At 33.2% G+C, this 288,358-nt stretch overlaps 2 protein-coding genes and 2 pseudogenes across 6 annotated transcripts; 3 read left to right on the top strand and 1 right to left on the bottom strand.

The window, feature by feature from the left end:
* Positions 1 to 24,941: 24,941 nt before the first annotated feature.
* Positions 24,942 to 26,229, top strand: LOC143639015 (CCR4-NOT transcription complex subunit 8 pseudogene; annotated as a pseudogene).
* Positions 26,230 to 34,198: 7,969 nt separating this feature from the next.
* Positions 34,199 to 124,961, top strand: LOC143638570 (sodium/hydrogen exchanger 2-like). Its single transcript, XM_077106454.1, has 13 exons — positions 34,199 to 34,236; positions 38,746 to 38,819; positions 41,849 to 42,312; positions 42,835 to 43,085; positions 59,686 to 59,903; positions 63,653 to 63,849; positions 86,963 to 87,052; positions 90,295 to 90,365; positions 94,731 to 94,895; positions 109,758 to 109,824; positions 115,728 to 115,862; positions 124,422 to 124,529; positions 124,641 to 124,961. The coding sequence occupies exons 1-13, from the start codon at positions 34,199 to 34,201 to the stop codon at positions 124,959 to 124,961; spliced, it is 2,199 nt and encodes a 732-aa protein (XP_076962569.1).
* Positions 124,962 to 135,098: 10,137 nt separating this feature from the next.
* Positions 135,099 to 140,071, bottom strand: LOC143638571 (translationally-controlled tumor protein-like; annotated as a pseudogene).
* Positions 140,072 to 192,414: 52,343 nt separating this feature from the next.
* LOC143639040 (transmembrane protein 182-like) lies at positions 192,415 to 275,928 on the top strand. Of its 5 annotated transcripts, XR_013154656.1 has the most exons (7): positions 192,415 to 192,640; positions 197,338 to 197,458; positions 222,960 to 223,058; positions 228,129 to 228,266; positions 242,073 to 242,155; positions 246,188 to 246,225; positions 273,993 to 275,928. XR_013154656.1 is itself a non-coding variant. In XM_077107160.1 (6 exons), the coding sequence occupies exons 1-5, from the start codon at positions 192,485 to 192,487 to the stop codon at positions 242,129 to 242,131; spliced, it is 573 nt and encodes a 190-aa protein (XP_076963275.1). In that variant the 5' UTR covers positions 192,415 to 192,484; the 3' UTR covers positions 242,132 to 242,155; positions 273,993 to 275,928. The 5 variants fall into 5 exon arrangements, 4 of the variants coding, with proteins under 4 accessions (XP_076963275.1, XP_076963274.1, XP_076963276.1 ...); XM_077107160.1 differs by lacking the exon at positions 246,188 to 246,225; XM_077107159.1 differs by lacking the exons at positions 242,073 to 242,155; positions 246,188 to 246,225 and adding an exon at positions 261,578 to 261,639.
* Positions 275,929 to 288,358: the final 12,430 nt, after the last annotated feature.

Raw genomic sequence — 288,358 nt, forward strand, 5'->3', positions numbered from 1 at the left:
TCAGTAATATAGACTAAACCCAGTGTGCAACTGAACTACTTCCCTATCCCTTTTCATTTATTTATTTTTTGTTTTGTGACGGTTCTCACTAAATTGCTGAGACTAGCCTCAAATTTGCAATCCTCTTTCCTGAGCCTCTGGAGTCCCTGGGATTATAGGTGTGGGCCACTGCACCCTTTTGGTCTTTTTAATGATTCAACGTTTGGGTTTGTTGCTTTTCTCTATTATTTTTCTATTCTTTATTTATTGATACTCAAATGTTCTGCCTTGAATTTTCATGAGGTCCCTCTTTTATTCATTTTTTTTCCTCTCTGACTTCCACGTATGAGAGAAAACATTCAACCCTTGTCTTTCTAAATCTGGCTTAATTCACTTAGCATGATGTTCTCCAGTTCCATCCATTTGTCAGCAAATGCTGAAATATCATTCTTCTTTACTCCATTGAGTATATATGCCATGTTTTCTTTATCCATTCATCTGTTGACAAACAAGTGAACTGGTTCCATAACTTGGCTATTGTGAATTCCATTGGTATAAAAACTTGAAATGCATGTATAACTATTGTATGCTAATATTATTTCTTGTGTATAAATATCAAGGAGTGAGATAGCTAGGTCATACAGTGATTGCATTCCTAGCCTTTAAAGGGATATCCACACTGATTTTCTTGGCACTTGTACTAATTTGCAATCCCAATAATAGTGTGTAAATGTTCTTTTCCTCCCAAATCATCTACAGCATTTATTATTATTTGTGTTCTTGATGATTTGTATTCTAACTGCAGTGAGGTGAAATCTCTGTGTAGTTTTTTTTTTCATATTGACATAAGGAACAGTCTTTATGAAAAACAGTAATATATATATATATATATAAACAAAAAAGTACTTGTTTTTGCAAATCTCTAATTTCTGACTTACAAAAGACAGTTGGGTATGTTGCAATGTATCATTTTAGTTGAAGTGTATGAATAGAATCTGGTTTCACATAGATATGTAGTTATAAAAGTCCTCATTGATCCCTGGAAAAATCTCAAGGGCCTTGAAAACTATAATATCCTGTTACTCTTAGTCCCACGGCCAGTAGCATCAGAATTCATGCAGGATCTTTTAGAGAAGTAGACTCAGAATGACAGTTTCATAAGATTCCTCAGTGATTTATTTGTTCATGAACGTTTGAGAGATACTTCTCCAGTAAGTTCTAGGGAAGGCTGCTGGAATGGTTCATCCTGGAGTGCTTACACGTCTGAAAATATCTTTAAGTCTAGCTTCATGCTGACTTTATAATTTGATTGGTGAGATGCGAGATGTTATGTTTAAAGTCATTTTAGTTTTTAATTTCTATTTCTTCAGAGAATAAATCAGTGGTGGGGGAGTAGAGATAGTTTCTTTCTTTCCCCCTCTCCCTCTCCCTCTCTCTTTTAGAGGGTTTCTAATTGCCCTGTAATAGAAGCTCATCTACTCTCACTTGCTTTATCCTCACCCTCCCTAGGACATTGTTGCTTGGTGTCCCAAGGTTTCCCTGGGTCTGTAGAGGCAAAAGCCTCTCTTTACCATTGTAGTGTTCTCTCTCTCCCCATCCAAGGCATCTGTTTATCTTTCCTCTGCCCCTCCCATTGTCTTTGGTTTTTTTTTTTTTAATTATTTTTTTAATTTTTTTCATCTTTCATACATTTGATTCAAGTGAGTCATGCATTTCCATTTTTACCCCAAATACAAATTGCAGAATCACATCAGTTACACATTCACAATGTTTACATAATGCCATATTAGTGACTGTTGTATTCTGCTGCCTTTCCTATCCCCTACTATCCCCCCTCCCCTCCCCTCCCATCTTCCCTCTCTACCTCATCTGTTGTTGTTCAGTTCTCTCCCTTCCCCCCCTTTCCCCTCACAACCTCTTATATGTGATTTCGTACAACGCTGAGGGTTTCCTTCCGTTTCCATGCAATTTCCCTTCTCTCTCCCTTTCTCTCCCATCACTCGTCTCTGTGTAGTTTTGACTTGAATTTCCTTGATTACTTATAAACATTTTCAAAAATGTATTTACTGGCCATTTGTATTTCTTTTGAGAAGTATCTGCTTATATATACACACACACACTGGAGATATATATATATATATATATTCTGGATATTCATCCTATCAGAAGAGTATATTGCAAATGAGTTTTTCTATTTTGTTGTCTCTGTCTTCACACTCAATTTTTTTCCTTTCCTTTGGAGAACCTTTTAAATCTTATGCCATCCAGTTTTAGTGTCTCATTTTCATTTTGAATTTTATTTATCTGGGTCTTAATTCTCCATGTGATTTTGACATTAGTCTAGCTACAGGTTTTTCCATTTGCCTGTCTTTTAAATAACTAATTAAAAAAATATTATCAATCCTCTCCTTTGTTCCTTGAGTCCCTATTTCATTTTTGTTTAACCCTTATTATTATGTTACTTTTACTAATTTAGAGATTAGTTTGTTTATGCTTTGGAGGATGCACAAGTAGTTTATTTGAAATCTTATATCTTTTTTGATGTATGCAATCATTCCTATAAACTTCTATCTTACTACTTCTTTCATTTTATCACACAAGTTTTGGTATGTTGTATTTCCAATATTATTTGTTTCAAATAATTTTTTAGTTTCCCTTATGACTTTGTCAATGATCTACTGTTTGTTCAAAAGTGTGTTTTTCAGTCTTCACGTGTTTTTGTAATTTCTAAAGATTCTCTTACTGTTCATATCTTGTTTCATTCCACCATTATCAGGAAATATTCAGGGTAGAATTTGAGCTTTTAAAATGTGTTGAAATTTGTTTTGTGGCCCATAATATGATCTATTCCAGGTAACATTCTATTCATTGATCAAAAGAATGTTTATGAAACAGCTGTTGGATGGTATGTTCTATAAATGTCCATTAATACCATTTGATCTGTAGTGTAATTTAATTGATGTTTATTTGTTGATGTTTTGTCAGGATGTTCTATGCTTTTGTGAGAGTGGAGTATTGAAATCACCCATTATTATTGTATTGGAGCTTATTTCTCCTTTTGATTGATATAATGTTTTTTTAAATAAAATTTGGTTTTCTGACATCAGTCATATATAGATTTATAATTATGACATTTTGATACATTGATTCCTTGATAATTATATAGTGACATTCTTTTTTTTTTGTTGGTACCAGGGACTGGACTCAGAGGCACTTAACCACTGAGCCACATCTACTGACTTTTTTAAAAAAAATTTCATTTAGAGATAGGGTCTTATTGAGTTGCTCATCACCTTGCTAAGTTGTTGAGGCTGGATTTGAACTCGTGATCCTCTAGCCTCAGCCTCCTGAGACACTAAGATTACAGGAGTGTGCTACCACATAGGGATATAATTATATAGTTCTTTGACTCTTATTACTATTTTCATGGTTTATGCAACTTTATTGATAAAAAATAAATCTATTACTAGCAGAACTATTAATCACTTATCCATTGACAACTTGCATCATTTATTAAAGTTTACTTTAAACAGTGTATTAAAAGATAGATTAACCAATAACTCCAAACCTAAACAATTCAAATGAAAATTGCAAAATATTTTCAGACCCTATTTTGGAATACAAAGGTTGTTTTATTTCCAATTCCCATTCTCTGTAGAACAAGAACAGATCATTTCTTTATGGGCATGCATAAAATACATCACATTTTATTTTATGCTGTTGCTATAAATTCAACATCAATTTTCCATCAACATTAGTAATGAGCATAAATATATCATATAACCTCAAATCTCAAACAGTGGGAAGCTTAAACAAAAATGGATGCTGCTAGAATAATACTGCTTCTTTTGATAGAGTAGTGAAGAATGATTTGGTCTCATAATCAAGCCAGAGTGAATGCATTGACAACATAATATGGAGGCTCCATTTTTCTTAAGATTCAAAATCTTGGGCAACTGTTCTCTTTTAACTACCTTACAATTTTTAAAAGCTAGAAGAACTTAAGTCTTCTCAGATGAGCATTTAATAAACAGAGGAAAGTAAACAAAATATAAAGTTTAAAAAGGGTCTAATAGGGGAGCAGCTGGATAGAAAAATAAAAAAGAAAAATAATTTAAAGTTTATTCCAGCTATAATGCAAGATATTTTGACTTTAAGGTAGTATCACATGGAATGCTTCAATATCGTCTCCTGAGATATTCTGTTGTACTTATCGCTCTCTATTTTATAGATCCATGCAATCTCTGGATAAAAGGGTCATCTGCAGTGAACATAGCACATAGCAGTGAACAAATGGATAAAAGAACTTTAGGAATAGTTAAAGCAGGGGGCCTTCAAGATCTTAGAATACCAAGATAAACGCTCTAATTTCTGTGAATATTTGGATGATAATTTCTTATCATAAATGCAACCTTACGTCATTGAAGGGGTAGTGTATAGTGAAATAGAAAAAATGTAAATTCTTCTGAGAAACATGCTGTTAATTTAATGGTGTTTACCTTTTATGTGACTTAGAACTTCTCTAATTGAAGAATTTACATTTTTTCTATTTTCTATAATTTTTAATCTGTCTTCATGATAATAATCTTCCATTTAAGCTATTATTTATAGGTGCCTACTATTTCCTTCCTGTACTGGTCTACTTGAATTTCTTTCTCAATGATCATACTAACTGGGTCCATATTAATATTACCTTTATATTATAGATGAAATGACTGAGGTTTCTGGAGGCTACTTAATTTTTCCAAAACCACACAGCTGCTTGATGGAAATTCATAACCACTACATCACACAAAATGCTTATTTTCTGCTATGAACGTCTTTAGAGAAAAGTTATAGTGATAGCTACTAACCATTTTCTCCACAGTTTTTTTCTACAAGGAGTAAAATTCCTATCCAAATATTTTATTGCTCTATGCACAGGTGATTCTTAGCCTTGCTTAGTGACAAATGCAGAGTTTCTCCTGTCCAGAATAGGGATCCCATGCATGAATGTGAAAATTATATGAACAGTATCAAGAATATCAAATAAATTAGAAACACTTAGTCTATGTCAGAAATTATAATCATTATTTATTTCCTTAATTCCTAACTCAAAAATCACAAACAAAATAAACTGGTGGATTTAAGCCAAAGGTCAACACACTGTTTCTCAAAGGCCCAATTGGCTTGTTTATGTAAAGTCTTGTTGGAACATACCCACTTTTTTTGTGTGTGTGATTGATTTACAAGACAATGATAGAGTTGAGTAGTTGTGACAAAGATCATCTGCATGCAACGCCTAAACTACGTACTATCTGGCTTCATGAAACAATCCTGCCAAATGTTGATTTTTAAGTTACTGAGTTTTGGAAATAGATAACTAAAACAACATTTATGAATAATTTAGCATGAATTTATTGTATATCTTTGTATTTTAAAAAGTAAACACTGGAAATTCAGAGATAAATGAGAGAAAATGTAATATCAAGAAGTGTACAGTCTAGTTGGAGAAAAACGTATATAATGTTAGGCAAAAACAGCTATTAAATAATTTTCTTGGAAATATGTTAAATATATGTAACGTGCCAGGTACTATTTCTATATTAAGGACTAAAGACAATAACTATAGTTAGAAAATCTCTTACCTTTGGTAATCTTATAATTTATATTTGGGTTGTCTGTGGTATATCAAAATAGATTTCTCTTAGAGGGAGCTATTATAAAAAGGTCTGGATCTTTGAGTTTAGGACTTGAAAGTAGAAAAATAGTAGATGTGATTAAAGCCATTAGAGAGATGATAATGCATGAGAAATCCTTTTGTGTGAAACAATATACATAAGAACAGAATCCCAGGGAATGGTGTCAGATAATGATTGGATGGGGGAAATAACTGAAAAGAAAAAAAAAATCTAAGTAAACATGACTACAGAGTTTGAAGGAGTATCACAGCAACCAAGAAGATTGAAAATGTTTCCTTAATGAAAAAAGAAATTATCTACAATGTGAAATGCTGCTGAATGGGAAAGAAAGAACAATACTGAACAGTGTTTATTGAATTAGGCAATGAAGGAGTTATGAGCAATGTCAATGAAAAGGAGATGGTAGGAACCAGAAAGATTCAGGATGTAAATTAAAACACTATAGTGGGCTGTTAAGGAAAGAAGAGGGGGAAGGATACCTGCATAAAGGGGTGTAATAGGATTTAGTTAAGAGTGGAGGGCTTTTTATGGAATGGTAAAGATATATGTATGTTTGTAAGCTATAGAAAATGCATATAGGAAGAGACTGAAACATAGTAGGAGAATGATCAAGTATAATAAGTGGTAAAAACCTGCCTATAATGTAAGATGTGATTGAATCAATCGGTGGGTAAAGAAATTACTCTGAAATAGCAAAAAAGAAGACTTCTAACACTACACATAAGGAGGAAAATATGGTTCTAAATATGAATATGTTTATAGACAGAAAAATAAGGAACTGATTTTGTGTCCCATGACTAATTTACTTAAAATTATCAGTTAAGTGGAAAGCAAGATCGTTCAAAAATTGTTCCTGAAAGATTTGGGAGATAGAACAAACTAACGGCAAAAGAATTAATGAATATATGAATGACTCAACTTTTTCTGTAAACTAAAATTGTATCACTGATCTTCTTGTTGATTTTTTTGAACTGGGAATTGAACTCACGGGTGCTTTACCGTAGACCTACATCCATAGACTCATTTTAGTTTTTATTTTGAATCAGGGTCTTGCTAAATTATTGAGATTTGCACCACCATACCTGGCAGATTTGTGGAATTTTCTGAGCAGTATTCGACATTCATGTATCAGGCTTGAACACAGATTTTTAACAGTGATCCAAAGTTGATTTCTAATCAATCAGAGTTAAAGGACAAGAGGAGTTGGGAGTTGAGGACATTGGTAAAAAATGTTGCCTAAGTGAGAGGGTGACAAAGTTAATTGTCAGGAATTGAAAGTAACAGAGACCTAATGAAGTTAGAGAAAATTGAAGTTCAAGTAATTAGTAGTCTCAAATAAAGTCAATATCAAGTGTATGAGCAGTAACTCCAAGAGAGTGTTGTATTACTTGTTGGTATAATATTAGTGTGTAATATATCAGAGATGAAATTGAAGTATATGAAAACATGTCCCACAGTGTGACCTCAGAAATGGATGATTTTAAAGATACAGATTATGAAAGTCATAAAAGATAAATAGCTCTGAGGATTGAGTGTTGGATGGAAATATAAATATACGTTTAAAACCATCTCGATAGATGCAGAAAAAGCATTCGACAAAGTACAGCATCCCTTTATGTTCAAAACACTAGAAAAACTAGGGATAACAGGAACTTACCTCAACATTGTAAAAGCTATATATGCTAAGCCTCAGGCTAGCATCATTCTAAATGGAGAAAAACTGAAGGCATTCCCTCTAAAATCTGGAACTAGACAGGGATGCCCTCTCTCACCACTTCTATTCAATTTAGTTCTTGAAATACTAGCCAGAGCAATTAGACAGACAAAAGAAATTAAAGGCATAAAAATAGGAAAAGAAGAACTTAAATTATCGCTATTTGCGGATGACATGATAATATATTTAACAGACCCAAAAGGGTCTACAAAGAAACTGCTAGAGTTAATAAATGAATTCAGCAAAGTGGCAGGATATAAAATCAACACACATAAATCAAAGGCATTCCTGTATATCAGCAACAAAACTTCTGAAATGGAAATGAGGAAAACCACTTCACTCACAATATCCTCAAAAAAAAAAAAAATACTTGGGAATCAACCTAACAAAAGAGATGAAAGATTTATACCATGAAAACTACAGAACCCTAAAGAGAGAGATAGAAGAAGATCTTAGAAGATGGAAAAATGTACCCTGTTCATGGATAGGTAGAACTAACATCATCAAAATGGCGATATTACCCAAAGTTCTCTACAGGTTTAATGCGATGCCAATCAAAATCCCAACGGCATTTCTTGTAGAAATAGATAAAGCAATCATGGAATTCATATGGAATAACAAAAGACCCAGAATAGCAAAAGCAATTCTAAGCAGGAAGTGTGAATCTGGAGGTATAGCGATACCAGAGTTCAAACTGTACTACAAAGCAATAGTAACAAAAACAGCGTGGTACTGGTACCAAAACAGGCAGGTGGACCAAAGGTACAGAATAGAGGACACAGAAACCAATCCACAAAATTACAACTTTCTTATATTTGATAAAGGGGCTAAAAACATGCAATGGAGGAAGGAGAGCATCTTCAACAAATGGTGTTGGGAAAACTGGAAATCCATATGCAACAAAATGAAACTGAATCCCTTTCTCTCTCCATGCACAAAAGTTAACTCAAAATGGATCAAAGAGCTTGATATCAAATCAGAGACCCTGTACCTGATAGAAGAAAAAGTTGGCTCCAATCTACATATTGTGGGGTCGGGCTCCAAATTCCTTAATAGGACACCCATAGCCCAAGAGTTAATAACAAGAATAAACAAATGGGACTTACTTAAACTAAAAAGTTTTTTCTCAGCAATAGAAACAATAAGAGAAGTAAATAGGGAGCCTACATCCTGGGAACAAATCTTTACTCCTCACACTTCAGATAGAGCCCTAATTTCCAGAATATACAAAGAACTCAAAAAATTAAACAGTAAGATAACAAATAACCTAATCAACAAATGGGCCAAGGACCTGAACAGACACTTCTCAGAAGAGGACATACAATCAATCAATAAGTACATGAAAAAATGCTCACCATCTCTAGCAGTCAGAGAAATGCAAATCAAAACCACCCTAAGATACCATCTCACTCCAGTAAGATTGGCAGCCATTATAAAGTCAAACAACAATAAGTGCTGGCGAGGATGTGGGGAAAAGGGTACACTTGTACATTGCTGGTGGGACTGCAAATTGGTGCGGCCAATATGGAAAGCAGTATGGAGATTCCTGGGAAAGCTGGGAATGGAACCACCATTTGACCCAGCTATCGCCCTCCACGGACTATTCCCTGAGGACCTTAAAAGAGTATACTATAGGGATACTGCCACATCAATGATCATAGCAGCACAATTCACAATAGCTAGACTGTGGAACCAACCTAGATGCCCTTCAATAGATGAATGGATAAAAAAAAATGTGGCATCTATACACAATGGAGTATTATGCAGCACTAAAAAATGACAAAATCATGGAATTTGCAGGGAAATGGATGGCATTAGAGCAGATTATGCTAAGTAAAGCTAGCCAATTCTTAAAAAACAAATGCCAAATGTCTTCTTTGATTTAAGGAGAGCAACTAAGAACTGAGCAGGGGGGAAGAGCATGAGGAAAAGATTAATATTAAACTGAGATGAGTGGTGGGAGGGAAAGAGAGAGAGAAGGGAAATTGCATGGAAACGGAAGGAAACCCTCATCGTTATACGAAATCACATATATGAGGTTGTGAGGGGAAAGGGGGGGGGAGGGAGAGAACTGAACAACAACAGATGAGGTAGAGAGGGAAGATGGGAGGGGAGGGGAGGGGGGATAGTAGGGGATAGGAAAGGCAGCAGAATACAACAGTCACTAATATGGCATTATGTAAACATTGTGAATGTGTAACTGATGTGATTCTGCAATTTGTATTTGGGGTAAAAATGGAAGTTCATAACTCACTTGAATCAAATGTATGAAAGATGAAAAAAATAAAATAAAATAAAATAAAAAATAAATAAATAAATTTTAAAAAATAAAACCATTGGAAAGATGGCAGTAAGTAAAATGAAATGTAACCTAAAACACCAGTCTCTCAACTTCTGATTCAATATGGTAGTGTTTACAAGAAACTATTAGAAGACTATCATATAATGATGAGAATTTACTATATGCCAAATGTTATACATTCCTAAGGTTGAGAGATTTAGTATGAAAGAGTAAAAATAATGGTTTGTGTGCCACTGGAGACTAAGGAAATGTTTACAACAAGCTCTGAGTTGTGGGGGAGTAAGAATCCTATTCTTGAAGGACAAACAAAAAAGCATGTCTTATAGACAGAAATAAATTAACATTCACCTGAGTGCAATGGCACATGCCTGTAATCTCAGTGGCTCCAGAGGTTAAGGCAGGAGGATCACGAATTCAAATCCAGCATCAGTAAAAGAGAGGTTCTAAGCAACTCAGTGAACTCTAACTTTGTCTCTAAACAAAATTTAGAAGATAGGGCTGGGGATGTGGCTCAGTGGTTGCGTGCTCCTGAATTAATTCCCTGGTACCCCCCATAAAATCAATTAACATTTAGAGACAAACTAATAGTCATTAAGAGAGAAATACAGGGAGAATATGTTAACCATCGAGTGAAAAATTTAAAAACTGCACTGAAAATGGAATAGGTAAGTGTTCCTCAGGTTCAGTGGTGAAATGATTAGTTTAGGAGAGATGGGCTAAATCTGCTATGGAGGGCTGTCCTGAGAATTTCATGATGTTTAGCAGCACTATGGCATCTCCATTCTAGAAGCCAGTAGCGCCACTTTCCACAATTCTAGCAGTCAATATGTCTTTAGATATTGTGAAATGTCACTCTTGAAGCAAGATCTCCCCCAGTTATAAACCACTGGCTTAGTTCTATACAGAAGTCAGAGATGTTAGGGTTGGGAAGGAAACATAGAAACAATATGAAGGTTAAATTGAAGAAGGCCATAGAAATCAATAAAACCCAGCATTTAGGGTATTTTCCAAAGATACATGATGATGTTAGCTCAACCAAAGAAATTTATAAACTTTGGTTTAGATTTAAAGAATAACAATTTCAATAATGACACACAAAATGAACATTTACTATTTAATATATACTGCTTTCAAGTGTTTTATAACATTATCTCTTTGAATAATGTAGCAACCATGTGAGACAGATACCATTATGGTTAACATTTTGTTGATCAGAAAACAACCACTGTGCAGTTATATATCTTACCTAAAGTCACATGGTTTTAAAGTGTTGGAGGTGGGATTCAAATGCCAAGGCATCTGACTCCATAACCCACACACTTAATCACTTACATTCTCTCACAATGATTAGGATGAGTAAAAATTCACCAGAGTGATGGCTGGGTAAAGCTTTTCAAATCTAGTCCATTTGGTTAAACATATACATTGCAAGTGAAAAGGCAAAGAGACAGAAAATCTAGAAAACAGGAAGTAGTTTACCAAAATGGAGTACAGTGTGTATTGAAGGAAAGGGTAAAAGATGAAGTTTTCAGAGATAAATAATTTAGCAATTTGGTTAAATAAATATATAAAATTGCCATATACCAGACACTATGCTAAGAAGTGGAGATGTGTAAATGAATATTAGTTACTACTCTAAAAATGTTCACAGTGTAGGATGACAAACAATCAAGAAAACAAATATTATGAATATGGAGAATGAATTTCAGTGATAGAGGCATATATAGTGTGATATGGGACACAAAGAAGGGAAACTTAATCCAGTTTAAATACTGGAGAAAATGACAACAATTTCTCTTTCCTTCTTTTTCCTCTATTAAATTTATAATGAGGTAACTATCTAAAATCACTACAAAAGACAGTGTGTGAGGTTAATGGACATTCTACTGTCCTTGCTGTTATAACACTATAAAAGGCCTAACTGCAAAGTTCCTTTCCCTATTCTGCCTGTAGGGATAGGGTCTCTGTTTTAGTCAGGTTTGTGTCACTGTGACCAAAAGGCATGACAGGAATGATTTAGAGGAAAAGTATGTTTTGGCTCATGGTTTCAGAGGTTTAATCAATGGTCAGCCTACTCAATAGCTCTGAGCCCAAGTTGAGGAAGATCATGATGGAAGGGCATGGCAGAGGGAAGCAGATCAGGACATGACAACCAGAATGCAAAGAGTGATTTCCCCTTATCAGAACAAAAATATAAATCTCAAAGTCATTCCCCAGTGTCATACTTGCTCTAGACACACCCTACATGCCTACAATGATCACCTAGTTAAATCATATTAGTGAACTCATCTACCTCTCCTAAACTAATCATTTCACCACTGAAAATTCTTGCATTTTCTCACACATGAGCTTTTTGGGGATACTTCATATCTAAATGATAACATTCTACACCTGGCCCCCCAAATGCCCATGTCACAATACAAAATACACTCAGTGTATTTCCAAGAGTCCCCATAGTCTTAACAGATACAATATTGCCCCAAAGTCCAAGTTTAAGTCTGAGACTCAAGGAAAACTCAGATGTAAAGGTAAAAAAACAAAAGTCACAATTTATAATGGCAGAAAATAAACATTTCCATTCCAAAATGGAGAATGTGTGCTTTAATTAGTTCTTGCATCACTGTGACCAAAAGTCCTGACAAGAACAACTTAGAAATATTTGAGGTTCAGTCCATTTCAGCCAACTCCATAGCTCCAGGCCTAAGATGAGGCAGAACAGCATGATGGAAGAAAGCAGCTTAGGGCATGACAATCAGGAAGGGGGGGGGAGAGACAGAGAGAGAGAGAGAGAGAGAGAGAGAGAGAGAGAGAGAGAGAGAGAGAGAGAGAGAAAACACTGCTTACCAGAGAGAAACTAGAAAACCCAAAGTCATGCCCCAATGACCCACCTCCTCCAATATCATTCCACCTTGCCCAGTTAACACTCAGTTAATTTATATCAGTGGATTAATCTACTGATTAGTTGACAATTCTCAGAATCTAAATATTTCATCCCTGCATTGTTGCACACATGATCTTTTGGGGGACATTTCAGATTCAAACTATAGTATTCTGCTCTTGGCCCCAAATCCCATGCCTATCTCACGCTACAAAGTGTATCTGGTCCATTTTCAAGAATTCCTTCAGTCTTAACAGCCCCAGAATTATCCAAAAGTCAAAGTTAAAGTTCAAAATCTCATCTGACCCAAGATCAAGTCATGAATGTTTTCCCCTGTAAAGGTCAAAAGCAAGTTGCATATATCCAATGTATAATGGTACAGAATAAACATTTCCACTCCCAATGAAAGAAAAAGGGGCATAAAAAGAAGAGATGGGACCAAAGGAAGCCAAAATCCATCTGGGCAAACAAGTTCTGTAGTTCATTTCATCTCTGAAAATTCTTTCATTGTCTTGCACATGAGTTTTTTTTTTTAAATCTTGTCTAAACCCTAACAGTATCCTAACCATGCCACTCTTCTTCTCAAGCGGATCAGGCAGAGTTCTTGCTTACTGCTGAGTGTTAGGTTTCAGTTCTCTTCCAACCTGTAGAATTGTTCAAGCTATCTAATCTCATCTTCTTATGGAACTTATGGTCACCTTGTTTTCTTGAAACTATAAAGTTTGCTTCCCACAGTTCTATTGTTAATCCCCTCTTCCAAGTGCTACACTGCTGTGACCATCTGGGACATGTGGTATCTTTCCCTCCTGGGCTATAAATATATATAACTAATAAACTTCACTTTATGTCATTTGTCTTGCATCAAGTTTGTTGTCCCATAACCCTAGAGCATTTCTCACAAAATAAGTGAATAGGACGCAAATAAAACATCCTCTGATCAGCATAGTAGTTTTGATTTTCTCTGTTACTAACCTGGGCCATTTCACTCCTAGTTAGGCAGCCTGGTAGACCCCTGCTCCTGGGAGGTCAGCATATTGAAGCCAAACTTAGTACTAACACCAGTAGATGTAGTGCCCTATATCCCAGAACTGCTTGACTCAAGTAATCCTCCCAACCTCAGCCTCACTCAGTAGCCACCATGACCAGAATAAAATACCCTCCCTTACTGCACCAAGTTATCAAAACTGTGCCTTTTTGATCTCTTGATAAATGGGTAAAAACAGGATTTCTAACTGTGGTATATTACATCCTCCAGCACTCAAATACAACCATCCGTTTTTGTATTGCTTTCTTAATGGAAAGAAACCAATGCAAGCTTCTACCAACTGTTGAGTATTTCAACTTATTACATGGGGACTATGGAAATAATCATAAAATTCATCTATAGAACTTGTGGATCCACAGCCAGATGAAATTGGACCAGAATTCCAGTTATCAGTTCCCATAAACATGCATCCTATCCAGAAAACAATGAGAACATTTGAGGTCTTCTGACATCAGTGTCAGTTCAAAACACTATATACAATATTTTTTTTAAGATTTTAAAGATCTGATACACTGTTATATTTCTTTATATTTTCAAAGCAATTTGCCTTGCACAGTTTTTTCAATATTTTTCAACTTTTAATTTTTTTTTTAAAAAATTAACTGATAAATAAAAACAAATTGTACATGTTGATGGGATATCATGTGATGTTTGACACATGCATATACTACATAATGTTGAAGTCAGGTGAAACATTTCGTCTCCTCATTTATGGTTCTTTGTGTAAATAACTTTCAAAATACTTTTTCTAACTTTCTGAAATATATAGTACATAGTCATCATCTGTAGTCACTACAATATAGGTAGTACACCAAAGTGTCTTGGTCCTGTCTAACTATAATGTTCTACCCATTTGTCAAACTTTTCCCATTCCTCCTCATCCTCTTCTTTCCCCAGCATCTGGTAACCACTAGTGTATTCTCAACTTCTATGAGGTAAAAATTTTTAGATTCCACATGTGAGTGAGATAATGTGGTAAATATCTTTCTGTGCCTGAATGATTTCACTTAGCATAGTGATCTCCGGTTCCATTTAGGCTGTTGTGAATGAAAGGATTTAATTCATTATTCATGTCTGAGGATTATTCCATTGTGTACATAAACCACATTTTATTTATCCATCATCAGTTGATGGACACGTTGTTTCAATTTTTTTGGCTATTGACTATAGTGTTGCAATAAACAAGGTAAAGAAGATGTCTCTTCTATATTGGATATTAATGCCCTATTCAGATGAGCACATTTCAAATACTTTCTATCATTCTGTAGGTTGTCTTTGCTATGTTGACAGTTTACTTTGATATACAGAATCATTTTAGTTCTATATAATACCATTTGTTCACTTTTGCTTTGGGGAGTTCTGTTTATAAATTCCTATTCAAATGTCTTGAAGAATATCCCCTATAATTTCTTCTAGTACCTTCATCAATTCAAGTCTTCATGAAATTAAGTCTTTAACCACTTTTTAAAAAGTTTTTTTTAAAGGGGGGGGGAGAGAGAGAGAGAGAGAAATCTTTTTTTTTTTTTTTTTTTTTTTTTTGTAGATGGATACAACACAATGCCTTTATTTTTATGTGGTGCTGAGAATCGAACCTGGTGATAAGCGAGCACTCTACGGCTGAACCACAATCCCAGCCCTTTAACCACATTTCAATTGACCACATTTCAATTTATAAGTGGCGAGAGATAGTGATCTAGCTTCATTCTGCAGGTTGATGTCTAATTTTCCCAGCATCATTTAGACTATTCATCTTTCAATGCATGCTCTTAGCACCTTTGTAAAAAATCAGTTGGCTGTAGATGCATGGGCTCTTTATTAGTCTAAGAATTGCATTTTTCTGTGTGGGTGTTTTTATGCCAATAATATTCTATTTTGCTTATTATAAACTTGCAGTAGGCTTTGAAATTAGGTAACATAATATGTCTTGCTTTGTTATTTTCCCTCAAAATTGCTTTGGCTATTTAGGATTTTTGGAAGTCTTTAATTTTTTTTTAATTATGGTAAGAATGTCATTGGCTTTTGTTAGGATTGCATTGAATCTGTAAATAAATTTAAGTAGTATGAACATTTTAACAATATGATTGATTTTAATCCATGATTGTGAAATGTCTTTCTACTTTTTTTATATTCTGTTCAACTTCTTTCATCAGTGTTTCATAATATTCATTGTAGATACAGTTCACATTTTGTTTAAATTTGTTCCTAGGTATTTTGTAGGTAATATAAATTGTGTTACTTTCTTAATTTCTATTTCAGATCATTTGTTATTGTCATATAGCAGCACTATTGTTTTTTGCATGTTGATTTCCTATCCTGAAACTTTATTGAATCATTTATTAACAGTATCCTGATGAGTTTTTAATTTTTGTACTATTTGACAATTCAAATACATCTTTTCAAATTTGGATGTGTTTACTTCTTTCTTTTACCTGATCACTCTAGCTAGGACTTCCAGAATTATGTTTAATAAATATGGTGATAGTGGACACCCTTGTCTTGTTCCAGATCTTAGAAAGAAAATTTCAGCTTTTCCCTAATCAATATAAAATTAGCTGTTAGCTTGTTATAAATGGTCTTTATTATTTTGCAGCATATTAGCTCTATATCTAATTCGTTATGTTGAATTTTATCAAATGGTGTTTCTGCATGTATTGAGATGATCATATGGTTTTGTACTTCATTCTGTTGATTTGATGTATCGTGTTTACTGCTTTATATATGATGAACCATCCTTGAATCTCTAGGATGCATTCCAATTGATCATGGTGAATAATATTTTTAATATGCTTGTGTATTCAGTTTTCTAGTATTTTGTTGAGGATATTTGCATTCTTGTTAATCAAAGACATTAGCCTATAAATTTCTTTTGAGTTTTGTGCTTTTCTTGTTCTGGTATCAAGGCAGTATTGTCCAATAGAACGTGCTTTTAAGTGTTGCTTCTTCTTTTATTTTTTTGCAGTAACTTACAGAGAATTTTTATTTTTTCTTCTTTAATTTTTTTTAATTGAGTAGTTAAGCCATCTAGTCATGGTTTTAATTTTTTTTGAAAGGAGACATTTTATTTCTGAGCCAAAATAAAACATTTAATTTTTTATTTTAAAAATTTATTTATTTATTCTAATTTGTTATATATGACAGCATGCATTTCAATACATAATACACATATGCAGCACAATTTTTCATGTCTCTGTTTACAAAATAGAGTCACACTATTTGTGTCTCCATACATGTACATAGGATGAAGATGTCTATCTTATTTTACCATCTTTCCTACCCCCTACCCCCGTCTCTTCCCCTCCCTCCCCTTTGCCCTATCTAAAGTTCTTCTGTTCCTCCCATGCTTCCTTCCCCATCCCCATTATGGATCAGCAACCTTATATCAGAGAAAACATTTAGCATTTGGGTTTTTTTGGGGATTAGTTTACTTCACTTAGCATACTATTCTCCAACTCCATCCATTTACCTGCAAATGCCATGATTTTATTCTCTTTTTATGCCGAGTAACATTTCATTTTGTATATATAACAGTTTCTTTATCCATTCATCTACTGACAGAAATCTAGGTTGGTTGCACAATTTAGCTATTGAGATGCTATAAACATTGATTTGGCTTTGCCACTGTAGTATACTGATTTTTAGTGCTTTGGGTATAAATCAAGGAGTGGGATAGCTGGGTCAAATGGTGGTTCAAAGTTTTCCAAGGAATCTCCATACTGCTTTCCATATTGGTTGCACAAATTTGCAGTCCCACAAGCAATGTATGAGTGTGCCTTTCGCCCGAAACCTGGCCAACACTTATTGTTGTTTGTATTCTTAATAGCTGCCATTCCAAATGGAGTGAGTGGAAATCTTGAGAGTAGTTTTGAATGCATTTCTCTAATTACTAGAGATGTTGAACATTTTGTCATATATTTTTGATTGATTGTGTGTCATTTTCTGAGAAGTGTGTTTTCAGTTTCTTGGCCCATTTATTGATTGGGTTATTATTATTTTTGGGGTGTTAAGAGTTTTGATTCTTTATATAGCCTAGAGATTCATGCTCTATGTGATTTGCATGTGGCAAAAATTTGCTCCCATTCTGTAGGCTCTCTGTTTACCTCACTCATTGTTTCTTTTGCTGAGAAGACTCTTTGTAGTTTGAATCCATCTCATTTATTGATCTTTGATTTTATTTCTTGTGTTATAGGAGTTTTATTAAGGAAGTCAGGGCCTAATCCGACATGATGAAGATTTGGGCCTACTTTTTCTCCTATTAGGCACAGGGTTTCTGGATTAGTTCCTAGGTCCTTGATCCACTTTGAGTTGAGTTTTGTGCATCGTGCTGGATAGTGTTTTACTTTCACTTTGTTGCATATGGATTTCCAGTTTTCCCAGCACCATTTGTTGAAGAGGCTTTCCTTTCTCCAATGTATGTTTTTGGAATGTTTGTCAAATATAAGATAACTGCATTTGTATAGGTTAGTCTCTGTGTCCTCTGTTCTGTACCATTGGTCAACAAGTCTATTTTGGTGCCAATACCATGCTGTTTTGTTACTATTGCTCTGTAGTATAGTTTCAGTTCTGGTATAATTATGCCACTAGGTTCACTTTTCTTGCTGAGCATTGCTTTAGCTATTCTGGGCCCCTTATTTTCCAGATGAATTCATGACTGCTTTTTCTATTTCTATAAGGAATTTCATTGGGATTTTGAGTGGGATTGCTTTAAGTTGGTACACTGCTTTTGGTAGTATGGTCATTTTGACACTATTAATTCTGCCTATTCAAGAACAAGGGAGATCTTTCCATCTTCTAACATCTTTTTAAATTTCTTTTTTAGCATTCTGTAATTTTCATTGTGAAGGTTTTCCCCCTGTTTTGTTAAGTTGCTTCCCAAGTACTTTATTTATTTATTTTTTAGGCTATTGTAAATGGGGTAGTTTTCCTAGATTCTCTTTCAGAGGATTTGTCAGTGATGTACAGAAATGTCTTTGACTTATAGGTGTTGATTTTATATCCTGATACTTTGCTGAATTCATTTATTAGTTCTAGAAGTTTTCTGGTGGAATTTTTTGGATCTTCTAGGTATAGAATCATATTGTCAACAGATAGTGATAACTTGAGTTCTTCTTTTCCTGTATGTACCCCTTTAATTTCTTTCATCTGTCTAATTTCTCTGGCTAGAGTTTCAAGAACTATGTCAAATAAAAGTGGTGAAAGAGGGCATCCCTGTCTTATTCCAGGTTTTAGAGGGAATGCTTCCAATTTTTCTCCATTTAGAATGATGTTGGCCTTGGGTTTAGCATATATAGCTTTTACAATGCTGAGGTATGTTCCTACTGTCCTTATTTTTTCTAGTGTTTTGAACATGAAAAGGTGTTGTATTTTGTCAAATGCTTTCTCTGCATCTATTGAAACAATTATGATTCTTATCTTTAAATCTATTGATGTGATAACTTATATCCATTGATTTCTGTACTTGAACCAACCCTGCATCCCTGGGATGAATCCTACTTGATTTTGGTGCACTATTTTTTTTTGATATATTTTGTATTTGATTTTCCAGAATTTTTTTGATAATTTTTTGCATTTATGTTCATTAGAGATATTAGTCTGAAGTTTTCTTTCTTTGATGTGTCTTTGTCTGGTTTTGGAATCAGTGTGATATTGACCTCATAGAATGAGTTTGGAAGTGTTCCCTCTTTTTCTATTTCATGAAATATTTTGAGGAGTATTGGTGTTATTCTTTGAAGGTCTTGTAGCACTCAGCTGTTTATCCATCTAGTCCTGGGTTTTTCTTGGTTGGTAGACATCTAATGGTGGCTTCTATTTCATTGCTTGAAATTGATCAGTTTGACTTGGTAATATCATCCTGATTCAGTTTGGGCAAATCATATGACTCAAGGAATTAGTTGATGCCTTTGATATTTTCTATTTTATTGGAGCACAAATTTTCTAATTTCTCATTATGTTCTGTGTTTCTGTAGTATCTGTTGTGATATTTCCTTTTTCATTATGGATGTTAGCAATTTGAGTTTTCTCTCTCCTTCACTTCATTAGCATGACTAATGGTTTGTCAATTTTATTTTTGTTTTTAAAGAACCAGCTCTTTGTTTTGTCAATTATTTCAATTGTTTCTTTTGTTTCAGTTTCATTGACTTCAGCTCTGATTTCAAGTTTTTCCTATTTTCTACTGTTTTTGGTGTTGATTTGTTCTTCTTTTTCTAGGACTTTGAGATGTAATGTTAGATAAATTATTTGTTGACTTTTTCTGTTTTTAAGTAATGAACTCCATGCAATGATCTTTTCTTTTAGTGGTGTCTTCATAGTGTCCCAGAGATTTCGATATATTGTATCAGTGTTCTCATTTACCTGTAGGATTTTTTTTAATCAGAAAGGAGACATTTTATTAGTGATTCAATCTCACTTCTTGTTATTGTTCTGTTAGAATTTTCTGTTTCTTCATAATTAAATCTTGATGAGATGTATATGTCCTGGAATTTGTCAAGTACATTTAAGTTATCAAATTTTTGGCTTACACTTTTTAAAAATAATATCAATTATCATTTATATTTCTGTAATATCAGTTGCAATGTCTCGTAGTCTTTTTTTAAGGTTTTAATTTTTCTTTGTTGCTATAGCTAAGGGTTTGTCTATTTTGTTTATCTTTTCCAAGTACTAGTTCTTTCTTTTATTCATTTTCTTTATTGCCTTTTTAGGCTTTGTTTCATTTAATTCTCCTGTGATCTTTATTGTTTCTTTCCTTATAATAATTATGCTTTTTGTAAGTAGACATTGATTGCCATAATATCCCCTTTTTGGCATGTGGTGTTTCCGTTTTTATTGGTGTTAAAAACTTAAAATTTCTTCCTTGATCCATAGAGTGTTCAGGAGGATACCATGGAATTTTCATGTACTTGTATATTTCAATTTTTGTTTTTATTGAATTCCAGTTTTATTTCATTGTGATTGGAAAAGATGTTCAATATGATTTCAGTTTTTAAAATTTTTTTGAGTCTTGCTTGGTAGCCAATCACAAGATCTTTCTTAGGGGATGTTCCATGTGCTTATGAGAAAATGTGAATTCTGCAGCAGTTGGATGAAATATTTTGTATATATGTGTTAAGTTCAATTGTTTTAGGGTACAATTTAACTCTTTTGTTTCTTTGTTGATCTTCTGTCTGAATTGGACACCCCACTTGTCTTTTTTCTTTTGCAGCTTTCTGAAACTTCTCTTTGCCTTTTACCTTTGAGAGTTTCATTGTACTACACATTGTGGTAGGCTTGGTTCAACTAAATCTGACTGGTGTACTTTGGTCTTTTTGTACCCTCTAATTTATATCCTTCTCTAGATTTTAGAAGCTTTCTGCTACTCTTTTGCACAACTTTTCTACTCCATTAGAATTCTCAAGTCACTTTTAAAACTCCAAAAAATTTCCTATTGCCCCAAGGTTTCTCTGAGCTTTCTTTGTTCCTTTTTATTCTTTGTTTTCTCTTTTTCCCCCTTGGATAGTGTGTTTTCAAATATCTTGTCTTTGAGTTCAGAAATATTTATTCTGTTTGATCTATCCTGCTACTGATACATTCAATCATGTTTTTAATTTTATTGAGCATATTTTTCAGCTCAAGAACTTTTGTTTAAATGTTTTAGATGTTTCCCTCTTTTTGTTGTTTCTCAAATAGCACAATGAATATTTTCTCTGGTTTCTTCAAGCTCATTCAGTTTCCTTAACAAGGTTGTTTTAAATTCTATATCAGAAGTTTTTATGTTGATTACTTTCTGTCTCATTTCTTGCACATTATTCTGAGTGTTAAGTGAGGTCATGATTTTCTGAAAGCTCTTGATGCTTGTTGGAATGCAACACCATTGATAGATCAGGTGTGACTTCTAGTTGTTTTAGTCTGGTTTTGTTTGTGTCTGTCTTTCCAAAAATTTAAGCTAACTGCTTATTTTGAATCTGTAGTCATTTCTACTATTTCAGCACTGGATGATGCCCAGGTCCAAGTTTACCCAGAGTCCGTTGTTGGTGTTTTTCCACTCTTTTATCACTAGAGGGCAATCCATACATAGGTTTATTCTAAATCTATACTTGGTGTGTTTAATAGAAAGAAACAGGAAAATATACAAAAGAATGTAGTCTGCCTCTTCACAGGTCTCACTCTGGGACCAGGGCAGATCCAGACAAGTAAAAAATGTCAAGCACTATAGGATTTTGCTTACCTCTGGGGAAAATTACCATAGATGGACAAGTCTCAGGCTTGTATGTCATATCTGTGGCCAATGAGTCAGTCAAACTGTCATATTCTGTTAGGGTACAATTAGGGCTCTGTTAGAGCCAACAGCCTGATGAAATAAGTGGAGCACTGGTATAGATCCAGAGTTCACACTTCTATGGTCTGCCTACTTCTAAGATGGACTAGTGGCCCAAGACCACTGCACTCAGCCATAGGTGATACTGAAAGGAATAAATGTCCAACAGATTAAAGTTACCTGTCTTCTGCCGGCATGAGGTCCATTTCAGAGGCTCCATCTGCACACAGGCCTTAGGATGGGGACCATTAGGATCTTCTCAGTATTAAGTTTCAGCAGCCCATCACTAATTTCCACAGCACAATCCTACACTTATTGTTCTATCCCTAGTTAACAGGGTCTTGTTCCACTCTGTGCTGCCTGGCATTGGTGTAATGTCTGTGAAGGCAGTCTCTTGGCCTACTAGGCTGTCATTAAACTTGGTCACACCTGAGTCTCACAGCCCCCGGAAACTGTATAATCTTGAGGGCATATATAGGCCTACACTATAGCTGGTGATTAAAAGATAAAACTGTTTCACTGTAATAATTGTTTCTCTCTGGTGCCAGGAAAGCTCTAGAGCTCCATTCTTGAGAAATGACTTGGTTATAGCTATGCTGCATAAAGATGGGGGATGAATTGCAAAGACAGATCCTTGGCAGACAAGGCTTATACTAAGCTGCATTGTACCTGAGGTCATATCTGTAGGGACTTGCATAGTTTCAGGGTTGTGGGATTTATGCCTAAGTATCACTCCAAAGCTGGCCATGATGGAGTCCCAAACTTTAGTCTATCCCACTGTGATCTCTGGCCTGTGTTGAAAAAATATATGAAAATGTTCAACATCTCTAGCAATTAGAGAAGTGTAAACTAAAACTACACTGAGATTTTATCTCACTCCAGTCAGAATGGAAATTTTAGAGAATACAAGGAACAATAAATGTTGGTGAAGATGTGGGGAGAAAGGCACACTCATGCATTGCTGGTGGGATGGCAAATTGGTGTAACCTTTATGGAAAGCAGTATGGAGATTCCTTAGAAAACATGGAATGGAACCACCATTTGATCCAGTTATTTCACTCCTCTGTCTATATCCAAAGGTCTAAAAATCAGCATATTACAGTGACGCAGCCACATTGATGTTTATAGCAGATTAATTCATAATAATCTAGCTATGGAATCAACCTGGGTGTCCTTCAATGGATGAATGGATAAAGAAAATGGTTAACTTTTAAGTTACCATTGTTAATGGTAATTACTCTCACCTCTCAATTGGTAATGGTGGTTGAACATAGTACATTGATTGTGGAAATTTGATGCTTTGAGACCAAGATGTAGTACCAACTTAGGGTAAATTGTAAAGAGAAAACTGATCACTGAAAGACATTTACATAATGAAAGAAGACTCCATCACAACAGAGGGTAAACAAAAAACTTTCAAAAAGATAATGAAATAAGCCAATATAACACCTTCAAATATTTGTTATTCCCCATAGTACTTGAATCTACAGATAAAAAATGTATAAAATCCTTGACAAGTAATTAAAAAGTTGATCATTAAAATGACTAACAAATGAAAAGATCAGGGAATGAACTATTGGAGAAAACACAGGATAAGGAGAAGTATTTTAATAAAGAAATGGGGATATTGAAAAAGTACCAAATAGAAAACTTGGAAATGAAAGATTTAATACATCAAATGAAAAATTCAGTTGAAAATCCATATAATAGATTAGACAAAGTGAAAGATAGAACTTGAGAGCTTGAAGACAAGGTGGCTGGCCTTGAACATTCAGACATTATTGAAGATAAAAACTGACTGTTGTTGGAGTATTGAATAACAATTTTCAGGCTTATAGGCTTAGAAGAAGGTGTGAGATATATGCTGATAGCATTGATAACCTACTCAATGAAAAAAATAGCAGAAAATATTGCAAACCTTGGGAATGAGAAGGACATACACAAAATGGAGGCTTCTATAACTCCAAATAGTAAAGACCTGAAAAGAACTTCTCTATGAAACATTGTTATTATTTAGTTATAATGTATCCCCCCAAAGCTTACATGTGACACAATGCAAGAATTTTAAGAGAAGAAATCGTTAGATTAGGAGAGGTGATAATGAATCAGTGGATCAATTCCGCTGATATGAATTAACTGGGCAGTAACTGTAGGCAGGTAGAATGTGGCTAGAATAAGTATTTACTTGGGGTGTGGCTTTGGGGTTTATATTTTGTCCTTGGGGAGCACAGTTCCTTTTCTGCTTCCTGGTTGGCATGCCCTGAGCTGCTTTTTTTCTGTCATGTCTTTCTGCCATGTAATTCTGCCTCACCTCTGGTTGAGAGTTAGGGAATCAGCTGATTATGGACTAAAGCTCTGAAACCATGAGCCAAAATAAACTTTTCCTCTTTTAAGTTGTTCATGTTGTATCTTATGGTTACATTGTTGAAAAGTGATAAAAACACACATTATAATCAAAATACCAAAATTACAGATTGAAAGAATTTTAAAGAAAGAGAGAAATGATGGGCTACATTTGGAGGAAAATATCAAATGAAAAATAACATCAGATTTTTCAGGAGAAACACTAAAATCCAGGAGTACTTGGTATAAATTGTTTCAAACCCTGGAAGAAAATGACTGCCCAAATTGCTATATCCAGCAAAGCGATTCTTCCAAATGAAAGAAGAAATAATAATAAAAATTCCAAAATAAGCATTAGTTGAGGAATCAGAAATATATGATTCCTAAGCCAAAATTGCAGAAGATAATTAAAGAAATCCTATAAGCAGAACAGGAAGATAATAACAACCAAGAAAACTCAGTAAACTATAAACATTTTAGAATACTATATAATTAAATGAGAATTTGTATAAAATAGAACACCGGAAATCAATCAAAATGGCAGAAAATAATAAAAACCTTTCTATAATAACAATGAATGCTAATAGTCTCAAAACTCCAATTGAAAGTCAATTGGGAGAGGGAGGAGAGCGCAGGGTTAGGGCTTGCTGCCGCTGCCGCTACTTCTGCTGGGGTTTGCCGCCCGCCGCCAGCCCGCGCTTAGCAGGCACTGACAGGATCAGATCAAACATTGGATTACTTTCTCACATAGTTAGCTAAAAGTGACTTCTCAGGTTTCTTCAGGATGCCTGCAGCACTTGTGGAGAATAGCCAGGTTATCTGTGAAGTCTGGGCCAACAATCTAGAAGAAGAGATGAGGAAGATCCGAGAAATTATGCTCAGTTACAGTTACATTGCAATGGACACAGAATTTCCCGGTGTTGTGGTCCGACCAATTGGTGAATTTCGTAGTTCCATAGATTACCAGTATCAGCTTCTGCGGTGCAATGTTGACCTTTTAAAAATTATCCAGCTGGGCCTTACATTCACAAATGAGAAGGGAGAATATCCTTCTGGAATTAATACTTGGCAGTTCAATTTCAAATTCAATCTTACAGAGGACATGTACTCTCAGGATTCCATAGACCTCCTTGCTAATTCAGGACTAAAGTTTCAGAAGCATAAAGAGGAAGGGATTGACACGCTGCACTTTGCGGAGCTGCTTATGACATCAGGAGTGGTTCTCTGTGACAATGTCAAATGGCTTTCATTTCACAGTGGCTATGATTTTGGCTACATGGTAAAGTTGCTTACAGATTCTCGTTTGCCAGAAGAAGAACATGAATTCTTTCATATTTTGAATCTTTTCTTTCCATCTATTTATGATGTGAAATACCTGATGAAGAGTTGCAAAAATCTTAAGGGAGGTCTTCAGGATGTTGCTGATCAGTTGGATTTGCAGAGAATTGGAAGGCAGCACCAGGCAGGCTCAGACTCACTACTGACGGGAATGGCATTCTTCAGGATGAAACAGTTGTTTTTTGAGGACAGTATTGATGATGCCAAGTACTGTGGCCGGCTCTGTGGCCTAGGCACGGGAGTGGCCCAGAAACAGAATGAGGATGTGGACTCTGCCCAGGAGAAGATGAGCATCCTGGCGATTATCAACAACATGCAGCAGTGATGGTGGCAGGTTCTGCTGGGTGGGCCCGATCCCAGAGTGGTGCTTCCTGTGCTGACTGTGTACTCATCTTCCTCAAGAGAGAACACTTTTGAGCAAACTGTACCTGCCATCTGCATCGAGCAGAAAGACTTGTTTTACTGAAGACAGAAGATGTCTTTATTTTAGACCCAGAAGAGGGGAATTTGCTCTGAATTTGTAAACAAGTCTTCCCTGCTCCTCATCCCCACGCCTCTCCTCTCCAGTTGCCTCTTACCACCAGCATCCAGGGCTCATTTGACACCTTTTAAAATATCCAGGACAGGTCTGAAACAAACTAGTAAAATGTATATAACTCTTACCTGTTGTCATTCTTTTTATTTTAAATTTGTTGCTGATCTCTAATGAAAGATTCTTGCTATGGTTCTCAGCTGAGCTGAGCGCTTCCAGGGAAAATGGTACAATATGGTGTTCTTGGGAAATGGGTTATACATTTTGAGGTTTTTCCCTTTCCTTATTTGACCCTTCTTGAGGACATTTACTTTCCTCATACTTTGGTAGTCCTTTATGTACTGTGAAAATGAATTGTCCACTGCTGAAATTTGAAGACAATTTTACATCATCTGTCTACCCTTCATTCATGATCAACTCCAGGATGGATATTAAGTTGACCACTAAAGTACCTTGAAGTCTGTTCCACTGTGTCACTGAGATTTGGTATCACTCAGGCATCATCTGAGGTCATATAATGAATTTGATCCTGAAGGAAATGAGTAAGTTCAGATTTTAGGGTCTTATGCATATTGTATTTTTAATAATGTGCTTTCAGATGGTTGTTTGTATTCTCCCACCTCTTCTCCATTTTCCCTGTTTAACTTTCAGCAAACTTCAGCAATTAGATGGATTAATAAATACCAGGAATGAGACTCAAGTTACAGTAACTTATAAACAGGACAGTAAAGGAACTTGGTTTAGAGAGATCTCTTGGAGTAATATCCCACAAATGGGGATAGAAAGCTCAGGACTTTTTTTGTTTTGTTTTTAAAACTAATCATTTAAAAAGTACACTGTGATTTTTTGAATGACTACAGAATGGAGTTTTGAAAAACCAAAAACCTCTTTGGAATGGTGGAAATAAAAACCAGTAATTTGCTGAAGTGGATGAATAGTTTTGCATTTTAAAAGCTTATGGAAAACTCAATTTGAAATGATTAAAAAATGTCAAGTATTATAAGCTGGTATTTAAGATGCTTGTAAATATTATTTATGTTTTTAATTTTGTAAAATAAAGATTTTTTTAACCACTGGGAAAAAAAAAAGAAAGTCAATTGGCAGGGCTGGAGTTATGGCTCAGTGGTAGAGCACTTGCTTTGCATGTGTAAGGCACTGGGTTGATTCTCAGCACTGCATATAAATAAATTAATAAAATAAAGGTCCATCACCAACTTAAAAAAATAAAAAAATAGATTGGCAGATTGGATTAAAAATCAACCCCAAATATATTTTGCCTGTATGATAAACTTCTTAGGAAAAGAGAGTCACAGCAGGAAGTGAAAGAATGGAAACTGTTATCCCATGCAAATTGAATCTAAAAGCAAACAGGTATAGTTACTCTTCCATTTTAAAAAGCAGAATTCAAGCCAAATTAATGAGAAGAGAAAATTATCATCAATTCATAATTATAAATGGAAAAATTCAGCAAGAAAATAGAGTGATATTAAATATATATATGTCCAAAAATGCTCATTTAATTATACAAGACAAAGCTGCTCAACATAAATGATCAGAGAGATCTCAATTAGTTCATGATTTAAGTATACTTAATAATAAATAGATCATATATACATAAACTCAACAAAGTTACTTCTGACCAAAAACACAATATAAATTAAATTACCTCAACAGACATATATAGAACATTGTTTCTAACAACAGATGAATTTACTTTTCTCAGCTGTTCACGGAATTTTCTCCAAAACACATCATATTTTAGGCCATAGAGCAAGTCTTAGCACATACAATAATACTGATATAATTCTTCACATTTTATCAGATCATAATGGAATTGAATTAGAAAGCAACAGCAAGAAAACCTACAGGAACTGAATAACACATGGAGATTGAACAATACACTTTTGAATGAAGAATGGGTCATTGAATAAATCATGGGAGAAATTCTAAAATTCATAGAATAAATCTGAAATAGAGATAACACATACAAGAATCTCTGGGACTATATGAAGGTGGTTGTAAGGTAAAATTTATAGTGTCTACATAAAAAAGTCACAGAGATTATAAATAAATAAACTAATCATGTGTCACTAGGTTTTAAGAAAACAAAACAAACTAATTCCAAAACCTGTAGAGGAAAGGTAATAACAAACATCAATGTTGTAAAGTCAATAGAGAACAGAAAAATCAATACAAATATCAGTGAAAAATTTTGTTTATTTGAAAAGATAAAAAAGATTGATAAATCTTTAGTCAAACTAACAAAAAAAGAGAAAGTGCAAATTAATAAAACCCAAGACAAAAATGGGGATACTACATAGACATTAATGAAATCTAGAAAATCATTGGGTAAATATGGAAAATTTGTAATCCAATGAATTTTAAAATTTAAAATAAACTTATAATAAATTATGTGATCAAAGTAGTAACAGAAAGCCTCTTGGCTGGCACTGTGGTGCACAACTGCAATCCTAGCATCTCAAGAGGTTTAGACAGGAGGTTGGCAAGTTTAAAGCCAAACTCAGAAACTTAGCGAGGTTCTGGGGAACTTAGTGAGACCCTGGGAAAACTTAGTGAGACCCTGTCTCAAAATAAAAAGTAAAACAGGCTGGGGATGTGGCTCAGTTGTTAAGTGCCCCTGCGTTCAATCTTTGATATCAAAACAAACAAACATACAAACAAAAATTCTTCCCAGCAATGAAAAGCCCATGTCTGTATTGATTACAAGCTGAATTTTGCCAGATCTTTAAAGAAGATGTAGAACCAGTGCTATTCAAATTATTCCATGAAATTAAAAGGGAGAAATGATTCCAATCTCAGTCTATGAATCCAGTATCACCCTGATACCAAACACAGTAAATCAAAGAAAGAATATTAGGGATCAATGTTATTGAACATAGATGCAAAAATTATTAATAAAATACTTGAACTGAATTTTACATCACACCAAAAAGATCATTCCAGTGATGCAAGACTAGTTTAATATATGAAAATGAGTAAACATAAAATATCTGATAAATAGAACTAAGGACAGAATCACATGATCATTTAAATAAAAGAAGAAAAGACTTCAACTAATTCAGTATCCACTTATGTTAAAAACATTGATGAGTAGATAAAGAATACTTGCTATATATACACAATCTTAAAGAGGAATGGAATTATGGCATTTGCTGGTAAATGAATAAAACTGGAAAATATCATGTTAAGTGAAATAAGCAAGAACCTGAATGTAAAGGGTTGGATGTTTTCTCTCATATGTGGAAGCTATAACAAACCAAGGATTATAGGAAAAAAAGTGAGGAGTGGGTGTGGAAGCATCTGATGAAATAAGAAGAGCGATCAAATAGTAGAGGAATGGAATTGAGGTGCAGGGGAGAGGTATGGGAAAAAGGACGAATGGTGAAATGAATCTGATGAAACTTTCTTAGATAGATATGAGTATACAACAGTGAATTTTACCTTTAAGTATATCCATAATGCATTAACTAAAAAACATAAATAAATAGAAAAAAATTCAGCAGAATAGAAGAAAGAAAATATGGGAGGAAGGATGGGTGGCAAAGAGGAAGTACTGGGGATTAAATCAGAGCAAATAGTATTCTATACTTCTATATTTATGTCAAAATGAATGCCAGTATTATGTATGGCTATAATGTGTTAATAAAAATAGATCACTGATGAAACTAGATGTAGAAGGATACTACCTCAACATCATAAAGAGGATAAACTGAAAACATTTCCTCTAAAATCAGAAACAAGACTTGGATTTCATTCTCACCCCCCCTATTTAATACTTTACTTGGAATTTCAGTCAGCACTATTAGATAAGAGAAAGAAAAATGCTGAGTAGAATGTGAACTACAAGGAACTCTTATACACTATTGCTGGGAATGTAAATCTATACCACTAGGACAGAAATAAATATGAGGATTCCTTGAAATCTAGGAATGGAACAAACAAGTGATACAGCTATACCACTCATTGGTAATTGCCCCAAAGAAATGGAAGCACCATTCTATAGAAATGTATGTATATCCACGTTTATGGCAGCATGAATTAGAATAACCAAGTTATAGAACACGATGAATGGATAAAAATATGGTGTATATATACAGTGGAATTTTATTCAGCCATAAAGATGAATGAAATCATGTCATTTGCAGTAACCTGAACGGTAAAATATTAAGTGAAATAAGCCAAACCCAGAAAGTCAAATGTTTCATGTTTTCTCTCATATGTGAAAGCTAGAAAGAAAGAAGGAAAAAAATGTTCTCTTGAAAATAGTAGGGACACCAGTAGAGCACTGGAAGAAGATTTAGGTGTAGGTACTTGAGAATTAAATTGATCAAATATTGTTTTGTTCAAATTTGTAAATGCAAAAACCAATATTATGTATATATAATTACTAGCAAAAGCTTTAAGAAAAATTATTGTCAAATTGGATAATAGCACCCTAGAAAGTTTCTGCACAACAAAGGAAAATATCAACTGAATGAAGAGATGATGTGCAGAGTGGGAGAAAATCTCTTTGTGTTCCCTGGTGAAGGGATTAAAATCCAGAATATATGAAGAATATATGAATATATAAATATATGAAGGACTCACCAATCAAAAGACATAAGCTAGCAGACTGGATTAAAAGAAAAAGACCCAACAATATGCTGCTTCTAGGAGACTCATCTGATAGGAAAAGACAGATTGAAGGTGAAAGGTTGGGAAAAATCATACCACTCACATGGACTGAGGAAGCAAGCAGGGGTTTTCATCTTCATATCTAATAAAGTAGACTTCAAGCCAAAGTTAATCAAAAGGGATAAAGATGGACATTACGTACTACTCAAGGGAACCATACACCAACAAGACATAATAATTATAAATATATATGCCGCAAACAATGGTGCAGCCATGTTTGTCAAACAAATTCTTCTCATGTTCAAGAGTCATATTGACCACAACACAATAATCTTGGGTGATTTTAATAGACCTCTTTCACCACTGGGTAGATCTTCCAAACAAAAGTTGAATAAGGAAATTATAGAGCTCAATAATACAATCAATAACTTAGACTTAACTGACATATATAGAATATTTCAACCTGCATCAAGCGGATACACTTTCTTCTCAGTAGCACATGGGTCCTTCTCTAAAACATACCATGTACTATGCCACAAAGCAATTCTTAGCAAATACAAAAAGAGATACTACCATTCATTTTATCAGATCATAATGGAATGAAATTGGAAATCAATGACAGAATAAAAAAGTAAAATTTCTCCAACACTTGGAGACTAAACAATATGTTACTGAATGAACAATGGGTTGCAGAAGACATCAAAGAAGAGATTAAAAAAATCTTAGAGGTAAATTAGAACATAGATACAACATATCAAAATTTCTGGGACACTATGAAGGCAGTACTAAGAGGAAAGTTCATTGCATGGAGTTCTTTTCTTAAAAGAAGAAAAATTCAACAAATAAATGACCTCACATTACATCTCAAAGCCCTAGAAGAAGAAGTACAAATCAGCAGCAAAAGCAGTAGAAGGCAAGAAATAATTAAAATTAGAGCTGAAATCAATGAAATCGAAACAAAAGAAACAATTGAAAAAATTGACAAAACAAAAAGTTGGTTCTTTGAAAAAAAAAATAAAATTGCAAACCCTTAGCTACGCTAAAGAAGAGAAGGAGAGAGAGGAGAAAGAGAACTCAAATTACCAGTATATGTGATGAAAAAGGTAATATTACAACAGACACTACAAAAATACAAAAGATAATTAGAAATTATTTTGAAAACTTATACCCCAATAAAATAGAAGACATTGAAGGCATCAACAAATTTCTTAAGTCATACTATTTGCCCAGATTGAATCAGGAAGATATACACAATTTAAACAGACCAATATCAAGTGATGAAATAGAAGATGTCATCAGAAGCTTACCAAAAAAGAAAAGCACAGGACCGGATAGCTACATAGCTGAGTTCTATAAGACCTTTAAAGAAGAACTAAAACAAATACTCTTCAATTTATTTCAGGAAATAGAAAAAGATGCAGCACTTCCAAACTCATTATATGAGCCAATATCACACTGATCCCCAAATCAGGCAAAGACACATCAAAGATAGACAACTTTAGACCAATATCTCTAATGAACATAGATGCAAAAATTCTCAATAAAATTCTGGCAAATCAAATAAAAAAACATATCAAAATGAATGTGCAGCATGATCAAGTAGGATTCATCCCAGGAACGCAAGGTTGATTCAACATATGGAAATCAATAAATGTAATTCATCCCATCAATAGACTCAAAGATAAAAATCATATGATTATCTCAATAGATGCAGAAAAAGCATTTGACAAAATACAGCATCCCTTCATGTTCAAAACACTAGAAAAACTAGGGATAACAGGAACATATCTCAACATTGTAAAGGCTATCTATCCTAAGCCTCAGGCCAACATCATTCTAAGTGGAGAAAAATTAAAGGTATTCCCTCTAAAAACTGGAACAAGACAGGGATGCCCTCTTTTACCACTTCTATTCAACATAGTTCTTGAAATACTGTCCAGAGCAATTAGACAGACAAAAGAAATTAAAGGAATATGTATAGGAAAAGAAGAAGTTAAATTAGCACTATTTGCTGAAGGTATGATTCTATATCTAGAAGACCCTAAAAGGTCCACCAGAAAAAAGTGACAAATCCTCTGAGAAAGAAGTGAGGAAAACTACCCCATTTACAATAAGCTAAAATAATAACATTTGGGAATCAACTTAGTGAAAGAGGTGAAAGATCTATACAATGAAAACTACAGAAACCTAAAGATAGAAATCAAAGAAGACCTTAGAAGATGGAAAGATCTACCTTGCTCTTGGATAGGCAGAATTAATATTATCAAAATGACCACACAACCAAAAGCACTATACAGATTTAATGCAATTCCAATTAAAATCCCAATGACATTCCTCATAGACATAGAAAAAGCAATCATGAAATTCATCTGGAAAAATAAAGGGACCCAGAATAGCTAAAGCAATCCAGAGCAAGAGTGAAGCAGGTGGTATCACTATACCAGATCTTAAACTATACTACAGAGCAATAGTAACAAAACCAGCATGGTATTAGCACCAAAATAGACTGGTAGACCAATGGTACAGAATAGAGGACACAGAGACTAACCCACAAAATTACAATTATCTCATACTAGACAAAGGTGCCAAAAACATGCATTGGAGAAAAGATAGCATCTCCATCAAATGCTGCTAGAAAAAGTGGAAACCCATATGCAACAAAATGAAATTAAATCCCTATCTCTCACCATGCACAAAACTCAAATCAAAGTGGATCAAGGACCTGGAAATTAAACCAGAGACTCTGCATCTAATAGAAGAAAAAGTAGGCCCTAATCTTCATCATATGGGATTAGTCCCCAACTTCCTTAATAAGGCTCCTATAGTGCAAGAATTAAAACCAAGAATCAACAAATGAGATGGATTCAAACTAAAAAGTTTCATCTCAGCAAAAGAAACAATCTGTGAGGTGAACAGAGAGCCTATATCTTAGGAGCAAATTTTTACCCCTCACACATCAGATAGAGCACTATCTCTAGGGTATATAAAGAACTCAAAAAGCTAAGCACCAAGGGCTAGGGTGGTGGCTCAGTGGTACAGCACTTTCCTGGCATGAGTGAGGCACTGGGTTTGATTTTCAGCACCACATATAAATAAATAAAATAGAAGTCAATTGACAACTAAAATAACTTAAAAAAAACTAAGCACCAAAAAACCCAAATAATCCAATCAATAAATGGGCTACGGACCTGAACAGACACTTCTCAGAAGAGGATATACAATCAGTCAGCAAATAAATGAAAAAAATGTTCATCATCTCTAGCAATTAGAGAAATGTAAATCAAAACTTCTGTAAGATATCATCTCACTCCAGTCAAAATGGCAGTCATTATGAAGACAAACAACAATAAGTGTTGGTGAGGATGTGGGGGAAAAAGGTACACTCACTCATACATTGCTGGTGGGACTGCAAATTGGTGCAGCCAATATGGAAAGCAATAAGGAGTTTCCTTGGAAATCTCGGAATGGTACCACCATTTGACCCAGCTTTTCCTCTCCTCGGTCTATACCCAAAGGACTTAAAATCAGCATACTACAGGGACACAGCCACATCAATGTTTATAGCAGCACAATTCACAATAGCTAAACTGTGGAACCAACCTAGATGCCCTTCAGTAGATGAATGGATAAAAAAATGTGGCATATATACCCAATGAAATTTTACTCAGCAATAAGAGAGAATAAAATCATGGCATTTGCAGGTAAATGGATAAAGCTGGAGAATATAATGTTAAGTGAAATTAGCCATTCCCAAAAAATAAATGCTGAATGTTTTCTCTGATATAAGGAGGCTGATTCATAATGGGGTAGGGAGGGAGAGCATGGGAGAAATACATAAACTCTAGATAGGGCAGAGGGGTGGGAGGGAGAGGGTCAGGGCAGGGTGTTATTAAGGATGGTGGAATGTGATAGACATCATTATTGAAGGTACATGTATGAAGACATGAATTTGTGTCAACATACTTTATATATAACCAGAGATATGAAAAATGTGCTGTATATGTGTAATAAGAATTGTAATGCATTCCACTGTCATTTATTTTTTTAACTCAATAAAAAATTAAAAGATAATTGCAAAAAAATAGAAAATAGTATGGAAGTTCTTAAAAATTAAAAGTAGAACAAATCTGTGATCTGACTATATGACACCGTGGTATATATCTAAAGGAAATGAAGTAGGCATACAAAAGAGATACTTGCATGCCTGTATTTATCGCCACAGTACTCACAATAGTCAAGGTATGAAATCAGCAATCAGTGCACACAGACAGTGGATAAAGAAAATATGGTATATATACACAATAGTGCTTCGCTCATCAGAAAAATGAAACTCTGTTATTTGTTGGAAACTGGATCTAAGTGGAAGTCTCATGTTTAGCAAAGTAAGCCAGACACAGAAATCACATGGTTTCTTTCACATGTAGAAAATAAAATCAAAACAAAACAAAAAGATGAACTGAAAGTAGATGAAGGATTATTAAAGGTTGGAAGGGTGCTTGAAGGTGAGGACAAAAGGAGGAGAGGAAGACAGTATAGAAGAAAAGATGGTGGAAATGATCAAAACTCAATACGCGCACATATGGAAATGGCACAGTAAAACCCATTATTTGGTACAAATAATGTGTTAATTATAATTATATCAAAAGAAAATGTGATATGTATGTACAATGGAATATTATTTTTCATCAAATTATATCATTTGTCATTACATGGGTGCCTCCAGAAGACACTATGCTAAATAAAATAATTTTGTAACAAAGCCCAAATATTTCATTATATTACTTCTAAGTGGTATTTAAAGTAGATGTAAAAGCAAAAAATTGAATGATGATTCTAGGCATTTGGGCAAGAAGATTATGTTGAGTTGTTGCTCAACAGGTATGTGTCAGTTATGTAAGATTATAGAGATCTGCTCTACAATGTATGACATAAAATTAACAATATGATATTGTTCTCTAATAAGTATCTTAATACAGTGCTTTCCATGTTAATTGTTGTCACCATGCTCGAGCACACACACACACAAATGCAAACACATACACAAATATAAACACCCACATCCAAAGAATATAACAAAAATTTTCAAAGTGATGGGTAATCTCAGTACCTTGATTGTGGTGATGTTATCATGGTTATACACATATATGCATACTCATCAAAATACATACATTAAGTGTGTGCAATTTTGTCATATAAATTTTATTTCAATAAAGCATAAAAATTGTAAAAATGAAATAATGCAAGCATACACATTATATTCAACAATGTTCATAGCATCCTTTTAAAGAATCACCCCAAACTAGGAACAACTGAAATATCCATCATTTTGAGAATGTAAGAACAAATTGTTGCATATGTCCATAATGGAATCCATCTCAGCCATAAAGGATCAAACTAGTGGTACACGTAAAAATATGGATAATTTCTATAGGTAGTGTGCTGAATAAAAGAAGCTAGACACAAAGGAGTGCATACTGTATGATTCAATTTATATGAAGTTCATGAATTGGAAAAAACAATCTATGTTGCACACAATCAAAACAGTAGTTGCCTGGGGGTTAGTGAGGAATAGTTTAAAAGAAGTATGAGAGAAAGGTTCTATATTTACTTTTAGGTGGTAGCTAATAAAGGTTCATATTAATTGTCAAAAACTCATCAAACTGAGCAATGTAAGACAATATATTCATTAAATGTAAGTTATACAGCTATAAAAACAAGGAATGGAAAGATATTTTTTCTAATCATGCATGGATGACTTTCCACAGATCCTAAAAGGATAACATTATATGATTCTGGCATAAAAGGCTAGACCTAGATAAAAAGGTACATAAATATTGAATATTCCATGCCTGATGTGATTACTCCAGAATTTGGTCTAATGGAAACTTAGAATATAATTACTTAGAATAGTGGTCAGTTTCAAATTAGCGGTCTGTTCTAAAACTAAAGTGAATAGCTCAATGTTCGGTATGGGTTGATGGTAAGTGAAATTGCAAATTGAAAAGTTTATAGAGAATATAATACTAAGTTCTTAGGTTTGGAAAAAATGTCTCACTTTTAAAAACTAAACTACTTTTCAATAAAGACTTCCTGTGGACAAATCAAAACCATATGCATGGGTGAGTCTTTGTCTCCAAATTTTCCCCTCTTTGATGAAAAATGGGTCATTGATTTATCATTAGCTGTTAGGCTGGATGGTATTTAGGCAGCTAAGAAAAAATTGGGTCATTGATTTATGTAATAGCCTAAGGCTCCCATATTTTAATTACCCATGTTCTCTGTGAATAGTCAAACATGTTGTTAACACTAAGGCATTTATTTTATGAAATATTTATTTACTTACTTTGGATATTTCTCCCTTCCTCCTTTTTTCCTTCCATCCTTTTTTCTTTCCTCTTTTCTACCCTCCTCTTCCTTATCTCTCTGTATCTTTAGATTTCTTGATGAAGGTAAATTTTATGTTTATTAAAAATAAAAAAATTGGAAAATACTTCCCCATATTTACCATGTAATTTAGCAGTGTTCTGATCATGCAGAAAATAAGAAAGCATAAATTTCCTGGTATCACATATATTTATATTGTCATAATGCTCAAAGCACACACATAACTTTCAGGAATTACAGTAAAATAAAATATCCATCACAAATTCCTGCGTTTTTTTTTCATTGAGTACCTCCAGAAAGCATTGCTTTATTTCAAATATCCTTACATTAAGCAAAACATTCGGTTTAAATTTAGAAGCTAAAGATACAGTTATAGTAATGTAAAATAAATACAAATATTTAGTACAAGGTGGAATAGTAGTAAGCAAAATCCGTTATCTCTGTTATCATGCCATAGTACATAAGCGTATGCATGTATGTGTCTGGATATGTTAATTAGCTTGATTATGGAAATCATTTCACAATGTATAAATATCAAAACATCATGTAGTATATACCTTGAATATATATGATTTTTATTTTTCAGCTAAACCTCAATAAATCTGGGAAAAATGGAAAGGTCATGATAATACAGATTTTCAACTATTCAAGAGGTCAGCCTCACTGATTAAATATCACTAAGTTTTATATTCATGAAACCAGCTCATGTTGGTCATAATGAAAACTGAATAATTTGACAAGGAAATTAAAGGAGCATAATTCCCATGAGTTGAAAGTGGGAGCACAAATTTCTTGGCTTTGAAATCTCTGTCAAAAGACATCACATGGATTACAGGAATTATAGTAAAATAATATTGTTTGCCCTGTTCTTAATTACATTGCCATATACTCAGAATAAAGAAAATTATTTTTCCTAGAATTTTTAGGAGCAGCTGATTAATGTTTTTCAATCCTTCCACTCTCTCTGTTAAAGCAAACTAAGCCTCTTTTAGGGTTTTCCTGCCCAAAGCATGCTAGTTAGGTTTCTTGTGTGCAGACACCTTGATAGACCTCAAGAGGTATAGGAGTTCCACTTGAATACTTTTTACAGATCTACAGGGAATAAAGAAATCTCATGGTAAGAAAATAAATTTTTAAGTGGCCAGAATCTAGTTTTCAGGGGTTTTCCTTAGTTGAGAGTTAGGACTGAGGTTAAAATTTTTTTCCATGTCAATCAATCATTTCCCCCAGCACCCTCCCTTTGCAGGCTCCTGGCTCTAATCTCATTCCAGGGTATTGCAACCTATCATTTATCTGCAGGGACTCCAGGGAGCTGCTGGAGTTTTCACTTATCTACTAAGTGCTAGGCAGTGGGTCTAAGGGTTAGAGACAGCAAACCACATTTGAGAGGAGGAGAGGCTGGAGATAATATTAAACTGCTTTAGCAAGCATAGCTCGCAGAGCTGTTGATGGCCTGTGGGCTAGGGCTCTTGCATCTGCTGCTGGGGCAGCTCTGCTCCCAGCTTCTAGGAACCTTTGGGAATAGTATGCAGCACCACCTGGACCCACAGACAGACAATGGCAGCTGGGAGCCAGAAGAAACACAGGATAATGACTCAGTGGTGTCGGCTCACACACTCCTGTTCTCCCTGGATTACCAGCATGTGCAGGTCCCTTTTGAGATCACACTTTGGATTATGTTAGCCTCTCTGGCAAAGATAGGTAAGTGAAGGACTGCCTAAGGCTCTCCCATAAAGTTTTCTGATAGGAACTCTTTGGGCTTTTCTGGATGGTAAGAAAGGTGCTCTTTGCTTGAAGTACTGGAGAAAGCAAGCTGGAACATTTGCCTCCTGCTGTCTTCCAGAATGATCTTTTATTTATAGATAAATCACCACTTGAAAGTGATTATATCCAGATTATGGTGGTGGTCTCCAAGCTGAAGGGGGGAATAAGCCCAGCCTGGTATAGAATGAAAAGGGTTGCAGTTGTTCAAGGGATATGTGGAGAAGGTATAACACTAAAAGAAGAACAGGTGAATGTTATTAGTTTGATTCTAGACACTAACTGGCCTCAGTCTTTATGTATCCCCCCCCCCATAGGAAGCTTGTTATATTTTCCAGGTAGATTATCTCCTCCTTTAAAAAAGAATTTCCTTTTTACTCCCATTTAGCATTTTAGGGGGTGATCACAAAAGAGAAGCCTAGCAAATAGAACAGAAGATTTTTTAACATATTTAAACTATAGGAACACCCTGAATTACTAGTATTATAAACTTCCTAAGTGGAGTTCAGTTATTTCTTTTATGTTCGTTTATAATATATCTGGCTTTTACCTTGGTGATGTTAAAATTATGAGCCCTTTAAAAGTTCAAAGTGTTTATTATTAACTATTACTTTTTTATAGGCTCAGAACCAAAAACAATGCCAGGCAAATATGGCGTCCTACAGAATTTTGTTATTTTAAAATGAGTTTATTAGTTCCCAAATAAATCATGTTTAGCATTACAATGTTTAAATTACTTTATAAACACAGTTTCGGTATTAACAAAATATATTGACTGATTATGATACATACAAGATCCAAAGACTCATAGCATGATAGATTGCCCAAGCTAGGAAAAACCTTAGAAGTCATTCTTATCCCAGCCCCATTTTTTCATCCATTCTCTTTTATAGATAGTATATCTGAAGGCTAGAGAGAAAAGATAATTTACCATGTTTGTGGAGCAGAAATAGAATGCTCATCTGCTGCCTTCTTGATCAGAAATACTCATTATCTTGGGTGACAATAATTTTCATATGTGTATAGTTAAGGTCTTTTATATTTTATATTTTGCAGTACTAGATATACTGATAGCAAAAACATATAAGTAAATATTAATGTGAGGACAAGAGGGCAAATGTTACTACCTAAAACTGAATGTCTGACTCTGGGGGGTCCAATGAATCAGGTCTCATCCTTTGCCCCCCCCAAATCAAATGGATAAACTAATAGTGAAAAGTAGGAAAGGAACTTCAATCAGTATAGCTATATCAGGATGGTAAAGTGAGATTAAGGATTTTATGTAAGTTTTCATGTAAGTAAACATATGGCAAAATTATTTTTCTGCAATGGTGCAATACAATCCTATTCAAACAACTGTAGATGGGTTACATAACAGAGAACTAGGAGCTGATTTTTCTAAAAGCACTGACTTGTCATTTGGGACTGCAAATGCCCAGTGGGCAGCTAAAAGCAGAATAATGCTTGACCTTTCTGCCTTCATTTTGTACCTGTCTTCAGATTCCTGATGGGCTCTGCACATAGGCATGATAATCATTTAAACAGGACTCATCTAAACATTGGTAATACATGGTTTATCAGCCCTAAGTTTACCTATCCTACTTCATCCCTTTTAAAGATTGAGGAATACTTACATGAACTTTAGCTTTAAATAGAAGTAGAATTGAATCAGGTGGAGATGAAAGATATGTATAATTAAGCAGTCTTGGATAAACTGTGGTCTGATTATTATAGTTCTGTGAGGTTGCTCTGATGAAGTACTTATTATCTGAGGTGGCAATCTCCATTTGATTCTCATAATGTTTACCTATGAGACATGTGATCCTGGATGAGGGAAATTTGGCTCCCATGAGACGATTGCTCTTGCTTAGGGGTGCAGTCTCATCATGTGGTGAGCTATTTGCAAGGTTGTGATCTTCTTAGAAGATGTAGGGCAATGACTGAAGACTTCTAGGTGCCAATACAGGAGATCTGCAAAGCTGACAGTGGAATGTGCCTGCAAATCTTGAAAATACCTTTTACCTTGGTATCCTCAATCTTAAAAGGGGTTGAAGTAGGATAGGTAAACTTAGGGCTGATAAACCATGTATTACCAATGTTTAGATGAGCCCTCTTTAAATGATTAACATGACTATGTGCAGAGCCCATCAGGAATCTGAAGACAGGTACAAAATGAAGGCAGAATTGTCAAGCATTATTCTGCTTTTAGCTGCCCACTGGGCATTTGCAGTCCCAAATGACAAGTCAGTGCTTTTAGAAAAATCAGCTCCTAGTTCTCTGTTATGTAACCCATCTACAGTTGTTTGAATAGGATTGTATTGCACCATTGCAGAAAAATAATTTTGGCATAAGTTTAGTAAGAAAATATAAACAAAAACCTCCATTGTTAGCATTAATTAATTAATTCAGCAAATATTTTCTGAGCATATTTTATGTGTGGGTCCATGGGCTGTAGAACTAAGACTTCATTTTTACTCTTAGGAACTTTCAAATTATTTCAATATAAAGAAGAAACAAAATCATTCTGTAGAGGAAAACAGCATGGCATAATGGAAATAACAAATTACTTTTAATCAATTAATAAATTCTTAAAATTATGGTTCTCAACTATATATAATTTGATGTATATCACTGTGATTGTAAGAATAGAAGAACATATCTAGCTGGTAACACGTTTTGTGTGTATTTTAAAATATGCATCTACATTTGAAAATGATCTGGTAGACATATGAATTATTGTCCTCTTTTTAACTGTGAATGCCATTATTCTACTAGCAAATATTTTTCTTTATAGAGACAAATGTCGTTGTCCATGCATCTGCACCTTTTAGACATTATTAAAATGAAAAATGTGAAATGACTAAGAAGCTATTTTCCTGAAATCATGAGGCTTGACTAGAAGGATGTTGGACATATGGGGGTGATTGATAATGATGTTGTAATACTCGTATCTTTTCTCTCTTTTCCAGGATTTCACGTCTATAATAAAATGCCCACTGTTGTACCGGAAAGCTGCCTCTTGATATTCGTAGGTCTCATCATGGGAGGACTAATTTATAGTTTAAATGATCAATCCCCACCAATAATGGACAGTGACATATTTTTTCTGTACTTACTCCCACCAATAGTCCTTGAGGCAGGGTATTTTATGCCCAGTCGGCCCTTTTTTGAGAACATAGGAACCATTCTCTTGTATGCTGTAGTTGGAACCATGTGGAATGCATTTGGAATTGGTCTTTCTCTCTATGGCCTATGTCAGGTGAAGTACTTCAACCTTCAAGATGTGTCATTGCTTCATAATCTTTGGTTTGGTAGTTTGATTGCTGCTGTAGATCCTGTAGCTGTTCTCTCTGTATTTGAAGAAATACACGTGAATGAGAAACTTCATATTTTGGTATTTGGAGAATCCCTCCTAAATGATGCTGTTACTGTTGTAAGTATTTTAGGCATGGAATTTCTGGGCAATGAATTAAGTTCCCTTAAGATCACCCCTGATATTTAGAATTAAGTCCTAATTTAGGCCATAATTGAGAAAGTTAATTCTAGAAGTAAGTCTATAAATTTAAAGAATATGCTTTAAAAGTCACAAATATGCTTTAGAAAGTGACAAGACTTCCTTGACCCTGTATTTATCTTCTATTAGTTTACTAGTTGAAAAGTGAGGTAAATCTTCTGGAGGCCATGATCTTTTTAGTCATGCCAACTAAGAAAATCTTAGCCATGAAAGCTGTCTTCACAGCACATCAGAAAAATTTCAAACATAATCATGTATAGTTGGATGGTGATCTGTGATCTGTAGAAATATTGATATGGGTAAGCCTGCTAATGACTTATGTTCAGTGGCATTAGGAGTTATAGAACTTCAAAGTTGAGTAACTTACAAGTTAGAAGGGCAGATAGGGTAGAATTTGGGATTTTTTAAATTGATACATTTGCTGTAATCTTTCTTATGCAGGTACTATATAAGCTGTTCAAGTCTTTCAATGAAATGCCATCTATCAAACTCGTGGATATTTTGGCTGCAATGGGAAAATTCTTTTTGGTTGGAATAGGAGGAGTTTTCATTGGGTTCCTGTTTGGAATGTTTGCTGCCTTTACCACACGTTTTACGAAGACCATCCGGGTCATTGAACCCCTTTTTGTCTTTTTATATAGTTATCTCTCCTACCTGACAGCAGAAATGTTCCATCTCTCAGGGATTGTGGCGTAAGTATCTGGATAAGACTTGATCCGTCTGTCTGTCTGCCTATGTATCTATCTACCTATATTTTTAGGGATTGAGTCTCATTTTATACCAGAAATCGAGAAAATTCCATTTCCTAGATATGGGAACAGGATGCTCCCTTTATTCTCTTCCTGATACCTCTAATAGAGTCACTTAGTCACAGTACTCTAAGTTTATTTTGGGACCAAGTTTATGGGCTCCTTCTAGAGGTTAAATTGCTACACCTCAACTACTTTACCTATATTGAAGTAGTTGGCTGGAAAACCAAAATGAATCCCTTGTTTTATGGATATGGAGTTCCCTGAGCCAATTCTCTATCTTTGAAGGGGTGAATCATTTCCCTAATATATTTGATGTGCCTGAGCATAATAGCAGTCCTGGTTGTAGTTAGACAGCATATCGCTTAAGTTTGACATTTACTGTTCTGGCATAGGTGAACTTTCTGCAATAACAAAGAATATTTTTATTACTTCTTTTGTAAACTATACAGTGCATGCTGTTTTTCCATTATCTATCATTGGCACTAACCAGTGATGATAATCCTACATGTTTAATAGTTAACTTGCAAAGGCTGAATGCTCACATCCTAAATTGAACAGTATTAGCATATAAATGCTTTTGCATTAGGGTTTAGATAGACCAACCCATTTAAAATATTAGGAAAAAAAGTAATGAAATACTTAAATAAAATGTTACAGGTTTTCCAGAAGCTTAGATAGAAAAAATTGAAAAGACTGATTTAAATTAATTTCCAAAGAACTAATGCCTCTAGGTTACTCCAGGGTTTAAAAGGATTTGCTGTGAATAATAAGTGTCATGGTAATGTGACTAGAATTAGTTTGTTTTAAATGAAAATATTCTAAATTGAAAGTAAGAATTCTATCATGGACCTGGGCGATTTTACCTTAAATTGTTAAGAGATGTAGTTTGGGCTTTCAATTGTCTTTTGTTTTATTGTCTGCCATTACCCTTTATGAAAGACAGGTAAAAAGAGCTAAGAAATGTGTGGAATTGAATGAAACAATTTAAATTTAATTCTAATTCAGTGCATTGTTCAGAGCTTCTACAATGGTATTTTTAAAGTGGCTTCCTTCTTTTGAGCCACTAGGCTTTCACAAAACTTTGCAATATGAAGATTGTTGGCAGGTTTTAAACAATGTTGCCAAATCTACTTGCTTCCTTTGAAATATCCTGAAGCTTAACTTCCTTAAATGTAGAACCTTTATTTTCAGTTATGATTACAAGTATCCTTTGGGGCTATGATCTTATAATCTTTTTTTATTTTGACTGAAAAAGATAATGGAAAAAAGATCTATCCTTAATTTCTTTGGAGATAGGTTTATAAAATCCATTTAAATGATTTAAATTTTTATTTAGATATTTTAACATAGGACTTTAGGTGAATTTTTATTTAAAAGTTGTATTAATACCCTTTTTAAAAATAAGCTAATTGTGTTTATATATTAATCTCTGTATTTACTGTAATTACTTTGAATGTAGTCGAACAAGAACAGCACAAACATGATTTAAAATATTTAAGAAAATGCTTTTCTTAGACATTATTTTTTATTATTAATTTCAAATTATTAATTTGAAAATTAGTTAGGCTGAACATACTGTATTAAGAAATTGAGCACTGATGCATTGGTCACCTACAGACCATAGCATATAGATGATGATGAACAAACAATTAAATACAATAATAATAATGCATAATTTAGATTGAATAATTTAAGTAACAGTCAATTCATAGATTTAAAAATAAAATATATTTCAAAAATTAAAATTTCATCTTTTTATGTGTTGGAAACAGAAAAGCTTCTCCTAAACTTCCTGAGCTTTAGTTCCTTCATCTGTTAAATGTGGATGATAATATCTATTTTACAGTATGATTGCAATAAATATAGTATATTAACTGAGTGCTATTTAAATATAAAAAAAAATCTTTGTCATTGTTATTTGTTGATTGGATTACTGTGTTAAGCATGCAGCAATCATAGATATAATGTTGCTTTGGGGAAGATTTCTCTTCCTTCTATTTTATTCCACTGTCCAATAATTTGGAAAAGAGGCATGAAAACACCTGCACTCGTTCAAGAATTGATTGCTTTTTCAGAAATGAGTTGCATAAGAATCAGTTCCTACTTAAAAGATTATTAGTTCTCAGAATGTTCAATAACATCATTGATTTTTGTGTGAATATGTTGAGGGTGGAAGAAAGGAAGAAAGCATAATGCATGAAAAGTAATTAAAAGTCAAGTAGGAGATTTGTGAGGTTGAGCACTGTTTTTAGCCCAAGACTATAAAGTATCCATTCTTAATGAAGGCTGCTTTTAACAGTAGTATATTGCATCCATTTGGAACTAATTTTGTTCCTTTTCAATAATGCATTACTTCTGGAGTCAATAAGTCCACAGTTACTGATATTTCAAACATAAATTTTATTATAACAAGTTACCTTCTACTTAGGACTTTCTCTGATAAAAACTCTACCCATCAGTGCTATTAATTGCTATATTTAAATTTTATGCTAAAATTTTGTGGTTTTATTACAATAAAAATTATATTGTTGAATATATACATCTGTTTATATTAGTACTTTTTTGAGATTAACATCAAGCTTGGATTTTCATTTAGAAACTTTAAAATATGCTTTTTATCACCATTATATTTTTGTTACCTTTTTGAAAGCTTGGCAAAAAATATGAATTTGCTTTCCCAGGTTTCAAATAGGTCTGTATTTTGTTTAGAAAACTGCTACTTTGCTATTGTTGCCTAATAGTGAAGGTAGGAGAACAATGTTTGTTAATTAAGTGTGGTTGGGTCAAACAACCACTTCTGTCTAACATTGTTTTTGAGACTCTCAGAAGATAGTTGGCATTGTTATTTAAATGTTGGGTTGACACTTCTTCTTGTCTGGTATCATTTCTATTCATAGTGCTTAAATGCATTCTACTCTCATGTATAACTAATTAAAATAAATAAAAAATTAATAAAAAACCTTAAAAACTATAATTAATGCAGTATACTATTCATTGGCTCTGCAAATAATATTATATAAAAATTATAGTACAGAAAGCAGCAGGCAAATTTCTCATATTGTTTTCTCATAAGCATCTATAGATAAATGATTATTGTGTCTAAATAAAATTACTTTTTGTAATAATCTTATAATTTCTATTCATGAATCTTAAAAAATTATATTAAAATTAAAATTGAATTTGTAATTGTAGCTAAAATACTCAAAATTAATTCCTTTTTAAAAATTTTGTGGCTCTGAGGATGGATTCCAAGGACTTTATACATGTTAAGTAAGTACTCTACCACTGAGCTACACCAGTAACCCAAAAGGGTGCTCTTTTTATATTCTTATTTTCTTCTTCTGACCAAAAGAAAAAAATGCATAAGTTATGGAAGAAAGAGGATCCAATAGAACGTTAGAATTCAGAACGATGTTTTGTATAGTGACAAGCAGTATTATTGTAAGATCACAAATACACTTTGAAGTTAGTATTGTTCATTTAAAGTGAACTACAAAATCAAAGCACTGAATTTAAGAATATTCAATCTTAGGTCTCCACATTTATGATGAGTTTTAACTAAATTGGTTGGTAAATTGCATAATTCATCTGTATTACTATATGATAATATTTTATCCAAGAAAGTTATACAAAGCAGTATAAAACAGCCTATATAATGTCATTTCAATAATTTATCATGACATTGCTTAGCTTTCTACCTGTGTGAATCTACTAGATGTTCTACTTTCTTAGCTGAAATGGTGGAATGCTATGTGTCTGTGGAGCTAAGAGCTCTTTCACTTTTGGAAGGAATTTGTCTTCTATCCCACCAACATATAGATGTCTTTACCTGGCAACTGTTACCACCATTACCTGAAGCTTCCAGATAAGTACTTTCTATACTAGTTTCAAAACTTAAATACTAAGCTTAAATTTAAGTTAAGTCGTTGTTCAAAATAAATGAAATCAGAAATTTTAGCTATAGCATATATTTCATTTTAATGATAGGCATAGGAAGTTTGAGTGTATTTCTTAAAGATATCAAGAGAATTATAGAATATGAAATATTTTTGTTTCCTTTGAAATTGATGAAACCTATCCATCTTACAGTCCTTTGTCCTAGCTGAAAGGATACTTGTATACTTAATCAATGAACAAACAGGTAGTCTGTCCCTGCTCCCTGGATACAACTGTTCTTCCTCCCCAATTCCCCTTTTTAATTCAAATTTTCCAAGATTAGAATAGACTCTGCTGGATGAGTCTTCAGGAAAGTTTCTGTGGTTCATCTAACTTGCTCAATTCTGGAATTGCAATGCCAACACAGTTTTCAGGAAGGAATCACTACATTTTACTGAGAATAATACAGGAAATAAGAGCTGTAGCAACTTACATCTTGTGGACCCTCAGTTGTCACTTTTTGAAAGATTATAAAAAAGAGTACATAAATGACTAGGGGAATTTTAGATAAGACATCATGAGACTACTTCTATAAAATGAGTTACTGTGTTAATCATGCCTCAATGAATCATTCACAGCTTGCTCTATAGAAATATATCTAGGAAGTGAGTAGTGACATTCTTAAGAAACCTCTACTTAAGGAAGAAGTTAATGTGAATTTCTTAGAGAACTGTAATGAGTCAATGACAGACATGACCTTTCATTTTGGAATTTAATTACTGAGAAACTCTTTTACTCCTATGGCAAATCAATACTTGAAACTTTAATTAAAATTCAGTGTCTAGGCTTAAAGACTCTTGAAAAATTTCCATCAAGAAAATAATAAAAATTAAGCTTGCACATAAAAAACCAAAACTAATTCTATTATGAGAAGATGTTTATGATTTTTATTTTTTAAAATCTTATTTGTATTCTAGGTCTTCCCCTGTGAATGATCTAGAGTTTGTGCCATGCTGTGACTTTTGCAAAAAGGGATTTTAATAAGCTAATAAAATGTGTTTTAACAGTGTGAAATGCTTAATTTTTATCTAGGTTAGTGATATTTAAATTGTGGCCCATGAACATCTGCTGGTCTATAAACTGTTGGTTACTATAGAAATTGATAATTTTTACAATGTTCAATATTCTGCTAAACACAATAATCAATAGGGATTTGTATTTTGTATGTCTCATTTTTATTCCACTTTTTTCTAGTAATTCTTATTTTTATTAACAGAAACTGACCTTTCATTTCAGATAATTTGAGTCCCTTATCTAGACAAAAATGAGCTTTGTAAATAGTTATTTATCACCTTAATATGGGCAGTTTATTTAGAATATATGAGGCACCATATCAGAAGCTGGTCATACAGAAATGAATAAGGTGGAGACCTGTATGAATGCAGTGGAGAAGAATGGGTGGTAGGTGGTAAATTATAGTGCGGTTGTTAAATCATTAAGTTATGTAGTCAGGCTGATGTAAGTGAAAATCCCTGCTCTTATTCTTATTCAAACTTTAGGTAAGTTACCTAATCTCTCTGATTTGTAAAATGGGCTTAAATAAATGCCTAACTGATGCAGTTGCTCTAAAGATTGAAAGTTAATGTCTATAAAGTGATATGAATCCTGCCTACTATACAGGATGAATATTAGTGAATATTTTTTTGGGAATGAGAATGAGAAGCATCCATATGAGCAACTATGAAACAGGACAGATATTATAAAAGTCATATTATAATTGCAAATGAATTCTGAGTGATGCAGACTTCACAAACATTTAAGGTGCTTGAAGAATGAGTTGAGCAACTAGAATGGTAGAAAGAGACTACTTAAAGTAGAAATGCTTGATTTTATGAAACTATTTTCAAGGTTATAATTTCCTAAAGGAACTCAGTAAATTATGAGTAGTTATTATTTACAAAAATACTTTTCATAAAAACTGCCACTCAAAAAGAATTTGTAATTGTTATAATTCTTGTTGGTCTTAGGTGGTTAGCTCTTCAGTTTTCTTGAAATATATTGCTAAAATGCCATAGGGAAGAAAAGTTCAATAAAAAATTAATGAAAACCTTGTGTGGTGACATATACCTATAATCCCAGGGGCTCAGGTGGCTGATAGGCAAAGGATTCCAAGTTTGAGGCCAGCTTCATCAACTTAGTGAGATCCTTAGATACTTAATGAGCCACAGTCTCAAAATAAAAGAAAAGTAAAAAGGGCCAGGGATGTCGCTCAATGGTTAAGCATTACTTGGTTCAATCCCCCCAACTAAAATGAATGAATGAATGAATAAATAAATAAATAAATAAATAAAATATTTAAGTAAGTCTTCAACTTTCTCAGACTGAGATAAAAAGAATTGTAGAAGTCTTTTAAAAGTGAATTTGTTAGATTAAACACATATATCTTTAAGGTTAGAGCCAATTATTCAAGTGTAATCAAAGGGAAAATATTTAATAGTCATCTTTACTTCCAAATTGATCTTCAATTTGTGTGATACCAAAAGACAAAATAATGTGTCTAGAGGAGATGAAGTTGGTTGATGATGCAAAACCATTTGATGTTTTGCTCCAGTCTAGTTTTTCATTTAATAAAACCAAAGGCAAAACTTCCACATCCAACACTAAAAAAACCTCTAGTTGAAAGGATGTATAGCTTAGTCTGGCACGACTTATTAGCTATGTTTTGGGTTCAAAAGATTTTCTGTTTGGAAGTACAATCACCATTCATAATATTGACATTTTCTCGTTCTAAATAATAGACTTTGGAATGTATCTCATTAATAAATGTAAAATTTTAAGACTTCTCATATCTAATTCATTAGAAAACTGAAGTGTGGCTGAGGACCATGGATTGTTTTGTGTTATAAATAAATTATAATTAGTAGCTGTCTTTGTAGTCAACTGATTTGACTATAATTTATGTACCATTATGCATGTAAGTATGTATTCTTGAGATCAAGTCCCATAAACAATAACTGGATAAGTCTGGAGATACTAGAGTTAAGAGAGTTGAAGAATATTTTCCTATAAATGAAACAACAATTGCACAAAAATTTGTGTTTATGTTTTATGTTTGAAAAAATAGAACATTACACATTATATTTATTATAAATGTGATGAACTTTTTTTTTTTAACTAAGAGCAAAATGTAGGAATTGTAGTATTAGGGTAGTGGTTAAGACCATAGGACTTGAAACTAAACAGATTTTTAAGTCCCATATTTACTATTTATTAGCTATGTGCCCTTGTCGTATCAAATGAGATATAAAGAACTCTTCACAATATCTAACCCTTTATGATAGTTCAATGTGTGCATTATTATTTTCACTTTCATTTTCACCTATAATAATATGTGATACTTGTATTTTCTTCAATGTAATGAACAGATATCTTACTCTTTTCTGTCTCCCAGATTTTCTCTTTATTCTAGACTTTCAATATGCTAAGTCTATCTATAGTGCTGAGAAATACTAAGTAACTAAAAAGAATTTTCATTTTTTAAATATGTTACTTACACATGCTCATTTCAAAATATTCAGAAAATTCAGATTTTAAAACAAATTATTTATATACAAACACAGACAGATAAAATCATAAGTAATATTTTGTTGAAGATCTTTTCATGAATTTTTCCATATATTTATGTAGCATAAAAGAAGCTTGGTGAAAAATCCATTACAAAACAGAAGAGAAGGCTTATCAATTTCAGAGCAGCACATGGCACTGTTCACTTTTTTGGTGCTTTTTTTTTTTTTAGAATTGGTGCATTATAATTATGAACAATAGTGAGATTCGTTGTTATGTATTCATACATACACACAATAGTATGGAAAGGCTTCTAGTACCTTGCCAGGGTGTCCTTTTTCCTGCCCAGGAGGTTATAAGCCACTGGAGAAAATAAGTCAGAAATAATTAGTGAAGAACAAAAGACAAAGAATCAAAATTATAGTTTTAAAGTAGATCACCTGATAGATCCAGCCCACACAGGAGCTGGAGCTGAAAAATTAAAATATGACTCCTGTGGTTTATTTAAGGGGGTACATCAAAAGCAAGAATATGGTTTCAGGGATGGAATTTTGCTTTGTGATGTCTCATAGTCAGCAGGTTGATATGCATCTTGGCAGGTCACACCCATCTTTGAGAGGCTGTGTGGTTGCAGCAGATCACCCTATCTCCAGTGCTCTGTGGGAGGAGGCAGAGCTTGAATAGGGCTCACAATGTGTCTGGGAAATTTCAACTGGAAATTCCCAGACACCAGATTCTCCTATTCACTAGGCTGCCATGCCAATGTAGACCACAAATAGCCCAGGGATGGCTCTTGACACAATAGGGTAATATAATTTGGTCACTTGCATCCCCCAGTACCTCTCCTTTCCTTTCCCTCCTCTTTTCCCTTTCTTAAGGCAGTGGGACCATGAATATATTTGCATAAATTACTGCATCACAGTGACCTTTCCCCAGTTGAGTGGCTTGTCTATGCAAAGACGGATAAGAGTCTCCTGAGCTCCTGAGACTGGTGGCTTTATTTTTTCTCTTCACACTGAAAAACACTTGGTTCATTATAAGTATTTTTATTAGGCGAATTTTATTTGTGGTTGGTACTTTTATTTTTTAACTGGTGAATTGAAGTGCTTATGAATTATCTGGTTTATAAGCAATAATATATATATTATAATTTATAAGCAATAATATATATATATATATATCCAAAAGACTTTTTATCCATAGATTAAAATTTTATTAATATAGAAGCACAGGAATTCCCAGTTCCTTCTTTTTCTTAAACTTGTGCAATGATTTATATGTAAATAATCAATTACTGCATTTATCTTTAATGTGTTGGCATACTGAATATACATTCAGACCATTGTCTGATTTTAGTTGTGTACTGATAATAACCTGGTGCTTTTCCAGGCTATTCCCTTTACATTTCTTATTACTCTTCTTCAAAAACTAATAGCAGAAGTGCAAAATTAGTACAACCTAATAGTTGAAAGGAAACTTATGGAATCATTCAACATAACCCCCTCATTTTTTCATATGAGGAAATGGATGCCCAGAAAGATGTGTAAATGATCACAAATTTATTTTTTTCCATGCAGGAGCATAACAAAGTCATTTCACACATAAGAAAGTCTTTCACTTTTAAAGAGTCTGAGAGTAGAGCAATCCATTATAAAGCCATCTTTTTAAAATTTAGTTGTTGCAAAAATCATGTAATAAAATGTGCCATGTAAGCCATTTTAAACATACAGTTCAGTAGTGTTAAGTATATTCACATTCAGCCATCCTTTCCTTTTTAAATCATCTTTTTGAGTCTAAAAGCCTATGCCATTTTAATTAAAGTCTCAGTTTTTTTGTACTCATGGAATGACAGCTCTAAGATGTAAAGCAGTAAAGAATGGATGAGAGTTGTTAAATTAGTGCCTTATGAAAATATGGAATCCTAGCAAATGCTATGTAAAATTATACTTAAAAGGTAAAAGATAAACTGTTGTAGGAATTATAGAAGATTTGTTAAATAAGGTCATTATTTCTTTTATTTTTCATATACTAAAGAGATAAAATCTTTGCACAGTCCATGTGAATTAATATTTTGTTTAATAAATTTTGCACATTTCCCATGCAAGAGTTAATTTCTGTTTTTTAAAATAAATTTTAACATCATTATGAAACTATCATAAATAAATTTTCCTTAACTTTCCATTATAGAAACCTAAGAAAAACAAGTATTGGCTGGTTATTAATATACAAAGAGGAACATTTTAGGTATAGTTGTTTTAATTAATACTTCAAAGAAGCTTTCCAAAGACATACTCTGATTTTCTCACTTAGCTTCATTTTTTCACTTCTATCATTAGGAATTTATTTGGGCCATAGTATATACAGCCAAATTGATTGGGGTTAACTGAGATTAGAATGGATTTCAGTCAACCATTTTTTAATATTTATTTTTTAGTTGGACACAATACCTTTATTTTATTTATTTATTTTTTATGTGGTGCTGAGGATCAAACCCAGGGCCTCACATGTGCTAGGCAAGTTCTCTACCCCTGAGCCACAACTCCAGACCCAATCATTTTTAAATCTTTCCAAAATACGCTTTATTTCAAACAATAAACACATTTTTGAACTTCTACTATATATTCTCACTTTTGTAGGAGATAAAAAAAAATTAAACAAGTTCTCCTTTCAAAGGTTTTAAAATTTACCTAATGAGGTAAAAACATGATTACCTGGAATTATAGGTTGACAACAAAGAAGGATAGGAAATAATGTCTATAACAACTAAGAACATTTAACTACCTTAATGTCTGAACTTGGGAGAGAGTGCATGTGGAGAAGCAGTGGTGGTGGTGGGGGGGCATGGGGAGTACAGTAGTATTAGAAGCCAAATTTGACTTACTCAGGAAAAGGAAAAAGTGGGTAAGTAGAAAAGGTAAAGGGGATGGTTCCCTCAACATTGAAAATCTAGAGGCTGTAGACTTTTCTTCCTGTTCCTCTTGCTTTTCATAACAACTTATTTTAATCTTCAATGTTATTAGATTCTACAGACTTCTAATTCATGTTAGTTATTTTAGACATTTATGGAAATTTGTGACTAGCTATTTATTTAATCCTCCAGTAAGTGTCTAAGAAACACTTTTATTCTTTAATCCTTTGCACTGGTAAGCACTTTCTTATGAATCTCCAATCCCCAGAGTTGTGAACTCCTGTAGGACAGTAATAATACCTTTCCCATTTTCTTTTTTATTCATTAACTCACTTATTATAGATAGTCAAAATATTTATTGAACATATGTTTTATTTATTTATAATTTCATTTATTATTGGTATTATTTGTCTTATTGTGCACTACAGGGAAAAATAGACTGGAAGAATATTTTGGGGACTGGTAGAAAAATTATCTTGTTTCTTGATTAAATGGCTACTATCCCAAGTTATAGTTTTTGGTGTTACATAAAAATGTGCAGAAATACAGCCCCCCCCTTTTAACTATGAAAGCTTGTTGATACATTAGCACTATGTAGTAATGATGAAGTAAATAAAAGGTCTAAACTCATGGTCTAATAAATGGTCTAAAAAGAAAACAAATTCTCAGTTTCTTTAAAATTCTAACTATAACATTTTAAAAAATCAAATTTGTTAGAATTTGATTTTTTTTAATTTTGTGTGGTGCTGGGGATTGAACCCAGGGCCTTGTGCATTTGAGGCAAGAATTTGATTTTTAAGTGGCTTTAATTTAAAAATAATACTAATCTACTTTTAAAAAAATTTACTGAAATAAAATTTTCAAATACCATAGTGGATAAAAAAGGAATAAAAAGAAAAAGGAGCAAACAAATGTCTGAATTTGATGAATAGAATTTCCATGTTATAAATGGCAAATATTGGGTGATAGCAGAGGGGAAAGTAAAGAAATAGGTAGTACAAGAAACCTTGTAAAGTAGATGAGAATTATTGCCAAATTGGAGCATGGGGAGTACAGTAGTATTAGAAGCCGAATTTGACTTACTCAGGCAGACATCATTTGCTTTGAAGGATAACTTTATGACCATACCTGATAATTACTGGTGATTGACAAGGAGACCTTTTTTGATAGGTGTTTCAAATTATGGGTTCTATTTGTAGCTATTATCCAGAAAGGTGAATAGTTACAACTGGATTTTATATCAACTTACCATTGTAATGCATAAAGTTTATTGTGTCAAGGTGAATCATAAGATGTGCAGAATATACAAACTAAAACATACCAGGAAAATTTTGTTTCTAATATTTACCATATATTTTGTTGTGTTAAGCATTTTGATCTTTCTTCTGGGGTGCTTACAGTAACATATTTTTGTTGGAATGCTATTAAGAACTAAAAAAAAAATTGTGGTACCAGGTATTGCACCCAGAGTCACTTAACCATGGAGCCACATCCCCAGCCAGGTTTTTTATTTATTGTTTGTTTGAGACAGGGTCTTGCTAAATTGCTGATTGTTGAACTTGGCGATCCTCCTGCCTCAGCCTCCCAAGATGCTGAGATTACAGGTTTGTGACACCATGCCAGGCAAGAACTTTTTAAAATTTGAAAAATATGAATATCTATTTAGGGAAAATTTTGTCTATTTCAATGAAATGAAATCATACAACACAAAGATGACAAACTCTGGATTCAATCAAAGCTAGGCTCAAATAACTGCTGTGTAAAATGCTAGTTGTTCTATACTGGGCCAGTTAATGTTTTTGCGGTTCATGCATTCTTGTGAGGTTATTGTGAAGATTTAATGTAATAATGTATGAAAAGTAATTGGAATATAATCGGCATTCAAATATTAGCAGTTTCAAGTGTTGGTGATGTGATTTTTTTTCATCAGCTGTTGTTTCCCTGGCTAAAGGAAACAATCAAATAATATTTCTGATCTTTGCTTAATAGATTTTTCTTCTTCACCTCTCTTAATCCTTTTTTTGCGGTAACATTTCTATAAATGAATTAGAAATGACCTAAGATGGGGAACAAAACAGTGGATACTTTATTCATATTTAATCTGGCAACTGAAGGTGTGTGCATGTGTGGTATATCTATACTTAGAAAACAGAGTAGAAAGTGAAATATAACTAATCTTTGAAACAATCTGCAAACATGCAAATTATATTTTGGCTTGATATATGTACTGTTAGGGTGATGTCAGGTCACCTTAAATCATAAAGTGATTGAAAACAGGAATCACACCATGGTGGGAAGGGAACCACACAATACACCACATTTCTCAAGAAGTATTAAACTGATGCAATTGGAAATTGCCTAAGAACATGTGTGAGTATGCAGTCATAGTTCATTTATCATGGCAGTAATATAGTCTTGGTAATATTTTAAATAGTTAACATCTTTAAGACACTCAAAGCTGAAAACAAAGAAATATATTTTACTCAGACATCAGGAAGCATATAGTATTTCAGGAATTTTAGCAGATGATCAATGTTAATCATGCTCCCTGATGATTTTATTATACCATTTACTCAAACAATCAAAAATTGACCTGAGGGGGAATACATTTTTAGATGCTGAACTGTTTTAATTTTTTTCCAGAATAGAAAATGAAAATAAGACCTACATGGTAATAGATAGGAAAACAAGAAATTGAATATAAATATCAAGTCACCAAAAGCTATTTATTAGAAGGTATTGTTTAATAAGAAAAAAAGTGGAAAAAAAGGAAGGGGAGATTTCATCAAAATAGAAGAAAGATCAGTGAGATAGTGGACGAGGATTGAGGGGGAAGGAGAATTGATGGGAAAAGGAAAGTGCAGTGGGATGAATCTGACCTAACTTTCCTATGTACATATATGAATACACTATAGTGAATCTCACCGTCATGCAAATTCACAAGAAATTAATTAAAAAACAAGTATGGGTAAACGGCAGAAAGTTCAATAGAGTAGAGAAAAGGGAACAGTGAGAGGGAGGAGGGGAGGAAAATGGGAAGTACAAGGGACTGAATTAGAGAAATTAAATTTTATGTTTTTATAATAGTCAAATTGAATTCTAATGTTATGTATAGCTAAAAATAATCAATAAAAGATTATTTAACAGTGAAAATAATAAGGACATGTATTCTCTTGGCATTGATTAGCATTTGACAATTCATTTAAAGCTTTTGGTACCTACCTAATTTTAAGTATTTTTATGATATAGGAATTTTAAAATATAAAAATAGATAAAGTTTCACTGGACAAATAAAAATTGTTGTTCATGAGACAAATCTGTGACAGGAACTCAGTTCTCACCTTCAAAATTTGCACATAGAACTACAACTTAAAATAATTCTGTAACAAATTGAAAGCAGATACTTAGCTATCACATTTTAAAAATACTGTTTAATAATTGATTTAGATTATCTACTTTGTAGCTCTGTGGCAGAGTGCTTGCCTAGCATGTGTGAGGCATTGGTTTTGATCCTTAGCAGAGCATAAAAAAATAATCATTTTGGGGGCTGGGGATGTGGCTCAAGCGGTAGCGCGCTCGCCTGGCACGCGGGCGGCCCGGGGTTCGATCCTCAGTACCACAGACAAAGATGTTATGTCCGCCGAAAAAACTAAAAAATAAATATTAAAAAATTATCTCTCTCTCTCTTTAAAAAAATCATTTAAAAATGATTTTAAAAAGATTATCTATTAGCTGAGATTAAAATGAAAATAGTCAAATTAAAAATATGTGAAAATTATATTTTGAAACATTGTACATCAAAATGAAATCTTTCAGTTTCTGGAAGGAGCCCCAAAATGATAGAGAATAAAGAAGCAACAGTATGTAACAATGGCTAATTAAGCTAACTAGAGAGAAGATACAATTTGACAGATAAAATTATATATATATATATTTCCCTATGTACAAATATATTATATATATACACACACACACACACACACACACACACACACACACACACATATGTAACAATTTGATTTTAAGTATAGGAAATACTTTGAAATAAAGCCTTCAAACATAGATATAATCACCAGAAAGTGTTTCTTTTTGATTTGGTGTGAGGAAAAAGGAAACATCAGAGAAATTTGTTATATTCTTCTCTTCCTTCTGTTGTTTCCAGAGTAGATAGCCACCATTTTTTTTATAGTACTGGGTTGAACCCATAATGCTTTACCATTGAACTACGTCCCCAGTCTTTTCTTATTTTTATTTTAGCTGAGTTGCTGAGGGTCTGCTTAAGTCCCAGTACTAGCTTTGAATTTGTGCTCATCTTGCCTCAGCCTCCAGGTTCACTGGGATTACAGGCCATCATTCACCACCAATGTTTCTTTAAAAGTACTAGTGGGAGAATTTATATTGAATTGATGCTGAATTCAGCATTCAACTAATGAAAGGAAATAGAGAAAAAGCAAATCAAGTAGGAAATGTAACTTTCAAGAAATTGAAAAGCAAAATATCATGTTGGTTGAATGTGCCATTCTTGAAAAGTATTAAACAGAATTTGTAAAATAAATACTTTGTGTGTATTTTCAAATATATATATCCAGGGGATTAAGTGAATGGGATCTAGAGGCAGATCTGGAGACAGCTCTGCAGCTTACTGTCTTGAGCAGCTTATTTAATCTCCATAACTCCCTTATTGCTAGCATGGAGATAATAAGTGTTTCATAACCGTGGAAATGAGAGTTTGAGAAAAATACATAGAACAATTAGGATACATACTTATAAAGATTAAGCACTGAAGAAATATTAGTTATAATTGTATATAAATAGATATATGTGGGTAAAAATTATAAACTAAGCTTGTTGAATGACATTTTTTAATCATTAATGACCTTAAGCCCATTAGACTCTAAGTGTATTTAATGGATTTAATTTGAGTGGAGCAATATCAGAGAACTTGCAGTAACTTTAAGGAAAATTGTCAGTAAATTCCTACTGTTATTAAATAAGTGGGGGGGAAGTGTCTTGATTTGTTTCTAGGGATTGAACCAGAGCCTCTCCCCTTTGTGATTGTGGGTTTTAGTAGGGCTGAAACTTGAACCCAGTTCTTTGCAGATCTCTGCCTCACCTACTATTTTTGTTTTTATATAGGGTAATCTTCTTTTCATTTCCAGGGTACATTTCAAGGGAAAATTAGTTTAAGGTTTAAGAACCTATGGTTCTATGCCCCAGAGTGTCAGATTACAAGATTTAGTTGTTTGTTGACAGGCTCTGTGCAAATCTATAGTTGACCTACAGGTTAGTTAGTGTGATTCCCACATTTCTCCTTTGGCATTATGACCCTTCTGGTTTTTAATGTGAGTCATTTTCTAGGATTTCTGCATTTAGAAAAAAAAACATTTTACTACAGGTGGCAGAATTTCTGTTTTTATTGTAGATTCTGACTTCTGTGCAGATTATGTGAATGACTACCACTTTTCGTCACACCTACAGTAAAGAATTATTTTAAAATAATTTAGTATGGGGAACTAATCGGTTGTTGTTCATTTTGTGTACAATGTTCTCTCTATCCCTGTCCCTTACTCCTCCTCTCCAAGTTGTTGTCTGAATATCTTTCCCCACAATGATAAAAAATAGAAATAAAAGCTTATAGGAATGAAACCATTTTGGTGAATGGAAAGGTGTGTTAAAATACTCTTGAGGATGACTGGAAAGGCTTATTAGACAGGAGGATAAAAGCATAATTTTGAAAATGTGGTGGATAGAATACAATAGTCAAAACATCCCTGAGTATAAAATATTATTTTTATTAATAACACTATAGCACTTTAGAATGTATAAGGATCAAGTTTTTATTCTTAGCATTTAGCTCTTAGTGATTTACTGCCAACTAATGATTAGAACCTATCAATGTAATCTTATTTGAGTAGGAGAGATTAGACAATGTCAAAAATGATAAAGCTGGCAACTTGCTCTCAGCACACAAAAGGACATAGAAATTGTCACCTGTTTTGAAACCTAAATATTTGATAGTCTTAGAAATGTTATTGTATAAAACTTGGAAACTGGCATGCTTTTCATATTCTGTAACACAGTAAAGTACCTTGAATAACAGAAATTCTGATTCTTCAATAATGTTTGTATGATTACCTTGCATTAATAGTTAAATGCAAGTGCTATTCTCACACATTATTTTTCATTCTTTAGAATTATCACTTGTGCTATGAGCATGAAACGTTATGTGGAAGCTAACATTTCTCAGAAGTCCCATACTACTATCAAGTATTTTATGAAGATGTGGAGCAGTGTTAGTGACACTCTTATCTTCATCTTCCTTGGTGTTTCTACCATTGGAAATAACCATGAATGGAATTGGCCTTACATTTGTTTCACTGTCTTTTTTTGTCTTATATGGAGAGCATCAGGTACGGTAAACATTATTTACATAAAACTATGCTGACTAAACTTTGGATTGTGCTAGAAGCATGGAATTAAAAATTTAAATATGCTTATTTTCTATAATTCTATAGGCAGACTATTATATATTTTCATTTATGTAGGAAGAATTTAATAGCAGTATTAGGAAACAGGCTATGGAAATAGACTACCTCAATTAAAATCCTAGTTTTACCCTCGAGCATTGTGGCTTTGACAAATTTATAAAATCATTCTAGGCCTTAGGTTCTTCAACTTTAAATTGCAAGTGGTGTTGATACTAACAACTTCTACCAGCCATTATAAGAATTACATGAGCTAATCCAGTCAAAGAGGTTAGCAAAGAGCCAGGTATATTAAAAGCTCTCAGTTTTTTACTACTATTAGTTTTTTACTACTATTAACAATTAAAACTATTAGTAATAATGATGTTATAATATGGAATAATATAACAAAATACAAATGCTCCAAGAAATACTAGTAAGAATTTGTACCCAGTACTACTGCTATTGCTAGGATAAAAGCTGAGCAGTTTTTATGATTCTTTTCTGAGTGTTTACATCTGCCAGCCTCATCCCAAAATACAAAGAAAGGATAAAGTCACCTACAACTTTCAGCACTGTTGTTTTAACTTTTCATTCTTTCATGTACATATGTAGCATGCTGGTATCGTTTCATCAGTACTATTGAAGTACTGGCTATGATTTGGGGAATGCTGAGTCTATCAGTTAAATATATACATTCTTCATCTTTTACTCAAACTCTAGTGGAAGCTGAGTGACATCTAGTGTCCTCCTAAGTCCTACCTGATATATGACTTTACTGTTGGGTGAAACTAAATATTTCTCAGTTCAATTCTTATAGTAAAAAAAAAAAATACCATTTGTACCAAGGTGAAATATGCACGTATAGTATATTTTTCATTCTAAAAAAATCACACCTTCATTGCTAATTAAACTGAGATTTCTCTTTAATCTCATGGTTTACAGTCTTCATGGGAATTCAGTTTATACTTTATCATCTTTTCTTGACATTTATGTCTCCTCCTCCACAAATGAACAAAATCATTGTAGACTTTTTGTTGGAGGCTATGAAACTTACTTTAACAATACTGAGAGGCACATTAGGAAAATTGCTTAGGGTTTCAAGGATGAATAATAAGAGAGGTCAGGGTATGCTTTATTATCCATTAAAATGTGTGTAGGTTAGACATTAACAGTGAAATTATCAGGTGAATGTCATACAGGTTCACAGAAGGCTATTTATGGCTTAGTCTAGCCCACTGGAAAATCTCACTAGAGTTTTAAAATGTTCTTTAAAAAAAACCTACACAACTTTTAAGATAAAATCAGATTTAAAAAATCTACTTTGTGTCCATATGCTATGATAAAAACTCACAGGAAAGAGGATACCAAGGTTAATACCAAGGATAAATAAGAATGTTTTGTTTATAAAAAAAATGTTAACACCTAGCAAAAAAGCTACAGCTAGAGAAGAAGGTCAATATTTCTATAGGTTTGTATAAATTGATTTCTGTGAAAATTCAGAAGGAAAAAACAGATCCTGTTTCCAATATTTTCTTATTTCTGAACTATAATATATAGATGATCACTGCATCTAGTATGAGGAAATACATAAATGCCTCTTCCAACATAGTCAGTGAGGAATCTGTAATTACATAAGCCTGGCATCACAATTTTATTTAAGGCAGTGCCTATAAATGAATGGAAGAGGTAAGCTGTAGGCCATATTCTCTTTTCCCTGTGGAAATTAGCTATGTTAAATGTTATTTTTTCAAGTCTGTGAAATTACACATTAGTAGTTGGTACATCAGAATATTCTTATTCCTTTTGATTTGGGTGCCTATATGAGATCAGTAAAAATCAAAACTAAAACACCAGATTTCTGTCAATTTTGATTAGTTGAAGATTATCAACTAAGTTGACTTAATGTAATTTGACTCAAAGTGTGCTAGATTACATGTCAACTTGGATAAAATTGTAATTTGGTTCAAAATGATTATAGTGTCACTATATTTGAGTACTGTCAATTTCAATACAGAAATTATATAGATTATATAGATTTAGACATTTATTGGAATATCTAAATGTTCAAAAATAAGGGAGTGGTTAAAAAACTACTAGAAAAATAATAATATAAACATAATCATGTGGATTTGGAAAGTTTTATTCCAAAGTATTAGCAATTATTTTCTTAGTGAGATTATGAGTATTACGTTCTTTCTTTGCATATTTTAATTTTTCTCTAAGAGTTCCTTCATTTTTTTGTAATAACAAAATAGTGAATTAAAAGAGCTAAAAAGAATTCAACAATTTAAAAAAATTACATTTTTCAAATCTCTGAACTTTTGAGAGAATTTAGTTATTATTTTCATTATATCTATTCTAATGGCTTGACTATATTTTCATTTCACCATGTAAAAAATACTTAAATTTAATTACAATGTTTTTAAATAATAGAAATAGATAAATTTTTTGATCATCCACAAATGGTTGCAAATCAACCCTATGGCACCTTAAATTGCTATACTCAAAGGCAGAGAATCTGAGATTTTTTTTTAACGTAAATCAATTTAGTCAGAACTGTCTGTCCAACAACTTATTTCAACTCAAATTTTCTGTAAGAATCTGTGCTTTCCACTAACAGGGAGTGGGAAGACGGGAGAGATAGAGGAATTATTGGGTACTGAATTGGATCAAATTGTATCCCATTCTTGTATAATTATGTCTGAATGAACTCCAATACTATGCATTAATGTAACGAATTATTAAAAATCTGCATAAAATAATCCCGATTTTCAGTACTCCTGTCAAGGGATCTTGTATTTTCTTTCTGGTCTTGAAATAAATTATTTGATAAACCTACTTACAGAAAAATGTTCAAGATGTACTGCATATTGAAAGGAGAGGGAAAAGGAGTGAAGTATAACTCAAGTATAGTAGTATAATATGATCTGTGGGACAAATGATTCACTTGTGTCTCAAATTGTATTAGTACATGATCTAATACTTCTATCTTCACCAAGGTTAGATTTTGAGATGATAATGAAATGTGAGTAATTAAAAATTTTAGCTGAGGTTCTCAGAACCCTGGATCCTAGGTAGATGTTAAAAAAAAAAACACCCTTATTGAAAGCCTTGAACTATATGGAATTATTGCACAGGTCACATTCTTTAGCTTTTAGTTCATTAGCTTGTATCCGATCAGTAACATTTATAAGACTGAATAGAAATGTTACATTTTGTTTGTGGAGATTGCTTTTTTAAAAACATATTTTCTAGTTGTTGATACACCTTTTATTTTATTTATTTATATGTGGTGCTGAGAATTGAACCCAGTGCCTCACACATGCCAGGCAAGTGCTCTACCACTGAGCCACACAGCCCCAGCCCCTGGAGATTGCTTTTAAAGAGTATCCTAGAGAATCCTTGTGGGCCCAAGGAAAACAAGTATGGCTTAAATTCTAAAACCCAAGAATGATAAGAATAAAAAAAACAACAAAATAAATAAAACAAAAATGCAACTATTTAAAGTAAACTCTCTGAATGTAATTTTATAAACTAAACATTTAAGTTGCTTAATTAGTTTATGTTTTTAAATTATTGATCACAAGCCCTTAGAATTCTAAACTAGTTCAAAACCAATTTATTACAACATAATTTTAACATGATTTCTGTTGATTAATTAACTCCTCTCCTCTTTTTATTGAAACATTTAGGAGTTCTTGTGTTGACTTTCTTCGTGAGCAAATGTCATATGAATACAGTGACCAGAAAGGACCAGTTTATTATAGCCTATGGGGGACTTAGGGGAGCAATCTGCTTCTCTCTTGTTTTCCTGCTCCCAGAATTTTCCAGAAAGAAGCTCTTCATTGCAGCAACTACAGTTGTTATCCTTTTTACTGTTTTTGTGCAGGTAAACAAACTACTAAAGTAGTGCAATTTGAAGTCTTCCACTCAGATAAACAAAACAAAACAAAACAAAAACAAACAAACAAAAAATTCAAAACCAACGTTCTCTATTAGGACCTTGAAATTAGGTATTTTAGATTTAAGAGACAATTAAAATATGTGAAATAGCTTCTATCATAACTAAAGCTGGACTTTTACAGAATCTGAAGTGAAATTGATTTTAAGTCAATAGGGGAAGAGGAGGATGCAGCATTTTTTTCAAGTGGTTATTATAAAGATTCTTAGAAAAAATGTCTAAAAATATATTCATTTGCTAAATGGTATTGTATATGATTATTTGGCAAATTGTATTTTTACTAGAATAATGACAGTGGATATTTCTTCATGTGTACATGTATGTGTGCTAGGGGTAAGACAAGTCAGGAAATTTGAGTTTAGTAGACTTCCCTTTAATTTTTCTTCAAGTTTTTTTTAGTTGATACATAAAACTATATATATATATATATATATATATACACACACACACACACACACACACACACATACGTACATACATACAAGTTAGGTTTCAATACATACATTGTGAAATGCTTAAATCAAGTTAAACATATAAGTTTTCTCAAATATTTCTCAAATATTTAGTATTTGTTTATGGTAAAGATCTTCAAAGTCTTTTCTTACAGCTTTGTGAAATAAAAAGTACATTATTTTTTATCTATGGTCACCCAGCTGATGCAATAGCACAGCAGAACTTCTTACTCTTAGTGAACTAAAATAGTACTCATTGGTCAAATTTTCTCAATTACTTGAACACTCCTATTTTCCCTAGCCTCTGATAATTACCATTCTATTCTCAGTTGCTATGAAAAACTAGTTATTTTTTAGATTTATGTTAAGGGGCTGATGATTGAACCCATAGTCTCATGGATGGTAGAAAACTGCTCTACCACTGGACTAAACTTGCATCCCTGATATAAATATTTCTAGTTCCACATATGAGTGAGATCATATAGCACCTGTATTTCTGTACCTGGATTATTTCAGTTAACACAATAACTCTGGTTCCATCCATGTTGTTGCAAATTTCATCCTGTTTATGGCCAAATAGTATTCCATCATAAATATGTACCACATTTTCTTTATCTGTTCATTTATGGACAAATAATTGGAGTGTTTCCATTTCTTGGCTATTGTAAATCATGCAGCAATTTCCACAGGATGGAGATATCTCTTCAACGACATTTCATTCCCTTTGTAAGTGTATTCAGTAGTGGAATTGTGGGATTTCATGTTAATTAATTTTTTAATTAATTAAGGAATCTCCATAATATTTTCCATAATAGCTTTACCAATTTCTATTTCCACCAACCCTTTTCTCCATATCCTCACCAGCATTTGTTACCTTTAGACGTTATGAGAATAGCTAATCAGAGTGATATTTCACTTTTTTTTAATTTAAATGTCTCTGATGATTAGTGATGTTGAGTATATACCTATTGCCAAATTATATGTCCCACTTTAGGAAATATCTATTTGCATTTATTTCCCATTTTTAAATGGTTATTTGGTTTTTCAATATTGAATTTTTGGGCTTCTTTTTATAATCTAGGTGTCAATTTCTTCTTGGCTGAAAGTATTTTCTCCATTCTATTGTTTGTCTCTTCACTCTGTTAAGTGTTACCTTTGATGTGCTAAAATTTTTAGTTTGAATTAATCCAATTTGTATAATCTTGGTAGTTTTTCTTGTGTTTTGGGGTCTTATCCTAAAAATCTTGGCGAACTTCAATATCCTGAAGGGTTTCTCTTCTGTTTTCTTCTAGTGGTTTCTAGTTTCAGATCTTGCACTTAAATATTTAATTTATTTTGAGTTCATTTAGGTAAATAGTGAAATATAAAAGTCTAGTTTTATTCTTTTCACTGTGGATGTCCAATTTTTTTGCCAGCATCATTTGTTGAAAAGATTATCTTTCTCCTATGCTTGTTTTTAGAAACTTTGGGGAAAATCATTTCACTGTGGATTACATCTGGATTCTTACTCTGTTCTCTTTGTTTATGTATCTATATGTATTTCAATATCATGCAATTTCAGTGACTACAACTTTGTAGTATATTTTGAACTCAAGTAGTATAATGCCTCCTGCTTAACCTTTTCCTCAGGATGGCTTTGGGTATTTGAAGTGTATTGAAATACTATATAAATGTTTGAGATTGTTATTTCTAGTTTTGTGAAGAATGCAAATAGTATTTCCATGGGATTGTATTAAATCTGCAGATCATTTTGGGTTTTATGTGTTTAATATCAATATTGATTCCTCCAATCTATGAACAAAGGATATATCAATATTGATTCCTCCAATCTATGAACAAAGGATATCCTTTTTGTGTTCTTTCCAATTTTTTTCATTAATGTCTTATGATACTTATTATGGAGAACTTCCACTTCTGCTTAAATTTATTTCTAAATATTATATTTTGTAGCTATTTTACATGAGATTGGTTTATTAGTTCCTATTTCAAATAATTTATGATTGGTATATAGCAACACTATCATTTTTTGTATATTGATTTTGTATCATGCAACATTGATGAATTCATTTATTAGTTCTAATAGTTATAATTTCAGTGGGTTTGTTGGAATTTTCTATATGTAGGATAACATAATCTATAATCAGTGACAGTTTGACTTCTTTTCCAATTTATATGCTCTCAGTTTCTTTCTTTTGCCTCATTGTTCAGGCTAGGACTTCTGCCACTGCATTCAATAAAAGTGATGAAGGTGGGCATCATTTTTTTGGTCACAATTTTAAGCAACTTTCAATTTTTCTTCATTTAGTAAAACAGTACACCTAATTTGTTCAGTGCTTTTATTATGAAGAGATGATGAACATTATAAGCAGAATTTTTTCATCTATTGAGATGGTCATATCATTTTTTAAAAATTATTTGTTCTAATTAATTATACATGACAATAGAATGCATTTTGATGCATAATTACATAAATGGAGTATAACTTCTCATTCTTCTGGTTGTACATGATGTAGGATTACATGGGTCATGTAATTATATATGCACATAGGATTATAATGTGCCATTCATTCTATTATCTTCTTACCCTCATACCCCTTCCCTTTGGTCATATGGTTTTTATTATTCATTATGATGATGTAGTATATCATGTTTATTGATTTACATATGCTAAATCAACCTTTTATCCCTAGGATGAATACTGCTTGATAATGGTGAACAGTATTTCTAATATGTTGTTATATTGATTTTGTATCATGCAATATTGATGAATTCTTTCTTCACGATTCAATTTTGATAAAGTGTAGGTGTCCAGGAACTTGTCCATTTTTTTTAGGTTGCCATATTTTGGTGTATAGTTCTTTAAAGATCCTTTGCATTTCTGTGGTGCTAGTTAAGTCTTCCATTTCATCTCTGACTTTGAGTCATTTCTCTTTTTCTTAGTTTAGCTAAGACTTGATCAATATTATATTTTTGAAGAGCTAGCCCTTTGTTTCATTGATATTTTGTGTTAATTTTTAGCTTCTAGTGCATTTATTTCTAATGATATATTTTAAAAATGCTTCTATTGGTGCATTATAATTATACCTAATAATGGGGTTCATTGTGACATATTCATATTTGCACATAATGTAATGTATTCCATTTAATTCTCCAGTACTTCCCTTTTCCCTCCCTCCTCTCCTCCCTATCTCTTTATCCCTTTCCCCTAGTCAATTCCTCTCCCTTTTATTTTTATGATATCCCCCCTCTTTTTCATTCCACATTTTTTCTCTATCTTTTGCATGTGAGAAACATTCAACCCTTTTCTTTCTGAGTTTGGCTTACTTCACTTAGTATTATGTTTCTCTAGTTCCATGCCAGAAAATGACATGTTTTCATTCTTTTTGTGGCTGGGTACAATTCCAGGGATGTTTATTCTCAGTGGAAGCTGGAGAGAAAAAAAGAAAAAAAAAAAGGTAGAGATGGATCTCATGTAAATCAAAGGCAGATCAGTAGAAGATATTTACCAAGAGTTGGGAGATGGGGAAGGAGTGGGGAAGTGCTGGGAGTGATACTGGCCAAATTATCTTGTTACATTTTGTATTGTGTACATGTGCAAATATGTACCATCAAATCTCATTTGAGGAGGGAAGAAAATATGTACAACTATAATGCATCAATAAACATATGGAAGAAAGAAACTGTACCCTTACACTCCATTTCTTTCCATAATTTGAATATTTAGTATTCCATTTTACATTTTATATCCGTCTACCTCTTAAAATTACTGGTGGCTGAACCCAGGGATGCTTTACCACTGAGCTACATTCACAGCCTTTTTATTTTACTTTGATACAGAGTCTCATAAATTTCCCAGGGCTGGTCTTAAACTTGGTATCCTCCTGCCTCATCTTATAGAGTAGCAGAGATAGTAGGCCTGCACACATATTAAGGTTGGTAATATTAATTTTAATTGCTATTTTAGATTTTTTAGTAAAGACACTGACTTATTCACCATATTCACAATATTAGAACATTCTGAAATTTCCTATGTGATTATTATTAACACTGAGTTTTCTACCTTTTTCTCCTTACTCATTATTGTTTCTTCTTCTTTTATTATTATTTTTTTTTTCATTTGAAGAATTTCCTTTAGCATTTCTTGTAGGACAGCTATATTAAAGATACTCTCAGCTTGTGTTTAGCTAGGAAGGTCTTTATCTATTCTTAATTTTTAAAGGATGGTTTTGCTGGGTACAGTGTTCTTATTTGGCAGGTTTATTTTTCCTTAAGCATTATTAAAATTTCATGCCACTCTTTTGGCCCACAAGGCTTCTTTTCACATGTTTTCTCTCAGGTGGACTGAGGGACTTTGATAGTTTGTGTCTTTACTTTTGTAGCCTTGAAAATATTCTGTTTAGAGCTAGATTATAAGCTATCTTGGGGTAGACTCATTAGTGTTAAATCTGATTATTGACCTTAAGCTATCTTGGGGTAGACTCATTAGTGTTAAGTCTGATTATTGACCTTTAACCTTCATGACTCTGGATATTTATATCATCTAGTCTTGGGAAATTCTCTGTTATCATTTTTAATAAGATTTTTACACTTTTGCATTCTCAAATTACTCTTGAAACACTACAACCCAGATATTTTCTTTTAATACTCTTCCAATATGTTCCATTCTTTTTTCCTCTTTGACAGTGAATGTTTGAATATCACATCTTCAAGTTCACTGATTCTTTCTTCTGTTTGATCTATCTTGCTATTAATGCTTTCTATCATGTTTTTCATTTATCTGAGTACATTTTTTCAGCTCCAGTATTTCTATTTGACTTTTCTAATAGATTTGATTTCTCTGTTAAATTTCTCTTTTAAAACATTAAAATATTTTTGCATGTTTTCCTCAAGTTCATTGAGTTCCCTTAAACTAGTTGTCTTAAACTCTCTGTGAGATCTCCCATATATTTCTATCTGGTCAATTTCTGTCAGCCATTTTAATGATTAGATGAGGTCATGGTTTCCTGAAAGTTCTTGAGGCTTTTTGGTGTACAATGATATTCAGGTTTTGAAGGATTAGATATTTGTTCCAGTCTTCCTAATCTGGCTTTGGTTGTGCCTGCCTCTCTGGAAATTTTAAGTAGGCTGCTTAGTTTCCCTGAGTCTATATTTACTTCCACTATTTCAGTAGTGCAGGTTCCCAGGTCCAGGTTTTACTGGAATTATCTCTTGGTTTGTTTTCACCATCTCATTACTAGAGGGTAATCCAAGCCTAGATTTATTCTTGTTTTACTTTTTTATTTGTTCTATTCAGATACACATGACAGTAGAATGTACTTTGACATATTATACATTCATGAAGTGTAAGTTATTTTAAGTAGAATCTCATTCTTGTGGTTGTACATGTTGTGGAGTTACACTGGTCATATATTCTATATGAACCTAGGAAAGTTATGTCTGATTCATTCTACTGTCTTTCCTGTTCCCATCTCCCCTCCCTTACTTTCATTCCCCTTTATCTTTTCCACTGGAGTAAAGGTTTATTCTTAATCCATAGTTGATATGCTTTTAAGGTGAGCCTGGGGAGATTCTAGGAAGTGTAGTTCATCCTCATTTGCCTCTTGCTGGCATTGGAGTAGGACTAAAGACCTAGTTCACAGTCAGCCATCTAGTCAGGCACTGTGGAATTCTGGACAGAATCACCAGTGGATGGACCAGCTCCATGCTGCTAACTTTGTCACAACTTGATCCCAAAGACCACTAAGGCCAGTGTAGCACTGGAGAAGTATCAAGGCCTATAGTACTATGGGTTTCCTAATGCTGAAATGAACTCATAGCCACAAGAGTGCTTCAATCAGCTGCAGGTGATGATAACCAGAATAGAAGTCTGATGGATTGGGAACACATGTCTTCACCTGGCACAGGTGCTATTCTAGTGGCTCCATCCACAGGCAGGCCTTGGTATCAGATTTGTTGGGTTCTGACCATTGTTATGTTTCATCATCCCAACATTAAGTTTCAGGGCAAAATCTTGTGTTTTCTACACTGTACTACCCCCAGAAAATGGGGTCTTAACACCATGAAATGATGCTCAATATTGGAGTAGTATAAGTGAATTCATTCCTTTTGCCATATGAGCTGATGCTGGGCTGGATACAACTTGAATCTTACAACCACAATGACCTGCACTGTCTCAGAAGTGCAGCAAAGACCATAACACAGCTACTGGTGATATAGGCCAAAACCTAGGTCCATTCCACTAGGACACAGGTCTCTGCCTAGTGCAGGCATAGTTCTAGCTCAATCTGCAAGCACTAATCCTGTAATAGCTGTGCTGCCAAAATTGGGGACAGGTGGTAGTCAGTCGCTTTGCCACCAAGGCTTATCCTAAAATGAATTGTACTTTAGTCTTACTGCAGTAGGGATCTGCAGCATTGGGGAAGGTGTGTGTGCATGCTTAAGATCCATTAAAAATCTTGCAATGAATGATGTAGGACAAAACTCAAGTCTGTCCCATCAGTGAGCAGGTCTCCACCCGATCCCGGGGCCAGTCTAGACATTCATCAACAATGTCCTGTGTACAGGACCTTTGATTTCTGCCCAATGCTGGGTCTCACTCTGTAGGGTTTGGTACTGGGTTTAAAGACTAAGGCCTTGGCTTAATTCCCCCTCCCTCCCTCAAATGGGAGCTCTCCTCTCTACACTGTGCTACTTAAACTTTGGTGAGGGGCAATATGGGAACTCCTGCCTTATTTCTTTCTTTAATACATGTATTTTCTCTGTTTTATTATACTAAAAAACAGGCACTATGATTTTCAGCTGATTTATTTAGCTCTTAAGAAGACAGTTTAGTATAAAAATTGCAATGCAACTTGATGTGTCTCTTTGGAGACAATTGCCAGAGTATCTTAGTTGCTATCTTGCTCTGTCCACCCAACTTCCCTTCAAAAATAATTATTCCTCTAAAATGAATGAAACAAATTCCTAGTTATTAAAGTTTTGGTAGGGAACTTGGGATTGAACTCAGGGCCACTCAATCACTGAGCCACATCCCCAGCCCTATTAGTATTTTAATTGAAGACAGGGTCTCACTGAGTTGCTTAGTGTCTCACCATTGCTGAGGCTGGCTTTGAATTTGTGATCCTCATGTCTCAACCTCCTGAGCTTCTGGGATTACAGGACAATTCTTAAGTAAATACTTTAAAACTTAACATTTTTTTCTCATTTTAAAATTAATGATTTGTATTAAACTAGTACCCTCAAACTTATTTTTTTAAAGAAACACTTGGCCTTCAATTAAATGAATGTGTCAGGTAGTAAAACATCACTTCAAAATGCAAAGCCAGGTTATTGATTTAATTTCCATTTCCCCAACCTTTCAAAATTCTCTGATTATAATTTGTCCATAACACTCATATTCTCCTCTAATTTTATATTTTAAATGCATTCCACTCTCAGTTACCTTATCAGTTTACATTTACAGTTTCCCTATTACTGAAAATAATTCTTTTATTCATTTTAAGACTTGAGCAGGCAATTTTGGTGAGGTTCACATGTTTTGAGTAGATAATGATTGCAATCAAAGAGACATTATGCAATAGAGAATCTTTTATGTCTTTACACTACCATCTAGTGGTTAAAATATTTGCAGAAAATTTCATTTTGTTTATGAATCAAAGCCCATCAACAGAAAAATTGTTCTGTGTTTTATTCTACGTATTGGTGCTTGATGAATTGTCCTGATGTGCTTTAATAGTTAGTGCCAAGTCCATCATCAGAATGTTTCTTTTGAATTTTTGTCTCTGATGTAGTGGAAAATACTCTGTAAACATTTATTTATTTTATCCTTGATTCTTCTTCTGGTAAGAAACAGAACAAGAGTTGAAATTAGAGAAGCTTATTTTTCCTCCCAATACTGGTGATTGAACCCAGGGCTTGGCACATGCCAAGGTTTGTCCCTAACTCAGAAGAGCTGAGTTCTAATCACAACTTCATTTCTGACTAGTTTTCTAATTTTATACGTCATTGTTTATTCAATATCCTCAAAATAGAAACATTATACAAGGTCTGTATTTCAGGGTTGCATTATTATAAAGATTAAATAATGACAATGGTAATATAAATTTTAAAGAATTTTACATTTATAAGTTATTATTTTTATTATTCTTGTGACTGAGTGAACTCTAGAAAATTTTCTTAATTGAGGTCTGGATTATGTTCTTATTCTTTCACAAATTCATTCCTGCTGAAGCTTCCACGGACCTCTGTATTTTTAAGTTAGGTTACTTTCTTTTTTCTTAATATTATGTAACTTGACAGCAGAGATTTTTTCATTCTGGGCAATTTTGAGTCTTCTTTGCAAGTTGAGTCTCCTCTACTGGAGCTCTAAATGTTAGAATTCTCCAGAATTAGGTACTGATTATTCTATTATCACTATACACTTTTTTGTTAGGTGACAGTCATTCTAATAACTTCAAACACAAAATAAATTCTGATAACTTCCAAATGTCTGTTTCTGGACCATACTTCTATGCTGAGGTCCAGATATGTATCTTATACTACTATTAAACAACTTGAATTTGATGTCTCCATCCATATATATTCTCTCTCTCTCAGCAAATGGCACTGACATCCACTGAGTAACTAGTCAGAAATGTAGTTGCATCTTTGATTCATTCCTTTCTTATTTCTCCCATCGTGTCCTGTGGTTTCTAATATTTAAATATATTTTCAATGTATTTTTATTTTTAAAAATGTCCAAGCATACAAAATTATGTAATAATTTTGATTTATGAGAGGCTAGAATTATCTCATAAATTCTTACCACAATTTTCAAATTGTGGTAAGAACACTTAAAATTGTCTATCCTCTTAACAAATGTTTAAGTACTTAATAGAGTATTGTTAATTGTAGGCAAAATTTTGTACATCAGATCTCTAGAATTCATTTATTTTGAAATATATTTATCAATCCAGTCTCTGTTAGCTACCATTCTGCTCTCTCCTTCCATGAGTTTGAATATTGTAGAGTAGTCTTGATTGTTCTGTGACTATGCTAATTTCACTTAGCGTATTGCCCTCCCAGTTTTGCTGTATCATCAGATATGGAAGGATTTCCTTCTATTTTAAGGCCAGAAAAATTTGATATATATGTATACACAGTACCACAGTTTCTTTATCTATTCATCCATTGATGGATATTTGTGTTTTTTTCTATGTTAGTTATTGTGAATGATGTTGCTATGAAAATGGAAATGTAGATATCACATTGAGATCCTGATTTCATTTCTTTTTGCATCCATAGCCAGAAGGGAGAATTCTGAGTTATATGGTAGTGTTAGTGTTTAATTTTATGAGTCATTTACAATGATAATTCCCATAGAAGTTGCACCATTTCAATTACCACCAATAGCGTATCTACAAGGGTTTCAATTTCTCCATGAGAATTTTCAATTTCACATTGTCTTTTACTATTTTGATAATAAACATCATAACAGTATGAAGTGATATATTATATATATATATATATTATATATATATTATATATATATAATATATATATATATATATATATATATATATATATATATATTTCCCTGATAATTAGTTATGTTAAGTATATTTCCATATATCAGTTGGCCATTTTTATGTCTTTGGAGAAATGTCTGTTCAAGTTTTGTCCTTTTTTCAGTTGGGTTTCTTTTTTGATTTTACTGATTCTGATACTTCTATTGCTTTCTGTAGCTTAATTACTCAATGATTTCCGGTACTATATTAAATAGAAATAACACAAGAGGCATCCTTGCCTAGTTCCTAATTGTGGAGAAAAAGTTTTCGGTTTTTCATCAATGACTATGATACTAAGTATGAACTTGTCATATATGGCCTTTATTGTGGTGAGGTATATTCTTTCTTTGTCTAATTTATCAAAGTTATATTTAATATTAAAGAGTGATAGATTTCATGCTTGATTTGCTTTCATATTGATGTTTAGCTTCCTTTAATTTTAACTTGAAAAATGTCTTTTCAAAAATTTTTTAAGTTTGTTCTGATAATGATGAACTCCATCAGCATTATTTTTTTCTGAAAAAGTCTTTATCTCCTTATTTTTTAAAAAATTTTTAGTTGTAGTTAGAAATAATACCTTCCTATTTATTTATTTATTTATATGTGGTGCTGAGAATGAAACCCAGGGCCTCGCATGCTCTAGGCGAGTGCTCTATTGCTGAGCCACAATCCCAGCCCTATCTATCTATCTATCTATCTATCTATCTATCTATCTATCTATCTATCTATCATCTATCTATTTTATTTATATGTGACAGTGGAATACATTATAATTCTTATTACACATATAGAGCACAATTTTTCATATCTCTGGCTGTATACAAAGAATGTTGACACCAATTCGTGTCTCCATATATGTACTTTGGATAATAATGTCAATCACATTCCACCATCATTTCTAACTCCATGGCCCCTCCCTTACCCTTTCACCCCTCAGTCCTATCTAAAGTTCATTTGTTCCTTCCATGCTTCCTCTCCCTACCCCACTATGAATCAGCCTCCTTATATCAGAGAAAACATTCAGCATTTGTTTTTTTTTGAGATTGGATAACTGCACTTAGCATTATCTTCTCTAATTCCATCCACTTACCTACAATTGCCATAATTTTATTCCTTTTATTGCTGAGTAATATTTCATTGTGTATATGTGCCATAATTATTTTTATCCAATCATCTATTGAGGGGCATCTAGGTTTGTTTCACCATTTAGGTATTGTGAATTGTGCTGCTATAAACATTGATGTGGTTGTATCCCTGTAGTATGCTGTTTTTAGTCATTTGGGTATAGACTGAGGAGAGGAATAACTGGGTCAAATGGTGGTTCCATTCCCAATTTTCCAAGAAATCTCCATACTGCTTTCCATATTGACTGCACCAATTTGCAGTTCTACCAGCAGTGTATGAGTGTACCTTTTTCCCTACATCCTCGCCAACACTTACTGTTGTTTATCTTCGTAATAGCTGCCATTCTGACTCAAGTGAGATGAAATCTTAGAGTATTTTGATTTGCATTTCTCTAATTGCTAGAGATGATGAACATTTTTCATATATTTGTTGACTGTATATTATCTTCTGAGAAATGTCTGTTCAGGTCCTTGGTCCATTTATTGATTGGATTATTTGGGTTTTTTTTTGGTGTTTAGCTTTTTGAGCTCTTTATATACCCTAGAGATTAGTGTTCTATCTGGTGTGGGAGGGGTAAAAATTTGCTCCCACGATGTAGGCTCTCTATTCATCTCACAGATTCTTTTGCTGAGAAGAAACTTTTTAGTTTGAGTCCATCCCATTTATTGATTCTTGATTTTAATTCTTTTGGTATAGGAGTCTTATTTGGGGCCTAATCCCACATGATGGAGATTAGGGCCTACTTTTTCTTATTAGATGCAGGGTCTCTAGTTTTATTCCTAAGTCTTTGATCCATTTTGAGTTGAGTTTTTTGCATGGTGAGAGATAGGTATTTAATTTCATTTTGTTGCATATGGATTTCCAGTTTTCCCAGCACCATTTGTTGAAGAGGCTATCTTTTCTCCAATGCATGTTTTTTGAACCTTTGTCTAATATGAGATAATTGTAATTTTGTGGGTTAGTCTTTGTGTCCTCTATTCTCCATTGGCCTACCCATCTGTTTTGGTGCCAGTACCATGCTGTTTTTGTTACTATTGCTCTGTAGTATAGTTTAAGGTCTGATATAGTGATGCCACCAGGTTCACTCTTCTTGCGAAGAATTGTTTTAGCTATTCTGGATCTCTTATTTTTCCAGATGAATTTTATAACTGCTTTTTCTATTTCTATGAGGAATGTCATTGGGATTTTGATTGGAATTACATTAAATCTGTATAGTGCTTTTGGTCATATAGTCATTTTGATAATATTAATTCAGCCAATCTAACAGCAAGGTAGATCTTTCCATCTTCTAAGGTCTTTTTTGACTTCTTTATGTTCTGTAATTTTTATTATGTAAATCTTTCACCTCTTTCGTTAATTCTGAAATATTTTTTTGAGGCTATTGTAAATGGGGTAGTTTTTCTCATTTCTCTTTCTGAGGATTTGTCACTTATATACAGAAATGCCTTTAATTTATGGGTATTGATTTTATATTCTGCTACTTTACTAAATTCATTTACTAGTTCTCAACGTTTTCTGGTGGAACTTTTAGGGTCTTCTAGGTATAGAATCATATCTTCAGCAAATAGTGTCAATTTGAGTTTTTCTTTTCCTATGTGTATTCCTTTAATTTTTTTCCTATGTGTATCCCTTTAATTTCTTTTGTCTGTCTAATTGCTCTGGTCAGTGTTTCCTTAATTTTTGAAAGATAGTTTTTCCAGGTAAAAGTATTATTGGTGGGAAGCTTATTTTTTTTTTTCTTTTAGCCGTTTGTGTCATTCATCTACCTCCTCCTGGCATGTAAAAACTCTGCTGATGAATCCACTGATAATCTTATAGGGGCTCCCTTATATACAATGAGTAACTTCCTGTTTTCAAATTGAGTGTACCTTTGACTTTTAAAATTTGACTGTAATTTGTGAGTGTAGATCTCTGTGGGTTCATCCCTCTTGGGATTGTTTTTGTTTAATGCATCTGGATCTCCATTTCCCTCCCTAAATTTGAGATGTTGTCTGCCATTATTTCTTTAAATAAGATACCCACCATTCATATTCTCTCTTTTTCTGTTTCTGTCTCTCATATCATTCTGGTAATTTCATATTTTCCACTTGATCATGTCTCATGAATTCCATTACTTTCCTTTACTCTTTTTCATTTTTTTTTGTTAGTCTAGGTAAATTCAAATGACCTGTCTTTTAGTTTACTAATCCATTGTTCTACGTGATCAAGTCCGCTGTTAGTGTGGAGCTTTGCCAGTTTTGGGAGGAGTTGACACAAATTGTTCTTACCAATTTCCATGTGATTATTTTCAGTTTTGTGCTCATTTAGAATATTGTAAATTCTTAACTTCTCATAAGAATATTTCAGTTCGTATATCATTGTTAAATTGATCTTTCTGATGGGGAATGAGGATATGTCCTTCCTATTTGACATCTCACTGCCATCACTCTTATTATACTTTGAATAGCTGTGAAACTACCATTCAACATTAAAAATGGAATATAATAATATCTTAAGTGATTTCCCCCTATTGTATCTCTTGCCTCTTCATATCACAAATGAACAATATCCTGAATGTATCATTTAATATTTTCTTGTCTTTTAAGTACCAATTTTGAAATATCATATTACATATAGACAAATATACATAAATAATATAATGTGTAGTTTTTCAACTTTATAGAAGCATGTGTGTGTGTGTGTGTGTGTGTGTGTGTGTGTGTGTGTGTTAGTTACACGTTGTCTTTTGGATTTTTTGGTTTAACATTATATTACTGATATTTATTTATATTGTTCTGAATTGTTGTAGTTCATTTATTTTCTCTTTTCTATAATTTTGCATTTTTTATTATATAACACTTTATTTATTCTCATTTCAATTGCTATTTGTGATTTATTTCCTTCTTTTTTTCCTTTTACAAATGGTGCATCCATAAATGTCCCTATATGTGTCTCTCTCTTTCTTTTTTTTTTTTTGGTACCAGGGATTTGACTCAGAGGCACTCAACCACTGAGCCACATCCCTAGTCCTATTCTGTATTTTATTCAGAAACAGGGTCTCCCTGAGTTGCTTAGTGCCTTATTGTTGCTTAGGCTGGCTTTGAACTTGCGATTCTCCTGCCTCAGCCTACTGAGACAATGGGTTTACAGGCATGTGCCCCCAGCGCCAGGTGATGTGTCTCCTTGTTTATTCTATATTCACATGCTGTTTTTCATTCCCATTGTCACCATTCTAAAGTTACTTATCATCTCCTTCCTGAACTGCCTTAAAATGTTCATTATTTCTTTCATAGTTCAATCCATGGATCAAAACACAATTTTCATTATTTACCTTCCAAAATATTTTTATTCTTTCTTTTGGAATTTTTAATAAAATCTAAATCTCTTAGTGGCTAAGTTGGAACCAGTATGACTCATTTCTACCTCTGAAACCTCATGTTTTTGAGCAACTCTTCATCTTATCCACTGTAATTTATAGCCTTTAATTTCTTCAAACATGAGGAACGTTTTCCCTGTCTTGAGTCTATCAGAGATGTGATTTCTCCACCTAGACTACTCTCTCCTAATTCCATGAATGTGTGGTTTCCTCTTATTCTTTAAGCCTTAGGCAATAATTTTCCTCCTCAGAGAAACCTTCTCAGACCATTATATCTAAGTGGATTCCCAACTCCCTTTTTTTCTGTATCACTTTACCCCAGGTTTTTTTTTCTTCCTAGTTTGTCTGTCTGTCTATCTATCCATCCATCCATTCATCCATCCATCTATCTTCTTATATTTACTTGATTTTTTCTCCTCTTTGTGATGTTTGTCTTCTCTACTAAACAGTCAATTCCATGAATGCAAACCATATTTATGCTTTCCTCAATACTACATACTCAGCATCTAATACATTGCTTAAACAAAATGAAATGTGCATGAACACCTGTGAAAAAGTAAATGTTTAAATAGTTAATACAGTTTATATGCAGGGGTAAATAAGATATCAATGCATATAATAATTATATATATATAATCTTGATCTCTAAATACTCCACTTAGTCAGATTTGCTAGTTACTACAGATAGTCTCATGTATTGAATGTATATTTGTATACATATGCATTATATGTATAAATATACTTATATGATATAGCTTCTCAGCTGCAGTTTACAGTTTCAAATGGAAAATATCAAATGCATTAAGTTGGGTGTATAAGGAGATCTCAAAATCTTGTTGGTTTACCATTTTAATATTCATAAGCTCATAAGCATCAATTTTGATCTATTCCTGGTAGACTGAATGGTGTAAATTGTTAGGTCAGTGAAGATGGAGAGTAGTATAGATTGGTTTAAAAATGCAAATATGAAGTCAGACTTTTAAAAGACCAGGTCATTAGTCAGATCTACTTACATTGAGGAGCTTTTTGTCTGTAATAAACATGATTAAAAAGGAAGTGTTTTTTTTTAATTCCATTGTACTACAAGTTTTCAAATGTCAGAATGAGTTAGTGGAATACCAGAACTCAAAGATTATGTAAAAAGCAAGAATTACATTAAATTACTTATGGAAGCCATATGAATAAGATGGTCCCCTGAATTTGGGTAATTCAGAAGCAAATTGCAAAAAAAAAAAAATTCATAGTTCCAAGTCAGAAAGGAAGCTCTTTGTGTGACATTAAAAAAAAAAAACAAAAAACAAAAAAAAAAACAAAAAACAAAACAGGGGCGCAGTAAGGCATTTCTGTCTTTTAAAGGAGCTGAAAAGCTGATAAAGGGCTAGGACTCCTTAAGTATCTAAGATTCAACCTTAACATTAATGGAAATTACTGCATTTTTCTTTCAACGTTTCTAAGATGAAAGTAGCAACTTTATGAAGATGCATTTCAAAAATGCGTTGGAAATGACTAAGTAGTACAGAAGCTCATTTGAAAGCAATCAGTTTTGTTTTCTATTACCAATGCTTTCCCCATGTTCCACCTCAGGGTTTTGACACTGGCTTTTATATCTGTTCTTTAAAATTCTTGTTCCCCCATTAGTCTCTGGAGAAAATATCAATTCTTTCTTAACCACATTTTGATTTTAAAAAACAAAACAAAACTTGGTGTTTTGGACAATATCTAGCATTCCATTTTCTTTCTTTACTCTGTTATTCTTATTTTTGCTTTATCCTTGACATGGAAGGTGAAGAAGCAAACATCATTCACCCTTGCTGTTAGTTCATTTAATGGCATTGTTATGAATGTTTTCAAAATCTTCGAAATTGGTATTTTATCTAATATATTTCTATATTAAGACACTAATATGTTCCTAAAATCCGATATTAAGTGAATGTAGACTATGGATCCAGTTAAGGATTTTAGAATCAATGTTAATGTTCACATTGGGACTCTCAAAATGATATACTAGGGAGTGAAATGTCCTTAATAATAAATTATGGATAAATAGAATTCATCATCCCAATCCTTTCCCTTGCTTTTAAATGGTAATCTCTGCCAAAGGGAAGAATTAAAGACTGTCAAACTAGTCCGGTAGAAGTAGAAGTACATTTGTTAGATATAAGCTGTTAGTGTAACTTTTTTCCATTTCCTTAGATCTTATTAGGATAAGTGCAATTCAAATGAATATTTACTTCTGTTTTCTAAAAGCCAGAATAGAAGATTCATAATGAATCTTTATTATAAGTGGTGGCCAATTGGTTCTCTTCATAGTATATTTTTCTGTTTTAACTAGAACACACAATTGCATGGCATAATAGTAAAGTGCTTTTACTGCTATTTTAGTTTGTCATTTAGGTTGCTTAATATTTTTGATGTATTCAAAAAATATTTGTTGTTTAACATTTATTTTCTGGGTAGCATGCAGAATGCTTGGGCTACAGTAGTAGACAGAGCAAACACTGAGCTGAACTTCTCCAAGCTTATCATCTAATCAGTATAATTATTTAAAAATATTAAGTATAAGACTTCTGGTACTTTGGACTTTACTTCATCATTACTAATGGCAGAGGTGGAAATATGTTAATTTACTATGAATATTTTTATTAACACATTGCAATTGTATGTTACTTATAGTGTACAATATGATGACTTATTCTGTTTTGTTAGCAAATTATAATCATACATAATAGTGGGGTTAATTTTACATATCCTTCCATGCAAATAACAGAATTTGCTCCATTTCATTTCCTAGTATTTCCCTTCTCTCCTCTCCTCCATTCTCCTGACCCCCTTCCTCTCCTCTACTGGTCTCACTTCTATTTATTTGTTTTAAATGGTGGATTATAATTATATATAAAAGTAGAATTCGTTTGATATATTCCTTCATACACATAAAAATTGGATGTTTTGATTGATGTATACTTTGGGTAATAATTGAATTAGGGTGGTTAGCATATCCATCACTTTAGAAGTTAATCATTATGTTGATACACTCAAAATCATTTCTTCTAGCTGTTTTGAGATAAATAATACATTATTGCTAAGTATGTTCACTCTACTCTGCCATAGAAAACCAGAGTTTATTCCTTCTATCTGTAGTATTAAATTTGTTGATCATCCTCTCTCCATTCCTCCTCCCTGATATTTTCCCTCTTCTCTGGTAACCACTATTCTATTTTCAATTTCTATGTGATAATTTTTATTTAGATTCCAAATGAGTGAGATCATGTGGTATTAGTCTTTCTGTGTTTTGCTATTTTACTTAATATAACTGTCTTCATATCTATTCATGTTATCATAAATTACAGGATTACATATTTTAATGGTTGAATAATATTCCATTGTATGTATGTAATACCTTTCTTTATTCATTCATCTGTTGATGGAAATTTAATTTAATGAATTAAATTATCATGAATAGGGCTAAAAATGTCATTCTTCATGGAAATAGAAAAAAAATCTTAATATTCCTATTGAACCACAAAGATGCCAAATAACTAAAGCAATCTTGAACAAAACGAACAAAGCTGGAGGCATCACAAAATATACCAGAATGTTATAATAGCTTAAATATTATGGAATAAATATAAAAATGGACACACACAGATCAATGGAACACAATATGCTTATTTTTATAAGTGATCAACAATGGGATAATCACATTCAAAAACATGATAGAGTGTCTCTCAGCACCAATATCTAACAATTCAATTTTGGTCATAAAACCCTTTTATTAAGTGACCTATATTTGCATTTTATTAAGTGACCTATATTTCCCATTGACCTCTGTGAAAAAAGAAGCACTGATTTTCTCTCAGGTATTATTTTAGGCCCAATCATTACTCTTTTTTGTTTATATTTTTTAGTTGTAGGTGGACACAATACCTTTGTTTTATTTATTCATTTTTATGTGGTGCTGAGGATCGAACCCAGGGCCTCACATGTGCTATGCAAGCGCTCTACCGCTAAGCCACTACCCCAGCGCCCCCCCAATCATTACTCTTAATATTCTAAATTCCCTTCATTTTGGCCAGAAATAGAAGATAGACTTGCGTATCCATGCACACACATGAACACATACACACACATAAATACATCAAGAATATATTCAAGCACTAATTTTATGTCAAAGTGTTGCACAGGAAAATTTTTCTGTCCTCAGTTTTTGTGTCTTTTTTTGGAACAATTTAGACAAGGACACACACAGTTTTAAGTAACATGAAATGGAACTTTAATTAGTAAAGAGAAAATATGAAAGTGCATCATCAGATGGGAGAGACCAGTTGCCCCAAAGAAGATTAACCCCTGGTCTCTTTGTGAGCTAAGCTGTAGTGAGTGATAAGGAAGTTTTCCACAATCTTTACCTCCCAGATCCACTTATTCTATTTTATTCAGTTACTAATATATGCTGATCATCTAGGAGTGACTTTTGGTCACTAATCAGCTTGATTTTCCTTAGAGGGCCTTGTATCCTATTTTCCAAGAGGCTCAGAATCTTGTGACAGCTTATCATGGGCCACCATATGATTAGTATTGTTGGTGTAAGGTTTTGTTCAAGATGTTTTAACAGTTAGACCATTTTAAGCAGAAATTTCCCTGTTCCTTGATTCTTAGCCTCTGACTTTATCAATATTTGTAATAGATAAAAGAAATGGTTTATAGAACTGAGATCAGGCAATAGTCATGAAGTAGCTGTTTTGTCAGATTTTGTGGTGACACTGAGGCAGGACTGTTGATTAACTGCTTTATCCACTAGCCTTTTAATATTTTGATGTACCTTTACCAGACTGATTAATATTTTGATGTACCTTTACCAGACTGAATGCTTTAAAAACAGCATTCTTCTTGAAAATATAGACAAGTGTGATCCTGACTTACAGTTAAGGAATCTTTCATTTTGGAGAATAACTGTGACTAGATAGTGCAACTGTTCCTGTAGCTACTAATTAATTAATTGAAAGGATTTAAATCTTTTCCAACTTTTTACAGGTGTTTTGCTATTCCCACACACCAGAGGCTATGACATTCTTTGTTTCATCAACTCAGTTTCTGACCATTCCATTCCCATCTCTCCTGGGTATGGAGGGCTAGGTGAGGAAGAATAGTAGAGGGTGAGAACTTTGGGACATACCATGACAGTGGCAGGTGTAGTTTTTGGTTTTTCTGGTGGAGGAGTCATAGGCGGCTCATCTCCTAATCTTGGAGGGAACATGTTTAGGTCTGTCATAAAATCTGGGTCAAGCCAGCATTGTTGGTATAGCTATTTATCTTCCTTCAGTTTGGAAAAGATCTGTACTTCCCCTTTTCCTCTTCCTGTTCGCAGAAAAGGTCTAACTGCAAGAAGGTGTATGTGTTAAAGTTCACATTAAGGGGCCATTATTAATTACTCCCAAGCTTGATGTTGATGTCAAGCACTGTTATAAAAAAATGAACCCCTTTTTCTTGAGTATCTCAGGGTCAAATTTACTTCAGTCATTGAAGATACAGCTCAGTAGAGAATGAGAGGAACTAACATGAATTTTTTTATTTGTCAAAAGAGAGAGTGGGGCTGGGGATGTGGCTCAAGTGGTAGTGCGCTCGCCTGGCATGCGTGCGTCCCGGGTTCGATCCTCAGCACCACATACAAACAAAGATGTTGTGTCCACTGAAAATAAAAAAAAATAAATATTAACACACACACACACACACTCTCTCTCTCTCTTTCTTAAAAAAAAGAGAGAGTGATTACAGAATCTTCAGGTGAGTGGGCATATCTGAATTAAGCTCAGTGTCTCTTGGGTTGGAGACCAACCTGGGCATTCCCATCAATGTCTCCCAAGTGAGGTTCAGACTAATGGTCACTCTTACTATTGCCTCCATTCCATGTTCTAAAATCATATAACTAGGCCATGAAGCACCCATCCTCTGTCTCTATCTCATAATTCTATCAGTCCGTCCTGGAGGCCCTGCTGACCTAGCTGGTAAAGAGCGGGAGTTGGGGCTATTTTTTTCCTCATAGCTTGCTAGTCATGAATCCCATGACAGTAAATAATAACTCTTAAGTGAGATAGAAATGGAATAAATTGATAACTAGCATTAGGGATTGTCATCCCCAAACAAATGGTGTCTGAGTACCCAGCAATTTGAGAAGTAGGAAGCCTTAGTCTATTTCTACTACCAGGGCTTAAAAACATGAGATAACAGAAATTCATACAAAGCTCCTGCAGGGAAGGAGTTAATTTTTTTCCTTAGTGAGCCAGGAACCATCTGTGGTGGAATTGCCATGTCACATAGCAAGAAATTAACCCCAAGAAGAACAAACACTGAACTTTTGGCCTCTCCTGCTGCCATTTGAAATGAACTACAAATAACTATATTCTGTAAGCTAATGCTTTGGGAGGTCAATGTGATGAGAGAGGGAGGGAGAGAGAGAGGGAGACGGAGAGGGAGGGAGGGAAGGAGGGAGGGAGGGAGGGAGAGAGAGAGAGAGAGAGAGAGAGAGAGCCATCTGTTTTAATATTGACAAAATTTATGACTTAGACTCTATGACTTTCTATAATCAAATTTCTTATTTGACTTTCTCCATTTTGGGGAAACCCAGTCATTTTACTTTATGACCAAATCTTATTTCACTATACAAAATCCTCTCTTAACCCAACATCTTCTTTCTTTTTTTTTAACCTTCCCTACCAAAAATGTGCTCATACTTATAACCATTCGTGCATATGTTTTACACTCCTCTTTTATTTTTACTTGTTGATTCTTTACTTTCATACTCTTTAGAATATGCACTCAGAAATCATATACTTGATTCATGTACTATATTCTGGTCTCCTTTGCCTTTATTTGTATCCAACATATGCTCACTTCAATCCAACATACATGCTCCAAATAGTTATGGTGTTGTACCAGATATGTTTCTCTTCTAGGGCACTACAAGGACAATAGAACCTCCATAAAATATTGGGCAGTTGGTAAGCATTCTCTTGGTTCACTGGGGGTACTTTGAGCCTCCTTAATAAACATGCATATGAAGCACTGGTTAGTCTGACAGTGAGCACAGGGACCTAGTATATGGCAAAAGCAATATATCAGGAAAATGAAAACCTCCCAAACTATCAAATATGCACAGAATGGAATGAGTGAAGTAGTGAATATTTCAGATTCAGCTCTGGTAAGAGGTGAGCTATAGTAACCTTTTACTCAGAAGGAGCAGATCAATCATGACACCAAATATATATTCTGGTGGAAAGCCCTCCTCCATTCTTGTGGCCTTGCTGAGAAAATTTTGAATGAGACATAACACAGTTCTATCACCAAACAGAGCCTTAATAAGCAAAGAGAAAGTAATAAAGTACAACATTAGACTGGAGAGTCCAGATCATTGCAGAGGTTGACTCCAGCTCTCTTTGTGAGCTCAGGTGTATTATAGTATCAAGGAAATTCTTGTTTTGTCTCCACCTCCTAGACCAACCTACTGTATTTATTGATGGTTATTTATACATGACAATTTAGCTAGGGGTGACTCTTGATCACTATAATTGGATTCTTTTTTCTTTGTGGGTCTTATATCCTGTTTTCCCAAGGAATCACACAATCTTTTTTTAAAAAAATATTTTCTTAGTTTTAGGTGGGCAGAGTACCTTTATTTATTTGTTTGTTTGCTTGTTTGTTTATATAGTGCTAAGGATGAAACCAAGTGCCTCACTATTATGGTTTGGATGTGAGGTGTCCCCAAAAATCTCATGTGTAAGACAATGCAAGAAGGTTCAGAGGAGAAATGATTGACTTGTAAGAGTCTTAACCCAATCATTGATTTAATCCCCTGATAGGGACTAACTGAGTGGTAACTGAAGTAGTATGGTGTGGTTGGAAGAGGTGGGAATTGGGGTGTGGCTTTAGTGTATATATTTGTATCTGACAAGTGGAGACCTCTCTCTGTACTTCCTGCTCACCATGATGTGAGCTGCTTCCTTCTGCCACACTCTTCCTCCATGATATTCTGCCTTACCTTGAGCCTTGAGGAATGGAGTAGGCCTTCTATGGACTAAGACCTCTGAAACTGTGAACGCTCAAATAAAAGTTTCTTCTTCCACAGTTGTGCTGGTTGGGTCATTTAGTCACAACAGTGAAAAAGTGGATTAAAACACTCACACGTGCTAGGCAAGCACTCTACCACTGAGCTACAACTCCAGCACCAGACACAGGAACTTGGACAACTAAACTTAAGTCAGCATTGTTGGTATAAGATCTTGCGGGATCTTGGTTTTTGCAGTTAGGCCTTTTGATTCCCTTTTCCTCTGGTTCTTATCCCCTGAATTAGTCTATCTTTCTCCTTTTGTAAGAGGAATAATTTTTAGAGTGGAAATCAGGTAAGGGTCATGAAGTAGCTATCTTGTCAGACCATATGGTGCTTACAGCATAAGCAGAGCTGATGCTTAACTGATTAGTTTTGCGCTAAGTATTTTCTTAAATCCCAGATCCACTGAATATATCTAACTGCTAGCTAACAAAAAGAATGTAACCTTTTGTTTGTCATTTTATAGGGGATGACCATTCGTCCTCTTGTTGACTTATTAGATGTGACAAGAAGAAGAGAAACCTCTCCAACTGTGAGTGAACAAATTCTTATTAGGGTAAGCTGTCTAAATATCATCTAGGTGATCTTGTTGGATGAAACTAACCCTTATATGAAGATCATTTTTATTCTTGGATTGTCCTCCTAACAAAATGAGACATAATTTTTTTTGACTTTCAAATTGGTATTTATTATTTTTTATTTATCTGTAATTTGAAAAGTCAAGAAACAGTTTTGATGGACTAAGAACACGGAGAATATGAACTTCAACCTTTGCTCTGTTACTACACAGCTTCCTATATTATGTTGGGAGATTTTTAAGATCATTGTGACTTTGGCTTCCTACTCAGTAAATTTAAATTGTGTTTTTCATGATCTCCAGGGACACATCCTGGTTGAATAATTATGAAAGATAAATATTTTTACTTAATTTTTTAGTACCAGTGTTCTTGGTTACTTTATCATACTAATTTTTAATATATGCTCAATTAATCCAGTAGCTTAGTTTACTTTGTATTTGGTTTTGTAGAGCAATTGCATTTAACCTCAATTGTGTAATTCATATATAATTGGAAAATTTGGGGGGACATTTTTGTGTTTGGTGGAATTTCTTATATTATTGAGGTCTGAGGAAGTTAAAGATTTTAACTGTTAACTTGTAAAGTATATTCTTTGAAACAGGGCTTCTTAAATGCCCAGAGTTGAAAATAAAATGCTTCATATCTACATGAGAAGTAACAAGATGGTCAGAGATGTTTAATGGCATAAAATTTGTATTAGTTGCTTTTGCCTTCTTTACCCTTAAGGCATTATAGATATACATAATACTGGGGTTAATTTTGACATAATCATATAAGCATGGACTCTTTTAAATATATATATATATATATATATATATATATATATATATATATATATATATATATATATATATATTTAGTTGTAGATGGACACAATGTCTTTATATTGTTTGTTTATTTTTATGTGGTGCTGAAGATTGAACCCAGTGCTTTACACATGCTAGGCAAGTGTTCTACCTCTGAGCCACAACCACAGCCCCAAGCATGGACTCTTAATTTGCTCTAATTCATTCCCCAGTACTTCTCCTTTCCTTCCTCTTCTTCTTCTCCTTGTTCCCATTCTTACTTTAATTTTTACATTTCTCTTATATAAATATAAATATTGATTATCATATACAAACTAATATAAAATGAAAATAAAAATACTGAAATATAGAAGATATTAAGAATGATTTCAAGATACTCTTTAATTTATTAATATTGACAAAAAAAATCTAAGACTACCTTGCTTGAACATCAATCTGGCAGAGTCCATATTTTTATTTTTGTACTGGGGATTGAACCCAGAGGGGTTTAACCACTGATTGACATCCCCAGACCTTTTTGAAAAAATATTTTATTGAGAGACAGGGTCTCACTGAGTTGCTTAGGGCCTTAAAAAGTTGGTGAAGCTGACTTTGAACTTGTGATCCTCCTGCCTCAGGCTCCCCAGCTGCTAGGATTATAGGCCTGTATCACCATGCCTGGCCAGTGTGCATAATTTTTTGAGACACATTTTCAGCAGATGATGACATTCTATTTATCAAATATATGTTTTGTTAATATTCATGTGTCTAAGACTCTACAAGCATGATTGATTAAACTCTTTACATTTTTATCTTCAATTTTAATACTTGCTCAAGTTATAAAAAGAAACCTTCTGCTCTTTTTACTGTAACTGAGTGGCATTTTAGATTAATTTAGGAATAATTTATACTGATATTGTCTTATTCCTGGCCATATGAGCTAATAACTTTAATGACGACATAATATACACTACATAGATAGGACATAACTCATTTAAGCAATTTATATGACTAAATCAAACTTTAATTTATTTTGTTTTTCCAACATTAAAAATATTAAGTCTATAGAATTTCAAACGTAGTTTAATGCAGTGTTCATTGATATCTTTGCCACCTTTGCTTTACCATTTTGTTTATATATGTATGTTATTATTGTCATTTAGTGAGTCATTTAAGACTAAGCTGCAGATATCCTGACAATTCACCTCTAAAAACATCAAGTATTAATATTTTCTAAGAAAAATGACTTTCTAGTATATAATCATGATCAACTTATACAATTTAGGCAGGTCAAAATTGATACAATACTGATATCTAATATAATTAGTCTACATTAAAAATTTTGTCAACTGATCAAATAATGCTTTTTATAGTATTTTTCTCCTGATGCAGGATCATGAGTTGTATCTAGTTGTCATTTTTAAAAATATTTTTAATGTTGTTTCTCAGCATTTCATTGTCTTTGATGACATTGCCACTTTTAAAATATATATTTGTAGACTATCACTCAGATTTATTGATTGTTTCCTTATACATAAATTCAGATTATGCAATTTTGAGTTGTTATATCAAATTAAACTTCTAATTTTAATATTCAAAACATTTTGTAAGCTGCTCTCTTTTGCCCAACCCTTGGCCTATATCTATCCAGCTTTCTATTTTTATGATTCTTCTCTAAAGTTCCTTATTTTCTCATGCTTTCACAGTGCATAGTATAATTTCTTTTTTTTCCATACATACCCCCATTTAATCAGGGTCAATCTCATAATGCACATTTTCATATAAACCTCCTCTAACTCTGCTTTTTTTCTACTTCTTTCCTAAGTCTGTCTTTTTATGTTGTATTTATACAAAAATGCATTCCAAATTTCACCTTCATCTCTATCTAAGTGGTGCCTCCCTCTCCAGTTTGGTTCTAAGTCCTTCAAAGGTAGGGGTCATGCTTATTTTGTTTACTTCATAATACCAAGCCCAGATCCTTGATAGATGAATGAATCTGTCATGTAGTATTAATTGATATGAACTTCTTTTGACTTCAAATACTGCATTTATAATGAATATACTAGAGATACTGCAAACATTGTCACCTATAAGCATTGATGCTTCTTTTTATATTTACTCTGAAAAGAGTTTATAATATATCAGAATACACTCTACTATCCCCAGGACCACATACAAAAAAATTCTACTGTCATGTATATCTAAACAGAACAAATCTTATAAAAAGAAAAGAACTGATAAGTGAAAAAAAATACACTCTACAATCAGGTATATCTAAAAAGAACAAAAAATAAAAATAAAAAAGATTTTAGGATGAAATAAGCAAGCAGTCAACAATTTTGTAGATGCTTTTGATGGATTCTTTTATTTTGTAGTGATTGATCAAGTTTTTCATATACGCTTTGTATTTAGATACATGTTTCATTCTGTTTCAGTTCTTTGATCATTTGCTGGCGGGCATAGAAGATATATCAGGACACTGGGGACAATATTACTGGAAGGACAGGTGAGAATTTACCAAAAGTTACATCTGTATTTGTGTTGAAAAAAGAAACAAAATGAGTCAACGTCTCATTATGTCTGGTTCTTTTGGGTATTTTTGATATTTATTCATCTATATGTTATAAAAAATGGCAGCTTAAAAGAAAGGTTAGAACTTTTTTTTTAACCAAGAAATGTATACAACTGACACCAAATCCACACTGTAAAGCTAAACCTTATGTCAAAAAACTCACAGGCCATCCCTTTCTCTTGGGAATATTAAGTATAGTTTCAAAGAAACTGCTAAATTTCCTTACACCATCTTATAGTATTCTCTCTGCCATTTACTATACTGCAGACATATTGTTATTCTATTTCTTCTGTCCAGTAAACTCAGAATACTTCTACTTTAAAGTCAGTGCATACTATTTCCTCTGCCTGGAATGCACTTTTATATGATATTTGCATGTCCAATATTTTTTTGCCATTCAAGTCTTAATTTAAATTTTGCCTCATCAGAGACATCTTCCCTCACCATTCAATTTTTCTCTATTGTATCAGTGTATTGTAATTGTATGAAAAATATATAAATGTTACGTATTCTAACATGTTTATTAAATATTTTCTAAAGGTTTTAATGATATAATTAATATAAAATGCATAATTTTGCATGCTTTTCTTTCACTAAAATACCAGTTGTGTGAAAGTGGAGACTTTTGTCTATCTTGTTAAATTCTGTAACTGCAGTACTTAGAAGAGTTCCTTTTACTCAGTAGGCAGCCAGTAAATATTTTTAAATAAATAAATGAGTGACAGTGAACTATAAAAGGACATTATATGCTTATACTGAATCTATTCCTAGAGTTTAACACAAATATTTGAATGATATTTAATTATGATCTCTTTCTAAGTGCTGCTTTAGCAGTGAATATTAAAATCCCCTGATTTGATGTTAAGTCCTGACTGGAACTTTGTAAAATATCAGATTTCATTTTAGCAACAAACATATGACACAAGTCCTGATGCCTGATGATTTGTAGGCATCCTTTTATGTTACTGTCCAAAATAGTTATAAAGTGAAGCTAAGGTAAGAGAACCAAGAGAAATTACTATACTGATCTCCCCCAGTACTGAAACAATTTATAGTGAACTCTATTAAAAATAATATATTTCTTTGCTATAATTATAAATGCAAAGTATATAACAAAATAGATCTTTTCCACTTATTGAATTTTAATGCTAATTTTTGATCACAGGGACAGGATGTATCAATGAATTCAGGAGAATTTACACTAATTGTTTTTCCTTTACTGACAAGTCAAATAGCAACCCCCACCCCTTTTTTTGTAGTGTTGGAGATCAAACACAGGGCCTCGTGCATTTTGGGCAAGTGCTGTACCACTGAGATACACCTACAGCCCCCAATATTTTTTTTTACTTATATGAGTTGTATTTTATATTTAATTCACAATGTTTTTCTTTCTCCTTTATCAATAGCATAATAACCAAACATTCTAAGATAGTTGTTCAAAGAGAGAAATGATCTTTCCAGAATCACAAGTATATCTTCCTTCTGAGGTTTCTCTGCCTCTCTTGGTGCTGGTAGAAAAACAATGAAACTGTTGGATGTACCTCTATCCTCCCAGAGAATTTTGTTCACATTTTTATCATTATTATTTTATACTTTTCAGCTATCAAACTTCTATATTTCACAAAAGTAATTTTTTCCTAGGGACAGCTAATGCATGTCTTAAAGCATTTCTTGGAAGGGAAGAAAAAGAAGAAAACAATATTCACTTTAAAAGTCGTAACTTTGAACATTGCTTAATTATCTCCTTTGTACTTTTCACTTCCTCCCTTTCTTAGGCAGAAATGATTATCATTATTAGACTCAATACATACTGTGAGGTGAAAGTAAAATAAACCAAAATTTTTCTATGAGAAGAGGAAAATTGTTGTTTTCTACAAGGCATAAATACATGAACAAATACAACATAGAGGGTTAAAATAGAAGCTGATGAAACCACTTGCAAAAGGAAAATCTGAAAATATGTATGTATAATTTACATATTCATATGAAATAGTCCAGTTTGTATCATGTTAATACTTTTACTGCTTCTTGCCCATTAATGATGTGAGCTACTAGCTATTGTCAGTTCAGATTCTAATCCTGACACCCAGGATGTGAAAAATACACACACACACACACACACACACACACACACATATCTTTATATCTTAGAAAAATTTGAAAAACATACAGAAGATAAGTAAACAAAGAAATTGACTCTTATTCTTCACATTGAAACTCAATTGCTAGTTCTTTACAAGACTGAGAAGTATTTTCACTTTCTTTTTTTTTTTTCCTGAGGGCTAGCCATGCCTTTGTGTTGCAGGACTTACCTGCCATATTCATACATCAGAATGTGGATTATGCAAAACTCTGAAGTCTTATATGATACCAGAAAAGTGAAGTTCAGTCTAGTCTTTGTCTGCAGTGGTTTCTATCATAGTTATGGCTTTTTTTCTCTGATGCCGTATTGGAGCATTTGTTGGACACTGTTTATGAGAGGAAGCCAAAGAAATGCCCTTTCGGAGGTCATCTATACAAAATTCCAGCCTAGCCACAGGGATCAGTCCTGTAGTATCCAAGAGTCAATTGCATCAATGGCCTGCTACCTTTTAAAGAGCTTTGCTGGTCTCTGTTGTGCATGGGATCCATCCCTCATCAGCTTAGCCCAGCTGGATAAATCCCTCCTTAGGCTGCTCTCTTTCCCAGCATCAGCCTCAAATCTCCATTTCCTTTACTCTGGGGAAACTACTCCATCCATACTTATGCTTGACTTCCCCCCAACAAAGGCTACATGGCTGAACTTGAATTTGATGCAAATTGGAAGAGAAGGAGTCCTTGATCAATTAGTCTAAAGACACAACATTCATGAGAATCTCTAAAAATCTCTTTATAATATATATGTATTATTCACTTAATTTTGTATAGATCTCAGAAATTTTCAGACAGGACCTGGACAAGCCTGCAATAGACATTTCTAGGACCACACTTGGAGAAACACCATTTTTTTATAATAAAGTGTTTGAGTTAATTACTCCACTTTCTGCTTGAGTATGCTCTATATGGTTTCGTACAGTGAGCTTTTTTTTTTTTTTTATGTGAAAAGCTACAAAGCTTTTCACAACTTCATTGTTGCACAAATGTGGGCAATCTCTTTTCATTTTCTTCCCCTTTTTATGTTTTATAAATAAATATCCACCTTTCCTAAAATAGCATCTTTTCCTACCCCCACAAATTTATGTGTCCAATTATTATTACTATTATTATTATTATTATTATTATATTTATTTTTTAGATGTAGATGGACACAATACAATGCCTTTATTTTTATGTGGTGCTGAGGATCGAACCCAGGTCCCATCCATGAAAAGCCAGCGCTCTACCGCTGAGCCACAATCCCAGCCCTGTCCAATTATTTTTATCAATTAAAGTTGCTATCATTATATTCTACAGTTTCTGTATTCTTTTTAAAATATTTATAATTGTAGATGGATATGATACCTTTATTTTATTTATTTATTTTCCTGTGGTGATGAGGATCTAACATAGTGCCTCACACGTGCTTGGCAAGTGCTATACCACTGAGCTACAAGGCCAGCCCTGTTGTTTCATTATTTTCTGAGCTCAATACTGCCAACTGCTCCTAAGCAAATTTGAAATTGAGCTCTTAAGCCTAGAATCAAGGCCAGACATTTCCATTCAGTTGTTATGAAGTTGAGAATAAACATTATTTTTCTTTAATTTTTTGAGTTTACTGTGGAAGTTTAAACTCAGGCTCCTTATGCAAAGCTTTCAAAAATAAGACTCATTCCTTTTCTCAGTCTTTGAAAATAAGTTGTTTCAAGTATCCTCTTTTTTCATGGCTGTTTCTGAAATGGAGACCCTACTTTAACATTATTTCTGTCTTTGCCCTTAAAGTTTTCTTTTTTTTCCTATACTCTGCTTTTCATGGTCTCAATGACTCTATTTGGTTAATCCTAAAGAATAAATTTTTTTCATAATACATATTTGAAATTAAATTAGAGGGACTGGGGATATAGTTCAGTTGGTAGAGTGCTTACCTTGCATGTAAAAGGGCCTGGGTTCAATCCCCAGTACCATTATAAAAAATAAAAATAATAAAAAAGATGAGAAATTAAATTAGAATCTCTTGTGAGTTTTTTCCCCCTCTAACTACATATTAAAGTTACATTTTAATGAAGTAAGTTTGGATTAGGGAGTTGGTAAACCAATTTTGTGATTTTTTTCTCCAAAGTGTAAGCCTCCTCAAATAGTGGCATTAAATTCCTGGAATTTATGTTTTATTTGATTCATTAACAGATTGGAATATTTCAACAGCAGATATTTGCAGAAAATTTTGCTCAGAGAATATGACCAGCCCAAATCCAGCATTGTGCTTCTTTATGAAAAGCTTGAGAGAAAACATGCCATTGAGCTGGCAGAAGCAGGCCAGCTAACACACACACCATCTAGTACATATTTGCTGTAAGTATATATGTTAGTGTGTTATTGTGTGTGGGTTTTAATCTGTTTAATTAGCTATCACAGGATAATTACAGAGATCTTCCATGTATTTTAGTTTCAAAATATAATTTGCCTTTCCTTCCATCACATTTTGGAAAAACAAAGAATTTTAAGATAAAATTGAGGATGTTTGGTTGAGTATCACTGGCTACTTTGTTGAACATGGAACTTAATGAAATAAATTATGTCTATGAAACTTTTAGCTTTTAAAAGTTTAAAAAAGGTTATCTACCCCCAAGGAAGAATTATCTTTGCATTTTTGTTTCAGGTAAGGATTGATGTCAGGTTAAATATTTTTGTAGACTTTTGTTGATTAAGAATTTAATTGAGGGCTGGGGAGGTGGTTCAAGCTGTAACACACTCGCCTGGCATGTGTGGGGCGCTGGGTTCGATCCTTAGCACCACATAAAAATAAAGATGTTGTGTCCACCAAAAACTAAAAAATAAATAAATATTTTAAAATTTTCTCTCTCTCTGTCTCTTTCTCTTAAAAAAAAGAATTTAATTGAGTGTTAAGTGTTTAATTTGTTTTTGTTGGAGATAAACAATAAAGAAAAAATATACAAGTTGGTGATTTCCTGGCTGTAAATCTGGAGGCCACTGTTTAGAGAGAGCAGATAGATCTCAAAAGAGAAAACATAAGAATAAAAAGTAATAGAAAGCTATTACTCTATTCATTTTGTGTGTTGATTCAGTAGGAATTTGATGTTTTTCTGCATCATGAGATTTTTCTTGAGGGGTTGGTCTTTTGATTAAATTTATTATACAATATTTTTTTCCTTTAAGAATATTTTTAAAAAATTGGTATAAAGTAACTGCAGCTGCATATTTAAACAAAGATTAAATAATTAACTAACTTATTCAATATATCTTTCTCAACTGATCAATGCTTGATTTTACAGGAATATATTTAACCAATAAATAGCTCATTTCTCTATTCAATATCCAGAAATGAAGGTCTAAAACTTAGCTTTTCTTTAATATTTAATAATTAGTTAGAACAACATACATCTTTTAAAGTGATGAAGATGTATAAAGTAAGTATTTATATGAACCTTTATCTGTGGTACACTATCAAATTGAATAATAATTTTTAAAAAGAAAGTATATATATATATATATATATATAATATGATTATTTTTTGTAGAATATAAAATTTTTCTGCCCTTATCTGTGTCTGGGTAAAAAAAAAAAATCCGGAAATGCATACACCACGTTTTAATCATAGTTTTCTCTATGTAGTGAGATTATTTGATTTTTTTATTACTCTTTTTATTTTCTGTATTTTTGTTAGTATGCATATACTAATATTGTAACCTGAAAAATATATTTAGGAGAGGAAACTACAAGAATTAAAAGTAAACATTATGTAAGGTAAAAATGAACAAACATATTCTAAGTTCATGACTGGGTATCAGTTGGGAATTCTAAATAATTGAAGTTAAAGAGAAAGTTATGAAATAAGTGCTGGAACAAGATATCAAAATATATTAACAAAATACTTTTTATCTTTTATGAGTTTTAATTAAAAATAAATTTTGGGGGGGTTTTTGACTTGCCTATTTAATGTGGGCTACACAAGATGAACTCCTGAAATCTTTTCTACTATAAATCATCACAACTGGATGTTCTGCAGGTGGAGGGGCTATCTATTATAGAGAAGGAAAGATAAGTGGATAAGTGGATGATGAAAATCCTTGAGTACCTTAGGATTTGGATGTATTTAGGAAGGGTATCATCATTAATATTTGTATTTATCAAGCCAGATATATAAAATTAAAACCACATCAAAGGCTCAACTTAAACTTGATGTACTTGAGAAGTGTATATAGCAAATCTGATTAATTTAGAACCCTAAATGTGAATTTTTTTTTATCTAAATTAGGCACTATCTGAAGTAACTATATAAATCACTTATTTTCCCTTTTATTTAATAATAGAAATCTGAGATTAATATTAGGATAAGAAATATAGTAAATTGTTAGTATTTGATATCCCTTATTAATATTAATATGTTCCAGAATTTGGAGAATAAGGCATTAATTGCAAGATTAACATAAAAATATTATTATAAAGTGGCCAAGTAGTATAAATTCAATTCAGGTATTATTACAGTGTTACATACTCAAAATAAAATCACAAAAATATTTCCAATACTAGTATAAAATAGCACAATTCTAATGTTTGGTCTCAGTCATCATATTTATCTTACTTACAATTTTCTTTCCATGAAGAGTAAGTTATTCAAACTAAATATCAAAGGGTTTTTACCTGCAACTTTATTAAAGGTATTTTGAGGAACATATTATCAGCATTTTATATATTTCACTGTATATAGATTATACTGTTATTTGAATTATAAAATTTTAGCACACATCAAAAGAACGTCCCTTTTAAATATTATGCTCATGTATCTACTGTAAGTATATTTTAAATGTTGAGATAAGTAAGGTTAAAAGAAGAAATTACCTAAATATCTGATTTTATTATCATTGAAAGATCGGATTTATGCTTTTCTTTGAGAGACAGAGAATTTTCTAATATTTATTTTTTAGTTTTCAGTGGACACAATATCTTTATTTTATTTTTATGTGGTGCTGAGGATTGAACCCAGTGCCCCGCACATGCCAGGCGAGCACACTACCACTTGAGCCACATCCCCAGCCCCAGATTTATGCTTTTTAATGTGTCTTTTGTACACTCTCTACCCTGCCCTCAATTACCCTTTCAAAATATCTCTGAAAACATCTACTTATTGATACATTAGGTTTTTTGAATGTGTTTTTTGAATTTGTATATTTGTGTGTTGAAAGAGCATAAATAATCCAGGTATTTTATTTCCAGCCACAGCCGTCAAACAACCATGCCAATCTCATCCCTAGCTCCTGATCAGGATGTTATGGCTAATATTCAAGAAATATTGACCACAAACCTTTATAAAATCAGGAGAGTGGTAAGACTTATTTTTAATGCATATAACTTTATTAATTACACAAATGAATTGTAGTAACTTTTCTTTTAATAATTCCAAATGAATCTCTGTGAGTGTCATAGGAATAAGAGGCATGGTAAATAAAATGACAAATCAGTGTTTAAGTCATATTCAGATTTGTCATTCATTGGAAAGTGCTTAAACAATTTCTGTTTAACTGAATATGCAATGCATTATTTGTTGATTAAGGAATTTTTTAATATATAATTTTGTACAGTAAAGTGTATTTTCAAATCACAAATAGTGGGTGTTTTAGTATTAAGGCAGATTTTGTTAGTAGAGAGTCACCAAACTCCACATTTTAAAAATTTAGGTCATGGAAAAATAGGTTTAATACGTTCATAGTTGAACATTAGTTAATGTTAGTTTGATAATTTAGAAATCTGAAAATTATTACAATACATCAGAATTCTGTATTTTGGCCCTTTTCACAGGAAAAAAAATTGTTTTCAAGTGGTAAAGTGCACACTTATTTTGAAATTAGTATTTACGTTAGAAAAAGTTTGACTTAAGTATGGAATACTTAGGTCGCTGCTGTTAAGACAATTTTTGATTCTATGCATTCTGCAGCATTAGACACAAATAAATATGAGTCAGTTAACATAAATGTCAAAAATATTGTTTTGATAATATGCTGGATTATGGAGTTAATTTGTCATGGAAAGTCTTAAAAATAGAGCTGACTGGATATGAAAACCACTTTGAGCTCTTGAGAGAAAAGCTAGAACAAAAACATTTAATAATAATGAATGATTATAATTTTTATGTCAGTTCATACATAATTGAAATTATTTTCTCATAAAAATGTAATAAGCTTATATTCTGAATTTCATGGTCATAAATATTATGTTTTCATTTCTAATTTTTGGTACCAGGGATTGAACCCCGGGGGTGCTTAACCACCAAGTCACATCCCCAGCCTTTTTTACTTTTTATTTTGAGGGTCTTGCTAAGTTGTTTAGTGCCTTGCAAGGTTGCGGAGACTAGCCTAAAAACGTGTGATCCTCCTGCCTCAGCCTCCCAATCAGCTGGAAACACAGGCATGTGTCATCACACTCAGTATAAATACTACTTCTTACATTAAGATAGGAACTATAATGTTCAAAATGTTGTGAAGATATATGTATATATTCTGAATTGTCAGATTCTTTTTTTAAAAAAAATATATCTACTTTATTTATTTTCAACTTTTATATATTTTAAATTTTTACTGTTCTTTTTCGTTATACATGATAGTAGAATCTATTTTGATATATTTATACCAGTATGGACACTTCTTTTTCTTTTATTTTTTAAAAATTTATTTAATTATTTTAATTAGGTATATATAATAGCAGAATGCATTTTGGGTCATTGTACACATTTGCAGCACTTTACATTTCTATGGTTGTATATGATTCAGTGTCATACCATATGTGCAATAATACATGTATCTAGGGTAATGATGTCCATCTCATTCCACCATCTTTCCTGCCCCCATGCACCTTCCCTCCCCTCCCTCCCCTTTGCCCAATCAAAGTTCCTCTAGTTTTCCCTTGCCTCTCCACTCCCTGTTATGAATCAGCATCCACTTATCAGAGAGAATATTTGGCCTTTGGTTTTTTGGTATTGGCTTACTTTGCTTAGCATGATTTTCTCCAATTCCATCCATTTACCTGAAAATGCCATAATTTTATTCTCTTTTATTGCTGAGTAATATTCCATTGTGTATACATATACCAAAGTTTCTTTATTTATTCATCTATTGAAGGGCTTCTAGGTTGGTTCCACAGTTTAGCTATTGTGAATTGAGCTGCTATAAACATTGATGTAGCATTATTATATTATGCTGATTTTAAGTAGTTTGGGTATAGACCGAGGAATGGGATAGCTGGGTCAGATGGTGGTTCCATTCCAAGTTTTCTAAGGAATCTCCATATGGTTTTCCAGATTGGTTACACTGCTTTGCAGTCCCCCAGCAATTTTTGAGTGTGCCTTTTCCCCCACATCCCTGCCATCATTTATTTTTGTCTGTATTCTTGATAGCTGCCATTCTGACTGGAGTGAGATGAAATCTTAGAGTAGTTTTGATTTGCGTTTCTCTAATTAGTAGAGATGTTGAACATTTTTTTAAAATATATTTGTTGATCAAATGTATATCTTCTTCTGAGAAGTGTCTTCTTATTCTAATTAGGATCCCAGCCCTGTGAATGTACATGATGGTGAGATTCATTGTTGTGTATTCATATATGTACATAGAAAAGTTATATTCATTCCGCTGTCTTTCCTATTTGTATTCCCTTCCCTTCCCTTTATTCTCCTTTGTTTAATCAATTTTTCAACTTAAATAATGGTTTTGGAGAAAAAGGAAGGGTCTGGATGGAAAAAACAGAGAAACAAATTATTGAGGTGAGAGAAAATAGGTTTGGTTTTATGACTTCTTTGTAGTTTCTGTTCCCAGATGAATAGATAATTATTTTTGGTGATTTGGGCTTCAAATATCTAAAGGTACCAGATGATTTCTGCTAATCATACACAGTTCAGAGTTCTATGATATTACAAATAGAGTTACTTTTTGTTAGGCAGAGGGGAGCGAAGAGAGAGGAGGGAGGAGGAAGGTAAGAAGGATGGTAGAATGAAGCGGACATTATTACCCTATGTATGCATATGATTAAACAACTGATGTGTTTATACTCCATTTATGTATGATACGTCAAAATGCATTCTATTGTCATGAATAACTAATTAGAACAAATAAAAAATTACAAATGAAAAAAAAAACAGTGAATTGAACAGTTTTCTTGTCTTTTAAAATGGTGCCTAAAGATAATTAACCTTTATTGGACATTTTTTTGTGCTATGTGCTGTGCTAAGAGTTTATAATAATTATTTTAGCTATATTTTATTTTGCCTTTGTGAAGTTAATACCATAATCATTTCCATTAAAGTACAGTTAATAAGCAGGAAAACCAAAATTTTATACCTGACAGTCTGAATCCAGAGACTTGCAAATTAATTTTGACTTACAAATTAATTATGACTTTCAAATTAATTTTCAATCAAGTTGTTTTTTCACATTTAAAATACATTCATAAGTCTTTAATAACTACTAGGCAAGAATGTTTTCTATTATATATGAGAATATGAGCTCAGCAGATCATTAAAATTTATTATTTTTATTTTTGAACACATAAACAGAAAATAAAATGAATCTTTGAATATTTTTCACTCAGATAAATTATTATCAGCTATTTGGTATTTCATGTTTATTTATTTCCCCACTCCAAATTAGTGTTTCTTCTGGAATAGATGTAAAGCAAATTTTAGACATATTATTTACTCAGAAATATTACAGTATACTAACAGATAAATGAAAACCACAATACCATCATCACATACCCATATTAACAATAATTCATTAATATTATCAGTACATAGTTTATTTTCAGTTTTCCCTTATTGTTTCACTGTTTCTTTGCATTTGTTTTGTTTGAAGCAAGACTCAATAAGTTTTCACAGTTGTCCTAGTTCATCTCCTTTAATATCTAAGAGATTCACTTTACATTTTTAATAAGCAATTATTTGTTGAAGAAAGTGGATAATTTGTCCTGTAGATGTATCAATCTCTACATTGGGCTGAATGAGCCCTTGCAGTGTAACGTAACATGTTTCTCTAATCTCTGATTTCTATTAAATCAATAGATTTAGATGTTCAAACAGATTCCAATTTAATTATTTATTATTTATTAAGAGTATAGATAATGATGTTTACTTAGAATTTAATCAGAGGGAATATAATTTCCTCTAGAATTGGGTATCATCATCACTTGAAAATTGGGTTCAAGAGTTATCAGTTTGATCCACTCATTATAAAGTTCCTTAATCAAATTTGATTACTGTCACCCATATTCTTTATTTCATCAAAGGTTGCAAAATGGTAACTTCCTATTTATAACATTTCTTCTACATTTATTAGCTAGAATTCTTCTATAAAGAAGAAGTACTGTTCATCAAGTATTTGATAACCCTGTTTTCTTATAGGAAAGTTAGGATACAGGCTTTATTTTTTCACTTTTCTTAAGCATTTTAGAGTAGTGAGCTGGTATACTAGAAACCTCCAAAAGTGACTTGAGAGCATTAAGCATCTTTATAAATTAATAGATATTTCATATTTGATGCATTTTTACATTTGATGTATATTTGATATATTTCAATTTTTAGATTATTGATGCTTAAACAACCTCATCTTTGGCCAGTGAGTGCTAGTCAGAATTGGCCTCGATGTGTTTCTAACATGACCCAATAAGTCTTCAATAGCTTTTTAGCTATTTATTATAATAAGGTATCCAAGGATCATATGATATATTTCTGATTCAGACTTTAAACAAGCTTTTTTTTTCCCAAGGCTGTCAATCCTTTTGGTGGACAATGACATTTATAGACTGTCACCTGAGCATCATTATGACTAGTTCAGCATTACTTTTAGAAAGTTTTAGTAGTTAAATCTAAGAAATTATACATACAGAGAAGAAGAAAATTCCTAAGATTTTACAGGTATTTTCAATTAACATAAGATATTCCAGTACTTCTAACTTTGATTGTATATTTTCATCTCTTCTCCTAAAATGTAAAATGAGTATACATTATATATATATGTATATATGTATGTATATATATATATATATACACACACACTATTTAATGTAACAGACCAATATTGCTAATTTCAGTTAGACTAATGAATGAAATTTAATATTTATATAATTGCTGAGTCCTTAGAAGAGATGTAATGAAAATGAAATGAAAATATGATTTCCATGTCAGTTAAAGTATTTTCCCTCTTGGAAATGCTTAAGTTATGGTTACTTCTTTTGGTTAATTTTTAAAAGTTTTATTGAAGCACAAATGACAAACAATAAACTGCACATATTAAAGTATACCATTTTATAAGGTTTTACATATGGATACATATATTTGAATACCCAAACAACAGTCAGGATGTTATGGAGCTGGGGCCTTCCAAGAAGCTGAGGTACCCCAAAGACAACCTCTTCAAACCCTGATTCCTGCGATCAAGTCCAGAAAGATTTCAGACATGTTGCTTAGAGTAACAGGCATGAGTTTATTAAAGGGAGAGGAAAAGAAGAAGGAGATACTCTCAAGGGAGAGAGTGGATCCTCTCAGCAAGGAAAGGGACAAAGTGCCCCTCTTGCATTCCATTAAAAATTATTTGTTCTTTTGAGTTATATATGATAGTAGAATATATTTTGACATACATAGGTGGAGTAAAACTTCTTTTTTCTGGTTTTACATGATACAGAATGACATTGGTTGCGTATTCACCTATGTGTATTTGAGTTTTATTGGGATCCCAGAGAAGTTTCTGGAGAGTCTTGTCCAAGTCCACATCTTGAATTTTTTTATAATTTTTGTATTTGTTCTTTTTAGATATATATGATAGTAGAGTATATTTTTGACATATTATGCATACATGGAGTAGGGTTGGGGATTTAGTTCAGTGTTAGACTCCTGGCCTAGTGTACACCTCTTGACTTTTGGCGGTCAGCAGGGTGACATCAGACTTTCAAATACCCACTGTTATGGTAACTCTATGTCACCTTGGCACTTGCCAACTGGTTCTAATTGGATTCTTAACCATAATTCTTACCGATTTTATGGTTAGGAGGAACTATCCTTATCTCCCAGATTTTTAGGATCTGGTCACAAAAATCTCCTGGCTTCCTCCCATCAACTTTATCATGGGCCTGTATTTCTCCTGCAGTTAACAGGTAGTTTGCTGAGCAATGTGACATATCCTGTTTACTTAAGCCAGGCAGGGTTTTGGGTAAATTGTTTCTTGGAACAAACAAAGCATATGGGGGTCAGCATAATGAGTCCATTTTATAAAATTGTTCTCTTAAAGAACCTTGTATTCCCACCACCCTTATCTATCTGCTCCTTAACTAGAATAATGAACATCCACTAATCCTAAATATTACCTTGTTCCCCTTTGGAATCCTTCCTTCTCTTCCTCACCCACACTAATGAAAGGAAATTAGATGTTCTGCCTTCTCTCACTATACATTTTTTGCATATCCTAGAATTTTATGTAAATAAAATCACATTGTATATGCCTGGTTTCTTTCATCCAGCATAATTATTTTGTGATTCAACCACATGTAGAGTAAATTATTGGACTACTTCGTGAGCTTCTTTCTTTTAAGAGCCCTGGGTTGGTCTAATTTCCAGATATTGATACTTTAACTAAATATGTGTCCTCTGCTGACCCTAGTATCTGTGCATAATTGATAGATACCACTGAATACTATTTATTATAATCATTTCAGAATCAAGCTTTTTACTATTCAAATTTATGAAAAATGAAAAACAAAAACTAGTTCATGTTGTTCTCCACAGCTCCTCAAATCCAGGTATAAACTTGTAGAAAAGTTCTGGAATAGGTTGAAAAATTAGTTATTGAATTTATCAAAATGGCTATAATGTTAAATGGGGGTTTAAAGGGGGAGAAGAAAGACTGGTCAAGAAAGAAAAGAATAATACGCATCAATGTAGAAAGGAGAAAAAGGTGGATGGTAGGTATTTGAGATAGCAGACGATAATGAATAACTGGGAATAGTGGAGTAAAAAGACAAGTATAAACTAGAGCTAGGAAAACAAAGACAGAATGATTCCAATTAATGCCTTAAACCATGAGAAGAAATACTTTCAAATGGGTGGAAGTTACGTTGGGTATTAGGATAAGAACTTTCAAAAAAGGTTAAAGAATGATATATAAGATAAAAGTGTAAGATCATGCAAGGCGGGCAGCGACCAAAGGAGGCAGATTTTAAAAAGTCACTGAACAAGGCTTTATTTGAGACATCATTCCCGGGTGGAACTGGATCAGACCAACAGAGTGGACAAGAGAAGGGTCTGAGGAGAAACCCCGTGGGAGCTCAATCGGACTGGGATTTTATGGGGCTTAGGCATGAAGGGAAGGGCTGGGGACAGGAAAAGGTGTTTTTAGAGTCCCTTGTCCCACTGGAGTTGGTTCCGGGGAGCTGGCTGAACTTCAGGATTGGCCAGGGGGTCCTGCTGATTGACAGGTGTTAGTCAGGAGATCCTGCTGATTGACAGGTGTTTCCATTGGCTCCTGATTGATGTTTCTTTCCTGCACAGGCTGCTTTGTTCTAAGTCACCACCACAGACCTGACAAAAAGTTGATATTAGAGTTATTTATAGTAAACCATGCCAAGGTGAAGAAAATTCTTGTCAAATCTTTGCTTGAATTTCATTAGAGTTTGGGAAATTTAGCATATGTCGATTATTCTTTGGCTGTGGATCCTCCAGAGTTGCTGGGGACAAGAGACATCTAGTTGCTAAGCACCTCCCATCAGCCTGTTCTTGTTTATCAGCTCAGGGCCCTGTGGCTGTTTGGAGCACTCAGTGTTTTGTCTTGATTGTTTCTATTGTGTGTAGGAATTCAGAATGTAGGCTCTGGGGTGTTCCTGTGCGTCACTGTGTAACTGCTTCCCTCTACATGATTCTTATTGTGGTGGTGTAGAGTCTGGGGGTTGTCTATAAGTACAAGTCCGGTGATTTTGGATTTTCTGCAGGTTTTCTGTAGTGCAGAAATACTACCTCTAGTCAATGTTGCTCTTTGGGCTGCTGTAGTAAAAGAATTCAAGTGGTTCACCTGGGTTCTATTTTCTACTCCCCCAAATTGTGAACAGTGGGCATTGATTCCCTCTGTTGCCTATGACTGATGCAGGGTTCAGACAGTGTCCAAAAATGATGTTTCACTTATCAGTTGTGGTCACAGGTTAAGCTGTGAGGAGTCAACCTGGGAGCAAAAGCTCTCTATTGCCTTGAACCAGGCAACTTTCCATCTTAACTACCTCCCTTTTGCTATGGCAACAATCTGGAAACCTTCACTTTAATCTTCCTGGGGTACTCAGGTAACTTCTAGCTGCCTTCTGGTGGCTCCTTTCACCATCCAGAAACTGGACCTCTGTCACTGCATATTCAGGTAGTTTCCCTCCAGTATGGGTCCCACTCAGACTGTGGGTGTGATTAAAGGGGACAGTCCCTCTATGCTTCTTAGGGCTTTGACAATTTCCCACAGTGCCTCCTCCAAATATCAGTGGTTGGAGTCAGTGCAGACCTGACAGATCTACTTGAGGCCAAAGCTGCCTTGAAACTATGTCTCTGCCCGGGTCCTGCAGAGGCAGCTCACAGCATTCTGCCACTGCCTGTGTTTCATAGAGGCTGAGTGGAATGCTGGGATAGGTTCATTCCCCTTCACAGTTCTGCTCCACCCCACTCCAATTTTTTGCAGTGAGGGGAAGGGAATTTCAAAGATTTTTGATTTTCGACTGGTAGCTAGCACTTTTCTCTAGTTGGATTCTTGAGAGATTCCCCTGGAGGGGTCTTCATTCTGGTATAATTTGCAGCTGTCTGAAAGAGGGAAGATGCCAGGTTGATTTAAGGGATGACTAGTGAGCTGAGGACTCCACAAAATGGCTGCATACCCTGGCCCATATTTCTATTTACAATTTGGTATTAAACCCATCTGCTTCAGGGACACTGCTGTTTATATCATGCTTTAATGCCTTTCCAAATGTTTTTAAGTGAGTGAGCTTAAGTGTTTACCTGCTCCCTCTTTCTCTGTTGACCTCCCACCTTTCCTCTATCCTGGGATGGGTTCAGAGTTAGAGAAGTCTGCACTTATTTTCTACTCTTGTAAGCAATCTTTAAATCTCTCCAGGTCTCAGATTTTATAATATTGAGTCTTAGAGCACTTGTCTTGTCAGCAAATTCTCAATTATGCTTTTCCTTCACTGCCTCCTTTCTATGGTTTGAGGAGATTTAAATCACTGCCTAGCTACCTTTTGCCATCTTCTTGAACCTCCTCCATTTACTTTTGAGGAACTTTGATATTTTATTCAGATTGTTCAATTAGATTGTCCAATTTGGTAAAATTATCCACAGTTTTTTCTTGGTGGTGCTGGGAATTAAACCCAGGGCCTTATGCATGCAAGGTAAGTGTTCTATCAACTGAGCTATATCCCTAGCCCCTGTAGAAAGATTGATACTAGTATTTTCCACATTTTTATTTCTAAAGTTAATTCATTACATCTTCTATATTTTAATAATTCATTCTAGCTAAATAATTTTCAGGTTTACCCATTAAAAAATTGGATCTATTTTTTTCTATTTTCTAATTCATTTGTCTCCATGTTAATTTACATTGTTTTCATCCTTTTTGTAGTTCTGTTTAGTTCACTCTTATTTTGCTAATTAATTATAGTGCAAAGTTGTTGATTGGAGATCATTTTTGTTTTTAAATGTAGGCACTTACAATTCAAATTCTTTCTGTGACCACTCTTCACTGCATACCATAAATTTGCTTATTTTGTCTTTTTGTCCTTTGTCTCAAATTAAGTTCTAATTTATTTGGGGGCTTTTATTTGGACCCAGTTTTTTTAGAGTGAGTTGTTTAGTCTTCATATTTTTATGAATTTTACAGTTTTCTTTCTTTTATTGTTAATATCATTATATGATGGTCAGGGAAGATATTTTGTGTAATTTCAATCTGTTAAAATTTATTTTAATGTTTAGTTTGTAACATATAGTCTATTTTAGAAAAAAATTCCTTATGCAAAAAATAGGAATTGTAGAGAATATTATATATATGGCTATTAGGTCTAACTGGTTCATAGCCATGCTCAAGTCCTGTATTTCATTATTGACATTTAGTCCAGATATTATATTCATTGTTAAAAACAGGATGCAAATGTATTCAACTATTATTGCAAGGTTATTGTTATTTCACGTTTCAGTTCTGTAAAAATTAGTCTCATATATTTTGAGATTTCCTGGTTTGGTGCATAAAACTTCATAATTTTTTATCTTCTATATTATTTGATATTTTTAACAATGGCAATATGTTTTCATTTGCATGCCATCTTGTTTTCATATTAGTATAGCTATTCCAGCTATATTTTAGTGACTATTTCAATGGAATTATCTCTTTCATTCTTTTACTTTCAAGCCATCTTTTTTTTTTTTTTTGACTGGGAATTGGACTCCAAGGCACTCTACTACTGAGCCACATCCCCATCCCTATTTTGTATTTTATTTAGAGACAGGGTCTCACTGAGTTGCTTAGGGTCTCCCTAAGTTGCTGAGGCTGGCTTTGAATTCATGATCCTCTTGCCTCAGCATCCTTAGCCACTAGGATTACAGGCATGTGCCACTGTGACTGGCTTTCAAACCATCTTTGTTTTGGATCCAAAGTGATTCACTACTAGAGAGCATATATTTGGGTTATGTGATTTTTTATTGTGGTACTTAATCCATTTGCATTAAAGTTTTTTCAAAAAGGGCCATTGTGCTATTTGTTTTTTTATATGTCTTTATATACCTTTTCCTATTTCATTTTCTCCCCTACCACCTTCTTTTATGCTTCTTTTGTAGGGTACCAATTTTATTCCCTTATTCCTTTAAACACTTTAAAATATATTTTCTTGGTTATTTAATAAGGTTTACCACTAGCATCTACATTTTTAACATCCTAGTTTGAACTAAAATTAAGTTAGCTAAAATATCATAGAAAATCTTTGTTCCTATACATCTCAACTCCTTTTTTATGGCCACATATTACATATTCAATAATAGTTGAATACAATGTATGATACATATTAACATTAATTCATACTGATTGTCTTATGCATTTTTCTTTAAAGTCATATAGGAAACAAAGAGGTGTTGCAAATCAAAAGTGTAAGAATAGAGCTGGGGCTGTAGCTCAGTGGCAGAGTGCTTGCCTAGCATGCGTGAGGCACTGGGTTTGATCCTCAGCACCACATAAAAATAAAAATAAAACAAAAAAGTATAAGAATATTGGCTTTTGTATTTGCCTATGTAGTTCACCTTCACTGGAATTCTTTATTTTTTCTGTGGCTTCAAATTCCTGCCTAATATTTTTATATTTCAATCTTAAATGTTACCTTCAGCTTTTCTTAAGGAGCAGGAGTATTATCAGTGTATTCCCTCATTTTTTTGCTTATCTGGGAATTTCTTAAGTTTTTCTTCATTTTTTATACCTTTTCTTTCTTTCTTTCTTTCTTTCTTTCTTTTTGTGTGGTTCTTAGGATTGAATCCAGTTCCTCACAGGTGCTAGGCAAGTGCTGTACTACTAAACTACAACCCAACCCCAGCCCAAACTATAAACATGAATGCAGAATTATTGCTTGATGATTTTATTTCAGTAATTTAAAAATGTCACAGCATTGAGTCTAGCCTCCATGTTTTCTGATGAGAAATCAACTGACTATTGAACACTTTAATTATAATTATTAGAATATATTGATTTTATAAAATAACAGGTTTCAGTGTGACAATTTCATACTTGCATATAATGTACTTAAATCATATTCAAATTTCCTAATACCCTCTTTTAACCCCCATACCTTTCAACTTTACTAAGAGTCCCTTTCTATTTTCATGTCTTTTAAATTTTTTTGGAATCCATATATGAAAGAAAACACATGATACTTGTCTTTCTGAAGCTTCCTTAGTTTTCCTATCATGAAAGCTCTTGTTCCATTAATTTTTTCTGCAAATAATATGATTTCATTCTTTTGTATGGCTGAATAATATGTCATTTTGTATATATACCACATTTTCTTTATCCATTTTCTGCTGATAGGTATCTAGGCTGATTTTAAAACTTATGTACTATGAATAGTTGAGGATTACTTGGACATGATGAGTCAGACCTCTCTTGTGGCTTTTAACTTTCACACTTCATTTCTGTCTCTGTCAATGTGATTATAATCTATTTCAGTGTGAATGTCTTTGAATTTCTCCTTTCACATTACATGTATGTTGGTGTGTTTGATATTGTCCTACAGGTATTTTAGGCTCTTCTATAATTCTTTTTTTAAAGTTTTTTTTTGTTTTAATTAGTTATACATGACAAGTAGAATGCATTTATGCACTTTGATATATCATACATACATGGGATATAATTTCTCATTTTTCTGAGTGTACATGTTGCAGAATCATATTGGACATGTACCAAAAGTGCTATACAGATTTAATGCAATTCCTATTAAAATCCCAATGGTATTCTTCATAGAAACAAAAAACACAATTATGAAATTTATTTGGAAAAATAAGATACTCAGAATATCTAAAGCAATCCTTAGTAAGAAAAGTGAAGCAGGAGGCATAACAATACCAGACCTTAAACTCTACTACAGAGCTATAGTAATAAAAATGATATAGTATTGGCACCAAAATAGACGTGTAGACTAATTATATGGAATAGAGGACACAGAGACGAACCCACATAAATATGGTTATCTCATACTAGACAAGGGTGCCAAAAACATTCACTGGAGAAAAGATAGCCTATTCAACAAGTGGTCCTGGCAAAACTGGAAATTTATATGTAGCAAAATGAAATTAAACCTCTATCTCTCACCCTGCACAAAAATCAACTCAAAGTGGATCAAAGACTTAGGCACTAGAATAGAGACCCTGATCCTAATAGAAGAAAAAATAGGCACAAATTTTCATCACGTCAGCCTAGTATCTGACTTCCTTAACAAGACTCCTAAAGCACAAGAAGTAAATCAAGAGTCAATAAATGGGGTGGATTAAAAAGCTTCTTCTTAGTAAAGGAAACAATAATGTGAGGAGAGAGCCTACAGTTTGGGAGAAAATCTTTACCACATGTACCTCCAATAAAGCATGAATCTCTAGGATACATAAAGAACTCAAAAAACTTAACACCAAAAACAAAAACAAAACCAAACCAAAAAAAGCAAGCAAACAAACAAAAAAACCTGAATAACCCCACTATGGGAAGCAGTATGGAGATTCCTCAGAAAACTGGGAATGGAACCACCATTTGACTCTGCGATCCACTCCATGGTTTATACCCAAAGGACTTAAAATCTGCTGTAATTCCTCATTCTCTTTTTATTTATCCCCTTGGGTTTGAAATTTCAACTGACTTCTTTTAAAGTCTTTTGTTTATTTTTCTTCCTGCTCAAACCTAGTATAAAATAAAACCTTCATTTTTAATATATTTTTTTCCATTTTAGCTTTGTTTTTCAGGTCCAGAATTTCTATTTTATTGCCTTTTATAATTTCAAACTCTGAAAATACTATCTAGTTTTAAATAATTCTGCCATTTTCAAACATTCCTTTGTCCATAGTTTCCTTTCTCTCTTTCACTATATATGAAACAGTTGATGTAAATTCTTCTCCTATTAAGTCCAACATACATGCTTCCACTCTAATAGTTTCTGATAATTTATTTTGTGATTGGCCTACACTTCTTTGTTTATTTGTATAACTTTTTTTAAACTGGCATTTCAAATATTATAATGCAGTAATTCTAGAAATAAGATTCTTCCCTCTCCTTCTCCAGAACTTTACTGTTGTAAAGTTATAGTTGCCATTGCCTCCTCCTCCTCCTTCTTTTTATTAACTCTGAAAGTGGTATCTTTGTCATGTGTAGTTTCTAAAGTCTCTGTTTATTTAGCCTGTGCTTAGCTAGTGTATAGGCAGAGATTTCACTGAATGCCATAAATAGGAAAAAAGGAAGGAAAAAATTTTAAACGAGGGAAAAATACCACAGTTTATGGATTGGTCTTGTGTTGGAACACTATATAAATGTTGCTGCTAAGTTGTATGGGCCATCTCTCATCCAGCGAGGAGGTCCATGGAACAGAGTAGAGGACAATGTGGCTGCGGAGTCGCTAATCAAGAACTCTGGAGATCAATTTGGAAGTAGGTTGTAGTTACTAATTTATATATACTCAGGCAGTAGCTAAACAGATTATAGAAAGCCACCAATACAATTTCTTGCCAACTGTCCTTGCAGCAACCAATCAAGGAATAGGCCATGGAGCAAGTGCTGTTACTGCAACAAGTAGTCTTACACCCTGGGATGTGCCTATGGGGTAAGCGGTTTGCCGCTCACAGGCCTAGCAAGAGGGGAGTGGTTTGACACTCAGGCATCCTTAACTTATACCATGTATGCAGTACTACATGCACTTGTCCCCACGTTTTCACAGGTTGTTTGTAAATATGCCTTAGCCTTCACTTTCTTGTGGCACTAAGTATACACATCAGCTAAAGGTAAGCACTTAGTGTTTTCTTACAAGTTTTTTTCTGAATATACATCTTTCCCTGTGAATGCCTGTGGCTTTCTATATACTCTAATATATGCTATTTGAATGACTCAATCTTTCAAAAACTATCTCCTCAGTTTTTTCTCCCTCCTACACTTTTGATGTATACATTCAATTTTTGCCTCTACCATATATATTAGTTTTCGATGAACCTTTATTTTATTTATTTATATGCTGTGCTGAGAATTGAACCCATGGCCTCACACATGCTAGGCAAGCGCTCTACAAATGAGCCACAACCCCAGCCCCTCTACCATATTTTTGACACAGTTTTTTTTCTTTTGCCTTGCAATAATTTTGAGAATCACCTCTGAAGAGTCACTTTTAGACTCTGTATAATTCTCATTTAGGCAATTCAAAAGCAACTGCATTTTGTCAGTACTTAGCACAACCCCAAACAGGCTAGAATATGCAAACATAATTTTTAGAGATTAAGGTCTTTTCTGCTTCCTCTGGAAATAGGATGTAGGTTCTAATATTATTTGGATGTGGTTTGAATATGTTCCTCAAAGTTTCATTTGTTTGAAGTTTGGTCCCCAATGTGCTATTGTTGAGAAGTGGTGAAATTTTTGAGAGGCAGGGCCTAGTGGAAAATAATTAGATTGTGAGGGTAACTGTCCTAAAATGTAATTAATACTAGTCTTCTGAAATGGATTAGTTCTTCAAAGATTATGTTTTTATAATCTTAGAAGAACCCCAAACACTTAAGCTTTTCTGCGTGTGGATAATTCCCTTAATGCTTTTCTGCTGTGTTTTGACACAGTCAGGAAACTGGCACCATGTTCTTGGGCTTCAAGAACTGTGAATTAAATAAACCTTCTTTTTATATAAAGAACTCAGTCTCTAGCATTTTATAACACCACCAAATGGAATAAGACTGAGTTCCACTATGAAATTGTCAGTTGATCTCTAATATCAGTACAGAGATGTGAAGATGCATGGCACAAGGTCAAGTAAAAATGTCACAAAGATTTGTTATCATTTTTTAGTTGCCCTTTTCTTAATTAACAATTTGCTTGGTGGCAATGAGCCTTCGACTAATTTTAAGAATTCTTGCAAAGTAAAATTGGATAGTTTTTCTTGATTTTTCTGTCTTTCTAGAGGTGCATGTCATTTAACTGCCTTTGTTGCATATTATCTGACATCATTCAATCTGTTGGAATTTTCATTTTTATTGCATTAAATCTACAGATCATTTGGAGAGAACTAATATCTCAACAATAGAGTCTTAAATCATGAATATAGTATATATTATATCTGTCTATTTTTATGTCTTCTCTATTTTGCTAATGATTTTTTCAGTGTACAATTTTTAAATATATTGATGCTTTTGTAAATGATATAATTTTAATTTTTATATTTCTTTTTAAAAATGTTTTTAATATTTTTTAGTTGTAGATGGACACAATACCTTTATTTTGTTTTTTTAAATTTTACTTTATATAGTACTGAGAATTGAATCCAGTGCCTCACAAATGCTAGGCAAATGCTCTACCACTGACCCATAACCCCAGCCCCTCATATTACTTTTTCCTAAGTTATAGAAAAAAAACTTTTAAAAATATTGATATTGTATTTTATAATCTTGCTAAGATCACTTATTTATTTAAAAAGAATATTTTTAATTACATAAAATATTCTATATAGATGATGATTTCTTCTGCAAACAACTGAGAAAATTTTAACACTTGTTTTTATTATCTTCTGCATGCATTTCAAACTTTTTTTTTTTGTCTTTATTACACTGGCTAGAACTTCCTGTCAGCTTTATGTAAGTTGTTCTTTTTTTCAGCACAAAGTTGTTCACACTGTTCCCTTATTATTAGTTACTATATAATTATATAATATATATAATATATAATTTCTATATAATTTATAGTGATGTAATGTATTCTCTTATCCTTGATAAACTTGAATAAAGATTTATTAATTTTAATGACCCCACAGAGCAAGTTTTTGGTTTTATTGATTTTCTCTGATTTTTCTATTTTCAACTTAATTAACTTCCACACTGGTCTTTTCCCTTTTTGGTATTTCGATTTTCAGTTGGTCACTTGATTCATAGTTTCATATGATAGAATCTATACTGATTCATTTTAGATATTTTTTCTATTCTGTTAAAGGTGCTTAATGCAAGAAATTTCTCTGTAAATATATTTCCTGAATTACTTATTTATTAGTGTGTTCTATTCAATTTCCAAATATTTGGTCATATAATTTTTATGTTGTGAATTTGGAATTTAATTTCACTGCCACCCGAGAATACTTGGATACTTTTAATTTATTGAAATTTTCTTAATGGCTTAAAATATGATGTATCTTAGTAAATGTTCTTATGTACTTCATTAAGGAAAGTGTATTATGTTTTTGTTGGATGGAGTGACCTACATATGTCAATTAGGTCAAAGTAACTAATAGTGGAATTCAGATTTTCTCAATTGTTGATTTTCTGCTTATCCAGTGCATCAGATGGAGAGGGAGAGAGAGAGAAAGAGAGAGAGAGAGAGAGAGAGAGAGAGAGAGAGAGAGAGAGAGAGAGAGATAAGGAGGAGGAGGAGGAAGAGGAGGAGGAGGAGGAGGGAGAGCATTATAAAATCTGAATTTATTTAGATTTTTTATTATTACTTATGGTTCTTTCAGGGTTTGCTTTACATATTTTAAAGCTTTTTTTCTACATACAAAACATATTAAATATTCTTATGTTTTCTTAATGAATGGACCTAATCATCATTGTAAAATAACCCATTTTAGTGCTGGCTTTCATTTCCTTCATCAGAGCACAGGAAAATTCCCAAGGCAATAAGATGGAGTAATTGTAGGGCTTACCTTCTCTGTTTCCATATTTCTATTTTCACTTTGCTAATTTCTTGATTAATTATATTACAAACCATTGTTTCCTATATTTTTCCATGTTTTGGTTGTTTCAGAGGAGAGGTTAGATGTGATTGATCTCTGTTAATTCATCTTTGCTTAAACTCAGTTTGTTTTCAAGTCTTTTTTTTCTTTATATTTTCTTTTATTATATAAAATAGTGATTTGGTTTTGCAGTTGAAGTACAGTATCAGATAATTTAGAAACTTGTAGCTCTCATCTCTTTTTCCTTCCACCCTATTATTTCTTTCCATCTAGAAGTAATATTTTTAATTAGTTTGTTGTTCACATTTTAATTTTTTTCTTTATGAAAAGATAATAAAATAATCATTAATTTTTAACCTTAATCTAATCCATTCATCAAAATTTTGTTGTATACAGAGTTTCAAAAATACTACACAAAATCTCTAAATGTATGATGTAATGATAAAATGATAAAATGAGTATATTTAAAATGTAGGGATTTTGTCAGTTACATATTTATGAACTTTTTAAACCAGAGATATTTTAGTGATTTTAGCTGGAGAAATATGCCTTATGTCTTAGTGTAGTAGAAATATATAAAAAAATAAAAGAAATCAATACCTTCTTTTGTCTTTTAAGAACTTGAATACATCTCTCTCATACATTAGAGGTTAATGTCAATTTCATTTATGTATAAGTAGAAATTAATTGGTTTTTTTTTCATATTTTTGGCACTTTAATTCTGAAATCTCTGTGTTATGAATTTTGACCAGGCTCCAGCATATAACAGGTACACCCTTCCAGGAGAAATGGGAGCAGCAGAACAAGTAAAGGAAATTCTCATACGGCGACACAAGAGCTTGCAACTGAGTCTTTCTCGACGTGACTCCAATCAATCTCAAAAAGAGGTATATTTTTATTTAAAATTGTATCTTTTTGTAGTTCTTCTGTTGTAGCTCTCTCTTATTGGACAGTTTCAATCCTCTGTTCTACAACTATAATTCTGGTGAGAGACAAATAATATTAATTTTACTTAAAAAATAGCTAGTAGGCAGGTGTTTACATGCACAGTGGAAAGACTGAGGTATCATAGTCACAAATTTGTATTGACATAGCTCTGGAAGACCTCAGTTTCAGCAATTGAAATAAATATTACCAGATAGCAGGACCTTAGGCTCTCCGTACCAAATAAATAACTCATTAATAGTTATAATGTGTGTGAGTTTTCAATTTCCTCATCTAAAAACACTACCTGTTACCTACCATATTTATACATTTATTTATTGTTTATTTTTTTGGCATGAGAGATTGAACTTAGGGCTGTTTTACCATTGAGCCACATTCCTTGCCCTTTTTAATATTTTGGTTTTTTAATTTATTCTTATTAGTTATATATTACAATAGAATGTATTTTGACATTCTCTCTCTCTATATATATATATGTGTATATATATATATATATATATACATATATATATATATAGTATAACTTCCCATTTTTTCTGATTGCATATGATGTGGAATTACACTGATTGTGTATTCATATATGTACATAAAAGTAATGTTTGATTCATTCTATCATTCCTATTCCTTTTCTCCTTCCCTTCCCTTCATTCCTCTTTGTCTAATCCAAAGTACTTCTAGTCTTAGCCCCATTATTGTGATTTAGCATCCACATATCAGAGAAAACATAAGACCTTGGAGATTGGCTTATTTCACTTAGCATGATATTCTCTAGTTCTGAACATTTACTGGCATATTCCATAATTTCTTTTTTAATGGCCAAGTAATATTCCATTGTGTATATATACCATATTTTCATTATCCATTCATCTGTTGCAGGGCACTGAGGTTCATTCCATAACTTAGCTATTGTGAATTGAAATGTTATAAACATTAACAAGGCCACATCACTGTAATATGCTGATTTTAAGTCCTTTGGATATAGACCAAGGAGTGGGATAACTGGGCCAAATGGTTGTTCCATTCTAAGTTTTTAAGGAATCTCCATACTGCTTTCTAGAGTGGTTGCCACAACTTGCAGACCCACCATCAATGTATGAGTATATGTTTTTCTGCACATCCTTCCCAGCATTTATTGTTACTTGAATTCTTGCCATTCTGACAGAGTGAGATGCAATCTCAGTGTAGTGTTAATTTTCATTTCTCTAACTGCTAGAGACATTGAACATTTTTTCATGTATTTGTTGGTGGATTGTATGTCTTCTTCTCTGAAGTGCCTGTTCATTTCCTTTGCTCAGTTATTGATTGGTTTATTTATTTATTATTTTGGTGTTAATTTTTTGAGTTGTTTATATATCCTGGAGATTAATGCTGTATCTGAGGCGCAGGTGGCAAAGATTTTCTCCCATTCTGTAGGTTCTGTATTAACGTTCATGATTGTTTCCTTTGCTGTGAAGAAGCTTTTTAGTTTGATTCCATCCCATTTGTTAATTCTTGATTTTATTACTTGCACTTTGGGAGTCTTGTTAAAGAAGACAATTCCTATTCTTACATGATGAAGATTTGGGCCTGCTTTTTGCTTTATTTGGAGAAGGGTCTCCAGTTTAATTCCTAGGTCCTTGGTCCACTTTGAGTTGAGTTTTCTGAGGGGTGAGAGATAGGGGTTTAGTTTCATTTTGCTGTATATGGATTTCCAGTTCTTTCAATACCATTTCAGGAAGAGGCTGTCTTTTCTCCAATGTATGTTTTGGCTCCTTTGTTTATTATGAGATAACTGTTTTTATGTAGGTTTGTCTCTTTGACTGTTATTCTATACCATTGGTCTACATGTCTGTTGTGGTGCCCATAACATGCCGTTTTTGTTACTATAGCTTTGTAGTGTAGATTTATGTTTGGTATTGTGATGCCTCCTGCTTCACTCTTTTTACTTAAGGCCAACATCATTATAAACAGAGAAAAATTGGAAGCATTCCCTCTAAAAACTGGAACAAGACAGAGATGCCCTCTCTCACCACTTCTATTCAATATACTCCTTATAACTCTAGCCAGAGCAATTAGACAGATGAAAGAAATTAAAGGGATATGAATATGAAAGGAAGAACTCAAACCATCATTATTTGCTGAAAACATAATTCTATATTTAGAGCATTCAAAAAAGTCCACCAGAAAACATCTAGAATTGATAAATGAATTCACCAAAGTAGCAGGATATAAAGTAAATACCCATAAATCAAATGCATTTCTATACATCAGTGATTAATCCTCTGAAAGATAAATTAGGAAAACTACCCCATTCACAATAACTGGAAACCACAATAAAATACTTAAGAATCCACTTTAAAAAAGAGGTGAAAACCTCTACAATGAAAACTACAGAACACTAAAGAAAGAAATTGAAGAAGACCTTATAAAATGAAAAATTCTCCCATGCTTTTGGATAGGCAAAATTAATATTGTCAAAATGGCCATACTGCCCAAAGCACCATACAGATCCAATGTGATTCCAATTAAACTCCCAATGCCATTCATTATAGAAATAGAAAATGCAATCATGAAATTCATTTGGAAAAAATAAGAGTCCTAGAATAGCCAAATCAATTCAATTTCTTTCTTTAGTGTTCTGTAGTTTTCATGTTAGAGATCTTTCACCTACTTTGTTAGATTGATTCCCAAATATGTAATTTTTTGATACCATTGTGAATGGGGGTATTTGCCTAATTTCTCTTTCAGTTGATTCATCATTGATGTATAGGAACACAATTGATTTTTGTATGATAATTTCATATCCTGGTACTTTGCTGAATTCATTTATGAGCTCAAGAATTTTTATGATAGAGTTCTTTGGGACTTATGGAATTGGGTCATTGGCAAAAAGAAATAGTTTGAGTTTTTCTTTTCTTATGTGTACCCTTTTAATTTCTGTGGCTAAAGTTTCAAGGACAATGTTAAATAGAAGTTGTGAAACAATGCATCCTTATCTTGTTCCTGTTTTTAGAGGGAATGCTTTCAATTTTTCTCCATTTAAGAATTATATTGGCCTTGGGTTTAGAATATACAGTTTTTACAATGTTGAGGTATGGCTATACTATGCCTAGTTTTACTAGTGTTTTTAACTGAGTGGGTGCTGAATTTTGTGAAATGATTTTTATGCATCCATTGAGATCATAATATTATAACATTTATCTAGATGTGATGAATAATGTTTGTTGGTTTTCATATGTTGAACCCACCTTGCTTCCCTGGGATGAACTACACTTGATCATGGTGCATGATCTTTTTAGTATGTTTTAGTATGTGATTTGCCAGAACTGTATGAATAAGTTTTTTTTTTTGCTTTTTCCCATTTTATTCTTTTAATTTACATTTTTAAATAATTTTAATTTGTTATATATGACAACAGAATGCATTACTATTCATATTACACATATAAAGCACAATTTTTCATATCTCTGTTTGTACACAAAGTAGAGTCACATCATTAGTGTTGTCATATGTACCTAGGGTAATGATGACCATCACATTCCACTGTATTACTACTGCTTTGGCACCTGCCTTTCCCTCCCTCCCCTTTTCCACTTTGCCCTACCTATTGTTTATTTAACTCCCCCACAGCATATTATGAATCAGCATTCTTAAATCAGAAAAAAATCATTCTGCATTTGGTTTTTTGGGACTAGCTAATTTCACTTAGCATTATATTCTTCAGCTCCATCCATTTGCCCTCAAATGCCATGATTTTATTCTCTTTTAATACTGAGTAATATTCCATTGTGTATATATACCACATTTTCTTTATCCATTCAACTATTGAAGGATATCTAGGTTGGTTCCACAGTTTAGCTATTGTGAATTGTGCTGCTATAAACATTGATGTGGTTGTGTCCCTGTAGTATGCTGTTTTTAATTCTTTTGGGTATAGACCAAGGAGTGGAATAGCTGGGTCAAATGGTGGTTCCATTCCCTGTTTCCCAAGGATTCTCCATACTGCTTTCCATGTTGGCTGCACCAATTTGCAGTCCCACCAGCAATGTGTGAGAGTGCTTTTTCCCCACATCCTCGCCAACACTTATTGTTAGTATTCTCAATAGGTACCATACTGACTGGAGTGAGATGAATTCTTAGAGAAGTTTTCATTTGCATTTCTTTAATTGCTAGAAATGATGAACATTTTTTTTATATATTTGTTGATTGATTGTATATCTCATTCTAGAATTGTGTGTTGATTTCCTTGGCCCATTTATTGATTGGAATATTTATTCTTTTTGGTGTTAAGATTTTTGACTTTTTTATACACCCTAGAGATTAGTGCTGTATCTGACATGCATGTGGTAAAACTTTTGTTACCAATTAGTAGGTTCCTGATTCACCTCACTGATTGTTTCTTTGCTGGGAAGAAGATTTTTAGTTTGAATCCATCCTATTTATTGATTCTTAATATTAATTCTTGTGTTATAGGAGTCTTATTTAGGAAGTTGGGCCTAATCCAACATGATGGAGATTTATTTGGGCCTAATTTTTCTTCTATTAGATGCAGTGTCTCTGGTTTAATTCCTAGGTTCTGGATCCTCTTTGAGTTGAGTTTTGTGCATGGTGATAGATAGGGGTTTAGTTTCATTTTGTTGTGTATTTCCAGTTTTCTCAGCACCATTTGTTGAAAAGGCTATCCTTTCTGCAATATATGTTCTTGGCACCTTTGTCAAATATAAGCTAACTGTAATTATGTGGGTTAGTCTCTGTGTCCTCTATTCTGTACCATTTGATGCAAATACCATGCTTTTTTTTCTATTGCTCTGTAGTATAGTTTAAGGTCTGGTATAGTAATGCCACCAGTTTCACTCTTCTTGCTAAGAATTGCTTCAGCTATTCTGAGTCTCTAATTTTTCTAGATGAATTTCATGACTGCCTTTTCTATTTCTATGAGGAATGTCAGTGGGGTTTTGATTTGAATTGCATTATGTTTGTATAGTGCTTTTGGTAGTATGGTCATTTTGACAATATTAATTCTGCCTATCCAAGAACAAGGTAGTTCTTTCCATCTAATAAGGTCTTCTTTACTTTCTTTCTTTAGTGTTCTGTAGTTTTCATTGTAGAGGTCTTTCACCTCTTTTGTTGATTCCCAAGTATTTTATTTTATTTTTGTTGCTATTATAAATAGGGGTAGTTTTCACCTTTCCCTTTCAGAGGATTTTTCAGTTATATATAGAAATGCCTTTGATTTATGGGTGTTGATTTTGTATCCTGCTACTTTGAAGAATTCATTTAGTAGTTCTATAAGTTTTCTGGTGGAATTTTTGGGTCTTCTACGTATAGAACCATATTGTCAGCAAATAGTGCTAATTTCAGTTCTTTTTTACCTATCCATATCCCTTTAAATTTTTTTGTGTGTGTCTAATTGCTCTGGCCAGCGTTTCAAGAAGTATGTTATATAGAGTAGTAAAAGAGGCATTCCTGTCTTGTTCCAGGTTTTAGAGGAAATAACTTTAATTTTTCTCCATTTAGAATGATGTTGACCTTGGGCTTAGCATAGATAGCTTTTACAATGTTGAGATATGTTCCTGTTATCCATAGTTTTTCTAGTGTTTTGAACATTAAGATATGCTGTATTTTGTCAAATGCTTTTTCTGCATCTATTAAGATGATTATATGGTTCTTATCTTTAAGTCTACTGATGTGATGAATTACATTTGTTGATTTCCATATGTTGAACCAGCCTTGCATTCCTGGAATGAACCCCACTTGACTATGGAGTACTATCTTTTTGATATGTTTTTGTATTTGATTTGCCAGAATTGTATTGAGAATTTTTGCATCTATGTTCATTAGAGATATTGGTCTGAAGTTTTCTTTCTTTGATGAATCCTTGCCTGAGTGACAATGGCCTCATAGAATTAGTTTGGAAGTGCTTCCTTTTTTTCTATTTCACAAAATAATTTGAAGAGTATTGGCATTAGATCTTTGTTAAAGGTCTTATAGAACTCATCTGTGTATTCATTGGGACCTGAGCATTGTTGGTAGGCTTCTGATGGCATCTTCTATTTCAGCACTTGAAATTGATCTGTTTAAATAGTGTGTGTATGATCCCGATTCAATTTGGGCAAATCATTATGGCTCTAGAAATTTTTTGATGCCTTCAATATTTTCTATTTTATTGGAGTACAATTTTTCAAAATAATTTCTAATTATTTTCTTATTTCTGTAGTGTCTGTTGTGATATTTTCTTTTTCATCACATATGTTAGTAATTTGAGTTTTCTCTCTCCTTCTCTTCATTAGTATGCCTAAGAGTTTGTCAACTTTATTTATTCAAAGAACCAACTTTTTGTTTTGTCAGTTTTTAACTTTTTCTTTTGTATGAATTTCATTGATTTCAGCTCTGATTTTAATTATTTCTTGTCTTCTACTAATTTTGGTTTTGGTTTGCTCTTTTTTTAGAGATTTGAGATGTAATGTTAGGTCATTTATTTGTTGACTTTTTCTTATTGTACAGAATGAACTCAAGGCAATGAACTTTCCTCTTATTACTGCCATCATAGTGTCCCAGACATTTCGATATGTTGTATCTGTGTTCTCATTCACCTGTAAGAATTTTTTAATCTCCTCCTTGATATCTTTTGCAACTCATTGTTCATTCAGTCTCCAGTTGTTGGAGTAGCTTTTATTTTGTATTTTGTCATTGATTTCTAATTTCATTCCATTATTATCTGAGAGAATGCAGGATAATATCTTTACTTTTTTGTTTTTGCTTAGAGTTGCTTTGTGGCATAATATATGGTCTATTTTGTAGAGGGTTCCATTTGCTGCTGAGAAAAATGTGTATTCTCTCATTGAAGGCTGAAATATTCTATATATGTCAGTTAAATCTAAGTTATTGATTGTATTACTGTGTTCTATAGTTTCTTTCTTTAGCTTTTGTTTGGAAGATCTGTTCAGTGGTGAAAGAGTGTGTTAAAGTCACCAAGAAACATTGTGTTGTGGTCTATTTGAGTCTTGAAATTGAGAAGTGTTTGTTTGATGAATGTAGATGCTCCATTTTGGGGGGGAATCTATATTTATAACTGTGATGTCTTGTTCATGCATGATTCCCTTGGCAGTATGTAGTACCCTTCTTTATCCCTTTTGATTAACTTTAGCTTGAAGTCTCTTTTATTTGATATGAGGATGGAAACTCCTTTTTGCTTCCACAATTCATGTGAGTGGTATGTTTTTTTCCAACCTTTCACCTGCAGTCTGTGGATGTCTTTTCCTCTGAGATGAGTCTCCTGAAGGCAGAATATTGTTGGGTATTTTTTTTTGATCCAATATGCTAGTCTATGTCTTTTTATTGATGAGTTTAAGCCATATATATGCAGGGTTTTATTGATACATGATTTGTATTTCCAGCCACTTTTGTTTATTTTTGGTATATAACTTGACTTGGTTTCCTCCTTTCATTAGATTTCCCTTATTGCAATGTTTCCCTCTGTTGATTTTCATTTCCTCTTCATGAAATACTCTGCTGAGGATGTTCTGTAGTGCAGGCTTTCTAGATGTAAATTCTTTTTAACTTTTGTTTATCATGGAAGGTTTTTATTTCATCATAAAATCTAAAGCTTAATTTTGCTGGACATATGATTCATGGTTGACATCCCTTTTCTTTCAGAGCTTGGTATATGTTGTTCCATGATCTCCTGGCTTTGAGTGTCTAGCTTGAAAAATCTGCTGAGATACAAATGTGATCTGATTCCTCTCGCTTGCAGCTTTTAAGATTCTATTCTTATTCTGTGCGCTAGGCATTTTCATTATAATGTACCTTGGTGTAGATTTGCTGTAATTTTGTACATTTGGTGTCTTGTAAGCCTCTTGAATTCAGTTTTCCAATTCATTCTTCATGCTGGGGAAAATTTCTGATATTATCTATTAAAGATATTGTGCATTCTTTTGGTTTGAAACTCTGTGCCTTCCTCTATCCCAATAACTCTGAGATTTGGTCTTTTGATGCTGTCCCATAATTCTTGGATATTCTGTTTATGGCTTCTTACTATCTTCACTGTGTTGTCAACTGTATTTTCCAGATTGTATAGTTTGTCTTCATTATCTGACATTCTTTCTTCTAAGTGATCTCATCTGTTGGTTATGCTTTCTATTGATTTTTTTGTTTGATTTATTGTTTCCTTCATTTCAAGGAGTTCTGACTGTTTTTTTTTTTTTTTCAGAGTCTCTCTCGCTTGAAGCAATCTTTTGCTACCTGTATTTGCTCTCTCATCTCATTATTGGAGTGATCAATTTTTTTGCCTCTATTTGCTCATTTATGTTTAATTCACAGACCATATTAATTATAAAACATTTGATTTCTTCTGACATTTCATCAACTTCACTGTCCATGGGTTCTGTTATTGTAATATCCTGGTTTGTTTGGGGCACTTTCCTCCCTTGTTTTTTCATGTTGTCTATGTGTCTTGCTTTCTTGTCTTGCTTTCTATCTCAGTGTAGATCTGAGATATTAGTTTCTACTCTATATTTTTGTAGTACCTGTGTGGATTTTCTATTCTTCACCTTGATATTGGGCTTCCAGACCTTACTGGTGTCCCTCAATATATGCTACTACAACTAAAGGTGGTGGCTGCCATAGCCGAGGTAACTTGAGTTAATACTGGAGGTGCCCCAAGCTGGATGCTATGTGTTACAGAGATGGAGCTGAAAGGGTGGGCCTTATACTGTCTTTGGGATGCCTTCTCTGAGATGCAGCTGCTTCTAGGCCATGCCTCTTGTCAAAAAGGTTGGGGCTACTGCGTGGGGAAGGCTATGGTGATGTCTGCAGTGTCCCAAGATGGAAATGGGTTAGGCTTGGGCTCCCAGGTGTGGGGGAGTGGCAAACTCAGACCTACCCTGGGCCTGGGTCCCGTGTATGTCAGTGTGGGTGAATATGGGCCGGGCCTGAGCTCCTGCAGTGGTCTGCTGGTGGGAAGAGGTGGTCCTGTCTTGGAACCTGAGCTCCAGTGGGCATCTGCGAGTGGCCAGATGGACCCTGGCCTACTGTGGGCCTGGGTCCCAGGCAGGTCTGTGTAGGAAAATCTGGGCCAGGCTTGAGCTCCCATGGTACTCTGCTCCTCAGTGTATGAAGAATTTTTACATCTATGTTCATCAGGGATATTGGTCTGAATTTTTTTTACCTTCATGTGTCTTTGTCTGGTTTTGGTATAAGGGTAATACTATCTTCATAGAATGAATTTGGAAGAGTTCCCTGCTTTTCTATTTCATGAAATAATCTGAGGAGGATGGGTGTTATTCATTCTTTGAAGGTACTGCAGAACTTTACTATGAATTTATCTGGTCTTTTTTTTTAGTTTGCAAACTTTTGATGGTGACTTCTATTTAACCGCTTGAAATTGAACTGTTAAAATTTTCTATGTCCTCCTTTTTCAGTTTAGGTAGGTCATATGTCTCTAGAAATATATCAATGTCTTCAATATTTTATATTTTATTAGACCATAAATTTTCAAAATAGTTGCTAAATATCATCTGTATTTCAGTAGTGTCTGTTGTGATATTTCCTTTTTCATCATGAAATTTAGTAATTTAAATTTTCTCTTCTTGTTTAGCATAGCTAAGGATTTATCAATTTTATTTAGTTTTGCAAAGAACCAACTTTTTGTTTTGTCAATTTTTGAATTGTTTCTTTTTTATCAATTTAATTGATATCAGCTCTGATTTTAATTATTTTGTCTCTTTAACTTGAGTTTCGTGTTGATTTGTTCTTTTCCTAGTGATTTGAGATATAATGTTAGGTTATTTATTTGGTGATTTTCTATTCATTTAATGAATGAGCTCAATGCAATGAACTTTCTTCTTAAAATTGCCTTCATAGTGTCTAGTATTCTCTTTTATTTCTAAATAGTTTTCAAAAATTTCATTCCTGATTTCTTCTGCTATCAATTTGTCTTCAATAGTGGATTATTTAGTCTCCATGTGTTAGAGTTGCTTGCATTTTTGTTTTATCCCTTGATTTCTTATTTTATTCCATGATGATCTGATAGAATTCAAGGTATTATCTCTATATTTTTCTATTTACTAAGACTTGTTTTTTGCCTAAAATATTATCTGTTTTAGAGAAGGATCCATGTGCTGCTGAGAAGAAAGTATATTTTCTCATTGATGGATGAAATACTCTCTATATGTCTTTTAAGTCTAAATTATTGATTGTATCATTTAATTCTATACTTTCTTTGTTTAGTTTTTATTTGGAGAGTTTATTCACTGATGAGAGAGGTGTGCTATTGTGTTGTAATCTATCTGATTCTTGGATTGAGAAGATTTTTTTTTAGTATATGTAGATGCTCTGTTGTTTGGGGCATGAATATTTATGATTGCTACATATTGTTGATATATAATTCCCTTAAGCAGTATGAAATGTCCTTCCTTGTCCCTCTGATTAACTTTGGCTTGAAGTCCACTTTATCTGATATGAGGATAGAAACCCCTCCTGGTTTCTGAGAGCCATGTAAGTGATATGATTTTTCCTATCCTTTTACCTTCAGTCTGTTGATTTATTTGCCTATGAAGGGAGTCTCTTGGAGAAAGCATATTTGGGGGTCTTATTTTTTTGTGGTGCTGAGGTTTGAACCCAGGGCTTTGTGTATGCAAGGCAAACATTCTACCAACTGAGCTATATCCCCAGCCTTGAAGTCTTGTTTTTTAATCAAATATGCCAGTGTATGTTTTTTTGATTCATGAGTTTAAGCCATTTACATTCAAATTATTATTGAAAAATAATTAGTTTCTCCCTTGATTGACTATTTCTTTAGTGTAGTTCTTCTCTTGTTGGTTTTCATTTTTATTTTTTATTTCCTCTTCATGAAATATTTTGCTGAAAATATTCTGTAGTGCAGGTTTTCTAGTTGTAAATTCTTTTAACTTTTATTTATCATGGAAGATTTTTATTTCATCATTAATTTTAAAAGCTTAATTTTTCTGGGTATAGTATTTTTTCTTGGTATCCATTTTCTTTCAGAGATTTTTATGTGTTTTTCTAGTACCTCCTAGCTGTGGGTATCTGGGTTGAGAAATTCAGCTGAGATTTGTATCTGTTTCCCTCTGAAAGTAATCTGACCATTCTTTTTTTCTGGCAGCCTTTAAAATTCTATCCTTATTCTGTATGTTAAGCATTTTTATAATAATGTGTCTGTGTGGGTCTGTTGTTATTTTTTATTTATATTTGGGGTTCTCTAACCATTCTATATTTGATTTTCTATCTCAATTTTTAGGTTTGGGAAATTTTATGGTATTATTTTATTGAAAAGTTTATGTATTCCTTTGGTTTGTATCTCCGTGCCTTCATATACCCTGATATGTCTTAAATTTGGTATTTTCATTTTATCCCATATTTCTGGGATGTTCTGTTTGTGGTCTCTTAACATCTTTTCTCCATGGTCAACCTTATTTTCAGGATTATATATTTTGTATTCATTGCCTGAACCTCAATCTGTTGGTCAAGCTTTCCCTGGAATTTTTAATTTAATTTATTGATTCCTTCATTTCAAGATTTCTGCTTGATTTATTTTCAGAATCTCTATCTCTTTATTGAAGTGATCTTTCACCTCCTGTATTTTCTCTCCGATTTCACTACATAAGCCATTCTTTATGTCACAAATCAAGTTGCCTATGTACATTCTAAACTCTTTAATATTTTTCCATTGTGGTACCAGTGGATTCTATTTTTGGAGCATCTTGATTTGTTTGGGGCACTGTTTTTCCCTTGTTTTTTTTTCATGCTGTTTGTGTGTCTGTCCATCTAGCAATATGTACCTGAGGCAACACAGTTTCTATCTTGTGGACGTATTGTGTCCCTGATGGTTTCTATTACCTCTCTGTAAAAGGGGAGTCAAATAATAACAGCAGTCAATTCAAATAATATACAGCCTTAAATCAAGTAGCTCCTGCTATTTTTGTCACAATTAACAAAAATGGTATGTACAGTTATTGCCTATCATAAACACAGTAAGTTTGCTAATGGGTTTACAATTGAGAATGTAGGACAAGGAGAGAACAGAAGTTGTGAAGGATGTGATGATTATAAATAAAGAAAAGAGAAGATAGAAGTAAAAAAATGAAGAAAGAGTGGAAAAGGGAGCAATAGAAGTTGATTCTTAGCAGGAGAAAAGAGAGAGAATCAAGGTAACCATGTGAGACAAAATTATATATAAAGTAAAAATTTAAAAAAATTAAAAATAGAAAAAAAGAAAAGGAAAAAAATTAAAAATAAAAGAGCACAAACAAAACTGAAATATACTAATCAGACATCTTTGTCCTCAATAAGCTGATTCATGAAAAAATAATTGCTTTCAATAATGGTAGAAATGTGAGGGGGAATAAAAGTAAAAACAAAAAACTCAATGAAAAGTTAGGAAAATTGCTTTTGTTGGAGATTAAAGATTTTAGCTTCCCTTTTCCTCTGCAACAAGGAGTATGATGTTTGCTCCACCCTCTGGGTGGGGTTACTAGGGTGAGAGGGTTAATCCTGGAGGTGGAACTCCTGGAAGTGAAGTTTAGGCTTAGTTATTCTTCACACTCTTCATTGAATGCCAGTTGGTGTGGAGATCTTAAATCAGCAAACCTCTGGGGCTGACCAATTGCACATCCATGCTAGAAGGCAGTACCCCAGGGATCTCCTTTGGATTCCACTCCTGCGGTACAATAGCCAATTCTTATTTCTCTAAGTCGCCTGCAGAACCCATGATCCTGGGTCACAGGTTTAGTCTCCAAATGCAATCTCTCCTGTCCCTGCCCTTTTGAATTTCAAGTCAGGTGCTTCTCTCTCAGCTGGTCCTGCAAGCAGCTGGTTTGGAGGGGGAAGGGGAAGTCTGATGGGTTTCCAGGACCAGATGTCCTCTGTGTAAACCTCTCTCCATTCTTGCTTTACTCCTTGACACTTTGGCCTGCTCTTTGTCATGCAGAATTGGTTTGCAAGGCTTGTTTTCCAGGGCAGAGTTAGATCTGCCAGAAATTGGCTCCCTGAGTTGGCTTGGGGTCTGTGCTGAGGCTGCAAAATGGTTCCTTCCTTTGTCCTCTGAATGCCAGTGGGAGAGATGTAGTTTCTTTCCTGTACAAGGATATTGTGCAGTGGTCCAGGCAGAGTTTAATCACTAAACTCTCCATACCCAGACATGCCTCAGTACTCCCCCAAACATGGGTTCCTTTGATCCCCTTATCACTTTATTGCTTTTGCAGAGGGATTGTTCTGGCTTGTGCCTCTGGCTGTTGCCACAGGGAATTCCTTCCCTATTATGTGTGATCTCCTGAGTTCCTGATCTGTTTTGAGTGTCCATGCTAAATTCCAGCAAAGTCCCCTTGAATTTTGTTCCATTTACCCACCTTGCTGAGAAGCTGCTTGTCTGCTTTTCTTGGGTGCACACCATAGAGCATCCAGGGAAGTGATCTCTCTGTGCTGACATCTTCTGCAGGCCCCTAATATTTTATTTAGAGGAAGGGTCTTGCTGAGCTGCTTATTGCCTTGATAAATTGTTGAGATTCACTTTCAACCTGCGATCCTCCTGCCTCAACCTCCAGATATGCTGGGATTAAAGGTGTGTACACCATGCCCAGCTACCATATTGATTTTGGATGGACATAAGAGAGGATGATAGGTTGAGCAGGAGCCTGAAAGGTTCTCAAGAAATGTCAGTGGCAAAACCTGGAGGTGAAGTTCAAGATTTAGGTTTCTTAAGTCAAAGTCAAGATATTAGTCTCAACCTAGTAGAGGATGGAAACCAGGAGAAATGTCAGGCAGTATTTCATTGGCCTTAATGTACAGTCCATGTGGGCTACATATTAAATTCCATAAGATAGGTTATTATGATTGTCTTTCTTTTTTTTAAAGAGAGAGTGAGAGAGAGAGAGAGAGAGAGAGAGAGAGAGAGAGAGAGAGAGAGAGGAGAGAGAGAGAATTTTTAATATTTATTTTTTAGTTTTCGGCGGACACAACATCTTTGTTTGTATGTGGTGCTGAGGATCGAACCCGGGCCGCACGCATGCCAGGCGAGTGCGCTACCGCTTGAGCCACATCTCCAGCCCTATGATTGTTTTTTTTACTACTCTATCTCCAGCATCTGGCAATACTGCCTAACACATAGTAACGGTGATGATATTGTGATAAGTGACATTTATTTTTTCAGTCAATATTCTGAGCATTTTATATTATGTAACCCTTACAATTCAGTTTGACATAACTATTATTATGCCCATTTCACAGATGAAAAAACTGGGGCTAAGGAAGTGAGGTCATTATCCAAAGACTCAGGATTCAAATAATATTCAATATAGATGCTCAATAAATCTATGATGAAAAACATTTATATGAGTGAATGAAGTGATTTAGCAGGTCATACTCTATACCATCATGGCATTGAATCATTGGTTCTCAGGCATGTTGAACAGGGCTTGGTTTTTACATTACCTGATATATTAGAATATATCATGATACAGATTTGTGTAGAGTAACTGCCACTCTGGGGACAAAGATAAACTTCCTTTTAGCTATAAATCTGAATGTTATGGTCCAGGGGGTTATTCTTACATCATTACCATTTTATTTGGATCAAGCCATTTTAGAGCAGTAATAATGGTGTTGCTAAGTTAGCATATCTAATAACATAGCCTGTATTATAGATACGACTACCACAGTTGGTGACTTGCTCATACTGACCTCAGACATTCATTAGCCAGTGTAAATGTTGAACACCAAACTTCAATAGAATATAGTTTCAAGTTGGGCCGTAAACAGTACTGAATGCATTATGTTACTGTATAAAACAATTGTTAGATGATGGGTCTGGGCATGGAAGTTATGAAGAATTATGCATATTTTGAACGAACTTATAAATCAGCAAATTAGGCAGCTGTCTTGAGCCAAAGTCAAGCTTACATATTTGGAAATATTAAATATGTATCTAATTCTGTAGTACTCAATATCCCAAGGAAACTACTCCTGTAAAACTATTAATAAAGATGATGTTTAGGTGCTAGCTCAGTTGAGTTTGAACATAAAGTTAAGGGTAAACTGCAGCCTGAAGTCCAAATCAGAACAAAATAACAGAACCTAGAAGTGAGATTAAAGGTTCAGGACAGGTTTGATAGATAGTTTTTGTGTTTATGGAACAATATTCTATTATAGACTAAAATATAGGACATATATAAGCAACAAATAACCAGTCAATATAGGACATATATAAGCAACAAATAAATCAGTGCTCCCCTTGTGCACTTGTTGCATCATTAAATTTTTAATCAAGATTTAAATAAGTGCCAGTACACCATTGTAGTTAAGCATATATAATCTAGGTTTAGACTGAGTTTAAGTCCATGTTCTCTCAGGTTTTATATTTTTGATTTTGAATAATGTCTTTCTTAATTTTAATCTAGTTTATTTATCTGAAAAATAGGAATAATAATTTTTCTTGCAATAATTGTTTTATGATTAAATATGATAATATATGTAACACAATTAATTTCTGATATATAATTAGCACTCAGTGCATTTTTGCTATTATTATTACTGTACATACAGCATTGCTCTGAAAATTAAACTTTTATTAATTTTTAGGACTCTATTTCTGAAAGTTCATTCACCTTATGGAATCTTTTAGTCATACTTTATACACTTCTGTGAGATATTAGATAGTTTTATTTATCAATTTACTATGAGTTGGGTTGATAGTTATGAGTCTTAAATCCAAATCCCTAAAAGAAATATGTTGTTAAATGACAGACCTAGAAATGTCAGAAGCATTGTTTCTTAATTTACATTATAAAAATTATATGATGGTAGGATGAGGTATAGGTCAGTGGATGAGCACTTGCCTAGTATCTGTGAAGCCCTAGAGTCAATCCTCAATCCTGCAAAAAAGTAAAAGAATTATGATTGTCATGAGAATCTTGTGGTATGAAGTTGAAGAGCAAGATTGTTTGTCTCTCTATTGTTTGTCCATATTATTATTGGATCTTTACCTTTTGAAAAGAAAGAATAATGTTTTTCTATATAATTTTCTATACTTCCATCCTTGCCACCTACATTCACATCATTTTTCTTCTATGCCCAAATTTACTGTTTGTAGAATAGGCTAGCCTAAGAGAAAATTTAACATAGAAATAGTTACAATACCTTTGTACTTGACTTAATTTGTACCTCTTCGTACTCTTTTTTTCCTCAGACCCATTAGATTCACTAGACAAAGGTAGCTTGCCAGGGTGTATTTTTTTCATTGATGCATTAGAATGATACATGAAAATGGAATTCATTATGATATATTTATACCGACACATAACATTAATTAGATTAGTCTCATTCCCCAGCACCTCCACTTAACCTCTCCTCCTCCTGCCCCCTGAACACATTTCTCTATTCTACTGTCCTACTTTCTATTGTTATTTTAATTAATGCATAATAAATATGTATAAAAGTGGTTTCATTGTGGTATGTTTGTACATGTACATAACATATTTTGGTGGATTTTATTCTCCGTTACTTCTCAATGCCAAACCCTCCTCCCTCCATCACAATCCCTTAACTTTCTCTGTTCTTCTTCTAATTTTATAAGATACTTTATTATTCATTATTTTTCTCTTTAGCTTCCACATATGAGAGAAAACATTTGACCCTTGACTTTCTGTGTCTGGTTTATTTCACTTAGTATCCAGTTCTATCAATTTACCAGCAAGTGACATAGTTGTTTTCTTTATGGCTGAGTAAAATTTTATCGTGTATGTATACCACATTTTCTTTATACAGTCAACTGTTGACAGGCATCTAGGCTTTCCATAAGGTGGTTAGTGTGAATTTCAGTGCTATATACATTGTTATGCATGTATCACTATAGTATGCTGATTTCCATTCTTTGAGTAAATAATAAGGAATGGAATAGCTGGGTCATGTGCTGTTTCCATTCCTAGTCTTTGGAGGAATCTCCATACTCATTTCAAATGTGGTTTTTCAAATTTGAAATCCCACTAATGTATATGTGTACATTTTTCGCACATACACACAAGTATTATTGTTTGTATTCTTTTTTTAAACACCTTCATTTATTTATCTTTATGTGGTGCTGAGGTTCGAACCCAGGACCTCACACATGCTAGGGGAGCATTGTACCACTGAGCAACAACCCCAGCCCTGTTATTTTATTTTTGATAATTACTCTTCTGACTGGAGTGAGATGAAATCTTAATGTAGTTTTGACTTGCATCTTTTTAGTTGCTAGAGATATTCAACATTTTTTAATATATTGAACATTTGTATTTATTCTTTTGAGAAATAATCTATGTAGTTCAAATTCCCATTTACTTAATCAGTTATATATTTTTCTGATACTAAGGTTTTTTTTTCATTTTCATTTGAAGCAATAAATTATTCATAATTGTGGAATTCATTATGCCATATTTGTACATGTAAATAAAGGTTGTTTATTTATATACACATATATGCATATGTGTTCATATATATAATTAAATATACATACGATTCATTGTGTTGTATTCATACATTCACATAGCAAAATTTGGTAGATTTTTTCCTCCAGTATTTTCTCATGCTCTCTCCACCTCCTTCTCTTTCAATCCCCATCCTCTACTCTATTGGTCTTCTTTTTATTCTTGTGAGACATTCTTTAATTTTATTTTTCCCCTATTTCCTTTCTCTAGTTTCCAGATGCAAGAGAAAACATTTGATCTTTGACTTTCTGAGTCTGGCTTATTTCATTTAGCTTGATGTTATACAGTTCCAACCATTTACTGGCCAATGTCAGACTTTTACTCTTTGTGGTTTATTAAAACTCCATTGTTTTATGTACCATGTTTACTGTATCCATTTGTTTGTTGTTGGGTACTTATACACTGTACCTATATCTTGGCTTGTGTGATTTGTGTTGCCATAAATATTGGTATGCATGTATCACTATAGTTTGCTGTTTTTAATTCTTTTAGATTAATACCAAAGAGTAGGATACCTGGGCCCTATTGTGTTTCCATTCCTAGTTTTTTTTTTTTTTTTTTTTAAGGGTGGGTACCAGGGTTTGGACTTAGGGACACTCAACTACAGAGCCACATCCCCAGCCTTACTTTGTATTTTATTTAGAGACAAGGTCTCACTGAGTTGCTTAGTGCCTCACTTTTGCTGAGGATGGATATGAAATCTTGATCCACCTGGTTCAGCTTCCCGAGGCAATGGGATTACAGGTGTATGTGAGTACACCCAGCTCCATTCCTAGTTTTTTTGAGGAAGCACCATAATACTTTCCACAGTGGTTTTACTAATTTGCAGTTTTACTAATATTATGTAACTATATGTTTTCCCCACATACTCACCAACAACTATTATAAATTGTATTCTTAATAATTGCTATTTTACCTAGAGTGAGAGGAAATCTCAGTGTAGTTTTTCTTGCATTTCCATGATTACTAAAGATGTGGAACATTTTATTTTATGTATTCATTGGCCATTGAGATTACTTCCTTTTAGAAATATTTACTTAGATCATTTCCCCATTTATTATTATTATTATTATTAAAAAATCTTAATTTTTACTCTTTATGTATTCTGCATATGAATCCTTTTTTTTTTGAGGACTAGCTGGCAAAGGTTTTCTTCCATTCTGTAAGTACTCTCATGCTCTTCTTTACTTTGCTCTGTACAACTTTTTAAATTTGATGTTATCCCATTCATTGATTCTTAATTTTATTTCTTGAGCTTTATTATGCTTATTTCTTATTCTTATTATTTTATTTCTTAAGTCTTATTAAAGAAGTCAGTGCCTGCAACAAATACAAGAGTGTTGACCCTATGCTTTTTTGTAACAGTTGCAAAAAGTTTCTGGTTTAATTCCTATGAGTTGATGCAATTTGAGTTGAGAGAAAAAGGATGTAGTTGTATTCTTCTACATATGAGCATCCAGTTTTCCTAACATCCTTTATTTTAAGTTTAAATGTATTTTACTTTTAGACCACCTACATGACATGTATTCTTAAACAACAACAACAACACCACCACCACCAACAACAACAAAAACCAATGCCTCCATTCCAAATAAAGCACAGTTAAAAATAAATGTGCTGAAGATGACATCAGTTCCATTTGTCTTAAGTCCTGGTGTTATGTGAATGACAAGCAACAGCTAGTTATGATGACAGATGATAGAGCCAAAGTAACTGCCTAATTTGTTAGCATTTTCCAACTTCTAGACCATCTTTAAAGAAAATCACATGTGGGGTCACATCATCCTCAAGGTAGTCCAGGAAAGTGACCAGACCATCTGGATTCATGTTTTCACCAACAAAGAACTGATAGTTTTTGAAATTAGCAAGGATGGGCTTGATTTGTTCTGCAGGCCCTGTCATAAAAGGTTTTACTCTGGTCTCTGTTCTTCAAATTTGCCTTTGATTGATTTCATGTAATTTTTGATGTACTTCTTGCATGATTATTTGTGAAGCTAGTTTCTGGCAAGTGATGGTTATGAAAATACCAACACCAGTGGATTACTGTGCTTTTGGTACCTTCACTCTCGAGTCCTTCAGTGCATCATTTCCAACAATGAGTGAGTCATCAATGTTACCCTCTGTCCTATGAAAATCTTGCCCTCCACCTCTAGGCACAGCCCATCCACGATCTCCTGGATCTTGTAAATGTCGGAGAACATTTCATCATGGCTTATGAGGTCCAGGTAGATAATAATGATGGCGATTGGAGTGAAATGGTGGTGACCTAGCTTAGTAGGAACCTGGAGCTCAGAGCAAGCATGGTGCACCCTGAACAATCAGTCGGGGCGAGGGGGGAGCAGACAGTAAAAAAGAGCTCTGGCACCATTTTTGTAAAGAGTCATCTTTTCTCCATCATGCATTTTTGGCATCGTTTGTCAGGAACATATGAATGTATCTATGTGGGTTTGTATTTGTGACTTCTATTCTGTTACATTGTTCTTTATTTCTGTTTTATGCCAATGACATGTTTTTATTTTATTTTATTTTATTTTTTTCTGTACCTCTGTGGTATAATTTGAGCTCAGGTATTTTGATGCCTCTAGCATTGCTTTTTATCTGCTTAGAAATTCTTTGGTTATTTTGGGTCCTCCATATGAATTTTAGGACTGTTTTTTATTTTTATTTTTTTAGTTTAATGAAAAATGTCACTAGATTTTGATGGGGATTGCATTGAACCATTTGATTGCTGTTGTTACTATGGCCATATTGATTATATAAATTCTGCCTATCTAGGAACATTGAAGGTCTTTCCATCTTCTAAGGTTTTCTTTAATTTTTTTAATACATTGTTCTGTAATTTTAATTGTATAGATCTTACTCTTCTTCGGTTGGATTTATTCCTAGGAACTTATATTTTGGGGGTTACTGTAAATGGAGTTGCTTTCCTGATTTCTTTTGCAGTGGATTCATTATTAGTTTAATAATGAATGTTTTATTAGATTGGTTTTGAATTCTCCTACTTTGCTGAATCTATCAATTCCAGAAGTCCTTTGGTGGAGTTCTTTGGGACTTCTAAGTATAGGATTATATCATTTGCCAAAAGTGACAGCATGGTGATTTTAGTTAATAGTATTGTATTGTGTATCTGAATTTGGCTAAGAACATCTTAAGTATTCTCACCATATGTGCTCATGCTCTCTCTCTCTCTCTCTCTCTCTTTCTCAGAAAATGTAACTGAAGTGATGCGTAGATTAGCTTTCTTGTGGTAATCATTTCATTTCACTATACATTCATATGTCAAAGCATTACATTGTTCACTAAGTATATAATTTTTTATTGAGTATTTTTATTTTTGTTTAGATTGACTAAGGCATTATCAATCAAGTTTATGTATTTGAAGAACCAATTCTCTCTTTAATTGATTATTCTTATATTTTTAATTTTTTATTTCATTAATTTCAGCTCTTAATTATTTCCTGCCTTTTACTTCTTTTGAAAATGGTTTGTTCTTCTTTATTAGAACCTTGAGATGAAGCACCAGATTGTTTATTTGGGATCTTATTATTTTAATTTTCACACTCATAGCTGCAAACTTATAACTGCCTTCATGGTGTCCCAGATATTCAGATATATTTTCAACCTATCACCATTTTATATTAGCTTAATTTCTCTCTGAATTTCCTCTATGATATGTTTGAATGGTTATTCAAAATCAGATTGTTTAGTGTCCATGGTTTTAGGTAATCATTATGATTTTCTTGCCGTTAACTCGCAATTTCAATTCATTGTGATCTGATAAGTTCAAAAATTTATATCCATGTTTTATAGCTGACACTTGACTTATATTCCAAAATGTGATCTGATTTCTAGATGGTTCTGTTAGCAGCTGAGAAGAAAGTGAAGTTGGCTGTAGTTGGATGAACTATTTTATAGATATCTGTAAGGTCCTTTTCTTTTTTAGCAATTTTTATGTGTAAAGAGTCTTAACTGATTTTTGTCTTGATGACATCTGCTGGTGACAGAGGTGTTGAAATCTCCCAGTATTATTGTAATGGGTTTTGTCTCACTTGTAATGTTGGGTAGTGTTTATTGTACATAAATAGGTGACAGGCATTTGGAGCATAAGTATTTAATATCATTTTATTGCCTTGTTGGATTGTTCCCTTTACCAGTATGACATGACACTCTTTGTCTCTTCTGATTGATTTTGGTTTGAATTTTGGTTTGTTGGATATGAGAGTAGGAACACCTGCTTGCTTTCAGTGTATGTTTTGGTGAATATCTTTTTAAATTCTTTCACATCAAGCATGTGAATATTTGCCTTTAAGATGAATCTCTCACACAAACATACAGTTGTGTCTTGTTTTCTCCTCCCCATCCTCTGTCAAACACCATTGTACTCTCTATTTCTCTGAATTTCACTGTTTAAAATATCTCATATAGGTGGAATCATGTAGAATTTGTTCAAATGTGATTGGTCGATTTCAATCAGTATAATGTCTTCCAGGTTCATATATACTGTAACATGTGTCAGAGTTTTTCCTTTTAAAAAGTTTTATAAGGGCTGGGGATGTGGTAATGTGTTCGCCTGGCATGCGCGGGGAGCTGGATTTGATACTCAGCACCACATAAAAAAAATAAAATAAAGATGTTGTTTCCACTGAAAACTAAAAAAATATATATTAAAAAATTCTCTCTCTCTTTTAAAAAAAGTTTCATAATATTTTATTTAGTCAGGGTTCTGCAGATAGACTGAATCAATGAAATATATCTACTTTGATGTATAGATAAAATGAGGATTTATTAGGGAATTAGGTTCATATGGTGATGGGCACTGATATATCCATGATAGGATTTTTGTAAGCTTCAAACCTTGGGATTTTGTTAGTATGGATCAGTCCAAATTTGAAGATCTCAGAAACAGGAAATCTGATGGTATAATAATCCAAGGAAAAAGTATTAGGAACCCATGGATATCCTGGTATCATTCCTCAGCCCAAAGACTAGAAAGTCTATAGTTTGATGTCCAAATGCAGGAGAAGAGTGTTCTTGCTGTAGTGGAGACAGAAAATCACCTTTCCTTTTTTTTTTTGTTCTTTTTGGGTCTCTAGATGACAAACTACACTGAAGAAACATCTTCCCCACTCAGATCAACAAATCACACTTCAATTTTCTCCAGAAACAGTTTCACATTACAACCCAGAAATAATACTTCACCAGTTTTCTGTATATTCCATAATACAGTTGACATCTAAAATTTGCTATCATAATATTCCAGTATGTGTTTGTATATCATGTTTACTTTATCCATTGATGGACATATGGCCATTTCTTGGCTACTGTAAAACTGCTGCAATAAGCAAAGAATTGCAGATATTTTTAAAGATCCTGCTTTCTATCAGTAGAGTAGAGAAAGTGAATTGTGGGAAGGGAGAATGGGAGGGAAAGGAAAGGTACTTGAAAATTAGATGAAATAACATTATGTGCATGTACAAATATTGCCTAACGAATCTCGCTTCTATGTATAATTATAATTTACCAACACAGTGTCCTGATTTCTAGTATTTTGGACATATACTTGGGATTTGGATTACTGTATTATATGGTAGTCTTATTTTGTAACTTTTTTGAACATCTCCATACTGTTTCCATAGAAGCTTCACCATTTTATGTTCCCAAAAGCAGTATACAAGTGTTCCAATTTTTCCACATACTTACAAGCACATGTTATCTTTCATTTTTATAACATACACTCTAACAGGTTAGAAATGATACCTTATTTCAGTTTTGATTTTCATTCCCCTGATGACTAGTGATATTTTGACTTTTTATATACCTCATATCTCTTTTGGAGATATAATAATGTATGTCCTCTGTCATTATAAAATCAGGTTGTTTTTGCTATTGAGTTCTTTGAATTTTTATATCTTCTGGATACCAACACTTTATCATATATTCAGTTTGTATAAATTTTATTCCATTATACATAAGTTGAATTTTCACTCTGTTCATTATTTCCTTTCATGTACAGAAATCTTTGAGTTTTATGTGGTCTTATTTTTTAATTTTTGTTTTTATTTCTTGTGCTTTTGCTGTTATATAAAAGAAATGATTGCCAAGATTAATACTAGAAAGTTTTCCTTTTATGCTTCTGTTTTGAAGCTTTATAGTTTTAGCTCTAGTTTTAGATATGTGGTTCATTTTGTGTTGATTTTTGTGTTTAGTGTAAGATAAGAGTCAGTTTCATTTTTTTTTTTTTTGTGTGTGTGTATGTATCCTATTTCTTTCTTTCTTTTTCCAGCGTGGAGGACTGATCTCAGAGCCTTGAATGTGCTAGGCAAGCATTCTGCCACTTAGTTAAATCCCCAATCTCTGTATATATCTTTACTTAATACTATTTGTTAAAGAAATTATATTTCCCCCATTGTTTATTCTTGGAACCCTTTCAAAGATTAGTTGATTATACATACTTGGGTTAATTTTGGGGTTCTCTGGACACAAGTAGCTCAAAGAGCCGTGTCACAGCTGTGGGTTATAGTTCATTGGGATGATTTCTGCAATCCCAGGCAAAAGTACATAAAGTAGGATCCAGAACTCCTAATCCAATGAGCCTAGATTTGTAGGAATAGTGACACAAAGTACTGTACTGGGTCATTTGGCATAACGATAAGTGGGGCTACTCCTGTTGCTATTCCTTGTTTTCCAGAACCATTCATTATTCCTATTAGTGACAATGTAACATATAGGGGTTCCTAGTTCCAGTTTACATATATTGAGCACTTTCAACTCCTAGGATCATGTTGGAGATTAATTCCTACATGTACTACCCAGTTTTGAGCTCAGAGAGCAGCAGGTCATTGTTTAGTTTTACTGATTAGTATGCATTTCTCTTTTATTTATGATTCACAGAAAATATTTCCCTTCGTTACCTGAATATATTTTTGTTTTTACAATTTTACCTAACATTCCTGTATATGTGGTTCAAAATAGTGCCTCAAAGGATGAACTTATAATAGCATCTGGATTAGAAGTTATACCCTCTGTTTTCTTTCCAATTACTATTTCACTTCACTACTCCCTTTTGGGTATCTCTACCTATTCCTATTCTCTGGGATCATCTCGAGATATCTGAGGTATCTGGCTGTCTACCTCTCAAATTTGACTCATAATATTTGCATCATTCTGTTGGCCCTTATTTCAGGAATTAAAATTTATCATTCTGCCTCCAAAAGATATACCTGGCTCCTGACATGTAACAATAGTTCGGCATCTAACCCAAATCCTCAAAGTTAAATAACATATTATCATTTTCTACCTGACCTTCCCAAAAGTTGGTAAAGATCTTTTCTGCAGCAACTGCCCCTTGTGCAAATCTATCTTTTCATACCAATCATAGCATATTGGAATGTCTGCCTGTGTTGCCTTTTTTTTCTTACTACCTATGAAGTTTTAAGGCAAGGAAAAGATATTTAAAGATATCTGTAATAACTAAGTTTCTTTACTTTTTTTTTACAGTTGTTTTATTTTAGATATTTTTATAAACAAAACAAAAAATAAAGCACATAATACAGATAACCTATTCTTATTATCACCACAAGATGGAGCCACTAGAATTCAGATAGAACAGAAGGACAAATAATAATTTGAAGTCAAGGCTGTGAGAATTTATACAATTTTCAATTTTATTAAATTTACCATGTATTTATTTAAAAAGAAAATATTTAGACTTTACTTAATCTATGCATATGCTTCCTATCCTAAAATGAGAGCATAAATGCTTTTCAGGAAATTTTTAGGAAAGATTGATATTACTCTATATGAAATAAATATTTACTACTTTTTAAAAATTGAACACGTTTATTGCTAATCTTACAATAGGGGTCTTTGGAGTTGGTACTTTATGCTTCATTTTGTTTATTTATTACCATGACATCCAAATGAGAAAAATCTTAAATCTTCTTGAAAAATGGGACCTTATTTATTATGTCAAATTTTATCATAGGAAAATCCAGGAAAGCTAAAAAGCTATCTCTGTTAAATGAATTTGAAGTGAAAATTATTTAATCATATTACTGAAGATACTATTAAATGCTTTAATATAATTTAATGATTTTAGTTGGTTCTTTTTAGTTATACATAACCTTAAGATTCATTTTGACACAATTATGAAAGATGGAATATAATTTGCTCTATTTAGTACCCAGAACTACCTTTATCCCTTTTCCCTTTTCACTTACCTCTGCTTTACTGATCTTTCTGCTATATACTTAAAAATTCTAAAGTTTTTTTTTAAAAAAATTAATTTCTTTTGAATACATATAATGATGAAATTCACTGTGGTATATTCATATATGTACATAGAAAAGTTAGGTCAGATCCATTCCACTGTTCTCCCATTCTCCCATCCCCTCTCTCTCTCCTCCTCAATACTCTTCCTGTACTGCACTGATATTTCTCAATAAGATTATGTCTTTTATGTTTTCTTCTTTTATCTTTTATTATTCAAAAATGTTTAATGTGTGGGCTGGGGCTATAGCTCAGTGGCAGAGCACTTGCTGAACATGTGTGAGGCACTGGGTTCGATCTTAGCACCACATAAAAATGAAACAAATAAAATAATGTCATGCTGTCCATCTACAACCAAAAAATATTTTTAAAAAGTTTAATGTGTGTCTATCAAGTGGAATGTGCTATTTTAAAAACAAACAGTAATGACTTTCCATTTTTCAAATCTCATGACTTTTAGACCCTCTTCTGGTTTTCCCTTGCCATTCTTAATCCTTTGATAATACTAACTTTCCACTTATTATTTATTCCAAATTTATTTATTTTTATTAAACTTTAAATTGAATTTATTTTGACTAATACATAAAATCATAATTTGTACATATTTAAGGGTTACAATATGATAGGTTGGTGCATGTATATATTGTGTAGTGCTCAAATTGAAATGAAATTATCCACCTCCTCAAACATTTATCTTTTTTTGGGAAAAGTTATTCAGAAAATTTTCCTCTAGCTTTTGAAATATACAGTATTATACACTACATTGTCATTGTATATCTTTACTCTTCTGTGCAACAAACCACAAGAAGTTCTTACTATAGTAAGATTGTACTGTAATTAAGTGCCCACTAATCAACATTTCCCTATTGCCCCCTCCAACCTACCCTTCTGAGTTCTGGTAACCACCACTCTACTCTCAGTTTTTCTGAGGAAAAAAATTATATTTCATGTATAAATGAGATCATGCTGTACTTATATTTCTTTGCTTGACTTATTTCGTTTAGCATAATGATCTTCAGTTCCATCTTTGTGGTTGCAAATGAATGAATCTAGTTTTTTATGGTTGAATAGTATTTCATTGTATGTATGTACTACAGGTCTTTATTTATCTACTAGTGGACACTTAAGTTGTTTATATATTTTTTGCTATTTTGAATATTACTACAATGAACATAGAAGTATGTGTGTGTGTGTGTATATATATATATATATATATATATATATATATATATATATATCTTTGACATACTGAACATACTGAATTATTTAATTTAATTTTAATGTATATCCAGTAATGAGATTGCTAGATCTTATGGTGATTCTATTTTTTTTGAGGAGATTCCATGCTCTTTTCCATAATGTGTATATTAATTTACATTCCATAACTATATTCCATGGTTCCCTTTTCTCTACATCTTAACAAACACCTGTTACCTCTAGCCTTTTTGATATTAGTCATTTTTACAGGGATAAGATGACATCTTATTGTGAATTTGATCTTTATTTTTTGATGATAAGTGATATTGAACATTTTTTTCTTGCATGTAATAATTATTTGTAGAAATTCTTTTGAGAATTATTTTATTGCCCATTTTGATTCAGGTTTTTTTTTTCTTTTTGCTATTGAATTTTTGGAGTTCTTATGTATGCTGGATGTCAAACTCTTCCCAATGCATATATTGTAATTATTTTCCCTCATTTTATTCATTGCATTTTTCACTCCACTGACTGTTTCATTTGCTGTGCAGATACTTTTTAGTTTGATGTAATCCCATTTGTCAATTTCTGCTTTGGTTTCCTGTGCTTTTGAAGTCTTTTCCAAAAAAATATGTACCCATACCAGGTCCTGAAGCATTTCCTTTACAGTCTTCTATCACTTTCATATTTTTAGATCACACGTTAATTTTTGAATCCATTTTTATGATTATTAATGTATATTAATTGTACAAAACAATGACTTCCATGGTAACAATTTTATACATGCATATAATGTACTTTGGTTGTATGTACTCTCCCTATTTTCCTCTTTATTCCCTTCTCCCCTTCCCTCAGTTCCCTATCTTTTTCCTAATACTTCTCTTTCTACTTTCCTGTCATCCATTGTGTTTTTTTTCTTCCTAGATGCCACATATTATAGAAAACATGTGACACTTGTCTTTCTGAATGTGATTGATTTCACTTATTAGTATGGTCTCCAGTTCTATCATGTTTTCTGAAAATAACATGATTTTGTTCTTTTTCTGGATGATAAATTCTCCGCCATTGTGTATGTATACCACATTTTCTTTGGTCATTTATCCACTGAAGGCCATTATTTTAGTCAGAGTTTTCATACCTGTGACCATAAGTCCTGACAAAAACAATGTAGAGGAGAAAATGTTTTTTTTTTTTTTTTTGGCTTATGGTTTCATAGGTTCAATCTATGGTCAGCTGATTCCATAGATCTGGGCCCAAGATGAGGCAGAATGTTATGGGGAAAAGGTCCAGGGTTAGTAAAGTGGTTAGTTCATGGTGGGGTCTGGAAGAAGAAGAAGGAGCTGTCTCTGCTCACCAGGGATAAAATATAAGCCCCAAAGTGCTTCCAGTGACACACCTCCCCTAGTCACATCTCACCTGCTTACAGTTACTGCCCAATAAATCCATATGAGTGTAGTAATCCAATGATTGAGTTATACCTCTCATAATCTAATCTTTTCACCTTTGAAAATTCATGTATTATTTTACACATTAGCTTTTGGAGGACATCTTGTATCTAATATCAAAAAGGTTAGAGGTAACAGGTGCTTGTGAAGATGTAGAAACAAGGGAACCATGGAACATAGTTATGGAATGTAAATTAATAAAACCATAAATTAATAAACCATAGCAGCCATTAAGACCGATTCCATAATGTGGATATTGTGAATACTGCTGCAATAAATATGTGTATGAAAGTGTCCTTACGGTGATGTGACTCTGATACCTTTGTATATACCTAGGAGTGGCATAGATAGAACATATCTAAGGAACCTCCATACTGTTTTCCATAGTGGCCACATTAATTTACATTCCAAACAATAGTACATAAGAATTCATTCCCCCTGCATCCTTGCCAGCACTTGTTTTCTTTGATAATAGTTATTCTGACTAAGATGAGATGGAATATAAAAGTAAGCTTGATTTGCATTTTCTAGATGAGTGAAATTGTCAAACATCTTTTTCATTTAATTATTGGCCATTTGTATTCTTTTGAGTATTGTCTGTTTATATATTTTCTCCATATATTAATTTTCTCTCTCTCTCTCTCTCTCTCTCTCTCTGTATATATATATATTAAACTCAGAGTTGACTCACTGAGTTTCCGTTTTCTTTTTTTTTTGAGGAGTGGAAGGTAATCTGGGATTGAACTCAGGGGCACTTGACCACTGAGCCTCATTCCCAGCCCTTTTTTGCATTTTATTTAGAGACAGGGTCTCATCAAGTTGGTTAGTGCCTCACTTTTGTTGAGGCTGGCTTTGAACTCATTACCACTCCTTCAATTAGGTACCACCTCCTACGGTTTCTTTCAATCTCCATTAGTACATTCTGCTATGAATGGATTAATAGTGATGAAGTTGAACCTGTTAATGTTACAACCGCTTCCATGACTTTTCGTATCTGGACACTGATGAATTATGGACAAAGTATTTAAGATATAAGCTTTGTGGGGCACATTCCAGATCCAAACGATAACAGTTAGACATTAATAAAGTAAAATTAATAATAATTTTTTTAAATGTAAGGGGATAAAGTAATATGAAAACTTGAAAGTAATAGTACAATATTATAGAAAATGGAATTAGTATGCTTAAGAATAACAGAGAAAATTGAAGAATTTTTAAAATAAATAAAAATTGATAAAAGTATCAAAAAATAATGAGGTGAAACAAAACAAGATAAAAGAAAAAGAAACAAGCAAAAAACAACCAAAATGAGTAAAAATTTCTTTTTTGCTGAGATTTTAAAAATAAAGACACTTATTTTCAGGACCACTAATTTGGGAATCCACCATATGTTGGGGGGTAGGAAGTGAGCTGCAGCCTGGTGTTTTCTTTATCTCTTGAGGCTTAAACAGAACTAGTTATTACAATTTTAGATTGAGCTATGTCCATATTTGTCCTATTATGTGAGCCAAAGAAAGGATGTCTACAGTATGAGTAAATTTACTCCTAGGACTTTCATCCTTGCACCCAAGGATAGACATATGATGAGAGTCGAAACAGCCTATTAGCTCCTCTCACCTGCCAAGCCTGCGGAGCAATGGGACTGGGAAACCCTTGGTCTTAAGGTACTACATTTAGGGGTGTCACAAATATCTAGGCTCTAACAGTGAATCACCTGAGTATCTTTGAACATGAAGGAAGCAACTAAGCTGATGGAACTGTGCTGGGGAAGGAGTTGAAAGAACAAAGCAATAATTCTTTTCCATTCATGGCACTTCCATTCTAACCCCCCTTGCAAATTCACATACAAATTGTCTCACTTTTTTCACAGAAGTAAAACCATCAATTTTAAATTAAAATGCCTTCTACTTCCCTCACCTCACAGATTATAGTGTCTACTGGATATATTTCTGAGATAATTTGTGTCACCTTCAATTCCATAGGACCAGAGTGACATGTGGTATATGTCTATTGAGTCTGTTGGTCTGTTGAAGAGAAGAGGCCATTGGATCTTGGATATATATATAATTTATATGAATATATATATACAGAATTTATATATATACACAGAATTCATATATACAGAATTTATATATATATAATGTGTATATATACACATTACATATATAAATTGTATATATATACATTGTGTGTGTGTATATATATATATATATATATATATATACATATATATGTATACATATGTGTTTATATGCATATATATAAATTATAGGGACTTCTGGTTTCTCATTGGGTAGAGACAATGGACGTTTTTAAGATGTCTCTTTTCCTCCATGGCCCCATAGGAATATACTGCACAGTGCAGAGAAACCCTTCTCTCATGCCAGCTTTATATACAGGACTCTAGATAACACTTAGCATGTGTGTTTGCCCAGTGGTAGACTCTGAACTCCTGGAGATTGTTATAAATAATTTTTCAAATTTTAGTCTGCTTAGAGAACATGTAATATTCCTTGCCACCTGCCAAGCACTTAGAGTTGTTGCCTTTTGTTTCTCCAAACACTCTATAAAACAACATCTCTGTGTTCCACTTGGTCACCTACTCTTAAAGTTTGCTCTTCAATGCTTTCCACCCTACTATTCATAAAGCTTCTCACCCTGTTGTTTTGACTTGTTCTCATAGAGCCACACATATTGCTGATTGCTGATTGCCTCCAGTCTGCCACCTTTTTAACTATTTTAGTTAATTTTTGTGAACATACTTTCTTTTGTACAATGAATGTTCCTAGCAACTTTGTCATAAGATTGCAAGTTCAAATCCAGCCTCAGAACTTAGCAAGGCCCTCAGCAATTTAGCAAGACCCTGTTTCAAAATAAAACGTCTAAAGGACTGGAAATATTGCTAAGTGGTTGAGTGAGTGCCCCTGGGTTCAATCCCGTGTGTGTGTGTGTGTGTGTGTGTGTGTGTGTGTGTGTGTTTCAGTTGGTAGTATATATATGGGTCTACTGCTAAGCTCTCTATTGTGTTCCATGTGGCTTTTTTTATGCCAATACCATACCGCTTTGTTTACTACAGCTTTATAGTACACTTTGAAATCTGGTATTGTAATTACTCATTTTTTTTTTTCATGCTCAAGATGACTTTGGCTACTTAGTGATTTTTGTCATTGTATGCAAACCTTATGGTTATTTTTAAAGTCCAGTGGAGAATGTCATTTATATTTTGATAGAAATTACATTAACTCTGTAGACTACATTGGGCATCATAAACATTTTAACATTATTGATTCTTACATTACGTTAACATGGTATGTCTTTCCATTATTTTCTGTTTTCTTTAATTTCTGTCATTACTGTTTCAATATTTTTATTTTGGAATTCTGTCCCTTCATTTCTTGAACTTATTCCTTGTTGCTTTATTGTGTGTAGTTATTGTGTTATTGCTTTTAAAATTTTAATTTGAAATAATTTGCTATTAGTATATAGCCACACAAATTATTTTTGTATGTTGATTTTGTTTCCTAAAACTATTTGAATTCATTTGTTAGTTCCAATATTTTTTAGTGGAATCATTAGAATTTTCTCTATATATGATCATGTAATATTCTGTGACAGTTCAAATTCTTTCTAAATTGGATACCCCTCATTTATTTCTCTTGCATGATTGTTTGGTAAGATACCTATCGGACGGTCAAAAGTCCCAGAAAGGAACATCCATGTTGTTTCAGATCTTAGAGAAAACTCTCAGCTTTTATTCATTCAGTGTGGTGTTAGCTGTTGGTGTATTATAAATGACTTTCATTATATTGAGTATATTTCTTGAATGCTTAAGTTGTTTAGTGTTTTTATCATGAAGGGATGTTGAATGATATCAAATTCCTTTTGTATATCATCTGATTCCCATGTATTTTTTATTCTTCATTCTCTTGATATGGGGTATCACATTTGTTGATTTGCATACATTGAAACTTCATTGCATTCCTGGATTAAATCCTACTTGATCATGGTGAATAATCTTTCTAGTTTGCTGATAATTTTTTTGCCCCTATTGTTCATCAAGGATATTAAACCATAGTTTGGTTTGTTCTTTTCTTTTCCTTTCCTTTCTTTTCTTTTTCCTTCTTCCCTTCCTTCCTTCCTTCTCTTTTTATCTGATTTGGATATCAGGGTAATATCAGCTTCATAGAATGTGTTTGGAATAATTCCTTTCTCTCCTTTTTTTTTTGTAATAACATAAAGAGAATTGGTATTATATTTTCCTCAAAATACTGGTAGAATTCAGCAGTGAATTCTAACCCTGGGCTGTTACTTGATGGAAGAATTAGTCTGTTCAGGTTTTCTCTTTCTTTATGATTCATTCTTGATAAGGTACATGTGTCTCTGAATTTATCCATTCTTTTCAGATTATCAAACTTATTGTCTTGTAGTTATTCATAATAATCTCTAGTGGTCTTTTATATTTCTGTGCTTTCAGTTATAATATTTCATTTACATCTTTGATATTACTTATTGGCCTCTTCTATTTTCTTTCATAGTTTAGTCAAGGGTTTGACTATTTGTTTATATTTTCAAAGAGGCCCCTCAATATTTATTTTTTAAATTTTATTTCTTCATTTTAGATATATATGACAGTACAGTATATTTTGACACATTTATTTAAAAAATGGGGTATATAGTATTCTAATTAGTATCTCAGTCTTGGGATAATCTCTTGCCTGAGGTTGGAATAATTTAGGAGGAAGAAGATTTATTGTGCTATATTCATATATGTACATGGGAAAGGTGTGTCAGATGCATTCCACTGTCTTTACTATTTATATTCCCACTTCCTTATCTTAATTCCCTTTTGTCTAATCCACTGAAATCTATTCCTTCCACCCTTGCTGTGTGTTAGTGTCTGTAAGGGTAAGTAAAAGGAGACTCAGAGACAAGATGCAGAGGCAGGAAAGATGACAGAATGGCAGAGAGGTCAAGCTGCCAAACTTTATTTATATCAATAGGTTACTTTAGGTCATTGGCATCATTAGTACACATTGTTCACTGTAGTATTGGGCAGGTTACAGACTTAACATTATGCAGCTTATTCCTCAGTTACATACTAAGTTGAAATGTGCAATGTTAGGATCTTTGTGTAGCTCTAAAGAAAGCCCATTGTATAAAGTTACTGCTATGTGGACAGATTTAGGCTTAGTGAAACATTGTGGTTGTCTAACAAGAGAGTTCCTTTATTCCCAGGAGCTGTGTGCCTGAGATCAAGATCGAGGCTGATAAGACTAATAAAGGGCCTCCTCTTGAAGGACATTGCTACAGTACAGCCAGGCATTGCACATGTATTAGTTATCTTATCTTACTAGTTCTTAGGAGAAACTTCAGGGCACTCTAAGAGTGGGAAAAAGAGTGCCTGTTATCCCCAGGGAGTTTGCTCACCAGAGGAATGCTTCCTTATATATTTCCATGGTGAGAATCCCTACAAGCATGCACATATCAGAGAGAACATTCAAACATTGTTTTTTTTGGGGGGGGGGAATTGGTCTATTTCACTTAGCATGATGGTCACTGGATCCATCCATTTACCAGCAAATGTCATAAATTCATTATTTTTTGATGGCTGAGTTATATCCCATTGTGTCTATATACCACATTTTATTTATCTATTCATCTGTTCAGTAGTATCTAGGTTTGTTCCATAACTTAGATACTGTCTATTTTGCTCTATTTAATTTATTTCAGCTTTGATATTTATTATTTTTCTCATTCTACTTATTTTAGTTTTAGTTTTCTCCTTTTACTTGGATGTAGTGATAGGCTTTTTTATCTGTAATCTTTCCACTTTTTTAAGTTGACCATTGATTGCTATAAACTTCATTCTTAATTCTACTTTTTTTATTTCATAGGTATTAGTGTGCTGTCTCCTTTTACATTTGCTTCGAGGAAATTTTTATTAAATTAATTTCTCGAGTTTTCCTTGATCCATTGATTATTTAAATGTAAAATATTTAACTTTCATGTGTTTGTAAAGTTTCCAAAGTTTTTACATGTTTACTTTTATTTTTTGTTTTGTGTTGGTTAGGTTGAATCAACCCAGCACTAAGTTCCAGGGCAAAGTAACAAGAGTACTACTTTACCCTAACACAGTAAATAGGGTCTTGTGCTATCTCATGTTGCCTGAGGTTGGGATAATTTTGTGGGAAGGCACACCATTTACTCAATTTAGTTGTTGCTAAGCTGGGTCATACCCACATCTCCCAACTGTAAAGCTCTGCTCATTGACAGTTGTACACAGAGGCTTACAATGGCAGCAATGGAGGTGGAAGCAGGAACATGTCTCATTGGGGTGCATGTCTCTGTTGTTGCTGGGACCATTATAAGTTTATATCTGTGAGCACTATCCTGGTGATAATTCTGCTTCCTACTTTTGGGAGATGGATTGAGGGAACAGTCCCTTGGACTCCAAGGCTGGTGTAAGCCAGGTCACACTTGAGTTTCTGGAGCCTCTACAGTATTGAAGAGGAAGATATCTTCCCTGGATCCTCTCCAATTCTGAATCTGATTCATCTGAAACTCCTGTCTGTGCTGCAGGCCTACCTGTCTCTGCTTGATGCAGGACCTGGCTTAGAGACCCTATGAGCTCTGGTGTATGAAATGTTGCCTTCTGTTTTTACTGGGTGCTTGATCCCACAAAGGTGGTTCAGGTCTCTAATAGAAAACCCTGCACAAATGTTTGTGCTCTACTCTCCAAGGATTAGAATCTTGCTCCCCACTCCACTGTCTGAAGTTAGGGGAGGAGTGGTGGATGAATACTTTTCAGATGCTCAACATGTAGGTACAGGCCTGGCTGTAGGGATCATGAGGCTTTTTCTGGAACTGGGTTTCACCATGACCAGCCCAGAACTCGGTTTCAACTTTAAGGCTTGGACTTATTTCTCCCTCATTCTACCAAATGGAGGCACCTCTCTCAATTCTGGGCTGCTTAGAGTTGGGGGAGGGTTGATGTATAAAACTCCTTTTTTCCTGCCTTCTTTAATGTCTCTCTTCAATTTTGTAAAAAAGACCCTATGGTTTCTCACCTGATTTACTTAGCTCTTGTGCTACTAATTTTGTTTGTGAATAGTTGTTTAAGTTGGTTTGTCTGTGGGGAAAGCTAGCCAGAGGAACTTAGCTCAATTTTGTTCTACTTCCAAGGGCAACAATTTTTAACCAAGGTTGATATAATTTATCCCATACTCCCTCAATGTATACTTTATCTTGCTTTAATCTCTCATTTACTTGTTAAGGTCCAGCCACATTGTTCTGCTTTCTAATTTTCATATTTATTCTTTAAATTTGTTTTGTCATATCTCAAAGTTTTTGTACATACTATTATCATGATGTGGCAAAATCTTCCCCTTATATTTGGTTAATCAATTTTTTATTATCCTCTGATAAAATTCAAAATTTTTCTTACTTCATAGACCAAGTTAGATCTATCACATATAAAATTATTTTGTATTTCTTTTCCTTCACAGTACTAGTAATTTGTAATTAAATTATGCGTGTGTGTGTGTGTGTGTGTGTGTGTGCATGCACACATATGCATATGGCTTCTATAATTGTAAACAATATTAAATCAGAGAATATGACTGTCTAATTTATCATCTTCAGTGCCCTATAGATTGCCAACACATATTAGATGCTCAATGAGTTAATAAATGTGCTACATAGTTAGGAGTCTGAAATTGAAACATCACCTTGAGCTGGGAATAAATATGGAATTTTGGAGCTCCACAAAATTGTGGCATCTACAAGATATGGGCTTGCTTTAATGAGTTGAGAGAGCTATAATGTGCAGTTTAACTGAGCTTAAGAACCTCAAATGAAGGACACTTTTTTCCATACCAACACATATGTTCCAAAGTTCTTTTCAATCCCTTGTTGGTTGACCTTCCAATTCAATATTGCTTTCAGATGTCATCATTGTGTTCCCATTTCATACTCAGAACATCTCATTTCATTGTTTTCCTTTCTGCCAGGGTCATAAAAGGTGCTAATTAAATGCTGACACTTAAAATGTGTTTTATGATCACAAATATAATTCAAATTTACATAAAATAGATATACTAATGAAAGTGTATAATGAAAAATTATCAATTTTTAACAAACTATCACAAAATAATTTTAATTTTAATAATTTTATGCTATTTAAGTCTTTTAAATTCATTTGCATAGGTTTTGGTTTTATTCCTTGCCATTATATAAGAATAGTTCTGTAATGAAATATTTAAAGAAAATTTATAGTTAATGAACAATTCATAACCTGAAGATAAAACAATATACAGAAACCTTAAAACCTTTATTTGCCAATAAAGTTTTGTCCTCCATAATATCTATTTCTTTCTTTCTCTGTGTCTCTCACATGCACATGTATACACACATACACACACACACACACACACACACACACACACACACACACACATAGTATACTTGTTTCTTATACAGTAGTAGAATTTTGGCTACTTTTAAAACACCAGATTCCCATGGGTCTGGAAATGGTCTGTGAGACAACATTTCATTAGCTCAGAATTCATTCTTGAACTAATGTTTGCAAATTTCCTCAATGACACCATTGGGGAAATACAAGCACCAGCTGGATGAAGGAGAGGAAGCAAGAAACAACTGTCTGAATTGTGATAAGAGAAGAACTGCATATATTAGCAAGTGGGCCTTAGATACTAATTCTTTTACTATTCTTTCAATTTTTAGCTTTCTTTTTTTTCTGGTTACTCAAAAATATTTGAAGGACACTGCCATTTTGTTTGAAATGTTTTATTTCAGCAATTTTAGATATAAAGTGATGAACACATTTTACTGATTCATTATTTTCATGTCACCCTCTTTCTGGGGTATTTTTCTGTATACCTACTCTTCTCATCTTTTTATATTACTTACTTATCTGACGTTCAGGTCAGCAATATATTTCAGTCCCTTTACCCATTGGTAACCATGTACCAGAAACTCTCATGATTAAATACACAATTATACTTATTTACTTCTTTTCTTTATTATCACAGTACTGTTTTATGTAATTTGCAACTGAAGTTTTCTAGCCCATATATTGTAATGAAGCACACTAAAGGTTTCTAATATCCCATTTACATTATCTTCACCATTTTCATGTGATGTTTATTTATTTTTAATAGGATTGACTGCAGGGGTGCTTAAGCACTGATTCACATTCCCAACCACTTATATTTTATTTTGAGAGAGGGTCTCACTAAGTTGCTGAGGCTGGCTTTGAACTTGTGATCCTCCTGCCTCTGCCTCTTAAGCCACTGGAATTACAGGTGTACATCACTGTGCCTGGCTCACATGTTATTTTCTTACTCCTTGCAGCCTTATATCTCCATTCTTCTTCCTTGGACTTAATAAAAACTCATTATCTTAAGAAACACTTATAATGCTGCTAGTTGCAATGTATATAGTACTGAGAAACTACCATAAGTATTTGGCATGTTTTAGAGATACAACATTACCTTTAACATCATGTTTTTTCTAATTACTTCTGTAGGTATCCATGAATTGGTGGTTTTATTGGTTGCAGAGAAAATATCTAATAGAATTGATTTAGTATGCATCTGTATCGGTAGTGAAAGAGAGAATATAAATTATGTTAGATTTAAATGGTCATTCTAAAGTAACTAGTCAAGGTAAACATATGACACATACACTTGGTTCTTGTTAGATAGTCTGTCATTATTTTACATAACATATTAGAAAGGAACCAAGTATTTCAGTTTTATATTATACATTCTTACTGGAATTGTTCAAAATGCTACAAAGTTTCTCTGCCTCTCTCTTTCTTAAATCTCGCTCTCCTTTTTTTTCTATATTTTCCCTCCCTGTAGCCTTCCCTCTTTCCCTTTTTATTATGTTTTCTTCCCTCCTGCCTTTTTTCCTGATTAAAAATATACTTCCCAGGGAAATTATAAGAAAATACTTTGTTTTTCTGGGTTTAGTTATGATGTGTGCAATTTATTCCTTAATATTATGCTGAAGACCTTTCATAGCATTGTTTTAGCCAGCCTTTTCATGACTGTACCCCAAATCCTGGAAATAACAATTTTACAGTAGGAAAAGTTTATTTGGTGTGCATGGTTTCAGAGGTCTTAATTAATACATGGCTGACTTCATTGCTTTGGGCCCCAGGTGAGGCAGAACACATGTGGAGGAAAACAGCTCAGAATATGGAAACAAATGCAGAGAAAGTTCACCAGGGACAAAATATCAACTCCAAAGCCATGATCCCAATGATCTACCTTATCCTGCCACACTCTATACCTACAGTTACCATCTAGTTAACCCACATCAATAGATTAATGCACTGATTAGACTAAGGTTCTCATAACCCAAATATTTCACCTCTAAACTTTCTTTCATTGTCTCATGCATGAACATTTGGGAAGCGTCTAACCCATAACAAGCATTTAAGAAGCTCCTGTTCAACTCAGTCAAGCTTAGGTTCTAATTTTCCTGTAATAAGAAGAGGAAATTAATGGTTTTTGAATATCAGAAGACTCACAGATAATTCCAGAGGCAATTAGTTGTCACAGATGATTGGAATCATAGAGAATTTTCTAAATGCAAACTGATGTTTAAACAGTCAAAACTATTGAGCACCTACTATGAGACTAGAAGGCAATGGAGCAGTGACAACAAAAAACAAGGAACAAAAATTATAGACGCCAGGCTTTGTTTATTTGATTTTTATGTGAACTTGGATCAGTAGTTATAATAAACTGTGATCCAAGTTATTAACTTGTGCTCCAATATAAAACCACAGGTTTGAGTTATCCTACAGATAAAAATAGTGTTAATGTGCTTTCAAAAATTTAATGTCTTATAGAAATATAAGATATAATATTATAAGATGTCCAAATTTTAAGGGAAATGCCATAAATAAAATATAGTCACATTCCATTGTAGAAACATCTATGGCAAGTGATAGTTTAAGTTGGGAATGTTGGAAGGAAAGATGTGCGGCAGAATACTCTTTGGAATGTGAAGTAATGTGAAAAGTAATTATGGAGTATGATGTTTCCATAAGAGATACTATTCTTCATCCTCTACAGAAAACAAATGTACACATCGATCAAAGCCAGTATATCCCTGGGGCGGTCAAGGTCCTATTTCAGAGTCTAGAGTTGCACAGAAGAGAAGAAAATATAATATCCACATACAAAAAAATCACCAGTGGGCTCTGGTTATAGCTCAGTTGTAGAATGCTTGCCTAGTGTGTGTGCTACACTAGGTTTGATCCTCAGCATCTCATAAAAATAAATACATAAAATAAAGGTGTTGTGTCCATCTAAAACTAAAACTTTCTTTTAAAAAGATCACCAATGTGCTGGGGTTACGGTTCAGTGGCAGAGCACTTGCTTAGCATGTGTGAGGCACTGGGTTCAATCTTCAGCACCACATAAAAATAAATAAATGTACTATGTCTATCTACAACTAAAAATATACTTTTTAAAAAATCACCTAGGAGATTAGTATATGTGAAAGCCATAAAATGTCTTCAAAACAATGGCACAGCAGGAGGTTGTGCATACCTGTAATCCTAACAACTTTGGAGACTGAGGCAATCTCAAGTTCAAGGCCAGCTGCAGCAACTAAGTGAGACCCTGTAACAAAATAAAAACAACAACAAAAAATGAAAAGGGTGTGGGATGTTCCTTACTGGTAAAGTTCCCCTGAGTTCAAACCATGATATGAAAAATAAAACAAAACAACAACAGAAAACAATCAAGCAAGATAATGGATAATATCACTTTTAGCCATGCAGTGTGAACAATCAAAGTTTCTGAGAGCCTGCCCTAAATGGGACACATGCATATTTTTGTCACTGAGCTATCCAAAAACATTCCATCAGGGGAATCCTAGAGAAGGATACTTAGCTGCAGAAACAAACCCTCCCAGAAACAGCTACTGTTGTGCCACTCTTGGAGTGGAGCATCTACCTTTATCAAACTTACACATGCCCATGATCCCTGATTCAAGGCAATTCCATAAGCATTCATATGACAGACCAAATTTATGTGCCTGTATTATACCTGCTCACACTTCAGACACTTTAAATATCAGTTCTAAGGGCCAAGTCTCTGCACATGCCCAGACTGTGGACATTTGCTCAGCAGCCAATGAGTGCTAGCCTATGCTCTGTACCCTAGTTCTGATGGTGCACTGTGAATGCTTATGCCTCAGACACTAGAACTTTGATCAAAGGGAACTACCTTGCATCTTGGCACTCAAGCCAGTATCTCTCTAAATTCATTCATACCTTGGGTACATTTCATCTACCATAGAAGCTAGGTGTTGTCCTGACCCCAGAGCCACTATAGATCTGTACATGTTCATGTTTCCATCCCTGGCTCACCTATTGATTCACAAACACCTGTATCTCACATAACATTGTACATTTAGCAATACCATTATCATATTTGACACAGTGAGCCCTTTGTGCTGGTATCAATAATTCCCAGACCAAAGATCCATAATAATTTCACATGTACCAATGATTTAGACTTAAGCTCTGTGGCTGGTCTTCAGCCCCACTCATAAGATACAAATGCCATCACTACTATGACTTAGGACTTGAAAAAGCCAGACCCAGTGGCAAGAGAGATATTCTTAGCCAGAATTTTCTCAGTAAAAGGAAAAGACATTGTAATAACCTAAGCAGTCATCACCACTGTATAACGTAATAGATGTTTTCTTTTTTGTATATTTTTAGTTGTAGATAGAGCTTTATTTTATTTATTTATATGTACTACTGAGAATCAAACCCAGTGCCTCATACATGGTAGGCACGTGCTGTATCAGTGAACCACAATCCCAGCCCTAATAGCTCTCTCTTCTGATGTGGACATTCATAGCACTGACTCTTAGTGGCCACTTCAATATTAATCAACACCAAACTGAACTGACAGAGTGGCATGAAGACAGCACTAGTGTAGCCTAACTGGGGCCACAACTCTTGTACTCCAGCAAGCCACTGCCCTCAGGACTCCTTCACATGGCCAGAGGGTCTTTCCTCATTGAAATCAACCTATAAAGTCTGAAGGAAGTGACTGATCCACCAAATGTGTAGACATAGGATCTACAACCAGAAAACAAAAATATACTAGTATATCCTCATCTATCAAAAAATCTTGAACATAAATGAATTATATGCTCCAATAAATGACATAGAGTGGTTGAATAGATAAAAACGTGAAGCCCCAACTATATGCCACGTCAAAAATCACTTCATATGTAAGAACACACATAAACTAAATAAAAAAGAAAGGGATATAATATTTCACAGAACTAGAAATTATAAAAGAGCATTGGTGGATTACATATGCCACTCACAATAGATTTAAATAAGAATTGTGAAGCAGACTATCAATATCATTATATAATGATAAAGGGCTCAAATCAGTAACAAGACATAATACACACACACACACACAATCAATATGAAAGTATCTAAAATACAAAGCATCCATTTAAAGATCTTAAGGGAGAGAAAGAGACTGCAATATACATATGCAAACAGACTTCAATACCCTATTCTCAACAATGTACAGAACATACTGAAAGAAAGTAAGAAAACACAGGACTTGAACTGCGTGGTAGAACAAATGAGATGTGTGTGTGAGAGAAACATTCCATCCAATAACAGCACAATGTATATTTTTCTCAAGTGCACATGGGAATTTCTCAAGAACAAGTCATATGTTAGACAAAAAAATTTAAGAAATTAAAATCATTTCAAATGTATTTTACTACCTCAAGAATAGGAAGCCAGATATCAAAAGTAGGAAAAAAAATTGACGATTTTACAAAAGCTTAAAATGCTACTTAAAAAACAAAATTGATCAAAGAAAAAAATGAAAAGAAAATTTAAAAATCACCTTGAGACAAATTATAATGGAAACTTTACATACTAAAACTTATTAGATAAGCAATAGTTCTTTTTTTTCCTATGGAAAGTACTTTTTAAATTTGTTTATTGTTGTTTTAGTTATACATAACTATAGAATCCATTTTGATATAATTATATAATCACAGACTATATCTAATTCTAATTAGGACCCAATTCTTGTGGATGTAAGAGATGGTGGGATTCACATATTCATGTATGTATACAGGAAAAGTATGTCAGATTTTTCCATTGTCTTTTCTTTTCCTATCTTCCCTCCCTTCCCTTAATTCCCTTTTGTCTAACCTACAGGATTTCTGTTCCTCCCCTTCTCCCATATTGTGGGTTAGCTTCCATGTATCAGTGAAAATTTTTGACCTTTGGCTTTGAGGGACTGGCTTATTTACTTAGAAGATAGTCTCCAGAGCCAATCATTTAATGGCAAATGTCAGAAAGCTAGTGTTCTTAATGGCTGAGTAATACTCCATTGTGTATATACATTTTTCCTGCTCCATTCATCTGTTAATGGACACCCAGGTTGGCTCCATAGCATCATAGTTTAGCTATTGAGAATTTCAATGCTATAAGCATTGATGTGGATGTCACTGTAGTATGGTGATTTTTAAATCTTTTGGATATATACCCAGGAGTGAGATAGATAAGTCAAATGGTGTTTCCATTCCTAGTTTTTTGAGGAATCTTCATACTGCTATTTAGAGTGGTTGCACCAAATTACAGTTGTTTGAAGAGGGAAGTTTATAGCAATAAATGTCTATATCTAAAAATGAAAAAAAAAATCCCAAATAAGCAATCTAATGTGATGACTCAGGAAACTAGAAAGTGAAGAATGAATAAAGCCCAAAGTTATCAGAAAGAAGTTAATTATAAATATCAAGAAAGACATAAATGGAATATAAAATATAAAAAGAGAAAAATCAATGAAAATAATATGGTGTTTTGAAAAGATAAATTTGACAAGTCATTAGTTACATTAGTAAAAGTATGGTAGAGTCAAGTTCATAAAATCACAAACGATATAGGACACTACAGTGGTACTACAGAAATATATGAAGAGACAAATATGAGCAATTATTTGCCATAAAATTGGATTTCCCCTTAAGAAATGTATGAATCATAGCACATAAATCTAATTAGAAATAATCATGAATAAATAGAAACTGTGGAAAGACCAATAATGAATAAGAATATTGAATTAAAAAGAGTAAATTATGCCAATCCTGTTCAAAATATTCCATGAAACAGGAAAGGAGAAAACATTTCAATTTTTATTCTGTGAATCCAGAATCACCCTGATACCAAAACCAGATAAGGACATGTGAAGAAATAAAACTTCAGACCAATATTCCTGATGAACATAAATTTGAAACCTTGAAAAATATTAGATATCTACATTAAAAGACAATGTTAAGAAGATTGTAGTCTATGATTAAGTTGGTTTCATACCAGGGAGGCATCCACATATAAATTCATTCAGTTTGTTTTACAGATGCTGATTGATAAATATAATTCATCACATAAGTGGAATTAAGGACACAATTATATTATCATCTCAACACATGCAAAAAGGCATTTTACAAAATCCAGCACCCATTCATATTTAAAACAGAAGAGATTAAGGGTCAAAGGATCTTACATTAGTATCATCAAAGGTATTTAGTATCATCAAAGGTATATATGATAAAGCCAACATTATATTGAATGGAGAATAACTGAAAGCATCTCCTTTAAAATCAGGAATGAGGCAAAGTTGTTCACTGTTACCACTCCTATTCAATATTGTACTTGAAAGTAAAATCAGCAGAATTAGACAAGATAATGACATTAAAAATTTTCAAGTCTGAAGAGTGGGAGCCAAATTATTTGTTTACTAATAATGTGATCCTACATATAGATGGCCCAAAAAACTTCACCAGAAGGCTTCTAGAGATTATGAACAAATTCAGCAAAGTAGCAGGACACAAGATCACACAAAAATCAATAACTTTATTATACACCAATTATAAACCAGGTGAGAAAGCTATTAGGCAAACAGTTCTATTCACATTAGCTTCAAAGGAAATAAAATAGTTTGGAATAAATCTAATCAATCAGGTGAAAGCCCTATATAATGAAAATTATAGAACATTGAAGAAAGATATTGAGGAAAAACTTAAAAAGATGATAAGACCTCCCCTGTTCTTGGATAGGCAGAATTTATATTGTAAGAATTACTATATTACCAAAAGCAATCTATGGATGCAACTCCCATTAAGAGAGCAATGCCATTTTTTTTTTTACATAACTAGAAAAAAGAGTCTTGGAATTTGTGTGGAAGATCAAAAGATCCAGAAGAGCCAAACAATTTTTGACCAATAAAGATGATGCTGGTGGCATAATAATGCCCAATATTAAAAAATTCTGAAGAACTTTATTAACAATAAAAAATAAAGGGATTGTCATAAAACAAGATGATGTCCAATTGAATTGAATAAAATACACAGATATTTAAAAAGCATAAATACAATCATCTAATCCTTGAAAAAGATGCCAAAAACATACACTGGAAAAAAGGAAGCCTTTTAAAACGTGATCCTAGAAACCTGTATACCTATATGTAGAAGAATTAAATTAGATCATTATTTCTAACTCTGCACATAAATCAACTTATCAACTTGAAGTGTATCAGTGGCATGGGAATTAAACCAGAAACTCTGCAACCACTGGAAGAAAAAAAATAGGTTCAACACTCCAATACATTGGCACAGGTGTTTATTTTCTTAACAAGACTCCTAAATCTCAAGAAATAAATCAGTGCTTTCGATGTGGCTCAAGCAGTAGCACGCTCACCTGGCATGCGTGTGGCTTGGGTTCGATCCTCAGCACCACATACAAACAATGACGCTGTGTCCGCTGAAAACTAAAAAATAAATATTAAAAATTCTCTCTCTCTTTAAAAAAAAAGAAATAAATCAAAAATTTTCAACAATCTCTTCAACAAATGGTCTTGATAAGATTTTTAATTTTAGTCGTTATTTGAGGCTTTTGTTATTTCACTGGGGTTTTAATTTACATTGTTGTTCTTATTAACTTTAAAAGAATTTCATATGTTTATTGTTTATTTGGATTTTTTTCTTTTTTTAAATCCCCCTTTAAGCCTTGATTAAAAAAAACTTGGTCATTTTTGTCTTTATTATTCATTTTGTGGTTCTTAATAGATTTAAAAAAAAAAAAACAAAACAAAACACCGAAGATGTGGCTCAGTGGTTAATTGTGTGTTCAACCCCCACCCCCCAAATTTTTAACAAAGCAAAGAAAAAAGGTAAAAGCATGAGGAGAGAGTCTATATAGCCTATATAATGGGAGGAAATATTTTCCAGCTACTTTACTGACAGGTAATTAATACCCAGAAACATCAGAAGTTAACATAAAAAATAACTCAGTCAACAAATGGGTAAATCAACCAAATGGACATTTGTCAAAAGAAGAAATACAAATATATGAAAAATGTCCAACATATTTAACTATTTGGGAAATGCAGAACAAAACTATCCCAATCCAATTAGAATGGCAATCAAGAAAACAGATGAAATTATTACTGATGAGAACACAGGTATATGGTACATTTATATACTGTTGATGATACTGCAAATTATTACAATCCCTTCAGAAAACATTATGGAAATTCCTTGAAAGAATAGAAATTGAACCATCATAGGACCCAGGCATCACACTCCTTGGAAATTATAGAAAAGCAAGGAAATTAGCACATTATATTGATACATGCATATCATTGTTTATAGCAATGCAATTCATAGTATCAAACTTATGGAATCAGCCTATGTGCCCATGAACAGATGAATGCATAACAAAAAGGTGGTATATATACACAATGGAGTTTTACTAAGCCATAAAGAATGAAATCACGTCATTTGTTGGTAAATAGATGAAACTGGAGAACATCATGCAAAGTGAAATAAGCCAGTAAGTTAAGAATTAAATGTTTTTTCTCATATGCTAATGAGAGAGAAAAGGGGAAAAAAGGACTACATGAAAATAGAAGGGAGACTAACAGGGTAGAGGAATGGTTTTGGGTAAAGAAGGGAGGGTATAGAAGTACTGGAAAGTGAAATCTATCAAATTATAATGTCATGCAAGGATATCACAATGAATACAGCTTTTTATATAATTTTAATGTACCAACTAAAACAATGACAAAAATAGAGTAGAGACTAGTAAAATAGAGCAATCAGGTAAGGAGAAGGTGGAAGGGAGGATAAGGATTAGTACAGGGAAATGAGATTCATCAAATTATATTATGTGCATGTACAGATATGACATAATGATTTCTACTATTATGTAAAATTAGAATGCACCAATAGTGTAAAAGAAGTTTCATACTACCCCAAAATGTATACAGGTTTACTTAGTTTCTATCAAAACTCTGATGATATTTTGTTTATAGAAATATAAAAAATTCATATAGAAACACATAAGCACACAAAAAGAACAAAGCAGAGAGTTCACATGACCTGATTTCAAAATCTATTACCAAGGTTTAGTGATCACAATAGCATGGTGCTTGCATAAAATAAACACATAGATCAATGGAAAAGAACTGAGCATCCACATATAAATTCATTCAGTTGTTTTTAAGAGATTTGGGGCCATGACATTTGAAACACCCAACTGGGGAAGCACAGTCTCTTTAGAAATCTTGTGTAGTCAAGTCATTTGGGTATAAAACGAGGAAAGGGATAGCTGGGTCAAAAGGTGGCTCCATTCCTAGTTTTCAAAGGAATCCCCATACTACTTTCCAGATTGGCTGAACTGTTTTTCAGTCCCACCAACAATGTATGAGTGTGTCTTTTTCCCTACATCCTTCCCAACATTTATTGTTGTTTGTGTTCTTAATAGCTGCCATTCTGACTGGAGTGACATGAAATCTTAGAGTAGTTTTGATTTGCATTTCTCTAATTGCTACAGATGCTGAACATTTTTTCATATATTTGTTGATTGATTGTATATCCTCTTCTGAGAAGTGTCTGTTCAGTTCCTTGGCCCATTTATTGATTGGATTATTTATTTTTCTGGTGGTTAACTTTTTGAGGTCTTTATATATCCTAGAGTTTTAGTGCTCTATCTGATGTGCAAGTGGTAAAAATTTACTTGCAACTTGTAGGCTCTCTTTTTACCTCACTGATTGTTTCTTTTGCTGAGAAGAAATCAAATTATTAGTTTGAGTCCATACCACTTCTTAATTCTTGATTTTAATTATTATACTATAGGATTCTTATTAAGGAGGTTGGGGCCTAATTTGATATGATGGAGATTTGGACCTATTTTCTTCTGTTAAACGCAGGGTTTCTGGTTTACTTCCTAAGTCCTTGATCTAGGTTGATTTTTGTGCATGGTTAGAGATAGGGTTTAGTTTCATTTTGTTGCATATTCATTTCCAGTTTTCCAAGCAGTATTTGTTGAAAAAGGCTATCTTGTCTCCAATATATGTTTTGGCACCTTTGATTAATATGAGATAACTGTAATTATGTAGGTTAGTCTCTGTGTCCTCTATTCATACCCAAAGGACTTAAAAACAGCATACTATAAGGACACAGCCACATCAATGATTATAGCAGCACAATTCACAATAGCTAAACTGTGGAGCCAACCTAGATGCCCTTCAGTAGATGAATGGATAAAGAAAATGTGGTATAGATACACAATGGAACATTATTCCACAATAAAAGAGAATAAAATCATAGCATTTGCAGGTAAATGGATGGAGTTGGAGAGTATAATGCTAAGTGAAGATAGCCAATCCCCCAAAAACTAAATGCCAAATGTTTTCTCTGATAAAAGAACACTGATTTATAGTGGGGTTGGGAGGGGGAGCCTGGGAAGATTAAACAAACTCTAGATAGGGCAAAGAGGAGGGAAGGGAAGGGAGCGGGCAAGGGGGTAAAAAAGATGGCAGAATGAGATAGACATCATTACCCTAAGTATACGTATGAAGACATGAATTGGTGTGAATATACTTTGTGTACAACTAGAGATATGAAAAATTGTGCTCTATATGTGTAATATGAATTGTAATGCATTCTGCTGTCATATAAAGTAAATTAGAATAAAAAATTAAAAAAAATATATTGTAGTAAAAACTGTGTATCTCCATTAAGAATAAATGTGATCCTCTAATCTGTACACGTGGAAAAATGAGAATTCATACCCTATTTGAATCAAATGTATGATATGTCAAGATCATTGTATTGTCTTGAGCAACTAATAAAAAAAGAAATAAAGAGGTCAAAACCCATAAAAAAAGAATAATAAAATTAGTTCATTTTAAACATATAAATTTACCTCAAATTTATTTAAAGGCTTGAATGCAAGACCCTAGACTATAAAGCTATGGGAAGAAACCAAGTGGAAATATGACAGAATAATAAATAAAAATTTTTACAATGTTCTTTTGGATATCATTGTAATACAATTCTGTTTATTTTAAGAAAAATATTTTAGCTTTGCATTTTCTTGGTAATTAATAAATAAGGAATGAAAAATGCTGGTGAATCAAACATTTGTTTTAATAATTTTTAAATAATATTAACAATTATGTTAGCAGTTTTCATGAGTACAATAATAAATTGTCTTTTTTCTTTCTAGAAAGATATCTATTCTTCATTCCATGGTGATTCTGAAATAAAGGCTAAACGATGTCAGTCATTAACTAGTAAGTTGGGAATCTGATAACTATAAATATTATTTTCCCCAGTATTTTTGCCATAGCAAAAATAGCCACAGAGCTCTATTGTATACAATGTGTGTTATGTCCAGGTGGACATTTTCACTTCCTGGCACTTTGTTCAATAATTGAACATTTTTTTAAACAACGTAATCCTCTTATTAACACTGACAAATTAGTTGTTGAAGTTTTTTCCTAGTTTTTATTAGAAATTTAAGGTTTTAAATAGCACATTATATAAAATTATAAGTCAATTTTTAATAATCTCTCACCCCTTGTGTACATTTTATGTGTACGTATCAGTTTGTAGGTAACTTGGAAGCTATCTTTTTGTTTTTGAACCTGAAGAAAATTTTATAATCATTTACCAGTTTTGAATCACATTTGTAGAATGAAAGTAGTCACTTCAAAGTGCTTCTTCTCAATAATTTGACTAAGACAAATTTATTTACTTTCTGTAAACTTAGTGATGACAAATGGGCATTGGTTCTGCTGATAGTGATTTTAACTCTGGTACTTAATTTAATTAATTTAATCTGTTGTCCTGTTTTGTCAGTCCCTTATAATTTGGCTGATAAATATACACATATTTAACAGAACTATTTCCTTATTATGTTAGTTCAATCAGTAAAGGTAACTGAATCTACAGTCATAGTCTTGGTCCCATATGGATCTGTTTCACTCTAATTCTTTGTTGAAAACTATATCCTGAACTATGGTCAGATGTCTTAGTTCATAGGTCTTCCAAGATAATGAGTAAAATATGCCTGTGTTTAATTGGTTGTTTTCCATTCCTATAACTATGAATATTGTAAGTCATTTGTCAAAAAGGGGATTAATTGTGCAAGAATTTGTGAATATCAGTGCAGACTCATCACTACTCAAGATGCTTCATTACATTACAGTGCCTTTGTAAAGAAGATAATAAAAATCTGTTTTATGAACATGAGTGAAATGAAACAAGCAATCTTATCAATAATATTTGTGTCTCAACAGATAATGTGCTGATAAGAGATATTCTGCCTGGTTTCATTTATATTTTTTCAGTATCTTTGCTTTGATTTTGCTTATTTTTCAAAATTTGGTCAACATAGATAGCAAAATTTTGACACAACCAAAAAAATAGCCCAGGTGTTATGTGAACATGCCTTTATTAATTTGTAGGATTTGGAAATAAGTTTGAAATTCTTCTCTGAAATGTCTTTTGTGAATTAATTGCTTATTCAATGTAGATATATTTTGTCATTTATTTTATATTTGAAAGAAGTCTGAAACACAGGGTAGATTTATTTTGTCTGATATTATAATATTTGGTTATCATTTAAGATGACTTTTTCCTCTTATTTCTTTTTTGTTTGTACTCACATTGTTTCTTCTCAAGGGGTAAATCATGGCAAAGTGCATAGGTCGATAGATATTGTAGCCTGGTCAGTAAGGTGGTTGCTTCTTTGCCTTGTTTTTCTCTTTAAAATATTTTTTTCTTGCTGTTTGGTCTCTTAAATTGTGGTAGATCTTTTACTCTCACATTAGAAATTTTGGACCCGTAAAGACATTTTAAAATAAATGCTTTATAATATTCATCATTCTTTTTCTTTTCAAATAACCCAATATATAATAGGGAACAAAAAATGTTGATCCATCATCTTTTCCTCTCACACTCTTTAAAGGATGTTCAGGAAGTTATACTTCCTTGTTAGCTGATTTCCCCCTATTTCTGACTCTTTCACATAATCTGAAGGGAATTCTGTCCTGTTGATTATTTTAAGATTGAAGAGGACTCCCAAAGTGAAAAAAAATTGGGGGTGGAATTAAAGCATTCTAATGCTTTGCAGAAGCTCCCCATTTCCAACATTTGCAAAATAAATTTTGGAATTTTATGTATAGAGTGACAAGTTTGCCATTTGAACTTCTAGGCTGTAAATAATTTATAGTCCCTGAAGAAATAAATGGAGATGTAATGTGTGGCAATCAAAAGTATATGCTTTGCTTCTTTTATATTCTTAAAAAGGGAGGAGTTATAATCACATTTAAGCAGTCAGGTGCTCCTCATAACAATAGATTACTACTTACATTATATTTTATTATGTAAGTAGTTTATGTTGTGAAAGAACGAATCAATGAGTGTGCCCAGTGTGGCAGATGATGATTTTTTTAACATGCAGCCTCTGCTGGTTGCCAGAGAATATAAGGACATCAATTATCAATTATTGCAGAATCAACTATTTCAGTTTTTACAAACAAAAACAAAAACAAAAACAAAACAAAACACAACAAAACCCACTGATGTTAGGAAGCCCATTTACACCTAATTATTTTTCCTTCTGGATTGTTACTGCCTGATTATTTAAATAGTTCCTTTGATAACTATTTGGAATTTCATTTCTGAAAATAATTATCATTCTCTTTGAACTCAAATTGCATTTTAAATATTTTATAGTACCGTTCTAGAGAAGAGTTATAGGTGGAATTATGAGAATTACGGAGAATTGGGTGGAATTATGGAGAGGGAAATTTTCTATTGATGTACTGGGTTGATGTTGCCTTTATTTTGATTAATAATCTCTGAGAAATTCTTTCCCCATTTATTATTTCCTTGATGCAAGAGTCACAAATATTTGAGGAAAAATATGAAAGGACAGTAGATTTTGGGAGAATTAAATTAATTCAAAACTTTTACTCCTTTATTTTCTTTCAATTACATGTTTAGTCCAAATAATTTTGGTATTCTTGACTGTTCCTTAATTTTCTCCACTTTCCAGCAGGTGATTCCATAGCTTCTTCTGGTGTAAAATACAGTCGATCCAAGTCAGAATGTTATATTACTTCACTGAAGGAGAACAATGTGGAATTAGTAAATGAAGATGAAACAGACTGCGATCAAATATTATAAAACTGAAACCTGGTGATTTGTGGCTATCTCATGGAGCTACCAGTTATTGGATTAATTATTCATTAAATGAGTATTTGCCCAGTCTTCAAGATATCTGGTGTACAACAATAATGTACCTATAATAATTAATTATATCTGTTCGTAAAGTGAAATAAATTTGATATTAAATTTAGTTTCCTTTGTTTTAAAAATTGCTGAAAAAAACTGAGTACTGAATACATTTTTTACAAGTTAGGAAGATAACAAATGTAAAGGTATCTTGCCTAGTAACCAATATAAAAATTTTGTTCTGTTTATTATTCATTGAATAGAATTCAAAATCAAACTTTTATTCTTCCCAGTTAAAATGTATAACCAAATAGGGGCAACTGTAAATATACAAACAAAATTGCTAAAGTTTGTAAATTGAAAACCAAGAGAAAATGTTGACAGAATTAAGCATATCTTGCAAAAAATCATTTTGATATTATAAAAACAAGTTGTTCTCATTAATCTGTAAAATCAAAGGAAACAAGAAAATGTGAATTATAAATTCAGATAAATTTTAGAACTCTAAAAGCAATCAGGGCAATGAAATCTATGGACAAGATTATCTGTGCATAACTGAAGATAGTCAACTGTTTCTGGATGAAGTTTGGAATGCCTCAAGGCACATTTTTTACCCTGAGACTTGGTCATTTTCTATTTCTCTCTTATGTCTATTGTAATTTTCATTTTAAATATCTCAATATTAATGTCACTCAAATAGTCTCAACATCAGTATCATAATGATTAAAATCAAACCTAAAATTAGGTGACCAGAAAGTTGATGTTCTTTATTCCATTTTTTTCCTGCTGTCATGGAAAACATTTCATATTTTGCCCAGCATCATTTTGCCATTATTGGGCATATTACTGACCCTATATCTATAGAAGAAAAATGAACATATGTATTGAAAATTCAATTTGCCAAAATCTCTATCCATCTTTAAAAAATGTGTGGAAAAAATATATATTCTTGTAGATCTGGGAAATTGAACCCAGGTGCATCCCACTACTGAACTACATTTCAAGCCTTTTTTATTTTGTATTTTGTGACAGGGTTTCACTAAGTTGCTGGGGCTGACCTCTAACTTGTGATCCTTCTGCTTCAGCCTCCTCAGTTGCTGGTTTATAGGCATGTACCACCATGCACACCATGAAAATATATTTTAAATATATTAATGATGAAAATTATGTACAATGAAATATACAAGTGTATTGTCTTCCATATTGACAATAATAGAAAAGAAATATACATTATTATTTATATTAGGGAAGACATAAATCTTCTGTTTAAAAATGATATACTAATGCATTGTAATTCACAGAGTTTCTTTCTTTATTCATTCTAGTCTAGATCCATGTCATTCCTTAACCAATGTTTTTACTTTCTTCTAGTCTATAAGAAATGACCATATTAAATTTCATATAGACTACATTTTTGCTAATATAGAAGATGAAAAATTTGCACTTATTGAATTATACCTTTTCAATGTAAATATTTTCACTTATTAAGTTATTTAAAGGTAATTTCACTTATGTAAAGGTAATGCTCATTGTGTATAATGGAGAAGAGTTCACAGAGTAACCATAATACTTTAATGAGATGCACTGTGAGTTGTTTTCCTTTAAGTAAAGCTAAGTGTTTCAAAGGTACCTATTAAATCTAATTTCAATGTATGACACATTATCATGTTGCTCTATTTATATATATTTGTATTAGCTGATTGTAGTGCTACTGTAATTCTCTTATATAAACATTGTGTCAATGGTTGAAATCATATAATTCTTCTCACTTCCTCTTACTTGATATCTAAACCTCAGATTTCAAGTGAGAAATCACCTTTTTTATCCCAAAAATTGAATGGCATGATAGAGATATGGAGTTTTATTAAATTCTCTTAGAAGTTCAAGGTAATTGAAATAATTCAAAAGCAAAGAGGCTTTGTGGAGCTTAAGTATTTGGATACAATAAACATGATAAATTACATGGTATGCTTTTCTTTTCTATTTTTTATGTGTTTGCCTATATAATACTGATCATTCAAGTTAATATCTTCTGTATCTGAATGATATATCTACCCAAGTATATAACATGTGTTCCAGATTATAAGAAGTCCTATCACCCCCAAAAGAATAAATTGTTTTCCATCATATACCTTAATAGTTCCACCATGAAATATTTCCAATTTTGAAAGGGGGTGTTGAAAAAAAGACAATCTCGTTGATGGGGCAGACAGAACCTGATGAAAAAACAAGTATAAATATCAAATGTAATTGTAAACATTTTATCTTTAAAGGGAACATTAAGAAAAAATAATGGAAAATTCAAGAATTTTCCTATGTTGTACAGTGCATCTTATGACCTAAATAACATAATAAGTCATTCCACTTGTCAACACCATTTTTCTGACTTTTCTTGAATGATTTATATGTAATATGGGGATACATGGTAAATATCTTCTATACTTAAAAACCTTATAAGGTCAAGAAGAAGGATAAATATCTAAGGATAAAAATTTAAAGGAATTATTTAAAACTCATCTTTGAGGGGAATGAATGTGAGACTAAAAAATAGTTATTGAGATCATAATATATGCAATTATTGTACTGATTGCTGGTATGTATCTGAAAATTTTATAATCTATTATGTAGTTTGTAGTCCATTAGGAGATATGGAGCTATCTTCAGTCCCATGCAAAAAATGAATAACATAAATGTGATAAGGGCCAAGAACTAGGGTTCTGAGAAATGACTGATGTATATTTGGAAGAAAAGTCTTGCCAGAAATAATGAGTTCTAGTTTCATATTAAGGAGTAGTTGTAATATGGCAGATGCCAGATCTTTTGATATATTGACATGAAGGTGGAGTTAAACAGAGGCACAAAAGAAGGGAGAAAAACATATCAAACTTCAAGATAATGGCAGTGCAAGGAAGCAAACTTTTATTAGGTGGAGTGTGTTTGTGTTTGAGTGTGTGTGGGGTTCATTCCAGGGATGCAAGTTTAGTTCAATATATGAAATTAATAAATATAATCCATCAGAACAATAGACTTAAAGATAAGATCATATGATTATATTAATTGATGCAGAGTGCCAAAGTTCAGCTGGGCTAAATAACTGAGGCGTGACAGCAACTTGAAGGTTCAAGCAGGAACTACTTTATTGCGATTGAACTCAGCAGGAACTGAGCGAGAACTCAAAGTAGCAGGCATCCGAGACAGCAGGAGCCACTTCTCTGTGGGACAGCAGAGGTACATATACCCAACTAATTACACACAGCTTAACTTAATAACATCATATAAATACAGCAGTCAGTCATTAAGGAATCCTCATCATCTTAATGGCTTGCTGGCGTTGCTTCACAAACCACTCCTCCTGGCATAGTGCCAGGCACCATCTTGACTTGATCCGCATCCCCAACAGCAGATAAAGCATTTGACAAAACAGCCTTTCTAGTTCAAAACACTAGAAAACCTAGGGATAGTAAGAACATACCTAAACATGTGTAAAAGCTATCTATGCTAAACCCAAGGCCAACATCATTCTAAATGGAGAAAAAATTAGAAGCATTTTCTCTAAAAACTGGAACAAGACAGGGATACCCTCTTTCACCACTTCTATTCAACATAGTTCTTGAAACTGCAGCCAGAGCAATTAGATGAAAGAAATTAAAGGAAAATAGGAAAAGAAGAACTCAAACTATCATTATTTACTGACAACATGATTCTATACTTAAATGATTCAAAAAACTCCACCATAAAACTTCTAGAATTAATAAGTGAATTCAGCAAAGTTGTGTGATATAAAATCAATACCTGTAAATCAAATGCATTTCCATACATCAGTGATGAATCCTCTGAAAGAGAAATTAGGAAAACTACCTCACTCACAATAGCCTCAAAAATATAAAATACTTGGGAATCAGTTTACCAAAAGTGGTAGAAGACATCTACAATGAAAACTACAGAACACTAAAGAAAGAAATTGAAGAAGACCTTAGAAGACGGAAAGATCTCCCTTGTTCTTGGATAGGCAAAATCAATATTGTTAAAATGGCCATACAACCCAAAGAACTATACAGATTCAATGTGATTCCAATTAAAATCCCAATGTTATTCCTTATAAAAATAGAAAAAGCAATCATAATATTCATTTGGAAAAATAAGAGACCCAGAATGCCGAAGCAATCCTTAGCAAGAAGAGTAAAGTAGGTGGCATTACAATACCAGACCTTAAACTATACCACAAAGCTATAGTAACAAAAATGGCATGGTATTGGCACCAAAATAGACATGTAGATAAATGGTACAGAATAGAGGACACAGAGACAAACCTACATAAATACAGTTATCTCATACTAGACAAAGGCACCAAAAACATACATTGGAGAAAAGCATAGCCTCTTCAACAAATGGTGCTGGGAAAACTGAAAATACATATGCAGCAAAATGAAACTATACCCTCTCTCTCATCATGTATGAAACTCAACTGAAAGTGGATCAAAGACCTAGCAATTAGACCAGAAAAAACAGACATTTTTTTTCTAGATATTGTTTTCTAATTGCTCATTTTGCCTTATACTTAATTTTCCAAATATTAAGATTGATATAAAACATGATTTTTGCAAGGTACTTAAGTCAATGCAACTATTTTATAATATATTTTCTAGTTACTATATGGCTCTAGTATAATTTCTAATAATAATTTCAGCTTTTTACATTTGTTTTTGTTAAAAAACATTGTTTTTTATGGTCTTGAAACTCTATAACTGAGTGGAAAACTGGTAAACACTTGAGCTTGAATTCTTTGTAGAGTTTTAGTCCTTTAAACTATTTAAAAAATTGTATTCTATTATTGTACATTGAATCATTTCATGAAAATGTAATTTAATGGTTTTATTCTGGTAATCTGTTCAATAATAGTACACTATAGAGATTTTCCTTTAGCTTTCATTTGTTGTTTTTGACCCTCTTTTCTCTGTTTTTCCCTTCTTAGTCTTTCTCTTGTCTCTCTTTTTTTATTTGCATATTTAAGCATACTTTCACCAAGGCAAATCTGATCTTCTTAGATGAGAAAGGATGTTGGTTGTGAATTGTATGTACCTGAAAACTTGTGGAAGATACTGATAGAGTTCTTACTCTAGGAAGTTTTCTTTTTTTTTCTTTTTTATTATTAGTTGTTCAACACATTACAAAGCTCTTGACATATCATATTTTATACATTTGATTTAAGTGGGTTATGAACTCCCATTTTAACCCCATATACATATTGCAGATTCACATCGGTTACACATGCACTTTTTTACATACTGCCATACTAGTGACTATTGTATTCTGCTGCCTTTCCTATCCTCTACTATCCCCCTCCCCTCCCCTCCCCTCCCATCTTCTCTCTCTACCCCATCTACTGTAATTCATTTCTCTTGTTTTTTTTTTCCCTTTCTCCTCACTGCCTTTTATATGTAATTTTGTATAACGATGAGGGTCTCCTTCCATTTCCATGCAATTTCCCTTCTCTCTCCCTTTCCCTCCCCCCTCTCGTCCCTGTTTAATGTTAATCTTCTTCTCATGCTCTTCCTCCCTGCTCTGTTCTTAGTTGCTCTCCTTATATCAAAAAAGACATTTGGCATTTGTTTTTTATGGATTGGCTGTCTTCACTTAGCATAATCTGCTCTAATGCCATCCATTTCCCTGCAAATGCCATGATTTTGTCATTTTTTTAGTGCTGAGTATACTCCATTGTGTATAAATGACACATTTTTTATCCATTCATCTCTTGAAGGGCATCTAGATTGGTTCCACAGTCTAGCTATTGTGAATTGTGCTGCTATGAACATCGATGTAGCAGTATCCCTATAGTACGTTCTTTTAAGGTCTTTAGGGAATAGTTCGAGAAGGGGAATAGCTGGGGCAAATGGTGGTTCCATTCCCAGCTTTCCCAGGAATTTCCATACTGCTTTCCAAATTGTCCGAACCAATTTGCAGTCGAAATACTGGCCAGAGCAATTAGGCAGACAAAAGAAATTAAAGGCATAAAGATAGGAAAAGAAGAACTTAAATTATCACTATTTGTGGGTGACATGATTCTATACCTAGCAGACCCAAAGGGTCTACAAAGAAACTACTAGAGCCAATAAATGAATTCAGCAAAGTGGCAGGATATAAAATCAACACGCATAAATCAAAGGCATTCCTGTATATCAGTGACAAATCTTCTGAAATGGAAATGAGGACAACCACCCCATTCACAATATCCTCAAAAAATAAAAATAAAATAATTGGGAATCAACCTAACAAAAGAGGTGAAAGATTTATACAATGAAAACTACAGAACCCTAAAGGGAGAAATAGAAGAAGATCTTAGAAGACGGGAAAATATACCCTGTTCATGGATAGGCAGAACTAACATCATCAAAATGGCCACATTACCAAAAGTTCTCTATAGGTTTAATGCAATGCCAATCAAAATCCCAATGGCATTTCTTGTAGAAATAGATAAAACAATCATGAAATTCATCTGGAAAAATAAAAGACCCAGAATAGCAAAAGCAATTCTAAGCAGGAAGAGTGAATCAGGCAGTATAGTGATACAAGACTTCAAACTATACTACAGAGCAATAGTAACAAAACAGCATGGTACTGGTACCAAAACAGGCGGGTGGACCAATGGTACAAAAGAGAGGACACAGAGACCAATCCACAAAATTACAATTATCTTATATTTGACAAAGGGGCTATTAGCATGCAATGGAGAAAGGAGAGCATCTTCAACAAATGGTGCTGGGAAAACTGGAAATCCATATGCAACAAAATGAATCTGAATCCCTTTCTCTAGCCATGCACAAAAGTTAACTCAAAATGGATAAAGGAGCTTGATATCAAAACAGAGACTCTGTGTCTGATAGAAGAAAAAGTTGGCTCCAATCTACATATTGTGGGGTCGGGCTCCAAATTCCTTAATAGAACACCCATAGCAAAAGAGTTAATAACTAGAATCAACAAATGGGACTTACTCAAACTAAAAAGTTTTTTTTTTTTTTTTTCTCAGCAAAAGAAACAATAAGAGAGGTAAGTAGGGAGCTTACATCCTGGGAACAAATTTTACTCCTCACACTTCAGATACAGCCCTAATATTCAGAGTATACAAAGAACTCAAAAAATTAAACAATAAGAAAACAAATAACCGAATCAACAAATGGGCCAAAGACCTGAACAGACACTTCTCAGAGGAGGACATACAATCAATCGACAAGTACATGAAAAAATGCTCACCATCTCTAGCAGTCAGAGAAATGCAAATCAAAACCACCCTAAGATACCATCTCACTCCAGTAAGATTGACAGCCATTATGAAGTCAAACAACAAATGCTGGCGAGGATGTGGGGAAAAGGGTACACTTATAGGAAATTTTAAAAAGTTTTTTTTTTTTTTTAATAGGGGAATCCAGTAAAATGACAAGGAGACTTTTTGTCTTGTAGAATTTAATACTAGAATACCAATATAGAACTATGTTACATAAACTATTTTGAGTGGAATGGCCATTTTTACTACACAAGTAACTATAACTTTCCTATGAAAAGAAAGAGAAAACAGAAATATTTAAAAGAATCAGAGAAAGGTAATTTTACACAACAAGAAGTTCAATAGCTCTGTATATGAACTGAATGTGAGCTGAGAAAAGTAAAGGAATATTGATTCTTTATACAGCACATTTTGTAAGATGTGAATGTGATGCATTATGAAGCAAGTCCTTCTCTCATTTAACAAAAACCATATTGAAGAAATTGTAAACAGGGCAATGAGATTTAGTTCACTGGCAAATAATAATAATAATAATTTCGGTTAAGTAACAGTGCAAGAAATTATTTCTCAGAAATCAACTTTGATTTTTTTATCCATAATAGTTCCCAGAGAAATAAAGCATTTGCTTCATTACTATGGTTCATATGCCATCATACCATACTGATAAACATACAAAGAATCTTATAAACAAATATCCATTGTATAGTATTAAGCCTGAGCCTCATAATCACTCATAGTCTTTCTTGCAAAGATTATTTGTGAGGAGCCATGTGCAAACAATTCTACCATGTGATTAAAAAACATGGAAAGAATAAGGCCATATAAAACTTTCCCTTCTTGTGGTATGCGAAATGCCTTCCAAGGGTGGCTTTGCCAAAATGATGCAGGAAAAAATAATGTTGGAAACTTGGGTTATTTACAGAAGGAATTGAGGTTGAAGGGGATAGACTGCTTATTGACCAAAACATTCAACATGTAAATTTGCAAGTTCAGAAATCCTAAGCCTTTTCTTCCTGTTAGGGGCCAGACAGATATAAATGGTGGGAACACAAGATTAAGGGAATAATTCTATGAAATGGGCCGACTGTACTGATCCCTTCATGCTTTCTTTTCCAAGAAGCAATTTACTTTCAGGTCTGCCTGGCTTAAGAGGACAGGTTATGTCACATTCTTCAACAAACTACCTCTAACCTGCTGGGCAAATGCAGATCCAAAATAGTGTTGATAAGAAGAATTCAAGTTACCCTGAAGGATGAGAATTTGTTGACCCTTTTCATAGACCTGATCCTCCTATTGGAATCTAAATTTTTGGTTGAGAATTCAATCAAATGTCTTTGAATGTCTGATGTGTCACCCTGCTGTCAGTCAAAATTAAGAGGTAGACCTGGGTGAGTCTCTCTGGAAACTTCTCTGGGATCCCCAATAACATTGGAGTGCAGGAGAGACACATTGTCCCTCTCTCTCAGGGGACCCAATCTCTCCCATGAGAATACCCCATTTCCCTTTTCCTATCTTTTTAATAAACTCATGCCTGTTACTCTGAGTGACATGTCTGAACACTTAACTTGATTCCAAGAATGGGGTTTAAAAGGGGGATCTTCATACTGCCTCAGTTTCCCAGATGGTCCCAGCTCAGTAATGCAAGGATACAATTCTAATGTACATATGGTAACAAACATAGGGACTTGTAGCAATTAGAAACTAAGAAAGAGGAAGAAGAACTCAAAATACATGAAAAACAGAATGATATAAAGAATGAGCAGAAGGAAAAATTACGTCTAGAAGATTTGAAATAAAATCAATTCTGCTGTTGGAAATTTTGAATTAATTTTTTTCCTGTAGTGTGTATCAGGAGATAAAAGATTTTTGAACAGCATTCTCTGTCTCTTCAGTTATCCTTATTGGACTAGTCATTTTCTTTACAAAGACAAAAATTCCTGGAATGTAAACCAGGTGCAGTGACACAGGCATGTAATCCCAGTGTGTCGGGAGGCTGAGGCAGCAGAATTATGAGTTCAAAGCAACACTCAGCAAAAGCGAGGAGCTAAGCAACCCAGTGAGATCCTGTCTCTAAATTAAATAAAAGATAGGGCTGGGGATATGACTCAGTGGTCAAGTACCCCTGAATTAAATCCCTGGTAACCACCCCCAAATTCCTGGAATCTAAAGCCATTGAATCCCAGGAGGGCATCATGTGCTCTCTTAATTCTGGAGAAGAATTAACAGCTGTGGAATCAAGTGAAATTTTCAACAGCTGTTCTACCATATTTCTCATTTAAGTTGTGGTTGATTCCCCCTGTGAATATATTTAGCACTTTGGAGGGGGCACTGGGTCAGGGGACTATTCAGTGAATGTTATTTTGCACGGAATGTTTGCCTAATGACAAAAAAATCCCTCCCACCACACAAAAAACTGCTCATTTCCAATAGAAAGTAAACCCCCTAAAAATTGGTTAAGAAATTTATCATGTTTTATTTGACCAGTCTATGTTGCTTTTTATCTTCAGAAAATAATTTCCAGAAATTTGTCTAACTATTGTCTTTGAACTAGAGTCAATAAAATGTTGCATTTCTTTCTTAATCTAGATTAGGTGGTGCATTGATGTAATAATCAGAAATTTGTCTACTGAAGATTCATGTCCTATCAACAAAGCCTCAATCTCCTTTCTTTTTCTCAAAATTAAGATTCTCTGATAAGTTCATATTTTAATGGGAGTGATAGAAATGAAAACATTATTCAAAATGATACCTGATAAATGCAATTTTGAAAGTGCTGAGAAAACAGTGTTTATCGCTTCCTGAGGAACAATACGAACAAAAACATAGCATCAGAAAAATGTGGGGGCTATTTAATCATCAATTGTTTTTGAAAGCACATGAGAGAGAATGTAATAAGAAAAAGAAAATGGAGGCAGAGCTCAATGGACCAGTAATGTTTTATTCAATATCAGAGGGACACATCTTCAGGGGAAAATAGTGGTGGGCCACCATAAGAGTCTGGGCTTTATTTTTTTTTTATTTTTTAGGGTCTGGGCTTTAAAAGTCCTTAGCAGAGCCAGGTTACGGGAGGAGTTAGTTACTTTTTGGTGGGCTCATAGCAGGTTATGGGAGGACTTTTTCTGGCAAGCATATTTAGGGTGGGGCAAGAGGGGAGGCAGGGGGATAGTAAGGGAAATTTGCTGGGGCCTATTGTCCTTATCCCTCATTCCAGACTCTAAAAGGTAATAATGAGTTGGGGCTACATTAACATACCTGCTTACTTTTTGCTGAGAAGGGGCAGATTAGAGCTGGAAGACAACAAGGAAGTGGGAGGTATTTTATGATTCTAGTTCTGGCAGTTGTGCAGTGAGGGGGGTGTAGAGGGAGGGAATTTTGACATCATAGTGGTTGATTCCTTCCTTAAGGGTCTCAGGAGAGTCTTGTTGAGAGTGAAGGAGGACAATGACTTTTGCATGTTCTTGGGAGGTGGTCTGGGCTAGATGGGCCACCTTGTCAAGATGTTGCTTATATATAAAAATAGTTATGAAAGTAGGGAAAAAGGTTATTACAAGAAAAATGAGTATTAGAGGGTTTAAAAGAAGGAGAAGCCAGGTAGTCCACCATTTTAGGTCTCCCAATGAGGCTCATCAGGAACTGGATAGTTCTTCTCTCTGTTGATTCAATTGATATAGAAGCAATATTCTTCCCTGGGGAAGAGGCAGAGGGCATCTCATTCTACAGTAAGGAGATCTAGACCTTGATGATTCTGCAGAATGACAAATTCCAGGAAATCCAATTGATTTTGTAAAGTCAGTACTGAATCAGTGCCTTTAATAACTTGTACTGAGAGTTTTTAATAGTGGTGAAGAGAGATTCCTAAACTTGCTGTTGCTCTGCCAACCCAGAAGATATCTCTAGCCCTATGAGTTAGGGAATAAATTTAGGGGACCTCTTACAGCTTTTATACACCATTATCAGGATAGACAAACTTTAGTTGTTGTGTAACACATCAATTTGAAGAGTAAGGAAATCCAAGGTACAGATGTCAGTTCAATTTTTGGTATGCAGGGACAAATATCAGCCTCATAAAATAAAAACTGCCTCAGAATTTGGGCAGCACCAGGACTGTGGGCCTGACACAAGTGTACTTCTTAAGTGTATTAAAAGAATGATTGTCTTTTCTTTTAAATTCCAAGATATGGCTGTACTTTTTTTTAAACTGTTTTTGCTAGGTGTTCAAGACCAATATGGTCAAATTGACTTTGTTCCTATGTATGGAGAGTCCGGTGCATTCCCTCAGAGGGTCACTCTTGGGGAACTTGAGAGCAGCCTCTTTGCTCTTTTAGGGCCATCTGCAAGGATGGGTTAAGGTCTCCTTGATGATGTGGCTTCCACTGGAATCATCAGGGATGTCTCCCTTCTCCAATGACTCTCTTTTTTACAGCATTTGCACTGGCCAGCTTTCTGTTCTCCATGGTCTCATAGATTCCCCTTATTGGAAGGACACGTTGCCCAGAGTTGGAAATCACTTTCTTAACTTTAATCTTTGAGCCTTGGTCTTAAACATTTAGCAAGCCAGTTTCATGAGTGAACAGCACTCATGAAATAAGAGTACTGGGTTTTAACTTTAATGTTTATAACTTTACAATGATTAACCCCTTTTATTTAATATGGGTCAGTATTACCATTGTAAGTTAGCATTACATTCTGTCTGTTTATAGATGATGACCTACTGTCTCAAATCAGCTCAGGTTGTTATACTGAAAGTTGTACCAATGTAACACACTAAAAGAAAACAGTTGACGTTTATAAGAAAAATGCAAAATGAAATTAACAAGAGTAAAAACATATTGAGTTTGTATAACTATGAACAATGAATTTTTTATAATTTTAAACCTTACTTAGTTATATATCTCCCAGTTATTATGAGATCACAGTGATATTTATAACAAAAATTTATCCTTTGAACATAACTTTAAATGAACTTAAGTCTAGCCTATTTTAAAATTATCTTAACAATAATATGAGAGGCAGAGTCTTAGTTCAGGTGAGGTTGGGCTCTTGGCAAGTCTTAGGTAAAGTGTCTTATTTCTGAAGCCGATTATTGCCTCTTTCTTAAATATCATTTTATATATATATATAATCATTATATATATATATATATATATATATATATATATATATATATATATATATATATATATTCCTTACTCTATAGAAATGTTAGCTAACAAAATATAACAATATAACATTACATCAGAAACGTGAATCAAACAAAAGCTAAGGAAGCTTTTAAACCATTTTGTGAGAAAGTGGCAAAATGTTTTTATGTTTCACAATATTGACTTTAAACAGATGAGTCTCTCATTAACTTTTAAAAATGCATTTAAATTTCTATCACAGTGTTAAAAGTAGCATAAAAATTCACATATATATTTTATTGATAACAGGTCTAGTTACAGGACATTACATGATATAAATCAATCCCCAATTAAATTTGCTATCTTTGTAAGTCTAAAATTACCAGTACAGAGAACTTTAGTTTGGAGAACAATAGCTTGATGAAATGCTCTTTTAACCTCACACCTTAAGAACCTGTATACCTGGAAGATGTAAATACATTTATTATACCAAGAAGTCAGTAATAGCACCAAAATTACATTGATGTTTTATATTAACCAAATTTTGCTTTTAAAACCCTAGTTCCATTAAAACCAGTTGCTTTAATAAAGATTAAACTTTGGTTTATACAAGTATATTAATATTTGACCTTGTGGAAAAAACTTGAATAGCCTTAACTGATTATGCTAATTATATGTATGATCAACTTAGTTACACACAAACTTTTTGAAATTTACCCTCCACAAAACTTTAGCAACTTGCTTAGACATTTTACAACTTTAATTTTTTTAAAAAAATTTTTACCACACAAAGGCTTTCTCACCCCCAATCATGGTCTTTTCCTTCTGCTTTCCATACTAAAATAGACTTGCATACCTAGAACCTTCTTATTTCTCTTTCCTAGCTGCTAACCCCTTTTTAAAATTTACATTCTGAGTCAATCCTAGGAAATTTCTGAATTTAGACAAATGACTCCATTTAATAAGTGGAGTAAATTTGTTATTTACAATACTCTAATTAAAATACAGATGAAACTTTTGGACCTTTTGTATATAGAATTATACCTGCTACAACTCTTAGTTACCTTGTTTTCAGTGAAGACACAGTCAAAGCAATTTTTTTGTTATATTTACTTTTTGGTTGTAGTTGGACACAATACATTTATTTTTATTTATTTATTTTTAATATGGTGCTGAGGATCAAACCAAGGGCCCTGCACATGCTAGCTGAGCACTCTACCACAAAGCCACAACCCCAGCCCACAGTCATAGTAATTTTAAACTCTTTTTCATTTACCAATTTATGAAAATAAACATAATGATTAAATATATTACCCTATGGAATTCAAGAAGTCAAGAGTACTTGAGCACTCTAGTTACTTCAAGCTGAGAGGAGGCTATGTTGGGAAAGCAGTTTGACTTCCCTTTTTAGAATGGTTTGGGTAAGTTGAGGAGTCTGTGGCAAAAGTCTGGTTAAGGAAGAACAGGTTGTAAAGTCATTTGGGGGGTGGATGCTTCTATGAGAGAAATAAAAAGACATGAGTACTGGAATGACATTAATACAAAAAAAATTGCTGAGATTATCAGGAATGTGTCAGATTTGAGACATGAGAATTTCATGCGCATCAGGGGTGGCCATGGCCAGCTGCCTTCAGTTATCTCAAGACTTCCTCTGTCCCACACACAAAATGTCTCCCACAGAAAGAAACTGAAGCAAGTCAGGACAGACATTCTCAACACAGGATGAAGGGAAATCCCAAATCCAACCCACCTCCTGACTTTTGAGGCTGTAAGGCTGACATTGTTGTGGTGTTCTGATGATCAGCCCTTGGGCATGCATTCCCAGGGTATAGATATGCACATGTGCTTCCATCCACAGGGTAAGTCTCACTCTGGCAGGGTGGGCAAGGGGAACTCTGGGGGGGGGGAGTGGCAATGGGGATCAGGGAAGTGGGACCAGCCCACACAGTGGGCTGCCACTGGGTTCAGACAGGACATAGACTGGCCCTCTCCCCAACATATACACCTCATTGCAGACACTGATGAGTGGGAAAAAGCTGGACTAGTGCACTGCTGTTTTGGGGAACAGTAAATGAAGAAGGCAGCTGGGGGTCAGGACCTGATCTAGAGGGCTTATGAAGCAGAGAGCAAGAATTAATTGTAGAGCAGAGCAAGTTTCTTATAATGAGTACCTAGAGCAGAGGTCAAAGACAGCTTAGAAATAAGGAACCTCAGGTCATTTCCCATTTAATTGGAGTAAATTGTCTAAGTCTTGAAGGATTTGGTGGTTAAAGTTCACAAATTCTGAATTTCAGCCATTGACTTAGGCTGCCTAATTTAGATTGTGGCCAGACTGGTAGAGGCCCACTGGGGAAATGGAGGCAAACCTCGAGAGCCAAGTGGCAAGCCACCATGAGGGTCTGGGTTTTATAGGGCCTTAACAGAGCCAAATCATAGAAAGAGTTAGTTGATGTGGTGGACTCATAGGAGGGCCAGGTCATCAGAGGACTTTTGGTGGTGGGCCATTTAGGGTAGGGCAGGAGGGCAAGTAGGGAACAATAAAGGAAGTTTGCTGAGGCCTATTGTCCATATCCTTCAGTTTGGAATACAGGAACCAGGGGAAAGGAAAGCAAAAGAAGTAGAGGGAATGGAAAATTATGAAAGATAATGATACTATGGAGATGATTTAAATATTATGATTATAGGGGTGATTTACATTCCAATTTAGCATTCTGTTCTTTACACACTTCATAATACTTAAATTGAAAATCATCAATAAAAAGCCAGAACCTCTATGTTTAGAAAGTGCATAAGTTTCATCAAACTTATATGAGTGACCTTTCTTAGTTGATGTAGTTACCTCATCAAATGAAGTTAAAACTCATTTTGACCTTTAGCTTTATACAATATAAAAGACCAATAAAATCCACTTGATTATTATTCATATTCATGTGACAGTCACACAGAGCACAGTGTAGTTAGAAAGATTTCCAGAGAATGCATTTAAGTCATCTCTAGTCCTTTAAATTTTAGGGCCAAAAGAAGATCATATTATTACCACTACTTAACTTTGAATCTGAGACTAATATTTAGAGAAGAAAATTATAATGTTTAATTTCATCTAAACTCATTGAATTTCCATGGGAATAGGAAAAGAAAAGCTGGCATCAAGTGTTTTCTTCTGCTGATGAAATAATTTGATGGTAGTATAGTTCAAATATGGACCAAAGTAATTTATTTTGATCTGTTTTACATTGCTGTTGGTGAGAATTTGGTTGTTTAAGAACATTTGTTGTAAATTCATTGATCCATCCAAAGTTGAAGATGTAGTGAAAAATATGGAGGCTACTCTGAAGTCAAAATTATCAATGTGTTTCATTGAGAATCCTGTTATAAAAACTACACAAGCATTTTTTATCAAAATAGCACCAACTAGCTCCACAGATGCTGAACCACTTCAAATTGCCCACCAAGCTACTGAATATTATACAAAAATGTTCTTATCACCCAATCTTAGGAGCATCAGACAAATTAATATCAAATCATGGGTAAGATAATGGTGAGACAGAATATTTATTACCTCATGGCATATCCACAGTTTGAATAATAAAACATACTGCTTAATTAATAGTAAAAAAGACAGTTTGATCTCCTATTAATCATTACTGTGAGTTCCACACAGTATATATTGAATCAGATATTTAAAGATTCCTGACTATTGTTTACCTTTACTTCCATTCATCACATTTCTATATCCTCTCAAAGATATGAATCCAAATGGAAATAACAGAAACAACTGTACAAAATGTGCATGCATGTGTGCATATTATGCATTGATGTCTGTCTATGCATACAGTCCTAATTAGTAGTGTTCTATTCTAGGGTAAAATCACAGATAGATATGGTATTGGCTTTTGCTAGAAACTGTACATTTGATATGTTCCATCATTTCATAGTCTCAGCAGACAGTTATACACTGGAAGTGTGCAGATAATTACTTTCCAGCTGCAGTTTTAGTAAGAGGATTAAATCATGACCCATGTGACAAAGTGAATCCAGAAATTTATAATATTCTTAAAAATAAAACTGATTATATAAATTAAACTTTTGTGCAACAACAAGGCTATTTGATATATTACTTTTTTAATATTTATTTTTTAGTTTTCGGTGGACACAACATCTTTATTTTTTATTTTTATGTGGTGCTGAGGATTGAACCCAGCACCCCGTGCATGCTAGGCAAGCGTGTTACCGCTTGAGCCACATCCCCAGCCCTGATATATTACTTTTAATGAACCCAGATCTTTTGGAATTTTTGTTCACTTTTTAAAAAAGTGTCTGACTTTGATTCCCAGGCTGGTCTCAAACTCCTGGCTCGATGATCTTCCCACATCACCCTGCCAAGTGCTGTGATTACAGGCATATACCTCTGAATCTGGCTTTTATATATATATAATATGTGTGTATATATATGTGTCTGTTTGAATAATGCATTTTATGATTCTTTTCAGTATTCAAGGTTTTATTTCTTTTTCTCAAATTACTTTGCTGGATAGGGATAGGATCTCCAATATAATATTACATTTAATTAATAATAATGGTTAACCTTATCTATTTTTATTTTGAATTCTGGGGATCAAAACCATGGACTCACACATGCCAGGCAAACATTCTTACCACTGAGCAATGCCGTCAGCCCCTCCTTGTCTATTTTCTGTAAGAATTTGCATAATTTTGTTACATTATCCTAAATTTTAAGAATAATTCATCATTGAATATGTCTAGCACTAGGGTATGATAATTTTTTTGTAATATTAATGAAATTTTGCTACAATGTTATGGTGGTCCCACAAAATGAGCTAGGAAGTACTCCGTCCTTTTTCCATTTTCTTTAAAAACTTGTCTAATTATTTTATGTCATTTTTTAAAAAATTAATTAAATTAATTAATTTATTTTTGGGACCAGGGATTGAAGCCTGGGAGGCTTAACCACTGAGCCACATTCCCAGCCCTTTTTATATTTCATATAGAGACAGGCTCTCAATAAATTGCTTAGGGCCTCCCTAAGTTGCTGAGGCATAATCATGCAATCCTCCTCCCAGTCTCCTGAGCCTCTGTGATTATAGGTGTGAGCCACAACACTCTGCTTATGTCATGTTAAACTATTTAAAAGAATCGATCACAGATTTTCCTCAGGAGATTTTGTTTGTATAGATTTTTTTTTCATTTTGTATCAGTTGCTAATTTTGCTTTTTAAATAATTTGCCCAAATTGTCTAGATTCTCAAATCCATTGGCATTAATTTGTTCAATTCTCATTACTATTAATATCTATAATATTATACTGATATCCCCTTTCTTTTTATTTTAGCCATTTGGTATTTTCCTACTTTTCTTTTTATGACTGATTAGGTACTACTTGAATTTATACATTAAAATGACTGAAATTTAAAAAAATGTGTTTTAACTGATAACTGATGGTATGTTTGTTTCTTACCTCTGAACCCCATTGGCCAAAGTTGTTGGAGAAGTCTGTATGCTGAAGTCCATCCCTTTCTTGCCTGTTGGTAGAATGTTGTCTGCTTCAAAGAAGATTTTCTTCCCCTCAGAATGACTCTTATTGTTTCCAGAAGTGATAATATAAGGCTGGCAGGGGTCCTACTAAGTCCTTTCATCCACTCTACCTATAGAGTGATTGAGTTGATCACACCCCTTATTCTAATAAGAGAGCCTCACTAATGTGTTTTGTGTCTCTTCTGGACTTGGGAAGATTATGATGGAGTGCCCACTTTCCCGCTGACCTTGATCAGTCCTAATCCTCTCAACCATCAGTGAGCTCCTTATTCCAGAGGTCAGCCTGCCAATTTCATATGAATTAACCAATATCTTGTATTGGTGGGGGAAATGTCAGTCTCTGCAGGATGTCTGGATTTCTAAGATCTCTGGTAAAATCCACTTTAAAGGTGTAGGAACAAAATGTCCACAGTTTTCAGCTTCCCCTCTATGAATATGTAGTACTGGGTATCTGCTTTTGAATGAAGATATTCTTATGTTTCTTCTATAGTGCCAGGAATGATGGGAGCTTGTTCCCTTGTTTTCTATTTCCATCTCTCAAGTTTTTTTTTTTTTTTTTTTTTGTAATTTTTAAAGATGTCGATGGATCTTTATTTTATTTATTTAATTTTATGTGGTGCTGAGAATTGAACCCAGTGCCTCACACATGCTAGGCAAGCACTCTAACACTGAGCTACAACCCCAGCCCCTCAAGTTTGTTTTTTGATCCACTCCAGGAGTTCCTTTTCTGCCAACTCTGCTTGCAGTTGTGCCACACAGCATCCCTGTTTTCCTCACCAGAAGCATGGCTGCTGGTTGGTTGCCTTGCTTTCCCAGGGAGCCAGGTGACTTTTCTTCCTGCCCAGTAGTGTTTTTCACTCCTGGAATATCTCCCATTCTGGGGAAGTCAACCATGGGTTTGCTTTCATCAAACTGTTTCTCCTACTTATTCTGAATTCATTAAAATCAGCCTTCAAAAGAAATTCCAAAAGTTGCTTTCTATTAAAGCCACTTTTCCTCTTAGATATCAAATGTCACTGCTTTGAAACACGAGCCTTTTCTTTAGATTTTCATTTAACCTGAAGTGTGAAGTGAGAAACCAATAGATCAGTGTTGCATTGATCTGTTTGCTGATCAATGGAAGCTCTGTTTAAGTGAAGTTACCTATGATTGAAATTATTTCATGTTTTAGAAGGGATGATATTCTGCAAACTATGTCATTTTGGAATTTCAAAACTAAAACTAAATGAATTTTAAAATATGATTTAATTCTCATGCATAATAGCTGTAAATATATTAAACTAATTCTCTTAATATTAATTAAAAAGATTTGTTATTACTTCTCCATAATGTATTCCTTGATTTGGAAATAAAATTTTGGTCATTATAAAACATATTTTGTTGTTTCTATTTGTTTTACTTCAAATAAAAGTCAACAAGGAGTAAAGTTGATGTCCCCCCAAAAGAAATCAGTTTCTGGTTTTTAATATTTAAACTATTTTGTGGCTTTCATTTCATGAATAATATGCATACTTCAAAATATAGACACATTGTAACTTCTTTTACGTAGTCCTCTTAGCTGTGAATATTTATGAATAAGTGGTCATTGTTAGACATTGTTAGATGTTGTTCATTCATTTTTTTTTTGTTGTTGTTGCTGCTATTGCCAAAAAACTTGACAAGAAGAATTTTAGAAGAGAAAAAAAATATTTGATGCACACGACTGCAGATTTGGGCCTGAGCTGAGGCAGAACACCATTACCACTGAAGTGATTGGCAGATGAGAGCAGCTCAGGACATGGCACCAGGCAGCAGATAAAGACTCCACTCGCCAGGGACAAAATATATACACCAAAGGCATGCCCACATTGAACCATCTCTTCAAGCCACATACTACCTGCCTACAGTTATCACCCAGTTAGTCCTTATCAGGGGATTAATGCACTGATTGGGTTAAGGGTCCCATCATCCAATCATTTCACCTCCAGACTTTCTTATATTCTCCCACATGTGAGCTTTTGGGGAACACCTCAGATCTAAACCATAACAGATAGTCTATGAAATTTAAAAGAAGACCCTGGTACCCAACATCAGGAGTTTATAGTTTTTCCTTTCATAGTAGTTTAAATGTGAGACTTTATTTCCTCACTTTGGTAATATTCAAGAAAATAATATGCTAACTTTTACGAAAAACTAAATGGAAAAGGAAATGCTTTATTTTCGACATTTTCAAAGTCTATTATGATACCCCAATGTACAGAAAAAACAAAAATAAAATGATGATTGGGGGATATTTTCTAGTTTATACTTGCAAAGGCCAAGAAATTGATATACTCATGAAAAACAAATCACATTAATTTGGAAAGTATTACTACATTTTAAAAGAGCAGAGTGCCCTGTCTGTAAAAAAAATGTATTTGTTTCTTTGTTTTATTTGTCATGTGTCAATATTAATATTATTCTTTGCCAGTGAAAAGTGCATTACCATGAATATTGTTACAAAAACATTAATTTTTAATGTGCTCTGTGAATATAGAAAAACACAGTAATGGTGTGTAAGCATGGAATTCTGTCAGTTTCATCTTGATGTCATTGTGTTAGTACATCTCAACAATAAGCTTTTCCACTGGAATGAAAGAACACTTAGCATTGGTTTCATTGTTTTTTGTTTGTTTGTTTGTTTGTTTGTTTTTCTACTAATGGTTCACATTAGAGACTATACAGGGATTAATTTACTGAACTTGTTCTGATTCTTGTTTTACTTTTAAATAATTTAATACATTTAAACCATATTATCTTATAATAATAAAATGTATATTCATCCTAAATGGTGCCATGTTCTATGTAAGCTAGCACATATCATTTTCCATAATGGTGCTTAACCTAATTATAGTTATACAGTATTGAGTTTGATTCTCTAGTCAAAATAACTTTGTCCACTTGGTTATGGACTAGAAGATGAACTTTAATTACCACTTTATTTACTTTTATTATATCATATGAGACATGTCTATCTGGCCAGAAATTTGACCTAGGAACAATACTTCATGGTAAATTCTTCATGAGTGCTGATAGTTGCTTTAGAAGAGAATAACTCATTATTAAGACAAAGATTTTATTCTTTTAGCCTCATTTCTTTCTTTCTCTCTCTCTCTTCTTTAAGAAATGGCATAACAATCCTTTATCATGATAATAGGAAATGGAATTAGTTTAGCTATGTATTTTTAACAGGGAAATGGGAAAATCAACAGTTTCACAGGATACATATTATTAAAATATTCTTAAACCTCACATAAAGCAAAACAGAGAGGATTTTTAAGAATAAATAATATTTGAGTGCTTATATTCCATATAATAAACAATTTGGTAATATCCAATAAAATGTGGAATCTCTGTAATTGATTTTTAAAAGAGGGCAGGTTTAAGAATCATAAGAGAATGAATTGAAAAGTTTGACACTACAAATTTCTAATTTTACAAACTGGAGTATGTTTCTGCATATCAATAAAGAATAAATCAATTAGAATTTTGAAGTTGCCTGTCTAGTATTTTTTTCTGCATCCATACCATTATGTTGCTCAGAAGATAATAAAATTGCAAGAGTGATTTTCAGCATTTTGAAAATATGTATGATATAATGTAAAAATAAATAAAGTCATTCCAAATATTGACTGAAATTATGCATATTCTGTGTTTAAAATGAACAGAATACCTATTCTTTTCTCCCTTGTAAATTTAGGAGCATGTTGCTTTAAATTGAATACTTTAGAACTTATAGGAATATAATTTATGGCAAATCAATTTAAATAAGCATTCATTTATACCAACAGTGAATTAAACATTGGGATATAACTTTAATATAAGAAGATGTTTTTGATAGTTTTTTAAATTGAACAAAAATTATGCATGCAAAACAGTTTTAAACTGATTTTAATTTTATAATAAATAAAAAAGATCACTCTAATTTTGGATACCTCATAAAATTTACATGAATTCAGCTTTACATTTTGTTCAATTCTATTATTTTCCACTTACAAAATATCAATAAAGTGATAATATATTATTTGATATTTATATCTTCTAAAGATGTCAAAATGATAACAAAGTTAAAAATAATTATTTTTCTAAAGCACATCAGAGACATTAATTGAACTGTAGTAGTAAAAATGATATTTTCAAACTATTGATTAATAACAGTATGTTTTACATGTAGTTAATAAGTTACAGGATTGCACTTAATCTTAAGAAATCATTCATTTGCAATTCAGGGGTGTCTCATTAGACAGAATTCTGTCTTATGTTTGTTTTAAGATTGATAGTGTCCTCTACATGAGGAAATCTTCATGCCATATTACCAATTTCAAAGATATATGACAATTAAGGGAGACAATTGTTTATAAAATGAATTTTGATAAAAACAAATTATTCCTTTTGCTATAGTTAAACAAGCATCAGAATGTGGAATCCGTGGTTTAGATATGCACTTATGTTTCTAAAAATTTAGTGGTCAAAATAATTGTTACTGTGTTAATTTAATAATGAGCACAGTCCTCAGCTTTTAAAAGTTAAGAGAAATAATATCTCACTATATAATTCTTCACAACTTCACTATATAATTCTTCACATACTACCAATTACTCCTTGGTTTCTTAATTTACTTACCAGCTCTTTGTCATGGATGCAACTTCTTTTTATAAAAGCTGATGAGTAACTTTCATGTGGCGACATATAATCACCTGCACAAGATTCTAATCGTCAGTTGATTTGTGAAACTTTTTAAAGCTTATGTACATTAGCTTTATTAAAGGCTACTTAAACTTTAAGCTTGAAAATACTCTCAGAAACAAAGATGATATTAATTTTCATTTGAGGAATATTTTATAGGAGTCTTTTATTTAACATTGACAATAATTACTTCCTTGAAAAATAAGCGACAAAGTTTCAAGCCAACATGTACTCTTGGCGTGATACCAGCAGGAGTTTTGCCAAGTGAAGTATATTTGTATTCTTTTATTTGTGTGGCTTTTCCAGTTGTGTGTCACTCACTTAAAGAATAATGCATTCAGCAAACAAAGCTGAAGGTTTGAGGGAGGGTTTACATTCCAAGCTGGGTAGAAAGTCTGCAAGAGCAGTTGTACATAGGCTATCTTCTTGGATAGCCTCTCAAAATCCCTCAACTTGTCACCCCTATTAAGGCCACCTGTCCAAATCCTTCATCATTCTTATTCTTTGAGCCACTGCAATGTTCTTTGAATCATGTATCAATTTCATGCTCTTTCTTTATCTCTCTTTCTGAAATAGTCACTTCAAATATCAAGAATGAATGGATCTTACATAAGTTTACTCTCCAAAAAACATCACACAATACTTAGTAGAAAGTATGCAATAATCTATCTTTTCTTTCAACTAATAAGTTTAGCACTGAAATATATATCCTATATTATTTTTATTTAACTCATATGCATACAAGTTATTTTCCTAATCAGTAGTATATTCCATAAGGGCAAACATCCTATGTTTCTTCTTATATCTAAAGATCTTACATGGAACAATTTCCAAAGAAGATGCTCAAAATGATTTATTTTTTGCTTATGATGTGTCAGGTATTAAATGCTTTCTGGGTGTTATATCTTAAAAATTAATAAATTAGATATTACAATTCTTTTCATTTTAATAGTTTATAAACTGAAGTTTAGATACTTGTCCAAGGCCATAAGCTAGCAAGTGGAATGTTGTACTCAAACCCAAGTTAACTATAAACATTATTATTTGAACTAAATAATATACTGCCACTCACTTTTCCACTTTCATTTAATCAAGTCACCTCTAATTTTAATGGCTTTCTATGAAGTTCTTTTTTGTAAGTATAGTTAAAATTTGATTAAATTAATGATAATTTTTGGTATATTTACCTTCCTTGATGTCAGTACATCCTAATTCTTGTACCAAACTACAGTTAAAGCATCATACCTATGACAGAAGTAGTACTATCCAATCTCTTTTTTTAATTGTGAAAAATTAGTTTTATGTCCTATAAATAAAGGTGAGATGACACCCTCTCTGCTGAGTCTTTAAAACCAGTTTGCAAATACTGGGTTTAGTGTTAGGTTTCGTGGAAAATTTTGCACACATTTACTACTAAGTTATAGCTATTGAAAAATACTAAGTAATAATCAGAATAATCTGTGATCTTTAGCCTAGGTACTTACTTACATTATAGATATCATTAACTCCACTTTCATGGAAGCCAGAGCTGCTATTGTAGTTTTCCTCCTTCTGATTTTAGATAAATTTTGCCTGAAATTGATGTGAGATATGAGGCAGGGGGAATGGAGGGAGAAGGAGAGACAGGGAGAGAAAGAGAGAGAGAGGGAGAGGTATATGGAGGTTGTGGAACAGGGTGCTTTTTTTTCTGTAGGAAATAATTTTGGAACATGTTTGTGGTAGATAGCCCAATGGCTTAATTGAACCAGGTCATCTGCTTTTAATAGCTCTTCTCATATAGCCTAGTGAAACCTAGACCAGTCACAAAAAGATGTCAATCCTAGTCTTAAAATAGTGTCTTCTGTTGAGACCTACAAGCTGTGCTCTAGCAACTGGTCATTTCAATACTTCTTTTACATGCAATTTTCACAAGACTAACAGTTCTATCATGAAGATTGGAATTGCTGCTCTCATTGCAGGAATTATTGGTGCTATTGGCATAATTCTGTTTCTGGTAGCATTTGGAACAGAATATTGGCTACTTGCAACAGAGACCTGTGAAAGTTTTGATTCTAACAATGAAACTTTGGACAACGAAGAAGAGGTAAACAGAAATCTAATGTGTACTTTAGAAAGCAGGGATTTCAAACAAAAGGAACAAATGTCTACGAAGGAAATCTTTTATAAAAATTGATGTGGTAATAGAATGAAAATTAGGGTTTTAATTTTAGTAAATTTTTCTATAAATTTTAGTAATTGCTTTTCAGATTTAATTTATTGATTGGAGATATGGAACATGGGAATATGCTAATAGGAAACAATGATATATAAAACAAAATAATGCAAACAGACTAAATTGGTATTGTTGCAGGTTTATGAATGGGTATTATTACAAGTTTATAGACCAACAATGCTATTCTCACACTAAAACTTGTTAATTTGATTTATTAGTTTGCAAAATATTTACTTTGTTGTGATTTTTTTAGTCATTTTAATATTTTAAAAGGAATGATTAGGGCTGGAGTTGTAGCTCAGTGGTAGTGTGCTTGCCTGGCATGTGTAAGGCCCTAAGTCTGATCCTCAGCACCACATATAAATAAAGCAAAAAATCCATTGACAATTAAAAGTATAAAAAAAGAATGATTAAAAGTAGAGAGTGAGGGAGAAACCAAAAGCACATATTTTAAATCCAACTATTGAATAAATTTGGAACATTATTTTCTTTCAGGACTAACGAAAGTTTCTTGATTTTGTTTTGTTACAACTTTATTCCAGTAAGAACGTGTATTTTATAAAATAGTTCACTTTTGAACTACAAACTTTTCTCAATATCAGATCATTCAAATATAATCATGTTACAAAACAGTACTATTAAATGATCATTATTGTACTTGTAATTTTGCATGTAAAACACATTTTCTTTATGCAGTGATTCTCCTGTAAATAATAACTAATATACAACTTAACAAAAGTCAATACTACAGAAGAAGTGGCAGTTCAAACCAAAATGCTTTGAATTGTTCTGACTGATGATCTGGAAATACTGAAGTATTTTTTCTCAGATCATCCAAAGTTTGGCTAAAGTTTCTTCTCATGCTATCATTCTCTAGTTTTTAAAAATGTTTTTGTTCCTTTCAGAGTGGCTTCTATATTTACAGTTCTTAACTATTCCATGATGTTCACATTAAAACTGATCTTATTAAAACCCTTCTGCAGGCTAAAGCTCTAGTACACTGGTAAACCTATTGATGTTGGGTTAAAGTGCTCCCACTCCTAGAGATATTTTCCATGCAAAGAGATCAAAGGAATGCATTACTATTGATGGATTAATGCTTCATTAATCTTGGATAGAGAAAAATTGTCTAAGGTGATACACATTCCTGTAATCTCTGATAGCATACAATTTAGGATGCCATCTATTTCATTTTCATCCATGATTGGTTACAAGTGTTAGATAAGAACTGTCAGTTCTCCCCAGGGATTAGTACTTGACATATTTGAACATCATTTTCAGACAACAAATGGAATGCTAGAATGTTAGAACTGGAAGTCATCTTAGAAATGATCTAGTCTGAGCTTTTATAAGTACCAGTTATCTCATTCCTCATCTAGTACTATTTTTAGCACATTAAGTTGATTGTATTGCTTATAAAAATCTATTATGCATATATAGTGACAAGTACATTGACTAAAACATAGTTGGTTCTTAGTATTACTGAATGGATTTTACAGATCAAGAAATTGATGTTCAAAAGTGGCATGTGAATAACTTAAGCTCATAGAATTAATGACTGAGTAGCAACCAAAATGTAGGAATCCCTATTTCTAAATCCAGTGTTCTATCTTCTATTTCCTGATCATTTCATTACTTCATTTGCCAGATGCATGTAAGGAAAAATTCTGATCTAAACATACTGTGCTATAAGTAGGAAATGATTATTAGCAAATCAATCGTTTAATACTCCGTTATCCCTGTAATAATTCAGTTGTTAGAGTACAAACATCTCTAGATCATCAAATGTATATTTGCTTGTCAGTAAGAGAGAAAATAAGTTTGCATTTCTGAATTTCATATTCTCTGCAATTCCTGGCATGATTCAATAATTTCTAATGTCTAGTTGTCATCATGGGATTAAAATTCTATATGTCAGTAAAAGTTTTAAAAAGGATGGTTAAAAAAGAACTTTATTGATGATGGTGGTGATTATTACCCTATACTCTCCATGTATTGCTTCCCTATTAAGAATAATAGTTAAGATATAAATATACTCCACTTATTTAAACTGTAGAACACATTGTAGATATACATACTATTTGCAGGTATATGTGTACTCGTACCTTTATGCTTTATTCATTCTAGAAGAAAGTTTATTTTGCTTGGATCTTTTAAAATTTGTATGCATTTTTGCTGTTTTTTTATTTTTATTTTTAGGTAGACACAATATCTTTATTTTACTTTTTTAAATGTGATTTTGAGGATCGAACCCAGTGCCCCACGCATGCCAGGCAAGCACACTACCACTTGAGCCACATACCCAGCCGCCATTTTTGCTATTTTAATTGTATTATTTCTGGAATTTTAAATTATGTTGTCATCATTATATCTTTTGAGAGGTAAGGTGGGTGAAAACAAAACATTATGTTTTGTAAGTATGATAAATGCTATAAGAATGATAAAAATCATAATAGCAGAATAATACACCATGTTAATAACTATTCAGAGTATTTCATCTTATATTACATAATAAAATTATTTTTATTATTTCTTTTAAAAAATAATAAAATTTAAGGGCTGGAGTTGTAGCTTAGTGTCACTGGGTTCAATCCTCAGCACCACATAAAAATAAAATAAATAAAATAAAGGTATTGTGTCCATCTGCAACTAAAACTATTAAAAATAATATTTAAAATAGCACTTTCTAGATAAAAAGAGCATAAATAAAATAATAAATCACAAATATCAAATTATTGGAGTTTAGTGCACTTATATATGTTTTCTAATGTGGAATTACATAGTTTGAGAAGTTAGTGTCACACTTACATGGAGGAAACAAAGAAAAATATGAGGCCAAGAAGTTGTGCATACCAGTTTTTGCCTTTGTACATATAATACAGTCTTATTAAGCAAGAATAAATTGAGACAACGAGATAGAAATAGAAGAAAGTTGATCCACAATTGATGCAAAAATCATATTGTTTAGATTTTTCCCCATTCCCATTCTTGAATCCACCACCTCATTCATGTTAAAAATTCTGGAGAAAATAGAGATTGAAGGATCTGACCTCAACAATGTAAAGACTACATATGACAAATCCAAGACCAACATCATATTGCATGGAAAAAACCTAAAATATTTTCTTCTAAAATCAGGAACAAGTCAAAAAAGCCCATTTTAACCACTCTTATTTGACATAGTTCTTGAAACTAGCCAGAGCAATAAGATAAATAAGGGAAATAAAAGGATATAAACCATAAAAGTAAAAGAAGAAATCAAATTGTCTCTGTTTGCTGATTACATATCCTTTATATAGAAGGCGAAAATTATTCCACCAGAATTCTACAGCTGATGAATAAATTCAATGAAGTAGTAGAATACAAGAACAACACTATTAAATAAATAGTATTCCTATACTCCAATAATAAATCTGCTGAAAAAGAAATTAGTAAAATTATTCATTCAAAATAATCTCAAAATATTGGGAATATATCCATCAAAGGAGGTGAAGTAACTCTACAATGTAATCTATAAAATACTGAAGGAATAAATTGAAGAACTTAGAAGATGCAAAACTTCCTATTTTCTATAAGGGAGAATTGATATCGCCAAAATGTCTATACTACAAAAAGTTTTATATGGATCCATTGCATTCCCCATCAAAATACAATAACATTCTTCACAGTTCTAAAATTCATTTGCAAGAATGAATGACTCAGAATAGTCAATGAAATTCTGAGCAATGTTTTTTTTTTCATCTTGTTCAGTTGGACTAATCTAAATATGTAACATAAATGATACTTCTATGTCTCAGCTCACTGGGAGAATAGGAAAAGCCCATTTGCTACAGTAAAATTGTTCTGTAAGTTATACTCTAGGGGAATTGTAGAAGAAATATGTAATATTTATATATACTTCATGGGGCAATTGTTTAACTGATATTATTTTTAGAATACTAACCAGTCATGTGGCAAAAAATCAAATGACTTTCCCTTGGATCATGATAAAATTCTAAAGTGTGTAAAGCTTAAGCTATCAATTAATTAAATTGCTGTTAATTAGGCAGCCAGTCAGTCAAAGGCATATGTTGAGCCTAATGTAAGTCAAATACTATGTATTTATTCTTTATTTTAAACTTTTTGATATTTATTTTTATGTAAAATCATTAAACCATACACAATAATAGAAGGAAAAGTATAATGATCACCCATCTACACACCACCAAATTTTAACAAATCAACATTTTTCTCCTTCTTTTTTGTTTGAAACCTATAAAACCTTTGCACTCAAATTGCTGTTCACAAATTAACAACAATGGCATCACTTAGCAACTGCTAAGAAATGAATATTTTTTAGGTTCTATACAGAACTAATGAATCAGAGTATATGTTTAAACAATATCCCTGGTTGCTCACCTTAAAATTTAAGAAGCACTCATATACAAACAAACTGCCAGACAGTATACGTAAAAAAGGTATTTTCTACCCTGTAGATAAATATTATCTCAGTATTTTATAGAATTCCCTGAAAATGGCATTTCATTTGTGGAATAACAGTTTGAAATTTTGAATGTTTTAATTCATAGAATAATGAAGATATAAGGGACTATGAGGAAATGTCTGTTATATACCATCATGAAGGCTTCTTCTGGCGTTGTTGGTTTTTCGGAGATGATCCACAAACTTCAGTCTGGAGATACTGGTTTAGTGAGTATGAGATGTTATTATATCACATTTTAGAGGAATATTCTCATGTTCAATTATAACTATATGGGAATTTCAAGGAACATTTGTCAATAAAATATATTATAGTTGATATATGAAATTCCAAGAGAAGGTAACACTTTATCTTTTCATGCGTTTGATCTAGAAGTCAACTGGCTTTTTTCCCTTCAGTGTTTGGCAGTGTACCCAGAACATTGCACATGCTAGGCAAGCACTTTACCACAGAGCTGTACTTCCTAGTAATAATTGGCTATTTTGTAGCCATATGAATAAGATCATATTGCCTTAGAATCATACTGAAAATCATCCATGTTTTTTCCAAGATAAGATAGTTGACTTTGGTGGCCACTTTTGCTTTGCTATGGTAAAATTAAATAGATAAGGCCACAAAATGTTTAAATTTTATAGTATTTACTTAATCTATGATTAATTTCTTTAGGAATCATTTTTTTTTAAGAACTGACTGGAATTTTACCTACCTGCTGAAATAAATTTACACCCTAGAGAAAGTGTTTCTCATCCTGGCTTTGTCACTTTTTGGATTACGATAGGGATATGTCATAGCTTCTCTTTAGATATCACTTCATCATGACTGTTGACAATATGTTTATCATTGTTAATTTAATATGAAACACCAAAAAGTTTATTATAAAATTAGTCCCTGAATTTTCAATATTTTTCTAGATATTCTCTTCCATCAATCTGCAATTCAAATTAATGGCAATAAATGGATTTAGATTTAAGGTAATTAAAAAGTTCAAACATGATCAATTCATATCTATCACTACTTTTATTACATTATGATTCTTAAAATATGATATGGAAAAATAAAAAGAATTCTAGTAAGAATAAAGGGTATGATTAAGAGCTCTCATACTCTACTTCTTAGGCATGTTTTGTCATTGCTGTAATGCTAGATAGGTAACTACTATTTGTTCTAAGTAATCCAATAATCCAATTTGCTCATATTAATGAACAAAATAATTATAGTGTCAATATGAATAGAATCCTATTTCAGGACTCATCAGGGAGGAGATTTACTCAATAAAATAGTTACTAAATATATCATATATTTATGTTACTGTTCTTAATGACGATACTCATAAAGAAGACATTGGAAATCAAGCATGGTTGCACATACTGTATTCCCAGCAACTTGGGAGGCTGAGGCCAGAGGATCACAAGTTCAAAGCCAGCCCCAGCAAATTAGTGAGGTCCAAAGCAATTAAAAAAAACAAACATGTCCTTCAATAGCTTATTCTGTAATTGGGTACAAGACATAAACACATTTCAAAAATAGAAGAAAAAAAGGCAAGGATGTAATATAACAAGGCAGTACATCCTATACATCATGAGTATTCCTATGCATTAAATCTTTAAAAGGTCAGAGCAAAGAGGTAACTTAATAAGAAAAAAAAAAGATGTCCATGGATGGTTTCTTGTTGGATAAAGAAATTGAATTAAATTCAGAAGTATTAGAAGGATTTAGGCTTATAGTTACTGACATGGAGGAAATGCAGAATGATTTTAATAAAATTATGCTATGTGTATGTATAAACATACAACAGTGAATACCTTTATGTATATGTATCTATCAGAAATAAATATATAGGAGAATGAAAGGAAGATCAGTAGTGTAGAGGAAGAAAAATAGGGGAAGGGGTAGAGAATAATGAGGACACTGGAGACTGAAATTGAGTAAATAAAATTCCATGCATGTATGATTTTGTCAAAATGAACTCAACTATTATGTATAACTACAGTGTACTAATAAAGGCACAGTGCATGAGTACCATGAATAAAGACATAGAGGTAGGAAAATATTCTCAAGGAAGCTGTTTAGGAAGGTGTAATGGAGTGTGACATGGCTCAAATGCCACAAATTCATGCTGTTCTCATCATGAGTAGGTGCATCACTTTGAGTGTCATGAAAGGTTCATGGAGAGGTATAGTGGGAGCTCATGTATGAAGGTAGACTGGAAACAAATTGAACAGTAATAAATTATAAATAGGAAATCAGAAATTGGGATATACAATGCCTTCATACGAGTATCTTTATTTAACACGTTGCAAAACCTCCTCTGAAGCTTTAAAAAATCCATTGCAATTTGGGGTGGGGCTGTAGCTCAGTGGCAGAGTGCTTGTCTGGCATGTGTGAGGCACTGGATTTGACCCTTAGTCACCACATAAAAATTAACAAACAAAATAAAGGCATTCTGTCCATCTACAACTACATTTTAAAAATCCATTGCATTTGAAAGATTCTACAGCAAAAAATGGGCATATTATATTTTATCAACCTCTACATTCAGCTTAAAATATGGAAATCCCAAAATTATAGTAGTAGGGCTAGACTTCTGGGATGATGGAGTAGAGAAGTTGGGGAACTCTGCTTGATTTGAATGACTGTGTGCAGCAGAATTCATTTGAAATATTTTCCCCCAAGCTAATGGTATTAGAATGTGGAGTCTTTAGGAGGGAGTAGATTAGGTTTTGAGGATGGAAACCCATGAATGTGTTTAGTACTCTTTAAAAAGAGGCTAAAAAGAGACTCCTTCATCTTTCCACTATGTAAGGACACAGTGAGAAGGCTCCATTGTGAATGTAGAATGAGTTTTCACAAGATGGTAACTTTGTGGGAACTTTCATCTTGAACTTCCTAACCTTTAAAACTGGGACAACAAAGTTTCCTACATTTTATTTTTTTTTACAGAAATTCAGTCTGTGGCAAACACTCTCTAACACAAAATGATATGACAGATGAAATTATGGAAACCAATCATTCTCAGTGGTAGAGTCTTTGCCTCCCACATGTGAGGCACTGAGTTCAATCCTCAGCACCACATAAAAGTAAATAAACAAAATAAAGATACTGCGTCCATGTATAACTAAACATATTTTAAAAATCTTTGGAAATATTTCTGAGGGCATAAAACAAATAGAGACACATTCAAGAATACTAAGCCATGATGATAACAGCACTAATTTGTGTCAATTGAGCCACGGAACACTCCATTACCCCTACACAGCTCAGCATTATGGAATCCTTTCACTTGTCTGCATTCAATGGGACAGTAGTTCCTTTCCCCTTCAGCTTCAAGTGTGAGGTTATAGTTTTATTCTAGAAGGTGAAAGCTGGTGGTATGCCTGATCCTCTGTATGCACAAGTTATAGAAGCTCTATTTTGGGTGTTCAACAGAGAAGCCTGGGTTCTCCCCAATCAAGCCTAACTCATAGGGTGGAAGTTCTAATATTTCAGGTTTAGAAAACTGGAGCCTCCCTCCCATGCTTCCACCTGCCCCTAAACACCCATTCATTGAATGGGGACAGAAATTCAGGTCCACTGCCCACAGCTTGGGAAAAGGTATAGGCATTTTGCACAGGAAGAAAGTCTGGCAGAAGGAGCATACTACCTATACATATTTTCTACATAATACTGACTAGCTGATTAGACATCTTTTCATTGTTTGGCGAGATCTGTCATTTTAATTTAGTAATCACAAATGTAATAAGATGGTCTAAAGGCTTTCCAATGACAGATTAAAGATAAAACAGAAAAAGTTGCCCTTCAAATAAAGAGCCAGTCACTTTTCAGCATCTATTTTAATAATTTTAGTTCTGACATTATTTTATCTTTTAAAAAAAATATTCAAATAATTATAATGACCCATCCCCAATAAATCTAAGCCAAGATCATGGACAATATATTTTGGATATACTTATGATTTATGCAAGGAAAGCTTTCAAATACTAAAAACATACAAACAAACAAACAAAAATCTTTTTTGTTTGTTTGACATATTACCTTTATTTTATTTATTTTTATGTGGTGCTGAGGATTGAAATTTCTGCAGAGAAAACACAAAGTAAAGCAGAGAGCTCGAAAATATGAACTCATTAATTGTTGAGATTTCCTGGAATAATCTTTCAAAAAATAGGATTTATTTGGATTCTACTGTAGACTGAATAAGAATCTCTCAAGCTGGAGTCCAGGAATCTCAATAATATAGTGCTTTCTATGTAAGTATGATGTATAGATTAGTGAACCACTTTTTTAAAGTGAATGGGGATGATTAAATACTTGCTGAAATGACAGAATGATCTATAGGTTTTGGTTTTGACATATTTAAAGGTCAAAATTCTGAATTCTAAGATAGAAAAATTGAATTCTTGCATAACAAAAAGAAAGGACCTTAGAAGATGGAAAGATCTACCTTGCTCTTGGATAGGCAGAATTAATATTATCAAAATGACCATACTACCAAAAGCACTATACAGATTCAATGCAATCCCAATCAAAATCCCAATGGCATTCCTCATAGAAATAGAAAAATAAATCATGAAATTCATCTGGAAAAATAAGATACCCAGAATAGTTAAAGCAATCCTTAGCAGGAAGAGCGAAGCAAGTGGCATCACTATACCAGACCTTAAACTATACTACAGAGCAATAGTAACAAAAACGGCATGGTATTGGTATCAAAACAGACTGGCAGACCAATGGTACAGAATAGAGGAGACAGAGACTAACCCACAAAATTACAATTATCTTATAGTAGACAAAGGTGCCAAAAACATGTACTGGAGAAAAACTAGCATCTTCAACAAAAGGTGCTGGGAAAACAGGAAATCCATATGCAACAAAATGAAACTGAACCTCTATCTCTCACCATGCACAAAACTTAAAATGGATTAAGGACCTAGGAATTAAACCAGAGACTCTGTGTCTAATAGAAGAAAAAATAGACCCTAATCTTCGTCATGTGGGATTAGGCCCCAACTTCCTTAATAAGACTCCTATAGCACAATAATTAAAATCAAGAATCAATAAATGGGATGAATCAAACTAAAAAGTTTCTTCTCAGCAAAAGAAACAATCTGTGAGATAAACAGAGAGCCTACATCCTGGGAGAAATATTTACCCCTCACAACAGATAGAGCACTAATCTCTAGGGTATATAAAGAACTCAAAAAGCTAAGCACCGAAAAAGCAAATAACACAATCAACAAATGGGTCAAGGACCTGAACAGACACTTCTCAAAAGAGGATATACAATAAATCTACAAATATATGAAAAAAATGCTCATCATCTCTACCAATCAGAGAAATACAAATCAAAACTACTCTAAGATATCATCTCACTCCAGTCAGAATGCAGCTATTATGAAGACAAACAACAATAAGTTTTTGTGAGGGTGTGGGGAAAAAGGTACTCAAACATTGCTGGTTGGACTGCAAATTGGTGAAGCCAATATAGAAAGCAATATGGAGATTTCTTGAAAAATTGGGAATGGAACCACCATTTGACCCAACTATCCCACTCCTCGGTCTGTACCCAAAGGACTTAAAAACAATGTACTACAGAGACACAGCTACATCATGTTTATAGCAGCACAATTCACAATAGATAAACTGTGGAACCAAACTACATGCCCTTAAACAGATGAATGGATGAAAAAAATGTGGCATATATACACAATAGAATTTTACTCAGCATTAAAAGACAATAAAATCATGGCATTTGCAGATAAATGGATGGCATTGGAGAAGATAATGCTAAGTGAAGTTAGCAAATCTCTGATATAAGGAGGCTGACTCATAGTGGGGTAAGGAGGGGGAGCATGGGAGGAATAGATGAATTCTAGATAAGGAAGATGGGTGGGAGGGAAAGGGAGGAGGCGGGGGATTAACAAGGATGGTGAAATGTGATAGACATCATTATCCAAATTTCATGTATGAAGACACAAATAGAGATATGAAAAATTGTGCTCTATATATGTAATAAGAATTGTAATGCACTCTGATGTCATGTATTTAAAAAAATAACATAAATTTAATTTAAAAAAAGAAAAGGAAGTACACATAAACTTTGAAATCCCAAAAACTTTTCTGGGAGGGGTTAGAGTGAAAGATAAATGTTATGCAATAATATTTCCAAATCTGTAATAAAACCTGTTTTTAAAAATGCTTTATAAAAAAAGAAGAAATGAAAACATGACTAAGGAAGAATAGGTAGCCATAGTCAAATGCATAAATGTAGAAATCTTGATGACAAAGATTCTATGAAAAATTTACTTTGGGGCTAGGAATGTGGCTCAAGCGGTAGCGTGCTCGTCTGGCATGCGTGTGGCCCAGGTTCGATCCTCAGCACCACATACAAACAAAGATGTTGTGTCCGCTGAAAGCTAAAAAATAAATATTAAAATTCTCTCTCTCCTCTCTCTATTAAAAAAAAGAAAAATTTACTTTGTTTTGAAAAAGTTAGTTTAAGCTTATCACAACCTTTGTTTCCATTGGTTAATTAATTTTTGCTTATGAATATTTTAGTATATTACAACTTCATTAATCTTTAGAGCGGAAAAATGTGAAAGAGTTGGCACTATTTTTGAGGCTTAGAATGTGGCCCAAAGAACTGTAACCAGAGCCTAAGCTACATATGCTATAATGCCATTAACTGGAACATCAGAGGGATTGTGAAGTTAGAAGACTATGTTGTTATATTACAACTTCTTTTAAAATGAACTAAAATCTACTTAATACAAAATTTAAAATGAAACTGAAAATGTTCAAATTACAACTTTATAAACTAAAGGGGGGAATTTTAGTTGAGATACCTCATTCATGAAAAAATTCCATAATATTAACAATTCTTTATGAATCATACTCTGGAAGGATTTTTTTGTTTTGTTTTTACTTTCAACAGTTTGCATATATTGTGACTGGTTTCTAACCTCCATTGTTTCTGAAGAAAATGCTCTTAATCTTTTTGATATTCTATTAAATGGCAATTTGTTTTTCTCTTGATGTTTTCAAAATTTTGAAGAGAGGGGAAGGTTTGATAAAGGGAACCAAAATACAAACAGAATTAATAAGTTCTAGTGTTTTACAGAAGAGTGGAGTAACTATAGTTCACAATAAATTATTATTTAATTTATGAATAAGTTGAAAATAGGAGATTGATTCTCCAAACACAAAGTAATAGTAGGAGATGAAAATAGTAATTGCTTTGATTTGATTATCACATATTGTATACATATATTGAAATATCACACTATCTCACAAATATGTATAATTATTATATGCTAATTAGAATGTTTATAAAGCTAAGGAACTAGGGCTGGGACGGTAGCTCAGTGGCAGAGTGCTTGCCTAGTATGCTTGAGTCACTGAGTTTGATCCTCAGCACCATACAAAAATAAACAAATTAAATAAAGGCATTCTGTCCATCTACAACTACAATTTTTAATAAATGCTAAGGAGCTAGAAATGCTAACTACCCTGATTTGATCATTACATATACATGAAACAAATTTTCACATTGTACCCCATAATTACATACTATTAAAATTAATGAAAAAGAAGTATGAGGAAGAAAAAATAATCTTGTATATGTCAATACCACCTCTTTAAAATGAAGGCAAAATGACATTCCCACATAAACAAAATTGAGAGAAGTCTTTGCTACTGGGTTTCTATTTCAAGAACTACAAAAGAAAATTCTTTATGTGGAACATAAGTGACACTAAATAGAAATTCAAACCACTGCTCTTTCAGAAATATAATATTACTAAAAGTAATTATACAAGTAATTACAAAAGACAGCATAATTGTACTGTTAGGCCTAGCTATAAATGCCTACTTTAAGAAGAAGAGAATTATAAGTAAATAACAAATTTTCCATCTTAAGCAAAGAGCAAAGTAAACACAAATCAAGCACAAGAAAGGAAATAAAAAAGAATAAAAAATGGAAAATAGGAAAAGTATTTTAATTTAAGTTGATGTTTTTATAAGATGAACAAAATTAATAAAACATTAGAAGGATTGACTAGAAAAACAAAAATAAAAACAAGATAAAATCTTAAAACTACTAAATTGAGGAAAGAAACAAGAAACATAACTACTAACAATATAGAGATAAAAAAAATTGTAGGGAAATGTTATGAACAACTGTTTGTGAACAAATTAGGTAATATAAATGGAGTAAATGTTCTCTTAAAAAGACTCAAAGCATAAAAATTCACCTAAGAAAAAAATTGACTGGACTTATAATAAGTAAAGCCAATACTTATTAATCAAAACAATGTCCCACAAGAAAAAGTTGGGAAAGAAGTCAAATTATATCCATTTGCAAAAGACATCATCCTATATATAGAAAATTTTAAGTAATCCAACTGAAAATTAGTCAGAATGTTCAAAAGAAGTTCAACAAAGTTGCAGGATATATGATTTATATGCATAAAATTAACTGAATTTAGATAACAATAAACATGACATAATCAAAGAAGTTTTGAAAGAAACATCTGACTGAATGGAAACACATATCATGTTCCAGAATTGGAAATTTAGTATTTTCATGATGGAAACAGCCTCTAAATTGATCTACAGATTCAATGTAATCCCTATAATAGTTATAGCTATTTTCCAGAAATTGTTACCGTTATCATATTTTTATGAAAATAAAATGAACCTAAAGTAGTCAAAATAACATTGAAAAAGAAGAAAAAAGGCTGAGAATTAATAAATTTGTTTTTTCCTACAAATCTACAGTAATTCAATTGTGTGGTAGTGTCATAAGTATAAACATATAAGTACAATAAAATGGAAAGTCAAAAAATAAACCCTAACATTGATGGTGAATTGATCTTTTTTTTTCTTTTTGTACTTTTGAAAATATTATATGTTTTTGGTTCCTTTTTAAAATTTATTTTTGTAGTACCTGGGAATTGAATTCAAGGCCTCACCCATGCTTAACAAGTGCTCTGCCACAAAGCTATATTCCCAGCTGGATCAATTCATTATTGACAAGAGAATACTCTTTTAAGGAGTGGTGTTAGGGCATTGGATGATCCATATGAAAAAGTGAACTTGGAAATTTACTGTTATGGTTTGGATGTGTGGTGTCCCCCAAAAACTCACGTGTGAGACAATGAAAGAAGGTTCAAAAGAGAAAGGATTGAGCTATGAGACTCTTAACCCAATTAGTGAATTAATCCCCTGATAGGGATTAACTGAGTGGTAATTGAAGTGGTAAGGTGTGGCTGGAGGAACTGGGAATTGGGGGATTAGTTTTGTGGTATACATTTGTAAGTAGCAAGTGGAGACCTCTCTCTCTCCAATTTCCTGACCATCATGTGAGCTACTTCCTTCTGCCACACTCTTTAGCATCGTGTTCTGCCTCACCTCCAGCCCTGAGAAATGGAGCTGGACTTCAATGGACTAAGATCTCTGAAACCTGGAACCTTGGAATAATCTTTTTCTTCTCCACAGTTGTTCTGGTGGGGTCCTTTAGTCATGGCTGTGAAAAAGATGACTAAAACATTTACCTCACATAATACACAAAAATTAACTCCAAATATATCATAGGCCTATTTTAAAACTATAATATTCTTATGATGAAGAATAAGAGAAAATCTTTTTGTCTTTGGGGTAGGGAATAGTTTTTTTAATTGTGACTTTGAAAGCACAAGATTGAAAAGAAAACAATAGATTGTGCTTTATTAAAACTAGAAAAACAAAAACAACCCACAGCCTTTGTACTGCAAATGAAACCACTAAGAAAACAAAAAGATACAAACAGATGACCCTTTTTAAAAGTTTGAGTACTAATATATTCTGTATACATACCACATTTTATTCATTAATCCATTGATGGATTCCATATCTTAGCTGTCATAAACAATGCCACAGTGAGCATGGGAGTGAAAAAATCCTTCTGATATATTAGTTTCATTTTATTTAGATATATTTTCAAAATTGATCTTGTTGCATCATGTCATTTGTGACAACATCAATGATCCTGGATAATATTTTGTTAATAAGTGAAATAGCCCATTCAGATGAAGATGAATAACACATGATCTTATAAGTGGTAACAAAAAAGTCAAACTCACAGAAATGAAGTATAGAATGGAGGTTACCAGGGATGGGAAAGTGTTGTTGGTTGAAAGGTATAAAGTTTCTGTTAGACAAGACATATGATCTATTGTACAGCAAAGTGACTATAGTCAATAATATTGATCAGTATAACTCTTAAGAACTTAAAGGGTATATTTTATACTTCCTTTTGTTTTTGATTTATAATAAACCATGGCCAAGTAAAATTGTTTTCTCACATATTTAGTGCATTATAGTTGTACATAATGATGGGATTTGTTGTTACGTATTCAAACATGCACATGCTATAACAATGTAAATTTTTTATTATCACTCCTCAAAACTATCCCCCTCACTCCCCACCTCTCACCTCTTGCTCCCTATCTTCTACTGATGTCCTTTGAATTTAATAAAATCCCCAAACTTCTTACCTTTCTTCTCCTTTTATCTTGCTAGCTTCCACATATGAGGGAAAAAAGACATAATTCTTGACATTCTGTTTGACTTATTTCAACTAAAATGATAGTCTCTAATTCCATCTGTTTCCCTCCAAATGACATAATTTCATTTTTTTAATGGCTGAATAAATCTCCATTATGTATATACTCTGCATTTTCTTTATCTGTTCAACCATTGATGTACACTCAGGCTGATTCTATAGTTTGGCTATTGTGAGTTTTGCTTCTATAAAAATGAGTATGCATATATCACTATAGTCTGATGATTTTTAATACCTTAGGATAAATATAGAGGAGTTGTATAGCTGGGTCATATGGTGGTTACATGCCTAGTCTTTTAAGGAATTCCATACTGATTTTCATAGTGGTTGTACTAATTTACAGTCCCACCAACCATGCATAAGTGCTCCTTTTTCCCCACATTGTCTCCAGCTTTTCTTATTATTTGTATTCTTGTTGACTGCATTTCTGACTGGTGTGAGATTAAATCTCAGTGTAGTATTGATTAACATTTCCTTAATTGCTAGAGATGTAGAATTATTTTTCATGTATTTGTTGGACATTTGTATTTCTTCTTTTGAGAAGTGTCTGTTTAATTTATTTGTTCATTTTTAAACTGGGTTATTTGACTTTTGGTGTAAAGTTTTTTTGAGTTCTTTATATAGTCTAGATATTAGTCTTCTGTCAGAAGAGTACTTAGCAAAGATTTTCTTCCATTCTGCATGTTCTTTCTTCACATTCCTAATTGTTTCCTTTGTTGGGCAGGAGTTCTTTAATTTGATGCCACCCCATTTATAAAGAATGTGAACTGATGTATATTTTTATATCTATCAATTTATTCCATATTGTATACATATATCAAAAAACATTGCACCATATAAATGTGTATGTATGTATATGGGTGTGTATGTATATATGTCTCTGTGAAATGGTTTCATATGATAATATTTGTCAACTAAAGTTAATAGTATTTTAAAAAGACAACTAAAACAATGTGAGAAAATGCTGGCAATATGGGGTACTTCAATTCAGAATATATGAAGAAATACTAAAATCATAAATGTTCAAGTAATCTAATTAAAAAATGTACAAATGACTTAAACATTTTCAGAGAATTACTTTCCTTGTATAATTATCTTTACAGTGTCCCTGATATTGTGGTTAATCACTATTCGTGTTTGAAAAACGTCTCCTTTCATTTATTCTAGGATCCATTCTATGTTCAAAGAGTATTATAGTGTGATCTCTGTTTGTTTATGTGGTTTCTATAATTTTTCCTGTTGATTTCTAATTTTATCCCATTACAATGTGAAAGATGCAACGTACTATACTGATTGTTTTAATTTGCTAGGATTGGCTTTGTGACCTAAACCATTATCTCTTTTGGAGAATATTTTACAAGCTCCTGGAAGAAAGTAAATTCAGGTGTTCTTGGATGAAATATTATTTACAAATATGTAAAGGTCATTTCAGTCATGTTATAATTTATGTCAAATAATATTTATTTAAGTTTATTAAAATACAGCACCCATTTATGTCTAAAACACTAGAGAAACTAAGGATAGAAGGAAATTATCTCAGGGCTGGGATTGTGGCTCAGTGGTAGAGTGCTTGCCTAGCACAGGCGGGACCCGGGTTCAATCCTCAGCACCACATAAAAATAAAGGCATTGTGTTGTGTCCAACTACACCTAAAAAATAAATATTTTAAAAAAAGAAGGAAATTATCTCAACATTCTAAAGGCTATATATGAAAATCCCAAGGCCAACATCATACTGAATAGAGAAAAACAGAAAGCATTTCATCAAAAAGCAGGAATAAAACAAGGATGTCCATTCTCACCACTCCTATTCAAGATAGTCCTTGTAAAATTAGTAAAAGCAATAAGACAAGGGAAGAAAATTAAAGGAACAAAAATAAGAAAAGAGGTCAAAATATCCCTGTTTGCTGATAATATGATCCTATATTTAGAACCCCCCAAACTCCAACAAAATACTGATAGATCTAATAAACAAATTTAGTAAAGCAGTAGGATACAAGATCAATATGCATAAATCAATTGTTTTCCTATACTCCAATAATGAATCTGCTGTAAAAGGGATTGGGAGAACTATCACTTTTACAACAACCTCAATAAAATATGTAATGAAGCATGTTAAGAACCTTTACAATGAAAACTATAGAGCATTAAAAAGAAATTGAAGTAGAACTTAGAAGATAGAAAGATATCCCATATCCATGGATGGCAAAATTAATTTTGTCAAAATGACCATACTATCAAAATTGTTATACAGATTTAATGCAATCCCCATGAAAATACTAATGACACTATTTAAGAAGCAGTACTAAAATTTATTTAGAAAAATAAGAGACCTAGAGTAGCCAAAACAATCTTCAGCAAAAAGAATGATGCTGTAGTCATCACAGTACCATGCTTAACATTGGTGAGGCATTTGTTCAATACTCAGCATGACATAAAAACAAATAAAATAAAGATTAAATTATTTTAAAAAAGAAGTAATAAATATAATGTCATCAAAATTAAAGAAAGAATAAAGTAGTAGAATAAGGGCATTTAGGGTGAGGGAAGAGGAATATGGTAATGGAAAAACAGTGGAATGAATCTATCTTAACCTTTCAATGTAAATATATGAATATACTACAGGGAATCCCACAATTATATATTTCAAGAAGAATCTAATTTTAAAACATAAATAAATATAAAGATAAGTAGAATAGAGGAAAGGGAATAGGCAGAGGAAGAAAGGAGAATGTAACGTTAAAAACTGGTACTTAATTGGAGTAAACTATACTCTATTTGTTTATAATTATATCAAAATACAACCTAATGTTATTTACTACCAATTAGAACAAGACTGCAGGTGATCTAAATTAATATAAAAAGGCAAAAAATTGAAAGAAAAATATCTGTCAATAGAATAGACATTGGTTTATGTATTTTTAGAAAGTTTTCACTTTATTATAATATAAATATTCTTTCATAATAATTCTATCACAAGATAACATACTAATTCAGTTGGCAAAAATATTTTCAAGATTTCTTACAATTTTAGGAAATTCTCTTTTCCCCCTTTATATTATAATCATTTATTGATTTGAGTGCTAGTGTTTATGATAATCATGAATATGCTTTTTAAAAGCAAAATAAACAGACACAGGGAATACACAAAAACTTACAAAAAAAGTGATGCCTATATTGCTTTGCCTTAAACAATCAAAGTATAAGTCTAACTAGATAATAGAAATTCATTGCCAAATTATGCATTTGAATTAGGGAAACTGAGACAATATAGAATTTTGTAATTAAGAAATTTTATCAATGTCGTTAAGCAGTATATTCTCAAGCGAGTATTGAAAAAGAGTGGGAAGTAAAGAAAACAGTGTTTGGTATAGAATTATATCTAGAGTAGACAAACTTGGAAATGATGTCTTAAATATTTAATGGGGCTTCAGAAAAGATTAACATGAACATTGGCAATGATTCTAGGTTGAAAAAAAACATTAAAGAGAGAAGTGTGTTTGCTATAATAATAAAGGGAATAACTTCCTAGGGGAATTTGAGAGGTGTAATATCAAAAATTGGGATGCAAACCTGCTTATAAAACTAAGTTTTGACTCATGTTTCCAAGATGAAATGGAGAGCAAAGAGAACATGTATTAAAGTTAACAAGAGTTTAGAGACTGAAGAAATATTGAAATATTGACCACATAGGTATTAACCTCAATTTAAAAAGAGGGTTTCCTTTCTGAGAACAAGAAAATTGAGGATGAGTTGTAAACCTGGGAAATGTTTAGAGTTGTTGTTGTTGTTGTTGTTTAAATTCAAAGGTGGTTTCAATGTCTCCAAAAGATAAAATTGAGATTTAAGAGCTCGAATTGAGAGTAGACTAAAAATAGTATAATTGTATGACAACATCAACAGAGAAAAAAGAAATTGTAAAAATATTCATCATTTTGACTTGATAAGTCTAATAGAATGACAACGTAATGGGTTAGATTAGACTATTAACAAAATTAAGTTCAAATCCCTGACAAAATATAGGTCACACAAGTAGAGCAAGGGGGACTTTAAGGGATTTAAACAAATGGGGATGCTTAACTGAGCAGAGTTCATGAAAACTGCTTGAATCATGTGAAGAATAAATGAATTACTATTAAAGGAGTGAGTAGTAGTTTTCAGGAGAAAGTCAATTTGAAATCTCAATTTCTGAACCACATATTAATGGTGGTAGTCTCTGCAATTAATTATGGCAAATCCCTAAATTTCAGTTCCTTAACAGAGTGAAGTTTATTTCGGTTTCATATCACAAACCATTAATGGTTGGTTGCTGTAGTCCAGCTGGGCTAAATAACTGAGAGGTGACAAGCAACTTGAAGGTTGAAGCGGGATCTACTTTATTGTGAGTGAACTCAGCAGGAACTGAGTGAGAACTCAAAGTAGCGGGCACCGGAGATAGCAGGAGCCGCTTCTCTGCCAGACAGCAGAGGTATATATACTTAACTAATTACACACAGCTTGACTTATTTAACATCATCTAGATACAGCAGTCAGCAATAAGGAATCCTCATCATCTTAATGGCTTGCTGGCGTTGTTTCACAAACCACTCCTCCTGGCAAAGTGCCAGGTGCCATCTTGACTTGATTTGCATCCCCAACAGTTGGTATCTATATTTGGTTGTTGTTCTCAGTGCAGTGCTAAATGAATAAGACTCCTCTTATTTTCTGATAAAATACTCTTCAATTTTCCTTCATTCATTATGCTGGAGAGAGAATAGAGGGCCACATAATAATTTGATTATCAGAGCTGGGAGTAGTATCATCACTTCTGCTATTACGCAGTGGCCAGATCCTATTAAAATTTTCCCACTTAGTCTGCATGAGTAGCTGGGGAATATATGCTTCTCTGTGCATGAAAAAAATTAGGTTTAGTGAACATATAGCTAGGCTTTAAAAAACTAAATTATTTATTTTAATTTGTTACATATGATGGCAGAATGCAATTCATTTCATATTATACATATGGAGAACAATCTTTCAAGTCTCTGGCTGTACACAAAGTATTTTCACATCATTCATGTCTTCACACATGTACTTAGAGTAATAATGTCTAAAACATTTGACCTTTTTGGGGGGGGGGGGGATTGGCTTAATGCACTTAGCAATATATTCTCCAACTCCATCCATTTACCTGCAAATGCCATGATTTTATTCTCTTTTAATGCTGAGTAATATTCCATTGTGTATATATATGAAAGTTTCCCTATTCATTCATCTACTGAAAGGCATCTGGGTTGGTTCCACAATTTAGCTATTGTGAATTGTGCTGCTTCAAACATTGATGTGCCTTTTTCCTTGTAGTACGCTGTTTTTAAGTCCTTTGGGTATAAGCCAAGGAGTGGGCTAGCTGGGTCAAATGGTGGTTCCATTCCCAGTTTTCCAAGGAAATTCTATACTGCTTTCCAGATTTGGCTACACCAATTTGTAGTTCCACCAGCAGTGTATGAGTGTGCCTTTTTTCCCACATTCTCACCAACACTTATTGTTGTTTATATTCTTGATAGCTGCCATTCTGACTGGAGTGAGATGAAATCTTATAGTGGTTTTGATTTGATAATGATATTTAATTTTTTTCATATATTTGTTGATTGATTGTATACCTCTTTTGAGAAGTCTCTGTTCAGTTGATTGGCCCATTTATTAATAGAGTTATTTGGGGTTTTTTGGTGTTATGTTTTTGATTGCTTTTTATATCCTAGGGATTAGTGCTCAATCTCATGTGCTTGCAGTGAAGATTTGCTCCCATTCTGTAGGCTCTCTGTTCAACTCACTTGTTGTTTCTTTTGCAGAGAAGAAGATTTTTAATTTGAATCCATCCCATTTGTTGATTCTCGGTTTTAATTCTTGTGCTATAGGAGTCCTATTGAGGAAGTTGGGGCCTATTCCAACATGATGGAGATTTGCGCCTATTTTTTTTTCCATTAGGTGCAAGATCTCGGTTTTAGTTCCTAGGTCCTTTATCCACATTGAGTGGAGTTTTGTGCATGGTTAGAGACAGAGGTTTAATTTTATTTTGTTACATATGGATTTCCAGTTTTCCCAGCACCATTTGTTGAAAAGGCTATCTTTTCTCCAATATATGTTTTTGGCACCTTTATCTAATATGAAAAAACTGTAATTATGTGGGTTTGTATCTGTGTCTTCTATTCTGTACCATTGGTCTACAGGTCTATTTTGGTGCCAATACCATGCCATTTTTGTTGCTATTGCTCTGTAGTATAGTTTAAGGTCTGGTATAGTGATGCTATCAGCTTCACTCTTCTTGCTAAGCATTAGCTTTGGCTATTCTGGGTCTTATTTTTCCAGATGAATTTTATGACTGATTTTTCTATTTATATGAGGAATGTCATTGGGATTTTGATTGAGATTGAATTTAATCTGTATAGTGCTTTTGGTAGTATGGTCATTTTGACAATATTAATTTTGCCTATCCAAGAACAAGGTAGATCTTTCCTTTCTAAAGTCTTCTTTAATTTATTTCTTTAGCATTCTGTAGTTTTCATTGTAGAGGTCTTTCACCTCTTTTGGTGATTCCCAAAGTAAATGGGGTGGATTTCCTTGTTTCTCTTTTTGAGGATTTGTCACTGATGTACAGAAGTGCCTTTGATTTGTGGGTGTTGATTTTTTGTCCTGCTACTTTGCTGAATTCATTTACTAGTTCTAGAAGTTTTCTGGTGGAATTCTTTGGGTCTTCTAGGTAGAAAATCATTTCATTAACAAATAGTGATAATTTGAGTTCTTCTTTTCCTATTTGCAGCCTTTTAATTTCTTTTGTCTAATTGCTCTGGCTAGAGTTTCAAGAACTATGTTAAACAGAAGTGGTGAAAGAGGGCATCCCTGTCTTGTTCCAGTTTTTAAAGGGAATGCTTCTATTTTTTCTCCCTTTAGAATGATAATTGCCTGGGGCAATATTTTGATTGAAGAATTTAGACCTTTTACATTCATTTGTGTTATAGAGTGATAAAATTTATTTCCTCTCATTTTGACTTATTTCTAATTTTAAGATAAATGTGATTATCCTTTAATTTGCTAACCTAGTACAATTTATCCCTATGCTGGTTTTTATTTTTTATTTCTTTTACATTAAATATTTCCTTCAGTATGTTTTATAGTACAAGCTTTGTGGGTATTAATTCTTTTAGTTTCTACTTATCGGGTAAGATTTTATTTTATCAATTATGAAAGATAATTTTGCTGGATGTGGTAATCTTGGTTGTCATGCACTTCTTTTTGAGCCCTCCTGGATTTTAGGGTCTAGGTTGAGAAAGGAGTTCAAATCTGAATTCATTTGCCTCTAAATGTGACCTGCTATTTTTCTCTTGCCACATTTAAAATTATATCCTTATTCTCAGTAGATGGGGTAGAGAGAGAAGATGGGAGGGGAGGGGAGGGGGGATAGTAGAGGATAGGAAAGGTAGCAGAATACAACAGTCACTAGTATGGCAATATGTAAAAACGTGGATGTGTAACCGATGTGATTCTGCAATCTGAATACGGGGTAAAAATGGGAGTTCATAACCCACTGAATCAAATGTATGAAATATGATATGTCAAGAGCTTTGTAATGTTTTGAACAACCAATAAAAAATAAAATAAAATTACATTCTTATTCTCTTTATTGGCTATTTTCATTTAATGTTTGTTGGTGAGGATGTATTAGTGTTTCATACATTTGGAGTTCTATATGGCTCTTGCATTTGAATTTCCATCTTATTCCTAAGGTTTGGAATATTATCTAAAATTATTTTACTGAAAATGTTGTGTATTCCATTAATTTGTATTTTGGAAAATTCATCTACTTCAATCATTTTTATATCTGGTCTCTTCATGTTATGCCAGTGATTTTTGGATCATTCTGCTCATGGTCTATTAACATCTTTTATTTATGGTTAACTGTACTTTTAGATTGTATACTTTGTCTTCAAGGCCTGAAAATCTATCTTGGCTGTGGTCTAATCTAATGGTGATGCTTTTCATTGAATTTTGTTTTTAGTTTTTTTTTTTTTTTATTTCCAGGATGTCTATTTTTTCCCAGAATTCCTGTCTCTTCATTGAAGTGATCCTTCACTTTCTATATTTTATATCTAAGTTTAGTCTTATATCTTCTTTTAGCTTGTTGAATATTTTAACTATGAATTTTCTAAGTTATTTCCTGACATTTTCTCTACTGTGGTGTCAGTGGATTCATTTGTTGAAGTGTTAGGGATTTTTTGATTGCTTCCCTGTTTTTTTTTTTTCATATTGTTTGTGTGCCTTATCATTTTTTATGATATTTACAATTTCTTCTTTAAAGCAATGAACCATTTAAAAAATTATTTGTTCTAATTAGTTATACATGACAGCAGAACGCATTTTGATTAATAGTACACAAATGGAGCCCAATTTTTAATTTCTCTAGTTGTACACGAAGTAGAGTCACACTATTCATGTCATGTACCTCAAGTAATGATGCCCGTCTCATTTCATCATCTTTCTTACACCCAAGCCCCCTCCTTTACCCTCCCTCAGCAATAGACTATTTTGTGAGCTTCTTTCTTTTGAGAGCACCACTTTGAGGGAAGACACTGAATTCTATTTACTAAACACTTCAGAGCCAAACCACATACTACTTAACATTATGAAAAGTGCAAAATGTTGATACTATTTTCTACAGTTCCTCAATTAAAAGTATAAACTTGTAGCAAAGTTCTAAAATATGTTGAAAACTTAGTTACCAAATATTGTAAAATTGCTATAATATTATATGAAGACTAAAAGGGGAAGAAAGAAATGTTTCACTTAAGATAGAGTAAAAGTGAAAAGAAAGAAAAGATAAAAAAAGAATAGTACACACCAAGATAAAATGTAGAAAAACATTGATGGATGGATTTGAGGCAGAAGCACATAGTGTCAGAGTGAGAAGAGGGTAAAGAGGAGCAAGTATAAACCAGAACTAGGAAAGCAAAGATAGAGGGAATTATTCCATTTGCTTCTTTAAACCAGTAGAAGAAATACATTCAATTATGTTTAGAACACAATGTTGGATATTAAGACAACTAGTGAATCAAGATAAAGAGTGACATATATGATCAACTTTGATTTTAGAGTTTTGGTATTTAATTACGATTTGGGACATTTAGAAGATGTCTAGTATTATTTGGCTTTGGATCACTTCAGAGGTGCTGAGGTACAGGATCCACTTTCCTAGTTGCTATGGACTTCCTAAAATCATTTTTGTTATCAGCTCATAGGATTGAATCTGACAGCTCAGGTGAGGTGAGGTGAGGTATTGTGTTGTACTGTTGGTTGTTTCTATTGTGTATTGGCATTCAGGATACAGAGCTCTGGGCTGTCATTGTGATTATCATGAGTTATTACAGATTGTCTTCCTTCTAATGAATCCTTTTCAAAGTGGAATAGAACCTTGTGGCTATATACAAGCTCAGGTCCTGTGTTTATGGATTCTCCATAGTTTATCTATTTTAAAATGTTTGAGTTGTGTATGGACAAGACACCTTTAATTTATAGTACTTATGCAGTCCTGAAGATTGAACTCAGTGCCGCACATGTACTAGGCAAGCACTCTACCTTTGAGCTACACCCTCAGCCCTCCATAAGTTATCTTTACTATAGAAGTGTTCCTCTTGGCAAACACAGCTCATTGAGGTTTTGTCCTTACTACTGAGTAAAGAGAGATTCTTTTTTGAACCTGTCTTTTTATGTTATGTATATATCCTATATGTGGATATCCATGTCATTCTTTAGGTTTGGAATTTTTATGCCACTATGTCACTGAAAAGTTTCTTAATGCCAATAGACTGTATCACCATTTCAACTTGAAGATCAATAAATTTTAAATTTTGTCTCTTAAGGTATTTTTAGAAAACTGTATATTGTGATTATAGCCTTTTACTTTTTACTTTTTTAAAATTTTTAGTTGCAAATGGACACAATATCATTATTTATTTATTTATTTTTATGTGGTGCTGCAGATTGAACCCAGTGCCTTGTACATGCTGAGCCACAACCCCAGCCTTGGACTTTTACTTTATTCCTTTAACTTTTACTGAGTGGAAAAGTTTATACACCTTGTTTTCAAGCAGTAAAGTTCTGCTTTTTATGTAATCTAATCCATTGGTGATGATACTTTCAAATGATTTTTTAAAAAATTATTGGGTCCTTCATTTCCAGGAATTCTGATTTTTGTGATTATCAAAATCTCTCTTTATTGAAATGGTCTTTCACCTTTTATATTTGTTTTCTTAATTTGTTCATTAGAACTTCTTTAACCACAAAAGTAATTTTTAAATTTTTAATAATTTGCTCCTTTTAGAGGTACATGACAGTAGAATATATTTTGACATATTATAACCACATGGAGTCTAACTTATTATAATTAAAAACCCATTTTTATGTTTATACATGATGTGGAGTTAAACTTGTATTGTATTCATATATGAACATAGGAATGTTATGCCAAATTAACTCTAAGTAGTTTTCTATTCCCATTCACTCTCCCTTTCTTCCATTCCCCTTTGTCTAATCCACTGAATGACTATTTTTCCCTCTCCCTCCTTATTGTGTGTTTCTCTTTGCATATCAGGGAGAACTTTGGTCTTTGTTTTCTTGGGGGGACTGGCATATTTTACTTAGCATGATAGCCTCCAGTTCCATTCACTTACTGGCAAATGCCATAATTTAATTCTTCTTTATGGCAGAGTAACATGCCATTGTTTATATATATATAAACTATATCTATCTATCTATCTATATATATATATATATATTTAGTTTCTTTATAGATAGATATAGTATATATATATATATATATATATATATATATATATATATATATTTAGTTCTAGTTGGACACAATAACTTTATTTTATTTATTTATTTTTATGTGGTGCTGAGGATCAAACCCAGGGCCTCACACATGCAAGGCAAGCACTCTACCACTGAGCTACACCCCAGCCCACATGCCATTGTTTTTTTTTTTTTATTAATTTTTATTGTAGGTTGTTCAAAACATTACATAGTTCTTGATATATCATATTTCACACTTTGATTCAAGTGGGATATGAGCTCCCATTTTTACCCCATATACAGATTGCAGAATCACATCAGTTGCATAACCATTGATTTACATATTGCCATTCTGGTGTCTGCTGCCTTTCCTATCCTCTACTATCCCCCCTCCCCCGTCTCCTCCCCTCTTCTCTGTCTACCCCCTCTACTGTAATTCATTTCTCCCCCTTATATTTTTCCTCCTTTCCCCTCACTTCCTCTTGTATGTGCCATTGTTTTTTTATACCACATTTTCTTTATCCGTTCACCAGTTGAAGGGCACGTAGATTGTTTCAATGGCTTAGTTATTGTGAATTGAGCTGCTATAAACATTGATGTGGCTGCATCACTGTAGTATGCTGGTATTAAGTCTTTTGGGTATATAACAAGGTTTTGGATAATTGGGTCAAATTGTGGTTCCATTGTATGCTTTTTGCAGAATTGCCATACTACTTTCCAGAGTGTTTGCACAATTTGCAGTCCCACCAACACCGAATGAATGTATCTTTTTCTCTACATTCTTGCAGACATTTATTATTATTTGTATTCTCGATATTTGCCATTCTGATAGGAGTGAGATGGAATCTCAGTGTAGTTTTGATTTGATTTCTCTAATTACTAGAGATATTGAGCATTTTTTCATATATTTTTAAACCATTCTTATTTCTTCTTCTGTGAAGTGCCTGTTCAGTTCCTTTGCCCATTTATTGATTGGGTTATTTGGGTTTTTGGTGTTAAAGTTTTTGAGTTCTTAATATGTCCTGAAGATTAACACTCTATCTGAGGTGCATGTAGCAAAGATTTTCTCCCCTCCTCTAGGGTCTCTATGTTCTTAATTGTTTCCTTTGCTGTGAAGAAATATTTAGTTTCATATCATCCAATTTATTGATTCTTGATTTTACTTTTTGTGCTTTAGGAGTCTTGTTGAGGAAGTTGGTTCCTAAGCAGGCACTGTTCCTGTCCATGTGGTATGACATGGGAGTAAGCTTGAGACTTTCCCTCTGATCTTTCTTAGACTCAAACCCATAAACCCCTGTCACCCACACCATTTATCAGTCTAGTGAGTGTGCCCCTTTATAAAGGAAACACCCTTGTAATTCACTTTGCAGAGCCACAGCAAGGTAAAAGTTCCTCTTATATGCTCAGAATATTTCTAGGTTTGGGCACCAATTATCCAGTGAAAAGTATAGCCTATGTAACTGGTTTTGGATGTTTAAAGGTAACTCTGTTGGTGATTACAAGTTCTGTGTTCAGCCAAAGACTCCTATGTTTTGTCCCCAATAAACACAACCCAAACTTTTCTGAGTTCATGCTCTCCAGTTGCAGACATGTTCATTAGAATCTATTTTACTTAAGTTCATTAGGGAAGTGACTTTCTTCTTGAAGAAGGAGTGCTTTCCCTCTCTCACTGAGATACAGTGTGCCTGACACTGAAACCATCTGTTACCTTTATTTATTATTTTCCTATTCTTGGGACCAATAATTTTGGTTTTCTTATGAATACCAGATCACCAAGTTGCCACCATATTATGCTCCTGCCAATCCTCATTTCCCCACTTCAGTTTGTTACTGCAGAACTACTGCTTTAAGTCATTCTTGGAGAGCTGCTGCAGCATTGGGGTTTCCTCTGAGCCACTATCTTCCTTTTTCTATATATTTTGATACATAAGTTTGATTTACAGGCTTGACATGTCAGACCTAAGTCTTAAACTTAGTGAGAAATGTATGTCAAATATAGTTGATGTATACATATGAAGGGATACAGTGATGGTTTCTTATAATTAATAACCTACCTTTTATTTAAATCTTAAATCTTTCTTTTGGGATACATATTAAAATCATTTATTATAGAAAATTAATTTAATATTCAGGTGTAGCAATAATAAATTCAATGGGAATTCTTTAGTTATATTAGTGGAGAAAATGTCCATTTATTTTGAAGTGCTAGTGCTAACAATAAAACATTTTAAAATCAGTAGACACTGTATTAATGCATCTAACATTCTCAGTATATCATTAATCATGATAAGATACTGTTATTAATATTGATATAATCCACTTCTATTATGATGACATGTTTTTTATGGGCTTCTAGAATCAGAGATCATTACTGTTATATGATACCCTACAGGTTTATCTAGTCCAACTCCCAACCTGAATGATGCATAAATCTTTTCTCTAACGTGTTGACAAGTAGCCATCAAGTCTATTCTTCAGTACCTCCATTGAAGGGTGCTTAGCTTTTTTCATTAAATACACTATTGTAATATTTGACAGCTATAATTACAGCATGTGTCTTTTATTATTAAACAAAAATCAGTCTTTCTGAAATCTATGACCATGGAATTTCATTCTGCCACTTGGAGCCACAAGAACAAGTCAGTCACTTCTATCCACAGTTGCTCCTCAAGTGATTAATGAGCATTATTATTCATCTCTTTTCATTTTCATCTCAACCATGTATTTCTGTTCTTAAATATACTAATTTTATTCTATTGTTTCTAACAGAATAATATTCTCATTCTGTAGCTGGTCTATTCACTCTTCTTTGTACTCTAATTTGCTCATGTCCCTTTAAAAATGTGGCACCTATCATTAGCAATGTGCCCCAGATGTGACTTTTCTCCTATATTTATAGTGATAAGTCACTCTATCTCAATTCATGCAGACTCAAATGGCATTAACTTTTTGTTTAATGTAATTGACAATTAAGCTATATTTAGTTTATAGTGAATTTTGTAGAGTATCTATATTAATTTTACATTATTTTATTTATCCATGTGTTTCTTACCATGTAGAATGCAAGTAGCTTTTATTTTTTTATTATTAGTTGTTCAAAACATTACAAAGCTCTTGACACACCATATTTCATACATTTGATTCACGCGGATTATGAACTCCCATTTTTACCCCATATACAAATTGCAGATTCACATCGGTTACACATCCACTTTTTTACATACTGCCATACTAGTGCATGTTGTATTTGGCAGCAAGTAGCTTTTAGAAATTAAGAGCATGACTTTACAATAAATTTCACTGTGCTAGTTTTAACTCATCCTTGTGACCTTTTGGACACATTGATTTTGTCGTCTATTACATGATTATCATGGTACCTGACATACAAACAGTTAGCTTACTTCCACAATGTTTGACCTGTATCATATTGTATAGTTTAATTTTTAGGTGGATATCTCACACTTCCATTAATTTGAATTGTCTCTTAGAAAATAAAATGGGTATTGTATCTATGCTATTTGGACAAATATGTAGCTGTTGTTTGTTCCTGTAATGCTCAATGCACTTTTTGAAAACTAGAAATAGCTTTATTTCACTTCTATTGTCAAAATTTAGGCTTTCCACCCCAAATTTGCTTGCTACTTTGCTGGGTCACTCCCTATGCTTGTACCCTATATTTTATCTAGAATTTCCTTTTTCTACTTTCACTTGATGAATGCATTCTCATCCTCCAAGGCCAAAATGAAATTCTACAACTTTTGTAATTCTTTCTTTGAAACTCTCAATTAAAATTAATCTCTTTATCCTCTTACAAACCTAAGATAATAGCCTTGATACATTTTATGCCATTTAAGACAGACTATAATTATTTACACCGCCTTGGATATGTGTTTCTATTTCTATCATTAGGTTGTAATTTGTATAAAGCTGGAGACTTAATAGTCCACACAACCTCTACCTTAGTTGTTTTAAGTACATACTAAAAGCTGATTAAATTTTAATGACTTTAATTGAAAGCACACAAAATATCATAGGAGACAAGATTTTATAAGACATTAAATGAGAACTATGATATTTGTATCCCAATTACTACCTTTTTTTATATGACCTTGGGCGTTTCATTTCTCTTCTTTGTATCCCACCAGTATTAGCTACAAAATGAAGTACTTCTACTTATTATTTATTCAGTTCTTCAAATACTTTGTTGAATTGAAAGGTGTATAAGGTATTAGAATTTAATTTTCAAAATCTTACAATTAAAAATAGGGTTTACTTTTTCTCTGGCAGTGAACCAGCCTCACCCCAAGCGCTGTATTCCTGGATATCTCTTTCCTATGCCAATTGCTGTTGGGCCTTTCCCACATCCTTCTTTTGATGCAACTACAGGTGAGTTTTAAAAAAATATTACTGGGATCCGTGTTGTATATTACAAAGATATATGACTATTAAGAGTTTATATAGTTTTGATTAAATCAATGATTCATGCTAGATTTTGGACTAAGTTTGTTATCTTTGCTTCTGGAGTCCAGTTACAAAATAGATTTCATCTGAACAATTATCCTATAGGAGGTATTCTATGTAAGTTAAGATAAAAAGAAAAGAGAACAAAATTTAAAAATCTACTAAGTGTGAAGCTAAGTAAAAAATGATATAATTATCTACTCACATGAACTATGTTAGATACTAATAGAACCATTTAATAAATGAGGAAACTGATATTCAGAAAGGTTCAAAGTGGTGAAACCCAAAGTAAGTGTTAAGTAATTTTTATTCTAAAATCTAGATTGTTTCTCTTTAAGCTACTCTTATCCAAAATAGAATTGAGCAAGGGAATTCAAATTTCTCTTTGACACCTCTTCTTACAATATTCAGAAACTTGCTCTACTTCCATTCCCTAGATTTGGAGATTAGATGGAATCATATTTCTATCAGAATATCACAAATTTGAATTTCTAACACTTAATTTAGAAATTAACAAGGGATTGATTCTAATTCCTCAAGGACACCAAAATACAAGATTTTCACATCACTTATGGAGCAATGTTTGCATGTAATCTATGCATATTCTTATACACTTAAATCATCTCTTAATTATGTACAATACCTAATAAAATGAAGAAAGCTATGCAAACAGTGCTGTATTTTAAATAAATAATGACAGAAAAAAAAATCTGTGCCTGGTTAGCACTCATGCAGTTTTTCTTCATCTATTTTCAATTTGTGATTACTTTAATATGTAAATATGGAACACACAGATACACAAAGCTGACCATATTTGAACAGGAAAAAAGAGAGAATTTCTTTATAAGTTAAAGTATAAATTAGCATATATTCAGCAAACAGATTAAAAATAATCAGTGTTTAATAATCTTATTTAATAAATTCATTTCCCCTCTGTTTGGTTATACTTATATTGTATCCGAGATTACACATTACATTACCTACAATCTACTATAGTTACTTTACATTAAAACCAACTAAAAAGTAATCAAGAAGCACATAGGATATACTTTCTAGCATTAATTATAATCTCACACAGGACTTTCACATCCATTACTTCATTTTATCATTATAATTAATGGCAAAAAAGTGAATGCCTGTAATCCTAGCATCTTGGGAGGCTGAGGCAGGAGTAACACAAGTTCAAAGACAGTCTCAAACAATTTAGTGAGGACCTAAGCAACTTATTGAGATCCTAATTCAGAATAAAAAAAATTTAAAAAAGGCCTATGGATATAAGTTAGTGTTTGGGCACCCCTCGGTTAAATAACCTGGTATAAAAAAATAAAACTTTGGTAAATATATGAGATTTTGATAGGACCATTTTAATAAGGATAACTTGGGTTAGCTGTTTATATGCTATTTTTGTCCTAGAGCATTATTACATGGACTAAAGTACAAACAGTGCAATTCATCTATAATTTTTCTAAGTAAGGTTCAAAACATACAATTTTACTTTTTGAATAAACCCCCATTCCTTTATCTCAGCTATAGTAATAAAAATATTAATTATTTATTTTGATATTATTATTTTAGATGAATCAAAATTATCATCATTCTAAGTAAAAATGAACCAATCAAAGATGATGATAATAAATACTTATTGAGTACTTAGTATGGTCAAGGCATTGAGTTAGTATTATGAATATTATATGTATAATATATATATATATATATATATAGTTTATGTGTGTGTGTGGGTGTGTATCCTCATTCAATACTCATTCTGAAAAAACATGTCCATGGAACCATCAACACCAAATTGTCCTACTGTGCCCTGAGAGGATGAGAGATAGGGATAAACAAAATTTATCATTTACATTCTGACAGAGAGTGAAAAATGAAGGAAAATAGCACCAATGGATTTTTTTTCAGGGCCAAAGCAAGACAGACAGAACCAACACATGCATGCAAGCAACTCTACTGATTCCTGGCAAATTGCTCTTTCCACTGTTCTATTCCCTTAGCATACAAGTTAAAGAAAAAAAAAAAAAAAGAACACTTCAGTTTCCCCTTGTTTCCATGAGAGCTTTACGGTTTTAAGTCCCAAAAGAAACACAATAAAATGGCAGTTTGATTGAAATAATACTGATAATAATAACATCAATCAGTTATTATTTATTAAACACTATGTGTCTACATAAAACTTATTCCATTATCACAATTACTCTGCATTACCATTTTACTTCTGGTAAAACTGAGATTCAGCCAGACCAATAATTTATTACAGATTGCCCAGCTTTTGCAGAGATTACACTTTCAGATACACATTAAACAATTCAAAAAAATGCACCATGGCCACCAACAAAAACAACAAGTGTTAATAATTTTGTGGATTACATTCCCATATATGAGGCATTTTACATTGCATTTGCTTTTCTCCACTGTTTCCTTTTTGGAACTGATAGCAGAAGTGATTGTTTATTTCTTATTAATTGAAGAATTGAAATTGGCTTTTGTTCTGGGAACACTAGAAAGATGAATAAGCAAACATGTTCACCTTTGAATTAAGTATTAACACCATATTCTCATGAAATGAAAGAAATATCAAGATTTTTGTCATAAAATTTGAGGGAATATTGTCTGAGTCCTCTTCCCTGCCCCTTCCTGTTTCTGATGGTATTTCCATCTCAGAGATACTTGCATTATTCAAAACAGGTTACTGTCACTTACAATCAATAAAATAGCTAAATGTAGTCTTTTTAATCGACCTGAGTTTCTCAGTATCAGATACCTCAAAGAACTTCTTTCAAAGAGTGGATGTTTTAAGAATAAATGCAATTATGGCATTTGCCAGTGAATGGATGGAAATAGAGAATATCATGTTAAGAAAAACTAGACAAATTCAGAAACTCACAGATTTGAATGATTTCTGTGGAAGCAAGAGTAAATTAAAGGAAAGGGGGAGAGAAGGATAGGATAACAAAGAACCAATCAAAAGTAAATTAATAGAGTGCTGAAAGGAAGTCTAGTAGAGGAATGAGAAGGGAAACAGGAGGGAGGGCAGGAGGGAAAAGAGAGGATCATGAACTGAAATCAATTTCCATGTATGTATGACTTTGTTGGGATGCACCCTAATATTATGTATAACTATAAAGCTCTAATAAAAACAAAACAAATCAAGATATGGCTAATGGATTTTACCCAAAGATCAGTCTTGATCAGAAAAAAAATAGTGGATGGATGCTGGACTGTGCTAATTCTCTAAAAGAGTTTAAAGATTGTCAATATGTGCAAATTAGAGAGAATATTGTCAATTGTTATATTTCAATCTCACTTCCCAATCTGTCCGAAATTAATTCTCCCAGTTTGGCAGCTCTTGATTTAAATTTCTAACCTCCCAGATATTAGAATTTGTAGGGATAAAAGAGAATATCTGAAACTTGTTTCAGTTGTAGAGAGAAAAATTCAAAGCAATGATACAGAAGAATATGTATTTTTCATTGCAACTAAAATGTAAACAAAGTACTGAATTTTATTCTGGGGAATTTAGGAATACTGAAGAATTTAAAATCTTTCCTGAATGATATAGACCCTTCAAAAATTATTTACTTAATTTCACAGCCCAGATAATCATCTTCACTTGTCCACTTCACTTTATATTATGTATTAATTTCCCTCAAAATGGCAATTGGAACATCATAAAAATGATAAGATAAATGCTCTCTTGATTTCCATATTTCTTTGCTTTAGTTTTTTTGGAAATTCATTTGTATTTAAAATATATTTATATGGAATAGTTTTTGGGAAAATTCAGTCTGCTCACATATTCCTCCTGCCATAGGTCTTCATCTACTCAAAAAGGCTAGTGGAAGGACAGGAACAATTGTATGTCAGCAGGGGGATGGATTGTTTAGAAAATCAACAAAGTTTAAAAGACACTGAAAGAACAGGTAAATTTTGTGTAAGAAGGAAGGGAAGCATAAGGCATGGTCAAAGGATTAGGAATCAGGTACTGCTGTTTTCTAATCCCTCAATTTGAAGTCTTGTTTAAGGTTTGTTTTCTATACATGGGAATCAAAGTCACGAGTTTATAGAATGGTTGTCATCCAAGAATTTAGAGTTAGGGAGCCCAGTATAAATAAAAATAATCCTGTGCTTATCTTTTCATCCTTGCAGAATTGAAACTGAGACAAGGCATATGATTCAGTTTAACAAGTATTTTTTTAAGCTTTGCTATGCACCAGGAATTTGCCAGCACTGGAAATAAATAAAATGGGATTTTTCCCATCAAGGAACTCTTAGCTTATTGAAGGATACAAGAAAGAAAACAGAGAATTACAGTCTAGTATGATATATTTCTTTAAAAAGGTAAGTGAAAGGGTGTTATGGTCACACATCAGAGGAGCCTCTAACCAAAACCATATCAGTAAGAGAAGACATCTAGTAAGAAGAATAATCTGCATTGTGTTTTTAAAGATGTGTAGAAAATTAGGTAAAGAATTTTTACACAAATAACTATGAAGCTAGAAACTCAAACAAACTTAATACTGATAATTAGTGCTAGTTTTTTTGAGGTTGCAAAAGTATGAAATATGATATGTCAAGAGCTTTGTAATGTTTTGAACAACCAATAAAAAAAGGAAAAAAAAAGAAAAAAAAGAAAAGACCAGAAAAAAAATAAAAAATATAATTTTATTTCCTATCACTTAAAATAATCTGCATTTTGAAGCTCCATTCCTCTAGTACAGAAGTATAATTTAATTGGTGTACTTTTTATTGATTTTTTAAAAAATAAATGAGAACAGACTGCATTACAATTCTTATTACACATATAGAGCACAATTTTTCATATCTCTGGCTGTATATAAAATATGTTCACACCAATTCATGTCTTCATACATGTATTTTGGATAATGATATTCATCACATTCCACCAAGTGATAGTTTATTTTCACGGTTTAGTCATAATTTACAGAATACTCTAATATTTGTATTTTTCTTCTCACTCTCTAGTGTACAGAGGCTTCTGGACGATCTTTATTATACTGGGTATTGGTTCTGGTCTGGCTGGAGGATTTCTGCTGGTGTGTGGTATGCCCTTTGCCAATGCTGGATGTTACAAAGTTGGAGGTGGCTTTCTGATGATATCAGGTATGTTGTAACTATGAGGACAAATTAATAACCAGAAAACTCTTTGTGTGCATGTGACAGAGAGTGCACATGTGCATGTATGCATGTTTGTCTTTATATAACTTTTGCATGAATAGAAACTATACTAAGAAAGAAAATGTAAATGAATAAATGCTGATGAGTTTGATATGTGCCCTAATATAAACTGTGCATAAAAATTTGTTGTTTTTTCCAACATATGTGAACTTTTACTTAGTGGTGGTGAGAAATATCATGTTTAACAACTTATTTACCTATTTCTAAAATCCTGATTTTTGGTTCCCTCCTCTAAACAGGTGACATATTAAAACATTTAGAGCCTCCTCCAATTATTTATTTATTGGCAGCACTATCCAGTGTATAAGATAGATTTTAAGATGACATTATTATGGGTAAAAATAGAATTTTTGGAAAATAAAACATGTCATATAAATAAAAATATACAAGGGTGTTGTGGCTCAGTCGAACAGTGCTTGTCCCACTTGTATGAGGCCCTGTGTTCAATCCTCAGCACCACATAAAATAAATAAACAAAATAAAGATATTGTGTCCAACTATAACTAAATAATATTTTATACCTTTATTTATTTATTTATTTTTATGTGGTGCTGAGGACCGAACCCAGTGCCTCATACACTAGGCAAACACTCTACCACTGATCCACAACCCCAGCCCACTAAATAATATTTTTTAAACATAAAAATATACAGTGTATTCTGACTCCTTCATAGATCGATATACTCTCCTACATGCTTCCTTTCATAAGACTAAAATAAATTACCTTATACATTGATTATACAATTAAGAAAAGAGTGCTTTATATACAAATAAATTTGACATAAATTAAACTTCTAATTTTTAGCCAAAAAAAACCTCCTCAAAATGTTAGGTGGCATTTTATTTTTTAATATATTCATATTTGCTTTCCTTGTGTTGATGAAACTTTGGTGTTTTAACTTTAACCATTTTATTTTTATTTGTAAATATAGAAAACTATGAAAAATTGGAAAGCAAAGGCCACCCATAAACTCACAATCTACAGATAACCAATATTAATATTTTAACGTGTGCTACTTGAATATATTTCTTATATATATTTATTTTGTTAAAATATTGTGGGGATTATGCCAAATATTAGTAGTTAAACATCAGTTGTGTCTAATATTATCATTAATCTTTGTAACATGATCTTTTATAGCAGCATAATATTCTACCATTTATTCTTATCATAATTTACTTTATTTTCTGGTACTGTTGATAGAACTCAGGAGAGATTTACCACTGAGTTACATTCCATGCCCTTTTATTTTTTATTTTTTGAGGCACAATCTCACTAAGTTATCCACTCTGGCCTTGAACTTGTAATCCTCCTTAGTCTTCTGAAGTGCCAAAATTGCAAACATGCATTATCACACCTAGTTCTATCAGAATTCATCTTACCTTTACCTCTCTTTTGGAGATTTAATTTGTTTCCATTCATTGCTATTGTATTTGCAATAATAAATGTCCCTGTATACTGTTTCATGAAACAAGTTCTTATTAAGCACTTACTAGGTAAATGATGCTGTGAAAGCTATAGGGTAAATATTGATTGACAAATCAGGTAAGGTCCCTGCTGCATGGAATTTAGAATCTGGTAAAGAGATAGACAAAAATAAGTAAATAAATGTGTAATTAAAATTTTAATAAGTTTGATGAAGAGAAAATAATAAGATTATGGAGACCAAAATATTGATAAGAAGGACTATTTTGGATGAGATAGATAGGGAAGGTATTTATGAGGAGGTAATATTTACATTCAAGCTGAATGTTGGAATGAGACAAACATGGGGACAAAGTCTCTCTCTCTCTCTCTCTCTCTCTCTCTCTCTCTCTCTCTCTCTCTCTTTGTGTGTCTGTGTGCTTGGAGGCATGGAACACAGTGCACATTGTGTGGAGAGTGCTAGAAGAAACAAGCAGAATTATGGGGAGACTTTAAGGTGGTGAAGAAAAACTCGAAGATATTCAGTATATATAGAGTTTAGGTGTAAGTGGGGAGAGTATCATGAAATAAATTTCACAGAGTCATCAAAAGGTAGATAAACAGTGCATTTTACAGATCATGATCAGGATTTTTCATTTTTCTCTATTTCCATGAAAAGTCATTAAAGAGTTTAATCAGAAGAGGAATATATTTTGATTTTTCTGTAAAATATCATTCCTGCTGCTTTGTGATTAAATATTTGGAAAAAACAACAAAAAAAACATTAGAATGGTCTGATATAAAGGTTATAGTGGCATGTAGTAGAGATTGGCAATAGAGAAGTAAATAATTTTAAGATATATTTAAATTTTAGGTGAGCATTATGAATCATATATACACATACACATATTAGAACCAATAGGACTTGTGAGATACAAAGGAGATGAGGGCAGACACAGGTTCATGAGAGAGTCCAGTTTTTGTGTATATCACTGATTATTTTATATTACAAGTTTAGTGAAAGAAAATGTATGTTAAGGTTCTTGCTATCTAATTGTCTCACCAAACTTATGTGATAATATATTTATCTCATAATGTGTATATGATATTTTCTGAAATCTTGACATTTAAATCATTAATTAATTATGCTACTAATTTCCCAAAATAATTGTAGATAATGTATATACATGTATATGTGAATTAATTTTCAGTTTTCTCCATATTTAATATATAATAGTCTGCTAATACAATCTTCTCTCTTCTCTGTGCATTTACAAAATTGTGTGTATTTCTCAAGTTTTGAAGTACATCTAAACTTCTCTCATGAAGTCTTATCTCCACAATATTTTAATTTCCTTTAGGATGGAAGTCTGGTGTTATGTTATCTATCTGCTATACTGTCTAATTCAACACTGAGTATAAAATACATTAACTGATTAGTTATTGTCTTGTTGAAATTTGGTTTCTTTGAATTCATGGCTTATAATACAATGGTGGTCCCATGAAATAATGAAATGAGACCTTGCAATTTATTAATGCTTGTTCTTAGAGACATATACCCAGAAAAGTTGTATATTGAACAATTATTTTTTTAATTTCTATTTTTGTATTTTTGATATTTTTATTTGTTCTTTTATGTATGAAAGTAGAAGTGTATTTTGACAAAACTTACATACATGGAGTATAACTTGTCTTTTTTGTGGTTGTACATGATGTGGAGTTACACTGGTTGTGTATTCATATATGAAGATAGGAAAGTCATGTCCAATTAATTATACTGTCTTTACCATTCCCATGCCCCCTCCCTTCCCCCCATTCCCCCCTGTCTAATCTGGTGAACCTCCATTCCTCTCTCTCCACCCCACCTATTGTGAATCAACATCCATATATCAGAGAGAACATTCAGTCTTTGGTTTTTGGGATTGGCTTGTTTCACTTAACATGATAGCTTCCAGTTCCATCCATTTACCAGCCAATGCCATAATTTCATTCTTCTTTATGATTGAGTAATATTGCATTGTGTATGTGTTCCACATTTCTTTATGCATTCATCTATTGACGATCACCTAGGTTGGATCCATAGTTTAGCTATTGTAAGTTGAATGTCTATGAGCATTGATGTGACCATACCACTATAGTATGTTGATTTTAAATCCTTTGGGTATATGCTAAGGAGTGAGATAACTGGTTTCCTTCCACGTTTTATGAAGAAACCCATACTGCTTTCCAGAGTGGTTGCACCAATTTGCAGTCCCACCAGCAATGTGTGAGTGTATCATTTTCCCCACTTCCTTGCCAACATTTATTGTTATTTGTATTCTTGATAATTGCCATTCTGACTGGAGTGAGATGAAATATCTGTAGTTTTAACTTCCATTTCTCTAACAATTAAAATTTTAATTATATGGTATATGCCAAATTATGGTTAATTATCTAAAAACACTGATAACAATAACAGTAATTTATTGATGTGTAAGAACATGATGGGTAAGGACATGATGGATAAGGATAGAAATACCATGAGATATTAGTGGAGTGAGAGATCATTGTGAGTGAACATGGGTAGCAAAGTCACTGTGGTGGAGGTGAGACGTTTTCAAGATGATTGAGGTACATGGTAAGGTGAGAGAGTATACTACAGGCAGGGAGGCTTGTGTTTCACAGGTGGTAATGTAGAAGCACTTGAAAAAAAATTAAAAATGCTTCCACAACTTTTTTCTAGTAAGATTTATAGCCAAACATTGATGTGGCTGTGTCCCTGTAGTATGCTGTTTTTAAGTTCTTTGAGTATAGACTGAGGAGAGGGATAGCTGGGTCAAATGGTGGTTCCATCCCAATTTTCCAAGGATTCTCCATACTGCTTTCCATAATGGCTGCACCAATTTGCAGTCCCACATCAATGTTTATAGCAGCACAATTCTCAATAGCTAAAGTGTGGAACCAACCTAGATGCCCTTCAGTGGATGAATGGATAAAAAAACGTGGCATATATACATAATGGAATATTACTCATCAATAAAAGAGAATAAAATCATGGCATTTGCAGGTAAATGGATGGAGTTAGAGAAGATAATGCTAACTGAAGTTAGCCAATCTCAAAACCCAAATGCCAAATGTTTTCTTTTATATAAGGAGGCTGATTCATAGTGGGATAGGGAGAAGGAGCATGGGAGGAATAGATGAACTCTAGATAGGGCAGAGGGGTTGGAGGGGAAGGGAGGGGGCATGGGGTAATTAATGATGGTGGAATGTAATGATCATTATTATCCAAAGTACAGGTATGAAGACATGAATTGTTGTGAATATACTATGTATACAACCAGAGATATGAAAAATTGTGCTCTATATATGTAAAAAGAATTGTAATGCATACGCTGTCATATATAAATTTAAAAAATACATTCTACTGTCATATATAACTAAAAAGAACAAATTAAATAAATAAATAAAGATGTTTGCTGGGGAAAAAGTACTAAACAAGCAGGTTGTGCTGGTACACTCCCATAATCCCAGTATTTAGGGAAGGTAAGTCAGGGTTAAAAAAAAAGAAAGATTTATAGCCAAAGAGAGTTATGTAGAAATAAAATATTGAACTTTACTATAGTTTTGGGAATGAAAGTCAGGAGTAGTTGTAGACAGACATTTTGAAGAGTTTTAGGTTAAACTAGACCTAAAACCTAGAGACAGCTAGAAACAGCTCTATGCCAGATAAAATAATTACATGAAATAATATGGTGATGTTGAGATTGGTATTTACATTTGTATATAATTTATTTTGGCACACTTCTGCTTTAATAGTTTAATTTATAGTTAACAGGAAGAGTCAACAATGTTTTCTGGAGGAAACACTTTTTTTATTATTTTCACTCATGTGATGCCAACCACCTCAAGCTCAAGAGTATGCCTTAAAGTAAACCTCACTAACTTTGAATCAATTTTCCAATGTAATGTGAATTTCAGGAGCAAATGAACTAGGTTAATGTGACATGGGTCTTAAAAGTTGGAGGCAGGGGCTGGGGATGTGGCTCAAGCGGTAACGTGCTTGCCTGGCATGCGCGGGGTGCTGGGTTTGATCCTCAGCACCACATAAAAAAAATAAAAAAAAATAAAGATGTGTCCACTGAAAACTGAAAAATAAATATTAAAAAATTCTCCCTCTCTCTCTCTCTCTCTCTCTCTCTCTTAAAAAAAGAGTTGGAGGCAGCCTTTCTAAACAATGGTCAAGATTTGCAATTCAGATATCCCTGGACTTTGTGCTGCTTTAATTTTCGGTGTTTTACATTTAGATAGTTGTTGTCTTGAACAACTCATCCTCATTCTTCACTTCCCCGGTTCTTCACAGCTGTGGGGTACTAGATCATCTCCTGTATCCTTTGAAATCATTTTGCCAATAGAGGTTGAAAATTACCAGCATATAAATCAGTCTTAACCTTTATTTCAGTGTTAATCATGCCTTCAATCTGACTAGAATTGAAAAGTTATTGGGAGAGAGGGAGAGAGAGAGAGAGAGAGAGAGAGAGAGAGAGAGAGAGAGAGAGAGAGGAGACAGGATTTTTTTAAGTCCATAATTCTTTGGTGAAAAATAGATTTCTCATAAATCTAACCAAGTCCCAAGCTCTTATTCTAGCAGTGTCATAAAAGAAATAACTGATGTTTAGTTATGTCTTTATGAAGAAAATTACAAAGAATATAGGACAAAATTAGAGTAAAATATACAAATATAACAAAAGGAATCACAACTACAGACTTTTTACTTTATGGCCATAATGAGAAGTCACCATACAATTATGTTATCTATAGAAAAATTTTCTTTTCTTTGATGCAAATTATCCATAAGAACCATATATGTGACGATACTGAAGATCATTATTATATTTTCTTAGTGTTAATGTCTATAACAAGCAATATGTTTCAAAGGGAAATGAGTACCTAATAACCAATCATCCATATTCCTATTATTAGCAAATTATGTGAAATAAATTTAGTTTCCAAGGAGAGTTTCAATTCTGTTCTTCCACAATTACGCACTTTTCTCTCTTTAGAAGATAAGGCACTATATTATGTGAGCCAAGACTAAGTTGGATTTATACTAAAACCTCATTAATTTAAAGTAATTTTTGAGAAATGCAGGACTGAATGGAAGAATGTTTAGAAAAGAAATAGTTTTACACACACTGTATTAATGAGCAACATAGCATTTCAAAGTAGGAAAACTGCTTTAGTGAACAGATAAATATATAATTGGAATGCTAGCTATTTGCCACAAAAAGGGGCCATAAGTAAATGTTCTCTAAGAAGGTTGGCAATGCCTTAGTATCCCATGAAGTTTGCTTAATGTGGCCTATTTTTATATGCAGAACATAGAAAAACAACAATCCTTACATTGATTTTTCTCTAGACTAGCCAATATCGCTTCTCCTTTCTTTTGGATTCACTTCTTGCCCTTCATTACCCTTTCAGACTTAATATTTTTAATAGCATCTTATTGTGTGAGATTTTCTTCAATTAGACCCGTGCTGTCACACCCACTTTTTATTTTCCATCTTGGCTCAGGAAGGACTTTATTATGACTGGTTCAGATTTTTGGGATCATAGCTCAGACAAAGTCTCTACACAATAAATTATTTACCTGTAATATTTTAAGAAGTGGTGTTTTTCATGAATTCTAAACTGATGGAGTGAAAATGAAAACTTTACTTCCTACACAGGTATGTTCATATAGATTGAGCCTTTGCACACACAGAATAGGAAAACATTTAATGTGGTTTTTTAAAACACAGTTTTCTGATATACACCTAAAGGTGATTCACTCCTTTAGCATGTAGTGCTGTGCTCCATGAAAAGTAGCAACTCACTAGAAAAAAAGTCATATTTAAATGAAAAATCTATATTTATCAAGTTGGAGACTAGATATTGATAAGGATAGGGTAACATGAAGACATAATCAATGTCACACATTTCACTGTAATATATATATTGCCATTCTTTGGAGCAGAAGACTGTGTTCAAGTATAGTGGCAGCCCCTGTCTCCACAGAAAAGTTTTAATTGGGCTTCTCCAGAAATCTTCACCATGGCTGATTTTTGGGACTGTCAGCAAGAGTCTCTTCAAAAGAGTTCAATGTAGGTAAACTTCCTATTTTTATGCTGCCCTGTTTTACTTGGCCACTGGCCGGGAAGATATCAACACTCCAGGTGCTGGACACCCCCTTACTAGTTTTTCACAAACGTATCCAGTATAGTAGTTTGTCGAAATGTACAAACAAGGCCTCTGGCCTTGAGCTGGGCTTCACAGAAATGTCTATATTTCTAAGAGTAGAGAAGATACCAATTGTTCTCCATGGTAACAGCTGGCAGGGGGAAGAAATGTAAGGGGAGAAGAAGCTCTCCCCTTCTCAGCTGTTGTCCTTGAAGGGTTAAATTGCCCAAAACAATGAGAGAAAAAGCAGCTTTTATGTAAAATTCTGCAGCCCCTCCCTTTACATGCTGGGTATAAAATTCTGAAACTACCTGAACTTGGGGTTCAGGGGATTGATTGATTATAGCAAAAGCTGTGCCCTCTGAACCTGGCTGCAGCCAAATAATACTGTTTCCTGCTATCTTCGGTGCCTTGCCTTGTTTGTCCCCACAACACATGTTTTGTAATATGATTGTTCACCCTACATGTTTTACTTGAAACATAGTAAAGACAGATGATTTATCCTGCCTTTTAAAAATTCTCTTCATCTCTCCAACATCTGCATTATTGGCATGCCTCAATATTCATCCTTAGTCCCCTTCCCTAGATCACTCATTCCCTTTATTAACTCATCTCTGATTCATGGACTTAAATATTATCTTATGCTGAAGATACCCAAACCTATGTCTATGTAGTACCCCTGTGAACTCCAGACATAGATACCCAGTAGCTAACTTGGTGTCTCTACACAGTATACTGTTGTAATGCATTTGAATCATATCACTTTCATATTTAATGATGAAATAGCTTCCACTTGACTTAGAGGAAAGATTCTTGTATTTACAATGAGCTACACCGTCCTGAATGGTCTGTTGTCCACTAATCTTCTGCCATTTACCATTTTATCCTTGTTCTGTACAACTACTCCTTGCTCGCTCAGACTCAACCATAGTGGTCTTCTTGCTGTTTCTTGAACTTGGATGCAATCTCTTCCTGAATACTCTCCTCAGTACTCTGTGTGGTTTAATAATATGACTTCTCTGAATTTTTTAATGGTATGTTCTATCCTGATCAAGTTATTTAAACGTCACAACGCTTACACTTACCAGTGCTATAATACCTTATATTTTTCCCAATTAATATAGTATTTTCAGCTTCTAACTGGCTTTATTTATTATTTATCTTTCACCTCCTATTGCTAGAATCCAAGCCCCATAAAGACAAGGGATATTTTGTTCAATTCTATAATCTAAGAACCTAGATAAATTCCGATATATAGTAAGTATTTTTCAAATGAATAAGTATATTGAACAAATTATTTTATTTACTGAGATTTAAAGATATACTTTCCCCAAAAATTATACTAATAAGCAATAGAAAAGAGAAAAATCTTTGCTACTTACAAAACAAATTACTGTTCAAAAAATGTTGGAAATTGTGGATATCTTCTTTTAAGAGGTAGATAGATAAACTGGAATGAAAGAAAGGGACTATTGTTTGGCTTAAAACAATGTTACTGGAACACTAGATCTATATCATATAATTAAGAGGGAAAAGAAATCTTTTCAGAGTCATAATCATTATTTAAAATGCTGAAATTAACACATGCATGTGTTCTGTATTATTTGTTCACCAGAATTTCTCAATGGTTAGTAGGAGCTACAATTATAAAAATGAGTTAACATAAATTTCTTTAATAAAAATATTTTGTTGTAAATTAAGTTTTGAAAATGCTAGGTTAAACAAAGTTAAATTCGGGCTGGGGATGTGGCTCAAGCGGTAGAACGCTCGCCTGACATGTGTGCGACCCGGGTTCGATCCTCAGCACCACATACAAACAAAGATGTTGTGTCCGCCGAAAACTAAAAAATAAATATTAAAAATTCTCTCTCTCTCTCTCTCTCTCTCTCTCTCTAAAAAAAAGTTAAATTTGTATCTTTAACCATATGATTTCTAACAGTTTGATATACTGGTTACCTTGAATCACTAAGGTTGGAGGTGAAGAACATATCATATTCTAAATGTATTTAACTGAGTATACTTCATCCCCCTCTATCTCTTGAATGTAATATCTTGCTAATATGCTTTATTTATCTTTAGAGGTCAGACATAAGACTTATGTGGAACTTAATAAGGAAGACAATCTCACACAAATTAAGAAAGCATTTTTTTTTTTTTTTTTACCAAAAGCTTAGTCCTTGTCCCTGATGCCTATCTAATAATGTGGACATGGTTTTGAGAAAACAGAAAAAGAAGGTTTTTTTTTTTTTTTTCTAGCAAATTAGAAACATAGGAGATTACTGTCCCAGAGGCTGAGGTTCAACCCTTCAGTGAGAACAGAAGGGTTTTTTTTTTTTATTCATTCCAGATGTTCCCTGGTGGGTGGGAGACTGTGATTCACTTGTTAATTTAGGAGGTAGCCATTTCCTAGATCTTCTAGTTACTTGTTTCTCTTGTTGGTTGTTTGGTCAAAGACAGATAAGTGAGCCTGGGATGAGGAAAATGTAATCCTGTTTTCCCCAAGGTTAGGGCATAGGAGAGGAAGAAGAGAAAAAGAAAACCTGTCCACTTTAAAACAAGCCTCAGTAGCTATATTCAAAGAATGAGATAGATCACTGTTACATCAAGGCAGTTCAGTGGTCCATGGGGGTAGTTGGCTGGTGACTATACAAGGCTAGGTCGGCAATAAAGAAGACAGCAAAGTAATACTTTGTTGTACACCAATTTGCACAAACACTTCTTAGTATTTCAGCCAGACTCTGAAAACCATGAAGACAGTAACTCATAATCATTCCAGTGAAAAACAGATCAAGTTTTTCTGTGAGGAGGTTAGTAAGAACGGTATGTCTATGAAATTGAAACCAGTCTTGAAAATAAATTTCAGGTCTTCGTTCCCCTGCTATTGAAAATTGAACACCTGAAAATCACTGAGGCAAGAGTAAAAAAGTTTTATTTAAAGGAAAGAAGGTCGAGGGAGAGAAAGACTCTTCTAGAGAGGAGGGGGTCCTGAGCTGGTGCACCAGGAAGTGGGATGTCTTGTACCTTTTACAGATCTTAGGTTTACTTTCTTCTCATGTCCCCTCCCCATCTTTGCTTGCCTAGGCAACCAAAAGCCTGGGATGAGTTGCCAAGGGGGTACCTCTCTCTATTTTCCATATCAGCTCAGAAAGGCAGGAAGAGAGTCACCCAGGAAGTAGTCATTAACAATGCTTTGCCTTGGAGGAACAATTCCCTGGAGGCAGGTGACTTTGGCAAAATTTCTAAAAAATTCTCACATATAGCTGAGGAGAGGAAGCATCCTGGGGGGTATTAGTATTTTATTTCCTGTTGAACCAGCTTCTGTCTTCTGGACCCAATCATTCATTATATACACTGACTATCCTTTTGCCCCCTCTCAAAATCAGGCTCAAATTGACTCAGGTCAAACTTGTGATGCTAGAGTCTTTTGTGATAGTTATTGACAGGTACTCCCACATAAGAATCATTGCTTTATAGCCTCTAGCTTTACTTATTTTGGTAGAGCTGACACAAGGGCACATCTTAAAATTACATAAAGAAAGAATAGATTGTCTTTCCTTCTAAATGTCTATGTATGACTGTGCTTTGGTCATATTCTCCTGCCAGGTGCTTAAGATCAAGTTGGTCAAAACTGACCTTGTTCTTGTTTACCCTTAGCATCAACTGAGATGCTTCAGAGATCACTCTTGGTAAAGCATGAGAAACCTTTTAGCCCCTTTAACTTTCCTCTACTAGTTGTGTCATCTTCAGGATGAGTCAGGGTCTTGCTGACCTTATGTGGCTTCCATTAGAAGTGGCACGCCTTTTTAAAGAATGAACTGATTGGCTTCTTGTTCTCTAGGGTGCTCTCAATCTCCCTGATCAGGTGGTACAGTGACTCACTGGAGTTGCAAGACCCTTAAAAGATTCCTGTCATTCTCAGGGTCCTGGTTGACCTTAGAGTGCAAAGGCCAAAATATTGGCTGCTTTTCAGTGGTCCTTTTACTTCCTTGAATTGTTCTCCACGATTTTGTTGTTTTTGTTTTAAACATGTGGCAGGCCACTTTCAGGAGTCTTAAAGTGGAAATGATGGATTATAACTCCAGCATCTGTAATTTTATAGTTACCTCTTCCATTTAATTTGAATCAGTATTAATACTAGGATGTAGCATTATATTCTATTGTGATGGTTTATTGTCTTAAATTATCTCAAGTTTTTCTATTAAAAGTAGTACTTCTGCAAAAGTACCAATGAGCAATAGTTATAAAATTTTACAAAGAAAATAAAACATGAACATTAAAGCATCTTCGGTATCTATCTATCCTCTACAAAGCCCCACATTTACATACAAGTTTTACCTTATCTTAAAACTTTTTTTTACAAATCTAAATAGCTTTTACAATTTTCCTCAACTTATACTCAAGTTTTGCATTATATCCCCTATTTATTTTGAGATCATAGTAATATTTATAACAACAACAAAAATCTATCATTTCAACAGAACTTTAAATATGCTTAATTCTAGCCTACTTTTGTGCTATTATAACATGGAAAAGGATGAGCAGCAGAGATCTGACTCAGGTGAGGCTAGCCACTTGACAAAATTTAAAGTGTTTTGTTTCTAAAACTGATCTTTGCCTTTTTAAGAAATATCATTCTACAAAATTCTCACATATAGTTAGTTTTCTGAGTCTATTGAATATCAGTTAACATAATATGACATTACATCTGAAACATGAATAAAACAGAAAGACTAAGAGAGTTCCAAACTTCCTATTCATGGAAAAAGTGGCAAACCACACTTCAATTGTCAACCTTTGAAGAAAATCAGGCTCACCTTATTACTTTCCAAAAATACATTTACATTCACATCTCATTATAAGGAGTAATGCAGCATTTTATATACAACTTATTGACAAGTTACCTTTATCCAGTATGAAACATTATATGACATAAATAAATACCAACCAAATGTGTTATTTTTTATATAAATCTGAAACAGACTATTGATACAATTTTAGTTTGGAGAACAATAACTTGGTACTCTCACAAGTTTTATATTTTAAAGAGCTTGTATGCTTGAGGAAGATGAATACATTTAATATACAAAGAATCCAGTAATATTTAGTGTCACAATTCCATAGTTGTCCTTAAATTAACTACGTTTAACTTTTAAAGTAAAATATAGAATATATAGTGTATGGTAAAATAATCACATGTCTGCATTATTTAGCATTACTAGAAAAATAAACCTTAGATCTTATATATAGATCTTATATATTTAGAAAACAGTGTTAATAATCAGAACTTACTTAATCAAAGGGCACATATATAAGTCAGGTCATCAAATGGCAGTGTGGCTCTCTGTGTCAGGTAAAATGTATAAAAGACTGCACTTATTGGGTACCTTTCCAGTAAATGTACATAGATTTCCATTTTACAAATTTTACATAACACTTAGACAAGGCTCAGACATACATAGTTTTCAAATGTATACATATCTCTAGTTGCATATATTTAGGGTATTAACTATACTGTAATAATCTAATATACAGTTGTTTATTTAACTACTTACAAAGTAATCATTTAAAAGAGTTTAAAACAAGTATAAACCCTAATCCTTTAAGACTTAGTTTCCTTAAGGAACAAAACCTAATAGACACAAGAAAATTATCTTGATAGATAAGAGCAAAGCAACGTTTCAGATATTGCTTCATGTCACTACATTAAAATTTAATACTTTTGACTGTGGTGATTATAGTTGGTTTAATTATGTACACATACTTTCTGAGACTTACCTTCCATAAAACTTTTGCAACTTATTTAGATATTCTACAGCCTGCTTACATCCTTAGTTTTGTCTTCTCTTTCATCTTGGACCTTAGTACCAGAATATTACTTTTCTGTAAAAATATTTTCTCATACAGAAACAATTTTTTGACTTCTAACTTTAAATAATAAAGTATATTTCTATACCTATAACTTTCTTATATCTCTTTTCTAGTATAAAACCCTTTCTTAAATTCATATTCTGAAACAATCTTTATGAATGTTATTAATGCACTAAGTTTATACAATGTATTTTGACCCAGGACAGGAATTAGACAATTTGGCATATGAAAAACTGTGCCTTAATTTTTTTTTCTTCCAGGTTGCATTCGAGGGGATGGAGCACAGGAGATCTTTGAGTCTGACCTGTCTCTCTTATAATTATCACAATGCCATCAACTTTAAGTGAGTTCCCAACTGTCTATTTTATGCAGAGGCCCCTATGGGCATTTTTCTTATACTAGGCATACTTATATTCAGTGGAGGAGGCCTTTTCTATCCTTTATCTTTTCTTTCTTCCTTCCTTCCTTCCTTCCTTCCTTCCTTCCTTCCTTCCTTCCTTCCTTCCTTCCTTCCTCTCTCTCTCTCTCTCTTTCTTTCTTTCTTTCTTTCTTTCTTTCTTTCTTTCTTTCTTTCTTTCTTTCTTTCTTTCTTTCTTTCTTTCTTTCTTTCTTTTTTTTTTGTACCAGGGATTGAACCCAAGGGTGCTTAACCACTGGAGCCATATCTCCAGCCCTTTTTATTTAGAGTCAGTGTCTCAGTAAGTTGTGCCTCACTAAGTTTCTGAGGCTGGCTTTGAACTTGTGATCCTCTTGCCTCAGCTTCCCCAGTGACTGAATCTATCCTTTTCTTTAGTTTTCCATGGAAATCCCTTTGCAGAGGTTGCCAAAAATTGGGTTGGCTTTAGTTTCTATATTTTTTTTTCTTTTCTGGGTGCAGTTATTTAATCTGCCAGTTTAGTTTGATGAGATAGTATCAGCAAGAATTACTCTGCTGTGGTGACAGATATCCTATGGTCTAATTGGATATACTGTCAGATTTTAAAAGAGAAGATTAATCTTGTTCCCAGGTCATAACTAATGATGCTAGAACCTACTGCCAAGTTCTTTGTGGCCAATAACATACTCCCTCCATTGGGCCAAAGAGGCTTGAAGGCAGGGAAGAAGCCAGGTCCTCTTTTCCCATTTTCTACAGTCCACACAGATTTCATGGATTTTTTTTTTCCTATTCAGGATTTCTGGCTATGATCCACAGAAAGATAATCTGTGGCTGCCTGGAACCAGGCTGAGTGCTTTCCAGCACTGGATTGAAAGTATTGAAATAATTTTTTAACCTTTTTTTCTGGTGTCAGGCTATCCTTGCACTTCAGAGGCAGCGCCTTTGCACTCTCAACTTGGTTTCTGAATGTTCAAACTACTTATAATGCAAATGCATAAATGCCTGTACATTTAGAATTTCTTTCATTTACTTTATCTATGACAGACCAACTCCAAATGCAAGATTGTATAATAATCCAGAAAAACATTCAAATGTTAGATTATGTTACAGTAAAACATCTTTCTCTTAGGCTTATACCTATAGTTAACCCATTTAACCAAGATATTTCCAAGAGACTATCTATAGGATGAATTCAGCATTGCCCATGTCTTAAAGAGCCAGATATACACACAAAGAAAGAAACAGACAGCTAGAGAGGATCCCTAAAACTGTGGCACGATGGGAAACTTTAAGACAGACCTGCATATACAAAAATTTATACTTACTTTAAAACTCTGACAGACCAACTCTAACAGCATGTCTTATAATGCAGAAAGTCATCTAAAAGCCAGTTTGTTATTGTAAAACCTCATCTTTTTCTTAGGCTTATACCTGTAGGTGGCTCTCTCTCTCAGCCACAATCTTTCCCAAGAGACAACCTATAAGATCAATGTAGCATTGCCCATGTCTTAAAAGAGGCAGTAACAGGTACAAACAAAAACAAACACACAATCTGGGCATCCCCAAACCCAAGGCCAACAAACAGATGAGAAACTAGAAGGATTAGAAGAGAGTAAACATCCCTAGGTTCTTGAGTCCTGCTTAACCATGACTTCTATACTAGCAGCACCTAAGATGTCCCCATCTTTATGGAACCAGAAGTTCCCATAAAGAACAACCAGATATGTATTAAGGGTCTCAGTGTGCATACACATTTACCAGATGACAAAGGTGTCATGGCCTACTGAGTTCAGTTTCCTTTTTCTCAAAGGGGACTAAGCTGAAGCAACCTATCCTGTTCAGGGAGAGAAGACAGGAATTTCCTGAAGCAAAAGGAACTTCAGTGGGACAGCTCCTTAATCCCTACCTTTACTTATAGAAATAGCTTTTCCAGTTCCACCTCAGGGAAACTCTCCCATTTCCATCTGCTAACTCTCAAGCAGTTGGCACTCAACAAATTTGCCAGCCACCCGGCATCCTCAGCATGAAAGTGGGTTGCTTGGAGAGTCAGGTCTACCCAAGAAAGCTAGAGTGAGGTCTGAATTTGGGACCAATCTGGGTCACCAAATTTCTTACCAAAAGCTCTGTCCTTGTCCCCAGTGCAGATCCCTAATTAAATTTGCTATTTTTATAAAAAGTCTGAAAGAGATTATCACTACAAACAACTTTAGTTTGGAGAACACCAGCTTGGTAAAGTGCTCTCTAAAGTTCTCAGATATCTACATATCTCATTCACATATATTTTTGGTGTCAAATATATTGTAATAACTTAAAATAACAGTTGTTTATATAACTAGCTACAAAGTTACCATTTAAGAGTGTACAACAGTTACAAATCATAATTCCTTTAAGAATTACTTTCCTTCAGTAATAAAACCTAATAGACAAAACAAATTGGCATAAAAACAAATACACCTGTAATCCCAGCAGCTTGGGAGACTGAGACTGGAGGATTGTGAGTTCAAAGCCAGCTTCAGCAATGACAAGGCACGAAACAACTCAGTGAGACCCTGTCTCTAAATAAAATACAAAATAGGGCTGGGGATGTGGCTTAGTGGTTGAGTGTCCCTGAGTTAAATCCCTGGTACACTCACTCCCAATATTTTTAGTTTTATTTTATTTTATTTGTTTATTTTTATATTGTGCTGAGTATTGACTCCAGTGCCTCATATGTGTTAGGCAGGTGCTCTACCACTAAGCGACAACCATAGCCCCAATGATTTATATTGATATATAAGGGCACATCAATGTTTTAGACTGTTTCTTATTAGTGCATTAAAATTTGACCTTAGAAACTTCAGCAATAATTTTATTAACTGTACTAATTATAGCCAACTTAATCCCATACACAACCTTTTTGAGATTTACCTTCCATAAAACTTCTGAGATTTACTTAGACATTCTACAACTTTTTATAGCCTTAGTTTTGATTCTTCATTTTGGATATTGGAATCAGAATATATTTTTACCATACAGAATACTTTCACATCCGGAAACATTTATTTTTCTTTTCATTTTTTCTATCTTATATTTCTATATACTCTCTGTATGTAGAATATAACTTTCTTATATTCAAGGTTTCTTTTACTCTTTCTTAAATACATATTCTGTAACAATCCTTATGAAATTTCTGAATTGAGGCAAATTATTTTTTTAATAAGATGAAATACTTTACAGTTTTTAACAATACTTTAATTGAAGCACAGCTGAAATTTTTGAACACTTTGCATAAATATTCACACCTGTTGGAATTTTAACTCAATAACCTTGCTTTTTAATATTTATTTTTTAGTTGTATTTGGACACAATATCTTTATTTTATTTATCTTTATGTGGTGCTGAGGATCAAACCCAGGGCCTTGCACATGCTAGGTGAGTGCTCTACCACTGAGCCACAACCCAGCCCATCTTGCTTGTTTTTTTAAGACCTAGAAGCAAAGCAATCACAGGAACAAAGCATCTCAAATGTTTCTTTTTTTCCATTTACCCATTTACAAAACCGTACTTAGCATACCCATATATATGTTACCTTATAGGTCTCAAGAGGCCAGAAGTGCATGAATTTATATTTAGTAGTTGATATTTCGGTATTTTAATTTGCAAATTAATCAGATGTCTACTCTAATATTTATGAAGGTTAATCCCATTTATGTTAAATATAATTTACTAATTTATAACTGTTAACTTTAGGTTATTCATGAAAACCAAGCCTACTCAAAATTTAAGTTATCTTTTTCTCTGCCAAAGCAAAATCCTAAAACCAGTGGGACATTATAATTTAAGCATTTTATAGCTCTAAAGACTTTCACAAATTGGTACTCATCAGTGTGAACTTTCTTCATAGACAGAATAGGCAATCTGTAGGAAAGCTGACTCAATTCATGTTTCAGAAATTTGCACGAAGAGAATGGATCCCCATTAATACCTATCTCTTAAGGTGGTATTTTTTTTTTCTTCCAGGGGCAAGTTATTTCCTCCTAAGAAAAAACTCAGTTAAGGTAACATTGACCAACTTTCTCAGGGTCCCTTTGGCCCAAACAGCATTACTGTCTTTTAGTAGAACTCTAGCAGAGCAGGCTTTGTTTATTTTTCCTGTGAGGCACTTACAAATGCAGTCATTGCTTTTTGGGTGAGAATGTTATTAGCACATTTAATTTCCACAACAAATTAAAACAAATCTGTGCCTTAATCTAATTTTTTCCTCCCAGATTTAATTCAAGGTATTGGAGGACAGGATATTGTTGAGCTTGCCTTACCTCCCTTATCATTATCATAATGCCATCAATTTCAAGCAAGTTTCCCACTGTCAATTTGTCAATTTTACCTAAAATCTTCTTTTCTTTTTTTTCTGGAGGGGAGATGGGGCTTTTTTACAGTAGGTGTACTGATATTCAATTGAGTAGGCTCTTCTCATCCTTTTTATTAGGCTTCTTTGAAGATCTCTTAGATGGGTTTGCTTTTGTTTCTGTTACTCCCAGGCATTATATACCATTAAGGCACTATCATCTAGTTGTGAAGGGCTTATGTAACTTTGTCCCCTCTGTTCATTTAAAAGTGTTTTTTTTTTAAATTCTGTTGTTCAGAGCACCCAATTAAATTGAAGGTCATGTTGACTATATAGATACCTTCATACATGGGGACTCCAGCAGTAATAGGCAGGGCTCCACTCAGAGGTCCCCTTGCCAAATGAGGCATCCTGTCAGATCTTAAAAGGGAAGACCATTTTGACCCCAGGTTCTAATCCAACAGTGCTGGAATCCATTGTCATATCCTTTGTTATTGGCAGTATTTATTCCCTAAATATGATAGGATAGTTAATCATCAGGAAATTAAGATAATGGGCCCCAATTAATTTTAATTCAAATATAAAATCTCCTCTGTCCCCTTAAATATTCCAGTTAACTTCATTGTCCCAGAAAAGCATGAAAATAGAAGCAGGGGTAGACCCAAATGTAGGTTACAGAAAAAATTCAGACTTAAGGGCTAAAAAGTCATAGTCATTTAGAAACTTATAGAACAATCCAAATAGCTTTGGTACCCTCCCAGTTCCTGTATAATATGAATTCCAAACATTAGCTCCAACACTCTTTTAGTTATCTGTTCAGCATGGAATCCAATCAACGCCCTTACCTAGTAGTCACATAAATCCACATAAGTCCAGTGAAAAAACCTTCTTTCAGGTTCCCCTTTCCTGACAGGAACTCCATCTTTCCTCCTATCATTCAAACAAATCTTATTACTTTCACTTGGTGCTCTGCCACCATGTGTGAATTTTATTCTTTGAACCCATGAGACAAGAATCTAGAAAGAAATCAGGAATGCCTGAAACCTACACAGACTTCATCCACTAGCAGAAGTAGAAAACTGAGCCCTGTTCTCAAACTCTGGTTTTATTCCCATGGGATAAAAGAAACTGAATGGCAGGGTAAATATGAGGTCCTCTTTGCCAATTTTCTATAACCTAGGCAGGTTTTCTGAGATGTTTCTCCCCAGCCCAGGGCTGGTGTCTCTGACACATAGCAAAGTGATCTGTGGCTGTCTGGATCCAGGCTGACAAACCATGCTGGAACTGTCAGCACTGGGTTGAAAAGACTTATTTCTTACAGTGTTCTTTTATCCTTACACAGGAGATGAAGTGCATTTTTTTGCACCCTCAATTTGATTTCTGATTGTTCAAACTCCTTAACATGCAAATGCTTAAATGCCTATACATACAGAATTTCTTCAATTTACTTGCCTCTGAAAGATCAAATCCAACTAGAATATTGTGTAACAATCCAGAAAATCATTCAAAGGCCAGATTGTGTTACAGTAAAACATCTTTCTCTTGGACAGGGTTATATCTATAGGTGGCCCATTCAACCGAGATCTTTCTTCCCAACAGACCACTTATAGGATGAATGCAGTATTGCCTGTGTCTTAAAAGGAGCAGTAACAGATACAAACAAACAAACAACAACAGCAAAACTAATGGCAGACAACCAGAAAGGATCCCCAAAACCATGGATGATAAATGGGAACCTTTAAAACAGATGGACCAGATAGGGGGGAAATACCCAAAGATCCCTATTCCCATTTAACCATGATTTCTATACTAGCAGCTCCTCAGATGCCCTCGCAAAGAACCAGATGTTCCTACAAATGGGAACCAGATGTATAGAATTAAGGGTCTGTGGGTGCCCATTGTGGGAGCTTACCAGATGGCCAAGGTGATACAACTTCACTGTGTTTGGTTTCCTTTTTTTCTATTTAGACTAAGTTGAAGGAATCTCAGGGAGAGAAGGCAGAAATTACCAAAGCAAAAGGGGCATTGGCAGCTGATGAAACAGTTCCTCAGTCCTTCTCTTTCCTCATAGACATAGCTCCTCTAGTTTGACCTGAAGTAAATATATCTGTAACTTAACTCTCCAGTAGTTGGCTCTCAACAAATTTGACAACTTTCCTCTCAACATGTAAGTGGGGTTGCTTGGAGTGCCAGGTCTGCTCCAGAAAGCCAGAGTGGGGGTTGCTCTAGGGTCCCCAATGGGATAACAATGTGTTACCAAATGCTTGGTCCTTATTCCCAAGGCTGATTCAAAAATAAGGACATTGTTTTGAGAAAAAGTTAAAAGAAGCTTTATTGCTTTGCAAGAAGAGGAGAAACACAGGAGACTTTTGTCCCAGAGGCTGTGATTCTGACTATCAGGGACCACAGGGAGTTTTTAAAAAGATGATTCATTCCAGTTGTTCCCTGGGGAGGGGAATGTGATTCACTTGTTAATTTGGAAGACAGCCATTTCTAAGATCTTCTGGCTCCATCCTTGAAGTCTGTGAATCCTGCCAATCATAAAGGATATGAGAATGGATTCCAGCACTGTTGGATTAGAACCTGGGGTCAAAATGGTCTCCCCTTTTAAGATCTGACAGGATGCCTCATTTGGCAAGGGGACCTCTGAGTGGAGCCCTGCCTGGTTCTTTGTGAGGGCATCTGTGGAGCTGCTGGTATAGAAATCATGGTTAAATGGGAATAGGGATCTTTGGGTATTTCACCCCTATCTGGTCCATCTGTTTTAAAGGTTCCCACTTATCATCCATGGTTTTGGGGATCCTTTCTGGTTGTCTGCCATTGGTTTTGCTGTTGTTTTGCTGTACAGGCTTGGTTCCTGTATCTAAGCCTAGAATAGGGATAAGGTAATCTTTTCCTTCCATGGTAAGGAAGAGGGAGAGGGAGAATAAGAAAAGAAAATAGGTCCACATTAAAATGGACAGAGCAGCATGGGCTATATTCACAGCATGAGGTGTACCGCTATTATGTTCTAATCATTAATGCTTTGTAGCAAACAACTTTTATCCTTTTCAAGGTAATAATCTCCTTGCGAATGATTATATTCAAATAAATCAAATGGTTACTTGTTAGATATATTACTAAGGGGATTTTTTTGTATTAAACTTGGAAGTGGTTACTGAGGCTGTTCCTTCCTTCCTCCCATTTTTCCTTTCTTCCTTCTTTCTCCCATGAGAGAAAAAAAAATTCCTTTTAATTTTATTTTCTTTTTTAGAAATAATTAAGGGTAGAGTGAATTTTAACATATTATACATATGGGATATAACTTTTTTTCTAATTAGGATCCCATTCTTGTGGTCATACATGATATGGAATTACACTGGTCGTGTATTAATGTATGCACATAGGAAAATTATATCCAATTCATTGTACTATCTTTCCTAATCCCATTCTCCCTCCATTCCCTTCATTTCCATTTAACTTCTATTAACCAATTAACTTCTATTAATATAATATAATTAACTTAATATTATATTATATTAATATAATATAATTAACTTCTATTAATATAATCCAATTAACTTCTATTCTTCGCTCCCCCATTATTGTGCTTTGTGTCCACATATCAAAGAGAACATTCCACCTTTGTTTTGGGGGGAATGGTTTATTTCACTGCACATGATATTCTCCAGTTCCATATATTTACTGGCAAATGCCTGAACTTTTTTTCTTCATGGTTGAGTCATATTCCATTGTGTATATATACCACATTTTCTTTATCAATTCTTCTGTTAAAGTATGCTTAGGTTGGTTACATATCTTAGGTATTGAGTAAAAGATCTCCTTATGTACTAGAAAAAATGTCATATAGTATCTATTATTTAGTATCAAAGACTAAATGTTGGCAATTAACAAATTGAAAGATGATTCAGTTTCTGTACAATACTCATTTAAGCAAAGGAAAAGTCAATTACTCTACCCACTTAAACAGGAACTATATATTTAATTTCCTGGAATGGTAATAGATGGGCCTTGAAATAAAATTGGGTACCTTTTTTTTGGAAATTTTAGACTGATACATTTCTTATCAACAAATTTTAATCATTTTTCCCCCTAAAGTATACCTAAAAACAGAAGGGAATAATAATTCTTTTGGGTGTCCTGAGGGCTTAACCTGAAGTAGATTGTCACTCACAATAATGTTTTTAAATTCTGGTACTTTTCTTTAAAATGTAAATTATTTTCTAATTCATACCATAAAAAAGTTCAAATAGGGAACATCCATTATATTTAAGAAATGATTTTGGAGATCTCTATACAAGTACTGCAGACTTTATTTCTTTATTAGAAAAGGATAATTTTTCCATTTGAAGGTATACAATATTTTGCTTTTAAGATGCATAATCACATACCTGTCAAGGATGTTATAGAAAAGTTTCCTATTATGGTTAGGAATTTATTTCACTCAACCTTTAAAAAAACATACAGATTGGGGCTGGGGCTATGGCTCAGTAGTAGACCGCTTCCCTCACACATATGAGGCACTGGGTTTGATCCTCAGCACCACATTAAAAAAAATAAATGAATAAGTAAATATATTATGTTCATCTGCAGCTTAAAAAATTAAAAAATAGGGCTGGGGATGTGGCTCAAGCGGTAGCGCGCTCACCTGGCATGTGTGCGGCCCGGGTTCGATCCTCAGCACCACATACAAAGATGTTGTGTACGCCGAGACTAAAAAATAAATATTAAAAAAAATTCTCTCTCTCTCTCTCTCTCTCACTCTCTCTTAAAAAAATTTAAAAATATGCATATTCTCAAACTATAACCCAATCATTTGAATGATTATTTCTGCAGACTGCAATCTGATTTTCTCAGTGTTAAACAAGCTTTCCTAGTGATTTGAAATTATGCCTGGGCTTTTAAACCACTGTACTCTATAACCTACAAACTTTCTTCCAAATCTTTCAGGCTATAATTTTAGAAATGTTTTCAACAGAAAAGTTTGAATTAAGCAAAAAATTAGAATTCCTAACTCATAAGTGTTCTGATTAATCCATGTTGTAACATAAAAGTCTCACAAAAAGTCATTTAATAATGTTAAATCTTTTAAAATTTGATAGCAACATGCGTGACATAAAATCTGACAATGGCATCTAAAGGAAAATTGAGTTTGATTCTTTCAGCTAATATACATCTCACTTGAATGACTATGTAACACTTATTACCATGATTTGTCACCAGATATAGAATAAAAATATGATTCAGAAGACTATTTATTGTGGTTGATGGAAAAATTTAAGTGAAGAAAAACTATGTACTTTTTCTCACAGTAAATAAAATGTTCAAGAATTTTCTAAACTCCTTTCTAGGGCTTTGTATTCTCAAGATGTTTGTTTTTTATATCATCATAGATTATTTTTGCAATGAATGATTTACAGACTTTAAGATGTTAAAGAGATGAAAGTTGAACTAAATTTGGATCTCCCCTCATCATTTTAGGAAACTAACAAAGAAAAATATTTCACTTTTGCTTTAGTTATTTTTATTACTTTTGTAGATGTTGATTATTTTGTTGCATGGCTCAGTACAATTAATAGACTATAGTAAACTGAGATTAAATGTACCTCAATATCAGATAGCTCCCCACATACAATATTCATTCATTGTGTATTTGTAGTCATATCTCAACTTTTAAACCAAACTGTCATTTGTGAGCAAGAGCCACATCACAAGTTTCCTAGATTTTCGAGTATTATATAGCAAATTGTCAATTTCATCTGATAGGGTGATTTCCCTCAGACCGACAAAAATTTAAATTAAGGGGCACTTTAGATATATTGTTCTTTCTCCACTGAGATTTTTTCTCTTTTTTCACTGAAGCTCTTTCTTCCTGCTTCAGGAACCATCTATTGTGCACATGCTTTCTGATTTCTCACCTTTCCAGGCAACTCAATTAGAATTTTCCTCCTCCATTTTCCCCTTACTTTTCTCACAAGGAGGCCAAAGAAGGGGCAGGGAGAGGGAGAAGAGAGGAAATCAGGAAATATTTATTTAAGAAAATACCATAATGGCTAAGTATTTCCTAAATTGTCAATAGTATGTAAAGGGAGAATGATAATGTCTTCAAAAAATAGTGCAGGCAAATGCCAATATTCAGAAGGAGAAAATGAAATTTGAATCAATTTCTGATACAATACAAAAAAAATCAACTTGAAACTGGATGCACATTCAGTTATAAAACTTGAAACCATAAAAGTCCCAGAAGAAAACAGGAGAAAAACTTTAGGTCATGGATCTTTACAGTGATCTTTTGGACTTGACATCAAAAGCACGAGAAAGAAAATCAAAAAGCAACAGCAAATACAAAAATAAATAAATAAATAAATAATAACAAGTGGAACAACATCAAGCTAAAAAAAGTTTCTCTTTAGCAAAGGAGATAGTCCACAAAATAAAAAGAAAGCCCATAAAGTGGATGCAAATATTTGCAAACCCCTACATCTAATAAGGGGTGCATAACAAAAGAAATCATACAACTTGTGAGAAGAAAATCTAAGGGAGTAATTAATTATGGGTGAAAAAAATTTCATAGATATTTTTCCAAGGAAGTTATAAAAATGGCAACAGATATACAAGAACGTTTTGGACATTATTATGCAAATCAAAACCCACAGTGGAATATTATCTCAGACAATAGATCTAGAGAATAGTATCTAAAAAAGGTAGAAATAGTATCTACAACAGATAGAAATAAAATTACCATATGACCCAGAAATATTTCTGTTTATAGTGGAAAGAAATGAACTCAGTATATCTCAGAAAATACCTATGCTTTCATGTTCATTGCAGTAATATTTATACATCCAAGATTGAAACTACCAAAGTGTCCATTGATGGATGAAGAATAAGAAGGTGTGTGTGTATGTAATGGAATATCATGTAACCTCAAGAATAAAGAAAATCATGTTTTTATTTAAAAAAGTATGAACCTGGAAGTGTTTATATAAAAAAGAAAAAAACCCAAACATAGAAGGAAAAATTCTGCATAATCTCACTGAAACTTAAAACATTAGATTAATTAACACAGAGTGGGTAGGTGGTTTACCACGTTTGTGGTTGAAGCTAACTTAGGAGACATTGGTCAAAAGTTAAAATTTACTGTTATGAGATGAATACATTCTGGAGACCTAGTACATAGCATGGTGATTATAGTTCATACTCTTACAATGTGCATGTAACGTTCTAAAATTAGATCTTAAATATTCTTACCAAAACACAAGTAACTAAGGTGATGGATATGTTATTATCTTCATTGTAGTACTCACTTTAAAATGTGTATTTATATTAGAATTTTCCTCCTCCATTTTCCATTAATTAATGTATGTGTACACATTGTAAAATGTAAAATATTTATTTGAATATTAATAATTTTAATTTGTTAAATATACCTCATTAAGGATGAATAAAGAAGAATTGATATTAATTTTTCTTTTAAAATGTGTGGTAGAATCTAATTCTGAAGTCTTCTACTCGTAGGCTTTCTTTGTTGTTTCTGTTGGATTATTTTTGACTATTAGTGAAATTTTCTTTCTCTTATTGGTTGGTAAAATTTTTCTATTTTTTCATGATTCATTCTTAACGTTTTGTATGTTTTTATGAGTATATTCATTTTTATATGTGTATTTTAAGAATTTATTATTTTTTCTAGGTTATTCAGTTTACAATTGTGCAATGAATTGTTCTTAATAGTCTAAAATGATCATTTTATCTTCAGAATCAATTGTAATGTATCTCCCTCATTTTTAATTTGTTTGAGGCATTTCTTTTTTATTTGTCTAGTCAATGGTTTGTCAATATTTTTGCCTTTAAACAACACAATTTTGTTTATTTTTACTTTTGACTCTGTTCTCTATTTTTGTTTTCATTTTGGCTCTAATCTTTATTATTTCCCTCTTTCTCTTAACTTTTGGTTTAGTTCATTCTTTTCTTTTTTCCAAGTTTGTTTGTCTGTTTGCTTCTTTTCTTCCATCTTTCCTTCCTACCTACCTTCCTTCCTTCCTTTTTTGTTTCTTTTTGTTTGTTTGTTTTTTAGTACCAGGGATTAAACTCAGGGGCGCTTAATCACTGAAACACATCCCCAGCCCTATTTTGTATTTTATTTAGAGACAGGATCTCACTGAGTTGCTTAGTGCCTCAGGGTTCCTGAAGATGGCTTTGAAATGGCGATCCTCCGGCTTCAGCCTCCAGAGCTGCTGAGATTACAGAAGTGTGCCATGGTGCCAGGCTTTTCCAAGTTTCTTAAAATATTGAGTTATATTTGGATTATTAGAGATAATTCCCCTTGCTTAATACAGACACTTAAAAACTTTCATCTTAATACTACTCTTCTTGTTTTCCATAAGTTTTCACATTTTTAAATTTCTATTTGATTAAGGTATTCTCTAAATTCCCATTTTTCTTTGATACATTGGTTCTTCAAGAGTGTTTTTTTTTAGTTTCTGCATGTTTGTAAGTTTTCTAGATATGTTCTGTTAGCAATTACTAGTTTTTTCCATGTGTTAAAAAATTATTTGCATCTTTTAAATCTTAAGTTATTAAGACTCTTTTTATTGCCTAATATCTGATCTATGCTGGTGAATGTTCTGTATATGTCTGGTAATAATATTTATTCTACTGCTATTGAATTAAATGCTTTATGTATGTCTGTTAGGTCTGTTTGGTTTAGAGTATTGTTCCATTCTGGTGTTTTTTGTATACATTGTAATGTACAAAACTTTTGAAGACCCCCAAAATAACAGTAAGCAAATAATTGGGTGAGTGGAATTGTGTCAAAGTTAAAAGATCCTGAAAAGCAATGGATACAATCAATAGAATGCAAATTCATCCTACAAAAAGGAAGAAAATATTTGCAAACTATGCACCTGACAAGAGGTTAATATCTAGATTATGTAAGGAACTTCATAAACTTACAATTAAAAAGACAAAATACCAAAAGTGAAAACAAAACAAAATCAAACCAAATTACCCAATTAAAAACTGTAGAATTAAGTAGCCATTTGTCAAAATAAAACCTCCAAACTGAAAATAGGTGTATGAAAAGATGATCATCATCACTAATAATCAGGAAAATATATATCAAAACCAAAAAGTGCTATCACCTCATCTCAGTGGATATGGCTATTATAAAAATGATAAAAGATTACAAGAACTGGTGACAGAGAAAAGAACACACTTATACACTCTTTTTGGGAATATGTGTTTGTATAACAATCATGGAAAACAGTATGGAGATTCCCCCAGAAATTAAAAGTTGAACTAACATGTGATCCAGCAATTCCAATACTGAGTATATATATTCAAAGGAAGGAAATCAATATGTAGAAGATAAGTTTGCATCCTTATGCCTATTGCACTGCTATTAAGAATAGCCAAGAAATGGAAACAATCTGAGTGTCCATTACCTGATTAATGAATAAGGAGAATGTGATAATTATGTCAAATGGAATACTATTCACCCATAAAAAGCATAAAACACTTTTTCATTTTTTATAATTATGGAATTGGAGATCATTAATTTAATTAAATAAGCCAGGCACAGAAAGAGTCCTGCATGCTCTCATTGATATATGGAATTAAAAAATACATATCATACATATATATGACCAAAACACACACACACACACACACACACACACATATATATATACACACATACATACACATCTTGTTACCCTATTAATACATGCAATTTTATGTTCCATTTAAAATAAATTTAATTAAAATTCTAAGGAAATTCTCTTATTTGTAACAATATGAATGAACATGGAGGGCTTATTAAGTGAAATAAGCTGGACAAACAAACACAAATATTTCATTATCTCACTGATATGTGGAATCTAAAAATTGATTTGAGAAAAGTACATTTTTCTCATTTGTCCACCATTTTTCTTTCCATGCTATCAGTTAGAATGCTATCAGTTAACTGTAGTCAATGATATTCTAGAAATACTAATGGAAAATTCCAGTGAATCAATTCATGAGTTTAAACTACCCACTGTCCTGAAAAGTATGATGAAACCTCTCTCTGTCCAGCTTTGTCTCTCCTCAAAGGTGAATAATCACTTTTTCCAGTGTATCCACCTTTATATTTTATCTTCCCCTTAGTCACTTAGTTGGTGAAAATACAGTATATGTAAATTTTCCTACTACAGTGGTTTTATTTGTCCATTGGGTGTTCTTGGAACATATCTACTGTGGATAAGGAAGGACTACTGAAGTAAGTAGATCACCAGTTATCAAAGGTTGGAGACAGAGGGGGAGAGATGAGGGTAGTTGACTAAAGTATGCATAACTACAATTTTAATTGCAGAATAAACTAGGTATATTATAAAGCAAGATTAATGCAGTTAATGGTTTATTGTATTCCTGAATAATGAAAGGAATGTGAATGTTAACTATTCTCACCACAAAAATGTTAACTGTGTGAAATCATACAATAGGTGGTTGTAGTAGTTCTTGGTCTCCTATCTCACAGTATAGTAGAGGGTAGACTGACAAATGATACACTCCTATAGAGAGGGTGGGACAGAATTCTAAATTGGAAGTTCTACCAGTGTGGGAGGATTAGCCTTGTATGATCTTTAAAACTGTTAGTGGATATCTGAGATTTGATCCACACCCCCTGTTTTTGAAGAGAAACTTATCTCTCCTAGACATCTGGGTCTTAGGGTCTTTTCCAAAATTCCACTTTTAGGGTGAGGAATCCAAACCTCCACAGGGTTCACATATTCCACCACCAGGTATGTGAATTACCCAGGATCCTTCATGGAGTGCAGACAAACCTGTCTGAGCAGTTGCTGGTGTCTTCCCAGTTGCTTGTATGGGACATTACCAGCACAAAAGGCTCTCTCTCTCCTTGGAATTCCCAGCCTGGATCACCCTAAGTATATTCCTCTCTGCATTTGTTTCAATAATGTTGGTCAAGGCACATTCTGGACTCCACAATAGGTGACTGTTGGGTCAGGTTAGAAACTTCCTTTATGAGTTCCCAGTCTCCAGACTCTGCTACTTGCTTTGTGGTCACCTGAAAATAATTCCAGGTAACTTGTTCCACCAGACTCTCTGCCTATTGGATGAGGGATTTGAATGTGTTTTCACTCACAACTTCCCCCACAATTATTGGGTCAGTTAAAATATGCTTCCCTTTCTGTTCCATAGTATTACTCAAACTAATTTTATTTACCATGCTTTTTCTTCTCTTGCTCTTCATGTGGTGTCCCTCCTTTCTATAATGGGTTACTGGCAGTGACCTCGCCAGCAGTCAAGATGTAATGTCTCAATGATTATTCCTTATTTTATATTCAATGTTTCTGACTTTTTATGTCTTTATGATTATTTTATGAAATTTATAAAAATTGAATTTCAGTGAATTTAATTAGTCATCCAGCTTACTGAGGACTCATTTTCCAAATGTTTAAATTTTGAGTATAAGAACTGCTGGGGAGTGTACATTTTTTTCTTTTTAAATTTTTTTCTTTGTTTTCTTTTTTATTATTAGTTGTTCAAAACATTACATAGCTCTTGAAATATCATATTTCATACATTTGATTCATGTAGGTTATGAACCCACATTTTTACCCCATATACAGATTGCAGAATCACATTGGTTACACATCCACTTTTTTACATACTGCCATACTAGTGTCTGTTGTATTCTGCTGCCCTTCCTATCCTCTACTATCACCCCTCCCCTCCTCTCCCCTCCCATCTTATCTCTCTACCCCATCTACTGTAATTCATTTCTCTCCCTTGTTTTTTTCTTTCCCCTCACTTCCTCTTATATGTAATTTTGTATAACCATGAGGGTCTCCTTCCATTTCCATGCAATTTCCCCTTCTCTCTCCCTTTCCCTCCCACCTCTCGTCCCTGTTTAATGTTAATCTTCTTCTCATGCTCTTCTCCCTGCTCTGTTCTTCGTTGCTCTCCTTATATCAAAGAAGACATTTGGCATTTATTTTTTAGTGATTGGCTAGCTTCACTTAGCATAATCTGGTCTAGTACCATCCATTTCCCTGCAAATGCCGTGATTTTGTCATTTTTTAATGCTGAGTAGTACTCCATTGTGTATAAATACCACATTTTTTAATCCATTCATCTATTGAAGGGCATCTAGGTTGGTTCCACAGTCTAGCTATTGTGAATTGTGCTTATGAACATCGATGTAGCAGTATCCCTATAGTACGCTCTTTTAAGGTCTTTAGAGAATAGTCTGAGAAGGGGAATAGCTGGGTCAAATGGTGGTTCCATTCCCAGCTTTCCAAGGAATCTCCATACTGCTTTCCAAATTGGCCGCATCAATTTGCAGTCCCACCAGCAATGTACAAGTGTACCCTTTTACCCACATCCTCGCCAGCACTTGTAGTTTGACTTCATAATGGCTGCCATTCTTACTGGAGTGAGATGGTATCTTAGAGTGGTTTTAATTTGCATTTCTCTGACTACTAGAGATGGTGAACACTTTTTCCTGTATTTGTTGATTGATTGTATGTCCTCCTCTCAGAAGTGTCTGTTCAGGTCCTTGGCCCATTTATTGGTTGGGTTATTTCTTTTCTTATTGTTTAATTTTTTGAGATCTTTGTATACTCTGGATATTAGGGCTCTATCGGAAGTGTGAGGAGTAAAAATTTGTTCCCAGGATATAGGCTCCCTATTTACTTCTCTTATTGTTTCTCTTGCTGAGAAAAAACTTTTTACTTTGAGTGAGACCCATTTGTTGATTGTTGTTTTTAAATCTTGTGCTATGGGTGTCCTATTAAGGAATTTGTAGCCCGAACCCACAGTATGTAGATTGGAGCCAACTTTTTCTTCTATCAGATGCTGAGTCTCTGTTTTGATATCAAGCTCCTTCATCCATTTTGAGTAAACTTTTGTGCATCGCTAGAGAAAGGGATTCAGATTCATTTTGTTGCATATGGATTTCCAGTTTTCCCAGCACCATTTGTTGAAGATGCTATACTTCCTCCATTGCATGCTTTTAGCCCCTTTGTCAAAAATAAGATAGTTGTAATTTTGTGGCTTGGTCTCTGTGTCCTCTCTTTTGTACCATTGGTCCACCCGCCTGTTTTGGTACCAGTACCATGCTGTTTTGTTACTATTGCTCTGTAGTATAGTTTGAAGTCTGTATCGCTATACCGCCTGATTCACTCTTCCTGCTTAGAATTGCTTTTGCTATTCTGGGTCTTTTATTTTTCCATATGAATTTCATGATTTCTTTATCTATTTCTACAAGAAATGCCATTGGGATTTTGATTGGCATTGCATTAAACCTATAGAGAACTTTTGGTAATATCGCCATTTTGATGATGTTAGTTCTGCCTATCCATGAACAGGGTATATTTTTCCATCTTCTAAGATCTTCTTCTATTTCTCTCTTTAGGGTTCTGTAGTTTTCATTGTATAAATCTTTCACCTCTTTTGTTAGGTTTATTCCCAAGTATTTTATTTTATTTTTTTTTGAGGATATTGTGAATGGATGGTTGTCCTCATTTCCATTTCAGAAGATTTGTCGCTGATATACAGGAATGCCTTTGATTTATGCATGTTTATTTTATATCCTGCCACTTTGCTGAATTCATTTATTAATTCTAGTATTTTCTTTGTAGACCCTTTTGGGTCTCCTAGGTATAAGATCATGTCAACCGCAAATAGTGATAATTTACGTTCTTCTTTTCCTATTTTTATGCCTTTAATTTCTTTTGTCTATCTAATTGCTCTGTACAGTATTTCAAGAACTATATTGAAAAGAAGTGGTGAGAGAGGGCATCCCTGTCTTGTTCCAGATTTTAGAGGGAATGCCTCCAGTTTTTCTTCATTTAGAATGATGCTAGCCTGAGGCTTAGCATAGATAGCTTTTACAATGTTGAGGTAAATTCCTGTTATCCCTAGTTTTTCTAGTGTTTTGAACATAAAAGGATGCTGTACTTTGTTGAATGCTTTTTCTGCGTCTATTGAGATGATCATATGGTTCTTATCTTTAATACTATTGATGTGGTGAATAACATTTATTGATTTCCGTATATTGAACCAGCCTTGCATCCCAGGGATGAATCCTACTTGATCATGGTGCACAATTTTTTGATATGCTTTTGTATTCGATTCGCCAGGATTTTATTGAGGATTTTTGAATCTAAGTTCATTAGAGATATTGGTCTGTAGTTTTCTTTCTTTGAAGTGTCTTTGTCTGGTTTCGGGATCAGGGTGATGTTGGCTGCATAGAATGAATTTGGAAGAGCTCCCTCTTTTTCTATTTCCTGAAATAACTTGAAAAGTATTGGTATTAATTCTTCTTTGAAGGTTTTGTAAAACTCTGCTGTATACCCATCCAGTCCAGGGCTTTTCTTGGTTGGCAGTGTTTTGGTGGCTTCTTCTATTTCTTCATTTGTTATTGGTCTGTTTAAATTGTGTGTATCTTCCTGACTCAATCTGGGCAGATCATATGACATAAGAAATTTATCGATATCTTCAGTATCTTCTATTTTATTGGAATATAGGGTTTCAAAATAATTTCTAATTATCTTCTGTATTTCTGTAGTGTCTGTTGTGATATTGCCTTTTTCATCCCGTATGTGAGTAATTTGAGTTCTCTCTCCTCTTTCTTAGTATGGATAAGGGTCTGTGGATCTTATTTATTTTTTCGAAGAATCAACTTTTAGTTTTGTCATTTTTTTCAATAATTTCTTTTGTTTCAATTTCGTTGGTTTCCTCTCTGATTTTAATTATTTCTTGTCTTCTGCTACATTTGCTGTTGTTTTGCTCTTCCTTTTCTAGGGTTTTGAGATGAAGTGTGAGCTCATTTATTTGTTGGTTTTTTACCTATTTTCATTTAGAAAATTACACGTAATGAAAGTCGTAATGCTTGGGATGAAAGTTAGGGGGAAGGGGAAGGAAGAAGTCCTTAAAGAGAAAGAGGGAGAGAAAAATAGGTAGAATAAAGGAGAATGGCAAGAACAATAAAAATTGAAAAGGGGAAAGAAAAAAAAAAGATAAATGAAGTCTTAGAGTTCTATTTTCTTCTCTTCCAATAGGTGGAGCTGTGCCCTCTGAACTGAGCTTCTGCCCTCTATATGCCGGAAGCAATCTCTGTAAGGTGGCTCCTCTTCCCCTACTGGGCGGCTTTCCAATCCTGTTAGTCCAGGGCCCTTTCTCTTCTTCGGCCCTTCCCCCCAATTCCTCCTGCTCACCGGAGGCAATTTCCACAGATCTAGTTACACTTGCAGCCCCCTGAGTGCCCTGTTCTCCCGAATGACTGAGCACTCTCTCTGTTTGCCATTCACCCAGACCCCAAGGTTGTGGAGCGGGTGATCTGGGAACTGTCAGCTTATTTTGCCTGCACTCCTTCGGTGGCCATGCCCCTGGGAGCTGGCGGTTGAGGCCTTGGGCATCGCTGCTGGTGGTAGGGGGAGTTGGGTGTCAGGAGTCCCCTCTGCTTCCCTCCGCCCCTAAAGTCACACCCACAGAGCTCTGGGGCGAGATTTTTGAGGTTTCCCAGCTGTATGTATCTGGTGGGGTGGGAGTCACACACCTGTTGAAGCGATTTTGCTGGGAAGGGATCCCGTCCACCAAACTCTGGTGATGTCAGCTCTCTGCTATGGCAGGCCCCAGACTCCTTGCCAGAGTGTCAGATGGGAGGGGTGGGTCTGGCCTGTCTCAGGTCTGTCCCGGTCTCGGTTTCAGTTCTCAGTCTGCTGTTTGTGAAGGCTTGGTTAGCAACCTCTTCAAAGGGTCTCTACCGGTCTCCCGCAGTGCTGAAACACCTCCTTCTGCGGCTGGTCACTGGAGAGCAGTGACCTGCACCTCCACGCTCAGGGTGGCCGAGATTCACCTGTCCGGGGCAAGCTGTCACCTCCAATAATCCCAAACTCCTTGCCTAGGTCTCACTTCAGCAGAATTTTGCTGGGAGTTTCTCAGCAGGCTGAATCCGAATGTTCTGATGTGTCTCTCTGTCCACGTGGCTGAGGAGTTACTGAAAGAGCTGCCTCCCCACCCGCCGCCATGTTGAGTTCCCCGTACTTTTTTCTAATCTGCAATATTTCAGCACCAACCTCCAGATTTTTGAATTTTTTATTTTTTTATTTCTAAGTTTATTTTAGTGTTATTTGATAAAATACAAAGGATCGCCTCCAGTTTTTGGTATTTTCTGAGACTTGTTTTGTGTCCTAAAATATAGCTTACTTTAGTGAAATTTGCATGTGCATCTGAGAAGAAATTCAGTATTTCATATATAAAATATTCTAAAAATGAATGTTAGGTCCATTTGATTAATAATGTTTCTTAGTTATTTTTATGCTTTAGCTATGAGGTTTTCCCCAAAAACTCATGTCTGGGTTAATAAAAGAATATTCACATGTGAATTTATTGGCTCCTTCATTTTAATTATTTATTTTTATGTGGTGATGAGGATCAAATGTAGGGCCTTGCACATGCTAGGTGAGTGCTCTACTGCTAGGCCAAACCCCCAGCTCAGGATGAGTTTTAAATTTGGACAAAAATCTAAAGGAAAATTGATTTAAAAAATTAAAGGAAATCACCTACAACTAATATATCTATATCTATATGTCTCTCTCTCTATATATAAATATATATGTATATATTTATAAAGTCATTTTAATGTTTTTATCTAGTGATGCCTGTGTTTATTTGAGAATTGTTTCTGTAACTTTACTTTCTTCCTTTGGATAGTTTATATTGCCACTTTCTTCACACACTTATCTGTATTTTGTTGAAAATTGTGCATTAAAAAAATCTGTTTCTCTTAGTCTTTGTAAATTGGTTTGTAAATTTATCCAATAATCAGCTTTATCGGATAGCTAAGATCTTTTAAGCAGTTTTTGGGACATGTGTTCTCATTGAGCCTTTTCATATTTCTGCCTCAACTTCCCTGTCTAAATGGTTTATTTTATATATGTTAATTTCCATAATCTTCCTTGAGACACCTTCAGGTCTTTAGTCATCCTTTAATTGTCATGTTCTGTCCTACTCACTACTACCTTCAGCATCCTCCATCCCGATATTCAACTATGCCATTTGTTAGATCTCCAACTCAAATAAGATAAAATATACCCCTTACAAACAAGATATATCATTAATATCAGGTTTATTTCTTTGCATTCCACTCTGAGAATGACAAGTATTGGTTAGACTCCTCTGTGTAGACCATGCAATAATGGAGAGATGATGGGGTCAACAATGTCATGTTTTCTATTGTTTTGACTGTGGCTTTTTCTGAACTGGACCTTTATGTGTTGTAGCAGATCCCTGACTGATTTTCTAGAACTCTAAGAAAGCTCTTTTTTTTTTTTTATATCTGTTGTTTGCTAGGTTTTTCTATGGAGATTTTTCTTTGGAGATTTTATAATCCACTATATGTGTCACATTGTAGTTTTTACTGGATGCCAGATATTGTGAGTATTATTCTTTTGAAAGCTCAATGATTTTTGGTCATATAACTATTATTAAGCTTTGTTCGGGTAACAAGTGAAGATATTTATAAACTTTTAGCTCCATTTTACTCCTGAAGTTAAAAAATTATGAGAGACCAGAGCCATGTTAGGGCTAGTATTCGTTTTTTACCACTTCATGAAAAGATCCTTTTGAGTATCCTGTCACATGTGCTGAGAATAAGTAGTTTTTTTTTTCACTATGGATGGTGTAAATGGGTTCTATTTCTGAACCTGTTTCAACATGAGACACTTGTCATTCAAATACTTTCAGATATCCCTTTCTCCAGCCTTAGTTATTATCCATTTATGCTTTGATCAATATCATGCTGCATTACTATTCTTCCCTAGCCCCCCTCCACTTATTGTGAATTAGCATCTGCATATCAGAGAAAATATTAGATCTTTGGTTTGGGGGCATTGGATTTTTTCCACTTAGCATGATATCCTCAAGCTCCATCCATTTACTTGCACATGCCATAATTTTATTCTTTTTTATGGCTAAGTAATATTCCATTAGGTACAAATACCTCATTTTCTTAATCCATTCATCTATGGAAGGACACCTAGATTGGTTCCATAGCTTAGCTATCATGAATTAAGCTGCTGTAAACATTGATGTGGCCACATCACTGTAGCATGCTGATTTTAAGTTTTTTTGAGTATAAACTGAGGAGTGTGATAGCTGGATCAAATGGTGGTTCCATTCCAAGTTTCCTGAGGAATTTCCATATTGCTTTGCACAGTGCTTGCAACAATTTGCAGTCACAACAGCAATGTATGAGCATACCTTTTTTCCTACATCCTTGCAAACATTTATTATTGCTTGTATTCTTGATAATAGACATTCTGACTAGAGTGAGATGAAATTTTAGAGCAGTTTTGATTTGCATTTCTCTAATTATCAAAGATGATGAACATTTTTTAATACATTTGTTTGTTTGATTGTATTTCTTCTGTGAAATCTCTGTTCAGTTCCTTAGCCCATTTATTGATTGGGTTGTTTGATTTTTGGTAATGAATTGTTTGGTATTGAATATATATTCTGGAGATTAATGCTCTGAGGTGTATGTGGTAATGATTTTCTTCCATTGTGTAGGTTTTCTCTTCACATGATTGATTGTTTCCTCTACTGAGAAAAAGATTTTTAGTTTTAATCCATCCCACATATTGATTCTTTTAAAAAATATTTTATTTGTAGATGGGCATAATACCTTTATTTTATTGATTTTTTTAAGGTGGTGCTGATGATAGAAACCAGTGCCTCACATGTACAAGACAAGTGCTCTACCACTGAGCCACAACTCCAGCCCCCATGTATTGATTCTTTATTTATTGATTTTACTTCTTGTGCTTTAGGAATTTTGTTAAGGAAGTCACTTCCTAAGCTGTCATGGTGAATATTTAGGGGTGCTTTTTCTTCTAGTAAGAGCAGGGTCTGTGGTATAATGTCTAAGTCTTTGATCCACTGTGAGTTGAGTTTCATACAGGATGAGAGGTGGGGTTTAATTTCATTTTGCTATATGGGTTTCCAGTTTTCCCAGCACCATTTGTTGAAGAGGCTAAATTTTTTCTAATATATGTTTTTGTAATCTTTATCTTGTGTGAGATAGCTGTATTTACGTGGGTTTGTCTATTTGTCTTCTGTTCTATACCATTTGTCTTCATATTTGTTTGGGTGCCAATACCATGCCAGTTTTGTTACTATGGCTTTGTAGTGTATTTTAAGGTTTGGTATTGTGATGCCCTTGTTTCACTTTTCTTGTTAAGGATTGCTTTGGCTATTTTGGGTCTCTTATTTTTCAAATAAATTTCATGATTGCCTTTTCTATTCATATGAAGAATGTCATTGGAAATTTAATAAGGAATTGCTTTAAATATGCATTCCACTTTTCATAGTATGACCATTTTGACAATAATAATTCTGCCTTCTCAGGAGCATGGGAAATCTTTCCATCTTTTGAGGTTTTCTTCAATTTATTTCTTTAGTATTCTGTAATACTCATTGCAGAAATATTTCAACTCTTTTGCTAGGTTGATTCCCATGCATTTTTTTTTTGAGGCTATTGTGAATGGGACAGTTCTCTTAATTTCTTTTACAGTGAATTTATTACTGATGTATAGAAATTAATTTGTTTTATGGGTGTTGATTTTATATCTTGCTTCTTTGCTGAATTTATTTATTAGTTTTAGAAGTTTTTTGGTGGAATTTTTTGGATCTTCTAAATATACAATCATGTCATTAGCAAATATTGATAGTTGAGTTTTTTTTCTTATTTGTATCTCTTTTAACTACTTTCATCTGACTAATTCACAAAAATGGATGGTAGCTAAGGAAGAATAGAGGTATTCTGGATTAGGCAGAGTGGAGGGAAGGAATGGGAGTGGGCATGAGGGTAGGAAGAATAGTCCATTTAATTGGACATTGTTACCCTATGTGCATATATGATTATATGATTGGTGTAATTCCACATCAAGTACAACCAGAATAATGAGATGTTATATTCCATTTGTGTATGAAATGTCAAAAGGCATTCTACTGTCATGTATAACTAATTAAAACAAATTAAAAATGAAAAAAATAACAAAATAATCACATACAAATTTGAACATTTTGATAACTGGCATACTGTTGTATTGGAAGTCCCTCATAAGAGCTAATAAAAATGAACCTAAAATCCAAGTTGCAGAGACAAACCCATCTCTTATTAGAGTTGAAAGTTGAAATTACATATCTGTTACTCATTTTATTAAAATCACTGAAGTGTAAAATTATAGGTGCACTGTCAAGCACCATGTATTACTTTTTATTCAGGAAAGTAAAAATCTTTTGAGTATAACTGCATTTTTGATAATAACTTTCTTTCTTGTGTTAGCTATGACCAAAGAATAAATCAGACAATTTTTCAAGGCAGCTGAAGACTCTGTTGGTAATATAGGGAATATTCTACCACGATGCTCTTAGGGAAATTTTCCAGATGCTGTAAAGACAAAAGAACCATGTCAAAAACATGTTAATTATGAATACAGACCATCCTCTCTTCTTTAGAAAATCAATGTGTAATACAAATCAAAGTTCAAGAGCTACACAAAAAATTATGTTATATATTTGGATCGTCTATGGATATATTGTTTTGTTCTTTGTGAAGTTTTCTATACACTCTAGCCCTTCATTGTGTGAATGGTTCTTGTTTTAGTTTTTTTTCTGACTCTCTGCTCTATATCTTTTTTTGTTTTTGTCGGGGGACAGTACCAAGGATTGAACCCAGGGGTACTCCAACACTGAGCCACAACCTCAGCCCTATTTTGTATTTTATTTAGAGACAGGTTCTCAATGAGTTGCTTAGCACCTCACTTTTGCTGAAGCTGCCTTTGAACTTGTGATCCTACTGCCTCAGCCTCCCAAGCCACTGAAATAATAGGCATGTGCCATGGCAAACAGCTCTGCTCTATATCTTTAACTCAGGAAGTTCACCAGATTCCTCATCAGTTCTCCCTCCTGCATTATGGCCTGAAAACTTTCAAGGCAATAAGCTAGAACAAATGTAATGTTCACCTCATTTGTTTACTCTCTCTTAAAAATGCTGTTCTTCCCTCCTATTGCTAGGTGTACTCATAATTTTTTTTTCATATATTTCAGACTATTATTTCACATATTTCAGTCTATTTTTTCTTACTGAGAAGAAGGTAAATAAACAGACATACTACTGAATATTTGCTGGAATCAGCCTTTCTCATTTAGTATTCATTTAAACTTAAAAAGTAGTTTTTAAAATTTATCTTCATAGAAATATATTAAAGAGATCAGAACTGATGTTATGTACTGAGCACTCGCAAAGTGCTTATGCATATCTTAGATTCTATTGCAGGTGGAGTGGTGGAAAGATAAAAGGTGTGCTATAAACACCTTTAATGGACTTTAAATATATTAGGAGGAAGTAGATAAAAATTTAAATAATCAAAACTCATTTATATCATTTTATAAATGAAATGTAGAGAAATAGATAAGATTAATGTGGTCCACCAGGGCCGAGGAATTATCTCAAAGTAGCTATATCCTGGTTATATTCTAAGCATCAAAATTTTTGATTTATCCTGGAAATTATATTAACCATAGTTTCACTTAATATCCTAATTTTAAAAATGGGGTAAGAAAACTGTCATACAAATGTGTTGTGAAACCTAAGTTGAATGCTTTTTTTTTACATATAATGAACTTTCCTTTCGATTAGTTTTTATTAAGCATGAATAAGTATTATCAATTCTATTAGTTCAAGATTCATCTTTAGAGAGATATCAACCAATTATAGCAATGTCGGATTTTCTCAAATTATAGTTACTCTGTTTATCTTGAAGAACTGTTTGATGATGTTATCCAACTTTGTTGCTTAATACTCTTTATAAATACATGTAAAGGTGTTCTAAATGTGTTGTTCAGGGAAATGTTAGATTTATCATTCATCATTCATTCATCTTTTCTCCTAGTTTTCTATGAAATATATAATAGATTATTGTAAACTATATTCACCCTCCTGTGCTCTAGAACTTTGGGAACTTATTTCTCCTATCTAACTATATTTTGGTTTCAATTGCTTAAAGCAACGGACTCAATCCATTGTATGAGTTTGAAAGAACTAATTTTGTATTCTTCCTTTTTGGGGAGGGGTTATCAAGAATTGAATCCAGGTATTCTTAACCTCTGAGCCACATCCCCGGTCCTTTTTATTTTTTATTTTGAGAAAGGATCTCAATAAGTTGCTTAGGCCTCACTAAGTTGCTGAGGCTGGCTTTGAACTTGCAATCTTCCTGCCTCAGACTACTGCTGGTGGAATTACAGGCATGTACCACCACACCCAGCTTGTATAGTTTCTTTTGGAAATGTTCTTTATTTTATTATTTTAATTGTCATCATTCAAATCCTAATTCATTATGATCTTCTTTTGGTATATGAGTGTATCCCTAGCCTCCTAGTTATCTAGTATTTTTCAGTATAACTGCACAAATGTAAGAAAATAATTCCCCATTCTCCCAATGACTCTTTTATACATTTATTCCAGGTAATGCTACTTAAAGTGTTCTTTTGACCAAAGAAATTTCTGAATGATATGATGCTCTTCTAATACTGGGTAATCCTTTTCTCTCAACCAAAGCCAACCTAAATGTTAAACTTAACTCAAATCTATTGTCCAACAATTGGTCCAAATTCAGTTCTTTTACTTTCATTTTCTACCTCCATCAAAGCAATTAGTATTTTTTCAATCAATCTATTTATGACAAAAATTTTATTAATTTTTTCCTGAAGCAAATTAATGAAAAACACATGACTGTTCTTTTTAATGTTTCTTTTAGTTATTAATGAAATATATAATTATATATTGACACAAATTAAAAGTATTTAACATGATAGAAAGCTAATTACCATGACTTAATCATTATGCTTTGTAAACATATAATAAATATGTTCAAATAGTATGTGTCAATTTTAAAAATTTCACCAATGAAACTGTTTGCCCAAGCATCAATTTAGAAAATTTGATAAAAGTTGTTTTATATTTTGAAAATATTTGTTTATTTTATTATTAATACATGTGAAAAATTCCCAATGTTTGGTTTGATAATGTGTGGGACATTAAAACTGTTGAATTCTGAAGATTTCAGACTCCTATTTCTTTGTTTCTAGTGGCCTTGAACAATTCGAATGTTGTGAAATTATTTAAATGCTATCTAAATTATCTTATCTTGTATTGATTATTGTAACACTGTCAATTTCTAAAAGGAAAGATTCTTGTTATGTAGACAATTTTAGTAAATTTGTTCTTGGTGATCAAATTCAAAACATAAAACTTGCTTATTGCCTTGCATCTGTTGATAAGTTGACACATATGTGTAGAAACATCAATAAAACTATTTATCCCCTAGATATCAAGAAAAATTTATTATCTAATGCATATCCCCTTTACTTTTATAATGTAAATAAATATTTCTCATAATAGCTGGGGAAACTCTCATTTAATCTTGAAGCAATGAAATGATTTGATCAATATCATGCAGTCAGTGAGTAAAAGGGTTAGGCTTTATACCTAATTATCTGATTCCAAGTTAAGTTCTTTTCTCTGTCACTACTACACTGTGTTAGTTAATCTTTTTGTCACTTTGAAAAATACCTGACAAGGAAAACTCAGAATAAGAAGTTTATTTAAAACTAATCACTTCAGGTGTTCAGTTCATGTTTCACTGATTGTATTGCTCGGGGCCCAAGTTAATGCAGAACATCATGGTGGAAGGGCAAGGCAGAGGGAAACTGTTAAGATCCTGGCAGCTGGGATTCAGACAGTGACAGTGTGAAGCCAGGGACACATATAGTCCAAGGTCATTCCCCCAGTGACCTACTTCTTCCACCTACAACTCACTTGCCTACAATTACTATCGAATATTCTATTCAACTCTCAATGGATTAATCCTTCAAATGAAGTAAGTCACTGATGCATTTAAAGTCCTAGTCATTGCCTAAGAGCCCCACCTCTAAATTTGTTCTATTGGGGACCATGCTTCCAACATATGAGCTTATAGGGGCATTTTAGTTTCAAACCATAACACCTATTGTTCCTCAAGTCACTTTGAACAAATATCTACTGATTCTTCTTTTGTTATTAGAATGATATTGCAACAGGAGCATAATTATTAAAGAAATACTTGACAATTTACCTGAGTTAGAAGTTGCTTATTTGGAATTTGAAAGTAGACACCAAAGTTTAATAATTTTGATTTCTAGAGCTTTCTGTTTAATTTATGACACTGTATACACCTATGCCATTTTGAGATTAAGAAAAAAATAGTTATTTGCTTATTGATTTTAAACATAAAGAATAAGCCAGAGAAAAAATTTCAGGCATTTAAACAGCTTGGCGATTTATTATTTGTGTTGGGGAAAGTTTCATTACTCTCTATATTTTTTACATTGAAAATGAACGGATAGCAAGATTCATCTGTGTTTTTGATGAATTTAATTATTTCCCATAAAATAAATATTTTTTCAGCTTGCTCTCTCCAGTACTATGTTAAACACTATAGAAAGACATATCTTAGGATAAGAAAGTAAGCCTTCATAAAAAGTATGTTCATGATAAAACATGAAAGTCAGTAGCTGAGCCAAAGTGTGGAGAATAATTTCTATAAAAATAATAAAAGATATATAAGTACAATTACAACATTTTTAATTAAACTTTGTATAACTTTTAACACTAAACATAAATTGAAGCTATTTTTAGATTTTGGAAAAATGCCAAAATGCCAGCCTCATGCTTAGTGGAAACTGGTGAGTTCATATTTAAGGAAATTCCTCTTTATATTTTTTGTAACTTTATTTTGATTTCCAAAGAAATGTTATCAAGGATTTCTAGTAAATAAATAAGTTTCAGGTATATTATATATGCCAAATTAAATCATGCTTTTAGAGTCTAAATATTATGTGTTATTTCCATGATGGAGCAGATATTTCTCACAGTAATTTAATAATCCACTTAAACTGTTTAAGCCCTTCTACTCTAGCACATAGAAATGCCTATCTAATTATGTAGAATATTACAAGTATCCCATTTTAGACAAATAACAATGAATTATATGATACCCAGGCTGGCCTTAAAATTGAATCCTCCTATTCTAAAGGCATATATAATTCTACAATGTTTAAGAGGAAGGAACTTGTTCAAATTATGTAAATTCTAGTAAATTATCCAAATGTTGCATTAGATTGTATGAAAATATTTCCAAAGGGCACCATTTAACTTTACATTACCTACTTGATTCTATTTATAAGCTGGGCCTAATGAAACCTTCCTGTAACCCCAGCTACTCAGGAGACTGAGGCAGGGGGATGGCAAATTCAAGGCCAGCCTGGATAACGTGACATCCTATATGGTGATGTAGCTCAGTGGTATAGTGCTTGCCTAATCAGCAGAGGGGCTATATCCAATCCTAGGTACCACAAAAAATGTCTATTTACTTTTTTTATTGTTGTATGAAATTATACTTATGATAGCTATTACTTATTGAATGATGAATACAGTCCTAGAACTTCAAGACACTTTATATATTCAATATCTCTTTATATTTTATTTAATTTTTATACATTTACTCTAAAAATTTATGTTATTAGTGATATTTTTATTATTCAGTAATATTAATATAATATCACATATTATGATTAATATTTTTCACTCTATCTTCACATATACTGTCTTGATATTAATAGAAACCTATTTAAATGTTTTCTTTTTATTTGTCATAATTCATACACAATTGTGTGTACTTATGGGATATGATGTAACATTTTGGTATATGTTTATCATATGGAATGATTAAATCAGGGCAATTAACAAATCTATCAGCTTATATAACTATCATTTTTGTGGTATGATACTCTAAAATATACTCTTAGTAATTTTGAAATAAACTACAATGAACAACAATAGGAAATCAATTAGGTAAATACTATAGGTACTCAAGAAATATAAAAGGATATTAAGTCAGAGCAAAAATGGCTTTTAAGTTGTGGCTACCTCACTAAATCATAATCTAGTAACTGATGAGTGAAAAGGGAGTTCTAAAAGTGTCAGGCTTAGAATGTTACGTATCTATCTGATGAGACAAATACTGTTAACCTGGAATTACAGAAGTTGTAGATGACTTAGCATATATTTTTGTCAATAAGCATCCATAAAACCTTGGCTAGAGCCATATGTAATTTTTCTCAAATATACTATACAATATATTATTATCAAATAATATATTAATTATCCTATATTAATATATCGATTAAAATATATATTTGTCTCAAATATAGTATTAAATAGAAATTTGTCTCAAATTATTTTTGAGGTTTTTTTTTTGTTAGTTTCTTATGCAATCCATGAGTAAAAGAGTACTACACAAATGTCTAGTGTTCTGTTCTTAAGAGTGCAATTTATTGGTTTATAATCATCATCTGTATAATGTCCTCTTAAATTCAATAAAAATAATCTGAAAGGGTACTTATATGCTTGATAATACTGACACAATACAAAGATTGAAAATTATTGGTCAGTGTTTACTGCTTATTTCAGTGCTTTTAAAGTTTGTAGGAATAATCTCTCTCTATGAAAATTAAAAATAATACAAATTAGGGCTGGGGATGTGGCTCAAGCGGTAGCGCGCTCGCCTGGCATGCGTGCGGCCCGGGTTCGATCCTCAGCACCACATACAAACAAAGATGTTGTGTCCGCCGATAACTAAAAAATAATAAATATTAAAATTCTCTCTCTCTCTCTCTCTCTCTCTCTCTCTCTCTCTCTCACTCTCTCTTTAAAAAAGTAATACAAATTCATTTGAGGTCATTAGATATTTTAAAGCAACTATGCAATGTAGGGTACTGTTAGGCTATGCTGCAGGTCTGTGCAATCATACTGGGATTTGGATTACCTCAGCAGTAAATGGCAGCAAACAAATGTGTATGGCAGCTATAACTCCCTATAACATATCTTTATAGTGAATCTAATTTTTTGAAGATTTGAGGGAAATGTTAGCTAGTTTCACTACTGAGTTATTTATATTAAAATGCATAACATTTTTAGAATGAGAATTTTATAAATGTAAACATTTAGTGAATTATGTGCATTTGAAAAACTAGGTAAAAAAGGGAGAACACAAAAGACATAGATTGATTTTCTATTTTGCTGCTTCTAGATTTGATAGAGCCTTAAGTCTTGTTCTGATTAGGGTAGTAATAGCCATAAAAACGTTGGTATGGGAACAAAGAAAACTCCGAGTTTACCTTTTATTTTTCAAAGTATTAGTTGACGTTGCCCACAAGGATAACATTTGACATGTGATGTTAATAATTTTACTGACCTCAGGGGTATTTATAAAAAGTTCTTCCCAAAATAAAAAATCCAGGTTAATATACTGTCAAACATATTTTCTGCCTTTAAATTAGAAATAATTTTTTTTTTCCAATTTTCCTCCACAGGGGCCCTATTTAGCCTGATACTCAGCCTGTTTGTATTATGGAAGGAATATGCTGTTGATTTTCCAAAGTACATATCTATAGAAAGGAGCAACAGGTGTGTCCCAGAAAATGTCATCATTGATGTGCAATATGGATGGTCATTTATATTTGCTGCCTTTGGAACTCCCTTTGTATGCATGTCAGGGATTGTGTTCCATTTTATTGGCCAGGGGCTTGAGTTTCAGAAGTGAATGAAATAAAATGGCAAAATACCACAGTGATATCTGGGTAGAATTCTGATTAATGGTTGAACAAAGTTGAAAAAAAATTCAGATTTTGGTCTTAGCCAAGCACTGAGAACATTAATTATCATATATATGTATATACATGTATATATATATTCGTTACATGACATTAACAAATGAATGGAATTTTCAGGGTGATGCTGAAAGAGTAAGATTTAAAGTACATCATTTTTAAGGGGACTACAGTGAGTTTTAACTTAGTCTTAGGTTGAATAAATCAAAAGACTGGCTCTGGTTTTCTGAATTAATTTAAAAATAGGAAGAGTATAATTTCAAACACTGGCACCATGATTTCATTTTCAGTGTTTCCAAAATTTACTGGATTTGAAGTAATCTGTTTCCTGTTTATGAGGAAGTGAGTTTTACTTTTGAAATAATCAATTGCCCATCAGTAACATATCAGACAGAAAATATTGGTTCTCAATTTCAAGGTTAGAGATATAACAGGAAACATAAAAATATTTCCTCTTGGTTCCCTAACAGACAGATATTGCAAAGTGAGAAGTGAATTAATACATGCAGGATTTAATGGAATAAACAGGAAACAGTTACATCTGAAAAGTTACATTTGAAAAGTATATTTTCGTATCCCAGGTTGTATATCCTTCCAGCACAGAAAGATCTGTACTTGAGCATGAGATTGATAATATGTTAAAAATAGAATGCTCTACTTCAACAAAAATCAGTTATAGGTCAAAATTCAAAATAAAATAATCTATCTTAATAAAGGGACATGGGACAAGATATATACAGAGATGGGTAGTTCTGGCCTGAAGCATGGGAAGGTTTGCATCTATTTTTGGTAAAATATTCCTTCTCCTTTGATAGTCAACTATGTTAATTTTCTTTTTTTCATTTTTTTTAACTATTTTTAGTTGTTAATAAACCTTTATTTTTATTTATGTATATGTGATGCTGAGAATTGAACCCAGTGCATCACATAAGCTAGGCAAATGCTACAACCCCAGCCCTGTTAAATGTTAGTACTTAGGAAGAATGGCTAATATAGTAAGAATATTTTGTTTACTCCTGTATTGTCAACTGTATGTCTTTAATTATTTAGACCACATCTATCTATTCTTTAAAATATTATCTTTACCTTAAAAATACTAATAAGAATTAATGAAATATCTGAGGATAATTTAATGTAACATTTATGGGGAAATATATATGAATTATTAATTTGTAGCAGAATCAAAAATAAAAATATAGACCATCATATTGAAATCACCAATAAGGTAAAAGCTGAAGTGTTGTTCCTTTTGAGGATTTGTATATGCTATGGTCAGTATGTCAACCCCATAACTGGAACTATTAGACTAGTCACAATTAATAAATGAAGATATATCATAAGTATGTTTGAATTTTCTATAAGTCAAAGATATATTTTTAGCGACTCATATTCAGACAATATCTTCAGGTACTTGGTATAATTATGCTCACCGAATAAAAAATTCAGTAACTGCTAAATGTCCTTCCATGCTATGGCTATTAGTGCCTATTCAGTTATAATTACATCCAATTTACATGAATATTTTAGTGTGATGAAAATACTATAAATTTAACTTTAGAATTGTCCAATGATCTGTAAAAAGTGATACCTTTTTATCTTATTGGATTTGTGAAGTTTAAAATTTTACCAATAAAACATGTTAAATTATAAATCCTTGTATCAGTTGATATATTTGTTTCACATATGTGATCTTTTAAAATATGTAAAGTAGAAATTCTGAAAGGGAACTAAAAATGTAACTTGTTCAAAGTTCTTGGAGATTACCAAATAGTCTTGCTCTCTTGATATTATGTATAAATATGCTATGCCTTGAGAGATGAAATATAGAGATATGTCAAAACAGGGACTCCTGTTCTACTCTCTATTGAAGTTTGGAATGTCAGTTGGCTTATATCTGAATTAATATATTGATGACTACACGGTACCTAGAACACCAAGTCTAAATGTCAGAGTTTGTTTTGTGATAACTTTAGGGATTATTTCATCTTAAGGAGTCATCTGGCACTTGTTTAAATGTATTCCTCATCCAAAACCACACAGATACAATCATATAAGCTTTGAAAAAGGTGCCAGAAAACTACATTGAAGAAAAGACAGTCTTTTTAACAAACAATCTTTGGAAAACTGGATTTCCTGTGAAGAATGAAAAGTAAATGCCTGTTTCTCACCCTACACAAAGTCAAATCAAAGTGGATTAAAAAAAAACTAGGAAACTTAGTAACTGACAGAAGAAAATGTATGGTCAATATTTCAACACATATGCTCTTGTATTGACTTTCTCAATGTGACTCCTAATGCTTAAGAAATAATCCCAAGAATCAATAGATGTGATGGCGTCATATTAGAAAGTTTCTGCACAACAAAGGATAAAAGATCATGAAGAGAGAGCATACATAATGGGAGAACATCTTTTCCAGCTACTCTTTTGACATAGAATTAATATCCAGTATATATAAAGAACTCAAAATGTCAACACCAAAATACTAATAGCACATCACAAATGAAATAGACAATTCTTAAAAGAAGAAATTCAAATGACCCAAAAGTTTATAAAAAATGTTCAGCATTCTTAACAAACAGGAAAATGCAAATTAGAACTACACTGAAATTTCTTTCACTCCAGTTAGCATGCCAAATATAAAGATTACAAGTAACAAGCTGGTATGATGGTGCATGACTGTAATCCCAATGACTCATGAGGCTGAGACAAGAAGATTGCAAATTCGAGACCAGCCTCAGCAACATAGTGAGACCTTCAGCAAAATAGTAAGACTGTCTTTAAAAAAAAAAAAAAGGATTGGGGATATATCACTGTGATAAAGCATCCCTGTGTTCATTTTGCATTACAAAAAATACAAGTAAAAGTAAAAACTGGTGAGGATGTGGGGGAAATTTAAATTAGTAAAACCACTATGAAGATAATAATGGTGATTCCATAAAAGACTAGAAGTAAAAGGTCTATGTGACCCATTTATATCATTCCTCAGTATTTATCCAAATTAATTAAAATCAGCATACTTTAATGATGTATGCATACTCATGTATATAGAAGCCCAATTCATCAGAGCCATGTTATGGAACCAAACAAGGTGTCCTTCAAAGGTAGGTAAATAGATAAAGAAAATGTGACATATATACACAATGGAATTTTCTTCAACTATAAAGAAAAACAAAATTATCTAATCTACTGGTAAAGGGAACAAACTAGAGAACATCACATTGAGTGAAATAAGGCAGACTCAGAATGTCAGGTATTATATATGTTTTTTTCTAATATGTGGAAACTAGATATTAAAAGAAAAATAAATAAGTAAATGTAATAAAACAAATACCAAATAACAAAATACGCATAAAACAAAAGCATTCATGTTCACAAAACCATCACTTCGGAAGATACTTAAAGAAATTCTAAACACAGAAGAAGATATAAACAAGAAGAAACTTTAGGAAGGAACAAATATCATTAGAAGAGTAATGATAGACAAGTGAGAATTAAGATCAAATCAAATATTAAGTGTAAAAAATCATGAAGTAATACAAATCTTTCTATAATAACACAGAATTAAAATTGGCCAAATAAAAGACATAGACTGAAAGATTGGATTCAAAAGCAACACCCAACTAGATGTTGCCTGAAATACATTGCATTTCATTGGCAAAGACATCCACAAAAAGACAGTGAAACTATAGAAAATGATATTTTGTTCAAATAGGATCTGGAACCAAGCACAAATAGCTACAGATTTAAACATACTATATGAAATAGGCTTAGTAGATATTTATATAATATTTCTTTCAGCAAAATATGAATCCACATTTTTAGCTTCTTGTGGAACTTTCTCCAAAACAGATCATAATTAAGAACAAAAAGCAAGTCCTAGCAAAAAAAAAGTTTGAAATGATTTTTCAGATCACATTGGATCATAATGGAATGAAATTAGAAATTAACAGCAAGAAAGTCTACAGAAACATACAAACGCATAAAGATTCAATAACATATTTTTGGATAGAAGTACATCATGAAATAACATGAAGATACAGAACAAGTGGCATTAAAGTGAGTATGCAAAATTTAAATATGAGAAATAGATGAATTTATAGGTACATCTGATTTATTAAAATTGACAAAAGTAAATATAGAAAAGTTAAACAGACGAATACTAAGCAATGAACAATGATTTGGCTATGAAACCAACCTAGGTTCTCTGAAACAGATGCATGGATAAAGAAAATGTGGTATATATACATAATAGAATATTACTAGCCATAAAGAAAAATAAATTATGGCATTTTCTGGTAAATGAATGGAACTAGAGACTATCATGCTGAGTGAAATAAGCTAATCCTCAAAAAAAAAAAAAAAAGCCGAATGTTCTCTCTGATATATGGATACTGACACACAATAAGGGAGGGAAGGGAAGAACAGAAATTTATATGGACTAGACAAAGGAGAATGATGGGGGGAGAAGGGGGGATATAAATAGAGAGGGCAGTAGAATTAATTAGACATAAACTTCACTATTTTCATAGATGAATACATGGCCAGAGAATCTTCACATCATGTAAAACCACAAGAAAGGGATCCTAATTAGAATATTTTACATTCCACGTATGTATAATATGTCAAAATACACTCTGCTGTCATGTATATATAAAAAGAACAAATAAAAATAGCAAGCAATGAGGCTGAATAATTAATAAGAGGTCACCAAACAAAGAAGACCCCAAGATCACATGGATCAATGGATTCACAGTTAAATTTGATCAGATCTTTAATGAAAGCTAATACCTATGCATATCCAATCATTGTATTAAATACAAAGGGAGGGGAAACTTTGAAACTTATTCTCCAAAGTCTGTTTCACCTTGATACCAAACCAGATAAGAACATATGATGAAAATAAAATTAAGATCAACTATACTCTTGATGTTCATAGATGAAAGCTTCTAACAAATTTCTCATCAATGCAATTTAGTCACACAACAAAACATATATCATGATCAGGTTGGTATAACTCAGTGGTGCAAGAATGGTTCCATATTCTCAAATCAATAAACACAATACACCATGTTAATAGAATCGAGTATAAAAAATACATGATCATTTCAGTAGATGTAGGAAAAGACTTTGAGAAAATTCAACACTACTTCATGACAAAAACAAACAAAGCAAATCCAACCAAATAAAAGACCAAACAAAACAAAACAAACACCTGAGAAAACTGCAGATAGAATGAATTTACCTGAACATAATAAAGGTCATACATGACAAACATAAAGGCCACATCATACTGAATGGGTAAAACCTGAAAGAATTTTTTCCTAATTAAGGGAAAAAAAACTATGTCCACTTTCCCCATGCCTAGTTGATATAGTACTTGAAATTTCAGTCAAAATAATTAGGCAAGTGAAAGAAATAAAAAAGCAGAAACGGGATAGGAAGAAGTCAAATTATAACAATTAGAAGATGATATAATCCTATGTTTAGAAGACACTAAAGTATCTAACAGAAGACTTCTAGACCTGATAAGCATACCTAAGTGTCAGGATACAAAATCAATAAACAAACATCAATACATTTTTCTACACCCAAATAATGATTCCTCTGAGAAAGAAATCAGTAAAACAGGTCCATACATTATAGTCTCAAAAACCTAAAAATACATAGGAAAACTTTAACAAAAGAAGTAAAAGGTTTTACACAGAAAATTACAGAGCATTAAATAAGGAAATAGAAGAAGACACCATAAAAATGTAAAGATCTCTTATGTTCATAGATAGGCATAATAAATATCATTAAAATGACCATATTACTAAAAGCAATATATTGATTCAATGCATTATTCACAGAATTAGGAAAAATTATAGAATTGATGCAGATGGCAAAAAGCCCAGAATAGTCAAATTTGTTCTTACGAAAAAAGATCAATGCTGTACCCATAATAATAGCTGATTTCAAATCATGCTAAAGAACTATAGCAAAAAAATGGTACTTTAATAAAACAGACATGTAGAACAATGGAATTAAATAGAAGTCATGAAAGGAAACACAAAGAGTCAACTGATTTTTTTTTAACTTTGCCAGTTTGATTTAGTTCTTTTAAATTTTTTTTTGTAGTTGTAGATGGACAGCATGCCTTTGTTTATTTGTATGCAGTCCTAAGATTCAAACCCAGGGCCTCACATGTGCTAGGCAAGTGCTCTATCTATAATCCCTGAGTCAGCTGATTTATGACAAAGGTGCCAAAAAGAAAATTTCAAGAACATATAACCTCTTTAACAAATACTATTGGGAAAAATTAATATCTATATGTAAAAGAATGAAGCTAATATTTTGTCTTTGACCCTGCACAAATGTCAAATCAATAAGGATCAAAGATATTGAAATAAGATCAGAAACACTGCTACTGATAGAAGAAAACATAGGGAAAATGCTCCAACTTATGGGTGCAGGTGATATCTTTCTGAACAGAACTCCTGTAACTCAGGAAAGAATATTGAAAAACAATAAATAATATTGCATCAAATTTAAAACCCTTCCACATATCAAATGAAACAATTAACCATGTGAAAGAGTGCTTAGAGAATGGTAGAAAATCTTACACAGCTTCTTTTTTGACAGAGGTTTAATATCCAGAATATATAAAGAACTCAAAAATTAACACAAAAAACCTATTTAATAAATGAACTAGACAGATGCTTCTGAAAAGAAATGGCCAATGATTACATGAAAACATTTTCAACATCATTAATAATTCAGAAGACAGAAATCAAAACTACACTGAGATTCCATCTCACTTCAATTAGAACACAAAACAATCCAGAACACAAATGACAATAAATGCTGGCAATGACACTGGAATAATGAAATCCTTACATACTGTTTCTGGGAGTGTAATTTAGTGCAACCGGTATAGGAATCAGTAGGGAGGTTCTTCAAAAACTGAAAAAGTGACAACCATATGATCAGGCTACACTCCTTGGTATTTATCCAAAATAATTAAAAACAACACACTCTAGAATTGCATGCATCTCACACTTATAGCGGTGCAATTCACAATAGGCAAATTACGAATCCGCTTAGGTGTCTATCAATAGATGGTTAAAGAACGTTTGATATATACACACAATGGAGTTTTATTCACCCATAAACAAGTATAAAATTATGTAATTTGCAGGAAAATCGATTGAATTGTAAAGCATTATATTAAGGAAACCAAGCCAAAGTCAGAAAGACAAGCATCATAAGTATTCTAAGTGGGGGTGAGAAAAAAATATGTAAAAAGAGGATCTCACAGAAATATGAAGAAGATCATTAGTAGATTCAGGGGGTCAGGGTCAAGAAGGAAGGAATGGCATGGGGATGTACAGGACAGTTATACTGATCATATCATGCTTTATGCATATATTAATATGCCACAATGAATCCAAATATTGGCATTAATTAATATGCATCAATAAAAATTAAAAAAACAGAAAAATTCTTACCAATAAAAGATATTTAATATAATTTGAGTTTTTCTAAATTTGATTTTTGGTTATATATTGTATGAGTACTTTATCACTGTGAACAAAAAACCTGACAAAAACAACTTAGAGAAAGAAGTTTATTTTGTCACAGTTTCAGAGCTTTGACCCATGATCAGTGGGCAGCTGATTCAATTGCTCTGGATCAAGGTGAGGTGGAACATCCTGGGGAAAGGGTGGGGTGGAGAACAGCTACTCAGGTCATTAGAGAGAGGAAAAGAGAGAGAAGAGGCGGAGTCAGGGGGACAATATATAATTCCTAGGGCATATCCCCAAGACCTAAGTTTCTCCAGCCATTTCTCACCTTCCTACAGTTCCCACAAGTACAATAGTCTTTTCAAATTATTAATCTATAAAATACAATAGTGCACTGTTAGGTTACAACTCTCATAATCTAATCATTTCACTTCTGCTTATTCCTGTATTGTCTTACATATAAGCTTTTGGAGAACACCATATATCCACACCATAACCATTCTTGAACATTGCATGCCCTGAAGTATTATATATAATATATGTATATACAATTATAATATAAATGAAAGACCAGATATCTACTATATGTGCATATATATTTTATATATACACATATATGTATATATATATATGTATATATATATATATGTATGTTCACTTTCAATTTATGTATGTTCTTTGTAATGAAGTAAGTTTGTTGTAAGCAACATATACTTGAATATTGTCTCTTTATCTTTTCACTCTATGTATTTTAAATTTAAAATTTAATGCAATTTAACTCAATTGTATTGAAGGTAAGCACTGAAAGATAAGGTCTCACTATAGTTATTTTATAACTTGTCTTCTAGTTTTATTTTCCTTCCTTCCTTTCTTTTACCCTCTCTTATAATCTTCCTTAATGTTTACATGATTTACCATAGTATTGGGTTCTCATTCATTGACTATTATTTTGGTTTGTCTATTATTAAATTTATTTCAGTTACCATGAAGCTTTCAAAACATCTTTTGATTATAACAATTATTTTGAAATAGCATCAACTTAAACTTATAATAAAAATAGAAGTAAATAAACAAAAGCAAAAGAGAAAAAAACATTACCCAAAACATTTACAGCTGCATTCTATTCCTTCCCACGTTTTAACTTTTTGATATCCCATTTTTACATCTATGTTCCCAATAACCTAACATATCAATGCACTTATTAATTGTTTTGTGTTTTATATTCCTACAGAAGAGATGAATTGTTTGTGTTATGTTAATAATAATACAGAATTCTCAATATATCTTTATAGTTACTCTTGGCAGTAAGATATATACCTTACTGTGTTTTTATGTGTGTGTGTGTGTGTGTGTGTGTGTGTGTGTGTGTGTCTACGTGCACGCTAGTGTATTAATAGGGATTTACACAATGGGTGCTGTACCAATAAACTATACTCCTGGTCCTTTTTAATTTTTATTTTTGAGACAGAATCCAGCTACATTGCTAAGACTGAACTAACACTTGCTTTTCTCCTGCTTCAGCTTCCAGAGTCCCTGGATTTAGAAGTATGTGCCACTATATCCAGCCCATTTTCCTCTTAATCATGTGCATTTCTTTAAATTTCAAGAACTTCCTTAAGTATCCCTTGTAGAACAGTTCTGAGAGAAATACTGTTCTCTTAGATATTTTTGTTTCTGGAAATGTCTTTATCCCTCCTTCATTTCTAAAATTATAGCTTTTCTGGGCACAATATTCTAAGTTAATCATTTTTCTTTTTCTTCTTACTGTTACCAGAGAGGGGTTTAAGGCAGGGTGGAGAGGTTCCTTGCCTCTCAGAGAAGAGTGATACATACAGGGTTGAGTTCTTTGACTATATGTGGAATTTTCCTGGTAAGAAAAGTTCAGCTTCTCATGCAAGCTTTTGTGAATAGCAAATCCCATGCCAATCATTTGATATTTGGAGTTTGGAATGTTTCTTATTGATTAAGCTATCTAGCCATAGATTATTTGTGGGCACATTGTGTAGGTATTTGAATATGGTGACATTTCAACTCATTATATTTTGTTCTAGTTCATCTGGTACAAAAAAGTTTTATTCATATAAAAAGACAGATATGGCTGTTTGTGTTCATTGATCCAGGTCTCCATCTGGCAAAATTCTCTTTTTTTTCCTCTCTGATGGCTCATCTCTCTTAATCGTCGGAAAATATCGTGTCACTTTTCCCTGGTCTGTAATGTGTCATCTGAGAAACTCCCTATTATTTGACATGAGACAACCTATGTGTTGTTTCCTTTTTCTTGTGGCTGCAACAATCTGTTCGTTATCTTTCACCTGTTAGAGCTTGATTGTAAGATGTTTTGGGATACTTGTAAGTTAATTTAAATTTGTCTAATGACCTTTGAATTTTCTGTACCTGGTTATTTGTATTTTTCTTTAAATCTGGAAGTTTTCTGCTATTATTTATTTGAATATATTTTCTGCCTTTTTGGCATTCTCAAGTCCTTCTTATATACCAATAATCAAAATACTTTCTCTCTAATACTGTCCCAAATTTCTTGTGAACTTTCTTTATTCTTCTTTATTAGTTTTCCTTTTTATTATAGAACTATGGCTTTTCAAAAAGCCTTTCTTTGCACTTATTAATTCTTTCTTCTTTTTGATATGCTTTGTTATTGATGCTATCACATTTTTAATTCCACTTAGTATATTTTTCATCTCAAGAATTTCTGTTTAACTTTTTATTTGCTTCTTTCTCTGCGTTAAATTTCTCTGTTTAGTATGGAAATATTTGTCTGTATGTTCTTCAAGTGTAGTGAGTTTCCTTTGTAAAGGTAAAATTTTTAAGCTGATTCTAAGCCCAGAGCCTGAGTAAAAGTGTAAAAGATCAGACATTGTGAAGTTTCTAAACTGCAAGGCTTGGGTTGTAATGTAAGAGACCATGATATGTTAAATTCCTCGGCTACCCCGGAGCCTTTGATCTCTGTAGCTGTTAGGACAATACCTGAGCTGCCCCAGTAAACATTCTCACTGACTCCTCTGGTGGTCTGATAACTTGGGACTTTGAGTCGCCTGGCACTAGGCACCACGGGCCCAGAACCAATCAGTTTAAATATTCCCCCCCACTTAAAAGTAACCAATCACCCCCGTCCAATCTGTTCCCGCCAGTAAATGTGCTAATCTTTTTTTTTTTTAATTTTTTTTTATTGGTTATTCAAAACATTACAAAGATTGCAGAATCACATCGGTTACACATCCACATTTTTACATAATACCATAATAGTAACTGTTGTATTCTGCTACCTTTCCTATCCTCTACTATCCCCCCTCCCCTCCCCTTCCATCTTCTCTCTCTACCCCATCTACTGTAATTCATTTCTCTCCTTATTAATCTTGCCTCAGAGTTGTTGTTCAATTTTCCCGCGTCTCCTGTTGATTTGTTCTGATGTATGCAAAGCCCCCCTCCCTCTCCAAAAGGTGTACTTAAGCTCAGCTTAACCTCTGCTCAGGGCTCTGGGCTGCTCTATCTTCCTGAGTGAGCCTGGAGCCTCAGCATGCTGAATCAATAAAACCCCTTCTGCCAATTGCATGGAGACGGTCTCTTGTGGTCTCTCCCTCCGACGCTTCGCCGGACCCTTACACCTTAAGCAGCTGTTAAAATTTTCATTCTGAGAACTCTTCCATAATGATTATTGCCTGGTCAGTTTTGGAGACATTACTTTATATTGAATACAAGGTGGCATCATGTTTTGCTGAAACCATCTGATGCTTATTGGTGTGCAATGTCATGTGGGTATTGAACAATTGTGCATTTGTCCCACTTGTTATGGTTTGGATCTAATAGGCCCTCCCAAATCTTATGTGCAAAAAGCCTGTTCCCACTGCTTTTGTGTGCAGAGTTGGGACATTTATAAGGTAATCAACTCTCAATGGTCCTAAAACCACCAATGAATTAACCATTGATTGATGCATAAAATGGGCTATTGGGAGGTGGTAGAAACTTCAGGAATTTAGAACTTGTTGCAGCATGTAGGTCACTGGGAGCATGTCTTTAAATGGCATATCTCTTCCCCAGTCCCCTTTTATTTCTCTCTCTCTCCCTTTCCTTCTCTCTCTTTCCCAGTGCTTCTTGTAATTCCCATTCTTTCATTTAAAATTCTAATCTTTTATGCCAAAGTTCAGTATAAACTCATGAATATTTTATTTTACACAATTTGTTGCTTGTTAGAAATAAAGGAAGTCTTAGATCCTAGGGTTTTGTAGTAAGAAAAGCTATTATAATAGAGGTCTACTGCCGCAGTCTGGCTGGGCACAATTCAGGAGCCACTTGTCAAAAGAAACTAACTTTATTTTTAGAACTACACACGATAAACAAAACAGCTCCTCAGGAAAAAACCCTCAGAGCCCAACTGCCACCACCGGCTTCCCACAAGCCACACACCCCAACAACCTCCTCCTCCCACAATCCTCCTGCTCTTGAGGCCGATTGGCTGGGTCGCATGGGCGGAGCCAAGAAAGTCCCCCAATGAGCAGCTCCGTGGTCTGAAAGGGCAGGGAAACAGCCCAATGAGCATCACCGCAGAGGAGCCAATCAGCTAGATGTTGCTGGGGCCGCTGTGAGCCAATCATCAGCTGGCAGTCTGAAAGTTTGCTGAGGCCCCTTCAGCTCATCAGCTGGCAGTCTGAAAGTTTGCTGGGGCCCCTTCGGCTGTGGCTCTCAACAGTCTACCATTTAAATAAAATATTTAATACTCCAGCACATATTACTGTAAAGATTAATGCCCTAGAAATATATCTTATATACATTATTATAAGAAAATGTATCAATTTGTCTCTGCCCCAAAGATACCCCCATTTGAGGTATCAGATTCCAAGAAGAGATAGGGAAAATTTCTTCTATCCATGAAGATACTAACTTTCTACTTGAAAACATTGTATGTAGTGAGATGCTCCAAATTTGTTTAGGGATTTGTCAGCTGCATACACTTCTTTTATGGTTTAGATATTAGACGTCCCCCAAAACTCATTTGTGAGACAATGCAAGAAAGTTTAGATGTGAAATGACTGGGTTATGAGAGTGTTAACTAATCAGTGCATTAATCCCCTGATAGGGATTAACTGAATGGTAACTGAAGGCAGGTTGAGTGTGGCTGAGAAGGGGAGGTTATTATGGGGTGTGCATTTGGGGTTTATATTTTATCAGTGATGGGGGAAACTCTGTCTTCTTTGCTTCCTGTCATCATGTCCTGAGATGCTTTCCTCCGCCACACTCTTATGTCAAGATGCTCAGTCTAAACTCAGGCCTGGAGCAATGGAGTTGGCTGTCTCTGAACTGAGACATCCGAAACTGTGAGAGACAAATAAATGTTTCTTCCTCTAAAATTGTTCTTGTCATGTCTTTAGATCATAAAGATCTGGCTAAAAACCTTGAATAATTTCCTAGAAGGTTTGAACACAGATAGTACCTACCATTGAGCTATATTACCATTTTTTAAAATTTATCATTTTTCACATTTTTTTTAAATCTTGAGACAAGTTGTTGCTAAGTTCCTGAGGCCGGCCTCAAACTTGCAATCCTTCTGTCTCAGCTATTCAAGTTTCTTGTATTAAAGACATGTGTCACTGCTCCATAAAATTCCTGAAAATTTTAAGAAAGGACATCTTGGAAATTTATGTTTTGTTTTAGGAAGTGGAACTCATTCTCACTATGATATTCACCATGGATTTGTATTATATGTATCTCTTTTACATTATATTGAAGATCTCCAGTTCACAATAGCTAGATTGTGGAACCAACCTAGATGCCCTTCAATAGATGAATGGATAAAAAAAATGTGGCATCTATACACAATGGAGTATTATGCAGCACTAAAAAATGACAAAATCATGGAATTTGCAGGGAAATGGATGGCATTAGAGCAGATTATGCTAAGTGAAGCTAGCCAATCCTTAAAAAACAAATGCCAAATGTCTTCTTTGATTTAAGGAGAGCAACTAAGAACTGAACAGGGGGAAAGAGCATGAGAATAAGATTAACATTAAACTGAGACGAATGAAGGGAGGGAAAGGGAGAGGGAAGGGAAATTGCATGGAAATGGAAGGAAAACCACATCGTTATACGAAATCACATATATGAGGTTGTGAGGGGAAAGGGGGGGGGAGGGAGAGAATGGAACAACAACAGATGAGGTAGAGAGGGAAGATGGGAGGGGAGAGGAGGGGGGATAGTAGGGGATAGGAAAGACAGCAGAATACAACAGTCACTAATATGGCATTATGTAAACATTGTGAATGTATAACTGATGTGATTCTGCAATTTGTATTTGGGGTAAAAATGGAAAAGCATAACTCACATGAATCAAATGTATGAAAGATGAAAAAAATAAATAAAAAAAAAAAAGAAAAAAAAAATAGTTAAAAGGGTTAATGGGTGACTCAATTTGTTTTGGGGCTATACCACTTAGTCATGCCTGTTAGTGAAAAAGAAAATCTTTCCTCTTATTTTTAGGTTACTGTGGTTTTCTGTGGAAAGGCAAGCTGCATAAGTGTTTGACAACAAAGAAGAGTAATATACATTTTGTGTTTGTT

This window comes from Callospermophilus lateralis, chromosome X (genome assembly GCF_048772815.1).
Source record: "Callospermophilus lateralis isolate mCalLat2 chromosome X, mCalLat2.hap1, whole genome shotgun sequence".
Taxonomy (NCBI): domain Eukaryota; kingdom Metazoa; phylum Chordata; class Mammalia; order Rodentia; family Sciuridae; genus Callospermophilus; species Callospermophilus lateralis.

Bases quoted from the DNA above. Each gene is read 5' to 3' on its own strand.
- LOC143638570 (XM_077106454.1), top strand. From the start codon at position 34,199: ATGGTACCACCATTTGACCCAGCTTTTCCTCTCCTCGG. The intron at 59,904-63,652 runs GTACGGTAAACA...TGAAACATTTAG, and splicing joins TCTTATATGGAGAGCATCAG to GAGTTCTTGTGTTGACTTTC. The intron at 124,530-124,640 runs GTAACTTGAGTT...TCTGAGATGCAG, and splicing joins TGGTGGCTGCCATAGCCGAG to CTGCTTCTAGGCCATGCCTC.
- LOC143639040 (XM_077107158.1), top strand. From the start codon at position 192,485: ATGAAGATTGGAATTGCTGCTCTCATTGCAGGAATTATTGGTGCTATT. The intron at 192,641-197,337 runs GTAAACAGAAAT...TTTAATTCATAG, and splicing joins CTTTGGACAACGAAGAAGAG to AATAATGAAGATATAAGGGA. The intron at 228,267-273,992 runs GTATGTTGTAAC...TTTCCTCCACAG, and splicing joins TGGCTTTCTGATGATATCAG to GGGCCCTATTTAGCCTGATA.